This window comes from Acanthopagrus latus, chromosome 21 (assembly GCF_904848185.1).
Source record: "Acanthopagrus latus isolate v.2019 chromosome 21, fAcaLat1.1, whole genome shotgun sequence".
NCBI lineage: Eukaryota > Metazoa > Chordata > Actinopteri > Spariformes > Sparidae > Acanthopagrus > Acanthopagrus latus.
This window is the reverse complement of record NC_051059.1, coordinates 21956175-22205213: the sequence shown is the minus strand read 5'-3', so window position 1 is coordinate 22205213 and position 249039 is coordinate 21956175. Positions and strand designations below refer to the sequence as shown.

General features: G+C 43.1%; 13 protein-coding genes and 3 long non-coding RNA genes across 30 annotated transcripts; 8 read left to right on the top strand and 8 right to left on the bottom strand.

Annotated features, from left to right (window-relative positions):
• Positions 1 to 5906: 5906 nt before the first annotated feature.
• Positions 5907 to 11699, bottom strand: LOC119011502 (spindlin-Z-like). 5 transcript variants are annotated; one of them, XM_037084673.1, is made up of 5 exons: positions 11572 to 11699; positions 10855 to 10896; positions 8722 to 8981; positions 8108 to 8341; positions 5907 to 7171 (listed from the first exon to the last, which is right to left on the bottom strand). In XM_037084673.1, the coding sequence occupies exons 2-5, from the start codon at positions 10872 to 10874 to the stop codon at positions 6966 to 6968; spliced, it is 720 nt and encodes a 239-aa protein (XP_036940568.1). In that variant the 5' UTR covers positions 10875 to 10896; positions 11572 to 11699; the 3' UTR covers positions 5907 to 6965. The 5 variants fall into 5 exon arrangements, with proteins under 5 accessions (XP_036940568.1, XP_036940571.1, XP_036940570.1 ...); XM_037084676.1 differs by having other exon boundaries at positions 11510 to 11585; XM_037084675.1 differs by lacking the exon at positions 11572 to 11699 and adding an exon at positions 11222 to 11471.
• Positions 11606 to 17611, top strand: LOC119011505. The gene is made up of 2 exons (XR_005072208.1): positions 11606 to 11713; positions 14886 to 17611. It is a non-coding gene; the product is annotated as an uncharacterized LOC119011505 (long non-coding RNA).
• A 16958-nt stretch (positions 17612 to 34569) lies between these two features.
• LOC119011854 (potassium/sodium hyperpolarization-activated cyclic nucleotide-gated channel 2-like) lies at positions 34570 to 70450 on the bottom strand. The gene is made up of 8 exons (XM_037085285.1): positions 68585 to 70450; positions 64999 to 65422; positions 62018 to 62179; positions 51321 to 51539; positions 38483 to 38629; positions 37761 to 38001; positions 37512 to 37676; positions 34570 to 37081 (listed from the first exon to the last, which is right to left on the bottom strand). Exons 1-8 carry the CDS (start codon positions 69775 to 69777, stop codon positions 36132 to 36134), a joined length of 3501 nt encoding a protein of 1166 aa, XP_036941180.1. The 5' UTR covers positions 69778 to 70450; the 3' UTR covers positions 34570 to 36131.
• Positions 70451 to 74388: 3938 nt separating this feature from the next.
• Positions 74389 to 80264, bottom strand: LOC119011093 (E3 ubiquitin-protein ligase RNF126-like). The gene is made up of 9 exons (XM_037083921.1): positions 80063 to 80264; positions 78374 to 78432; positions 78223 to 78283; positions 77892 to 78130; positions 77453 to 77521; positions 77284 to 77353; positions 76858 to 76951; positions 76371 to 76486; positions 74389 to 75542 (listed from the first exon to the last, which is right to left on the bottom strand). Exons 1-9 carry the CDS (start codon positions 80258 to 80260, stop codon positions 75390 to 75392), a joined length of 1059 nt encoding a protein of 352 aa, XP_036939816.1. The 5' UTR covers positions 80261 to 80264; the 3' UTR covers positions 74389 to 75389.
• A 953-nt stretch (positions 80265 to 81217) lies between these two features.
• Positions 81218 to 88792, top strand: sugp1 (SURP and G patch domain containing 1). 2 transcript variants are annotated; one of them, XM_037083920.1, is made up of 14 exons: positions 81218 to 81528; positions 82096 to 82264; positions 82394 to 82497; positions 82881 to 83129; positions 83287 to 83410; positions 83495 to 83595; positions 85116 to 85239; positions 85331 to 85659; positions 85786 to 85892; positions 85985 to 86162; positions 86290 to 86396; positions 87521 to 87666; positions 87953 to 88082; positions 88223 to 88792. In XM_037083920.1, exons 1-14 carry the CDS (start codon positions 81510 to 81512, stop codon positions 88247 to 88249), a joined length of 1914 nt encoding a protein of 637 aa, XP_036939815.1. In that variant the 5' UTR covers positions 81218 to 81509; the 3' UTR covers positions 88250 to 88792. The 2 variants fall into 2 exon arrangements, with proteins under 2 accessions (XP_036939815.1, XP_036939814.1); XM_037083919.1 differs by having other exon boundaries at positions 82391 to 82497.
• Positions 88793 to 89923: 1131 nt separating this feature from the next.
• On the top strand, positions 89924 to 105493 carry stk11 (serine/threonine kinase 11). Of its 2 annotated transcripts, none has more exons than XM_037084161.1 (11): positions 89924 to 90098; positions 90941 to 91910; positions 97846 to 97929; positions 98125 to 98214; positions 98548 to 98680; positions 99070 to 99206; positions 100098 to 100225; positions 101436 to 101493; positions 101621 to 101814; positions 103637 to 103867; positions 103943 to 103985. In XM_037084161.1, the coding sequence occupies exons 2-10, from the start codon at positions 91627 to 91629 to the stop codon at positions 103843 to 103845; spliced, it is 1317 nt and encodes a 438-aa protein (XP_036940056.1). In that variant the 5' UTR covers positions 89924 to 90098; positions 90941 to 91626; the 3' UTR covers positions 103846 to 103867; positions 103943 to 103985. The 2 variants fall into 2 exon arrangements, with proteins under 2 accessions (XP_036940056.1, XP_036940055.1); XM_037084160.1 differs by lacking the exon at positions 103943 to 103985 and adding an exon at positions 104723 to 105493 and having other exon boundaries at positions 89926 to 90098.
• Positions 99151 to 103648, bottom strand: LOC119011219. 2 transcript variants are annotated; one of them, XR_005072139.1, is made up of 5 exons: positions 102779 to 103637; positions 101559 to 101764; positions 100250 to 101367; positions 99421 to 99579; positions 99151 to 99236 (listed from the first exon to the last, which is right to left on the bottom strand). It is a non-coding gene; the product is annotated as an uncharacterized LOC119011219 (long non-coding RNA). The 2 variants fall into 2 exon arrangements; XR_005072138.1 differs by lacking the exon at positions 99151 to 99236 and having other exon boundaries at positions 99459 to 99579; positions 100250 to 101033; positions 101269 to 101367; positions 102779 to 103648.
• LOC119011217 lies at positions 104953 to 124916 on the bottom strand. 2 transcript variants are annotated; one of them, XM_037084159.1, is made up of 12 exons: positions 124897 to 124916; positions 124469 to 124551; positions 120216 to 120395; positions 116416 to 116487; positions 112543 to 112688; positions 112308 to 112369; positions 112034 to 112196; positions 111773 to 111953; positions 111545 to 111688; positions 110652 to 110850; positions 110364 to 110568; positions 104953 to 110278 (listed from the first exon to the last, which is right to left on the bottom strand). In XM_037084159.1, the coding sequence occupies exons 4-12, from the start codon at positions 116461 to 116463 to the stop codon at positions 108427 to 108429; spliced, it is 3000 nt and encodes a 999-aa protein (XP_036940054.1). In that variant the 5' UTR covers positions 116464 to 116487; positions 120216 to 120395; positions 124469 to 124551; positions 124897 to 124916; the 3' UTR covers positions 104953 to 108426. The 2 variants fall into 2 exon arrangements, with proteins under 2 accessions (XP_036940054.1, XP_036940053.1); XM_037084158.1 differs by lacking the exons at positions 124469 to 124551; positions 124897 to 124916 and adding an exon at positions 120600 to 121115.
• A 3382-nt stretch (positions 124917 to 128298) lies between these two features.
• Positions 128299 to 133141, top strand: LOC119011862 (midnolin-like). Its single transcript, XM_037085297.1, has 7 exons — positions 128299 to 128766; positions 128881 to 128968; positions 129061 to 129123; positions 130814 to 131323; positions 131484 to 131589; positions 131953 to 132201; positions 132518 to 133141. The coding sequence occupies exons 1-7, from the start codon at positions 128516 to 128518 to the stop codon at positions 132688 to 132690; spliced, it is 1440 nt and encodes a 479-aa protein (XP_036941192.1). The 5' UTR covers positions 128299 to 128515; the 3' UTR covers positions 132691 to 133141.
• A 1211-nt stretch (positions 133142 to 134352) lies between these two features.
• On the top strand, positions 134353 to 137973 carry cirbpa (cold inducible RNA binding protein a). Of its 2 annotated transcripts, none has more exons than XM_037083461.1 (7): positions 134353 to 134507; positions 135308 to 135418; positions 135569 to 135675; positions 135976 to 136090; positions 136208 to 136358; positions 136466 to 136524; positions 137053 to 137973. In XM_037083461.1, exons 2-7 carry the CDS (start codon positions 135319 to 135321, stop codon positions 137064 to 137066), a joined length of 546 nt encoding a protein of 181 aa, XP_036939356.1. In that variant the 5' UTR covers positions 134353 to 134507; positions 135308 to 135318; the 3' UTR covers positions 137067 to 137973. The 2 variants fall into 2 exon arrangements, with proteins under 2 accessions (XP_036939356.1, XP_036939354.1); XM_037083459.1 differs by having other exon boundaries at positions 135976 to 136111.
• Positions 137974 to 140823: 2850 nt separating this feature from the next.
• ndufa13 (NADH:ubiquinone oxidoreductase subunit A13) lies at positions 140824 to 144471 on the bottom strand. Its single transcript, XM_037083462.1, has 5 exons — positions 144314 to 144471; positions 141750 to 141828; positions 141595 to 141666; positions 141405 to 141474; positions 140824 to 141053 (listed from the first exon to the last, which is right to left on the bottom strand). Exons 1-5 carry the CDS (start codon positions 144405 to 144407, stop codon positions 140934 to 140936), a joined length of 435 nt encoding a protein of 144 aa, XP_036939357.1. The 5' UTR covers positions 144408 to 144471; the 3' UTR covers positions 140824 to 140933.
• Positions 144472 to 146170: 1699 nt separating this feature from the next.
• On the bottom strand, positions 146171 to 163710 carry LOC119011258 (transcriptional repressor p66-alpha-like). 6 transcript variants are annotated; one of them, XM_037084228.1, is made up of 11 exons: positions 163382 to 163710; positions 153442 to 153956; positions 151283 to 151415; positions 150891 to 151019; positions 150698 to 150775; positions 150479 to 150598; positions 149988 to 150179; positions 148997 to 149258; positions 148254 to 148654; positions 148043 to 148166; positions 146171 to 147448 (listed from the first exon to the last, which is right to left on the bottom strand). In XM_037084228.1, exons 2-11 carry the CDS (start codon positions 153951 to 153953, stop codon positions 147309 to 147311), a joined length of 2091 nt encoding a protein of 696 aa, XP_036940123.1. In that variant the 5' UTR covers positions 153954 to 153956; positions 163382 to 163710; the 3' UTR covers positions 146171 to 147308. The 6 variants fall into 6 exon arrangements, with proteins under 6 accessions (XP_036940123.1, XP_036940117.1, XP_036940120.1 ...); XM_037084222.1 differs by having other exon boundaries at positions 146173 to 147448; positions 147908 to 148166; positions 163382 to 163709; XM_037084225.1 differs by having other exon boundaries at positions 146173 to 147448; positions 147908 to 148166; positions 151283 to 151412; positions 163382 to 163709.
• A 3670-nt stretch (positions 163711 to 167380) lies between these two features.
• LOC119010883 lies at positions 167381 to 170025 on the top strand. The gene is made up of 3 exons (XR_005072075.1): positions 167381 to 168333; positions 168664 to 168831; positions 168960 to 170025. It is a non-coding gene; the product is annotated as an uncharacterized LOC119010883 (long non-coding RNA).
• Positions 170026 to 170152: 127 nt separating this feature from the next.
• On the bottom strand, positions 170153 to 178924 carry mau2 (MAU2 sister chromatid cohesion factor). The gene is made up of 19 exons (XM_037083445.1): positions 178569 to 178924; positions 178402 to 178419; positions 178195 to 178260; positions 177993 to 178088; positions 177806 to 177900; positions 177692 to 177719; positions 177428 to 177583; positions 177060 to 177206; positions 176432 to 176522; positions 176236 to 176339; positions 176057 to 176134; positions 175783 to 175848; positions 175020 to 175103; positions 174861 to 174910; positions 174698 to 174775; positions 174493 to 174604; positions 174296 to 174386; positions 172583 to 172710; positions 170153 to 172489 (listed from the first exon to the last, which is right to left on the bottom strand). Exons 1-19 carry the CDS (start codon positions 178800 to 178802, stop codon positions 172415 to 172417), a joined length of 1797 nt encoding a protein of 598 aa, XP_036939340.1. The 5' UTR covers positions 178803 to 178924; the 3' UTR covers positions 170153 to 172414.
• A 776-nt stretch (positions 178925 to 179700) lies between these two features.
• On the top strand, positions 179701 to 183524 carry armc6 (armadillo repeat containing 6). The gene is made up of 7 exons (XM_037083446.1): positions 179701 to 179830; positions 180667 to 180752; positions 180848 to 181418; positions 181537 to 181682; positions 181775 to 181906; positions 182085 to 182222; positions 182327 to 183524. Exons 1-7 carry the CDS (start codon positions 179710 to 179712, stop codon positions 182537 to 182539), a joined length of 1407 nt encoding a protein of 468 aa, XP_036939341.1. The 5' UTR covers positions 179701 to 179709; the 3' UTR covers positions 182540 to 183524.
• Positions 183525 to 183889: 365 nt separating this feature from the next.
• Positions 183890 to 195108, top strand: LOC119010881 (mitochondrial coenzyme A transporter SLC25A42). The gene is made up of 8 exons (XM_037083447.1): positions 183890 to 184283; positions 187514 to 187676; positions 189280 to 189391; positions 189562 to 189587; positions 189759 to 189925; positions 190164 to 190280; positions 191023 to 191174; positions 191283 to 195108. Exons 2-8 carry the CDS (start codon positions 187596 to 187598, stop codon positions 191606 to 191608), a joined length of 981 nt encoding a protein of 326 aa, XP_036939342.1. The 5' UTR covers positions 183890 to 184283; positions 187514 to 187595; the 3' UTR covers positions 191609 to 195108.
• Positions 195109 to 249039: the final 53931 nt, after the last annotated feature.

The window sequence follows — 249039 nt, the reverse complement described above, 5'->3', positions numbered from 1 at the left end:
CAGGAGAAGCTTTTTTTTCTGCTTCCCCCCCCGATCAATAAAATGAGTTGACCGCACGTTATTGATGATCTCTTCTGGGGTCCCTCCTGTTAGAGTCGCTCCTCAGCACTCCTCTTTCCTCCAGTTTGCACTCAAGGACTACCCCCTCTTTTTTTCCCTTCCCTCCTTCCCTCTTTCCTTTCCTTTCCTTTCCTTTCCTTTCCTTTCCTTTCCTTTCCTTTCAACTAAACTGTCCCCATCTTCCCATCCCCCCCCTCTTCCACTGACTCCCAGTCTTGTTGCATAGCTACCAGCTCAGAAAACATACTGGAGATGCAGGACAATCTGTCTGTCTCTTTTCTCCCTCTCTCCCTCTCCCTCTCTTTCTCTCTCTCTTTCTGTGCAAATGTGACTTACTGGAGAGGAAAATCACAGAGTTGCCGCTCCGCTCTCGCATTTCTTTCTTTCTTTTTTTCTTTCCCCATTTTGTCAAACATAAATAGGGTGTAACTGCAAATTGTGCACAGCTTTCTCCCCCTCTATTTTTCTGTTTCATTGCATATGGTGAGCGGCGTTTTTTTTATTTTTTTTATTTTAAGTGCTGTGCTGTGTGATCCTCTCTGTTCCTCCCCCCCTCCTCCACCTCCTCCTCCTCCTCCTCCTCCACCTCCTCCTCCTCCTCCTGTCTCCCTCTTTTGAGAGGAGCTGAAAGGTTGGCATTACAACAACAAAGGAAGGATGGAATGTCAACAGGCTTCAGAGAGAAATGGGCCGAGGGGAAAACACAGAGATGGGAATTGCATCTAGTGGCTCCGTCTCTGACATCTAAAGTTTTCACAGCCCCCCGCTCCCCCCTTCCTTTTTTTGTCGAAACACGCCTCCTCGCCCAAGTTGTCGGATGCTCGGCAGCACCTGTGACACGTGCACATCCTGAAACGCTCTGCGGCTCTGACGATGCAGAATCAAACTTCAGTCTTCCAAGGCCCTGCGGTGTTACAAGGCTGTCTTTCTTTTTGTCTCTCTCGTTGCAGACCGGAGCGGCGGCTGAGGAGTCGAGGAGGCGATGCGTTCGAGTGCTGGTGGTGCTGAGTGGAAGACTAGTGATTTTGTTGTGACGCTGATCAAAGAACAACAAGTCCCAGTCTGCCTCTCAGCACAAGCAGAGCTCTTCAGTCCACGTCAGCTCCCCAGTTTCAGAAAATCAGTTCACCCTTTTTTCCTGTTTGTTCAGCAGCAACAATGTGCAAACCGCCCTTTAGTAAAATGCACTCAAACGGTCTGATTCAACCCCCGTGTGACTGAATGTTCAGCTACGTTAATTACGAGCAAAGTTACAATCAAAAGCATCGTTTAAGGAGGGACGTTCATGGAGGTGAGTCATGTGAAATGCTCAAACACCTCAGGGGGGAGATATGTAGTAATGGCTCACGGCAGCACAATCTGTACAAAACACAGTGAACTGACATCATTTCAAACTTCACGTCTGTCCAGTGATGCTGCTGAATGTGTTTGTTGATCTAAACGTTCATTAGTCGTTAATTCATCTCATTTCTGGCCTTTTATATCGCTGTAATAAAACTGGAATGTAAACGTCCAACGTGTGTTTATGTGTTTTTTTTTCTCACTTCTGAAACCACACACACACACACACACACACACTACACTACACTACACTACACTACAACACACACCAAGTCCTGAGGAGATCCCAAAGATGACGAGGATCTCTCCAGCACACAGCTGTCCTCTCATCTGGCCTGAATGCTTTAGTATGTGCAACAGTTTGAGTACTTAAGAGAACTAAACACACACCATCCATCAATAAGAAGGGTCTAAATCCCTCCGTGGACTGAAGTGACTGCCTCCGGCACTGTAATGGACAGTGGACAGCGCTTGCTTCCTGAAGTGAGTCAGAGTTTTGAAGGACCAGGCGACCAAGATATCACAAAAACCAACAATGTGGGAATTCATCCTGATTATTAAAAGAAGTGTTGGGAGGCTGGCCTGACCTTTTTGTGCCACATGGCACCACAAAGAAAGCATTCATTGTGAACTTAGGATCAGAAATGATCAGAGAATGAGTCTCGTCACAGCGCCCTTCCTCGTTTTTTGTTAATTTTGTTGCTTTTCCTGAGACTTCACTGCCAGTGTCATGTCTGCGTGCTTGGTGGATGCAGAGCCAGGCCTTTTCCTGAGCTTTGATTAATATCAGCAAACAGAGCTGAGTAAATATAAGATATCTACAGTCACTCTCACACGCCAGAGAAGACACAAGTGCTCCAGTGCAGCTGACTTCAAACCAATCCGGATCATCGAGACGCTTCAACATTGTGGCAAATTCTACCCGCTGCAATAACGCGTATAAAAAGCACAATTATTCCTGAAAATAAAGCAAATAGAACGGAACTGCAGAGAAATGATGGAAAATGCTAGAGGCTGCAGACATGAACAATTTGAAAACACACCACATATGCTCTTATCTTTTTTTCCTGTTGTTACCAGGATACCTGCATGACTGACCTCACAGGATCCCCATTTTTTTTTTGTTATGCATGACAAACAGGGTGCTCCACACAGATACAAACCCACATCAAATGACAAAAAAAAAACAACAAAAAGTGACTTTATTTACATAAAATGTCTTTAGTTTAACGCCACACGAGGATAATTTGATTTACCACCACTGAAATCCAATACCGTCATGAATCTAAGTTACAATTTGAGTGATGAATCATCTTTATCTCCACTGAACCTATAAAAAAAAAAAAAGAAGAAAAAGAAAAAGAAAACTCAATCATGTCAGCATCTCCTGTTAATAATGATCCCAGACAATGCTCACAGACGCTTTCGCTCAGGAAAAAAAAAAAAAAAAAGCCTTGCAACATTTTAATTAAAAATGCATCGGAGGCTGGTCTCGTTCACACTGCTTCTCCCTGTAAGTCTCCAGATTGGCAGCATGCTGGTTTCTCATATATAAAAACCAGGGACTGGCTGGTGTTGCTAGGCAACACAAAAGAGTCAAGTGCATTTGTTTATTGGCCAATAAGAATGCAGACAAAGTTTCAAGGTTTTGGTGGAAGGTCCTGAAATAATGTAACTCGGTGAAAACAATGAAGCCGAGGATTCTCTAATAACGACCTCTTGTGTGTTTGAGTGAGAGTATAAACAGCGTGAGGCACAAAGACGTCTCCATCACGGAGCTCATGAGCAGCTCTCAGCCAGGAGAGATGGAACAGGAGGCTGATTTGCTTTTAGTTTCAACGTAAAAAAAAGAAAAAAGAAAAAAGAAAAGATCATTCAATCTCTTTCTGTCAGATTCAAAAAAGCTAAATAGGATTGTCAGCGCTGAACATGAGCATTGCTGCCACTTTAGAGATATTCCTATTAGGATCAGGTTTGTTTGTACATTTTGTTCTGATGATGAAAAAAGAGAACAAAAGACACCCCCCCCCTTTTTTTGTGTGTGTGTGCGTCCACACTGGGCCCCCAATCACTCCTGCCACCCACAGGACCGGGACAGAACCACACCTCACAGCCACAACCAGGCAAATACGTTCCTTCACTTGTCCTCAATTAAAAAAAAACTAACAAAAAAAACCCAAAAATAAATCAAAGCTTCTGTGACCTTGTGAGAAGAGACGTATTAACACTCAAGTATACTTGAGTTTCTAATCATTATGCCTGAACAATGAAATCTGCCATGAAGAGTCCAGACAGATGGTTTTCACAGGGAGAGAAAACCAGCGATGTCTGTGTAAAAGAAAGTGCACAACAGGTGAGAAATCGCATCGGACACACTGACGAGAGTGCAGACCTTGTGTAATGCATCTACTCCCCCCGCGCTGTTATTACTATCTGGGCACCCAGCCTGGCGTGATGGTATGCCAACTGTTCCCCCGCTGTCTGTATTGGCACCCGTCAGCGGCACCCTGGCACCTCGGCGGGACTCTGGGGGAGGGAAGAGGCCGTCAGCAGTCAGCATGTGGCTGCATGTGGTCAGGAGGAGAACATGTCTGATGGTCGTCATCGCGGGGCCGACATTCGATCAACAGACGCACTTCAGCTCTGTTGTCAGACAGAAGCTGCACCTTCAAAGCAGATTGTGCTCGGCGTTAAATGATCACAAGTATCGAAGCAGGGTCGTCTCTGACATCGCCTCGCTGATTGAAATATGGTTTAGAGCAATGTAGAGAAAAAAAAAAACAGCTGCTTCATCTACACTGAGGAGGAGAGAGCTGGAGGTGAAGGCAGCATCATTATCAGCCCACTTCTGTAAGGATTATAAAGTCATCAATAAGGATTCTGAGCATGTTCATGTTAAAGCAGAGAGTTCACTGCTGTATCAAAAGACACTGAGATGATTCAGAAATGATTTGTTTCTGTTCCTCTGATTTCAGTGGCCTTTAGATACAGAAGCTAATCAGGAACGTAATTAGAACAGGCTACGATACAAGTGAAGCAGCAGAAATAAAGTTTACCCGCTCACTGGCTGAGTTGCATTGTGGGTACTTAGGCGCCGGGTTTTAAAAGGAAGAAGAACGTGTGGAATAAAAACGGTGGTATCTGCTTCTGCTCTATCGATTTTGATGGATGAACAGTGGACTGCTGTTCTTTAGTGACATCATTGAAAGCAATTTATCAGATGACATGCAGCTTCTTCTGGAGCCACAAAAAGCTTTATACTAATATTTTTTTTAACTGCATACGCAATAAAGGCCTCCCCAAGACCTGAGAACACACTGATGTCAAGAACTGGTGTAGAAATGATCCTTTTTCATGCCCAAACAAACAAGGAAAACAAACTCCTCATTTTAATATCTGAATGTACAAACAGATTTTAAAGGACAACACAATTTCATGTTGTTTTGCTTTGTTTATATGTGGCGGACTCTGCCACCTTTTCCAGCTTCAGACAGTGTTCTGCGGACCTTAAATCTCTCCGAGAAGAAAACGCTCCTCTCCTTCAAAACCACATCCTGCCGCTTTAATCAATCAACGTCCATGAGAGCAGTAATGAAAACTAAAATATCTCGGACACAAACTCTCTGAAGCCACACAGACCTTCCTTTAAGCTACACAGCATGCTGGAACCTGGCACGCATCGAGGTCACCTCAACTCTCACAATTTCCAAGAAGACGTCTCTTTTATTTGCAATCGAACACCTGAACTGACTGATGTTCATAAGCTTTTTCTCAAAATGACAGAAGCAGGTTGTTGAGACTTTCTCGTACCACGTTGGGAAGTCTTCGCAAAGCAAAGTGTACAGTTCTCAACATAAGACGGTGCTTTGGTAAGGTGGAGACAGCGTCCAATCAATTCAAGACGTATGTTGAACTCCTGTGTAAAGTCTCTTGACCCGGTGCATTTGAATGCCGAATGAAAAAATTTAGCTCTGAATTCAAGCAACAGTACGAGTCGATTCACTGTCTTCAGAGAAGTCAAGGTGATTCATCTCAGCTCATGCAGCTGTATATAAAAGGGAGATTTCACGTTCACTTACATGTTTAATGTACACATGGGGTCCATATAATACTGAAAATATTCACATTTTGAAAAGGCGCCACTATAGCAGATAGATAAAGACATAAAAGTGGAGGTCATGAGGCAGAGACATTGGATTATGAATTATAGTTTAGTGCAGAGATCAATCAGACATGAGGGCAAAAAATATGCATCATGTCCTTATTTCAGAACCTTTTCTCAGAATACTGCACTAATTAATTGCTTGGATAACAGAATCCAACTTTGTATCATTTCATTTATCACCTAAAGTGCTTCAAATAATCAATTTATAGGGAGTTGCTCATTTTCCTTATCCGATTTACTATGATTTAAATTCGCGTAATCTCTCGACAACTGCCGATGGGTCGACACAAACACACTCGCCGCCACACTGACGGCGTGTCGCAATAACTGGACGAGAAAATCATTTTCAAGGATCTTTGTTTTACGTTCATAAAAATGTCTCAGATTATATTTACAGAAAGAAAAGAAAAACATACTTAGGGTCACAATGAACAATATTTTGAGGCCTGAATAATATCATAGCACATCATTCATTTTTTTTTTTTTTTTGGCAAATAATACAGACTTCAGTCCGAAATACCAGACGAATGTTGGTGGCCGATTGGAACTACATAAATAGTGTGCAGAACAAACACCGCTCAAACAACTTGACATCAACATCAGTCTTTTTCATATATTATCATAATGTAGAAAAACTTACATGAAAACGGAACAGAAATATGATACATGATTTTTAAGAATAATCTGTGTTTTTTCTTCTTCTTCATCTTTTTTTTTTTAAATGCACGATGTGAGACAGTCGAGTCTCCCCGATGCCGATACACTTCAACTGCTATCAGAGTTCAATGCGATGGTGAAATGAGCACACCAGTCAAATGAATGTTAATTCTATATTCAACAAACTGAGGCCGACCTCAGCGACACACATGAAGCACAGCAGACACGTTTCGCCAAAAATGTTACCAGCAGCACAGCCAGATGTTCCTGATGAAATAAATAACACAGGCATATAAAAGTGAAATGAAATACGAGTAAAACACAGAGGTATAGGTAAGAAAGCTGAATTCATTTAGTTTGATGTGTCGCTTACAAAAAGTATGAATTTGGAGTTTGAAAGTAGCACTATACAAGTGTGAGTGAACCAAAACGAACGTCTAGCTCCATTTCATCTGCTGGGCTATACAACTGGTCTCAGACCTGCTCTATTTACATTGAAGACGACCTCGTAGTCATACATCAAGGTAACGCAAAGTTAAGAATCAAGACCAACATGTCTTGTAAAGTGAGACTGAGAGAAACCTCAAGAGGTTAGGAAAAAACAAAAACAGGGCTTTTGTTCTTCAGCACATCGGCCCCCGCCCCGCTGAAGGAAAACTGACATCTGTAACACTTTAACGGGTGAAGGACTGGTCGAGTCAGACAGGAGCCACGAGCTGAAGAAGAAACGGGACAGTCAGTACTAGGTGGTCTTCACCAGATCGTAGACGTGGATGTGGACGTCATCGTCATATTTGATGTAGTACACCGTGGGTTTAGCTGGGACCTGGTAGATGACCAAGCCCGTCCTCTTCAGGCCGTTATCTGTGACGTACTCCACCTGTTTACCCACAAGGCTCTCTGGCTCCTCACCTGGCTTCCTGTCTGCCGGCAGCAGATGTTTGTTTTCTGGAAGATAGACAAGACAAGCAGGAATAAGACCAGTGTAACGGGAAGATGTTACTTGTAAACTTGCCAACAGGGCAACAGATAAACCTGTTTCACCATCGTCGCCACAAACAATTACAATCCTGACGTCAATGGAAACCATGTAAATATAAAAATGTTGCTTCTCCACTTGTTTATCATCATCAAGAGCTGTAAGTCAAAGGTGCACTATGTAGTTTTTGAGGCAAACCTTAAAAAAAATAAAAAGAAAAGTTATATTTCTATTCTAATATTATGGGCTCATCTGGAAAATATGACCTTTCTGATTTGCAATTTCTTCTTTCAAAACAACACGGTGCACTAAAATATTAGCATTCAAAGTGCTTTTACCAATAAACAAGTTCAAGTATTTCAGTACATTTATTTATTATAGATTTGTTGCGCTTCATGCTCCTGTAATTAGACAGTCTCAGTCCCAAAGCCGACCGATATTATGGTCAACGTTGACCTATCCGAGATATGGATGGTGTTGGTGTTTATGTTGTCCGATGTGCAGCATTATTAAAACTTTTTTCTAATCCTGAAGCATGTTTGCAAGGTAACCTCAGACACTAATTGATCTACAGTTTGAAACTGAACTTTATCCTGAACCAACAAGTTTTTCACCTCCCCCAGTCTCCTCTAATTCCTTGTCTCTTAAAGATAAGACACGACATAAGACATGATAAGTGCCCATAACAAGAAATGCTCTTACAACTGAATTGAGCCAAAACTCTGCACAAAATCTTCCAAAATGAAAAAAGGCAGCACAGAGATTCAACTCTTTTTTTTTTTTTTCCCCAACGCTGACTATGTAAATTTGTCCTGCTCTCTTCCTCCCACCTTTTCCAGGAGCATCTGAAATTTGAAACACTGACAATTTTATGCACACAAACACGAAAGCTCTCGTTGCCGTACCAGATTCAGGCAGGACGCGCAGATCTCCGTCCTTATAGTCGTCCCACAGCTGGTACATGTACAGCACCGGGTCCTTCTCGTAGGTGATGTAATACCAGTGGGTCATGATGGGGGCTCGGGACAGCACCATGCCTCGCCACTCGTTTTTCTCACCATCCTCCTTTTCAAACAGATGCTCCACAGCTCGGCCCACCAGCTCCTCCGCCCCGGGAGGCACCTTGATCTTATTGTTCACTGCAGGAAGAAGACACTTTGATAAGCCCGTTAACTGGAAAACTTTATAGCGCCCACATGGCACATTATAGTAGGGCATTAAAATATTATTACAATATCGTACAGTGCTGACAAAGCACCACTAAAATCCCTAAAACTGACAGACTATCAGTTTTGCTTAATATCAGTTTTATTTTAGGTCACGGAAGGAAGACACTTTTAAATTTGCCAGAAAAAAATTGACTCAAGTTAAATTTATAAATCTTTCACAAAAAAGCCCAGTATCGATTCGCCTAAAGTGTTCACGTCAGAAGTTAAAAATACCAGTCCTCAGTTCTTTATAGTTCACAAAATGCACACCCAAGCATCCACGATATAAAAAGAGATGTTGCAGCACTCACCAACTTTCTCGGTCAACACCTGCAGGTTGGACACCCGACTATCTTTGAAGAGCTCGATGCCGTATACGCAGTCGAAGCCGTCATATTTGACCATGTAGAGGGAGCTGTTCACGGTAAGGCGCTCCAGAACGGTGCCTTTCCACTTGGTCACGTTGCCCTTCTCCCTCCAGGTGTGCTGAATCCTGCGGCCCAGCAGGTTGTCAGGGTCCGGGCTCAGGGTCGACGCCGAGCTTTCGCTCAGCTCTCCACTGCTACGCTTCCTGTGAGCGCGTGAGGAAAAAGGTCCTTATTAGTATCAATGTATTAGCTGTAGATCGAAAGTAAGATGAATATTTTATAGGTATTTTATCGATCTATATTAGTGTTATGTGAAGTCTTAAGATAGGAGATGAACTGGTACTGCCCTAAACACACAGGGCCCCAAATGGAGAGCACTTTATTCTATGGAAATGTTGAATGTGCACTCGAGTGTCAGGCTATCAGAGGATAGGTGCTACAGCTCATCCAAACTAGTGTCGTATTTAGTCATCATCCCACTGATGAAAACTTGCTTTAGTGCCTCTAAACATCACAGTGTGGGTAGCAAACAATCCTTGTGAATATTCATCCGGGCCAATATTACTGTAAAATGTCTAATTTAGCTTATTAAATAGTGTCTGTAGTGCTTGTGATGTGCCAATGCCTAAGACCCCACAGATGCTTGGCAGATTTAGCATTGCAAACACAGCCCAATCACACATAACATTATTCTTAATCATCATCCAAGTACAGAGGCCAAATATGCCAGACTGAATTACAAAGAATGGATCACAAAATGAAATGATGCACTTCAAAAACCCATTCAGTGTAATCTGCTCAGCCTAAATTCAGTTCCGCTTCGGTTCAGAGCTGAAGTGCATGATATAAAGTATGTTAAACTGCTGTGGAATCGTGTTTAAAACCACTCAGCTATGTACAGTCTCTGCATCATAACAATACAAAAATGTTTGTTTGCTTTTGGTCTGAGGGCCCTTATTAAAGGTGCAATATGTAAGAAATGTATTCAAAAATAATACATTTAGAAAATCAAGAAAAAACTAAAACTATTAACAGATTATGAAGAAAGAGGGGTTTGACATCATGTGAAAATTGTGTGTCCATGTACTGTGTTGCAGAGACATCTACTGGAGCTTGAATGCTAACCAGCTAGCCCTGCCTGTCTTCTCTCCTAATACTGACAGTACTGTGTCTAAGTTGCTAGTCAAGACTGCTAACTGCTGCTACCTGTAGCTGCTGTTAACTAGTTAGCTCAGTTAGCCCATGGATGTTACAATTATACCTGGGTAAAGCCGTGGAGGCAAAGTCCAGTTCTTTTTGATGAGAGCTGCTCAGTGGTGCATGAAGCCAAAATTGTACGACTGCTTTCGAGAACTGTGGAGGCCACAGAGTGTGTGCACTGGAGATTTCGGCTAACTTCCAGTTTGGTGCCCGGCTTACTTGAATTGAGATAAAATAACTTTATCATGCTGCTCTTTCTGGACTTTCAAAGTGTTATCCAACCAAGTGGCTCATTTTATGACAGTCAAAAGAATCATCTCATGGGGAATGAGACGCTAAGAAATATACACCGTTTTACAGATGCTTCTTTTACAATGTAAGCTTAAGGGAAAAAGTGCTTATAATTACACCAGTTGGCTACTACAAAAACTGGCTTCAAACCCTGGTTTGAAGTTAGCCGTGCAGCTAGCGGTTACTATGGTAATATGCTACCCAATAATAGTTTGGAGCATGAATTCCATAGGTGGCAAAGTCTTACATAATGCACCTTTAAGTTTTAGTATTGGTCCTCCTAGCATCAGTAGTTAAGTGGATAAAATGTCAACTTCATTCATTCGTTCATTCATTTAATCTGTCCAACAGTTCTTGCACCACCAATAAACGATGCTTCTTGCTTCAGAAGTATTTGTTTAATTTGTGTTTTGATCAACTGACAGATTAATCGACTAATCCTTTACAAGTTGAGTTGAACTCAAGGGGATTAACGTTGTTGTTAGAGTCATTAGGATTTGTTTACAGATCAGCTCAGAGTCTTTGCTGTGCTGTCATTAAAAGGTGCACCAAAGGTCAGAAGAGTTGAATCAGCAGTGATCCTACCTGCCCCGTTTCTTCGACATGTTTCCATAAATTCACACAACCCTGTGAGACACAAGACAGCCCGGTTAGTGAATATGACAGGAGCACATCACCTGACAACTTCATTTATATTAATAATAATAATAAAAAAAAAAAACAACACACATTAAAGCAGGTATGAGTGCAGCAGACAGACGTGTTACACTAAACTCAGTCAGCAACAACAATGCAAATTAACCAACAGCCCGCATTACCGGATGTAAACAACGTAACTGCGGCAAGCCCCGATGCTAACGCTAGCCGACGTGGCTACATGCTACAGAAGCATAACGTTGCAGGTTTAAACATTTGCACAGCTAACATATAGCTGATAAATGTTCAACTTCACCGAGGCGAGCCGGATAAAACGCCGACGTGTCGAGTGTCGCTGGCTGTGCGTCGCTCCAGCGGGTCTATAAATGGACGCGGCTCGGTATCCTGCGTTAATGAGTCCCTTCAGTCACTGTTTATTTTTAATGAGTTACATTTCTGAGCACTCGGGCTGCTGTATTTCGACACATCAGCTAGCTGAACAAAAGGAAACGCATTCGCCATGTAAGCGCTGATTTTGCACACTGGCTGGCAGCTTTCTACGTCTGCGGCACAAACACGAACTGACGGTGAGAAATTCACTGACATCTTTAATGCGGTCGACGAGTTGAAAAGGCGGGAACCGGCGGAATAAACTGTTTGCCCTACCTGATCAATAATTTCACATGTGTTTGTCTTTGCAGAGCAGATTCCACCACCTAACGTAGGCTGGATACACGGAAACGACCCCGCCGACGACTACAACCACCAGGAGCGCCGCGCTCGCTCGCAAAGCACTCTGGGACTTGAAGTCAGTAAACGTTCTTCCCTTTGATTGAGTCCAACTCTGGAGCCAAATTATACTCACCTGCGAACACGGAAGTGCTTAATGTATTTGAATCAGTTGGATATTTAATTAAAAAATCACTTTGTTCTCTTTTGAATGTTTTGGATACACATGAGTTTACAATGTCGTGGAACTACATTTCCCATCATCCCCTGTAGCTTCAGTCCACATTTTTCCCCTCTGTCTGACTGCCTCTCATTTCCAAGGAATTTCTGTGATAAACGCCTCCCAAATACCAAGCAAGCAGTAATTACAGTCACATACAGAGCTAGAGGCCTTTAAAGGCGCATTAGTGAATTTAATTAAATAAACAAAGGCAGAATTCCTCTGGCTGTAATGTTTAGGCTACAATTATATTCTTTTCATCCACACAGTTGATCCTTTATTTATAATTGTGTGCCTCAAATGCAAGCATTTGATCTCTGGCTGTAAAGAGAGAACAATATGATGTCTTTTGAATTAATTTTGGGCTTAAAACATACAATTGATTTCTGTACCAGCCTATGAATAAGTTCAGAAAAGCTAAATAATTAAAGATTATTTGTGATTGTTATAATACAAAGGAGTGAAGAAGGGCACACCAATCTTAATGGCTCTAATATCTTCTATTATAAGTGTTACCTATGGTTGTATAGCAACATCTTAATTAAATTAACTTAATCTGATATTGAACCAGTCATATGGTATTTGGGGTTTTTTGTGAAAGGCGTGGTTGCACAGTAAAACACACCAGCACTGTCACACTTGGATGATTTAAACACTGAGGGAAAGGTCGACTTCCATCACGCTGAATTGCTTATTTCCACCACAAGATGTCATACTAAACACAAACTCTCTGCCACCGGCTGCCCTAACAGACTTCAGACGATGGACTGAGCAGAGTGAATGATGCAGTACCCTTGGGTGCCTGTCTGTGTGCTTCTTCAGGGTGAAAGCTTTTGGTTTTATCTTGTGCCAAACCACCTGTATGTGTATGACTCACCTATGATGTGGAGGTGGAAAAAAAATATATCAGTGCCTTAACCTCCTGGTACTGGCAATCACAAGGCAATCTGCAGCAATACTACATGTACATTTATGCTTGTGGCCCCGCTCCAGTTACAAAAACCTCCTACCAGTTTTTGTTTTATTTTTATTTGTTACAGACGACCTATTATTCATTCATTTATTCACGTTTAAGTTAATTTCTCTTATTTTAATGTAAAATGACACAACATTGAAACACACAACAGCACTTTTATCAAACACAGTACACACTTTAAGACAATCAGAACATTAAAAAGAAAATAACAAAATTAGGTAACATGAATATTGAAGGAAAATCAATCAAACCTGTGTTGATATGCCATCCTGACAGTGCTTTAAAGGCAATAACATCACATTTAAATTGTAAAATATCTTGACTTGAAACAAAAAAGAGAAGACTAAGCGCTCCAAATCTTATTCCTTACCGTGTGAAAGCTTTGCCACAGCCGTAACATTTTGTTTTAAACGGAAACAGAAACCTTTTTCAACTTTCCCCCTCCAACTGTTTCCCTGTTGTATTACTGTTGGTGCCGTTGGCGCAAACACAGTGTTAGCAACATGGCTACCGCTATCAGCCTGGCTACGGTCCAAAGCAGAAAAACAACTGTAAGAATCCTGATTTGACCAAGAAAACTCTGAGCTCAGTGCTTTGAAAGGCCAAAGTAACACACTCGGTTCTATTAATACGTCCCGGTTGTAAGAGAGAACACGTATCAGCGAGGGAACAGACTTTGACACAACACCGGCGCTCTCCATCGGGTGAACGCCCGTCTTGTTTCACCTCAGTTTCCATACCTTTTCCTCTTTCATCTGTCCATCAGTGGGTTTTTTGCAGGGAAAAGTTTTATAGGGAACCTACACGGATTGTTTAATTTTTCTATAACCATTAAACTGTGCAATCGGTATCACAAGTTAAAGCAAAAACATTGTCTTTTGCCAGTTTAAGGTGCTTGGAATTAGCAGTAGGTGTCAGGTAACAAGCCATTGCAAGTCCTTGTTGTATGGGTTAAAATTTTGAGATTGGATGAGAGGACCAATATTCGAAATTTGTGTCAGATGTAATCTTATTTCTTTCATTACTGATGATAATGTTATTTTAACAATTTCAGTGAATCGTTGACTCTTTGTCATGAACCCATGAATTTCATGATATCTCAGTAGCCGGTGTTTCCCCTCACACACTCACGCTGACGTGCCTCATTTGTACTAAACTGGATGACTCATGTTTTCCCAGCGTGATTTGACATCGTTCCACTGAGCTTCTCGTGTTGTCACAGAATGCTGAGATAACATCAGTGAAATGGAAAACTAAACGTTACATTTGAAATGAATGTATAAAGTGTTTGGACCAGTGCTCTCAGACTTTTTGACCCTGCATGTCTGCTGTAGATCCTGGGTGATTTTCTCTGCAAAAACAAGGCAGGTAGATGTTTCTTTTCTTTAACTGAACTTCTTCAACTTAACTTCAATCAACCACAAAAAAACTCATCCTTTTAATTGGACTGTTTCCTCCCAGCTGGATCTATTAACCAGATAATTTTACCACCAGACAGAAATCTGCCTCCTGCCATTAGCAGCTACACGGCGGTCTGAGCGGTTGCAGCCTGACTTCACTCCTTCTCATAATCCCATTATGATTCTGCATTTAAACAGTTTGACCACAGATATTTACGATCAGTCCGCCACAGACGGAATGGCTGTGAGGTGCTAGTCAGTGCTGTAAGGCTGACAGCCTTCAGTGTTGTTATCGACACAAAGCTGTCCGGCGTCCAAGGTTGCCTCCTCTTGTCCTTGTTGTTGTCACAGCAACAGAAAAGGCCTGGATGTTGGAGAAACGGGCTGACTTCTTCTTCCTCTCCTCCCCCCCTCTTTTTTTGGTTGCATTTAGTCCCATGATGCTCTACAGCAAGCGATGAGTAAATCAGTGGAGGTCACTCAGTTTTAAGGGCAAAAGGAAGCATAAGCACGCTCCCTACACCACTTCCAACATCTCTGCCACTTGGATTTGCTCATTTATACCGAACACATCGCACTTCCAAGGCCCCGAAATCTGAAATCGTCATGTTTACTCGTCTGTGAATGACATCCTCTCCTGCTCTGTCTCTTGCAGGTTTCTCCTGCGCTGCCATCTGAGGAGGGGAGCCCACAGCGGCCCTCTCCCCCGGGACACCATGAGAATACCGTCTCCAAAAATAGAGGTCTCCTCCTCTCCTTCCAGCTCTTCCGCTCTTCCAGGTATCTGTCGCTTCCACTCGCATTATTGGATGGAGGGCACGCTCGCAGATCCTCCACCTGCAGACATGAAATGATCCTGCACCCTGCTGAGGAGCGCTGTTGATGTTTTGTTTTTTTTTGTTTTTTTTTTGTGAAGTATTGCAGGGAGATTGCATAGCAGACCTGTCAAGTCAAGTCAAGGTTAAGTGTGTGAGTGTGTTTGTGTGTCTCCATTGATTAGATATTGCTATTATTAGCAACAAGCCCATGCAACATAAACGGCAGCTTTAAAGGGATATCATGGCTGTATCATGCATGTGTGGAGCTGAATCGAAGTTGACTCTGTGTGTGTGTGTGTGTGTGTGTGTGTGTGTGTGTGTGTGTGTGTGTGTGTGTGTGTGTGTGTGTGTGTGCTGTTGACTGTTTCCAGCTTTAATTAGCAGGCTTCTGTTTCTGTCTGGCTCACCAGCTCACCTTTCCCCTCTGAGGACATGATGGCAGATATTAACACGTTAGACAAAACCCTGCGAGTCAAATCAAGACCAAACGTGATGAAACAGTATCTCGAGTGTTGTGATTTGGATCATGAAGCGTTTTAAAGAGAGTCTGCGGGATCAGGACAACAACACGAGTCTGTGTATTCGGCCGGCTGCCGGCTGGTTTCCTGTTTTTCTTTCATGTTCGGATGAAAGCTAATTCCCCTTCATCACCGAAACTCATTCACATGTTTGATTTTTGAATATTTATTTTTTTTCAAAGTGAATCTTTGGACACATCTATCCCAGGAGAAATGTCACCCTCACTGAGGTGTCTAAATATATTTCCAAGACTTTGCGCAGGGAGCCCGTCTTCCTATCTTCAGCCTAATAAATTCAAGTCCCAAAAGTCCAAAATTCACCGTTTCCTGGGGAGAGAATGAGTCACCTTTCGATTGCATGCGTATAATTAAATCTCTTGGTATATGTGATGATGAAGTGCTGTATCGTCATGTTGACAGTCTGGGCCTCCCCGAGGTGTTTCTCTCATCTATTCTTCACCTCGTCCACAGCCGACATGTGAACTCGTGAGCCTGCAAGATTTATTGGGCCTCGTACCTCGAGGACGGTGCGCTTGTTCGTATTTCCATCCTGTTCTTCCTTTTGATTACACATGCAGGTGATTTATCTACTGCTGCTAAAGTCCTTGTCAGCTGTTTTTTTTTTTTTGGAGTCCCAGCAGGAAGTCGATATTTGTAAAGACTGAGGCCAGACTATATCTGTCGATCCATCCGTCGATTCATCCATCTACCCAACATTTAGAGTATCTCAGAGACACAAGCGGCACCGTGCTCGTGACTGAGGCCACAAAGTGTGAGGAAAGTGCCACGGAAATAACTTCTACGATGAGCAACGATCCAAAGCAAGCATCTGCCATCCAGCACTTAACCATAACACTAAATGTTTGAATGTAATTACGTCCCGTCGGTGTGATAATAAGTAAATCCTCTCATTAATTGGGTCTTAGGATTGTGTAGCTCTTGCTGTCACAGCTAATTGACCCCAAGAATGAGGTGGAGTACATCTGCCTTCATTTGTGCACAACTCTAATTAACACCACCACCAGAAAAGGTACACATTTGTGTGTGTGTATACATCTGATGTGTGTGTGTGTGTGAGAGAGGGAGAGTGTGTGTGACATGGGATCTCTTGACCCCAATCAACCGTACCAGACCATATGGAGAATTACAATTTAAGTCTTTTTACATTCCATCCTATATGATTACGCCGCTCGTGTCCTATAATTATACGGTACTCAAACTCGCCTGTGTTTTACACACGCTGATTTAGTAACATATTAACTGTTATATCCTTTACAGCCGCCGTCCTCAATCTTGTTTCTCCGACACGTAACCCACAATCCTTCACTCTCACGCCTGTTCGACTACCACTAACTGTGAAAAAGCTGGTGTGTATCAGCCGTGTTACTTTAAGCTCGACATTTCAGCTCGCTTGTTTTTTCGACGAGTCTCAAATGCATCGTTTTGTGTAAAAGTGCGACAGCTGATTCGGGTCGATGGCAAACTGAGTTTTTTTTTTTTTTTTGGCTACAGGGACACAAGCCATCTGCATTTTATTACCTTTCAATTTAATATGGCAGCTTGTTTGCACACAGAGCAGCATTACAATTCATTTAGAGTTGTGTTTCTCTCCGCCTGACGGATGTACAGTGAGTCCCATTCATGATTTCTCAGTGATGTCCAGCTCCTCAGGGCGAATCTGCCTCTTAAGATGCTAAATGCTCCATTATGTTCACCAGCTGGTTGCTAACTTTTCCCTTATCTGCCACAGGGTTGTTCGGCTGCCTGCTGAAAATAATGCTGATAGGAGCAAAAACATTAAATTTGCACTGAACTAGCCGCATGTCTAATTCATACTCCAAACAAACAGAGTAACTGGTAACTGCTGCAGCTGCCATTTTGCTATTTAGCTCAGAGAGTTGTGCACTTAAGGAGAAGCTAAGGCTAGCTGGTTAGCATCTCTGCAACACAGTAGACTTTTTTTTTTTAATAACGTCAACACTGTTATTTCTTCACATCTCCTTCTTCTTCTACATACCACTTTAATAAAACAGCCTCTAAAAACAGCGACCTCACACTGACTTGTAATCATTTTCGCTTTCCCCTCCAAAACACGGGTAAACAATTATTAATTTATGAGTCAGAATTCCTACTTTTTAAAAGCTTGGTAAACTAAACTTAAAAGTAAACTTTTTTTTCTAAAGAACATGTGCTCTTTTAAATTAATTTGAAGGTCCGTTCACTTGCCGCTCCCATCCTAAGTGACGTGAATTAAACGGGAAGGGGTTTAGCCTCTTGCTCAAGGACACTTCGACGGGACTCTGTGTTATTGATGGAGACACTGGCAGTGGTGGAGATGTAATCTGACACTGTCTCCTTACGGGACAGCCTCGTTCACCGCGACACAGCCACCTTAGAGGGCACAGAAGTCTCTCCATCCACTCCGTACACCCCAAGAAACAATTTCCCCCTGCTGAGGTAATTAACACTGCTGAACATATTGATCATCTCACCCTCCCGAATGTTGATTGCGGATTATTCCCGATGAGTAACACTCATGAGTTACTGTCTGCAGGCGCTCCAGCAGGCTCCTGGACTTTGTGGACTCTGTATCTGTCTGCCCACGCTTTCTCTCCCTTGTTCCTCAATCCTTTAATCTCTCCATAAACCCACTCTGACTTCATAGCCCTGAGTCATACTGTATCACATCAGACTCCTCTCCTCCCCTGTCCTCTCCTCCCCTCCTCTCCTCTCCTCTCCTCCCCTCCTCTCCTCTCCTCTCCTCCCCTGTCCTCTCCTCTCCTCCTCTCCTCTCCTCTCCTCCCCTCCCCTCCTCTCTCCTCTCCTCTCCTCTCAGTAAATGTTTGTGTTGTCACAGTGTTTCACAATGTGTGTGTTCTTCCTGTCACCATTACACAAACAGCAGGGGGTGCTGCTCTGTCAATTGATTGCTGATGCTGCTCGCTGATTCCATAGGAGCAAATCTGATAGTCTCCCACTTCCTCTGTGTGTTCAGGGCCGTATGTACGTACGTATATATACTTGTGTGTGTATGTTTGTGTTTGAGACAGTTGATTTCCCGCTCCTGAACTTATTGTGTAGATAACAACAGAAGCAGAAAACACTCGAGCTACTGACAACACAACAAATGCTTTTGCGAAAATAAGAAGCCGAGTGGAGCCTTCGTCGATATCATCAGCTCATTATTTTCAATTTAATGCAAAGCGTGTTGAGTCTGACTACAGAAAAATAATAATATCCACAAAGAGCACAAGAGAAGCAGTCTGCTCGTTCGCTCGTTAAAAGTTTCAGTCATGCGTTTAAATCTAAATTACTTAATCGCACCTTATGTATTTCTGCCACAAGGTGCCTCTCAGTCTAAATGAAATAAGTAGGTAGGTTGGGATCATGGGAGTTATTGTCTGCATTTCTAAACATCCACTGTTGCTGATGACAGTCTTCTGAGGTGACTCACGGGCGAGATGATGTTTTAAAGTTTTATTCACAGTAAATTTAATCAAGTTCGCTGACTTCCTGTTACTCTCTCACTCTCCTGCACATTACGGCAACAGGTGATGAGAAGTAACTCACCGCTACTTTGAGTAAAATGAGGATTTGTTCAGTGTGTAAACATTGTGAGAAGCGTTAGATAACCTGAGGACACAACTCAGCAATATATACTGTATAACAAAGGTTTGGTTGTTTTTTAGACAATTGTTTGACTGAGCATCAGCATTGAAAGTTGTGCATTAACAGAAAAAAAAAATCACAAAAATCAGAAGTAACAATGCTCAGGCAACAAACAAAACACAGAGGGAAAGAAGAAGACAGAAAAAAAGGGCACACAGGAGGGGATGTATAGAGTTAAACAAACAAAGAAAATGGCTTTTTGAAAAAAAGATAAGAAATGAGAGACAATAAAATCATACTGTTCAAACTGACTGTCATTTATCACACCAGGCCTGATGTCTGGAGCGTCTATAAAAGATACAAACCGTATGCATAGTTGGTCAAAACTCTCACAGAGATCCTCCGTGTTTCCAGCTTTACCTTGTATGTAATTTCCTTGATCCACAGGTCATGAGATGGTAGCAAAGCGCGTTTCCGGTTTAGGAGACTGAAACATCTGGCGAGAGACGTGCAGAAGGCCGAGGTACGGCTGAGTTGTCGGTTAAAGATAATTTAATTCAGGAATGTTACATATTATAACTTTAGGTTAACGTATAAACTAGACTGGAGCAGTAGAGCGTATACCTCCGCCAAAGCTCAACAGGCCCCTTTTATGCTCAATCAAAATCACCAGCCACCTACGTCTTGAGCGTATGTCGATGTTAAAGAAGTTGAGAAAACATACCTTGATCCGTCCCTTTCTCACTGAAAGTTAACCGGGTCTGTTCTGGACCGATAACCATCCTCCATCCATGTTTTGTGGATATCTGCTCGGTGGTTTTTGCGTGATCCTGCTGACAAACCAACCAAAGAAACCAACAACCACACGCAAATGTGTATAAAGTTTTAACAGTAATCCATTACGCTGCAGAACGCTCCCCTCGTCACGTAGTTCATCACTGGATCTTTATTACTGCTACGTGAGCAGAGCTTTAACGTCGTGGTTGTCGGAGGTGAAGCTGCTCTGAGCTGCTTTACAGACCGTCTGCTTTGGTTGAATCAGTGCGTCACGTATCTTGATCACACGCCTCTGAAAGTAACTACAGCTGTGAAATAATTGTTGGTTGCTGTTGGCACATACTACTATAAATATAATCCATCCTGACCAATCAAATAAATGCTTTCTGCCCACTGAGCAGTGTAATAGATAGGATTATCAAGCTTTGCCAATCACCGATTTGCTCACACTAATTTCTGCTCCGGAGGGCTGCAGCCTCCCAGTAAGTGGAGCATGTGAGTCTGATTTTTTGCACCATGTCAGATGGTTTTATAGCCGCGGCGCAACATATGGGACAGATGTGTCAGACGGGGGGGCAGATCCCACATACATCAACAATGTGGTCAGATCGACAAAGTGCCATCTGTGACCGGAGGCCGTGGCTATTAAAATGACATTAAACCTTCTTCTTTCTTTCTCTCCTCCTGGCGAAATGCTGGAACTTGCGACAACGTCGAGGCCCATTTCTGCTGTGGTGTTCATCAGAACCAGGATGTGATGTCAAATAAACGTCACGCCGACTGCAGAGAGGGCCTCCCATCTGCTGCTGTAGTTTTAAATAAATGCATGCTTTTTTTTTTTTTTTATCTCTTGTTTACGGCGATCTGCTTTATTTATTGTTATTTTTTTATGAGTCCGTGTGACGAAAGCAGGGCCGACACCACAGGATGGCTGCGGAGTAACAATATGCCTCATCCTGTCTTTCTGCCCCCATCGCTCTCTCTCGCTCTCTCTCGGGTTGTGTGAGTGTGTAAGTGTGTGTTTGGCGGTGACGGTGGCGGCGGGGTGGGGACACAAGCTGTGTGTCTTGGTTCGGCGCTTGTGGGTGAGGAAAGAGACAGAAGGAGAAAAGAGAGCCCGGTCTGCAGCTTTACTCTTCCAGTGACTCAGCAAAATTTCAGAGAGGAATTTTTTTTTTTTGTAAATAATCCCCCTCTTTTCGTCTCTGTTCTCTTCGCTCCTTATCCCCTTTGCCCCCCCTTTTTTTCCGCACTCCGCCGCTGCCTCTTCCCCTCCTCGCTCAACATAATCGTTTGCGTCTCATTACTTAATTGCTTTTGTATGTAAAAATAACATCTCATCACTGTAATGACTCTCAATTAGAGAAAAGAGGGGCAGCAAATTTGAAAACTCATCATCACACAGCCATTGTCTTGTTACCGCTCCTTTGCGAGAAAGAGCGATTGAGGTGAGAAACATAATCTGGTGAAGTAAAAAGAAAAAAAAAAAGGGGTGGGGGGGGTAGAGGCATTATTTAAATTCAGTTCTTCAGCTGAATCCACATCACTGACAGCTCTCATCTGTTTAGCGAAGAGAGAGACGTCAGTGGCACTTTGCTGAAAGCAGAGAGACGCAGGGACAGAAATAGACCATACTGGGATATCTGAGGAGAGGAGGAGGAGGAGGAGGAGGAGGAGGAGAAGGGAGAGGCCCTGGGTGTTCTGCCATCCTAGATAACACCGACTCTTCGGCGTGGTGGGGTGGAGAATTAACGGCGACAGAGACAATGAGGAGCATGAGCGTGCACTGGGTCATGCACTGAACTCGCACGTGTGTGTGTGTGTGTGTGTGTGTGTGTGTGTGTGTGTGTGCCTCTTCTGGCCGCGGCGTTGGTGGTCTGATGGAAGACAGAGAGAGGAAGGGGAGAGGAAATGAGCTCCCATGTCAGGCCTATTAGATTAGGAGGAGAGTCTATAAGAACCACGGGGACACTGGAGGACGTCCGCGAAGCCAGAGAGCAACTGTGTCCTGGATGAAAAATGTAAAGTCAGCAGAAGATGTTGAGCGATTGCCTAATTTGGGGGTTTGACACCTTTTGGTTTGAGGACTGACTGGATGCTCACCAGTTTGAAATTGTGTTAATAGAAGCAGGTTTGTGTAAAGGAGGAATGAAACTTAAGTATCTGTCAGCTGACATTCAGACGTCACCGATGCAGAAGATGTTTATAGTCACACTGAAACAAATCTGAAGAAATTGGCCAATTTAAGAGCTGTTATTTCAATTTCTATAGGACTAATGATACAAAAACACAAGATCTTTGTCAGTTAACATACAGACAGTTATATAGTCACAAAATCCGACGGTCTACAACAATGTTAGCGGACCTGTGATGCTGTATTTGGACGTAAACTGGTGCTTTTAAGTTAATGCTAATGTTAGCATGCTAACATACTCACAAAGACAACAAGCATGCAGATGTTTAGAGGTTTAGTTTACAGTGTTCACCAGCTTGTTAGCATGCTAATTAGCACAAAATACAAATTTCAGGAGTCGTTCAACCGTGCCGCCAGTTTTGTCATCGCTTGCAGTATCACATGCAGTGAAATAGGCAAGTGAGCGGCATCAGGTGGGGTCAACTGAATGTGCTGCCAGTTAGCACGAATGCTACTAGAAAGCCAAGTTATTCACGCTCTAAAACGGTGGCTACATAAGTGTGCTGTCCTCTGTGCACAGAGCCACACAGCCTGTACAGCTGCATCGATCTCATTCATGCTCTCAGACATTTTTGTGGGAAAGCTGAAGTCACGTTGCCAAACTGGAAAACACTGGATTGTTTTTCCAACCATGATAAAATCCATCGCTGAGCTCACACCATGTGGACGGCAGCACTGACGTCCGTGACCAGGCTGACGTGATACAGGAGCTCCTCAGACTGGAAATAATGTCTCTTGCCAATTTGGTCCAAAGTCACCGAGGTCCCGCTACATCAGAAGGGTCACCCTGACTTTTCTTCAAAGCCCACCTCCCACTCAGTCCTATTATTCACCACTCTTCTTGACTTATGAAGGACAGACATGATGTAAAAAGATCACATTCAGCTTCAGAAGGTGATGAATAAAACAGAGATTTTACAGCAGATCTGAAGTGTTATTAAGTAGTTTATCTAATATTTTCTCACTTAAATACTTTCTTCACTGAACTTTGTCTTAAAATTTTTTGCCAATTATTCAGATCAATGCATTTAAAGGGAGACAGGACATCGTATATTTCCCCTCTCTTTTGCTGCAAGACTTTTTGGTTTATTTGTTTGTCCTCGTTCGTGTAGATATTTTAATATAATAAGGAATAAAACCCTGGCTGCAACACTAATAAGGGCATACAACTCTAAAATTTAAACAGGCATAGGTAAGCAGACACTATAAACAGTGGTTCTAACAGCAGAACAAGACAGTTAAGAACAGAAAAAAAAATGAATAAAGGAGTTCAGAGATTTACCAGATTTCCCGCGGACACTGTGGATAATTAGCCGGGGTCACACTTCTTCCAGTTGCAGGTGATCCTGCTCACCTTTCAGATGATAGAGGTCACAGTTCTGCAGTTAACATTACTGTTATTATCATAATTACAAATGTAGTGTTGCAGGAGAATCTCTGGATCAACGGAGCAAATCTGGTAAACAGAAGCGTTAAAACACGTGAATTCAAAGCAAAGGTTCAGTATGTTGTGATGTAGAATTTGGCCCCACTGAAGCTCGTCCCATTCACACACACATTCGTACACTGATGGCACCATCAACAGGAGCCAACCTGCTCGTCAGGAGCAATTTGGGGGTTCAGCATCCTGCCCAAGGTCGCTTCGACGTGAAGCCGGAGGGGAGCCCGCGATCCGAAACCAGTGGCCTCACAATTACTGGACTTCCTGAGCTACAATCCCCACCGCTGCTGTGAAAAACACTGAGAGCCAGCCTTCTGTCGGGTCGAGCTGACATTCGTTAAAGCGGCGTCTGGAGTCCACATCTCTGATATCAACGCAGTGAGGTTTTCTTGGTAAATAATCATCAGTAAGACAAAGCAGGTAAAGACACAGAATAATAACAAGCACAACGGTCTGATAAGTTGAGAAAATGACATCACATATCACGATATATAACGGATCCAAAACCGAAGACGATATATATTCACTCCCATTCCTCTGGGCTGTAGCAGCTCCTCCATCTAAACGTTTAGCTGGAAGTCAGACGCTGCCTATAAAAACCCAGACGAACGCCTCCTCGTAACAAATCAAGATAAATGTGTCCCGTCACGGCGAGAGACGAACATGTTGACAACGCGGCTTACGGCGCAGGCTCATTGGACACTTAAGCTGAGCTGAGAGCCTTCAAACATTTCTCCTGCATTTGTTTGTCTTAGCGGGACTCGACCGAGGTCTGCTGATTCCCAGGTCAGCGAGAGCGTTGAGGGCACTGTTAGGACCCAGGGGTGCTCTGTACGAGGGTGATGGATGCTGTGGGGTTTCTTTTATCCTCCCGACAATTGGACCGCCGCCTCTTAGCTCTCCCCGCACCCCCCCAGACCCAGAAACAACAGCCTGCTCGAGACGCCTCAGCTCACAGTAATCAATCTCTTCTAAGGCCACTTAAAATCACCACCAGAGATTATGTTTCTGCTCAGACTGCTGGAAATTCACTCGAAAATGCAAGACCTCACATCGGCATATTAGTGATTATGGTCACATAGCCAAACGCGGTGACAGAGCAGAACAGACTGGCCCCTGGGCTAATGCTCCCGAGCCCTACACAGTCAGAATTAAGTAGCTCTGTTAGAGGGTCACAGCAACAAACAGTTTGTCTTGTTTATAGTTTTTCTCTGTTTCCCGTCACTTTCCCTCTGGCCGGTCCTCGCTCCCAGTCATCTGAGCCGCTGGTTAATAGTTTTCACGCACACGCTGAGTCTGCATCAGCTTTAGGAAACAGGAAACACGAACCTGTGATCTGTGCGAGACTGTGACGGCAGCGACGACAGAACACTCTGGTTCCGGATCTTCATCCATCGTGGAAAATCTGGGAAACGCATGCAACATACGTAGATCCAGGTGAGTCTCCAAACACTTTCCAAAAATCCATAAATCCATCTACAGCTTGTTCAGATAGCCAGTTCACCCTAGAAGACGATCTGTAGTTATGACATCTGATCCAGAGGGAGGATTTCCGTGCGTTCTGCTTGAAATCAGACTCAAAGATGATGATTTTAATTGATTTATGTAAAACGTGTTTCCAGCGTGTCAGGAGGCCCGTGCTGACCTGCTCTGTTTTCAATCTGTTTTATTTGTATGGGATATTGTGTTTGATGGATTAGCTTAAAGCTAATTTTCATCTGCAGTCCCCTGGCAGGTGATAATTAAAACATGAACACAAGCGACCGAGCAGCACTGAACAAATGTGACAAAACACATCAGCCTGATATAAATGAGAACACCAGAGTAAACAATGAAACTGTAAGACAGTAGCTTTTTTCTTTTTCAGTTTGGCTTCACAGTGTGCATCAACTCCACCGTAGAGATGGAGGAATGTGATTTGAGAGATTTTTTTTACGGAAGGGGAGCTTATTTCTGTTTTTGTTTTCAATCACACACAAAGGAAAGAGAGGGAAGGATTTATCTAACATCGTTTCAAACGTGACCTCAGCAGAACGCTTTCTGAAATCTCTTCAACGGCGCTGCAAAGTTAGCATGACGCGTGCTCAGAATGGACCCAGTAACGGGAATTATTATAAATATCTGCGCGTGTAGCCATGCATTGCACTCCGGTAGCGTAGCTTTGCATTATGACGGACAGGGCATTGTGTTGCCTGTTCCTAATTTGCATCAAGTTAAGTTTTTGCAAATCATCTGCCTCTGGAAACTCACAGAAAAAAAATAAAAAACAATAAAACTAACCATTGTTGAGTTAAAATGAAACAACACATTCAACCTCAGGGCTTATTTGTTGCTGAAAATGTCACACGAAACACATTCTAGTGAACTATTTCATGTGAGAAAGTTTCCAAACAGGCCACCAAGTTGGACCGAAGCCCACGAGTAGCGTTCGTCCCGTCAGCTGCAGCCAATTAGCGTTCGCGTGGTTCTCCGAGGTCGTGGCCTGCGTGGGTCGAGCGTCCATAACCGCCCCCCTGTGGACACGCACCATTAAGCGTGATCCTGACCTGATGTGGACAGGTGAACCCGACCCGAGCCCGACACAGTTAACCTGAGAAGAAGCACTGAGTTTGTGTTACCATGGTTACAGACGTGTTCAGTGCAGGTGACAAGTGAAAAGTCCTCGCATCTACGCACACGGATGTAAAAGAAAAGAATATATGCTCATGTATTTTCTATAACGGATCCCCAGTTTCTGTCGTCAGTCAGCTCTTCTCTTCTCTTCTGCTTTTGTCGGTGTGTTGCTAAATTTCTTGGCGCGCCGCTTCCACCTGTGGACGAGTGGAAACTTTTGGCAGGAAACGTGCATTTTGTCAGCGGGAGCCCGACAAATCGGAGCAGCCAGCACATGAACCGTTCCTCCGTCGCACTACAAGTGGTCAAAACCTCCTCCGGGTACCTTTTAGATTTTAACAGTTATGGTCTGTAAGTGATATAACAACACAACGCATACAGATGGTGCGTTAACTTCAGCTGGTTCTGTTGCACTTTAAACATCTGATGAGTTCATAAAAGCTTTACAAACGAGGGGGAACGCTCAGATGGAGAATATTTTTGTCTTTCGTGTGTGTGTGTGTGTGAGAGTGTGTGTCTGATAGCGTGTGAATGTGTGAGTGTGCCGGCTCTGATGAATAGCCACAGTGTCACCGAGTACAGACCTTGACAGAGCAGAACAGATGAGATGATTCAGAAGCCAAAGCATTGTCCTGGCTCTCATCACTTCAGTTGGCGGCCCAGAGCAAATATTATCGGTGGAAGGCGGATGATGGAGCGAAACCGCCGAGCGGGGGCCTTCGTTTCCTGTCGCTAAACAATCACAGCCGAGGGAGCCTAAAGACCGGCGGGAGATTAAACGTCTTTTTGCTAACGAAACGAAGTGCTGTGAGAAAGAAAGACAAAATTAAAAAAAAAGGTCATCGGCCTGGAGAGTTCTTTCTTTTTTCACCCATCATATTTCCTGTTCTTGTATCGCCGCTCTGCTTTTCTTTTTCTTTTTTTTTTCACCCCGTCCTCTCCATTCGTCTCTCCCGTTCTCGTGGCCAGAGGGGTTCATGGACGTTTCTGGGTCGTCTGTAATGGGAAGTGTTTAGCAGAGCAGATGCATGGAGTGCTGCTCGGGCCAGCTGCTCACAGAGCGCCCAGCAGCCGCCCTCTCAGCTCAGCCTGCTTTCTACATTTTCAGCTCCGTTTTTTTGTTCCACCCTTTCCAGAGAAGGAGGGAATTTAGCAACGCAAAATAAATAAATAAAAAAAATAAAGTTTAGAGGAAAAGAGTTGCTGAATTTTCATTTTAATTTGAGAACAGTGTTCAGGGACTTTCTCAGGAAGCCTCTTTAAACAGCTCATAATTAATGTAAATCGTATGAGCTGTATGATGCATGCAGGCTGTGACCTTGATACTGCTGTTGGCCTCCTCCTCTTCCTCCTCCTCCTCCTCCTCTTCCTCCTCCTCCTCCTCCTCCTCCTCCTCCTCTTCCTCCTCCTCTTCCTCCTCCTCCTCCTCCTCCTCCTCCTCCTCCTCCTCCTCCTCCTCCTCCTCCTCCTCCTCCTCCTCCTCCTCCTCCTCCTCCTCCTCTTCCTCCTCCTCCTCCTCCTCCTCCTCTACCCCAGGAGACAAACTGCTCATTACATCATTTGTTGCCGTAAGCAGATATACATTACTTGACATGAAATGTTGTTGAATTCTTGACTTAGTGGCCAATTTGACTGTAAAGCTGAAGTCACATCATGTGAAAATATGAACTTATTGATCCTGTAAACTAGTATATATGGATTTAAAACCATTTCATGCTTATGTCATAGATCATGTGTAGCCTAATATTGTTAATAAAGTATGGATAATCACATATTATCACATATTTATTTGAACTGTAGTAACTAAACTTTTACTTATTGGATAAAATAAGGAACCGGATTGAAAAATATGTATTGATTCTGATAATCAGATCCATTTGTCGTCGTGCTGTTGATCCATCAATGTCAAAGTCCTGAGTTTAAGTTTTGTGATTTCCTGTTTTATATTTTCTCCTTGTGTGTCATGTTTATTATAACTTCCTGTCTTTGTCCTTTTCCTGCTCACTTGTGCTCCTTTAGTTAATGAGACGCTGCCTATTTAGTCTGTTTTTTTTTCCTCCACGGTTTCTCTGGTTTCTCTTTCTTGTTTTTTTTTTTTTCTTGGACTCTCATTGACCTGGTTTTTGCTCCTCTTTTTTTTTTTTTTTTTTTTGTCGCCTGCATTTTTTTCAGATTCCAGTGAAGCTCGCCTGCAGTTTATTCACCTGCCTGCCTCTGTGTCTTGTGTTATGGTCCTTTTTTAGAAAGACCCTGACAGTCGACCTTTATTGTACAACTTAGACATACATTTAAATATATATGATGTAATTTCACCAAGACATTTGATACTTATATGATAAGTACATTTTTTATCAGGCTTTTTTTGCAAGACTGTCTTTTTTTTTTTTTTAATTAATATGGCCGACTTTCACTTTTACACGAAGAGCGCTTGAAGATCAGATGTCAGCACGTGTGTTAATCATAAATTCTTCTATTACTGACCAGCTCCAACAAGGAGGTAAAACATGTCAAAGCCATTTCCTGTCTTTTGATGTATGCGTGCAGTAAGTGTGTCGTTGAATGGCGGATGGATTTACACTTCGGCCAAGGGGGGGTTCGCGTGATTTATAGGCCGAGTGTCCTTGGACGGAGGCCGCGCTGATCGGCCTGAAGGAAAACGTCCGGAGTAAAAAAACCAAAGTGAAACAAACCCCCCGCAGGGACCGGAGACAAAAGGGCAGACAAATTGAATTGTTGTCTTTTTTTTGTTGTGGTTAATAAGATGACTTAGCTTGTGGAGGATCACGTGACGCTCCCTCCCTGTCTCTTACTGTGTGTGTTTCTCTTGATCATCTCAGCTTGACGCACTTCTCACTTCCTCCCCATCAGCCAGCCCACTGTCCAGCAACTGTGATGTTACTGAGGCTGCCGGCGGCTGTAAGATGATTTACTGTATCTCCCTCTCTCTCTCTCTCTCTCTTTCTCTCTGTGTGTCTTGCTCACTGACTCATTCATGGACTCAGAGCTCGGACCAAATGCTAATCCTGGCATTCACATTGGAGCTGTGTACTCGAGATGCTCCCCAGCAAAGATGGACATGGCTGAGGCGGCTTCAGCGGAGGGGAAATGTGAGGGCAGCAGGGTGAGCTTCTGTTTCTGCCCGTGTGTGTGTGTGTGTGTGTGTGTCCTCTTTCCTCAGTCCCACACACACACACACACATTCCCATTCAACAGCACCTGCAGGTGTTACAGCGAAAAACAAACAGCACCTGTCCTCGTGAGTCGCAGTGGCTAAAAAAAAAATGCAGATTCGGCCGGGAACACCCCGGGGAAACGCAAATGTTTTAGCTCCTAACGACGGGACAAAACGGGAAGTTGGGCGAAAGAGCAGATATACCGGAAGGAGATGGATGGGAGGGAGATGAAGATAGCAGCAGGAAGCTAAATAAGCAAATTGCCCTCTGGAGGTAAACAGCCAGGGGGGTAGTGCAGGAGATGCTGATATGATTAATTGAAGTAGGACAGCCAGGGACACAGTAGAGGACCGGCACTGCAGAGGAAACGAGGTAGAGGACAATCCTCGGCCATATACAGGATGAAACTATACACTCAGACTACATATAGCTTCACAACTTGGTGTAGTATCTGCCTGCAGCCACTATCAGTACATTGCTTCCTCATTGAATTACAATGAAATGGATAGAGAGAGGAAGAGTGTGTGTGTGTGTGTGTGTGTGTGTCAATAGAGCTGAAGAGAGAGAGAGGACATTATGTTACGTCAAGGTAAAACTACGTACGCGCACTGCGGATGGCCTCACCCACATCTGTACCAGCCGCATGAGGAGGCAACATGACCGGTGTGAAGCTCTGTGTCGAAACCTCACCTTGCATGTAATTTTAATCTTTCTATCTCAGTGTGCCATGCATAATCACTGAGGATCCAGACACCAGCGTGTGTGTGTTTGTGTGTGAAAGAAAAGGAAAGGAAAGGAAATAGACGGAGAGGGAACGGGTGGGTGCTGCTCCCAGGCTGCCAGAGGAGTGTGTCCTTGGACTGCCCTCATCTCTGACGCACACATCCACCCACCCTTTCTCACACACACACACACACACACACACACACACACACACACATCCACTCATGCCACTGGTTCATTTACTCTCTCTCCTTTCCAGACAAATACAAAACTAGGGCTCGCATGTGCACGCACGCGCTCCCAGGTACAGGAATAAATAAACTTGCTACACACACGTGCACGCGCACACAGTGGAAAGCTCTTAGACGGAGCTCAGACATCTCATCAGGGATGCAGCAGAGCCCCTGTCTGCAGAGAGAGAGAGAGAGAGAGATCTCATCTAATGTGGGGTAGAACAAGGGTGGAGGGGTTGCTGGCTGATTTACAAGGTTGAGGTGTGTGTGTGTGTGTGTGTGTTTGTGCGCACATGTTTGCAGCTACAGATGTAACTCCAGGAGGTACGTCAAGTGTTCACACCGACAGAGACGCGGCGATGAATGAATAAAAATGCACACACAGAGATAAGTATGCCAATGCGCTCATCTTTTTATTGCACAACAATGTATCGTCTTTTTACGAACGCTTAAACGACATTGCCACTGACTGACAGACCAGCTTATTGAGAGAGACCAGGGTGTGGCTCTGTGTTCTCGGCCAGCAGAGGTGGTGGACAAGACAGCCTTTTGGACGCAGGCTCAAATCAGCCCCGCCGCCCTCGCCGCCAGCTGTGCATCTCAGTCTGAAAGGACTGGACGGCGACAAATATCACCAGCAACCCAAGTAACCCCCCCCCCAACCCACCCCGACCCTCCCCGATCCTTTGAGATCGATTTGGAAGTGCTGCGGCTCGGGCTGGGAGCTGATTTGTCCCTGGACTGTAGACATCAACTTAGACAGAGCTGGCGTTCTGAGATACTTTTCGTTAAGAGCAGAAGCCGAGCACAGCCTGAGATGGTTGCAGATTGGACTCCAGAGATGGAGAGAGACAGAGAGAGAGAGAGAGAGGACACATGCTGTGTCAGATATCTGTGCTGTTGTCTACATGGTGCTGGTAAAGTGTGTCTGGATGCCCACACCGAGCCGCTCGTGCATGCCATGGAATGCTACTAAGTCTAGAGATGTGCTAGAGTCGTTTATAGGAGCATTACAGTGTCTGGGAGGTTTTTTTTTTCTTTTCTTTTTAGAACAAGTGGAGTTGTGACCGTGTAACACTTTCCAGCTTGTGCTGGCGTCTCTCTCAGCTTCACCTGGGTTTCAAACCCCTAAATGGCATCATATTCTCAAGTGGGACCAACATTATAGAAGGAAAGGCACAGGAACACACACACGCACACACAAACTCAAGCACACAATACACAGAGTCCTGAAGCAGAGAGAAGGCTTAGGTAAGCTAAGCAGGCTACAGTAGCTACGACACAAAGGTTTAACTGTTAGACTAAATAAAATCATTGTACAGTAGTTGGTACACGACAGTGTCTAGATTTGAAGGTCCCACTAAGAATTGTACACAGAACTCTGCTTAGATAAGAAAAATACGAGCATGCACTCTGCTGTTTCCTGTCGAGGTAACTCAACCGGGAGTCAAGCTTGTGACTGCTGAGGCTCCGGAGCCAAATTCAGCCTTGGAGAGATCTTTTTTCTTTCTTTTTTTTTTTAATTTTCTATTTTTTTTTTAATGGTGAAACACCAGATCAGTGTGCAACCAGCATCAGAGTTTAACGACCTGTGCAACAGTATGGTTTGAGGAAGATTTTCCAGCATGTGCACATCCTAGTTATGTTTCTGTTTTGATATTGTGCAGGCATCGCCACCATTTTATCGATCGATTTTCTTGGTTTAGTTTTTGGCTCTGTGCAGCGAGCAGGTCATCTAAGCTAACGTCTAGACTGCCGATATCCACCAGAAGCCTGTCAGAGCTCACCCTCTCACTGTAGAAAATGTTTTTGATACAGCAGGCTGTGGTCAAACACAACAATGTGCCCCACATCTCTGTGTATACCATATGTACAGAACATGAAAGTACAGAGTACAGCGCGCATGGTGTTGGAAGGCTCAAACCAACAAAAATGTGCAATTTTGTGTTTCCCAAATCAGGGAAAATTATATATACTGACATTGTCATTTAAATTCAGCAATACTAGTCTTCATCTAATGTTTTTTTTTACATATATTGCAAGTTGAAAATAAAAACACATATTTGCATTTTTACAGGCACATACATACCACAAAAATAGACTATGTGGAAACTAGATATACTAGGCACAAGGTATATACAGTCCATGTGCATGGGGCACATTGCAATAAACAAGAACCAAACAGAAAATACCAATAAATCAAAGACACTTTTACAAACAAAAAAATAATACCCTGATTTGCTAACATATCAACACCAAGGCATTCAGTACCCTTAATATCTGGTACAGCAAGAATGAGAGGTTTGAAACTTAGAGACTCTCAATAATTGTCAGTCAGTGTCAAACATGTATGAGGGATTTCAATCCCACTTCACAGCAAGGTCCAGAAGAAGAACCGTTAAACAATCGCACTTTGAACCCCCCGTCATCAGGCAAATACAGCGCCATATCACACACACATGCCGACAGCGGCTGGACGCCGACTGACTGAACACACTTGTGACACAGACACAAAACAGATAACCGACAGAAGTACGTGCTTTGCCTGGGCTGTATCAGCCTCATGGCCGAGGGTTGAAGCAGAGTGGTACCGATCAAAGTGTCCGGGATGCCAACCTTCGAGTGGGAGCGGATTACACACTACAGTATCTTACTTGATGGATGCAATGAAATAGAGACGGTGCCTGATATTGCCTGAAACGTTAGCTCTTCAGCTCTCCTTCCGTCTTGCTCTCACTGACTGTGGACTCATTCAAATAATATCAGCACAGTCCTGATAGCAGCTTAATAGGGCAAACTCTGGTATTAGCACAAAGGAACAGGGAAGGGGACCAATTGATTGCACTGGAACAGTATCGAAGCACACAACAGCTATTGACTCAAAATGGACTCGGTTCATTCACAATCGCATTGGCATTTTGGCATGTACCTTTCCCATAGGAAAAAAGCAATACAAAGTTCCCGTGTTGCTGACGAAGCGGGTTGCAGCACTGTGACCCGGGGTGTGACGAAGGACGAGGTTTTAGTGCATGTTACCGATGGAACAGAACGTGAAAAGAGTGCAGCTACTCTACAGGAACAATGAACCGTGTTTACAAGCCATATAATGAAGCCCTTGGATAAAAACAATCACCTACACCTTGTCTCGAGATTTAAACAGCCTCTCAGGGAAAAGTGATCAGAACCTTGCGGGCAGCGAGTTGCACGAGCGACAATCTAAAGGCTGTAACTCCATTAGGTCCTCCTTGTTTTTCTAAGCCAATCAAAATTCAAGGGGAATCTTCCAGCATGGTAAAAATCAACAAGTTGATTATGGGAGGAGAGACACGTCTACATAAATCAATGGAAAGCCACGCGGCGGCGATCAATACATCTCTCTGGAAAGGTAGCAAACCTGAGTGAAATGTCCATCGCATTGATTTTACAGTTTGGCTCCGGATCGATACTCAGAGCTGAAGAAGAAGAGAAAAAAAAATGTTGGACGCCGTGTTTGTTTAACACATTGAATCAGCTGCCTATTTTCCGTCCCGAATGGATTTATTATTTTTTTCCCGTCCTACAGTTTAACCAGCTAATGGGTCCAGGAGAAGTACTGCAACCGTTTGTTTTGTTTTGTTTTTTTTAAAGAGAATAGAGCAATTGATTTTTTCATTTTTGATTACAAGGTCGAAGTGCAACGGAAGGTGCTTTAACTGAATGTCCTCGGCGCTCGCGTTGGACCGCGGAGTTCAAAGTGGTCACGACTCGCTCTCGTTCGCGCCCTCGTCGATAAAATTAAACTCTAAAACATGAGAACAGTTTCCTCTCGGCGTCGTGGTGTGAGGAGGGGGGAGGCGGGGGTGTAGCATACAGGTTAAACACAGCGACGTTCTACCCGGAGAAGCATCATCGGAAACTAAAAAGATCGCACAGACATTCAGCAACACATACAGCAAATGCCCACAACCCCCTTTTGCATCATAAAAGCCTTTTTTTTTTGTTTGTTTTTTTCCAAATCCTCTGTCCCTTTATTTACATGGCAGTTTATATCTGATTAGCTGTCTTCCTTCTCGTATGGCATACATTCAGCAAGAGAAGGCTTTTTAGGTTCAGCAGGATCAGAATATTTAGAATAAGTGAAACCAAAGCCCGATTCCCAAAAGATTTTGAACGATAGGATTGTTTTTGGTTGTGGATCTAAACGTTGAGACATTCATGAGAGTTTTGGGTGATACGGGGCATGTGGAGACTTTGAAGAGTGTTTTTTTTTTTTTTTTTTTTTAACAAGTGAGGCTTTTTGTCGCCTCCCCAACCCCGAACTCGCCCGTTACAATTTTAACATCTTCAAATGGGCTTTAAAGTGACGTTTAATTTTTTTTTTTGAGGGTCTGACTTGCTGAACTCAAAGCGTGGATTCCTCCTGTGACTCTAAACCAGTTCCTGTTCGTGTTTTTTTTTTTTTTTTTCGTGTATTTTTTTTTTTGTGTTACGAAAAATGACACTGCACGTCCTCTCATTCCCTCAAACATTTTTGGTTAAGGTAACAACATGGTCACTGGATTACAATACCTCAAGTGAAGCCACAATAGCTGCTGGATTCTTTAAGATTTCACATTAAAAAAAATGAAAACAAAAAGGGAAAAGAAACAAGTTCACTTTCCTGTACAGCATATGTATAGATATTTATATTCATATATATTTATATATAGGCGGGGTAGAGTATTGCAGAATTATATTGCATGTGTTAATCAATAAACCTAGACAAAACAAGCAAGTATACAGTATGGGTTGTTCACAAATGTTTCCTTTCGATAAAGCTCAGATTATTTAACCACCTTTTTTTGCCTTCAGGGTTACAATCAGTGCGCTGACCGAACAGCTGACCGCCTTCCAGGTGTTTCATGAGAACGGGTCAGGGCCGCCGTCAGCGCATCAGACCAATCACGCCGGACAAAGCAGTGTAGAGAGTGTGTGAGTCCATTCTCTGAAAAATAGAACCGAAACGTACCAACAAACTCACGCACGCAAACTTACACCCACATATACATACACACAAACCAAATATATGGCTTCTAACGTTGAATCAAGGCAGTTAAATAAATGGCATTTTCTTCTATGTTTCTTTTTTAGTTGATACAGACACAACCAGACTTTGTGTTCAAGCTCAACTTTGGTTTGGGTAGATACAATGAATATAATATCCCTCCGTACTTTTTTCGTCAACTATTTACACATCGATGTAAGATCGACCAGCGGTCTAAAACACTATTTTCACTACTATTTTAAACAATATGAAGAGCAATGTGTTCTTTTGCTACGACAGCTTATACGGAAAAATTACACTCAAAACACTTTTTGAACGCTTAAAATGTCATTGTCATTTGACCTCAAGTCCCTGATTTTCATTTTTAAGTCCAGCTCCTGCTAGATTGCATTGCATGGATTCTACACAGTATGCAATAGTTACATTAATCGTACTTTTCTTCATATCTTTACAGTAAAGACAGCGATATACAGTAGGTGTTTGGAAGCAGAGTGTAAGGGGTGATACTAAGACTAAAGGTGCTGGCACAGTAGACTAGACCAGTTCAACCTAAAGTTATACTAGTTTAATTGTATAGACTCCTCCTAGCCAAAGTGTCTCAAGACTCTGAGTTGCTCTTTTCCTTCTGCGGACACCAGCACACAGTGCATCCAGGTCGAATGACTGGTGGCGTCGGCGGTAGCTGATTGGTCGTTTAGCAGGCTGACAGATCAGCTGGGCTGACCTAAAACAAACAGATTCTCCTACAAAAAAGGCCTCTTTCCTGAACTCTACCAGGGTCACAAGTTGGAAGACAGCCGGGATCTGGCAGAGTCTAGCTCTGGAAGGCTGACAATTGAATCTTTCTTGGGAACTCCAGAGTCCGGAGGTCCTGATCCAGCAGCTGCTGCTACTGCCCCCATTCCAGCAGGTCCACCTGGAGGAGGTGTGGAGGCAAAGGCCACCCTCTGTTGAGCTCCCGCCGATCTCCCCACCCCTGAAGGCCCTGGCAGGCTGGGGTGAGGGGGCTGAGGGGGACCGATGGAGTTGTTGGAGGTTCGGGTGGATGTTGGAGGGCTGGGGGCTGCTGAGGCAGCTTGTGGTGTTCCGTCCTGGGGGAGTGAAGGCTGGGAGGCAGACAGGGCCCGGGTATCCTGGCTCAAGCTACCTGTATGAAGGGAGTGGGTGCTCTTGTGTGAGGCAGGCCTCTGCTGGGTCTGTGTGGGACTGGGTGCATGGTGCTGTACTAGGGACAACTGGGAACCAGAAGGTCCTGCGCTCGCCATGTACTGGAAAGTCCGTCCTGAAGCTGCAAGCGGGCTTTGGACAGGTGGGCTGGAGATTGCAGATCCAAACGCCCCTCCGAACGCCTGAGGGGGTTGAGACTGAAGAGGAGACATGGAGACGGGGCTGGCGAGGTTCTGCATCACCTGGAACCTTCGCACCATTCGGGGAGACTGCAGAGTCCCTGGACCCACCAGGGGACTCGCCATTTGAGGACAAAAGCTCATGGCCACAGCCTGCTGTAGAGTGGCGATAGCTGAGCCTGACGCCGACTGGCCCGGAGGAGCAAAGATACCGCCGATGGAGGGCGTCATAGACATGGCCCGCGGCCGCTGCAGGTCCACTAGCTTCACCATTTCACGGTCGTACTTGACAATCTCCTGGATCATCTCGTTCTCCTGGTTGTTGAAGACGCCAGAGTTGAGATCGTGTTGAACCTTGTGCATCAGGATTGAGTTCTTTTTACCTGCAGAGAGGAACAAAAAAAAAAAAAAAAAAAAAAAAAGATTGTTAAACAGCTACAGAGAGAAACGAGAAAGGACAGGGCAGAGAGGACACCGAGCAGAACAAAGCATGCGTTTATGGAAACGAGAGGATTTGGAAAGGAAGAACAATATGAGTTAGATATAGCATGTGATGTCCTTCACACCAGGTACATCCTCTAGCAGAACAAGCCTGGAGGAAAATGGATGTGTCACCCTGTACTCTCATCTACTGTTACAGTGTCCTGTGTCATTCTGAGGGAACAGCACAGCTCATTTTACTGCCTATTTCAACATTAATATTCTGGAAACATCTTCAAAATCCAATATTATTTCATTATGTGTATGTCGGGTTTATTTGAGTGTGACTTATTTTTATTTCTTTTAAACTGTATGCCCCGTCAGCCCTGTTACCTATGCGGTCCAGACGGTCAATGGCGACGGTCTCGAAGGCTCGTCTCATCATGGGATATTCTTCCAGCACCTCATTGAAGTGGTCGACAGACAGAGAGTAGAGCCGACAGTAAGTCTCTGCTCGCACGCTGGCCGTCCGCCGACCCCTCGTCAATAAGCAGATCTCTGAAACGAGGAAGAGAAAAGTTAAAACAGACCAAAGTTGCAATCACCAGAAAAACCAAGTGAAAGCCACAAACTGCATCCTACCTCCAAAATAAGAGCCGTCGGAGAGTTTCATCGCCAGAGTGCCCTTAGTGATGACGCTGCAGACTCCATGCTGGATGAAGTACATTTTCTTCCCGATGGTGCCCTCTCTTATGATGTAATCGTGTGGCTGGAACACCTCAAAGCGCAGCTTGGTCAACATGGCCGTCACAAAGTTCGGCTCTGCGTTGGCAAACAGCGGCATGGACGCCACCAGCTTCCGACAGTTGAAGTTCACGATTTCCTGAAAGAGGACACAATGTTCGGTAAGGAAATATCTCTCAAATGTGTAACTGAGGTGCTGCACTGCTGTCAGGTGTCTCACATAAATACTTCGTCCAGGGATTTAAGCGTTAAAGGTTTGTTTCTGTGTGTTTTTGGATTAAAAAGCAGATCTAAGTATCAGAAAGCTCAATACATGGAGAAATGCACACGGCCCATATTCAGAAAGTGTGCCTTCAAAAATGGCAGCCCTTGGGCAGTGGGCGGAGCCTGCTCAGGCCTGTGAGAGCTGACCAATCGTAGCAGTCTGGGCTTTTTGGGAGAAAAAAATGTGTTTTTTCAACATTAAAGCATTTAAACATTTTCTCCTAAACACCATGAAAAGTAAGCACCTGTAAATGAGAAGATTCTGGGACCTTTAAGAGTTTGTTAGCATGTCAGGCACTAACTACAAAATTAAGGCTAAATACAGGTGCTACATTTGAAGTTGATATTTCTCTTACCTCTCTGAGAGGCTCGCTGAGTTCTCCCAAAATGCTCTCCTCGTCAAACATCTTGCCCTGGTATCTGTGCTCATAATAGTCGTGGATCTTCTGTCGGAAGTCGGCCGGCAGCTTGTGGAAGGACATGTACTGCTCCACTTGTTTGTACTGAGCGGGAGCGAACAGACAGAGATAATGATGCGTTAATACAGTGCATGGAATAACTTTGAAAACATCTTTTCAAGCGTAACAGTGTTTAATTGTATTGTCGCCGCTAGGAGAGCAAAACCAACAATGCATTGACACCGACAAGTATTGTCTGTGCCGTCAAAGCCTTATGGAGCTTATTCATCTGTGGCACAGAGCTCGATTGTTGCCCAAAAGATACTGAAAACACATCACTGAGACAAACAGTTGCTCCGTTATGATAACAATCTGAAGTTCATCCTGTGCGTACTTTCCTGCTGCTGTTGAATATCCACTAAAGAGCTAAATGTGTCTTCATCCACAGCTGAACAAAGTCCCAAACACACTTTTTACCCCTGTTTGAGAAACGTTTGCTACTACAGTACAGTATCGAGCCTTTTTATAAAATGTAATAATATATTTTTGACCATCTTTTGTTCACATGGGCTTGGGGCTAAGAGTTATGAACAGAACAGAAAAGTAAAGAAAGAGAGTAAAGATCTGAAGCTATGAAGAAAAGAGGCCATAAGATTTGCCGAATTTACAAAAAGGCCCAAATAATTAAGAATTTGGCTGAAAAAGCTCTTAACAACATTCATGAAGTTCCTTCTAACACAACAACTCTCACAATCGAGTGATTCTTTAAGGGAGTCTGGTGAATTTCTGGTGACTGTAGCTGATTTAGCTGCTTTGACCTTAAAATATGTTGGTGTTCCGGTTTGCCGTCTGCATTAAAGCAAAATATACTCAAACTGATGTTGTTAATAACGGTTAGTCACATGTTATCCCGACCATTCAAATGTGAAATTTACTATGACGTCATCATACAGATTGACTCCTCAGCAGCCCCGACTGTGTCTGACCTCCCATGTTCCTGGTTACACATGTTTTAAAACACAAGGGATCAGATCACGTGTTCACACTTTTACACACGAGCAGGAATTAGAGTTGACATCCAGAGATCTCGTCTTATTTTTAGGATGTATCTAAAAAGCACAGACAAATATATTCTTTGATATGAAATACAATAAGTAGCAACACCTTTGTTTCTTAAACCCAACAGCCCTGCAATAAATCCTCCTTCATGAAGGTTAAAAAAGGCGCTGGTTCAGATTTATGGGCGTTTTGGAGGCTGTAGTTTATAGCGCTGTTAAATTGTGCAGCTATCCTCAGAGGTGTTTTCCTGTGTTTTGTTTTGTCGGTCGGATGAAATATCATAAACACAAACTACAGCTTCCAGAAGGGATTTCGGCGTATCACTGAAAACAAACAAGGTGTTTCTCTGAGAATGAACCAGTGAGTCAACAAAAAAAAACAACCTCACAAAAACAGCGCACGCACACACGTCCTTCAGCTGTCAACTGAAATGAACACACTCGTCCCCCCCTTCCAATCGATGTTACCTAGAAGTTAATCAATGCCAGATCGATAGAAAGTGACACAACAACAACACAAACACTCAGCTCCTATTGTTAAAATATGCTAATCTCAACCCGTCCGGAGCGAACACTGAGAAACCGAAACCGAGGACGGAGGCTGACAGATGTGCCGATAAACAGAACCGACAGTAAAAAAGTGTTGGGAGATGAAGGTTTCTCCTCGTGCTCTGCTGTCAAGTCTGCGTGTACATGAACTCAAATGGAAAAGCTTCAAAAAGATGTACATCTCAACATAAAACTGCCCGACACACGACTCTGAGAGACAGCTCAGCTCGGCGGTCGGGCGCGTGCCGTGTTCTCGCAACTTCCAGAGACCGAGGGAGTCATCATGGTCCACGCCGCCTCAACCCCATCGGGACTAAAACTGTACTCTGCACAGAAGCTGTCAGCCGGCATCAGGTGACGTCTCCTGACAGTCTTCAGCAGGTCGGCTTTGTAGTAGTGAGACCGCCCCGAGAACCGGCAGGACCCGGGTTTACTTCTGCTTCAGACAATACTGCATCCTGTCAGAGGCCCCGAGGAAAACAACGAGGGTCCACCTGCTCAGGCGCTCTCAGCAGCATCACCAACGCCTGAATTGGACATTGTTTGTCGGCTGAGACAGACAGACTGGCGCCTTGTTTGCAAAAGAGAGACGTATTTGTCAAACAAAGGTTTCTAGTCGTACATAAGTGAGTTCTTGTGTACGCGGGGAGGATCCTGCAGCACAGGGCCGATGAAATCCTCGCTCCGCTGGCTTCATTAAGGCGGCACACCAACTCAAACTCTGAGCTGAGAAACAACCTCGAACACACGGCTGTAATGTAATTCCAGCTCCAGATTTTTACATAATAATGCTCAAATTAACAGCAGAAACTCAGTTAACTGAACTAGAGTGTACACAGCGCAGTCCATCGGGAATATTTTGTTGCATTATCGTCTCTTTACTTCAGAACGCCGGATTCAATATGAAATAAAAAACCTCTGGGGATAAAGTTGATGACTCTCAGCTTTAATCTGAGTGTGATTACATCCACATCAGATGACCCGTATGTTTTTTTAATTTATCTAACACATTGTACAGAAAGTATCACGTCAAACGTGAACTTAAACAGTCGTCGTGCTTCATACGGTGAATCTTTCACTGTCACTGTGCCGGCTGGACTCTCTGACCTGTGTACATCAGCAGACGCTTGGCATCCTCCCCGGTGACGCTCTGCCAGGTTGGTGCTGCAGCTGTCTTCGGTTCTTGCTTGTTTCAGGCACTTTTTGAAAGTTCAGTCTGGTCTCCAGCAACTGAAACATGTGCTCAGTTGACACTTGGACTAAATGTTTAGGAATATTATCCTGACTAAGGGCTTCAATTCTCATCCAATATGCAACCAATAAAACTCTTTTTTACCGTCACCCACTGGCTTTTAGACCGATTTAAGGCCTCAAAATTGGCGTTATGGCCGTCTAGGAAGGTAGACACCATGTTTTAAAGTATATTTTGGTGATCTCCTGACTCACTTCTGACCACAACTAACCTGCTCAACCACAAATTGAATTAAAGACATTCCCATCAGCTTAAAGTGAATCTTTTGCACCAACTACAAGATGTTAGCATGCTGATATTGTGGTGGTTTGAGTCCTTGGTCCTGTCCTTGTGTGTGTGTCGTGTTTTGCTTTTCATTTCCTCCTCTTGTTTGTTTTCTCGCCCTTTTCACTCCTCGCCTGCGTCCATTAGTTAATCACCTCTTGTGTACTGAAGTCCCTGCTTCCTCTTTTCTCCTCGTCAGTTCGTCTGTGTGCTCCTGCGTCTCCCCGTCCCGTCTTGTTTCCTTCTCGTGTTATTTCTGCGTTTGTGCTTTGTTTGCTTTTGCTTTTGTTTTTCTGCCGTCTGCCTTTTGTTGCTTCTATTTTTGGATTTTGGATTATCAGCTTTATGTTAATAAAGCTTGCTTTCTGTTCGAGTTACCTGCCTGCTTGTTTGTGTGTGTGTGTGTGTGTGTGTGTGTGTGTGTGTGTGTGTGTGTGTGTGTGTGTGTGCGTGCAGCGTTCAGGTCCCCTTTGTTTTACCGTGACGGACATGTTGAGCTTTGGTGACCGGGTTAAATACTACCTGCTAAACATCAACATGTGAGTGCTGTCGCTGTGAGCATGTTGCACTGCTGTGGCTAATGTTGGGTTACGACTGGAGTCAACATGTGTTTCATGTTCACGCCACCAATGGAAACAAAAAAAACAGCCTTCTGTTTGCATATTTATACAAAACAGGGGAGGTAAAAACCACAGCTGAGGTACGCCATTACACATTTCATCCTACATCACTTTTATACCTGAAAACGTATCTAAATTTCATATTTTATGCCTGATACAAATACATGACATACAGCCCACCTCCTCCTCATGGCTGCTGCCTTGTTTGTACTGCTTCGTCACTAAATCAGGGTTTACAAGCAGGAACTCAGTTGTCAGTTGTCATTTTTACAAGTAGCAGGTCAAACTTTTGACTTCCGAGTCGTCTGGAAACGAATCCTCGCAGAGCTGCTGGCACGTCTACAGCTGCGCGTGTGACCGCTCTGACTGAAAAGCAAAAGCGCCTGAGCCGCAGACGGCTGTCATAAGTCTACGTAATGCCTCCATCTCGCATGAGGAGCAGTAGGTGGTAAAAGCTTAAAGCCTCGTGCTTCCTGCTCTGTTTCAAATCCAGTGTGCTGGATTACAGAGATGCAACAGTGGAAACGAATTCCCCCTCCCCACCAGAGTCGCACCGCACACTGTGTCTGCAGAGGGGGATGCTGGGTCGCCACTCAGTGCTGGAGCAGCGTTGTCACTCTGCCCGGTGTCTCTGCCTCCTTCTGCCATTCAACGTAAACAAAACATAACCCAACATGCGACATTTGAATAATTCAGCATCCACGTGAAGGAGAAGTCTCCCCATCTCCTCTGACGGAGTTACACAACGACAAAGTTTCACCTGCATGAGTGACTCTGCTTCCTGACATCTGCAGATGGAGGGTGGCCTGAAGAGATGACCCCGTGTCACAACTCTTTACCCGACGTGTCAGAGCGAGCGCTGCAGCTGCTGTGCCTTTCATAGAATGGAAGTGCTGATTGTGAACAAAGTGTAGGTGTGTGTGTGTGGGGGGGAAACCTCGCGCTCCCCGCGGAGACGCAGCGGCCAAGCAGCTGTTGTTCGACACAAAGCTTGTTCCGGCAGATTGTGACACACGGCTAAAAAAAAAAAAAAAAAAAAAAAAATGTGAATGAATGAGGCAGCGAAAAGCCTATCTGATTGTACCGAGACAGTGGCTTTTAATGCCTCGACTTTGAGAGCCGTATCGATCATCGGCGGGCCAAACTCAGATCACTCCCGTGTCACGGAGGAGAGGGCAGCGAGCATCACTCACCGGACTGACAAACGCCAGCATGAGAGTTAAACAGACGTCCATTTTGTGTCACGCTGATGACCGTGTGTGTGTGTGTGTGTGTGCGTGTGTGCAGGAACGCTCTTCTGACATTCTGTCATCTAAACTGCAGCTTTGTGTCATTTGTTATTCAGAGTTTTGATTTTCACTTAGATCATATTTTCCACCTTTCATCCCAATAACTACTGACCCAACACAGAAACCAGATATTTAACCACCTCCCTCTCATTTGCTTCTTCCTTTCCTCTCTCCTCTGTTACCTTCCTCTCTTCTCTGTTCCTTTCCTTTCCTTTCCTTTCCTTTCCTTTCCTTTCCTTTCCTTTCTACTCCTTTTCATTGCCTCTCCTTTCCTTCCATATACTTTCTTGCCCCCCATTTCCTGTCTTTCGTTCCCTTCAACTCCTTTCTCTTACCCTTTCTTTTCTCGTTTGTCCTTTCCATTCATTTCTTTTCTTCCCCCTTCCATCCTCTCCTCTCTTTTGCTATTCCTTTCCTTCTTCATCTTCTTATTTCCTTCCTCTTTCCTTCCTCTTTCCTTCCTCTTTTCTTGCTGTTTCCTTTCCTTTCCTTTCTTTTGGTTGACTCTATTCTGTGCTCCCCTTTCCTCTCCTCTTTTTTTCTTTCATCCTATCCTTTCTGTACCTTTCCTCTCCTTGTACTTGACTCTCCTCTCCTCTTTTCCATTAGTTTCTCTTTCCTTACATTTGGTTGTTCTCTCTCTCCATTTTCTTTTTCATTTCACTCCTTACTTTGGCCTCCTTTCCTTTCCTTTCCTTTCCTTTTCATTGCCTCTCCTCTCCTTTCACTTACTGTCTTGCCCCCCTCCTTTGATTTCTTTCCCTCCCTCTGGCTCTCCTCTCTCACCCTTTTTCCATCCTCTCCTCTTCTCATTCCTTCCACAACTTCCCACCATCAGAAAGTCTAATTCGGGTTCATCCCAAACGGCCATGTGGATGTATAATTCATTCACTTAATTCGCTGCAAAGTCGCCTCATTATATTATGAAGCACATTCACCAAAGAGAAGCAGATCAGATAGTCAGAGCTCGTCTGGTCTGTCCTCGACTCGGAGATGTGTACACAGGGAGGAACAACACACTGTGGGGTCTCACACAGTACAAAGTCTCATTAAATGAAATGGGGCTTCTGAGGGAAACACTGAAAATCCCATAATTCAGTCAAAGGGAGCGACGAGCAAAGGAGCCCGGCCGATAAGGGTTTGTTCATCAGACGCTCTCCCTGACTGAGCGGCGAGTATCGTTTGGCACGACCGAGCTGACGCTGTTTTTGTTGTAGACGCTGGCGCAGGAATCTCTTTGGCCACTGTGTTTGCAAAGTCAGACTGGTCGCGGATAATTGGAGCGATCAGTGACAAGCAGTCTGGCTAAGAGAAGATAGATCACTGGTGTGGATGGTGGCAGCGGCACGGAGGTGAGGAGGAGGAGGAGGAGGAGGAGGAGGAGGAGGAAGAAAACAATCTTGTATCCTGTCCTGTGCACATCACGGCAGAGAGCTCAGACTGCTGTCTGCTGACTGAGATTAGTCTCTTGACTCCCCGTGAGGCCATTAAGAGCTGATTATTGATGCAAAAGGTGTGTGACTAATCTACCGTCTGACGCATGTCTTAAAGGCACGAGCTGTGATTTAAAGGGAAGCCTGAACACACAGCACGTGCTACTTTAAAAAAAATAAAATAAAAATAGTGATTGAATGCTCTGTCATCGTGTGAAGTGTTGAAATAATCTGAAAAATGAGTTGCTGACTAAGAATATTCAGGTGAAGGCACCTTCAAGTTGGAACAACTCAGAAAGTCAGCAAGGATTTGGAACAACCTGCCGACCGTGATGTCATGTATCCCGGCCTCTTCTCAACCAGGTGATATACGCTTACAACATCATTTTAATAATTTGTTCATTCGTAGGTTGAAAGAGAGACGATGTTAGTTCATGTAAAAGGTGTTTCTCCGAAGTCGAACTGCACTGGTAGGTGAAACGTCATGCAACATATCACAAATATGGACTTTTAAGCTGTGAGCTGCCGACGAGAAGCTTCCAGGACGTCGTGATGAGAACATCTTTATACATTAATGTGAATAAGACACTGCTGTGGTGACATGTTGATGTTGACGTGTGGAGAAAAATGCACAAGTGAACAAAAATAAATAAAGGCCACATACGCCAGAAACACAGCGGCTGTTAATGATTTGAAGATTGGTGGTTTGATCTTTGACGCCTCAAATGTTATTGCTTCAAAAAAAACCTTTTATCATCTGTAATGTGCGAACATTAGCATGTCGTCATTTTGGAGCCTGACTAACAAACCACATCCAGTTTTCTCCGCTGAAAGCCAGTAACCCCGAGGAATACGATCCGAATGTGAACGTTTAATCAACGTCCGGGATGCAGAAACATGGCGGTTATGAGTAAATGTTTGGTTGATGGTAAGAAGCTTTTTAATAATTGATTGCATGTCTATTTTTTGCTCATGTGGAACTTGTAATATGGCAGATTGTAATCCTCAGTGACCTGAAGTAAGAAAGGTTATTTATTCATATCACCCGGATAAATATAACTTTCTTTGTAGTGTCAGTGTTTCTGCGTTACATTCTCACAGGGAAAAGTTTTCTTAAATTAACAGTGTTGCAAATAAAAGAGTGAAGTTGCCTTTATTATCAATACTGCCACACAAAATGCCGACTTTATAAAGTGATTTACAAATAAAACTCCCCAATTTTGTGCGCTTTACATTGTTAAAAACGAAGATGTGTTGACTTGTCCCGGAGGTGAAAACGCAGGTGTGGAGAATGAAAATGAATAAAGACTGAACCTGACCATGACGTGGTTTAGTTTCACTTTAGTTTCTGCTACTGTGCCATCAGGCTTGTTGTGGGTAACTCTTGTGTTTCTCCAAAGACGGCAAATCAAAACTAAGCTTCTGAGAGATTAAAAATAAACGCAGCTCACATGTTGATCAAACAAGTTGTCTCTGGTTGCGCCGGTGCACACAACAACACAGTTTAAATTCAGTTTCTTGAGACATCACGTTCATCTGTTTGTCAACAGGAATAAAGGTGCAGATGTTTGTCTTGATTGAAATCACAGCACACGTAAAAATAAACTGTGATCACCCCGCTTGTTTCCAGAGAGAGTTATAAAGTGCTCGTGTTCTACATGCTTAAATAAAACAAATATAACAGCCCTAATATAATATTAGGGCTGTTTGGTTTGGCAGAGTATAAATGTAACTTTTATTTCCTATCAGACCTGCAGGGGGGGCAGCAACTAGTGTGCATGTGTTGTGAGAACAGTTGGAGCTAACACAACAACAACAACAACAACAACAACAACAGCGACCCACAAAGTTGTAAATTACACAGCGTTTTACTGTCATTAACCTCCGTCACTGACTGTCCTTGCACTCACTGCAGCAGCGCGGCGTCCTTCCCTCTCTGCTGCTGTCATTATGTCGCTGTGCATTTACACAACGAGAATGTAGAGAACCACACAGTTCAGTCAGGTCGGATGAATGAATGGGGAGTTAAATCTGGCGCTGTAAAGAGGCCACGCACACCTACACAGTTGTTTTCATGTATTCTGGTTTGTACGAGCCCAAAACTTACTTTGTGAGCCGATAAGAGTGATAAAGGTGCGTCGTCTCGCTCAAAAACAGCTGCAGCAGAGCTCATCCGAGGGTCAGACAGACGTCAATCAGACACAGTGCTACAAGCCCACACAGCCGGCGTTCACATCATGTTGTTGAAACAAAATCGGAAAATCCACCTCCGGGTTTTTTTTTTAAGTATTCTGACAGCGACGACTTCTCCGAACTACATCAGCGCGCCAGCTGAAAATCAACCTACAAAACCAACATCCCTGCATGCTGCATCTAAATGAAAACCAATATTAACACGATGTGAGGGGAAGGGTTTGTTTATACCGGCATATTAAGAAACGTCGTCAAATACACAACAGCACAGAAGGAACAGTCGAGGGGAAACGTCTCGGAATACCGTGTGAACTCAGGTCGGAATAACAGGGAGGCTTTCTCCTTTTCTTTCTTATTCTCTGGGAGAGGTGTGAATGCAGCATGAGAGGAGGTCTCATCAGGCAAAATCAGTGAAAACACCTGTGTGGGAGGACCGTTGAGTGTGAAGGGCCTTTAATGCAGCATTTTCTGGTGACGTCGCAGTGGATTATATAAAACGGAGTAATCACAAAGTCAAAATCACAGAATGCGATGCACCAGAAAAGTGTTTCCGCGGGCCGGCCGTGCAGGTTTTTGCAGGCCACGCATCGACAAACACGAACCGCGAGGCGTAACTTTTGAAAAACACGTGCCTGAATTCGTCATTTGCATTGTTTCTCAGAGGTGTATCTGCCCCTCTGCTGTGTGTCAGTGTGCACTGTCACCATGTATAAATAACTCACAGGTCTCTGCACCAAAAGCCACCAAGCAAAAAATCCTCCCTAAATTTAACCAGCAGCGGATTGTGAGACTGACATTACTGCCTGGCCCTGAAATGTGGAAACCTTCCACACAATGCTAGCTGGAGCCTCAGTAACAGACTGCCAGCAGACGTGTTTCGCTAACGCTCTCTAAATGATAAAAATGTCACTCGCAGTCCTATCTGGAGGCGTGGCGAATTCAGCCGGCAGCATCAGCATCAGCCTCGCTTGGCACGGCTGGCACTTTCCTGCCCTACACGTTATAGTTATTATTATTTTTATTTTTTTTAATAAACACATCTTCAGCTCAAATACTAATCCTCACGGAGCTGCAGGGGAAAAAAAAAGAAGAAAATGTGACAACTGGCCAGAAGGAGTGTTCAGGGGGAAATGCTCTTTCCTGCCCTCAGCAGAAATACATATATATATTCTGGGATGGTGGTGAAAAATGTCTGAATAAGAATGAATACTCGCAGAGCACACAGCATTAATTTCTAATGTGAAAGCACGTCTCCCCTCAATTTATCGTTAAACTGAAGAGAAAATACAGGCTGATTGAGGATTATACACACACAACTGAAGACCTAAGTTGTTGTCAGTTTTCCGGCTGCTTGAAGAGCAAATTCAACTTCCGGGGAAAAAAAAAACAAAAAAAACTTTCCAGCCCTCCGGCTCGCTCGTTTCAGTGACCCCCACGGTGGAAGAAACCATTCCTCAAACACAATGGGTTCCTCTCCAGCCTTTTAACTCCCATCGCCCAGGACACAGCGCACAGACAAGAGCAGCAGTAAGCACTTTACTTGCTGATCCGTTGTCTTCTAAACCATTTATTGGACGTGATTCATCCCCGAGTGTCCGGCCACATGGCTGAAGAAGCCTCTGTGGGCAGCGCCGTGAGATACTAGCCAGACATAAGGCCGCCCAAGACAATGTGAGGAAGGCGGCGTTCAAATGTCTCGCAGTGCACCAGGACTTGTGTCGACAAACAGGGCCCTCCCGTCTCCCACAGGTTTTCCCCTCCCCCTCTCTTTGCTCCCTTGTAGCAGACAGTTAGCAGTAGCGCTGCACCTCTCAAGGACACCACCAGAGAGGATAGACAGAGGAGGAGGGGAGAGAAGAGGAGAGGGAGAGATCCAGATTCAGAGGATGGGACCAGAGACGAGAGGGAGATCAGGTGGACGTATTTAAGAAGAAAAGAAAAGAGAGGGGGTGAGATGATGCAAAGGGGGGGATGGTTAAAGACGCGTGACAGATGATACAGAGTGCAGGTAGAGTGAGAGCCAGTGAGTGAGTGATGAGAGAGAGAGAGAGGCGGCCATGTTTGCTTACGTCACCTTCAGGATGACATTGGCAGGACACACAGGTCTGCTGCCTCATCAATTCTACCGCTGCCCAAGGGGACATCATATCACACACTCTCTCTCTCTTTCTTCCTTTCTCTCCATGTCTCTTTCTCTCTCGCCCACATCAGCACCCCCTCCTCCTCCTCCACACACACTCACACACACTTACGCCCAGCCCCAGGCGACGTGGCTCTACCTGGCCGAACACACCCGCAGCCTCCGATTGGCTGCTGAAAGCCAGCAACACTCCCCCTGCTCCCCAGCCAGCGAGACTCTGCTTGGAAACAGAGAGGCTGCTGCACTGTTTCCACTACAGGCCACTGCTGCAGCGCCGCTCTGATCCCCCACCACCCCGTCAAAACGACGTCTGATAGGCTGTCCAACGACAATATACATGAGAGGTTAAACAGCACCTGAGAGTGAGTGTGTGATTGAGGTCGTGGCGCTAACGGGGAAGTGTTTTCGGTGTTGACCTTCGTGCGACACTCTCCACACGTTCCAAAATTCATATTCATTATATTCAAATCCTGCGTTGTGTGAATCCAAGAGAATACAGGAACGAGATATTTACACTTCAACAGGAGCAAAGAATCAATAATGTAAGAGCAGCTGCAGCCAATGAACGACGAAGAGAGCGAGAGCTGCACCGCTGTTCCGATCAACAAAGAGAGTTTTTTTTTTTTAAAAACTGACCGAGGACCAGCGGGTCAGTCACGACAAAACTCACAACCTGCAGCGACACACAGTTGAAACCCATCCAACTTTTTTGTCCCCGACAGATTCTGAAACCCAAACCGGTATGAGCAGGTACTGAGTGAGTAATCCTTCAAATCTGCAGATATCTTCTATGTACGGTAACATGAGGCTGCGACAACACGTCAGTTGTTTTTAGCAGCGTTTGCGAACCTTTACACATCACGGTCAGCACTCCCAGTTACATAGTAAAACACCGACCGCTGCCAGCAGCCAACAGGTAACAGGACGGAGGAGCTCCGACGAACACCACGGGAGGTCGTCGCTCGTCCAGTCCTGTTCAAATTGATCCGCGATAAAGATCACCAGAGCTCCAGCATTTATTCTTCCTGCAGCTGAAAACTGAGACTTCTGGCTTTTGCGTCATCGCCTGTGTTGGGCGAAGCGTGGCAACATGTGGTGATGCAGTTATGTGATGCCAGAAGAACAGAGAAGCAGGTCGGCTGCACACGTCAGAGACTGAGGACTGAAAAATTAAGAATCACTGGATCAGTTTGGTTGTTTATCTCCAACACTTGGACCAGTTATTAAGGTTTACTGAGATACACAGCCTTTCAGCTTCGGCTGGACAGATTTAAGGACTATAAAGAATTTGAAGTTACTGTAAAAATACCAATACTGGCACTGGTACATCACATTGTTTCGAGTTCATAGATGTAAATTGACAATTCAATAAAACACGTCACTTTTTCTAACTTCTATTAGAGATTCCAAAGTTTCCAGAGAGACCAAAATGTGTGAGGCTGAATCTGAGTTCTGGCTGTGAATCTTTCATGTCTCAATGCTTCAAGAGCTGAAACAAGCAGATACAGTAAGTTACTTAAAGGAAAAGTTCAAATGTTTTATTACTGTGACTCGATTTATATTTGAAACCACACTTGTGTTGAGTTACAGGTCCTGACCGAGGCATCGTTCAGCACATAATCCCCCTTAAGACAGCGTTTGTTTTTTTCATTTTCACACTTCAGTCTTTGATATGACGTGCTAATTAGTGAACTTTAGAGGTGCTGGGAGGCAGATTCTGTTCCCTTCAGATGGAGCCAGACTTGCTGTTCCTACGTGTTTCCAGTCCTCATGCTAAGCTAAGTTAGCCACTGCTGGTGGTGGCTTCATATTCAGTGTGCAGACGTGAGGCAGCGCTCATTTTTTCTCATCTAACTCTTGGCAAGAAAACGTTTTTTTCCCCAAAATGTCAAACTTTTCCTCTGAGGGTGATCCTGCATGTTAAGCGGTTAATAGGAAACAGCAAACAGAGAGGTGTTGAGAACACAGGGACGCAAACGATTTAATGAAGCTTCTCACCTTTTCTTGATACTGCCGTCTGGAGGAGTCCAGGGACTGAATAAGAGCTGTTGCATGGCCAATGAAAACAGCATAGCAAGTAGCTCCTACAATCATACTCAGCATGGTGAGCCAGATATCTGATAGACTCTCCGGGGCCTGCCGGCCATAACCGATGCACAGCATGTGGCTCATGGCCTTGAACACAGCGAAGGAGTACAGCTCGGACCAGGTATCATTCTGTGAAGAGAGAGAGAGAGAGAACACAGAGAGATAAACAAAACAGGTAAATACATCAGTGTTACATAAAACCGGTTTATGGAAGACAGAGAGTCGGGAGCTGGAAGAAAAGCTGTGGGGACAGCGGGGTCGTGGAATAGCACTTACACAAATGAGAACTCCGGGGATGGAGTCGCATTAGAAAGAAAGACGGCGGAGGAGGAAATGACATCAGGGGAATCCTTTGAGGCCTAATCAGTAAAGTAGAGATGCTTTGGAAATTATTTCCCTCGGAGGGGAATGATAATGAGAGGTCATTAAATATGCCCTTTCAGAGCCGTGTGAATAGGACTCTACTACGGGCGGTGACAGCCAGCCAGCGGTCACCAGGCTGCCGGTGTCGACACGACATCAGAACAACACTCAGTGTAACTTCCCTAAATAGCTAAAAGTGGCTCGCTGTTTTTCATTTAATGCTGAAACTCCCTTTATCACAAAAAAGCATCCAAACAAGCAGCAGCGCTCTGAGACTTTTGTGCACTGGGCCTCCTTTGTATCCCTGTTTTTTTTTTTGTTTTTTTTTTTCTTTCATTAGCTTTGAGTGCTGACTGCAGTGACCTCGGCCTGCACACACACACACACACACACACACACACACACACACTGACGCCAATTAATTCAAGGTAAAGCCAAAAAGCTGGGATTGAACCTTCCCCCCCTTTTTTGTGGTGGGATTTAAATTATTCTGGCAGAGAAACTAGTATCCTGTGTAATGAAACTGTATTATTAAAGCTTCTGTCCACAGATGGGGGGAAAAATGAAGTTAAAAACAGCATCCTAAAAAACCTTTCAGAGCCTCTAAAGCACAACACACACACACACACACTCTAAATTTGCACAGGGCTACACAGAGGTTACAGTCTGCACTCAGATAGGAAAGGCAATCAACTATATCCTCTCTTACAGCTTCTAGAGGTGCATTAGCAGACTATTAGTGCGTGTGCCGTCACATTGTTAAATACACTTTCCTTTCCCCATCACCGTCCTGTTAAATCCATGTGTCTCCACAACGTTTCATAAGCTATGAGAAATTTTTGTGCACAGATTCAGACTCGTGCTGATGGTACAGTGTCTTGTAACAGGGCGAACGTTGTCTCCGTCTCCATCACTTGTTTCTGTACCTTCAGTGAGAGGGGAGGATCACAGCGTTACACATGTGTTTACTTCAAGATGTTTTCAACTCATAACATTGTTATGATGTGAGTTCTGTTCGTAGTTATCACCAGCATTACATCCGATAAGCTGTTACACACCTGGGGTTTGTGTTTACGTCAGCGCCAAATCGCACAAAATGCCAATTTCTACACAATGTTGCTTTTCCCGACCACTACAGAACACCTCCGCTCATGTGAAACATTCAAAGCCACCGATGCCAGAGAGACACGGACAGCTGAGAAGGGACGATATAACAAATAAAAGCAACAGTAACACTTTAAAAAGTCTGAATCTTTTGTGCTAGCAGTGGTGTAAATGTAGGTGGACACACAGGAACACATTTTCTTATAGGATGGCTGTGGCTCAGCGTTTTGTTTATCGGAAAGTCGCTGGTTCGATTCCCCTGGTCTGCATGTCGAAGCGTCCTTGAGCAAGATACTGAACCCCAAACTGCTCCTGATGTGCTGGTCGGCATCTTGCATGGCAGCTGCCAGTGTATGTATGAATTACTGTGAGTCGCTTTGGACAAAAGCTTCTGCTAAATTCCCTAAATGTGAATATTTTGGGGTGCTGCTGTCCGTATTGGAGAAATTCGGATAATCATGGATTAATTTATACCTGCTCTGATGACACTGCGACACTTTCAAGTCTGGTTAAACTTCCCACTCGTTGCCACAAGTGCAACAACTCTTCTGCAAGTCGGTCAGAAATGGTTGTTTAGAAATGCGTAACTTGGCGGCTGCAGTAAAAAGGGAAGTAGCAGGTTTCCTATAAATAAATGACACGATATTAGATCGGTGCACAGACTCGTGTTCTCGCCGGTAACGATTCCAGTATTTTAGGCAGAATCTGCCGCAGTTCCGATATTTGTATCTGTATCGGAACAACCTTCGTTATCATAGAGCAGTACACAGCTGATCGGATGATAAATCGATATGTTGATTGACAGAAAATTCATCTGAGCCCGGTGTCAAATGTTTTCACAATCAATAAACGGTTTTGTATATCAAGCTTTGTTACGTAACAAGCATTGTTACATATTCAACGTATTTTGACAGCTTGGGCTCTCGGGGGGGGGGGGGGGGTAAACGATTCAGAGATGAATAGATCAACAAATACGAAAAGACTGATCCATCAATAATTAATCACAAAACACATGTACAAAACAACATGCACGTGTCTTCTGCTCAGAGACCTGTTAGAGGGACGACACGGTGATGGAAGGACTTCACCAGTCATGAGCGAAGAGAGAGAGAGGGGGAAAAAAATGAGCAGTCCAAAAATAAATACAGCTCCACCAAGTGGGCTGAGGCTAAATGGTGTATGTGAAAACAGAAAGAGAAACAGTGGAGTGAAACAGATTGAATAATAGATGAACGATGAGCACTTTGATTCTGAAATAGCACAGGCAAGAGAGAGGCAGAGCGCGACTCCATATCCTCATAAGTCTCAACAGCCCTCCCCGGAGACGCCAGTTTGGGAACTATCCGTTGCATTGTTGGTAATCACCGTCTCCATTAGCTGCAGATAGTCTGTTTGAAGTTGGCTGATAACGCAATGTTTTTGTGTTTTTGTCAGATTCCTCCTCCAAGCGTCCTAAAATGGCTTTTATTTTCGCGGATGCAGCTGCGACCTCGCCGAGCGGCCGGCCTCACGTGTCTCACACAGATGCACACAAACATAAATTTCACCTGCCAAACTGAGCGACCACACGCATGACGGTCAGCCGCCTTCCAGAAGTGACCGGACGTGGCAGCGTTTGGCTCCGGAGGAGAGTCTGAAGTCACGCTAGCAGCTGTGTGAGCCTGTAACGCTCACTTTCCCACAATAGTCTTTAAACTTCAGCAGAAAAAAAATGTCTTTGGCAATTGTCAGGTGGATTACAGGGAGAAGACATGTCCGTGGTAGAATTACAAAGTTGAAGCTACTTGTTTAAAAGCAAAAGAGTCCAAATGAAATTTTATGATGTAGCAGGTCATGTTGGGTGATGTGAAGAGATGTGAGAAATACTCATAGTTTTGTGCAAACAGTTACGTAAAAAGTAAGTTTAAATTCAACCATGTTAATGTCATTTTTTACTCCGTTACCACCTGAGGTTAGCAAGTCAGCATGCGAACTTTTGCTAAGCAGCACAAAAGCACGAAGTATGGCTGAGGCTGACACGTGTTATTAGCTTAGAAATTGTCTGAACACAGGAAGTAAACTGTATTTAGTTTTCATTCAGGAGGTCACTGGAGAAACGAGTCCAGGTGATATTTTCTGATGCTCGGTGGATCTAAGGTACGTAAGAAAGTACTGTAATACCTAATGCACTAGTGGCACTTTCAAGGCTTTAGCAGCATTTGCCAAGTGGGCTAGCAGTTAATAGTTATAGTGTTATTAGTATTCACTCGATTAAGTCGCTAACAGAAATCTGTGTGAAGCCACAAAAATTGCTGCAAGAAAGAGGATTAGCTTCCCGTTACCAAAAGAAATACTGGTTCCGGTTAAAGCTGTGTTGTCATCATCTTAGCTAACTTCCTGTCTGTTTAGCAGCTAACATTCCCCTTCCTGCTCTCTGCATCAACACACTTGCATGACTCCTTTTTTTCCCGAGGCAACTTTTTATTTTCTGTTTAAAAGCAACTTTAAGAGACAGGACACGGTGGGAGCACGCCCATAATTCACGTTCTTAATGGGGGGACAGGAATAAATTGGATAATCCTGTAATTTGCCAATTATTTCTGTTGTAATTCTCCCCTTCTGCTATCTGTGTGTTACCTTTTGTAAGGGCACCGTCGACGGCCAAGACGACTCTGATCAGTTTAAGAAAATATAAACAAACCAGAGAGTTTTTCCCCCTCGTCCCAGAACGATAACAGGTTGAGTCAGAGCTTTCTCCAGCACTAAAACAAACTGTGCAGATAGGTCTGGCTTTTGCAAGTCTAATTTGAAAGTGACCATCTGCTCCAAAATTGCAAAGTTCCAATCCAATAGTTGTCAGTTAAGGGTCAGTTAAGGGCAACGCATTCATTAAGATTCAGCCTCCAGGGACCATGAATTTTATGGTGATCCATCTCATAGTTGTTGAGATCTTTCAATATGGATCTGAACCGGCCGAACGACCGACGCTGCCGTCCCTACAGCCCCGCGGCTAGCATGGCTCAGAGTGCACACAAAGGGCTACACAGGGTGAAGTTTTGCCCTGTCACCGCTGCCATCGGTTCACACCTCGTCGCACCACAAGGCGAGTGACTGGGGCGCTGTGTCGGACTGATAGGTGCAGGAATGGAAGGGAAAAAAAGCCGAGACAGTGTGAAGCAGATAAAGGAAAATTAAGTTATATCGCCCCGAATGACCGATCACTGTGTGTGTCCGACGGCGGCCGATAAGCTGGACAAATATTGAAAGAGAATCGACACACGTGTAACAAAGCTGGTCCCCGTCACACACACACACACACACACCGGTTTATTTCACAATGTCTTATCTGAGTTTATTGTGCAGTCAGCTGTCTCTCTGCCTCTTTCTTCCTTTCTTCTCGTCGGCCTCAGTGAGTCCGAGGGGTCTCTTTGTGATCTGCAGGACGGGCAGTGAAATATTAGCTACAAATTAATTAGCGAGCTGCAGAGGTGAAGGGAGGTGCACTTTTCTTTCGCTCCAACTAGCTCGTTCTAGTCTTGAAGTTAAGGCAACGATCCCCCGGCTCTCGCTTCACGCATGACACACAGTAATGAGAGTGGGATTGATAAAACACGTAAGAATATTTCCCAAGAATGTCAAACTATTCTTGTAATATTGAAATAAATTCAAATGAATTCACTGACTGTGAATTTTTAATTGTACTTCTCAAGTGGAACTCCAGAAACACGTTTTATATAAAAACATGGTTTCAGCAGAAGGACTTGAATGAGTCAAGCTCCCAAAATATGGAATCCTACATTTCCAACAAACCTGCCTAACAGCTTAAATGCTTGATAAATAATGTGTATTTTAAATATCATGACCTCGAGCAGAGATAAACCCAATGACATTATCAGGGGGCCATTTTTTTAGACTTGACAAACTACTCCAGAGCTGCAAAACACACATTATTTTCCACAAGCTGAGTAGTAAAGAAAATAAAACTGACCTTTATTTGTAAAAATCTGTAAAGTTCTGCTGTTAATGTCAACACATGAGATACGCTCATCTAGAAATGAAAACTCAGTTACTATCCACTCGCTCCTGGTGCATGATGGAAAGTCGGGTGAAGTTTCGCGGTAGACAAAATATTTCTGCTCCCAAAACAGCATCGTAGCGTTCGCCTAAACAACTGGAGTGGATGGAGAATGGAAGACGGAAGGAAACCAACTGAAAAGAAACACAAAATGGCTCCATACAGCTCATCCAGAGTCAGAAAAATTGATTTGAAAAGTTTTTTATTTCTACAGACGAGCAGTATGGAGTCGTTTTATGGTTCTTTCTGTTCTTTATTTTCACACTTCCATCACACAACCCTCCATCTATTTCCGTTGTTTCAGAAAAACGCCGGTCAGCTGCCTACAAAACTTCCCCGTCCATCTGAATCAACGGTGACTAAATGTTTCCCTTTTTTACACGAACGGTTCCTTTAATGTGTGAGAGGCTGACCATGACAAAGTAACTGTTACTCAGCTGCAACATTTGCACATCTGCTGTCCAACATCAGGAAGCCTGAGCACTGTTTGAGTGCGTCACGCTTGAGCAGGATCCTGCGGGCCTGCTGGTCCTCAGCGCAGTGAGATCCCTGAGAACACCTGAGTTCCTCTGGGACCGAGATAATCACATCCTTCCCCCCCTTCCTCGCCCGGGAAGCAAACACCACCTAATTTCTTAGTCCATTCACAGAGGTTAGACATCTGCTTTCACTCCCACATGTTTATATGCTCTTAGCAGCTTAGCGGGTAGTTCAAATCAAATTTGTGACGTCCAGCAGCAGACCTGTAATACTGTTTGGTAAAAAACTAGGTGTGGTGGGTAAACAGATTGTGATTTAACACCGGCTTATCTTCTCCAAGAGAGCAGACCACTGTGCTGCAAAGCCCCCTCCTGCTGATGGCAGCGGGGGATCATAAAGCGACGTCTCTGTGATGTGAATACAGTAAGGGATGGGTACACACAGTCGTAATTACAGCGTTGAAACTATACTCCCCGTGTTTGTCAGCTGGCTCTGCTGTCGCTGTTATTACCCGGTCGCCTCTGTACTCAGCGAGGCTCCTGCCGCCAACCTGCGCTCCGCCGTGAAAATGAACTCGGCGGCTGCGCGAAGCTAAACGCTAAATATAAACCAAAATGAAATTAATGGATGGAAGTTGAGGTGTACTGCAGAAACAACCTATGTTCCCTGAGGTATTACAAGTTCGAGTGCATCCAATTACTGGTTGGTGGATGTCATCCGGAGTTACAGAGTGTTCTCGACGCCCTCCATGGGTCCTGCCTGTGGGCCCCACACCACCAGGGCCTCTATAGGGTGCGACGCTTGATGGATGGGCTGGCTGCGGCACAATGGCTAATGTTACAAGTTGTCAGCCACTCAATAGGGGGGCGGTCTCAGGTGGCTGTAGGCAGCCCGTACCGTGCCAGAGTGGCCCTTTAGCTTGAGAGTGACGGCTCTCTGGAGACGGACTGTCTTTGATTATCCAGAGAGAGAGAGAGAAAGCGACGGAGGAGTCAGTGGGCTGTCAGCCCCAAACTTCATCAAACTCTGCATTGTACACAGCACAAGGTTGTCCTCCTCGGCCTCATGTAAGCTGTAAAAGCCGAACTATTTAAGGTTTCTCGAAAGTTAAGGTTGTTGTGCCATAAAGCTTTTGTTACATAGGAAAGGTAAGCCCAGTTTATGTATAGCTGCATGTCAGCATTTTGATATTACGTCTGGGAAGGGAAAGGTTTGTAAAGAATATATTATTTTCATTATCAATTAATCTTTAAATTACATTCTTGATTAATTAATTGATAATTTAATGAACATAATGTCAAAATCCTAACTTCTCAGAGCCCAAGATGTCTTCAATGCTTTATAAAGGTTCTTGTGTGTTTAAAAGATCTTGAAAGTTAAAGAGGTCGGAGTCCGCCCCAACAGAAGCTCCCCTCTCCCACAGAAAGCACTGCTCCTTAAACGCCCCTCAGTAGTCCCGCCTTTAATTCTGTGACTTTGTGACATCACACTACATCACCATGTCACATATTTGTGTCATTATTGCCCAGCAGCTTGATTTGCACGTAAGAATTGATTTAGAACAGCTGCTCTGTTGTTGTTAGTGGGTCTGGGTCAGGCATGCGTGAGCCGACCAATCACAGCAGACTGGGTGTTCAGGAGGGGAGGCGGCTTAAAGAAACACGAGCTAAAACAGAATACACAATAAAATCATGATACATAACTAAGGGCGTGGGTGCTTTTGAATGACAGCCAGCAACCGTTCTTCATTCAGCTCCACCAACAGTAAAAGATCTTCACCTCTTTGCACATTTTTGGATTAAGCAGGTCACACTGAGCAAAATGGTTCCTCAGAAACACATTGGCGATATCACCGAGACGACATCCACGTAAACTGAATGATTTTCAATTCACAGTTTTAAAAACAACTGAAATAAAAATCAATGAAAATAGTTGCTGATTGAATATTTGTCGATCACTGACGGACGTTTTCAGCTCTTATTACATCAGCATATCTCTCAGTCGAGCTTTACAGTATTTATTACCTGCGCTTTTCTTTTTTTCTTTAAAGAAATGCACGGCTGTGAGGATTCAGCATTAACTTTGCTTTGTAACATTCACTGTCAGTGCGTTTCAGCGGAGGGTAAAGAGTTGAATGATGCAGCATGACGGCGTTTTTAATAGTTTATAACATCAAAGACTTGGTGTGGACATCCAGAGTCGGCCTCGGGGACGACAGAGCATTCTGCTCATTGTAACAGTGACGCACATGAAGTTTAAATATATTCTCTTTTATTCTCTGACAGGTTACAACTGCAGTGATGTGAATCTGCTCTCCAAATTCAAATGATTTTTTCAGCTCAGTGATATAAATAGCAAATGTCTATACCTGTTTTGCCACCATAAAACATCTTTAGTAGTTTTTTTTTTCTGACAGCAGCTAATGTTGATTGAATATTACATGAAAGCTCCATCCATCAGACCCAGAATATCCTCACATTAGAAACCCTGAGCGCCTGAGTCAATATTGTAATATACGGTTTTGCCAATACTGTCCAGCTCTGCACACGTGTGCCTGTAAAACGGCAGTACGTCTCCATCCGAAAGAGGAATTCCTTCCCTCTCGCAGGCGTGAGGGAGAGAGGACATTCATTCTCAGTGCCACATTAACTCGCTCTAACTGGAATTAATTTCTGTACGAATTTTCTGTACTGCCATCCAAGAAATACTTCAAATCTGAACATTTACAAGTAGTCGTGGCAGGCCCTCACGGTGTCGGGGAGTGGGACCCAATCTGTTTAAAACCCCATTTGGACCCGTGCCTCATGTCTGGGTTAGCGTGGTCTCCCCTCACTCAGTAAAAAGGCCGGGCTGACAGACAGACCTATAAACAACCAGCTTTTATCTCTCTGAGAGAGACATGGCAACAAAGAGCCCAGCTGCCTGGCCATATCCCCCCACCTCCACCCCTTCCCTCTGTTTTCCTCTTTTATCTTTCCTGTCATCACCCCACCGTGCTGAAGAGGAGGCGTGGGGGGGAGCTGGAGGTGCGTTTGAATCTTTCTGTTTCGCAGCTTCTTCATCGGTATCCTACGGTTGTTGTCTGTGTCTGGCACACCGGGTGAATGCTACTTCAGAGGGCAGTGATATGAGTAATTTTCTGGATTTGTTGGAACACAGTGCTGACTTTTTTCCGCCTGAATCCAAGTGATAGCATAATTGCAACAGGCATCACTTAGGGTAATAATGGCTCCCTGAATAGTGCAGGGCTCTGTTTTCAAAGTGGACCATATTGATCTAAATTACAGTACGCACAACTATCGCCGCTAACCTGGAGCACTCTTTCGTTATTTTAGCAACGTAAGCAGCATCGACTCTGGGGATGGAAATGTAAGTCCAAGCTGAAATAACAACTGTTGGATGGATTGTCATGAAATCTGGTGCAGACGTTCATGTTTCCCGGAGGATGAATCCTAATGACGCTTGTGTTTTTCTACGACTTTTCATGTGGCGCCATCATCAGAGCAAAATCTGATTTGTCCAATTTTTTGGTTTTGGGCTAATATTTTCTTCCCTCTAACCTTGCAAATGTAATCACGCTAACAAATCAAATTAAGATTTTAAAAAAATCATCATTTCAGCATCATTATTGTGAGATTGGCCGTAGATTTTTTTTTTTTTTTTTTTTATAAACCCCACTCCCAAAAACATTAGGACACTGTGTAAACTATACATGAAAACCATCTGCAGTTAAATGGTTCTGCGTTTTAGTTTTTTGTTACATCCTGTTTAATGTTGAAGGAGACGCTCCTCATGTGTCTTGTTTTGAATTACACTTCCTGTCTTTGTCTATTTCCCAGCCTGTGTTTAGCTCTTTCAGTCGCTTGTTCAAAAACGTGGTCCTGCGTTTACTCCTTGTGTCACAGTCACGTGGGTCACAAATTGGTGGCTGTTCATGACCTGACTTTCATATTGGGAGGTGGAGGGATTGGTGGTGCAGTTACAGGCCAGTAGCCCCAGTTTGAGACCTCTGGATACTTTTGAGGAGACCCTGGGACATTTTCCAGCTGTGGTTGTGGTGACAAATAACAAATATTGTAAATGTAGTGTCGGGATATATTCAGCTGTGTTTGTGACAATCAAAACAGGTAATCGTGAGCACAGTGTGGCCAGTTGAGAAAACTGTCTCAAAATATAGTTAGTGTGCAGAAGTTGCCATCTTTTATTCTGGAGACTGTGTTGAGCTCATGACTGTACATTTATCACTGCTCACCCTGATGAAGGAAGACTCAGTCAATCAATATCTTCCTCCAATACCACGATAAAGATGAGTTAATAGGAAAATAACTACGTCTTCATTTATTTTAAAGTTTACAGGGATTCCTCTGTTGATGACAACATCGTTACATGAGCGCCGGGGCCTCCGTTTTAGTTTATCATGGTTGCATAATATTGATTGACATTCAGCCAATATTTTCTGACGACCCTCAGTGACTTCAATCAATATTCTGTGACCACTAGTAGCTCTTTCCCAATCAACATCGGAGTAAAAAGGCCCAAATCCAGTTCTGGGGGAGGTGGGGGATGTGACACTTGGTATGCACAGACATGACTCCCTGACACTTACCTCCATCTTGTTGAGGGACACCCAGCAGTCTGAGGGGAAGTCCTGCAGCATGGGAACCAGGAACTGTAGGCAGCCGTCCCAGTGACACAGCAACAGCATCATGCCAATCAAGTTAAAGATCCGCATCACCGCACTGGCCAGGTCGTAGGTCATATGGAAGATCTGTAAGAGAGACGATAAGACAGGGAGGGGAGTTGGATTTTGGAATGTGAGCTTCAGTGAATATGGCTTACGTGAAGTTTGTCAAATACTTTGAATTCATGTCTCAGTGGCAGGACTGGCTCCCTGCTCGGCTCCACGGTCTCCTCTGGACTATACCAAGTTTGATTAATGAGCAGGGGAGACAGGTTCCCATCAGTCCCAAATCAAGCACAGCGGGAGCGGCCAAGACATTTGTTACGGAGATACATGACATCAATCAGAGGCTGAAACACGCACACGAAACGCTCACGCATGCCTGCGGGCTCACCGTTACACTAACAACACAGACAGACATGCCAACACGTACACACACACACACACACACTCATTCGAACACGCAGAGTGATGGACAGCGACCATCATGATCCCTAACAACTGATAGTCTATGTCGTCTCACACATCAATCACTCTGAGTCACCGGACAGTCACTTAGGCCAATCATCTATCACCTCGCTGACTTGAAGAAGCCAGGCCGTGTTGGTGCTCTGACGGCATTTAATACCATGATTATGTTTATACGGTCCAAATCTGTTAGTGTTACAATACTTTTCATAGGTAACCATGAAGAAAGATCTGATGGAGTCCACTATGAAGCAATGAGAAATGGGTCATTTGTTAGTCAGTGCAGCTGAGGGAGAAGTGATACACTGCGATGGAAGTGATGAGGAATGAGACTGGACATGAATCACATGTGCTGATCTTTCTAAATGCCGCTTTAACCTTTATAGGGTTTTCACTGTCACTTTTTATCAATCAGCGTCTGACAACATAGACTCATTTGTCATATTTTTTTCACGGAGGATGGATGAGGGACACCGGACCGGCTGCACGCGGCCGCAGAGCGTCGGCTGATGGAGACGTTCAGCACCGTGGACAGCGCCGAGAAAGTTTCAGGAGCTGAAAGTAGCTTATTGTTCAGGAGCCTCATTTATAAAAATGAACTTGGATTTATACTTAAACTGAGTCTGAAGATAATTCTAGTTGTGCTTTTTGTTTTTAGTGCTTCTGCATGTAAAAGGTCAATGCACCAACAGAAGCTCCTCTCTCCCACAGGAAACACTGCTCCTCAAACGCCTCGTCAATAGTTCCGCATTTAATTTTGTGACTTTGTGACATCAGTCCACATCATCATGTCACACATTTGCTCAATTTAAGCCGAGCAGGTAGTTTGGCACATAAGAACTGATTTAGCACAGCCCCTCTGTTGTTGTTAGAGGTGCTGGCTCAGGCTTGTGTGAGCTGACCAATCAGAGCAGACTGGGCGTGGTCTAAAACAAAGTTTCAGACAGAGGGAGGATACAGAGATGCAGCACTGGACAGTATGAGTACACTGATGCGTTTGAGGATGTAAACCTGTTCTAACGGTAACCCAAAATAATATCATGGACCTGTAAATGAGCATGAAATGACTGATAGATAAAACTGAAGCTGCAAATAATGATTATCGTCATTGCTGATTCATCTATCGTCCATTTTTGCAATGAAAATTTCAGAAAGTGGAAAAAATGTCGATCAGTACTCCCGAAGATGAAGTCCTCAAATGTCTCGTTTTGTCCTCAACTTAAATATATTCAGTTTATCATCACAGAGGAGAACAGAAAACAGAAAATATTCACTTTCAAGAAGCTGCAATGAGAGAATTTTGAAGTTTTTCTTTTCTAAAAATGACTCAAAGTGATTAATCGATCATCAACACTGTTGGTGATTTTTTTCAATAGCTGACAACTAATCGATGAGTCGCTGCAGCTCTATTTGAAGCCGGGCATTTCATGTGTCAGCTGTCCACCACGTCTGCACTCTCATTCTCCATGCATGCCAAGTATCACTTCCCATCACGCGCCACTGTGTGTGTGTGTGTGTATGTGCACGCATCACATCATATCTTCAGAAATCCAATTATCCAAAGGTCAAGTTAGCAGCCGAGCCCCACTGCGCTGCTCACCACTGCAAAATGCCAACACCAGGCTGCCAGCACTGACATAAACGAAAAGTCGAGTGATCTCGTGACATTGTCGGACCTCCCGTCTTCCGGCCTGCTCTCCTCCGTTTGAGGCAGGAAGGCTGGGAGGAGAGGCCAGAGCAGGGAGGGCCTCCCCCGACAAAGTGCATCCCTCACAGAGCACATGGAAGCTGAGCAACCAGGCAGGGCAAGGCTGGCTCTTCAGCTGGCGCCGGCACCCATTTTTACGTCCATCGTCTGGCTGTCGGGCCTCTGAGGAAATGCCAGCTTATCTTACCTCTTCAGTCCCTTTAAATGAACAATTAGTGACATATATAATCACAGTCAACAGCCCCCTAGTGCTGCATATTATCATCACCCTCCGCCCCACCTGCTCATTCTCCAGCGCCTTAATTGATTAACTGTGTTTGCCCTGTTAATAGGCCGCTTATTAGCCCGCCTGTTGCCACCTGTGAGACTGCCAGGTCAGACAGAGAGAGGAGGGATACAGGAGGGGAGGGGAGGGGGGGGGAGGTTGTGTGACAATAACAGTAATTAGAATGCAAACTTTGTTAAAGCTCAAACATCCTGCTGACATTAGACATTTCTCACCAGGTGGCAGGTGAGAACATTAATATGGAGCCTCCAGGCGGAGGAGAGCAGGCCGCTCGGAGCAGACAGAGAGGCAGATTGTTGGTTTGGTCACAAGCCAACAGCAACATATTGGAGGCAAATCAGTGACCTTTTATCACCGGCTAGATTGGGTGTTTCTTCCTCTGTGTGTGGAGAGACTGTGTGATTAGATTTCACATATTTACAGTCAGGAAATGTGCGCTCTTACCTCTTCCCATTGGTGAATGTAGCGAATTAATCTGGAGAGCCGCAGCAGCCTCAGAAGACTCAGGATCTTGGTGAAGCGGACGATCCTCAGGGCCCGAGCGGTCTTGTACACCTCCGAGTCGATGCCTTTCTCCACTATGAGGAATATGTAATCCACTGGGATGGAGGAGATAAAGTCCACAATGAACCAAGTTTTTAGGTACTTCTTCTTAATGGTTTTAGGGTCCAAAATGATGTCTGAGTTGTCCTCGATGATGATCCCGGTGCGAAAGTTGAGCACCAGGTCCATGAGGAAGAAGGTGTCGGAGACCACGTTGAAGATGATCCAGGGCGTGGTGGTCTCGTCCTTGAAGAAGGTGATGCCCACGGGGATGATGATCAGGTTGCCCACCATAAACAGCAGCATTGTGAAATCCCAGTAGAACCTAAAGCAGGCATGTGTGTGCGTGTGTGTAGTCGTGGTGTGTGCACATGACAGTGTGTTGACATGGGTACAGGAGGGGAAGAAGGGAGACGGAGGGGGGGACAAAAATAGAGTCAGATAAGAAAAGGGAGTTGCTGTGGAAAGTCGATAGACACAAGAGACTTCCTAACTGGAGATGGAAAAGCGTAAACAAAGTGGAGGAGCTGCCCGGACACGACGAGAGCTCAGCTCACACGCTTATAATTGTTTGTTAGAGGCAATTTCTCCCCTTTTCAATTTACACTCCTGTAATATAACAAAATGAATCTCATGATTGTCTCCGCTCAGCGAGTCAAAAGAACTTTATTCGAACTGCTGATGAAGTTTTTTTTTTTATTTCTTGTGCTATGGTAGGTTTTCTGTGACTGATGTGATCTTCATGCTGCATTTTCAAGGTTTTAAATGAGGAGTTAAAAGATGGAAGTTCTCTTCTTAAGACTTCTGTTTGGCTGACAGCAGGTTTTACTTGCAGATAATCCAAATCTAAGGACAAGATGACAGAAGAACTGAGAGTGGATCACGAAAAACGTGCACAATAAGTCTTCATTATCGAGGTAATCATGAGTATCCACACATGATTGACTTTAAAAAGCTTTCCAGCTGGCTGACCTACAGACCTTTATTAGCTTTCTGATATATTTTGAATTTCTAAGCCCGTCACAGCGGCTGAAGACATGTCAACATGTAATCCACCGCGAAAAAATAGTTAAATTGGATGTGTAAGAACCAGAAACAACAAGTTTATTTGTGTGGGAAGACCTCATGTTCCAGGATGACCTATTTAAGATTCTTGTGTCTTATCATTTTTTTTTTTAAACTGACTCAACATGACAGAAACACTTTGCACTGAATGTGATCTTTAAAGCTGCAGTATGTAGTTATGAGGAAGAAATTTTAATCCGAGGAAGAAGAAGAAGATCTTCATTGACTGAATGTTTGTTATGTCTGAACTTTTGTTTTCACGATTGAATAAACTGAATAAACAAACTGACCTTTCAGGACAACATAACTTCACACCGTGTACTTTGTTTATATGTGGCGGACCCTGCCACCTTTCTAGCTTCAAACAGAATTCTTGGACCTCATTTTCCTCTGAGGGCATTGTGTTTGTTCACTTGTGGACAAAATCAATATTATAATCGATATGCAGTTTGCATTTTTACCTCATTAATATTGTAAATGGGAAAATTCTGAGTTTGAATTTCTTCTACAAAACTGCAAAGTGCCTGTTTACAGTAAATGCTTTAGGTTAATTATTTTTCAGTGCAAGATCAAATATGAAATCCAAACAGAGGTGTGATGTGTCAGGGGCAGAGCACCAATATCCTCCAGAGTCTCTGCGGCACCGAACAGAAGTCAATCTCTAAACATTTCTGCAGACTAGATCCTGTTCATCCTCACTTCTCACAGAGTAACACTCAGACATGAAGCATTAACCTGATGAAAGCATGTTGAGAGTGTTTCTGTGGGGTCTAGGCCCTTAAACGCATCATCAGGGTTCATTAATAAGTTGCATGTGGAGCTGTTATCGAGCCTCCGGTCCACATGGAGACCAGGAGGAGGGTGAGTGTGTGCTGCCGGCGGTGATGTGGCACTTTGTGAGCGGGACGGAGAGTAGAAGGTAGCGGAGGTCTGATCCCGTCAGAGGAGGCTCTGCAGGACAGGTGCAGCGCTGAGTCATTACACTGCGACTTACGCAACGAGCTCTGACTCCTCGGCTCCACGGCGACGACAAGAACCGCCCCGATTCACAAACGCGTGGAGCAACTTTGCTGCCTCAACTTTGCATGAATTATCAGGAGAATGGCGGCTGGAGCTGCGCACAGCGACCCGAGCGGCGCACAGGAGGTGTCCCGGGGTCTGATCACACCTCTGCTGCTGGATTCACGTCTCCAGTGTGGCCTGTGGTGGTCCACTGACTCGGCGTTATGTGATACAAATGGGCCAAACATGAATGGCGCTGTGGTGAAGGAGGAGGTGGAGGAGGAGGAGGAGGAGGGGGGATGGATGGATGGAGGAGGAGGAGGAGGATGGAGGGGGTTTGAAGGTGGCGCTCAAACGCGCGAGCCGACTCCAAATGAGACGGAGCTGTCCACTCCTGCTGGTGCTGAAAGGCGAGCGGGCTCATGTTCTGACCCAAATGCGCTTCAGCGGCTGATACATGTCGAGTAAAAAAAAAATATAGATACATATAATATTTTTTTTTTCTTCGTTTTTTTAAAAAGGGAGGGGGGCGCATTTGTCACGAGGCGTCTTGGCTCGTGGATTTCCTTAAATATTTGACAGACCATAATATGAGCTGGACGTCCAGCCGGTCCGCTCCGTCCGAGCCGAGACAAACAAAGCATCCGTCAATAAGATGCGGGATCCGGGGAGCCGAGCGGGCGGACATTTCTCCAGTGAGCATGCTTGAGGTTTTCGCACACTTGGCTCAAGGTGACATTCCATTACTGAGTGCACACACACACACACACACACACACACACACACACACACACACACACACACACACACACACACACACACACACACACACTGGCATACGCTCTCTCTCTCACACACACACACGTAGCCTACATCCCGTCAGCTCTCGTCGCAGAGCTCCTACTGGAACAATAACCAGATCTGTTTTCATTCATTTATTTATTTATTTATTTTCTAAGCAACATGATTCTTTAATCGAGCCTGAATCAGCGTCGGCGCGCGGTCCTGTGTGTGTTCGATGTGCGCGCACCGCAAACGAAAAGTGGAGCTGTGTTAGCAGGCCGGGGCTTGTTGAGCATCCCAGACATGCTACTGTACAAACACACCGGAATAGGATTTGTTTACAACCTTGAAAGGACACTCTTTGCTCAAGTCCATCTGCCTGACAACAGGTTGTTTGGGAGGGGGGTTAATGGCAGCACGCTGCAACGCATCGATTCAAATCTCGACAGATTCGATCATTAAAGGGGCTGAAAAGGGGAGAAATCAGCAGCATGTAGCCTGGAACAACGACCACGCGTGTGTTCCCGCGGAGTCGCGGTGGTTACTCACTCTAAAGTGAGTTGTGGGTGACAATGAGGATCCAAACGGGCCCCGCATGACTTTCAACGTGCCACCAATGGCAGCCCCCAGCTCTTACCTGAAATCGCTGTAAGGGTGGATAATCCAATTTCCAGCTGATTTGACCCTCTCCTGCTCTCTCTCCACTGCTTTCTGACTACCATACATGCGTAAGGAGAATTTGTTAACTCCAGGCTGCAGCATACTACTAAACTGCCGCTGCATGAAGCTGGCTTGGCTGCCCCGAGGCTCCGCATCCTCGGCGGGCACAATTGGCGGTCCATCCTCCGGCTTCTGGAAAGTGACAGAGTTCCTGGGCTGCTGGGTCTGAGTCTGAGTCGGGCCGTGCAGCGAGGACGAGGCTTTCCGGCTTGGTGCGTTGGAGAAGGACACCTTGGAGTCCTTTTTCTCAGGGACGCCGCTGGACACGGGGGTAGCGCCGGGGTTTGCGCTCTCTCCTCCTCCGTGCACCCCGGTCAGGGACCCGCCTGGCGTGATCGAGCCGTCCATGCTGGCGGAGGTCGAGTTACAGGCTCCTCGCTTGGCGCTCCCTCCGTCCTCGGCCCTCCCCGACCCTCCTGTCTGCTTCTCCTGCTTGGAGATGATTGAGCGCAGGCTCCCGGTACCCGAGTCCCTCCTGCATTCTCCGTTTTTGTTGCATTTCATGCTGGAAATTGGAGCGACGCTGTTGCAACCATCACCCGCTGTCGCGTTTAAAACCTCGACCGCGACCGCTGATTCCGACGCCTCCGCCCCAGATGCTCTGCTGGTCTGGCCGCGCTGGGCAGCATCGCCCGGACAGGGTGTCTGGGTCTCGGTGGCTCTGGAGGCAGCAGTGGGCCGTGGAGCGGCGGCAGCGTCCTCTGTGTGCGTGTGGTAGGGCTCCTTGTTGGAGTTTCTCCTGGAACCCGAGGACGCGGCTCCCCCTCCTGGCGTAAAGTTCTTCATCCTGATACTGCCGCCGCCTCCTCCTCCTCCACCTCCGCCGCTGCCGCTCCCCCCGGCTCGGCGCAACCGTGGATGCTGAAACTTGGACTCCTCTTCTCCGTCCTCCGTCTCGTCCATCACGACGTTGCTGGCCGCCCCGGGCTGCTTACCGCTCGGTGAGGCGGAGTCCAGACAGTTCTGGCTGCTGCTGCTGCTTCTTGTGCATTTGGACGCGGCAGCCTTGGGTGCGCTGATGTGGCTGCATCCGCTGCCGCCCACCGCCTTCTTTTTCATGGTGGCAGCAGACGCCGGTGAAACCTCATTCCTGTCCATGACATTGAGCATATCAAATTTTGCCTCCAATTATCTTTGGAGAAAACCAATCAGAGGTAGAGGGGCGACGGAGAGAAGAAGAGGAGAGGGGGAGAGAGAGGAAGGAGAGAGGGACAGAGGGAGGGGTGGACGTGACTTCTTTGCAAACTACTGCGCTTTTACTTTCTCTCGTCATTGTGTCAGAGATGCTCAGGCGTCAAACTAATTGAGCCCTCTGACTGCGTCAAATATCATTAAACTATTAGCGTATGCTGCTGCTAATTCCGCCGCAGCTGCCTCCAGCTGAGGCCTCCGTCATGACCTACAGCCTGACCGGCCTGCAGGAGCTCGGACCGGACCGACTCCTGAACCAGGAGCCCAGCGTGACGTCAGGGACGGCACGCGCGAGCATCAAAAGTTAATTACCACGTGCTAATGAAAACTCAAATGATGTCATGTGTTTCAGAAGGTGTTTTCAATGACAACCTTCCTCAATTGATGTCACACACACACACGGTTGTTTTTTAGCGCCTCCTAGCGGCCGCGCCGGGGAGGTGCAGGAGGTGCAGGAGGTGCAGGACAGCTGCTCAATATTAACGTGACACCACCAGAGAGTCGAACTCTGTCCAAGGCTCTGATCAGAACCAGGGAGGATCCAGGTCTGAGTGTTCCAGGTGCACTTACAGTCACACATGGCGCCTCAGAGGGGAACATGTTCTGCCTTCTGCTTCTCACAAGATCCATTTTTCTTTAAAGGCACATTTTTTGTACACCAGAGAAGCTCATTATTATTATTATTATTATTATTATTATTATTATTATTATTAACACTCAGAGGCAGCTACTGCATGAACCTCACAGACTCTGTGACTGTGACAGTGGAGGCGTCAGTGTCACACACACAGTGACACTCAGATTCAGCTGCTGCATCACTGCTGGACTGTTTGGTGCTCTGGCTTAAGCTGCACAGTACGAGAATAAAAACAGCTGGTTCTGTATCTGTAGTTCAGCAGTAGATGCATTTTCATCAGGAATAGTGTGCAAGAAAGCCCAGATGCATGCAGAGCTGCAACAACTATCTGAATAGTTAATTAGTTGATCGAAAGAATATTAATCGGCAACGTTTTTTGACAGCTGATTCATAGTTTCATTCATTTTTCAAGCAGTTGCCAGACGTGTGCTGTAGTCAGCTTCTTAAATGTGAAGATTTGCTGCTCTCCTCTATGAATCTACGAGTTTTGGACTGTTGGTTGGATTAAGATTGCAAAGGGTGCAAAATGTAGGACTTTTAGTTGAACACATTGATAAAATTTCCTGAAATTATTAACAGAATGTTGTGGTGTTATGATCGTTGTGCTGCAGAGATATCTGCCGAGTCAGCATGCTAACCAGCTAGCCCCGTCAATGCAAAGCTTAGGTTAGGTTAGCAAAGTGGGAAACTAACTGAGCTAACTAGCTAATGGCAGCTACAGTTAGTGTTAACTGTGTGATATGCAGCCACTTTAATTTTTTTCAGACCAATTCTTACATACTGCACCTTTAAAGGTCCAGTGTAGGAATTTACAACTTGTCAAAAACTGACAGGTTGTGGTTGCGACCCGACCTACGACCCCAAAGCGTCAGTCAGTATTTATACCGAGACTCAAAAATCAACGTTTTGATTTGCCCAAGAAGGAAAAGCTCACGTGTCATTTGTAACATCTGTGTAACATTTCTATCATTGTGACATAAATGATGGCTGCATTCCATTTAGGTGAGCTGGTTTCAGAGCTCTCACATGGCGTGTGGTCTGCTTATTTCCCGCTCTGACGAGTCAAGATGTCTGAGCGCAGAGCATTATCCCTCCCACTCCGAGGATGTGGGCCACGATAATCGAGTGCCCTGTCACTTCGCAGGAGATAAAGTAGTTAGCCTATTTTCTTTGATCTAGATTCGGTGGGAGCCTAATTTTGGTCACATTTGTAAAGGAAAGCTCGGTTTTACACACAAATAAGTCACACAGGCCGACGTAACGACAGCAACACGACGGTGTGACGTTTCCAACTGTCGGGTTTATAAGATACGTTGTCCTGTTGCAAGTGTCTCCCCCTTTTGACATCAGTGCCAGGAAGTCATCAGCATCCTCCCTCTCTCTCTCTCTCTCTCTCTCTCTCTCTCTCTCTCTCTCTTTCTCTCCCTGCCATCTTCTCTCAAGGAGCCACTTCATTACTCTAAACTACACAGCTGCACCGGCATTCAGTTTAATTTTTCCTGGAATGGGTGAGGCATCAGTGTGACGCTCTCAGGTTGTTTTCAACAAGTGGCGAGGGACAAAAAAGACACAAAAGAGGACATATGGGCAGGTGGTGGTGATGTGAGCGGCCCCAGAAACGTGTTAGTACAGTAATAAACAGGAGCTAAAGGGGTTTATTTCATAATCAAAGTGAAGAGTAATAGATTTTATAGTTGAGTTTAAGTGATAGTCTTATTGGGGTGTGAGCAAAAGACTCATAAAAATCCAGACCTAAAGTGAAAACAAGGAAATTAGGAATCATTTTAATTGTCGTCTGTGGTGTGAATCAGTGCCTCTGTCCTCTGTAAGGTCGTGCAAATAAACCATTAAAACTATTTAATGGCCTTTTAGAGTGTGTGTTTTTTTTTTAAATTAGCATCACTGGCAATTTTGGAAACCATCAGAAATATAAAAATCAATTTGTTATAATTTATTTGATTATGAAAACCTCGCTCGTCCTGATGACTCAGCCGCCACCTGCTCGCTAAAAATGTCCCGTGCTCGCTGGAAATGTCAAACAAATACGTCTTTAATGCAACACTGGCGTGCTGCCTCGTCTCAACGAGCTGCATCGAGGCTTCATTTTATCAGCATTAATTTTTAGAGGTTTGCCAGCACCAGAGCCACAATGGAGAGACAGAGTCTATAAAGATTACTCATCCGGTGGGAGGTGGGTTCAGGTTTTGTGTCTGTTTATTGCACTCTGTACTTTGTAATATCCGCCCTGTGTTGTGCTTCTCACCAAGTTGCTGGGGAAGGTTCTTCCTCCATACAGACTCACCAGGAGTTTGGATTTGCATGGAGATGCATGTGTACAGGGATGCACCGCTCCAACGTTTTCAGTCCCGATACCTTTGCCTGGGCTTTGTGTATCTATCGATACCCGATACAGATCCGATACCATTGTTGAATAAATAATAAACTGTATACCGGTTTTGGAAAAATACTTGCGTGATGGAAGAGAGAACCTTGGCTCTAAGTATTCCAGTAGGCGAAGGAAACCCTCATCTTCAACAACTGACATTGGTTGAGCATCTAAAACAATCAATTCTAAAACTTTCCATGTTATTGCCAATGATTTCAAGCTTTCCGTTGGAAACTTTTCGCGTCGCTGAAGTTCATCTGCCAAAGTCAGCTGCTGGGCTGCACTGTCTCCTGCTGCTTTGGTTTTGTTGAGCTGCAGGAATTGTGGTTTTGGTGCTTTTGGATGTGCTTGATCTATTCATTTGTCTGATGCTGTGTATAGGAACATTTCCTTGTCTGAAAATGCCATAAAATAAAATATATAACTGGTAACTGTTGCCTCATTTGTTGTTTTCCCTGCAGGGCGGCTGCACTGCTGAGGGTTCAGTCGTGTCTACACCTGCCACAGAGACTTCAGCTTGTTACAGTCGGACAAGTTTTTTGCTAACTTTGTGGCGTCGTGCATCCGGAACGCTGGAGGTTAGAAGTGGGAAATTCCAACCGGAACTCAGCATTAGTATCGTTACGCCCGGTGTGCCAAACATACCACGATGTCCTACTGCCAGCATGCTGCTCTGGCTGTTCCGACCCACAATCCTCTGCGCAGCAAAACAGAACAATAGGAAAAGAACACAGATGGATGAAAGCTCATCAGTAGTCAGTCCCAACGTAAACGTACTACATGAAACCGTAGATAATTTGTGTGCGCAGCTTAAATACGAACTCAAAGTAGAAACAATGCAATCTGGAGGTTGGCCACTATCAAAACAGCAGGTGTAGATAACATTAATGATGGTTTCAGTCCTTTATATGTCCCAGTGAGATACGCCGAGGAGCGAGCACAACCTCAGCAGAATGCAGCCATCATTACTGTCATCAGTTCCACCAAGTCAAAATGTTGGACATGAGGGTCAGTGTTGATCGAGGTGTGACCTTCAAAGCAGTGAGTATGTTTGTAGACGTCTGCTTTCCCTTCAACATCAGCAGGTATTTACTCTTGATCAGTGTGAAAAAAAGCTACATTAAATCTATTTTGATTCAATGTTGTGAGGCAATAAAATAAAAAAAGTGTCCAAAGTGTGTTAATCCTTCTTAAGAATGGAGGTTTGTGTTATTGGCCATGACATGATCGCTAAAAGGCTTCAAGAAGTACATAAGGCTAACTTTCATTGAACACTTTCACAGAATCAATTTGGACATTAAAGCAAAGTGAGCCTCAACAGAGACTTGTGATCGAGAGAAAAGCAGGTGAGAATAATATCCTAAACGTTTACTTCCTTCTTCTCACCTTTGGCAGGTAAACAGTAAAACTGTGGTCTTTCTTCTTATAAAATCCACTGAGGTTTCATCAATATTGAAGCGTTTTTACATGTGTAAAATCAAACTGCACATTATCAACAGAAAACAAATGTGTTTGTTTAAGCACTTTATTGTGACCGTACGAAAAATCAGTAAATAAAATAATAAACACTTGTTTGGTGAAACACATTTGGTCAGTTCCATAGAGGTAAGATGATCCCATGCCTGTTTTTTTTTATTTATTTTTTTTATGCATCTTTTTTTTCTCCTTTTACGTTGCTCAATTTGTGTCTTGGGCAAGGGTTCAATAAATAAGTAGGTCTGTGGATTAAAAATGTGTCCACTGTTGAGCCGTGTGGATCTTCACCTTGTCAACACACACCAAGTACACCGGACCAAGCTCTAATAAAGAGAATCTAATTAAAAAGAAAGAAAGAAAAGAAACAAGCCCTAAAAGACTCTTTCCAATGCGAAAATGTTTTTTTTTGTCAGTAGTTTCTCCAAATTCACATTCTCAACATCAGACAGAATTTTGTGCAAAACAAAAAAAAAGGTGCAAATAAATTAAACCTGATCCAAACCCTCCGCTTGCCTCCTCTCCACAAGGTTTTAGTTTGATCCAGTAGCTGTACAGTGGCTCACAGTTCAAAATGAATTCTCTATCTACACATCTATGTACTCTGCACCACCACAGGAAATGTTTTTTTTTTCTTAAAAAAAGAGCATTTTGTCTTTTAAATATAAAATGTGTCCCGGCCTCGTGGCAAAGACATGTCTCAGTCAAAAAGCAGTCCACTCCGAGTCAAACTCTGCTCCAGTTCAGGTTACAATCCAAATCTTATTATCACTATTCACAGCCTTTCTGGATCCTCCATCATCACTGCCCAATCCCCCCCCTCCTCAATTACTCAGCAACAATAGCAGCAGGACCTGGACCCAGCATCCGATCAGCACAGGGGAGGGATGATGACTAACAATCTGCAACAGAGTTCACCTCGACTCATATCGTCCGCTTGAATTGAGACAGACGACTGTCCTGGAGCCGTTGGGTCGTATCTGACTTATGTTGTGAGGTTTTTTTCGGATGTGAGGTGGTGCTGACGGTGAAAATCTATGAGTTGCTAGCAGCATTCTCATTGCTAGGTGAGCTAGGGGAGGAAGAGGAGGAGGAGGAGGGAGAGAAGTTCATTCCTGATAGCCCCGGAGGGTCTGTGGCTGTGTTCTGACCGCTAAGACTCTTCCTGCACACAGGACACGTGTCATGCTGTCAGAAACAAGGAGAAAGGAGTATTTTCAGTACAGTTTTAAAAAAGGGGGACATACGATTGTAGCAAATTCTGCAATACAAATGTACCGAGCACACAAAGTCAAACAATTCACATATGATTAAACAGCTAACATTAGCATGCTTCCAAATTTCTGAAATGCCGCCCACATCTGAGATTAGTTCAGGGATATATACATGGCTGCTGCTGTTTGCCTTTGTTAAAGAAAGAGCTTAGTAGTTGTAATTGAGAACAAGGATGTCACCATCTTAGACCGGCAGCTTACTACATTTATGTTAAATTACAGAAATTTATGTTAAGTTACAGAAAAATAGCAAAAGAAGTGGATGACACGTTGTTGTACAGCCACTTACTGAAGACTGCTTCCTCTCAAAGTGAGAGATTTCTTTCATCAGTGAAAGAAGAGTCAAGAAAACGGCTTCCAGCAACCAATATCAAAGATTTAGAAGTGTTAACTCAACAGCAGGACTCACACCTGACTCACTACAGATTGATTGGAGCAAAACAAAACAACTCCCCTCCATACAAGAGAACAGCAAACATGAACACAATGACTTGGCTGAATGTTGGAAATAAAGAAAAAAAAAGGAAATTCTGTCTAATAATAACTCACTTATTATGTTTTCAGTGTCATATAATGAAAGAATAATACAGCAATTTCTGGTTGAACAAAAATGTCTCTCTCTGGATCTTTTCTGTAATTTCGTCAGTAGAGCCCCACAGACTTGTATCAGTCACAAATCTGCCATTATATGGTTACAAAGTTAGTGTAGCTGATACCAATCATACCACTGAGAGATACATACCTGTTCCAGCCATGGTACTATACAGTCATTGTGAAACAAATGATTGCACGGCAGCTGTCTAACATTCTCCTCGACACTGTAGTCTTCTTTGCACACAGGACACTCTAAACCAGCACCTGCACAAACAGAAAGCCACGATCACATGCATGGAAGACTGTGTTCACACCGACTGTGTTTATTTAGTTAACACGGTGTGAAGGTTAAATTCAAGCATGTCGCCTCTCCACCACTAACAAAAAACAGGATAAAAGTTCAGATCGAAGTGTAGGAATCATTCACATTAGTATAATAACATAAAGAAATAAAAGAAAATTTAATTTCATTAAATTCAGAGGCAGTTATTGTCAAATTTCTACTCATAGAGGAAACATTGTTACTGAATTGACTTTTCTATTATGACAGATAACCAAAACAGCCACAGAGTTGTTGAGGGTGAGAGACAAGGAGTGAGTAACAGTGAGAGTCTGTGAGGGAGACGTGGACTTACCCACATGTTCCTCTGTAATGGAGATGGTGGGTAAACTCTTTATCCTTTCTCTGTCTGCAGGAGGAGGACCCGTGTTCTCAAACTGGTTCAATAACTGCAAGTGAAAGAGAGCAGAATCTCAATATATGACTGCGTGAGTGAAGTTGTTCTGCAAATGACAACTTTAAAGACGTTCCCTTCCAAAAAACGTCTGTGTGTCTGATTAGAAGAAAATTCTCGACAAAGATTGATTTAGTGTTACAGAAGTGCATTCTGGAAGAAAAGTGTTGCTTAGTTCAAACAGAGTATCTTACATGTTTCATCCATCCTAACTAAAACAGATAAATCATGATTTTATGAATTAGACTATTTGTAGGGTTTTAATTGAAATTGTTCTTGGGACACTACAGCCGCCTTAATTATATGCATTTTGATCTCCATGTGTACCTGTGTAATGATTGCATCAAGACCGTTGGCGCCCCAGGCGTAGTCCATTGGATTGGAATGTAGCATACCCCTGAAAGACATGAAGGTGGTCGACAAACAAAGAACAACAGTTAACACAGTGAGACTCGTTTTACTTATTTGAGCGCGCAACACCATTTCTTACACTTACCATGGTCCCATCCCGATATTTGGCATGGCCGTAGGTGCTATAATTCCATTTACTAGCTGCTGGATGATGCTGTATCCAAAAGAAAACATCACAGATATTCAGTTACAATAGGCATTTGTTCAATCAAACAGAAAAAAAATCAACTTCAAAAGGGAAAATATCTGTATATAATAATTTCTGGTTATAAAAACATAAAAATGGTTTTGGTGTGAGCCAAAGGGAGCAAATCCCTTCAAGCCAAACGCTACATTATGTTCAAGCTGTATTGAAACACATCATGTCACCATATTACAAAACTGGGAATATTACTGTTTATGTATTTTATACAGTAACATCTAAAGCAAGTATTACTCACACAATAGAAGCAAATCCTCTACCTGTATCCTCTTGTGTCCCACCACAACCTCCCACACACACTCTACTGCTGAAAATGTCTCACCCCTCTAATGTGGGCACTCCTTCGTGGCGCGTACCCTGTCGTCGAGGAACATGTCGACCCCGTGGTTGCCGCGCACTGTATCGCTGCCGTGATGCCATTTCCCTTTCTCTCCTGTTTTCTGTCTCCCTGTTGTCCTCTGCAGGTAGCCGCGTTCGAAGGTCGAAGTTTTCGTCAAAAATCCCGAGGGCGAACGGACCGTACCCAGAGGGGAATGTGAATAAATGTTGGTGATCCAAGTTCTAGTAGAAAAGGCAAAGACAATGTCAAATCATAGTGCTGCGGGGTGCAAAATGTTTTCCCTGGGACAACTGACAGAACAAGTCACACTGACCTCAAAAGCTGGGCGGTTCTGATCACTGGTGGAGGACGTGGATGCGGACCCATTTTCAGTACTGAACAAACACACAGAGTGGAAAAACTGGAACTCACATGCGTCTGCTTTAAAACATCAAATTAACAAGACACACAATAATCCTCCATACCTTCTCTCGTCAGGCAGTTCCTCAATGAAGCCAGATTCACAACGTGGACAGGTGTAGTCCTACAGTGAAAACAGAAAGATGTATATCTATTCACCAAAACTAACACAAACAAAGTCATCTGTTAACTCAGTACACCTGGTAAAACGAATGCACGCTACTACCATCATGAGGGTTGTAAGGTGTGTTGGAGGTGTTGGCCAAACTGTATGGTCATTTTGGAGGCTGTGTGTTGCTGTTAATTTGTATTATGTTAGAGGCGTGTCGAATATATAGTCTAGTCTAGTATCGTTTTGTCACAATATACTGACTTTTCTAACTTATTCTATTCTATTCTAAGTTGGGGCTGGGCAGTATGGTCTTAAAATAATATCAAGGTATTTTTAGGCTGAACTGGGATATCTCAATATTTTTAAAATGTCCTCAAAGGCTTAAATGATTAAGCTTCATATCATAATATTGCTTACCAAATAACTCTTCGATATTAATACCGTGGTAATATTGTAGTACTAGTACAAAATGTGAGCACGATAAAATCACATTAATGATATATATTATATATAACTGCCCAGCCCCTAATCTAAATTAATCTACATCTCAAGAACGTGGGGCTACATCAACTCACTGTCGGAGAAAAGCCACAACTAGAATTGGTTTATCAATACTACTAACAATCAAGACCATTTCAAATATTTAGAATCAACATGTATTGATATTTTTGGAGTCAACACTGGAGTCAATGCAATGACCTGATCACACATACATCTAATAGAAATTGGGCCCGTTTCCCAGCAGCATCCCTGACACATGTACAACTTAACAGACATCAACATTCATACACACAAATATTGTAAGGTGTTGATTCAACCTTTGGTCCCTTTTGTGCTGCTGTTAAATCCTCCTGTTTCACAAGTGTTTCTAATATCACTGAAATAAATGGGATGGACAACATTGTAGAAATGCCTGTCAGTGTGAGGCAGTTCACTTCTATAGGACCACAGACTGCAGCCTCTATAGATCACACATTATGAGCACCTTCAATTAGTATGTATGCTGTCACACAGGTGAGCAGCTGTCAATAAAGTAACTGTACTGTAACGTTCAAGAAGCTTCCCATGAATGGCTCGACAACAGGCTGCTGTGGCAGGCGGGCTGTTGCCTCAGCAGCAGTATAGTGAAAGTTTTACCTCTCTTCGTGGTTACAGACACAATACACAAGCACCAAGTGTTACATGTCCATACAGAGCTTTCACACCAGCCGACTGATCACCATTAAAATAAACCACAACCTGCTAAACACCCTGGAAACCTGACCTTTACGAGAGGAAAGAAAAGTGAACCTACGCTTTCTTGTGTTAGCTTGCCTGCTGATGTTAAACGCCACCACTCTGAGAGCTGTCAGGTTGTGAAGGTGGGCTCCATCTCGCTACTGTTCGTTATACACACAGGTGGATGTGATTACCTACAATACAAGATCATAACACGAGTGTACCCGCCAACTTAATTACTACCACTTGACTGTCACTCTGGACCGTTGTTGCCTAGCTAGCTAGCGTAGCCGAACAGCAGCACCGAGTCGACGTGACTGGGTGTGCGTGTGCGCCACAAATACACACACACAGAAACCCACACAAGTCCTAAAATTCTATTTCTCGCCCTACGAAGAGGTTAGTGTGTCTCTTAGGTCCTTACCGGCAAACGAGGACTAATCTCTGCTGAACACCGGTGACAAAAAAACCGGCAGGGCCGTGGGGGAGCTTCAGCCATTTCTAAGCAGGAGAGCAGTTCGTGCGATACGGACGGATAGCAACAAGGGACAAGAAATCCTGACTTTTGCTTTCGGAGAGCAGTGGAAACGGAAACATACCAGCGCCTACGTAACGTTACCATGGCAGCTAGATAAACTTACTAACAATAAGACTTCCGGTTTGATATTTACGTTCGAATAAAAGCGGTTGAGGAAAATTCAAATGTACATATTTACATAAAAAAAAGACACACTGTCATCATAACTCATTTTTTAACAGGACAGGATGCTGAGCACCATATAAACTGGGCACGAATGTCTTTCTGTCACTGTTCTTTTCTAGGAGTCAATACTTTCTATAACACCTGTACATACACACTAAAATATAGTCTCCAGTTTTTTTAATGAAAGGCCCTGATTTTCAGACATTCACATTCAGACATTGCTATGATTTCCAAAAAAATAGTATATACAGCTAAGTCCATCAAACGTTAAATTGAAAAGTAAATAGAAAAATAGAAGGGTGCAATTTGGTGTAAGATGAAAAATGTATTGATTAATTATCAAGTGACTGGATTTAAAAAGTGCATCATGTTTAACTATTAACCTCCTCACATTTAGAATTTATGAGTCACAAAATAAAAAATGGAGGGTGTCCTTAAGGCAGAAAATAGCAAAAAATAATTGACGCATACTTCACAATTGAGTTCTCCTGAAGTCTGGGAGTGCAATCATGAGTGTACAGTGTGAACAGGAGGGAGCTGAGAACTCAGGTAGGGCTCAGGTGTTTTCCAGAGGTGTGACTGCCAACTGAACTGTCTGGGGTCCAGTTGCAGAGTGTGATGAAGGTTCAGTCCTAAAGCATGTTTTGTTATTTTGTTATATTTGGTTTGAGTTACCAGTTTATTAAGTTCACCTGTTATATTTGATCCAAGTCCTGCAATAAATCATTCTTTTTTTTAAGTTTAAAGTTAAAATGTAGGTGACATTCCATAAGAGTGGTGTGATTCTGAGCAAAGTGTGCTCAGCATCTTGACAACACAACTACACTAATGATGTATTGATTTAAATTACTTGAATGTAACAATGTAATGTACGCTGGATTGAACTTTAGATCTGTGACCTGTGATTTTTCACATTCATTTCGTTTTTGTGTAACACTATGGTGTTTTTAGTAAATGTCTGACATACTCCGGATTTGCAGGGATCATAATCTAAATAGAGGTGATGCTTTTATTCTGAAGACGCTTGGACCGGAAGTCTCGCCGTTGCTTCTGGGAGCTTCTCGCCTGAGCTGCTCTCATATCGCAGCTACTACGGTAGCAGGCAGCTGAGGGCCTTGTTGTAGTCCGTTAGCGTTGTTGTCGAAATACATTTTAACCCAGCTACGCCATGGAGTCTGGCGACGCAGGTACATATTTACTGTTGATTTACCGAGATGCAAGGGCTAAATATGTCGCACTTACCCTCAGTAGCCTAAACACAACATTCAGCCAGGATATCGGCTAACGTAAACTAGCTAACTTGTGTAGCCGTTGGTCAGCTAGGTTAGCTTGCTGGCATAACTAGCCTACAGCCACAGCTAGTAGTTAGCTCTTGTGGAAGTTACTAGATATGTAACGTATTAATCAACAGCACGTTTTGCATTGAATATACTTCACCAATACCTGAATTTCCTGCAAGTGATTTTCCACATTCAGTTATATAAAAGTCTTATTAGCTATTAAAAGTAACCTTGTATAGCAACTATAACAGTGTTTGTCCGGTTCAGAGAAGCACCCTTATTTGCTGACATGAAATGCAAAGTTTGACTAATATGAATACTTGTATAAGCCGAACCCTAATATCTAATACCTGCGTGGTGGATTTAAAAGTATATCATAATGCGTGCATTTTGAAGCAGCAACTTCCAGATACAAAGCTTTATAACATGCTTATTGTTTTCATATATTTTAGTTATCCCTCTTGTATTTTTTAGGGCGAGGAGGATGGAAGCCAAAGCCTGGCCAGCCACAGAAAAACAAGATGAACATGAATATTCTCCGTCAAGAGAAGCTGATTGCTCAGAAGAAGATGGAGATTGAGGCCAGAATGGCAGAGAAAGCCAAAATGAATATGCAAACCCCAAGCAAACCCCTGCCCCCCAGGTGACAATATATTTTTGGATCTGCTATCAAGGCACTGACGCATAAAAAATTATTGTGTAATACCTGGTGCTGTCGGTCAGTATGCAACTCCAGTTATAACAAATGCATTGTCTACTCTGATCTCAGTAGTTCTCCAACTCTTCAAGGACCATCGTCAAACAAATTTGTGAACGATGGAAGCTTCTTACAGCAGTTCATGAAGATGCAGAAGGACAAACCCAACAATGTGTCTGGTAAGTACCTTGATCTGCACAGTTTTGAACAAAAGGTTACAGTCAGGGGTATTATCACAGCAATGTTGGATTGTGAAATTAAGCATAGCAATAGGAACTCTGAATAATAGCTGTGACCTTGTTGTATTGGCTCACATTGAAGCCAGATAAAGTGGCTCCAAGCTGTCTATATAAAATCCTTGACAGCTGTACTGTCTGGGACAAAGGACATCTTGACCGAAGAGTTTCGAATTGGAACTGTGAACACTACTTTCTTGCGATGGTATAACTGCCAGTTGTTCGTGTTGAGGAAGAAGCCTATTGTCTTTTGCAAAATTGTAATTGCATTTATCTGAAGGCTTTTGCTAGATACTTTAAATGTGTGTCTCTTTTGCTCTTTCTAGGTTCAGCTAGTGATACCAAATCTTCCTCAACCTCAGCTTCATCACCAGGAGGAAATGCGCTTCAAAAGAAGAGCATCCTTGTTGGCAAGCGCCCCGGCCTCGGTGTCAGTAGCATGCTCAGTCAGTTCAAGAACTACTCACAGTCCAAGAAGAATCCTGTTCTCAGCCAGAGACCGAGTGTGTTTTGTTCTCCGGATGATGAAGATGAGGAAGGAGAGGCTGATTACTCCAAATTCTTAGAGATGAAAGGTAATTCAAGGCCTGTGTTTTTCAGTGTATCTCTGGACAACTCAATGGCTTGGACAATTCAGTGCATCTTCTGCCTACTCCAGTGGCACAGATGCCTTGTGACTGGCATTTTGTCATAGGTGCCCTTAGAGTAAATGTACTCATAGCCTGCTTAAAGTTTCTCCCCCAGAGGATTCAGACACCAGACTCATTATCGACAAGATGGCTTCTTTTGTGGCGGAGGGAGGTCCTGAGCTGGAGAGGAAAGCCAAGGAGGACTACAAGGACAATCCTGTTTTCATGTAAGTTCAAAGAGTTTCTAGATTTATTTACAAGTGCAGTATTTTAAAACTCATTTGATCTCAAATACTTTCTTTGCCTTTCAGGTTTTTATATGACGAGAACAGCATGGAGTATCTCTACTACAAAAAAAGAGTTGCACGATTGAGAAAGGATTTTCTAAGACCTGAGAATACATCAGCTAATGGTGAGTTCATCTCTTCTCACATTCAGTCTTCTGTCACTGTTGTCTTTGTCTTGCTTTTCCTCTCAGAAATGTTGCAATAGAGGAAGACAGCATGTCATAGCCTGTCAAACCCTATGTTAGTCACTAGCATAGTGTAGTCTCATAAACCAGACTAAATGTGCCATCAGTAGTGTTTACCCAAATGAGAACAACAGGAGCAAAGGGCCAGTTCAGCATTGCCTGTTAACTGGAGACTCTCACCTGATGGCTTTGCTCGAAGAATCACTTATTGTATTCTTCATTAAAAAGTAAGAGCCTGCTCATATGAGGGTTTCTGCACTTTGTATAAAAAATATTAAACAGTCAAAGTCATCTAAATTTTAGGCTTTAAAATGTCTTGAATACATTTAGTCAGGCTGTATTATGAAGTTCACATTTACATTACTTCAGCCTCTCTTCTACATGTGTTTTGGGGAAAATCTGTATAGTTTACACTGTGACGAAACATAAAAATTAAACCAACATAGGACCCATTATGAATAAACAAACATAACATAATGGGCTAGTCAGAGTTGGATGAGATCTGGCTTGAGTTCAGTGCATATAATGCTCGGTTGAAGCAAAAGAAAGAGGACGGTTTTGACCCCCGCTGTAATAGGTGAAAGAAAATGATCAAATAAGGAACTTCAGAGTTGCAGGAAGTAAAAAAACAAAATTATAAAAAAGCCACCAGCAAACACCTTCCATCATTCATTATTGTTCCATATTCTCACTGAGAGCATCATCAAAGAATAAATTATTTTATTTTGCAAGCAGTTTTTCTTCATATCCTTTGTAATGTTTTTTGCTGGTATGGGCACATAACAGGTCTTCTGTTATATTCATGATCTGAAAAAGGGTTTTAATTTGTTGAAACTTGTAGAAACCCTGCATATGATTCTACTTTGTCATCTCGAACCTGAGTAAAACTGTTATGAAGATATTCAGTTGCATTCTGAGAGACACCCACTGTTACACAGAGATAATTTCAAGTTAAGGTGCTAATCTGGTTCACCATCAAACTGTTTGTTATTTGTGGCTGTGCATATACAGGACGTGGCTTCTGCAGTGTATTCGCTGGTATTTTTGTAAACCACATTTGGTTTTGCATTCAACCTTAAAAGCTGCAAATAAAGTGCTTCACTTTAGCCAATAAATTATGATGTACACTTATTTGTAATACACATCTTGCCTAAGTTTTTTCTAGTTAAGTTTTATTATGATTTTGAAAACAGAGTAAAGATTGTAGTCATAACATTTAACATGAAGAAAGGAAATTCACGCTGTATGTGGTGTAGTCTCTGTGGGCTTTATATGGTCTTTCATTTGTTACAGTAAAAGCCTCACGTCCATACAGTTCCCTATTCACCACCCCTGTCCCTCCTTGCTCCTTCCTCCTCTTATCCCCTATTGGCTCTAGACTGGTGGTGTGTGAGGGCCAGTTGAGTACGGTACAGTAGTAGGGTGTGAATTGAGTCCCAGTACTGATAGGCTGCTTAAAGTCTCCCCCCCAGTGGATGCGGAAACCCAGCAGGTGGCTGAGAAGCTGGCCAGGTTTGTGGCTGACGGTGGCCCCGAGGTGGAAGCCCTCGCTGCTGAGCGCAATCGGAACAACCCTGCCTTCAGGTGAGTCGCTGTGTATGTGACTCTGTTTCTGATCTCCACATTTTGTTTCTGTCATTTATCTCACACAAAATATCTTCTGTCCCTCTTTTAGTTTCTTATATGACCAGCAAAGTCCAGCCTTCCGCTTCTATAAAGAGAAAGTACAGGAGTGTCGTGCTGCAGCATCCCAGAGCTCTTCACCTCCAGCAGCTGAGCCAGGGAGAGACCTCCATCGGCCAGCTGCGTCGCCATTATTGGGAATCCCTCCACCAGTGAACCATGCTCCTCCACCCCACAGTCAGGAGGGAGAGACTCCGCCTGTCAAACGGAAGAGGAAGAGTAGATGGGGGTCCGAGGATGACAAAGTCGAGTTGCCTATTCCTCCCATCGTTATCCCTCAAGAGCTGACTGTTCCGGATCCCAACACACCCTCTCTCTCTGGTACTTAAACTGCTAACATTACATAGTTTTTTAAATCACATTGTAATTTGCCATTTTGGCCACACTGTCAGCTAATCTAACAATGAAACCATGAATATGAAAAGTTGGTGGTGATGTCTGTTTCAGCCCAGGAGCTCAGAGGTCTCGGCTATAAGAAGGGGAAGCCTCATGGACTGGTAGGAGTGACTGAACTGTCAGAAGACCAGAAGAAACAACTCAAAGAACAACAAGATGTATGAAAATGGCAACCAAATACATTTATTGTACTGCACCCACGCTCTTTCATCAGTAATCATTATATGTGTTGCTCACTCTGTGTGTGTAGATGCAAGAGATGTACGACATGATCATGAAGCACAAGCGTGCGATGGCAGAGATGCAGCAGATGTGGGAGAAGGCCATCAGAGACCACCAACACGAGTACGACAGTGATGAAGAGGTGGACCAGATGGCAGGCACCTGGGAGCATCGCCTCCGAAAGATGGAAATGGAGAAGACTCGAGGTAAGGCATGCTTCTGCTACACTAGCAGCTGTCAGTGCTTCATAATCAGCTCTCATCAAGGTAAAGTGAGTGTTGCTGTTTGTTTTGGGTTTTATTTTTAAAAACCTTCTTGTCTGTGCTTTTCCAGAGTGGGCAGAATCCCTGACAGAAATGGGCAAAGGAAAACACTTTATTGGAGACTTCCTGCCTCCTGAGGAGCTGGAGAAGTTCATGGAGACCTTCAAGGCACTCAAGGTCAGTTTCCCTCTGAATTCACTCGTTCCCGAGCCTAATATGGAGGGATTGTGCTGATGTACCAGCACAAGGATTGCCCTTATCCATTAATCTCAGTTTTAGAGATGAAGGCTCCGAACTAATGTAAATAACATTTTTCAGATATCCCACGGCTCATTAAATGTTTATAATGTGTGTTTTCAAGAGGCTTGTTGTGTACAGAGAACACAAGCAATTATCTGCACAGTCTCCTTAGAGAACTGTTAAACTTGTTGCTTGCATCTTTAGGGTAATTTGCAGTAACTATTAGCCATTAAAATGCCTGCTTTTCCACTGGAAGGCCATGCATAATTTAGTAGAACTAAGGTCAGTCACAATGTCTGTAAACAGGATTGTAATCATCCATCCATGCCTGTGTTGTCAAGCTGCTCCTCAGGGTCAGGGGCACTGTGGCAAAAGCTTGCAGAGCAACTCCAATGTGTCTTATCCTCTTTTCACTGCAAATTCTTTTAGCTCCTCCAGAGGGATCCCCAGGAGGGGACTGTAATTGCCACTTGTTTATTTGAAAATCTGTTAAATTCAATTTGGCACTGGTGTGGAAACCACACTTTTTTTCTCCATTTTAATAGCCGAAAACAGCACAGTGTGTCCATAGAGATTTCTTATGTAATGAAAATTTACAGCCAGACTCACGAGAAGTTATTGGACAGTCAGCAGTCACAAAGGACCCAGTATGTAATTGTTAAATGACGCACAGCATAGCATTTGAGTATATTAAAATAAAGAGAAACGCCTTTCGGGGAATAAAATAATGATGACCACCAGTATGGAGTAATGTGGAGACACACCAACTCTTCTGTACTTCACAGAATCTGATATCAAGCAGTCTGTGTTTATTTTCTACACGTTATGTCAACTAAAAGATGAAAATCCTGCCTCATCCATGCTAAATAAGTGAGCAATAATCTCCCCACCCTCCCTCTCAGTCCATCAGTTCTGACTGAAATGTAATTCTAAAACATAAATAGAAGACACAACGAGAAAAAGATGAAAAAGAAGTTGTACTGAAGCAAAGTATTTCTGAGAGGATACACTCTAAAGTGTTAAATGTCTGATTGCACAACTTGAATCTTCTTGACTTGCAGGAGGGTCGGGACCCGGACTACTCAGAATACAAAGAGTTTAAGTTGACGGTGGAGAATCTTGGTTTCCGGATGCTTATGAAGATGGGCTGGAAGGAGGGCGAAGGCCTCGGCAGTGAAGGACAGGGAATCAAGGCCCCTGTCAACAAGTGAGTACATCTTCAGTACATTTGCTTTTCTTTGAGTCATGTGAGAAAATATACAATTTCAAGTGTTTTTTTCTGTCATAATGATTATCCTTTCAAACTGTTTTTTTTTTTTCTAGTTCCTTTAAAATAATGACAGAATACAGAGTAGAGTACACAACAAACACAATTTGGGTTTTCATTGCCACTAATAATGTTGTTCTTAATCTTTAACCTGTGCTTTTTTTCTACAAGCCAGAAAGCAACATGGGAAGAGAAACTAATTATCCGTCTCTCTTTCCCACTCCAGGGGAACCACAGCTATGAATGGAGCAGGGTTTGGAATTGAGCGTCCGGCCGAGCTCACAAAAAACGACGATGAATACGACGCTTACAGAAAGAGGATGATGCTGGCTTACCGCTTCAGACCCAACCCACTGGTAACATCTGTGTCTTATTGTTTACTGATTGAATGACATATTTCTTTGCTAATGTAATAGAATGTATAAAACTACATTTTATTGTTCTCCTTTGTTAAAGTGTTTGAATTTAATCTGGTGTTTCATTTGTGTTTCCACAGAATAATCCACGGAGACCATATTACTAATGTAGACGACTGTTTTTTGTTTATTCTTGTTGATCATAAATTAAAAGCTGTTTTTTTTGCAGCTGCCACGGCCGTGCTCGATGGAGCCACGGACACTGTTGCACAATAGACATTTTAAGATTTTAAGTGTGTGTGTGGAGGCAAAGTAGAACGCTTTGTAGACGATCCCTCTTGTTTGAGATTTAATTTGGATTGGGGAAAAAAAAAATACAAGTATTGTCTTTCAATAATGGAACCACAGTTTTGTTACATTTCAGTTTAAATACTGTAAGTCCTTTTTAGATATATCGACCTACACTGTCTGACTTCTACATTTGATTCCTCTGTTCAGTTCATGTTCACATTGTGTTGGCTGTCAAAGCCTCGGACGACATTACAAACCTGACTAAATAACACTGTAATGTATTCGTACAAAAGTTTCTGTATAATTCCTGCATAACTTTCCTCATTGTGCTGTAACTCATTTTTGCTTCCTTTCACTACAATCATCAGTGTTCACAATAAAAACTAAATGCATCTTACTCAAATGAGGAGTCACAGATATATCTGCAGGACCCGATGTGTTTATTTTCTGTTTATTAGGAGCTAAGTTGGGCTCACCTTGTTAATGGTACACTGTGTGCAGTTTCTCATCCAGTCATGTTGGTAACTGCCATCGGTGTTCATTTCTGTGTGGCTCTGGACAGCCAGTAGGTCGAGTTGACCAGATTGAAGCGGCCTGCGATGAGGAGGGTGACAGATCAGTGAAATCAGACCTTCAGCTTGCCATTCCCCAGGGGGTTTACACAGGATAAATATAACTCCGAAATCCCAGCTAAGCAAGAGACAGTCTGGTGTTGGCCACTCAGTCAGATGCAATTTAAGCCACAGCCGGAGCTAAACCAAGCACCGGGTGGCTAGTGACACGGTCGGAGTTGACCCGAGCCACCCTGTTTGACCCATGAGCCAGGCATTGTATTGTATTATAAATTGGCATCGCAACCACATATTGCCGCTGGAAAGTACAAGTTGAATTTAATGCAGAGCAAATATGAATGCATGTTTACACTGTTACCCTTCATCTCACTACAAATAGATGAAACAGTTCTGTTTCACTCTCACCTGTCGGTCATGAGATCACAGCAGAAGCGCAGACTGACCAGGAGATGCACTGCACGGTTAGAAGAGCAGTTAGCAGGGGGGCCACAAGGAGAGCCAGGCACCTATTATATTAATTATTATTGTTGAGATGCAAAATAGTGCTCAGGTTTTCTTACTTGACTGACCTGTTGGGCAAATTTATTATTAGGAGCCTGCATATTTTTTTTCATTATGAATAATATTTTGTATTTTTATCTCACACTTAGGCACAGAGCATTGTGGGGGGAAAAAAATGTTTGATGTCTATAAGGTGACAGGTGACGTAATAAATCAGTGATTATTAAGAAACACCTGGATGATGACGCACAGCAAATGTGTAGAGAGTTGTGTTAATGTCCTTTAAATTCCAATATACATCAATGAGCTTGATGACATTTCAGAGGCTGAATGGACTCCTGCTCGGACCCCCTGCTGTCGGTTCTGTTGGACTCTCGGTGTGTGTGTGTGTGTGTGTGTGAGAGAGAGAGGGAGGGAGGGAGGACGAGAAAGTTTGATTTGACGCATTAACGTATGGGCTGTCCGCGCGGAGTTCTGGTGGGGGGGAGGTAAACAAGATGGCGACAACCTGAGTGGCAAGAGTAACACGAAGAGTCAGAGAATTCAACTGATATCCTGCTGAAGCCGAGGGGATTTTCATCTTCACCGAGGACGGGTGCACGAAGAGGAAATAGAACCTTGCCAACGGAGACGAGATTCATGCGGATTTAAGGTGAGAGCCGGTGCGAGGAGTTAACTAGTTAGCTTGTTAACTAGCTAGCTAGCGATTTACATTGGAATCTGAACGGCTTGCTAGCGATCGCAACTCCGGCTAGCCTGCGTTAGCTGACTGTATGTGGTTTGTTTCTCTGGTGTCCCGGGCTGGTTTTAGATTTTAGAGCCGATTTTCGGTTTCGCTTTTAGGTAAGCTAAATGCTGCACACCGAGAAAACAATGCCCGTCGCCTATATGTTTCCTGTGCTCCACCGGTAAATGAGCTGAAGTTTGCTAACGCTAATCTTAACGTCAGGAAAGCAAACTTGGCTAGCTGTCGCTGCACAAGCACTGCTAGCCACAGTTGTGTGACGACGTTTCGGTTATCCTCCCCATGTGTTCGCTGTTAGCCATCATCTATAATACATTAGTTGCCGCTGTTTTCAAGCAGGCTTTTGAGTTTATTATTTGCGGTGGCGGACGAAGGTCTGCACGCAGAGGAGCTACAAAGTGAGTTAATGCTGGCAAGCTAGCATAGTTCATTCAAGCAGACGTGCTATTTTAGCCTGTCAGCTAGCTTGTAGTCAACACTGACAGACATGCTTGTTAGAACTGAGCAGTGTTAATTCTAATATGCATACTGCTCTGTTTATTAAAGCCAATGTGCTTTAAATGTTCTTGTATCAATGATGGTGCCTTCATGTGCAATTTGAACCTTTTTTTTTAAAGCAGAATTGAAACCCAGTAAGGTTAACCGGTCAAGTGTTGATGTCTTGACAGATCGTTTACCAAGACAGCACACTTGGTTCAGCTGTCCATGTATTTTTAAATTAATGTATTAAACACTTCTTTTTTTTTCAGGAATCAGACAGCAGGGACTGTGGTGGCATGGAGGACACCTGAGGACGGTTGGACACATTGGATGGCTCAGGCGACCTCCGGGAGCCAGGCTGACACTGCTGCATGCTCTTGGCTGATCTCTGTGCTTTGATTCGGTCCAGCTGTTCACATATGAGCCCTGAGGAAAGCGATGCTGTGAAGCATGGACCTTTGACATAAAATGCTGTGCTGTATGGGCTTGAACCAGGACTGGTTGCCTCTACCTGAGGCTTTATGGTATTAAATTAATATAGAGGTGATTTAGAGTTACGCGGAGAGGACTAACAATTGTAGAATCCAAATTTTCTAATTTCTTTTCAACTGCACTTGTCACTGATGTAGTAAGAAAAAAATGCACAGTTTAAAGCACTAACTTGGCACTGGACCCAACAAGTTTTCACATCTGTTTGCACCTCTTGAGTAAAAAAAGAGCCCTAATGTTTACAAAGTGGGATTGATCCCTCACCTCATCCCTCAGCTCTCAGGCCTGATTACTCCCTCTCCCATGTTCAGTATTTTGTAATTCACCTGTATTCCATCTTGTGGAATTAAAATACTCGGCTCAGAGCTGCGAGGCTCTGGGTGGATTTACTCTCCAGCAGCAATTATAGCTATTTGCAAATATATTTGCACAAGAGGCTTAAGCTGCAGCGGCTGAACTGTCAGCCATGAGTACCGGCGAGTTGCATCATCTTGACTATCTAAATGAAAATGAACTGATGGAGATGGATACCTTCATTCACCGCATTGACTCCACAGAGGTGATCTACCAGCCCCGGAGGAAGAGGGCAAAGCTGATAGGAAAGTACTTGATGGGAGACCTGCTCGGGGAGGGATCTTATGGCAAAGTGAAAGAGATGCTGGACTCAGAGACACTTTGTCGCAGGGCTGTAAAAATACTGAAGAAGAAGAAGCTGAGGAGGATTCCTAATGGAGAAGCCAATGTGAAAAAGTAAGGGTTTTTTTTTCACCTTTGTTTAAATCCTTTATCACCCACTTTCCTGTTCACCCTGACAGTTCAAGTCATAACACCAGTGTCACTCACTTCTCACCTGTACACTGTGATTTTTGCATGGTACGTTGCAGTTGCTCTCTCTGTTAGGCACAGTCAGTCATCCTCCTTAGACTCAGTAGCATAGGCTTGACTGTAATCCTTGATCGTAATATGAGATAATTAATTTGAATCGCCCCACTGAAATTTAAACGAATCTGACAACTGTCAACACAATTTCACATGATTGTCCCTCAGCGGCCCTTCATGGCCGTTCTACTCTCTATTAAACCATCACCCTCTGTGCTGAACAGGACTTTGACCCACAGTTCAAATATTTCACCTGAAATTTCCACAAATGTTTTTGATAATTGAACGGTCGTGGGAGGGTTTTTGTCTTCTCCTATTTTGACACATGATCTTTAATTATGCTCTGGAAAAATAGCAACAATGTCCACGTTTCAGTGCCTAAACCAAAATAATGCAGTTTTGATGACTTGCCCTCTACACAGCAGAGCTCAGCATTACACTGCATCTCATCTCTAACGTATTCTGATTGAAGGTTTCATATCTTCATTGAGTTTGACAAGCATCTCTGCGTTCTCTGTATCACTCGACAGCTTTCAGCGCTCATTGCAGCAGATGCCATTCAGTTGGTAATCAAAAGTGTTGAGGTTTAGTTCTTATTCAAACAAATCAGATAATAATTTGTTATGATAGCTGTGACACTTGTGATAAGGTGACCAGTCTCAGCCTTTACACACAGATGTAGAGCTGTGTCACAATATCAACGTGGCGAAATCATAACTTGACAAGGAGCAGGACACACTTCACATTCATGCACTTACGTGAATGAGTCATTATCAACTGTTTGCAATGACCCAGCTTTAAAAACATCACTTGGACCAGAAATGTAGCTGCTGTAATCGATGAAGGTTGAGAGAAACTTGGCTGACACAGCTGGTGCTTCACTACAGAAAGCGTCTCAATGCCTCTGTGATTTGGCTGTCATGTCTTTATACTCAAACTTTTTTTTTTCTGCATCCCCAGTTTCCTGATGAGTATCAGAAGTTTTAATCACACAGTAGTTTATTAAATATTACTCCAGTCTTTCGCTGCGGGCCTGCGCTAATTATAGAGGAAGCTTTTAGAAAACTGTCAAAGTGAGTTCGCACAGAGAAAGAAGAGCAGCAAGATGGCGTGTTTTAAGGCCGCAGTAAAAACTGCAGCAAGAGAAGGATGAAAATACCGCGGTGACAGCTCAGTAAGAATAATTTTGTTGAGGTTTGCAGTTGCTTGTGTTTGTCAGGTGTCCAGCCTGACGTTGCTGAAGTCTATCCAGAATATTGTGTTAACAATTCTAACATTGACAACTTTAAGAACTTTGAGAAATGCCATATTTCCTCTGCTTAGTCGAGAATTATTTGGGACTGAAAGCAGCCTGTCAGCAGCTCGACAGCAGCAGCTGCAGTCCTCCATCAGCGTATACAGCGGATCCCTTTAGCCATATACTGCCCTGCACTCAGGAGTGTTTTTAGAGCTCCAGCAGTCCAATCCAACATTTATTAACAAGATGAAGTTGGGGGTCAGGAAATAGACTAAAAGCCTAAAACAACGCTTCAGGTCACATTAAGGCGTGTGACTCACAAGCTGCTATGCGAAGTGTGTTTCAAATGTTGGATTGAATTAAAAATAAGTGTGTTTCTTCAGACTGCTGAAACACATCCTGTGTTGACAGAGCTAACTTAACTGCAAACGGCTTGACAATAAAAAAAAATACATTCAGTAAAAGCAGTTAACACATATTTACTAAATTTGTTTGAAGTTTTACCAAATCCACATGGCGTCTTCGTATGAAAAACAATGTGGATTTGTGAACCAGTGGTGCATTTTTGTTTACTACTTGTTGTTCCTACAAAATATTCACATCTACACTATTCCATGACATTGGATACAGTCATTAAAATCCTTCTGACGAGGCCTTTCAGACGCAGCAGGGTTATTGTACATACTGTGCAGGATACAACTGTTGAAAGTAATCTTGCGTGATAGTTGGTGGATGGTTAGTGTTGGCCAGACGTGAAGGTAGAAGGCAAAATGAAAAGAGCAAATCTGAGAAATACCTGGCTATTTAACCAGGGAGACAAACGACTCCATAGCTACACATGAATTACTTAAAAACAACTACATTAGTGTCCTGGAGGAGTCATGTCCTCAGCTAGATCAAAATAAGTGCCTCAATTTAAAATGTATTGTTTAGTCACCGTCCTCATGTTGCCCAACAGGTTGAGCAGCATTTCAACAGTCAGTGATGAGAATCTGCCAGGTTTATATGCACAAAGCTGATTCTGACTTATCAACATAGAGTCAAGGTTGTATTTCCTGACACAGGAGACACCAAGTTTTTACGCAAAGGGGATGAAAGCTTATAGTCTTATATTATTATTATTATTATTATTATTATTATTATTATTATTATTATTATTATTATTATTATTATTATTATATAGCTTATATTTTATGATTTTAAGAAACACCAGGCAGTGAACGGCAGCTAGGGAACAACTTTATAGAAAAACTAGTCCCAGTCCCACCTGTTCTTAGCTGTGCTGCCATACACATTAATCGTACACAATAATCCTTTTTTATTCTGTCATCCTGAATTTGTCCCCAACATTCAGGATGAATGATTTTTATCTTCCCCTGGGCGACAGCGTGGTTCCTCTGGAGCGGCGTTCACGCTTTTACCCCTGTCAAAGCTGTGTTGTTTTTAAGCCACCGCACCGGTGACAGGTCTGGCCAGAGGCTTTATGTTTTCAGGTTGCCTGTCTGTCCCAGAACGTGGACGTGGTATCTCAGGCACGCCTTCGGGGAATCTTTTTCAAATTTGGCGTAAACATCTGTGTGGACTGAAGGAAGAACTTTTTCAATTTGGTGGTCAGTTGTCACTGCACCTCACAAGACACATTTTTGTCAATAACTTATAAATGTACATACTGATCTTTCCAAAATCTCACACAAATATTGAATAGGATGAAATGATAACATTTGATAATCATAAGGTCAAATGTCATACATTATTCGGGACTGTTCCTCAGGATCAGATCAGTGTGTGACCACTCTTCACATTTGGTTGGATGCTGAAGTGACGCCAGAGATGTAGAGATCTTCAGTGCTGTCAGATTTGGCACATGTGAAGCATCTTAAGCCTCTTTGTGTTCTATGAAAATTAACTTATTGGTTAAACATGTGAACACATACAAGAAAATGTACCAACACGACAGACAGCAGTATCCCGACACAAGCTCATTGGTTTTGCTGATATTGAGCTTCAGGCGATCATCACTGCACTCTGAGACTAAGCACTCTGTCAGTCCTCTGTATTCCTCCTCTTCGGGCAAGAGTGTGTGTTTCTCACCGGAAATTATTCCATTATTATTAAAGGATTCACTTCATCTCTTATGAGTCTAGACAGACATGGATGTCAGTTGCAATGTGACTGCATGGCATAAGCAGACAACCGTGAGGTGGTAATTCTACTTTTTAAAAAAAAATTTATCCAAGCTGTATTTATATTTTTAGCACAGCGCTGCAGTGGTAGACTGCTTGGTTTTGCGTTAATAAGACCACAGCAGTGTTCCTTGATGTGTGAAATTGATTTGTCTGTGTTTCCTGTGGTGCTTCTACATCTGTCTCCCTTGGCCGAGGCCTTATGTTTCCCAGCCTGAGGAGGCTGGATCCTGGAGCCTGTGAGGGCCCGTCTGTGAGTGGATGCCATAGTAGCCTTCATCCTGAACCAGTCAGCCCCTGTTTAGCATTCCTGTCCGCCAAACACTTCCTGCTTTTACAGGGTTGCCATGGGGATGAGCATGCTCACACTGGCACTGATTGAGCAATGCCACTCCTGTTTCTACGGCAACAGCCCAAGAATGCCGTGCCCTTGTTTGGAATGACAGGAGCGCACATGGACACACACACAAACACACACACACTGAACTAGACGCTAACTCTGGAGCAGCACAGTGCAGATTGTGATCAGTTGTTTATGTTGCCACTATGTGCCAGAGTATCTGCCATATCGCTGAGTGCTGAAATCCTTTCAGCTCTGCAGTCTGCAGGCCTTGAACGCACAAGGTCCTACGGTGCACATTTGAACTCGGAGACTGCAGATGGACTGCAGCAGTCACTGTGCCTCAGTGGCAGCGCCGCCTCCTTTATGATTTGTTTTTATGGATACCAGCCATGAAGCAGGTGCGGCTTGGTTTGCCACATGTCATCTGCATTTGCTGAATAACATTCGATTTACATCTCAAAAAGAGGCTGCTCTTTTATGCCTGCCGTGTTTTTTGATCACAGTGTGGTTTTATTTTTATCAGTACAGTGATGCAGCAGTAACTGTGTGTGTCTGTGTGCAAGCGAGGAGCTGACTCTACCCAGAATGTCCATTCGTCAGAAGCACAGTTGTGGATTAGGCAGAAAGACTGAAGGGGTGATAAGGGACAGAACAGCTACAAAGTGTTTTTTTGTGAGATTATGTCGAAGTAAAAAGAAGACAGAGGATGTTTCAGCGCTGTAGGAGACTTGCGATTTCTCTTCTGCACAGACGCACTGGTTTTATAGCTTTGACCAGTTAATGCGTGATACAATAAATCATATTTTTATGGGAGGGTTGGGGAGAAACCTATTAAAGTTTTTAACCTTCCTGATTCTGGATATATTCACAGACCAATATTTGATTCTGTCATACAGGACCGTCAGAGTCAGCTGGCGTGGTGCGGCTAACTGTGATGCTGGAGGAGGAAAATATATAAAAATATGTAATTCTTTTGCAGTGCTGTCCTTTTGAATTTTATTGTGTTTAAGGAAGAAAAAAAGTCAACACGACTCAGTTTAACAAGCTTTCGAAAACCTTAAATGGGTGGAATCGCCCTCCCACCTCCGTGACCACCGTCTAGCTCTGCTCCCTGTCATGAGAAAGGACGTTCACTGAATTGAAATGTGTCCCCTATCTGAGGCAGCAAAAATAAAGTTATTTCTAAAAAATGTTTTAACTAAAGTGAAAGTGTATCTTGCCATTATACGATAAAAGATACTTACTGGATTTTCAAATCTTCCGATGCCTTAATGAAAGTCATTGAGAATAGTATGTGATAGCCTTTTATTGTTGTAATCTAAAAGGGTTAATGTGATTGCTGCTGATTACATTAGACGGCAGTAATGTGAACGTGGCAGCGAGACAAATGGGAATGTTTGAATCTAATCACCAGATTCTCGTCGCTAATTGAGAGACGGGACCTTAGTTTTTCCCTCCGTGTGTGGATATGGGTTGTACGCCTGGGGAAGTCTGTGGTTTGTACATCGTGCTCTTCCCACCTTAGATCCAAGTTCATTAGTGTCCTCACTCGCGGCTCTCTGATGAATGTGGAGTCTCCTGGGTTGGAGTCTGCCATGCTGGTGATTTAAACCTCCTCCCCTCGAGTAGCAGGGGTGAACTGTCAGGTTATCTGTCTTTACAAGACTTTTGTAATTCACTGCCGCTGCACGCAGGCAATATCAAGTCTTACAGTATCACGAGAGCAATTCTGTTTTCTACAGCTCATCTTAGAAGAGTCGCTCATTTGTTTTACTCTTGATTTATCTGATTTGGTTTATGTTTACTAGTTCACATCAAGAGAAAGCACTCAGAATGATTTAATTTGCCAACAGTTATCACTCCTGATCAACAGATTATTAGAAATGCCAGTAATGAAATCAGTAACACCTGTGTGCTCATGCTATACAGTGCCATATGATGCCGTTCAGCCTGCATTCAAAGCAGAGCAGGGCCAGTATTAAATTATACATCACACCCTTTGTTCACCTTTTGCATGTTCTTTGTTCTTGTGTCCATTTATAGGGAGATTCAGCTGCTAAGAAGACTCCAACACAAGAATGTGATTCAGTTGGTGGATGTGCTCTACAATGAAGAGAAGCAGAAAATATATCCTTCAGTTGCTAACAGAGTGTGAATTAGTTTTGTTTTTTTTTTTTTAAATGTTTTTAATGGTTTTAGTCGCTAAGGGTTGGTGTTTGTGAAGGTTGTTTCTATGCCCAAATGTTTACCAGGTTTATAATGGGCTCTTTATTAAAGGATCTGTTTGTTTGGTTTGGCAAATCCCCTTGACTCCTGACTTACGTATATGGTGATGGAGTATTGCGTTTGTGGGATGCAAGAAATGCTGGACAGCGTCCCAGAAAAAAGGTTTCCAGTATTTCAAGCTCACGGGTAAGTCTCTGTTATTCTCTCCCTCTCCACTCCTCTCCCTCTCTCCCTGTTTTTTTTTTTTCCTCTTACTTTGCTATATTTAGTATGAGTCTCTCTGCAGCCAAGTTTAGATCCAAGACTGCAGGGCCTCTACTGTTTCAATAACTGACCATAGATTGTATAAATGTCCAGTCATTGCTCGGAAGCCACTGAAGCTAAGTGACTAAGTGATGGAGGTTATTCTCACCACGGTGATAAATTGTTTGACATGATGATTGTTGTAGTGTGGAAGACTTCCATTCCTCTTTCTTTATTGCATCAGCAATCCCTTTCTTTTTCTTTTTTTTTCCCCAGGTACTTTTGCCAACTCTTAGATGGCCTTGAATATTTGCACAGCCAGGGAATAGTTCACAAAGACATTAAACCAGGGAATCTGCTGCTGACCACAGACGGGGCACTTAAAATCTCCGACCTGGGAGTAGCAGAGGTGAGTTCAGACTGCCGCATGATGGTGTTTGGCCTCTGGGGGCCTATGAGTTTTATTTATTTATTTATTTTATAATTTCAGTAAACCAAACATTTACTAATTCCTCTTTTATTCATTTCCATACAGTGATAATTGATAGTTTGCAGTATGTAAGCGCAGATATACACAAAAACAGAATCAGCAGAAAGTACTGTTGATGGATTTGCTCAAAAGCTTCAATACATCGATATTCATTGTGTACACATGGATTCCTTTATCCACGTACCATAAATGTCCATGAGTGTAACATGTCTGTCTGTTCTGTTCTCATGATTTTTATTTCTGGTTTTAGATGCAGAGAAATACAAACTAACATTCATACTTATCTCACTCGCTCTGTATTTTTTTAGGCCCTTCACCCATTTGCAGAGGATGACACATGTCGCACCAGTCAGGGCTCTCCGGCCTTCCAGCCTCCAGAGATCGCCAACGGACTGGACACCTTTTCAGGGTTTAAAGTGGACATTTGGTCTGCTGGAGTAACACTGTGAGTAGTTACAGTCTCACAGCTTCAATCCTAAAAGCGAGAGAATGCTTTACATTTTGTGCCACTTTAAAGGCCCACTTACAAAAAAGGAAGATCTGCTAAGTGGTCATAGAGAAAAAGGTTCTTTGTTATGGGGCTTTTCCATATGCATGTGCTGGCCCGGCTTGAATCGGCAAAGCAGGGATTTGCATTTCCATTACAACAGGGGAACTACCTGCTTGATGGAGTGTCTTCAACCAAAGATGCGCCTGTCTTGAATAGTGGCGTAGGAGTGGCTGTGAACACTGTTCCTCCCTGCAGTATTATCAAAGAATCGCTGCTCGAAAATCTACACACTGATTCTGCAATGAAGACGTTTCATTTCCTGTGAAGTCTTCACAACAAAATTCCCATGTTAGTTAGTTATTTGAAAGCTTTTACTCTAAAACATCAGAGTCAGGACATCTTGGGTTTTTTATCAGCAGTGACATGACACAAGATAAAGCAGGACAAAGCGGATGCAGGAGAGACCGAGAGATTCGGTTAGAAGCTACAGAAGTACTGAGAGCTGAACACCAAGACACATCAAAAGAAGAGACAGCTTTCTCTGATGTCTCCTGCACAGGCATGAATCTCATAAATGGCAACACATTCTTGTTTTATGGGGGATATCAATGGTTGGCTGCGGTTGTGAGATGTCACTGCAGCCCGCTTGGAGGCCTTTCCTGTCGCAGCTTTGCTCCACTTGGCACGGTTAAACTAGTAATGGAAAATGCTGGTGAAGGTCATGGTAATGCTAAACTTAATATCGTGGGCAACTGGACTTGAAACTTTAAATATGTGTAACTATTAACAGTGTCCCGGTGTGCGATTCACTCACAGTATTTGTTCACTGCCCTTCAATCCATTCAGATACAACATTACAACGAGTCTGTATCCGTTTGAGGGGGACAACATCTATAAGCTATTTGAGAACATTGGAAAAGGAGACTACACTATTCCTGAGGAGTGTGGACCCCTGCTGTCAGACCTGCTGCGAGGTGAGTGTGGTTACATACACGTACCCAAACTGATTCACGGTGCAGTGTAGTATTAATCCAATGACTGGTGTGAAAACGTTTGCTCCTAGTTTGTGTTGCCTGACAGAAAAGGAGGCAGAAAAGCTGGAACTGGTCGTGTGTGAAGTGAGGGCAGTAATAAACCACATAAAGATCTTTCCCGTGTGCGTCCACTAGGTGGTGCTGTGACATCGAAAGTCACCGTGACTTCTCAGCATTCGAGGCTTCCTCCAAACTGTAGAAATCCCTCCAGCTGTTGACGTAGTTTCCATTGATCTGAGGCCAGCAGCAGAATACTAAACACTTCATAGTCAGGCTTTGCTTCTCCCAAGTGGAATGCTGCAATGCCTCGGCCACTCGTGAGAAACAAAAGAAACAGTCGAGAGTCTTTTATAGTGAAACCGATAATCGGCTGAATGGCTGCAAAATCCAGAGAGAATGTTGGGGAGATTATGTTTGGACCGACTAATCAAACGCCTGCGTGATGCTGAGTGATTACTGTTCTAGCTTATTAACAGTTTTATCTGTTATCTCACTTCAGTCACAGTGAATTGATTGTTTCGCCATAAATAGAGAAAAATGCTGCCACATTCTGGTGCTGGTTTAACTCGCCAGGCCTCCAACCCCCCCATTTTGTGTGAGAGTGTGACGTCTGTGTGTGATGACGCAGCACCTAAGAGATAGTCAGTCCATAATTACATGGTCTAAAATAAGCCCAGTGCCACAAAAGGTGTCCTTCAGCAGGCGCAGCACTACTATCAGCACTCTGCACGCTGCCCCTCTCTGCCTGCTGGGAGACAATTACATTATTAGGTGTGGATAGGCGCTGCATCACTGCTGCCTTATCACGCTGACATTCTGCTTTTCCCACACATTCAGCTCACATAATTATAATTAAGGGACAAAATCTTCATTACATCGCTACAGCTGTTATGCTACTCATAGTGATGTTTCCTTACTGTACCTCATTGACCCCTCGAGCTTTGCAGGATGCTGTGACACACAGTGATGAATGAGATTATTACCTGCATTAATTAAAGTTCTTGAATGAGTCTGTCTGCTGTCGGCTTTTCCCCCCTCGCTGCTGTGGCCGCCGGTTAATGTTGAACACTTAACAGAATGAGCTGTGAGTGGAGAAATTGATCGCAATGGTTGCAATTCAATTGACGTTTTTAATGGTTTTGTTTTTCAGGAATGCTTGAGTATGACCCTGCAAAGAGGTTCTCCATACAGAACATAAGACAACACAAGTGAGTGATTTGGTATATCCTATCAAACATCTTATATGCAGACTTAAGAAAAGAAAGAAATAGACCTGCAGTGAGCGTTTTAGAAAGCTTAGCTACAGGCTGATCTGTCACTTTCTGTCCCTTCCAGCTGGGTGCGTAAGAAACATCCTCCGTCTGAGCCTCCCGTGCCCATCCCTGCCAGCGCCGAGAGCAGGGATCCCTGGCGGAGTATGACGGTGGTGCCCTACCTGGAGGATCTGCACGGCTACACCGAGGAGGACGACGACGAGCTCTACGATGGAGAGGACGAGATCATATACACTCAGGACTTCACAGTGCCAGGTAAGCAGCCGCTCTGGCCATTCTTATAGTTGGCCTCATTTTAAACTGTGATTAGTAAATGTCTTTTTTATTGTTTATGTTTACCCTCTATTCTTTCCTTTTAACTTCCAGGGGATTAATGGCTGCTGCTTTCTCCTTTTGTATGATGACACCGAATTGTTTGTCTGAGAAATGCACTACAGAGGAAACATTGTTTATTAATAATAATAATAATAATAATTATTATTATTATTATTATAATAGCATGGATTTCTATAGCGCCTTTCACAAGTCCCAAGGACAGTTTACACAGTGTTACAGAGTAACGTGCTCAAACTGCAGCTGCAGTTCTACATCAAACCACTTCCTCTCTGAAGTCTCATCTGCACAGTCACTCATGTAAACCAGATTTATTTTAGTATTAGAGGTTAAACCACCACTTCATACTAATTACATCGTAATTAGCAGGCGTAAAATAATCATGATAGAAACATTCGATCAAAGTTAATATGAACAGCTGGTAAAATAAAAGAAAGTGCCATCACATACTGACTGCTGGTGGTGTGAAGGAATTCTGTAAACCTAATTTTGTGCAACTGCATCATTTAGCCAATGTTCGGTTTAGGTACTTGTAAAAGCTTGTTAAGTGCTAAATCTTCAGTCGAGTAGAAAGCCTGTTGTGACTTACCAACACTAAGCTAATGCCTTTAATAAAAACTATGAAAGTATAGTTTCTGCTCTTCACTAGAAAGTGAAAAGAGGCAAATATTTTCTGTACATGGACAGTTTGTTCAGCTGTTGCATCAATCTCAACGATGCTTGTTGCTTATTTTTCTTGACGACAGTTATCTGTAGAAAGATGACGTCCCCATTCACAAACCCACTGTACCATTAACTTAATTACTGATAAAGGACATCTCATCAGGCCTTAATGTAGTTTAAAACAATGCAGAGATGTTTCTCATCGTGAACTGTATGTACGAACCTTTCCAGAGTGTTCAGTGACCTTGGGGTGAATAGGTAATGACGGCATCTTTTCCATTCGACTTAATTTGTTTCCCAACTCTTCTTCTTTTATCTCTTTCTTTCCCCCCACAGAATTCAGATCCTTTATCTGTTGCTAGGCAACAGCTGGTAATAATAAATGCTGCAGTCTGTGTCGGGTATCTAGAAGTGGTGCCCCACATAGGAACCAAACGGAGCCGTGGAATGTGAATGAAGTGAACTAAAAATAGTCGGGTTGAAATTGGTTTTGGTGTGGGAGTATGAATGGTTTTCCAGGGTTCACTCCCACACATGCTGAGCGCTGTCGCTCGTAGGATGCTCCAAATGAATGAAATAAAGGAGTGTGTGATAAATGAAACAACAGCTTGACCTGATGTTTCTCTTCTTAACATCTCACCCCTGTTAATATTCTCCTGAGTGTTTCTGTTTATGAAGTGCGGGGACTCGATTCAAGTTTTTTTTCATGGCCCCAGCTACACACACAAACACACACACACACACACACAAACACTGCTTCACTGGAAATGAGCAAGTCGCATTAAGGTTGGGGCCTGTTTTTCACTCAGCAGATTTCCTGTTGTTGTAGGTTAGTGTTCCTCTTGTTTTTCTCATGGTTGCCTGACCTGACATTTTGCCGCTGATGCTGACGAATTAGCTTTTAAAGGTCCCCTCTTAAAATAAACATGTTTTCACAGCAGCAGGTCCGTGGTAATTCACATCTACGTTGCCACTCATAGTGTAAACGTGCGGTTACCTCATGCGTGCTCAGTAAGGCAACTGTCAAGTCAGCACTCACAAGCCTGAGGTGTGTTTTTTTTTTTTCTTTTCTTTTCTGCAGGACAAGTGGCCGAGGAAGATCACGATCAGGGGCACGCAGACCACAGTCCAGCTCTAGCCAAGCCAGTTTGTGTGAACGGGACAGAGGGCGGGACGCTGAACAGCAAGGCCAAAGCGGAGCGCCGATCCTCCTCTTCGTCCAACCCCTCGCGTAAAGGAGTCTCTACAGCCAGCAAGATCCGCAAGCTCTCCACCTGCAAACAGCAATGACCCCCTCCCCTTCCTCCACCTGGTGAGTCTGCAGACTGCTGACAAAAACTCCAACTGAGTTGTGCTTAGAGGACACCCTTTTTTTTTTTTTTCACAGTAGAAAGAGGAAAAAGATGGAGACGAGAACAGGTGCAGCAGCTCCAGATGAAAAGATCAGAGGGGTGAGATGAGAATGCGTTAGAACAGAAGAGAGATGTAGAGATAAGTATCGGGCAGGAGGAGGAGGAGGAGGAAGAGGAGGAAACCAGGGAGGGGGGGAGGATTTGTGTTGATATTCAGCAAGCAGTGCTCTGACTCACCACCACTCCCCAGGCAAACACATGGGCGGTTTCCTTTACAGTCACAAAACTAGATCTGGACTGGTCTGGTTTTGGAGCATGTTTCTTTTTTTTCTGTTCTCTGTCAGGATTTGTCAAGATTGTAACCGTCCAGGGGCTCGTCAAGGCACAGAAGTGGGGCAGATTTATGCTGCGAGCACACACACGCGCGCACACACACACTCAAACTTAACAGGTTGTCCTCCTCATTTCCCCGCTACCACCCACAGTTTGCTCTTTGAATCTCTCGCACATACGAACCACTCATGAGCAGTGTGAGGCTGTTTGTCATGGATGCACTGCAGAGGAGATGCTGTGTATTAATTTGTTCAGGCGATGACTCACCCTGGATGAGATGAAGTGGGCTGTGGGATGTTTGTCTCTCTCATTCTCACTCTGTCGGGGTGAGAAAACAGCACCGGCTCCAATTAGTAGTTTTCTCGTTTTATTCCCGTGACGCTGTTAACTTGTAATCTTGTTGATGTGTGTGTGTGTGTGATGAGATGAAACAAAAATCCACCAAATGTCTTGTTAAAGTCCTCCGTCTGTGTCCCTCTCAGGTTGATCTGCCCCCCCGTCCTTTTTATGTCCGGAGTCCTCACAGTTGTGGGAGAAACCTGCTGACGTTAATGCCCCCATACCTCCCTTGGACCACTGGCCTGCAGAGTCTTTTGAAGATGCGGTATGAGTGACGGGGAGGAGGAGGACAGCATGAAATGTTCTTTTTGCTCTGAGACTGAGGCACTGGCTGTGAAGATGGTGTTTTTCTTCTTCTTCTGTTTTTTTTTTCTTTCTTTCTTTCTTTTCTTTCAACTCCTGTCATCCAGCTTTGTCATCGAGTCATCGCCCCACTTCATCCCGTCATCCTCTCAGCAGGGCCAAGTGTTGCACCGGACATTATGAACACCATCACCCGTGTACCCCCACCCACCCACCCACCCAACCAACCAACCCATCCACCCTCTGTTTCTTTTGACTACCTTTTGTTTTTACAGAACCCTAATGGCAGTTTTTAAGACACATTGTGATGTGTAAAAAAAATTAAAGAGGAAAAAAAAAAATGACAAAAGTTATGAATAATTCTATATTTAGATCTATGATGAGAATAATTATGATAGTACTCTACTACCACCCACATAAGAAACTGCATGCTGTACAGAGCTGAACGAAAGGGAACGTGCTTGGTTTGTGGACAGACTGATCGACTGAAGCCTTGAGATCCACCGCTGACCTGTTGGGGATTTATGATTTCCATTTAGGTTTATTTTCTTTTTCTTTTTTCCAATGAATATTTTTTAATTATTATTTATATAAAATATGTCCCAAACAGGCTGTTTTGTTGGATGATCCTTTCTGTTCAACTTTGGTTTTGAGCACATTTTTATAATGCAAAAACACCTCCAGTGGTTTATGTCGTGTTTCATAGTCGATTATTATTCGAGTGTCCTTCACAAGGTTATATTGTTGAGGGAATGCTACACTCGTCTTCCTCTGATGGCTGCAGCTAGTTTTAGAGTCAGACACCCCAGAGTATCAAGAGCCAGTGCCGCTCGGCTGCAGGCGGTGTGCCGTCACAATCGCCCGGTCGCCTGTTCTCCAGTGCTGCTCTTTGTTGTGCCGATCACATCAGCGGGAGCCCCCCCCCCCCCCTCTTACGCAGCCAGGCCCATCATCAGCCCCTCGCTGGGAATAGATCAGAGAGCAGGTGAGTCACAACTCTGAGGGAGGGAGGGAGCAGCGCTTATCACGTCAGCAAGGTCGACACAAAGGCTCCGCTCACCGAGACACGAGGAGAAATGTGGTGCGGACGAAGAGATGGTTCACATTAGGAAGAATATTTCAGCAGTGTGATTAGTTTGTACGTTTGCTCTTCCATTCTGACAGTACAAGACATCACCAGATCATGAATCACATTATAAAATCATGCGTAGGGGAGTGAGTGTGTTTTTTCTTTTCCTTCTTTTTTTTTTTTTTATTCAGAAAAATGTTCAGTCCAAAATGAATTATGTGCCTCAGTTGGTCCCGCAAAGGTCTCGCCTTTGTCAAGGCTGCAAGACGTTTTGGATTTTCTGCACTACTCGTTTTACAATAAAACAGATGGCTCACCATGGATGACAAAGATATGAGTTTCATAAGATACACACACGTGTGCTGCAGCTCAAACTCAAGACCATGAGAAAGGAAAAGGAACAAGCTGTACCTACCACTGCAGTTTCCCAGGTGACAGTCGTCATCACACGTTATAACATGCAGCAGTTTTCTTATTGACGTGAGGGTAGGTTGAATGACGCGTTACCATGCGGGGAAAAGAGCTGTTTGGCCTGTGGGATCACTAGAATTTAACATGTCAAGACAGGATTATATGTAGAATAATACTTGGAGGGTAAGGCTGGCAATATTCTGTATTTTCTTTATATCAAGAAATCTCATGAATTCAAAACCAGCGAGGTGTTCGTCTCACAATGTTTATGTAGAAAGGCATCACAAATGATTTATTTGTACTCATTTTTATTCTAAAACAGTTCGGCACTGTTATTTTTATCAAACATTACTCTAATAGGAATAAACGGCGTATATCTATAGCTTTATTTTCATCTATGGATTAAAACATTTTTATTTTAGAAACAGTGTATGAGAGATTAGATTAAATTAAACTTGCGTTGCCGTGTTTGTAGCCATGAAGAAACATATCTACCTCTGCCAAGGAGGTCATGTTTTCACCCATGTCCCTTTTGTTGATCTGTTTGGTTGGTTTGTCAGCAGAAATTCAGAAAAACTACTCAACACATTTCCCCAAAACTTGGATGGAGGATGGGTCTCATTCCCCCGAATGGACCTCATTCACTTTCGGTGTCGATCCTGATAAATAGACAGATGCAGGATTATTTTTCTCACTTTCTTTAATGTTGTGAGATATGGCTGTCATCTGTGAGTGAGTTACAAAAAAAATCTGGATTTAAACATGTTTTTAACAGTGGTTATCTCTTTACGATGTTTTATGGTAGGCTTGATTGAATTAAAGGGGACATTTTGGCCTTGGCAGAGGTATACGCTCTACTGACCACTGGACAACAATGGGGATCAATGATAAAGAGATGATGCTACATGAAGCATTTTCAGTGGGATTAATTAAGTGTTTTCACTGCATTTGTTGACAGTAAGAAAAATACAGAATATCGCCCTTCTTTTCTTCAGTAATACGGAATAAAAACATCCTACTCTGCTTGGATTTCGGTGCCGCCGCCATCGAGCTAAACCTCCTGCTTTCACAGCCTCGACTCTCTTGTCACTGGACCATCTGTCTGAAAGCCTGAGAGGCTCCTGTGTCAGTCAATTTAAGTATCATCTGTCAGTCTCACCCTCAACAGAGTCCCAGCAGTGATACAACACTCCTGGATACCACCTCCTTTTAATCGTGACGAATAACAGGAACGATGACTAACAGAAATCCTATAAAAATAGATGACATATGAGTATAAAAATCCTTTATGCATGTGTTTTCAACTGCTGTGTCGGCTGTATAGTCAGGGTATCCCATCTGTTTTCTGTTTTTTTTTTTTTCTTTACTACGATATGCTGTGCGTAATTCTCCAGATCTGCTGATATGGTAGGCTGTTAATGAAAGAGGGAGGCAAGCACGGAAGAATGATTATGATTTTGTTTTGGGTTTTTTTTTTTTTTTTTTAATATGGTCAGCTTCCGATCGAAGCTTTCATGGAGACATTTACCGTCATGGTGAACAAGAAGGACACTTGAGGAGGATGTGGGTTTCTTCAAATGAGGGAAAATGGGCGACAAACTCCATCATCATCTTTCTTCCCGTCAAAGTGCTTTTTGTTTTCAAAGATAAAACTGTACAGTATTCACATACACGTTGTCTGGACATACAGTAGCATGCTGAAAATTCACAGTTAAGTCTGAAAATACTTTTTTTTTTCTTCTAAAGATGGGTCTATATTTTCAAAGCTATGTAAAGAATGCATTTTTTTTTTTTTTTTTTTTGATTTTGAGGAAGGGTTACCAATAAAAAGGGGCATCACATGTCACATGGTGTCACAGTGGAAATTAAGGTCTGGATGGAGACGCTGGAAGAGACTGGCCGTCGAGAAGGTACTTCAGTCCTCAAGGATTATATGTTTTGGTGCATCAGTTGTCCAAATGTAAGGGACAAAGTTCCTAACACGTGATGATGTTTAGAAGTGCTTCGTCCGAGTCTGTCGTCCATGGACGTCTGAAATAAAGTTGATGAATGACACGTTACAGGTTATGTGGGACTGAAGCCAGGTGAGGCCGTGTGAGACACGGTGAGCGCTCGCTCACTTCCTCCCTGGCCGAGCTTCTCTGAGCTGCGCAGTCCGCCGTAGAGCCGCTCCTCCACCGACACGACCAGCTTGTCTGTCAGGCTGCTCTCCGATAAAATCGCCTGACTGCTGTTGTTGTTTCTGTTGTCGACTCTCGGATCCATGTGGTTTCTCTGTGTGGTCACAGTGGTCAGAGTTGGGCTAGTTGTGCTTTCTGTGTCCCTTTTTGGCGAGTCGTCGTCCTCGCCCGTCGACTCTGCGCGGCTTTTCGTTGCGTCGGCGCCTTCGGAGGTTGTGCTGGCTGTACTTCCTGTCGCGTCCCCCGCAGCTCTTTCACTCGACGGGTCTTTGTTCTCTGTGCTCTCTTTGGCCGCTTCCTCACAAGCCGCAACCTCGCTGGCTTCTTCATCTGCAGCACTCGCGATGCGTGATAGTGTGCTGTGGTACCTGGTGTCCAGAGGGTAGCCGGCGCTGTCGCCTCTCCGCAGAGGAGTGAACCTCTGCCTCTCCAAAGATGGGGAGTACCTGCCCCCAGCGCCTGACCCCGGGTCGCTGTACTGCTTGTGTCTCTGCCACTGTTTCCGGAGGTGAACTCGGGATCTGTGCCTGGCGCGCAGCGGAGAATCCTGCTGGTCGAAGCGCGGGTCATGACGGAGGAACTCGTTGAAAAGAGCATCCGTCTTCTCGTCGATGCTGTAGTCGCGGCGGCGGAGACGGGGTGGGTGGGGACTAGAGGGCGGTGCGATCGGCTTGATCAGCGGAGACATCGGCTGCGACGGTGATTCCGGAGGTTTCTGAGGATGAAGGCCTTTCAGAAGTTGATATGGATCTTGAAGGGTAATGGACTGGCTGCCGGTTTTAGATTTCACCTTCGGCTTCTCCTCCGTCTCTGTGCTGTCTGTCATCTCATCCTCCAGCTCCTCCTGGAACAGCTTGGCCTCGATGCTCTCGCACACCGAACCTTTTCTCCCAGAGCTGGTGAAGAACAGCCTCCTCTCAGACGCCGTCTTACTTCGAGGAGCTCCGGGAGTCCCAAAAAGCCTCATTTCCTCGGGAGCCTTAGATGGTGCTTCGATGGAGGCGTAGCCGCTGTCCATCTGGAGGAGCTTACGGTTCCCTGCCTCAATCTCCCCTCCAGCTCCACTTCCCATGTCACTGTCCCCAGCTGACGCCCCTCTGATTCCCCTCTCCGACACCTCTCCCTCCACTTCTCCGTCAGGCTCGTCGTCCAGGTCTTGGGACAAGCAGCTCTCCAGGCCAGAGCGAGCTCCTGCGCCACCGAGGGACGAGACGCTGTCGGCATCACTGCGGACGGACTCCCGATCTGTGCTGCTCTGGTCCGAGGAAGCGTACTGCTCAAGAGAGGCTCGCAGGCTCCAGATGTCTCTGTACAGGGAGGGAGGAGCCTCCGAGCTCTCCTGGCGGATCATGAAGGTTAGCGATGAGCCTGAGTCGGCCCTTCCTCTGGCCTCCGCTCCCAACACCACCTCATCTCCGTCGTCCACCTCGGCCTCGCTCTTTGTCCTCACATCTGATGTCACGAGGTCCGTCTTTGTGTCTTTAGTTTTCCTCAACATGTCCTCGAACCTTTCCTGTATGGCGGCTTCTTGTTGTTCCCCAAACAAATCGTCGTCTTCTACCGACTGTTGCTCGACTTCTGTCTCCTCTGTTCTCGTAACCACGCAGAACTTTGTTTCTCTTTCCACTCCTGTTCCATTGACGGTGGCCTCCTCTTGGCTCTGGGTGTGACAAACATTGGTTGGAGAGCAGAGATCGCTGCTACCACCTACCTCCACCATGGCCTCCAGCTTTTGCCTGCACAGACGGGGGGAACACTCGGTTAAACAGCAATTCTGGGAATTTCATGGTGCAAGTCATGGGATTATGTGAATGGACGTACCTGCTGAGGAAGACTGAGCAGGTGGGTGTGGTGGCGCTGTGAGACAGGGACTCTGCAGAGAGCGACTGGAGGCCACTGGTCTGGATGGGAGTGTGTGGGAAAGATTCAATGGCCTCGTCTCGGAGAGGAGAGGATTCGTCCTCGGTGTGATCGGTAGTTTCACTTGCTGCCCTCTGTCTCTGGAAGGGCCTTCTCTTCGGGGACCCTGCTTGAAAACACAGCTGTCAACTTGACAGGTCTCACCATTTCACTTGTGGTTCGCAAATGCAGTTACAAATCGAATCGAACCTTTTGCGTCCAGGCTGGCAGCCCGGTGACTGCTGTCGAACTTCCACCTCCTGAAGTAAGGCCCCGCCCCCTCCAGACTGGCGTGGCGCCGCAGTTTAGAGAGGAAATGTAGAACTGAAGTCTGGCCCGGAGCCAGAGTTAACTGTCCTCTCAACCCCCTTTCACTTTCAGCCTCTCCCCTGTCCCCGACAGCCTCCATCTGACAGAAGAGACGGAAGAAGAGGAGGGTGGAGGGAGATGATGGGACATTAAGGAGGGGTTGAATCGTGACGGGCAGAGGCGAATCCCTCAGGGGACAGCAGTTTGTCATACTGTCACTCATCTGCAGTGATGACTGATGTTCCAGCGCATCAGCAGGTCTGAGCCGGTGGCAGATGCTTTTCACAGCTCTGTTTACGTGTGATACAAGTGGACCGATCTGCACCGAGGCGCCGATCTGTCCAGATGTATTTCTGACCAAACAGGGTGAATCTTGACTTATTACATCATAGTTTTACTGCAAAGCTCAATTTGAGAGGTGATGTGTTCTTTTCATGTGAACAAAAATGTTTATATCTGGAGCTATAAACATAATAAATATGTCAGCTACCATTTAAAACTTTCCTCACAGCCGATCCCAAAGAGCCTGATCCAAAAATAAAAGTTAAAGAAAACACAGAGCTTCTCATGCCGCGCTGAGGAGGTGATGAAAAAGACTCTACAGCCGGGCTAACGGCGCTTATCAGCATGCTAACACGCTGACATTTCGAAAGTATGTGTGAAAAGTTGAATTAGCATGTTGGCATTTGTAGCACATGTGAGGCCAAAGGGAACATCAGAGAGAACGTGTATTGACCTGAAGTCTCTAACGATCATCGTAAAACTCACAAAGTGGAGAGAAAGGTGGAACTCACTGTCTGCGAGAGTGTGTGCTGTGGTTTCACGGCTGACGGGGTCTGTCTGGGGCTCTGGTCCAGGATGGTGGAGTGGTGCGGGTCTCCTGGCAGACCTCCACTGAGGCTCTGTCCCATCCACTCGGGGACTCGTCTCTCAGCGGGCTGGAGAGAAGAGAAATCAAACTCTGGTTAGAGATGAGAGAACAAAACGTGATTCGGTGCGACAGTCGGCGTGTGTCCGGTCACCTGGTAGATGGTGAGAGGCAGTTTGGGAGCTGCAGTCTCGCTGATGTTGATGGTGCTGCTCTCTGTCGAGTCGCACTCCATGATGGTGAGGATCTTCAGGTCACACGGGGCCGGAGGCAGGTGGAGGTGGGTCAGCCGGGCCTTTTTCAGGTGGTGGAAGTCTCCCTCAGTCAGAGTGTACCTGAGAGATCGGACGTATCATCATCATCAACCACAGTTCACCTGGATATTAATGAAAAATCCACTCATGCAGATCGTTACCTGCGTGCTTTGTCCTGAGTCGTCTTCTCCTGTTCGTAAAGTGCAGATTCATTGAAGGAGACTCTGCGGCCGGTGGACCCGGTGGAGACGAATCGTTCTGACTCTCCATCGTGACAGCTCGCCGCCGAGAGAGCGTCTGATTCATCCAGATGAATGGTGATCTCTGAGTGACAAAGAACCAAGGACAAGCCGAGGGAGTGAAATAATGGGAGCTGGTGGCGACCGCGGACCAGAATAGTCGGATACACGGACTCGGTGAAAACACAGTTCTCACCTTGGGTGGGCTGAGAATCCTCAGCATAGGTGGTGTTTGTCTTCTCGAGGTCATCGCTGGCTCTGAAGAGAGGAATGAGTTTTACTTTTTTTGTGCTCGTTTCAAAACGCCGTCGTCACACCACCGCTTTCAATTTCACATTCGACACAGCTTTGACTCACGCCTCACTCCAACCAGACCCAAAACCGGGCCTGCTCCCCCCCCCCCTCCCTCCGCACAGCAGTGTGTCACCAACCTGGAGTAGCGTCGCCCACCCATGCAGCAGCGGTGACAGAAGAGCAGCAGCAGGGAGAGCAGCACCAGCGTCCCCCCGGCAAAAACACTCAGCAGCACCAGCAGCAGCACATAGTTCTCCACCTGACCCGCAGACACAGGCACGTCCTGGTGGAGGAGAGACGAGGTTAGGACACCAGAACCGGTACGTCCACTGGAGTACGGCGCTGGAGAAACACTGTGATGTACTTCTGACTCATTTGACAGCTACAGTTACGACTTACGACAGATTTGTTTTGATTTACATCTAATCTGCAGTTTGCTCCACCTCTACCAGCTTCACCTTTAAATCCCTGCCAACACATAACTTGTAATAATATCACATGTTACCCACTGTGACTTGCTTTAGTTAACGTGTAACAGCATAACGTTGTTTATAGCAAAGCAACATGAGCATTAGGATCTCTGGCGACTAACACTAACACTGGACTGTCACCAGGACTGTTTTTTCCGTGACCTGAAATATTGTTGTGTTTTCTCAGATGTTGTTGTGTTTTGACCCTCAGGGCCACCATAACTATTAATATAAGGATATAAACGACTGGAGTTCAGTTTATCTGCCACGTACTGAACCACGTATGTACAAAGATAGAGGCGTTTTACCAAATGACACAGAGTCATTTGTCCTTTTTTTATCCAGCAGTGAGCGGGGCTGTCCCCCTGGCGCCTGACTACTAAGCCAAAAATGCCCTGTGCAGTGACCCTAAACCCCCCTTTTCCACACCACCAAGCAGAAAAACCACATCTGCACACAAACACAAAAACAGGAGCATTCCCAAGCTGACAAAATACAAAACTCACTATAAATACCAGATGAACCCTGATCCTGGTATTTGCACAACATCAGACTGAACTCCTATAGCTGATATTCAAACAGCATTGTTGGAGCCCGTAACTCATCCTTTAACAGCAGCGAGGCCGAAGCCTACACGTCTGTGTTGTCATGTTTTGTCGTTAGTCCTGCCGGGAGAGTAATTGATTCTTCTCCCTTTTGAGCTTCACAGCGATGAGGAATCTCTCTGTCGCATTACGCTGTCAGATAAGCGGCAAAATATTTAATAAGGAGTCGAATTAACGCCGGACAACTTCCTTAAGTCCCTGCTTTCTCACAGTGATTCTTATCCACACACACACACACACACACACACACACACTCATATACATCCTGCCTGCTTCCGCACACAGACGGAGTCGACAGCAAAACTGCCCTCTTCTACTCTCTCTGATTAATACTCTCAGTCTTGGCTGAGTGAGCTTGGGGATGCTAATCGAAACGTCAGCGAGACCCTTAATTCAATTTCCAAGCTCCTCTCAATGAGGGGGAAATGAGGCCTCTGCAGGCTAAAAATGGAAATCGGAGGAGGATGAGGAGGAGGAGGAGGAGGAGGAGGAGGAGGAGGAGGAGGAGGAGGAGGAGGAGGAGGATGCAGACGCACATGAGCAATCCCCACACCAGAGTTTTTTTTTTTTCCCTGGCTCCTCTTCCGATGTCAGTTTTATCAAAAGAGAGCGTGAAAATAATTGGGTCCTTTGCACCGGCACAAATGGAACATTCATCTGTCGCAGCGTTTAGCCTTATATAATATACGGTAATGTTAAGGGATGTCATCGTACACGGCTCTGAGGGAGCGGAGGAGCTCCTCGCTGAGAACAGGCCGACCTTTAGATGATGACGACCTTAACGGGAGGAGCAGCAGCAGCAGAAAAACTCAAACCCTGCAGCTGACTGGATCCTTTTCATCATCGATTTATCTGCATCATTTTCTTCCAATATCAGAAAAGAAAAATATTTATAATTTGATGTCTTGAAATCTCTTCTTTTATGTGACGATCAGTCCAGAACCTCAAAGCGTTCAGTTTAAAGGGAAATAACAAAGAAAAATCAGTAAATCCTCACAACTGGAGAGGCAACGATCAGAGGATGTTTGACTCTCAGGCTGAAAAATGACCGAAGTGATTAACCCTCAAAGATCTGGACGTCGTTCTAAAATGTCTAAATATCTTCTGAGCCTCTAATCCAATTTATATGCTTTAAAAACACATGTAAAGTGGAGTTTCTCAGCTCTTCAGTGATATCACGCGTCTTGTTTGGACGTTCAGTGGCTCCAGACAGTGAACAAGATCACATCAGCTGGTTCTGCAGCAGTGATTATTCAGAGAAACCCACGTCGTCTCTTTCCAGTTTAAAGTCAGGATTTTAAGTTTAAAATCAGGATTTTGAGTTTAAAATCAGGATTTTGAGTTTAAAATCAGGATTAATGAGTTTAAAATCAGGATTTTGAGTTTAAAATCAGGATTTTGAGTTTAAAATCAGGATTTTGAGTTTAAAATCAGGATTTCTGAGTTTAAAATCAGGATTTTGAGTTTAAAATCAAGATTAATGAGTTTGAAGTCAGGATTTTGAGTTTGAAGTCGGGCCCTAATCCTTTTCCATACTTGAAAAATGTCAGATGTAGGAAATGATTCATGCAGAAGTCTAAAGCATCCAAGTGCATCTTTGTCAATACACAAACTAAACTGAGGTGCTCTCTGAGTTCACAGCAATTATTCGGGTGGATTCGTCCATTCTCAGGCGAAGCACGTGTAAAACTGAGACCAGATTTGAACTGAAGGTTTACTGGATCAGTGAAGCGCGGCACGCGACGCTTACTGCCAGACTGAGGCGTGAAAAACAACACAGGCTAAATACAGACGAGCGAGGTGCCCTGACGATTGTTCTGCGTCTTTGCGGGTTGATGAATAGTGAAAATAGTCGTAAAAAAAAAAAACTTTTTTCTGCTCATGGACAAATGGAGGTGTGAAGAACAGAGGGAGGGTGTGTGTGAACGTGTTTGTAATGTGTGTGAAAAAAAGCAAAAACAGCCGATTTTTTTTTGTTTTTGTTTTTGTTTGATGACTCGGCTTCCGCTGTAAAAACGGTTCAGGTCCTCCGTGTGAGTGTAAATCAATCTGCGTCCACTTCAATCACAAACTCACTCTGACACGGAGCAGAGAGCGAGCTGCTGGACCGAAGAAGCCGTTGTGATTTTCTCCTTATGGAACCAGGAAATTAAAAAGAAAAAAACGCCCTTTTTCTGCCTTTTATATTCAACCTCAAGTTTAAAATTCTGGTGTTCTAGCTGCGCTTCGAGGGAGACGCAGAATAATGTGATTGACGCTGTCTGAGATAGAATAACAGATCCATCACAGGAGCAACAGCAAAGCACACACCTTGATACACTCATGATTGTGTGTGTGTGTGTGTGTGTTTGTGTGTGTGTGTGTGTGTGTGCTTTGTCAGAGCATCTGTAGCTTAACGAAATCTGCTGTTTTTACAAGCTCAGCCAAACAGGGAGAACAACACAATCAATCAGCCGGCGCGGCCTCTCGCCAGTCTTCAGGCCATGTTTCTAACACACACACACACACACACACACACACACACACACACACACACACACACACACACACACACACACACTGTCGAGCAAACAACTGTCAGTTCTCTCTCTCCACACAGACAGCTTTAACTGTCCGATAATCACCACCGCTGGCTCAGATAACCCCCCTCTCCCCTCCCCAGTCCTCCGGGGGGCTACATGGCACACAAAGCCTTCAGCAGCACACTCAGGCCTGTTTTTGAGTCAAATCCTCTTTGGACACAGATCAGGCTGTCGGCCACCACCAGGATAAAAGACTTGCTGTTAACTCACTGTGTATTGTTTGGCAGAGGTCCAGTGTGATCTGTGAAGTATTGGGGGGAACAACGGACACACGGGCTGATGGGAAATGTGTGGAGTGTGTGTGGATGGACGGGAGTGCAGGAGGGGTGGAGGAGGACGCGGTCGGTACTCACAGTGGAGTTCTCGGTCAGACTTGTAAGAACAGGCAAATCATTGCTCATGGTCCAGGTCAGCGTGAGCGAAGCCTGCAGAGGACGGAGAGAACAGCGATACAATCAGGAAACAAGATCACATCACATGTTTATGACCAGATTCTCATATTGTGGAGCGGATGGAGGTGGAGCTGAGCCCAGGGAAGGAAGTTTAGGTGAAGGCACACTTGTAGGTGTGACACCACCTGGAAGTTTATGAGGAGACCTCGGGGCTAATTCGAGCTGTTGCCGAAAAATAAAATGTAATCTAAAGAAATGTAAAGTTGCAAGATATCTGTGGTTTGCAGAAGGTTTATTGCAGCATTTACTCTGATCCTGCAAACAAGTGTTGCTCTTGTCTCTTGCTCTTTGTGTTATGGACCGCCATTGTTTAAAAACTAATTAAAAACCAATCAATGAGTCACGCTGTTGCACCTGGAGACGGAGTCTCTTCATCACGATGAACGTGGGTGAGAGCAGTTTACTGTAACTCGGTCCAATACATCCCGCTGCTGTCAATGCTCACTGCTGTTAAAAATGTGTATTCATCCACCGCTGTAAATAAAAAACACAACTTCCTCCTGTTTCAGCAGCATTTTGTTAGAAACCACAGAACCCAGTGGTCTCAGGACACGAGTAAGTCTGTTCTGTTGCCCCCCTTTTCTTTTTTTTTTTTAGAGATTTAGGTCGTTAGTAACGAATGAATGAGCCGCAGGCCGGAAAAGAGTTGAGAGATGGATTATCTTATTGTTGGTTCTGGTCTTTTCACAGGGTTTGACGATAATATAACCAGACCTGTACTTTGATTTTATGTGCAAGTGTGCATTGATTTTACATTTATTGTTTTAGTATTTTAATTATTTCTGCATTGTGTGCTGAGTCCTAATAACTGAATGATTGTGTATGTTGTTCTGTGGGTCATCAAGCCTCATATATACATACATAATTTATATAAACTGTACTACAAGAAGTGATTATGGCCTTTGGGAGACAGTGATCAACATTTTCCCTGTTTTCTGACAAACAACTAGTCACAGACTGATCAACGATAAAACTGGTTAAAGCCACATCATTCAAACTCCACAGTCCCAGTTTGAAGTTTGACATCATCGATCCAAAGATAACCCTGATCACATCACATCAGAGAGCAACAGGAAACATTACACAGCTGTTATCAGAGGCTGAACGCTGAGTAACCTGATCCACCTGTGTGCAATTGGCGTAATGCCCCTTTAACACACTGACGAGACGCAACTGCGTGGCTGTGCGTTCGACTCTAACGTGACCCAACACGTCTCCTCGGGACGAACGACAAGCAAGAATCCCTGACAACAAACTCTCCCGTCAGTCGGCAGGAAAAAAGAGCTGACGGGATGTAATTATTTACACACACTGCAGCTTGTGTAACGTCAGTCCATTATCGCATTCCTTACACATACTGCGAAACGCTGCCGCACACCCCCTCGCCATGTGAGAGTCATATTTTTTTATGTAATATCTCGCACATACCAACGGGCTCAAGGTAACTCTGACAAGGACAGAAGAGCTCTGAACACAGCGAGAGCACACAGACAAAAGAAACACACACACACACACACACACAGGAGGAGTGTTTCCAAACAGTATATAAACGTACAAAATGATTAAAACCTCTAAAATGTAGTTGTTTGTAGATATAAGGACATTTTTTGGGTTAAGTGTTGTTGCTAAAGTTTCCATTTTCCCTTCATTTCTGCTTATACTCTCATTGAAGAGTGTTTTAAACTATTCATCATGTTTCTACATGATAAACAACAAGACTTTAACTGTCAGCTGACAGAAAAAAAGACAGATTTCCATCAGTTTCAGCCTGATTTTCCGCCTCCCTCCGGGAAGATGTGCTGGAAACATCTGTCGTCTCTTCGCTGACTGAACAATAGTCAAAATGGTTTAAAGCTTCTTTTTTGCAGAAGAGTTGAATGAAGCGGTCGTTCTGCATTATATCGTTCAAGGTCTTAAACGTGTCCTCACTGGCAGTCTTCTTTTTCATTACAGCTTATAAAACCACTCAGCCCACGCTTAATGAAGACGTAGATTTAAACGCTTTCAAAGCAGAAGAGCATTTTTATTAACTTATCTAACCAGTTAACTGTCAGAATCACACCTGGCTGACAGGTAACACGTTCACTCAGTTCATCTCTTCCTCTGATTATGGACTTCATATCATATCTGGACAGATAATGAAGATCAATCCTCTCACTCAGATAAATCCATCATGTCCATGTGACTGCAGTTAAACCAAACTTCACGCAGCTAATCCTGAAATACGCACCGTCGCAGGTGACCTGCGTCAGTCTCTGATGGGTCAGTCATGACAAAAACTCAGCGACAGCGTTTAAAACCCCATGAAAGTCTCAAATGGATGAAGCGAGGCGAGAAAATGACTCATGCACAAGACATCTGGTGTGTTTTCACTTTGATGAAAAGAGTCACCAATATATTAATCATGTCAACATCGTGCAGCTCTACACGACACATGATTTATGTTTTCTGTACAATCAGTGTGGGCTGAGAGGATTTTTCTCCACCAATAAGACGACATGCAGGGAAATAAAAGGTGGATTTTAACTCATTCATTATTAGTTTTTCCATCGTTATCCTAACTTTGAGAGTCGCGTTATGGATTGTACGTTTTGTTTGTTACATTTTTTAGCTAACACTTATAACAATAACCATTATTAAAGGAGCGATATGCAGTTTTGGCAAATACGTTAAAGTCCTGTAAAACTGCACTCACAGAACAACACGACGTCATACTGTTTTAATTTGTTTATATTTGGCGGACCCTGCCACCTGTCTGCCTTCATACAGCGCTCTGTGGACGTTTTGTTTTATAAGTTAATGATACTCAACAAATAAATACATTTGTGTCTGAGTTTGAATTTCTTCCCCCAAAACTACATAGTGCAGCTTTAATAAACTGTACATTATTTCACTGTTAACAAACAAATGTTTTATAAAGTTTAATCTGATGTTTATAAACCCTTGTAATTGCATAATGAATGGTTTATAAAGCATTTTATTGTTTGTTAACTCTAAAAAATGAACTATTTAGTAAATTCTCATTAACCAGCCATAACATTTAAATGATGGTTATAATAAAACGTAACAGATTTCATCATCGCTGTGTGAATTTTAAGAATAAATGATCGAAATCTGAATAAAAAAAACATATATTCATGTTATTCAATCACATCCACACAATTCATAACTATAATTAATTCACAGCAACATGTATCTAGTGTTATAATCTATCATGTAATCCTCATAAATGGCCTTACAGCGGCCGCTGAAGCTACATTTTGTGATTAATATTAATCAGGCTAATGACAGCTTGACTCCTCAGCTTCACAGCGTCTGATTTGTCAGTAAACACTGTGGACAAATAACCCAAAATAAAGCCTGAGAACACTGACCCCGACTGGTGGAGGAGCAGCAAAATACAAAGTGTGCGTGCGTGTGTGCGTGCACGTGTGTGCGTGTGTGTGTGTGTGTGTGTGTGTGTGTGTGTGATGACATGACACATCCTCACATCATCGCTCCTATAACCACAGGCTGTACATCAGACAGACAGACAGACAGACAGGCAGGCAGGTTCTAGTTCATTCCATCAGTCAGACTCTTAATGATCCAGGTGGTGTTTGTTCCCCTATAAGCCCCATCAGTGAGTACATGGTGAGAGGTGGAGGTGGAGGTGGAGGAGCTGCATATCACCCCTGGCCGGATGGTGCTCTGTGTCTTACGGTCTATACAGGCGGTGTTTGGAGCAGCTCCCCTACAGCGACCCGCTGCAGCCGGCGGCGCTCAGCGGCAGCAGCATCCTCAGCATCAGCACCAGCAGCGGCAGCAGCATCGTCTTCCTCTCTCCTCCGAAAACCCGCCGATCGGGGCTGTCCCGCATCCCCGCGTCGTCTGCTCGCAGCCTGCGGGGAATAAATCACGATTAGTCACAGCAAGGAGGACAGAGAGGGAGCGAGGGAGAGAGAGCCGTCATGTGCCGGACACTAAATCAGAAGCGAAGATTATCCCCCCGAGCCGAGCCGAGCCGTGTCAGCTGTCCCTCATCTTACATAATGAAATAGTAGCACATCACAGCGCGTGTGAGCCGGGCAGGAGAGCGCACTCACCCGGCTGTAGAGTCCGTGTGCAGCGGCGGTCCGTCCGCATACTTTAATTTGGGCTTCAAATAAAGACTGTAGTTATGAATGAAACCACACGCGATTGGACACGCCCCCCGCCCGCTCCCGACGCACCACGTGACCGGCGCTGATGATGGCGATGGTGATGGTGGTGATGATGTGAGATGGAGGAGAGGACCCGGCCTCATTCATGAATGGCAGCAGCTGGCAGCACGACGGACTGGTCGCCTGGTTTTTATTCATTTATTCTTAGTGTCCTGAGAGGCGTTTTAATGACAGTTTTAATGTTTCACACCGGCTGAGTTTGAGTCTGCTGCCGTTTCCTGACGGGAGACAGAGAGCGAGACGCAGAGGGAGACACAAGGAGACACAGAGGGAGAAAGATGGAGACAGATGGAGACAAATGGGATGCTGTGGACGCTTTTGTAGTCTCACGTTTCTCCACGTGGTGGCAGTGTTGCACTTTTATTTTCAGGCTCACGAACTAAAGCTGGAAGTTCAGATCTCCAGAGGCTCCTAAAGAGTCTCAGTGGATCCCCAACTAAATAAAGAATAGTTTAATTTAACTTTCATTCAGTAGAAGAAGCCCAAATTACAGGAGTCGTACCAGGATTCTGGCTTTTAAAGCTGCAGTATACGAGAGATAACCTGATGAGGGTGGAAATACCAAAACATTGTTGTCATTAAACTTAATTGCAAGTGAAGCTGGAGTTTTTTTCATTAAGCTGTTACACATAAAATGTCAAATCTGTATGTATCCCCGACAGCAGCTACAGCTGGTGGTTAACCTGGTGACATGACGCCCGCTATCCTCACATGTTGCACCTTTAAAGAGACGAAAATAAATATCTACAATATCAACAAGGTTAGTATAGTATAAATTTAGAAATATGTATCTTCTCCGTTAGTGAATAAACAAGGTGTTCTCAGAGGACACTGTATGAAGCTAGGAAGGTGGCAGGGTCCGCCACATGTAAACAAAGCAAAACAGTATGAGACTGTTTTGTCCTTTAGTTTGTTATTCAGTTTATCATGAAAACCACATTTCACTCCATGGCGTCATGCTTTCATTTTGATTTTACCACCTTTATAAAGATAAAACAAAAACAGAGAGTTGTTTACTCTTCATTTTTTTGTCTTTTGTTCTTTAGTCCTCTAATAAAACATTTAGAAATGAGGCCCAGGACGCTAAAAGTTAAGTTGCTGTTGTTGAATCATATTTAGTTTTCCTGCAGCCTGCAGGACACAGAGAGAAACTGAATATTCACTGTACAGCAACATCAACAACAGCCAGATTTCATGGAGATTGACGTCTGGTTTGTGTGATGGAAACGTGACTGACTTGATTTTAGCCCTGATTTCATATTAAATTTAAAATCAGTGAGGCTGCAGCAGTCTCTCACATCAGAGGGATCATTCTTAAGTTCTGTTTGTCACATGTTTACATTTTTTTTTTTCTGTCATTCACTAACACCAAACATTTCCTACACTACTTGCTCTCTAATCTGAATGTGCGACTTGCAGTCGTCCCCTCTGGAAGTTCTCCTGTGATGTGGAAATGAAAGAGCAGCACAAACGGGAAAATGTGTCAGCAGCAAAGAGGCGGGAGGTTTAATCTGCGGCTGTCTGATAACAGAAAGCCGGCGTGAGTGAGACTTCTAAAGAACTCGTTTTATGCTTCTGCACAACTTCTGCAAAAAAAACTGCAGAATAGCTGGTTGAGTGACAGAAACACAATTAGATGAGACCAGTTGGATTCAGCTGGTGGGGGAAGCTGTTAATCGACCCACATGTATTTAACCATCACAGTGAAGTCCTCTGGATGAATGAGGTGCCACATTTTTTGAGACTGGTGCAAAGGAGATGCAGTTGATTCAGGAATGTGACCACGTATCTCCCGCGCCACGTCCCTGTAAATGTTTCTGCGGCCTCTCGTCTCTTCTCACGTCATGTATCTTACATTCCAGTACGTTTGTGTGATATTTTAAGCTTGTCCGTTTCTTCGTTTTTTTTTCTCTCTCTCTCTCGCTTTTAATTTACTCTACGGGCGAAAAAGCTTGAGAGGCCTCTTCAAACGTCTGAAACGTAAACACAGCGTATGGTTTTCAAGGATGTTTATACATTTTATGAGGGAAAAAAAGAAATGTTTCCATTGAAGACATATTCTCTGAGTCCTACATGTAATTATATGAATGCATTTACTATGGATGTTTATTACAGGTTTCTACACATGGTTTCTGACTGGGATTGTTGTAAAAATAGAGACGTTTCCATCTTTTAAGATGTTTTCAGACGTTCTTTAGTACAACTGAGTGTCTCTCTTTGGTCAAACCGTTTCTAGCATGAGCAGTTAAAGGATAAGTTCACCTAAAAATGAAATTCACTCGTTAAACTGAACGCCATGATGACGACAGAGAGTTAGGTGAAGTTTTGCAGTCCACAAAAAAAAATTCCTGGAGCTTCACAGAAAAGCAGCTCATCCAGTGTGTTCAGAGTTCCTGGAAGATTCATTGTTCAGCAGACTTCCCATCAGCATGAGGAAGTAGATAATGACTGAATACTTGTTTTGGGCTGAACTTATCCTTTAAAGTTTCCCTGCTGGGAAAAAACAGCATAAACCGGCTGGCCTTGCTGGTGACCAGCAAGGCCAGCATATGTTGTGTTTTGGTGCTGGGTTATGCTGGTTTTTCCCAGCAGAGTTGTTTGCAACGTGTGTGTGTGTGTGTGTGTGTGTGTGTGTGTGTGTGTGTGTGTGTGTGTGTGTGTGTGTGTGTGTGTGTGTGTGTAGTCCACTTGTGAATGTGAGCAGCAGTCAGTTTGTAACTCTGATTAATAATTAACTTAACTACAACAAAAATTACCATAACAACTGTGATGGCTGAAGGATTCTGGAGTCCTTGACAGAGAGGAGGTTGGCAGACACACAAACTACTAATTGTGTGTGTGTGTGTGTGTGTGTGTGTGTGTGTGTGTGTGTGTGTGTGTGTGTGTGTGTGTGTGTAAGAACAAAAGCGAAATGGTGGCTAGGGTTCAAAGTACCATGCGGCACGGCGTGGACAAAGGAAGACTACAAACAAAATGGCTCACGTCATGTGCTCACTGATATCACATGTGGGTGTGTGCGTGTGTGTGTGTGTGTGATCCCAAGTTAGAGAAGAAGGTTAGTTGCGTGCAGAGACCCTGAGTCTGTGTGAGGCATAAGTCAACTAACTCATTCAATGACACCCAGACAGTGAACAAACACACAGATTGAACACATGTGCATCACGTCAACCACAGTTAGAAGTCCTGTGCTATGCTATGTGATGCTATGCTATGTGCTATCCAGGCCCAGTTCAACATTAGGCCCTTCACTTTGCAAGGATAGCAGCTCGGCGCTAACTTGCTTCGTGTTCCTTGGATTGTGTAGTTAGCTGGTGAGCTTTGCATTTCAGCTACTGGCGCTAACTAAAAGAGGAGAAGTTCCTCGGGCCTGCTGGAAAAGGCAGCTAGCAACTCTCAGCAGCTGTTGGGCCCAGAAGAACCCAGGAGTGGAGAACTTGGGGGCAGGCAGGACTGAGGGGGAGGAGGAGAGGTGGAGAGGAGGGAGAACAAAGGGAGCAGCTGGAGTTTTGACCCTCTGGTCAGTCGGGGGTTTGACTCGTGGCCAATTGTAACTCAAAGCTGAATTTGCACCAAGGTGTTAAGACCGGGGGAATTCTGGGAAACTGTGTTCAGTTCAGGGTCCATTTTGAAATCCACAACTTCATCTGTGGGTCCCAACAAAGGGAACAACAATTTTAAACATTAAAGTCGGGTTTTTAGGAAGAACTACTGAATATGTGAGAGAGGGAGCAGCGCTGATATCTGATTAATACCTCAGTTGACGACGGTGTTCGGCTCTGTGGACCTCGGCAGCCTGGTTTTCATCTCTGCTTGATCAAGGCCACATGAACCGCTGCTGGCAAAAGACCCACATCTTTGAATTAACTGCTGGTTGTCAAGATGCTTCTGGTTAATGTAGATCTGCAGGTTTGATAAGGATGAAGAATTTTGGGCTGCCCACCTAATCTGTGGAACATATTAAGCTGGTGAGGCTGCAAAAGCAAACTAAACTTTCAACTCATTCGAGACTTTATGCCGAAAATACCTTTTGTCCACTTCATCATCTTTTGACATTTAAAGTGAAACTGTGATGTTTGCTGAACAGAAGCCACAGCTGACTGCATGGTTGAAAAGGGTAAATGCTAAAACAGAAGCACAAAAGAAGAGGCATACAGGCTGATTTCATAATCAAGCAACATACCTACAGTTCTTTAACGTGAGCTGAGAATTTTAAGCTCCTGGTCACATCACTGAGTCAAGTCAAGGTGAGATTTATAATTTATGAATCCAACTTTTAACCTGTAAGAGGAAGAATGTTATTTATTCTCTGCTTTAAATTGTTGCAATGGAATTTTATCAGGAAGCTGATAAACGTCCATAATCTTGAGAAACAAAATAATTAAAATTTGATTCATTTATTACACTTCCTGTGATTAAAATCATTCATCTCATGAGGTGTACGGTAATGTAGTTGCACCCTGGTACCTGTCAGGATCTCTGAGTGGCTCGAGGTGAGGATGAGGAACTGTACGACGTCCTTTTGTAAACCCTCCTTTGGACGGACATCTTCCTCTATTTGGGGAATTAAGAAATGAGATCAAGTTGAAGCTTTTGAAGCTTTTGAAGGGCGACTGATCATGTAGTCATCAACCATCTGATGCTTGTGTTGCTTTCTATGTATTTTCCTGTTGCGTTTTTGTGTATCGTGCCAGACGAGGACGAGGCCCGAGGTTATAAACTGCTGCGGTATGTGGCCATGATGCAACTTGTCCCAATAAAAATAAACAGTCGACAATAAATATGAAGTACTTCGGGATCTGCTGTGCTTTTCCAGGCTTTTCATCCCATTTAGCAGAATGAACACAAATACATTTAAGATCAGTGAAGGTATCGCACACGCTCCCCTCCGTTTGTGTCTCTGCATTCCCGTCATGCACGATTTTCTGGTGAAATCTTCAGGACAGTTTCCTCGAATACAACTGTTTTTTAATCCCTGGAATTCCAGTGACTCTAAGGTGCAACATGCCAGAAGATTGAAACATCTGGGAAATGATGCCAAGAGAGGCTGTGTAGGGGGGTAGGAGGAATGTGGAGGAGAGGGTGAACGCTGTGTGTGTGTTAGTGTGTGTGTGTGTGTGTGTGTGTGTGTTCCTGCATGGCTGACGTCAGAGCTGCGTCTGTCCATGCTCTGGAGAGCAGGACATCCTGTGGAATTGTTCTCAGCGATGCCCGAAGAATTCAAAGCAGCCTCCTCTCCCTCTCTCCCTCGTCTCGGTGAGACGTTGGGAGTGATATGCTGCCATGGAAATGTTGGGGAGCCGTGTGTGTGTGTGTGTGAGGGGGGGAGAGCGGGGGAGGATCCCCATCAAAATCTGACAAGGACACTGAGTTCACCAAGTAACCTAAAAAGGAGAGAGGCAGAGTTCAGTGAGGGATTCCTGTTGAGATTATGATTGCTGTGATAGCAATCTAAAGGATATCGCTCATATTTCTAGAGCCTGAATCTGATGAAGCATGATGGAAACAAACTGAGGGGACAATGTCGAAACAGCCGTGCGAAGGGAAAGGAACAAAAACAAGGTGAAGATGCACGGACTGCTGTTTTTCTGCACCAGTTTTCAGACACAATGAGACAAACATGTCTGCTTTTAGGAGAGTGGAGTGTAGAGGAGTGAGTGTGGGGGTGGGGTGAGGAAGGCGAGGGAGGTAGGCGATACGGGAGTGGAGTGACGCAGACTGGGAGAAAAAGTGGGGGGGTGTAGTGGGTGTAGTTATATTTAGCCACCGTTAGGAGACACACATTAGCTGCATTTCTCTGCCCTCCCCGGCTCCCTACGTCACTTTACTCCGAGCTTCTCCACCGTGCATCATGTGACAGGTGCAGCCCGAGAGCCCGCTGTGTGGAGGACCAGCAGAGGTGGGACACGAATACTAAACAGCCGAGGATGAAAAGCACCGCAGAGCACAAAGAGAAGTGGCTGCCTGTGAACCCCTCCTCCCACGCAGCAGCATCCACAGATGTGCGTGTGATGGACTGGTCAGGGTGTTTCCCTGCAGCCTGGTGCATGCTGGGAGAGCTGTTTCAGCGACCACAGAAAGAATGACTGAGAGTACTCTTTAAAGCCTCTCCAAACACACTGTATTTGCTCTTCTTTTTTAAAGCATATTTTGTATTCCAAGTTGTGATTCTGAGCTTGACTCGGCTCCAGGACTTCTTTGTGTAGAAAAATCCGCAAGCTGTTCTTTGCACCAAACATGTGCAGGACTGCAGAACACGCTGGACATCACATTTTATATCAAATGGCAGTTTTCGATGCTTTTTAAACTGCACAGTTTGTGATTAAAAGTCAATCCCGTTTAATTCACGCAGCACAAAATCACATAATTGTCTCTGAGGGCTTTAAAATCTGCACCACATATGATCTTGTCTATCTTTAGACCTTAATGGAGGGAAAGGTATTATTTATTTGATAAAATACAGAATAAAGGTCTGCTTATGCTGGTTTTCTCATCATGCTGAGAAAAGTTCCCCTAAAATAATCTGTGAAAAAACATGAATATAAGATGTTTCTTGCCTGTAATGTGTAAAAAAAAAAATCTACAGATGGAACCAAGTGAAGACTGTCTAAATCCAAGTCACATTCATCTCCCTATATTATCAACAATATTGGGTTTAATGAGGTATTTTTGACTAGTAATAGACAAACACATGTTGTCAGATTTTGAGTTTTTGCAGTGGAAACTTATAGTTTCACACTTAAAGGGCAACTGCACCTATTTTGCATATCAAAGAGAGATTACACGTCGTGGGGAGTACTACTGCATATGTGAAAAGAGTCATATAAAACCTTTTGTGTCTCCAGAGAGAGCTGCATTTAATCTGATAAACTGCCTCCAGTGATGTCACAGCTAGACCGCACTGTGGGGACTATATAGGCAAAAAAGGAAGGTTTATATCCGGTTCTGCTGCCCTGATAAAGATCATTTTTTGTTTTTAAACTGTCAATAATGAGTCCAACAGTGATGTAGGAGTGTCATGTAAAACTAGTAGACTGCTTTTTCAAAACCTGGTGCAAAACCTTCGAAAACGTAAACCACTGGCTGCGGAGGCAGTTTATCAGATTACATGCCGCTTCCTCTGTGACCACAAAAGGCTTTCAGCTACTTTTTTCACATTGACAGTTGCACTCTGCAAGACCTGTAAACACATTTTAATGTGTGCAACCCTTTATAGTCACACAAATACAGATCTGTGGGTGGTTGATGTTAAAATGTCACGCCTGCACCTCCTTTTTTACACGTCAAAAGTGTGTATCGTACTGTGATTTATCTCTGGAAGCCTTCAATCAGGTGACTAATCATTTACAACATATTAAAATAACACTGCAGTGGGTCTCTTTTGACATTCTGTACAAACCATAGTGGAGCTGTGCAGATTGCATCAGTTATGAATGGTGAGCGAGCTACTAAACAGTGTGGAGACCTGAGAGGAAGCGCGCGTCCTGATTGGTCGCCACAGGCGGAGCCGGTGTCGGAGCTCCCGCTGATTGGCTGCGTGTCGCGGTGGGCGGGGCCTGCTCCTCTGCCGTGACGCGGTGATCTACACTCGGTGGAGTAGAGCTGCGACTGTCACGGTGGGAAAGAGGAACCAGCACCGGCTGCTGAGAGTGAAGCGATCTGTCATCTGAACTCCGGAGTGTTTAGAGAAGCGTCGACACTCTTTCACTCAGGAATGAGGAGCGAGAACAACAAGTTAAATTCAATCTGACGACCAGAATCTGATTATTTTTACTCGGACAGTTCACAGTAAGTCAGCTTGTATGGAGCAGCAGCAGCAGCAGCAGCAGCAGCAGCAGCGGGGCCTCTGTAGCTTCACCCCGGGCAGGTCTGCATGCTGCGGGGAGGGAGCCTCCACCAATCAGCCCACCATGCGTCTGTCCGTCATCTCCACCACCGGCAGCCCGGTGGAGCTCACTGTCCCCCGGGGAGAGACTGTGGAGGGACTGAGGACGCATGTCTCCCAAAAACTCAGACTGCAAACTGACAGAATCGTCCTCCTGTACAGAGACAGGTGAGTTGTGTTATTTTACATATATATTCATTTCCTGAGACTCAAACACATTAAGTACCTTAGTAGCCCATAATGTAGTGAATGTATTCTGAGTGTACACTGGATGTGTGGCAGGCAGCTGACTGCAGGCAGGCTGTTGGACCTGGGTGTAGCAGATGGCAGCAAACTGACCCTGGTACCTGTCATCGAAGCTGGTTTAGTAGTAAGTCAACTGATGCAGATTTTAAAGTGGTTTGAAAACACATTTAATCACTCTGACTTGGTGTTAAGAACTGTCTGTGTTTACTGTCACAGTGTTCCACTGTCAGAGCTGAGAGAACCATGATGGACGTTTTGGAAAGTTTAACAGAAGTGCAGGTAAGAGTTTGATTTTTATATATATATATATATATATATATATATATACACACACACATTAGTTGGCTGGATTAATGAGATGAGGGGAACAAATTCCTGGAGTGTTTAAACTATGTGCCGGTGTTTGTTTTCCACATATTTCCTGACGTAGGCTGGCCCATGTCCTGTGGGATGTTGTAATGTTTGACGTGCTCGGTACAAAAGTATTCCATTAAAGAGAAAACGTCAGCCCTCATTTCTGATGAACGAAAGTAAAAGAAACGTGGATTTCACTAGAAAGTGAACTATGTGTGAATCAGCTGTTATGGGCAAAACACAGTCCCACATGTCCTTTGTTTTGAAGTATGAAGTAAAGCATGCACACACATGCAACAGCATGGCATCACTGTCCTGAGAAAAACGGAAACACACACCATATCTGACAGTCACACACACACACACACACACACACAAGCTGCTGTGCTGTGACCCAAAGATAATCTAAAGTTATAATCCTCAAGGTTTTTTCAGAATCAGACTGGATTGGCAGCGTGTGTTCACACATACAAATAATTTAACTACAGATTTCATTGCTCAGTGTGCTTCACAGAAACTGACATACAGCGAGGAACAGCAATAAAAACTGAAGAGATAAAGTTCAGTGGGAATTATTAAAGACGTACCTGCTGGCTTTTCCCAGGACAAAACTCCTAAGCAAGTGGTGTAAACACTGCAGCCCGCCTGCCCCCAAGCTCTCAGTCCAGACCACCAGCTGCACAGCTGACTGAGCGAGCTGGCTAATGACAGCTACAGTTAGCAGCAGTTAGCGGTCACTCTGATATCATGCTGTTTTCTATCAGCTTGGAGTGAGAATTTGGGCTATACAGTAGCATGTGCGAAGGAGACAGGCACTTATACATTATGTTAAAATCCCCAAAAGCCCATACTATTAAAACTACATGATTTTGGAAGTGAATAGTCCAAATAAAATTGTGTAAAGAAGCAATGCAGTTAGTGCAAAAAAAGAAATAGTGTGGATGGAGTATTTACATTTTAAACGTACATGATATATACATGACGTGCAGGGTTTATACTGATAGTTATTGATAGTCTTGAATTTCCTCCGGGATCAATAAAGTATCTATCTATCTTTCTATCTATCTATCTATCTATCTATCTATCTATCTATCTATCTATCTATCTATCTATCTATCTATCTATCTATCTATCTATCTATCTTATGTTCAGCTAGCAGGATGTATATTTTCAGTGACATGTTATGCTAAAAACTGCATTTTAAAGCTGTACAAATATAGAATACAATAGATGTTATTGAATGTCTTATCAGTGGATTTCATATCAAACCTCACTGTGTATGTTAGGCACTAGTCTCTGTAGAAGCCATTCATTCACCAAATCTACTTTCTTTACTTACGTTATCCGTCTATATGGCCGTTTGAATCGTTTCTGGCGGGGTACGCCATTCCAGTCACACAGTTTGCCTACAGAGGAGTAGTTCATCAGACACAATGCACACATGTGATCCAGCTCATCCATGATGAATCTGATCTGCATTCAAATAACGAGAGTTACAGATGCACCAGTTGCTCAAATCTGAGCTCACTGTTACCATGGTAACCACAGGTGTCTCCAAATTAACCAGGGATGACGTCTTAAGGATTGTAAATGTATTTGTTTTTGTTCCTGACAGATCAGTGACTTCCTGTCTGGGCGCTCACCTCTGACCATCAACCTCGGAGTCGGCGCCCATGTGATGTACGTTCAGCTCCAGCTGTCTGCACAGAACGTGGCGGACCTGCAGCAGCACCAGGACTTCAGAGCTGGAAGCAGAACGTGTCTGCCCACTGCAGACAGGATGAGCCACCCTGACTCTTTTTCCCAAACCTCCACTACAGCCCCGGACTCCTCTGACTCTACATCCTCAGTCCAAATTAGATCTCAAACGGCAAGAACTTCCTCTGACTCGACAGCTCCCGCCTCTGCTCCTGCTGTGAGCTGCCATCCTCACTCATCTCCACATCAGTCCAGTCCTCCCCACTCCACACACACATCTTCTGACAGGATTTCAGCCCCAACTTTGCCGACTGGTTGTCCACATCCCAGCTCTCCTCGGCAAGCAGCCACACCGGTCTGTTCAGCTACTCCCACAGGCTCCATTCCTGGACCCAGGAGCCCAGTGCCAGCCTCAACCTTCAGAGAGGTCAGCCTTTTATACTCAGCTCTCAATCCACAATCACAACATTTTCTTTCCATAATTGGAATTTCCCTGATTGATCACCACCATATATTGGGATGCTTTTGTAAAATAACCATTTCAGAGTTCAAAATCCCAGGTTTTAATTGTTCCCCTTGTTTTACAGAGTGACACTCATGCCTCATCCACTGCAGAACCTTGCAAGCAGCCAGGAGCAGTCATAGAAAGCTTTGTGAACCACTCTCCGGGCGTCTTCTCCGGGACTTTCTCTGGTAAGTGTGTGAGCGGCAGAGGCCTGAAGACAACACAGCAACACAAATGGACTCCATCAGTTTGTGATGAGTTGAATTAAGAAAATGTCCCATAGTCCAGGGAGGTGTAACAATCAGACTGCTTGTTTTATTCTACTATTTTACTCTGATCATTAAAACCTAAATATATTCAGTGCAAGAAAAGCAGCTGAAACCAGTGACAACTAAAATGATCAATTATCAAGATAGTAGCATTTAAAATAGACCCAATTAATACTAATTGTTGTAGCTCTAATGTCTGCAATTTCAGTCTCTTACTCATCCACTCTTCTCCATCTCCCCCTCTCTCATTTTCCGCTGCTCTCTTCCCTCTCTTCCCATCAGGCACTCTGGCCCCTTGCAGTCAGACCGGCATCAGTCATCCTCGGAGCGGCATCACCATCATTCTCCAGATCCTCAACGACTTGCTCAGAGCTGCCTGCCACCACCAGGGGGCTCCACGCACCCTCTCCCAGCTCCACTGTCCTGCTTCAAACCCTGCAGTCAGCCAGCTGCCTACAGCAGAGGAGCAGAACAAAGCCAGCAGCCAAACACTGGTGGACCAGAGGACCGAGCACCTCGGCAAAACTCCAGGTGAGCGTCGTCATTCTGACCTGTTGATTACCTTCTCTTTTGATTTATTCTCAGTTTTTCTGGGGTTCCTTATGCACATAGACCCTTTGAATTGTCATTTTAGATACTTTCATGTATAAAAAAAAGCACAATGTGTGTTCTTTAATGTCTCTTTACTCCCATTTGTCAAATATTTTGCCTGGCTGTATCATTAAAGTCTTCCATAGAGACTCAGTGAACAGAGGCTGCTTCTCTCCTCATTTCACTCTTCACAAAAAAAAACCCAAAATGAATTATTCAGGACAGTCTAACATGCTCTTCCTCCCCTCTCCTGCAGGTAAGGAGAGCCGACCCCTCCACTCTTCCACACAGGAGAATCAAGCATTGCACAGTAAGCTGGAGCGGCTGCAGTTTTTGATGCACCAGAGGCGTCTTCGCAGGCGGACTCGCAAGAACTGGCACCACTCGCAAACGTCTCACCCATACCAGCACCGTCACCATCGTCCTTAGTCTCCTGGACGGAGAAAGATCCACCCACTGTGATAGAAGTGGTAGCTCTTTACTGAGCGAGGCTGCCTCATGGAACTATGTATACTGCAGGCCGGAGCTGATATCTGGCCTTGAGGAGTAGATGCAGCAAAGAGAAGTGTCAGATTTCTGTGGCCGTCACTGTATTCAACATGTTATGTCATGTAACACAATGGCTCTCACTGTCATGTAGCCCGTCACAAAAGGTTTCGATGTACATTTTCATGTTCTGCATCTCGGTGTTTTGTACAAAGACTGTCTGTATGTATTTTAATGCCTTAACTGTATGTGTCTTGAATGTTAACTGTATGTTTTGTTCTGTGCAGGAGATGCTCCTCTAAAATGTTTTACTTATGCAATATAAACATTGTAAACAGAAAGAAGGAAAAAAAAATATGCAAAGAATAAAAACCTTCAACAAATGTTTAAAGACCCTGTGATGTCTCTCTGTCATTCCTGATTTCTTTTTTTTTTCCTCGTTCAGGCATAGGCATGACATTGACATGGTCAGACATGCACACCTGGCAGCTGAAAAAGCAGTGATTTGAAGGAGGAAGATGCTCTCACAGTTTCTATTGCTCAGTCTGGAAAAAGTGAGCTGAAGTGAAAGTTTGAAATCACCAACGTAATGTGCTGAATGACTCATGAGGTTTGGTTCAGGGTCTCTGCAGCAGCATTAGTTGGTTTTTTCTGAGCTAAAGGTGATTTCATTAAGTCTGTGTGCAGCTCGTACTACAAGATACATTTGTTCTGTCTGTGACTGCCGTTTGTGGGCGTGCAAACAAATACAGATGAGTTTCACTTAATGCAGGATTGTTCCACTTGTAGAAATCCCAGACGGAAGCAAGCAGGTTTTAATATAGTATAAAAACATGCACCAGATCACAAACGATAACAAGTTAACAAAATCTGCCTACCAGCATCTCTAAAGTTCACAACTCAACATTTATATCGCAAACTTCTGCACACAAAAAAGCACAACGGGCAAAATAATCACCGTTAATGTTTATATTGATGGACAGTGAGACATGAAACTGCAGGCCATTAAAGACGTTTACTCCTTCCCAAGACTAATTTCAGTTTCACAACTTTCAGTCTGTCTCGTGTTTAAAGTACAGTCAAAAAGCAGAAGACTGTTGCTGAGTGTTGAGTGCTCTCTCTACTGGAGTTCTTATCGAACTCTGTCCGTAAAGAAGGTTCTATTGAAATAAACAAATTTAAGTGTGACATCTTGAATTGAAATTGGGATAGGTTGTCAGTGTACAGTTGAGTAACTCATAATAATAATAATAATAATATATTTTATTTATATAGCGCCTTTCAGGGTACCCAAGGATGCCTAATGATGTTACTGATAACTATTTATTGATGGATTAACAGCTCATTTGTAACTACTATTTATAATTCCTCATGTTATTTCCCATTAAATTATCAAACAGCGACTAACTTTGTTTTCAGTCATAGATAAAAAGACTAACAGATGTATTAATGCCAGTATTTGCTGTACAATTAGTTAAATGCATAATCAATATTTCCGTGACTCTTGCGGTCCTCCATGGCCATGAAGTCACAGGCACACATTCAGAGAATACTAAAACCTCCACGGCGGGATTCAAAGGCCGTGGTGCAGTACCGACCGGGACAGCACAGGTGGCGCTGTGTCCCAACAGTGAACCTGCAATAAACCGTAGAAGAAGAAGTCGCCTCACACAGCCTTGAAAGGAGGAGCGCGGCATCGCTCCTTCTCATTCGCTCTGCAGCTCCGCTCCTCTTCTGGTCGATACCTCCCGGAGGGAAAGGTAATTTCTCTTTTACAGTTTTTTTTTTTTTCTAATTTAAAAACGCTTTGACTTCCTAATACTCGTTTAGTTGCATCTCTGTGTGTGTATAGGCTTGCTTAAAACGAATGCTGTTAACCTTCTTAGATCAGATATCCTACGTTTTCCGAAGATGCTTTCTAGCGTAACGGTTTTTATCTTTTTTTTATATAGCAGTATTAACAATTTTAAAAAACCGCGCTTAAAACCCCTTGCACCTGGACCGTTTCGCCGGTAAGCGAAACATCATCGTGTAAAAGCGTTTTTAGTGTCTGATTCTGATTGTAAGCGAACACTTATGTAACGCGGAGAAGAAGACATCCCGGCGCACACGTAGCTAACCGCTAAGTCGGTCGGCGAAACAAAAGTGCGGACCTGAAGCTCGGTGCTACAAAATGGCGCTGGGAGGAAAAATGATTGCTAACGTTAGCTAATCCGCTATTCAAACCACGTTTGTAGGCCTCAGGCCTGGGCTCGACGCTCAGCCAACAAAGGCCTCTTTATTCATGGAAAGTATTTATTTGGAGAATATTTTAGCTATACGATGAGTACAATTTATTAAATATTGCTAGCAAACCTAGAAAATTATATATATTTTTTGGTTTTTTACGAATTGCGCAGATCGATGCAGCCCCGCTCACATAACGGGACCGGTGACCTACTTTTCGCTCAGCGTGCACCCACGATGTGCACCACGAGAGGAATCGCCTTGTTCAATGATTTCTACATGCGTTTGTATAGGATTATTTTTTTAATAACATGGCGTTGATTTGTGTGTTCAGCTACACTAAAGATGTCGGACGAGGGTAAACTGTTTATCGGAGGGCTGAGTTTCGAGACCAACGAGGAGTCTCTGGCTGCGGCCTTCGGCAAATACGGAACCATCGAAAAAGGTTGGTCCCCCGCATCTTCTCTGCTTTTATATACATATTTTTTTTTTTTTTCTGTTTTGAATCATTGTTGGGAAACACGAAGCTGATTTGAGAACGTCGCTGTTTTTGTTCGCACGTTTTCTCGAAATGACCTTTCTTTCCCTCCATTAGTGGATGTGATCAGAGACAAAGAGACGGGGAGATCTCGCGGGTTCGGCTTCGTGAAATACGACAATGCAGATGACGCTAAAGACGCCATGAACGCAATGAACGGCAAGGTAAATGAACAATGCATTCACGGTTTTATATTCATTTTCATCCTTTTTGTGCTTTTTATAGTCATTTGAATATTTTGTCAAATCACGTGTCTGAGCTCAAGCGTGCTTTGCATATGGGGGATGAGTTGATGTACTTCCCTGTTACACTTGCTCACAACTCATGTGGAGATTTAAGTGCATATATGCAATTGGTCAAATTGTAAATTTTGCCTTGGATTTTAACCTATTTTGTCTTAAGTTGCAAGCAGTGCATTTATAATGTGTGTTCTCCCAGGAATGCTAAATCACTTTGTGTTCCAGTCTCTAGATGGCCGGGCTATTCGCGTGGATGAGGCAGGAAAGGGTGGTCGTTCCAGAGGAGGTTTCCAGGCAGGTGGACGCGGAGGTGGAAGATTCAGTGGATCAAGGGGGCGAGGTGGGCGTGGTTATTCCAGAGGTGAAAACCGAATGTCTGGACTGTGAATGGAGTGGTTCAATTGTTAATTCTTTCATTTCTTTCACTTGTGATGTCTCTACTATCCTGCTATTATAGGTGGTTACAACGGTGACAGGAGTTATGGTGACAGGAGTTACGGTGATAGGGGCTTCGGAGGTGAGGGCAGGAGCTTTGGAGGTGGCGGCGGCGGTGGATACAGGAGTGGAGGATATTCCTCAGGAGGCGGCGGCGGCTACAGAGACAATAGGTAAGTGTAATTAATCTAATGCTGAGACTTCCAACTAAGTTGCCTGTGTAATTTTATTTTTTTTTTAAATATACACTTCATTGATGCAAAATTTTTGCCTTTTCCAGGGGTCAGGGTGGATACAGCGAGCGCTCTGGATCATACCGTGACGGATATGACGGCTATGGTAAGCATGAATGATTGCACTTATGTTTGTGTAGTCCTATGTTGGGGCTGTTTAGTTTCAAATTTTAACCTGCATGTAGACACCAACAGATTACACTAAAATTAGTTTAATGAGAAATTGCACAATTAAAAAAAAATACTGAAAAAATAGATTTAGTTGGATATGGTAGATTTATACAAACATAATCCCACCAGGCGTCAACACTGAATTGATTTAAAACCATTTCACAGCCCCAACATATGAGAACTTGTATCATGTATGCCCCTAAAGTTTTGTACCCGAGCCCTAGTTGATGCCTCTCTGTACACGGTTGCCAAATTTTGCTAGCCCCGCTGCCCCACTCTGATAAAGAGGCTGGCAAACACTGAAATGCTGACTGTTGTTCTGATGATATCTAAGCTGATGGAGCCCCGTATGCAAAAACTGAGGGAGGGTTTTTGGACTGTCTGGTGGGTTGAGGGGATATTGTGAAACTCCAGTGTTGGAACTTTCAGTGTCTTTACCTGTGTGCCCACTTCTTATCCTCAGCTGCACACGAGTAAACATCTCCCTGATTCAAGATCATCACTTGGCTGGCTGTATTTCAAAGATGCGCTCCTCAAGAAAAATGTCCACGTGTTATTGCTGACCTTAGTTTTGTAGTTCTGTTGTAGTAGCTCAAGCATCTTAAAAAAAAAAAATGTAGCCATGAGTTTTGGTCATTCCTTAACAAACCATGTTACAAATTACAGTTCAAGACTCTTGCCTTGCTCAATTGGGCATCTTGATTCCTCAAAGATCGTTTGTTAACTAAAGGCATCTGTATAATCTGATTATTACTCAAGTCCCAATCTGGGGATCAAACAACGGCTCTCCACATGGCTTTTCGTTGAACGGCCACTACCATCGCTGTCGACTTACTGTCCAGCACGTTAAAGTGTTTCCTGATTTTTGATTCCTTTTTTTGTTTTAGTTTTTGTTTATTTTTATACTGAGATCCGATGGGGCTTGTTTTTTGTTTTTTCCTTATTTCCCCTTCAGTCTTCGACTGACCTACCTCTTGCCAGGTTTTAAACTGAGTGAGGAAAGGGAGCTTATTAATAGGCTTTTGGGGATTTGTGCTAAATTCCTTTTTACTATTAAAAACTTAGTTTAGCTGAGGCTCCTGTGTGTTCAATTTCCCAAAAGAGTGAATTCCTTTCAGACTGGTGAACTACACCTCCGAAGTGGCCGGCTGTTCATGAAGTCTGTCCAAGGTATCTGCTGTGCTCTGCTCAACATCTGCATTTTAAATGTGCTGTAAAATGGACTAATCTTGTTTAAGTGATCGAAAAAAATGTAACTTCGTTTCCCCAAAGTAAAATCTCAACCGGGAACAGTTTTGTACTTTATGTTCTTTGTATGATCAACATTTTTTTTTCTTTGTCAGTTTGGCTTCATGGAGCCTATTAAACAGACTGTGGAAAATAATCTTGATTCTTTTGCCTTTCAAAACTAACGCATGGGGAAGTTTTAATGCTGCGTGTGAACCAAGTCACTAGTCGAATCATTGAAATTACACATGGATTTCTTTAGGAGGGCAATTATAAATTGGCGGTTTAGTTGGTTCACTAGATAGTGGGATAAGCTGCAATTGGGTTTTAAAAGTCCACTTGATTTGACAAGCTGCCTGTCTGGTTTCTTAAAAACTTTAAAACTAAAGATGGTTTTTGGCCCAGTGACTCCTGTTCAGGTCTCAAAACCATCAATTGTCCAAATGTATTAACAGTCAAGTTTTTCCTAGTGAATTGAGATCAAACCTAGTGAGGTCTTGAACAATAAGCCCCTAAAAAGTGGCGCATGGAAATGCTGGGAAAACATCAGCTGGTGTCTGGTCATGTTAATGCTTCATTACGTTCAAGAGGTCAGCTACTTCAAAAACCTACAAGTCCTTGGAGAGTGAAGTGTTGCGCCTACCAACAAGTGCTCATCAGAGATGAAAGCTGCTCTCTTGCCTAGGTCATATGTGGAGAAAGTAGGCCAATGCACGTGAGGTAAAAATCTCCTTTTGCTTTGCTCACATCCTTCAAACTCAGTTCTCATTGTTTCCATGAATACCTTCAAGTTAGCCGTGTTTAGTCCTCTGCTTCAGATGTCGCCTACAACATGCCATGGCCCCTTCCCCCGATTCTGATTCATAGAGAAGTCCATTGAGAAATTTGTTTCTATGAAGCTCCTCTGGATTGTAGTGTTCCACCTGAGTCCACCAAAAAAACAGAAGCGTTGGCCTCTAAGTCGTGGGTAGTATTGTGTCCACTTCTGTTCACTGCACTAGTCCTAAAATTTGCTCCCATAATGTCCCACAGCAGTCCTAATTGATGTTCACGGTGTTTAGACTATTCAGTTTCTCTTTGTACCCTTATTATGACTAAGCGGTGAGTTTCAGACTCATGAATAGGGTTGCATGCATTTGTATTGTGACTTGTGTCCGATATTGGTTGCCAGGCTTAATCCATCTCTTAATCCTTCTCTTTAGATTGAACTGTCAGAGGCCTGACTGGATCTTCTCTTGGCTAAAGTTTGCGGCGTCAAATGGCAGTGATTGATGCAGATGCATAATCAGGTAAGCTTGAGTCTTACTTCTGTAATGCAATCATACCTCGTTTTGTAAATTTAAATGTAACTAACTGATGACGATCTCTGTGCTCCACTCCAGGTCCAACGTGCTGTAGCAGTGGTGAGGCTGTAAGCGGTGGCTACACTAGAAGTTTGAAGGCCTTTCTGAATGTCAGACGTTGGCTTGCCCCAGAGACATTTTTCAAATATAAGGGCTGCTTTCCAAAGTCCTTGATATCCAACTCAAGAGAACGGGCAGGTTAACGGACCTGTGCCCCATAGTGACTGAACTTTTTTTAAAGTCACCATGTCTGAAAGCACTATTGTTCTGTTTGAACCTTTCTGAATCACAATTTCAAAAATAAAATTGTGGGTAAGTGACGATTACAAAATGTTCACTGTTTTCTTTTTATAGATGCCTTAATATTTTAGTCAGGTGCTAGATATTGATTAAGCTGGTGTGTGTGTATATTAATGTATTTTCCCAGACTTAATGGTGTAGATGTTGACATGCCTTTTACATTATGCCATTTTTCACTGGATTTGGTAGATAATAGGACACCATGACACATGTATTTTAATCTTGCAGAATGATAACAGTAAGCTAATTTGTAACAAGTCATCCACAATCCAGAAAAAAGTACATTTTTATTTATTTTTTGCAAGGTCCATGATGTGAACTGGGAGAAGTTATAATTTCTGGATGTGTTTACACTGAATGACCCACTTCCATTGAGTCCAAGAGAAATCATGCTGTGTAAAAAATCTGTAAACTGGCTTTTCTTTTGTTCAATCTGGTCTACTCAAACTTTAAAATGTCAATTATGGTTAAAAATGTTGTCTCCTTTATGCACCTCTGGGTCGCATTAATAATTCAATTACAAGATGAGGTGCATGTCTGCACACTGCAGTGGAAATCATGCACCAGTGGTTTTTAAAAAGTCTTAAGTGCTTTTCACTCTGCGTTTAGCCCTCAGGCTAACACAGCTTTCACACGTGCACAATCATGGCTGTCTCAAAGTGTGCTAATGTGGACTACTGTCCATGGCGTGCTTCCTGCTCCAAAGCAGGTTTTTCCCGTTAAAGTTCAAATTAGGGTCTCAAGTAAACAGGCTAGTTTAAACACCAAATGTAAATATAGGGTGTGTGTGTCCATGGACATTTTGCCCAGGGCTAATAGAGGTGCAGTGTAAATTGTATAGCCTCTAAGTAAGTATTACCTGTGGTTAACGTGTGTGTACAGTGGTTAAGTATGGTCCTGTGCTAATGTGTAGTGTGAAAGGCCTTTTAGGAAACCAGACAGGTGAAAACACCATTTCTCATCTAAATTTCCAGAATATTTCTTTTTATGACCAAAAATACATTTGTCCCTGCATGTGGACATAATATGCTGGAGGTTATAATCTGCCCATTGGGCCGAATGAGCAGTAGATTATTTTTTTGTCGTCTGATGATCAAGAGACACAAAGATAACACCTCTTGGTTGACACTGTGCATTGAAGGGTTAATAACAATGCACCACACTCCACTGCTTTAGATGCCCATGTGTATCCAAAAAGAAATCCATGAACATAACTCAAAGTCAGAAGAACTATTTCTGCCTCTTACACGAAGTGTAGAAGAATAAAACAAATATAGGACAACTAACTTGGAGCTTCACTAACCAAATACATGAATACATTTCTGTCAATCCACATTGGAACAATGACACAAAATAATCGAGGATGAGGTACAGGCAAAAAAAACTTTAATATTGAACATTTACAAGCTGAATTGAGCCGGGGATCAGGTCCACGTGGTTCTGGCTGTGGAAGGTGGTTTGTAGCGCTGGTGTTTTACACGTACCACATGAAGCCGAAACGCTTTTGTAAAAGCTCCTCATTAGGCCGGAGGTTGAACAGCTCCTCTGACATGGGGGTGACCCAGCGGTCTGTGTGGAAGACGCTCTCACCGACCTGCGCCAAGTGTTGAAGACACATTTCACATTAATACAGCGACACTGATCAAAGTTATTGATGACTAACTGTTTTTGCCCTCAAAAAAGAAAAACATGAAATAATTCAAAGTGTGGCAGCTACAATGATTACTAATAGAGTGATTGTATGTGTTGTTTCACTTTGAACAAAACAGTATCTTGACTAGTCTTCTACATTTGCACCCCACTGTATGTCTCAGATATATCACTTTAAAAACAATTAATTACTAAATTCCAATTTAATTAGCCATGTAACTGTACGAATGGGCTGAGATCATCGCAGCTACATGATTTTAACATCTCATATGTTACAATGCAGTCTTTTCTTTACCTTCCAACCAGGAACGTCCTTCATGATAATCGCCTCCTCCTCTAGATTTTCCCTCAGCATTCGTAAGGTCCTGAGGGGAAATTCATCTCTTACATTAAGAGCTAGCTGGACAGAGTAACCATCAGATTAAAAAAAAAAAAGAATCAAACGTGCGTTTGTCTGTTTGGTTTTTCTTTTCTTTTCTTCATACCTTCTGTCTTGCTCTGCCTGCAGCAGGGGCATCAGAGCTATCCGGGCCTCCATATCCTCAATCTGCAGGCGCCTGCGACGAACAAACACACATTACCACGAGCTCTGGCCTGACCCTTTATCTTTAAACTCAAATCAGTGGAAGATTCGTCTCACCTTCTTTCTCTGTTCCACTTGAAAAGCCTCCAGTAGCCGAACACCATGATGCCGATGCCTATACCGAACATGCTATATCCTGTTGGTTACAGAAATGATTGGTGAGAGTTTATATGAGCTATGGAGTCACAACTCGGCCACATAGTCAGCTCAGTCTGAACATATTCACCTAACCTGAAGTCATTTTGGATATAAACACTGCATTTGTTGAAATAAGCAACAATGGTAATGAAAATTTGAAGTTGTTCTTAGTTACTGATCTTAATAGAATAAATAAATACGTAGTAACCTGTGTATAAGGAAATTCATGGCTGCATAGCTGTCTCTTGATGAACTGTGGCCTACATTTTAAGGCACAAAGATACCAGAAACTGTTCAAACTGGTTTGACGTAGGTATGGACGTACATCACAATGCCAGTTAAGGCACTCTATAAATGTAAGCAACACACCCAACGTAAGAATTAACACTGCCAGTAAAAACCTGCTGGATCCGATGAAGGGTGCAAAGTTTTGTTAAAGCACAGCAGCAGTAATGGTTTCAGGATCTCATGTGTGAGGATTCGCTGCTTGTTTTTTTTGTTGCCTCATGCAACAAATTCGTCACCCAACACACACGGGAATGCTCTCACAGAATGTTATTTAAGCCATGTTGACATGTTCAGATTGTTTTTTTAAGATAACAGACGCCGGTGCGTCTCTTGGTCTCCACCTGGTGGTTAAAAGGCAACACTGTCACCAAAACCTTCACTTTGCTCTATTTAATTTTCAACTCATGGGTTTGGAAGTATACTGATGACTAAACTCTGCAGGGAACACAAAACAAATCTGAACGCTAATTAAACTGCAAGTCAACTTTGTGAGAACAGGCGTGCATGACTTCATAACAGCAGATTTAGATTTTTGTGTGAAAAAGGACAAAGTAAACATAACAGATTGATTCATCCAGCAAAAAGGATTCTCATGCTTGATATGATCAAAGTCCTGCCTGCACACTCAGGCTGTTCAGTGCTGAACAGAGGAGCTTGAAAAGACATGACCTTGATTTCAGGACGTGGATTTGACCTCATGCAGTTTCCTAGTCATAAATATTTGGCAAATGCCTCTCGCAGTCTCCAGTCAGCTCAGAAACTGCTGAAACATCCTGAGAAAATTGGAAAGCTACATCAGAGCAGAAGGATTGAATGCTTAGATCGGATTTAACTCTCAAAAATCCATGAAATGTGAAGCTGCTGACTGAGTAGTGCTCAAAATCTAAAGGCAGGACAAAATAGTGATACAGCAAAATACAGTAATGCTTGCTTTTGTGAATTGTAATATATCATGAGTTACCCGAAATCCCCACTCCTATTTAAATCTTGCCAGCAGTATACTTCCATGTACTCCCAAAATTGAACATCAGCGGACTTGACAATCACAAGAATCACTGTTGCTGGCTCACATGTAGTTACAACCTCACCTTGCATGCTAGAATAATATATTTACACCATCACTGCCTCCCTTGTGCACAAATCCAATCCTGCTCATTCAAATCTGTGTCAGTGCACTTTAAAATGTTGCATTTCGAATTAAATGTGTCTTTTGCTCTCTCAAACAGTTTGTCATCAATACACTCCCACATTAAAAGGCAGCAAGTACAAATGGAGACTCACTATGTTTTGAATTAGCAATAGTCTGTATAGAATATATTTGTTTGTTAGTGTGTTTTTGACAGGCACTGCACATAATCTGATGGCTCGGATTTAACACCAGTTTCAGGCAAATCAAAGGGTTTAAGGTCATTCACAGCAACTAAACTGTCCATGCCAAACTAAAGCTGGTGGAATAAACTGTAGTGGATAAAATCTAAAGTGCCTGAATTTCTCAGATTCATTTAAAACAATCAAGCAAATTCAAGCACTTACTTACAAGTAGCATTTTAAGACTTTTTAGCCCCTTGCAGCTTTGGTAAATTACATATCTAGACAGAGTGCATGTTCTCAAAATTATTATGTAACTTCATCATAATAAATCAGATGTTTTTGGGTTATAAACAATCAAAAGCTTGTGGTTATCCTACAGCAGGATGAGGTACACACACCTGTCGCCATGTAGACCTTGCATACTACCGACTGACTGGGTCAATGTAAAACTATTTACCATGAAGGTAATGAGGTTATCATTTCAAGCAGCTTTAACCACTTAGTTTCAGTTTTTTCCCCAAGAGTATCAGCCCTCTTATGAACCATGAACACTGTATATTTGACTGAATGCGGTGAACCGCCAGTGTTAGCATGTTAGCTATCAGCTCTGTCAACAATAACTGGCACACAAATGTCTGGACAGCTGCCAGTTAAACGTGTGACTCTACTGAACACACAGTGATTGTTCATCAGTACGACGAGGGATACATCTACGTGCCACCAAAAACCCCCAAACGTTTTCATTTCTCTACATTAGCTTCTGTGTCTGTGACCCGTTAGCATTAGCTAGCCGCCGTTTGGTGACTGTCAACTGTCACGTTAGCTGCGCGTGTTTGTTAACGTGTGCGTCGGGTTTCGGCAGATGAGTGTGTGGTGTGAAGTACCAGAGAGTGCTCGTTTCGGGAGATTTCTCTTATAGTCAAACGAAGCATAGCCTCCCGGAGGAGGCATGTCCTGCTTCACCTTGGACCCCGCCATCTTCCTCCAGCCTTCCCCACAACACGCCGGTGACGTCACTTCACGCACGCTTCCTCTGTAGTGCAGACAGACGCTTCCGGGTTGAACTACCGCCCCCACGTGTCCGGATGAGGGCTGTTCATGCATGTTAAGGCATTTGAAAGCCTGTTTTAAAGAACCAAACCAGCTGTTTTTAGCATTTTCTAATTATTATTATTAACGAGATTACAATTAAACTCAACATTAAGACATACTGTGTGTAGTTTAATGGTGTTTTAATCTGTTCCATGCTGTAGACTTAAAACATCAACTATCATAGTGAGCATCATTTTATTTTGCTTTTATTTTGTTAAATGAATGTTATTGTTGCAGTGTAGGTTTTTTTTTTAAGCACTATGTAGTTTTGGTGCAGAAATTCAAACTCAGAATTTTAACATGTACAATATTCATGAGGTGATAATACAAACTTAGAAATATTTATGTTTTCCATAACTGAATACACAAACTAATCAACCTCAGGCTGATGTAGTCAAGTGAAGGTTTATTAGCATTGCAGCATTTTTCAAACAGCTGAAGTAGATGGAGACTTATTTTTAAAAGAGAAAAAACAACCGAAAAGTAAACATCAAATCTTTTCCAAAGCTTGTCCAGCGTGTCCCATGTCTACGGGAGACCGCAGATCCAAAATGGATTTGCAAAGACAATATTTACACCCATTTCAAAGTGGAATTCCTAACTTTAGCTGCCAGAGTAAAAGCATTAGCGTACCTCATCTGGAGAGCTTGACTGTCAGGGGTGTAAATGACGTCTTTTCAAATCCATTTGGGGTCTTCAGGCCTCCAGAGACTTGGGTGAAGATTATGAAGACAATTGATGTTTTCTTCAGTTGTTTTATTTAATTTAATTTAATTTTTTTACATTTTAAAACGAGTCCCCAACTATTTCAGTCTTTTAGGAGAAGCTGCTTTGCTGTGAAGCTCCAGAAATGTTTTTTGGACTACAAAAACTGCACTTGGCCTTACCAAAGTACTGCACAAAGGCAAAATGTACATCAGCACTCATTATGCAGCAAAATGTATACACCATCTGTTATATAGTTGTATTTTATACAACTTTTTATTAGTCCTAGTGCATAAACATGTAAGCAGTATTGCAATGTTGTAGATTGTTGAGGTATAATTAATTTCTGACTACTTCATATCCTGTTGTAAATCATATTTTAGGCACTGATCATGTTTGATATGTGCATAAACTAAATGGCACTGTGTTATGTGCAATATAATGTGCACGTGTGCTTTTGTTTTTTCTCTTAATTAAATGTAGTAAGTACAAACTCATAGATCACAACGGTTCAGAGGACACCATCCAATTGTCACACTGTAGAGTGCACATATAAAGAAACAAAGGATGGAAACATCAAGTACCTTGAAAATGTACTTCAGTAAATGTACCAGCACTGCATACTTCCAGTACTTGAACACTGAAAGGGCACAACTCTGTGAGACGATCAGATGGCAGTTTGCCTTCTGGCATGTTTTCTTCTCCTATATGTTCTAATCTTTAGCATTCTTCTTAATCTTCCCACCCCGTCTGTCTTGTTTCCATCTTTCTCCACAATGGCTGCTGTTTCAAGATCAGTCATTATGCAACTTTTTTTTTTGTCACTTAGACTTTGGACCTAAACAGGAGTGTGGAATGGACACTGATCTGAAAGCCTCCCTAATCATGTTACTGGTTTTAACATCTTGAGGGTGCAACAATGACGCGTAATCAATGATAACAAGTGTTTAAAATGTATATTTTTATTATTTCTTTAGGAGCTAGGAAAAAAAGTAAACCAAATAGATTTGAACATAAGTTTGTACAATGCAGTTAAGATCAGGAAGCAGAGATTTATCCAATATGGTGAGAGGTACGAGATAAAGGTGGCCTTGTGAATTTCATGGTCTTGTAGCTCAGAGAGATATTCCCTTCAAGAAACTGATTCGGGGCTAAATACACTCCTCGTAATGCAGGGACTATGGTGGAATACATCGCAGAAGACCTCTGGCTCCAGTGTGGCAAATTCAGCTCCTTCAGAGTTTGCATTTTCTCGGCGATGACAGAACACTCAAAATAATCTTACAATGTTGACATTGATATAAAATAAGCAAATTACAGATGGTACTTACAGATGAATTAAGCAAAGACACCATGCTTCTTCAGCTGAGGTGCAAAATGAACAGAGGGGTTAAAAGGTAGGCATGCGGTTAAACAGGAAAGACAGAAAAAAAAACAAAGCTAGAATAAACTCTTCATTCGTGGAAACCACAATATACAGAGTGATTTTAAACATCAGTTGAAAAAAAGAAAATAACTTACTGTAAATACAAAATAAATTCAAAACTTAAACTACACTGGGGATGTCGTGAATATTTTTACAACTTATTTTGTTTTTGCTTAAAATAAAATATGTATTTAGCTGAAATGTGAACTCTTGGGTACGACTAAAAACCATTCAAGTGTCAGAAGTTTTGGTCAGTTTGACCAACATCATGGCAGAAAAGGCTCTTAAGCCCATAACAGAGTACTTTATTTTGCTAAATATGTCAATGCAGACACATTATCACACCATCATTTAACCATCCAGTCTGGAGGACACAAGTACCCGGGGGGAAGCTCTTCAAGTATTTGTTTTTCTCTTTTCCCCGGTCAAATCAAAATGGTTTCTGCACAATTACAAAGAACGGCGAGTCTCAAAATAAACACGGAAAATAAGAAAAACTAAAACAACAATCATACAAAGGTAAGAAAGGAACGTTTCTTCACTTGCATTTGCTTAACAGTCCTCCGGGGTTGCTGTCGACCATAATATTGGAGCTGAGGAACTTGGACAAAAAAAACCCAAACCAACTAATAATGAGTAGCATAGTACGGTTTAAATTATTTCCATGTGTTTGCAGTCTGGGAGATCGACGAGCGAGAGGGGATCATGTCCAGCAGGTACTCCCTCTGACGAGCGTCGACGGTGGCTGACGTCTTGTGACCTGTCAGGCTGGGGTTCACGTAGGCCATGGTGACTCCTGTGAACATGCAACAGAGCAGCGGGTCAGGGTGTGGAGCAAGCTGCATGCTGTCGGTTTGATACTTTTTATGTGAGTAAGAAAGAAAAGGCATGATCTGAATATACAGTCCCCATAAGACAGATGAAGGAAAAATGACAACTCTAAGGTGAAGGAGTGGAACCCAGGAAAAAAATGATCAACCACCAAACGGAGGGACTAAAAGAGGAAGACTGAGGTCACTGGCAGGGAGAGAACTGGAGAATGGGATTGCCTTGTCCGAAAACACGTCCTGCTGCTTGTTTCTTAACTGTAACTCATTTTTCCTCTAGTGCGTGAGATTACACTAGAGTGCAACTTTAGTGTAAGATTTCTTAACACCAGAAAAAGGACGACACTGGGATGTTCAAGGATTGCTTTTGGACCAGACAGGAATTTGAAAAAGAGCAGATGTCGAGCACCAGAGATCCGTGAGTCTACCTGTATTGCTGTTGCTCTGCTTCTTCCATGCAGTGGCTGAGGCACTACCTCCGCTGATATTCCTGCCGCCGTGGAATCCACTGCTGCTCACCTTTGAACTCTGCACAGAGCGGTGGGAAACATGGGCGTGCTTACCTGGCCGGCTGACCAAAGCCGCGGCCGCCACCGCACTCTGCAGCTGGGAGGATGAGGAGAAGGAGTGGGGGACGCCCCTCACCCCCACAGATGAGACCCCATGGGACAGCTGGCCTTGGGAGCTCTGAGGGGAGACACAGAGAGGGGAGGGGTTTGAGTTACAACTGCTTTGACTGCACAAGTGTCAGTCTTTAAACGAAACGACTCCAACCTTGATGGAGTGATGCTGAAGAATGTTGGCTCCTCGGCTGGCCTGGTGGTGGTGCTGGAGGGAGGAGGCTCTGGCCTGAGCCTGCTTCAGCTGCTGAGACACCAGCTGCTCTGCTTTTAACGACGAGGATGAAGAGCTGCTGTGGGAGACTGATGAGGACGTCTGCTGGAAAATACGCTGCTCTATTTCCTGCTCTTGCTGCAGTGCTTTCACAAACGCACCTTTCAGCCTGTTGGTATGCTCAGCTTTCAAAGCCTTTTTCTGATTGGATGACATGCACTGTTCACAGAGGACGCCTTTTGTCTTGTCCTGCCTCCAGCGGCAGGTGAAGTCAGTGTTGCACTGGGTGCAGATGAAGGGCTGTTTGGCAGTGGTCTTGGACAGTGCTACACCTGTCTTTCCTGGGTGGAGAGAGATGGGAAACCCAGATGTACTGATTGAAAACAGACAGAGGAGCTCATATGGTGTCAATTAAGTTTTACAAAAAAAATCCTATGTACGGACGTCCTGACTTTACATAAATTTCGTACACAATGTCTATCATAATTCACTGAAGCCGAAGGAGATGTAAGAAAATGGCTTATTTTGTCCAACCAGCAGTCTAAGCCTGAAGATATTAAGTTTACTCTCCTATTTAACAAAGAAAAGCAGCAATTCTTTGCAATATAAAAACAGGAATGAGATAACGTTTGGCTTTTTGCTTGATATATTGACAAAATCCATCAAAACAAACATCTACAAACCTCTGTGGATGGTATCCAACAGATTCTGTACCACTTCCTCCAGCCCCACCAGGTAGATGAACTCATTATTGGCGGCAGAGGGCAGGAAGTTAAACTCTGGTGCTGGGGGCTTGGGCGGGGGGATCTCAAGGAGAGTCTTTTCCAGTTGTTTCCGCAGGGCCAGTTTAGCTGCAGCTTGGCGGCTGGCTGGAGAATCGTTCACGCTGACCACAGAGATGCCGCCGCTTCCTGAGGAAGAGCTCTTCAAACTGGATGGAGAGGCCTTTGAAAACGAGCACAGACAGGAAAGAAACAAGACAGGTGTAAACATCCAGTCAAGATCAGAATGTCTCTCAGTTGTTGGAACAATACGAAAGTCATGAGATGAATTGCAAGTTGTATCATGATCAAAGAACTCAGTTGGAGCCCTATTTAAAGCATCTGTGACCATAAAAATGTGCAGATATAAGATAAAACCTGACTAAAAATATACACAGAGCTGTTGGTTGGTTGTTTTTTTGGTAAACAGTTTAACCCACAAGAAAAGTTTTACACTACATATAGTGAGACGAAACTGCACTAGATTAGCTACATCTTGAATAACTTTGAATATGGCCAAAGGAGCCAGAATCACGTTTTAGCGTTCAAGAAGGACCGATAAGAGACCTTCAGTGAGAAAACACACAGATGTAGATGCACATCAGCTAAAAAGAAGTTAGCTTGAGAATATAGTGGGAGGCCATATTTGATTGTACTGTGACAACCTTCCTTTTCTCTTTTAGTTGCCTAAACAAGCTTGTGGATGTTTTGTTGTTTAACGCTGCTGGGCTGTGGATTTTCTTTGATCGGAATTGTGTTGACGGTCAAAGGGTTGTGATTTCTTGAGAGCCTTGTCTCTCCATTTATTCCAACAGTCATACGAAAGAAAAAGAACCAGAAGTTTCCTTTTAATTTCTGATCCAACTCTGATGGTGGAAATTAATCAAGTTGTTTGCAGTTATGAGATACTGACCAGTGAGCTAGCACTGCTGCCAATCCTGATGAGGCCCTGCTGGCCCATGCCTCTCTGGCCCTGGCCAGCAGGGGTTGAGGTCCGGGGGCCCAACAGCAGAGGAGGGGGTCCTGAACCTCCAGAGGCAGCCAGCTGCTGCTGCTGCTGTTGCTGGCGGAGAGCCTGGATTTGCTGTGGAGATACAGAGATGGGCTAACCAGGACGATGAGAGGGGAGACACAGAGGGACATCACGGACAGAGGGAGTGGAGGACAAGGGAGGGACATCAAAAGCACCAAGGCAAAGGACACACACAGAAAGAGAAGGGCGCAAGGAGAGATCATAAGTCCTAAATTTGGTGTAATTATTACCCTGCAGTTTGTCTGAAAGAGTGAAAAACAGCAGTAAGATGTTGTAACTCATCAGTACTCTGACAAAGACGTGATTTAATTGCTTAAAAATGCCATTTCAATTTGTGCTGTCACTATTGTTAACATCTCCTCTCGACTCACCTGTGCCCCTCTGACCAGAGGAGGCATGATGATCTGTGAGCCGTGTTTGGACGTCACCTGCTGCCCTCCTCTCACCAGAGGCGGAGGGATGACCGTGCCTGAACTCCTGCCAGTCAAAATCTGGTTGGAGAAACACACCGTCAGAAACAGAACTACAGTATGAAGGTGTGTTCATACCAATATGTTGTCTGAGAAGATGTGTTACAGCACAACATTAACCTGCTGAGAGCCTTTATTGCTTGTTATTGTTCCTCGAATAAGAGGAGGCGGCGCAGTGGAACCGGACACACTTGAGGGCTGAGAAGGGAAAAAAAACAACAGAAAGAGATTAAACAAAAAAAAAAAGAACATGATTGAAGTGGAGGCCTGCTCTCTGAGTGCCCCTGCGTTGATGTGTTTAATAACCGTTTACCTTCTGGAGAGTGTCCCTCTGTATCTGGCTCTGTCGGAGTTTCTTCAGCAGCACCAGCTTGGCCTCCTCCAGTCTCAGCTCCTCCTTCAGCTGCTTAATGATGCGCTCCCTCTCTGCTGGGCTGCTCTTCTACACTCGACAGATCATAACATTACTTACACCACTTGCATTACCAAAGACAGAATCCTTTTCCAGGCACTACAACATTTGATGTTGGAGCCTCAGATGGTTCATTTGTGTCCACCAACTTTCTGTTTCCACATTTTGAAAACCTCATAAAGCTAAAAATACAAATGATCTTTGCTATGATCTAAACTTGTCTCAGGATCCATCTTACTCGAACAGGGGTATGAAATGCATGACTTCTAGCTTGGTGTAGGTGTGTGTCTCACCATGAGCAGGTCCGTGTCCAGCTCCTTAAAATGGCTCAAGCCGTTCATCGGTGGACTGGGGGAGTCATTGTCTGACAAAATGATGACATCATCATCTTCAGGGGACGGAGGGCGCTTCTCTCTTTTTATGCTGCTGAGGGAAAGAGGGAAAATGTATGTTTCAGTACTTTATACAATTTACACCGGTCAAAATAAAGACTCACATTAACTGTTGGTGTGAAATAATAGAAATCTGTGTTTTTTTTCAATATTGGAAAAAAAAATTGTTACATCAGTTTTACTCTTAACAGCCAGTTTCCTTGTTCTTTTTTCATCTTAATTGGATTTAAAGCTGTGAAATCATCTTATTCTACACAATTTGACAGTATCAAAAATATTCTGTATCAGCTTGTTACAGCTCTATTTTTCTGATGTGAAATTAAGAAAAAAATTCCACAAAACTTTTAAATAGTAAAATGTATCTACTTTTCAAGCACTTTCAAAGTACCTAATCTAATCTAATCTAATCTCTCTCTCACACCAATCAATGTATATTGTCACTTAATATATTTAATGTATTAACTTTGATTGAATGTTTAGATCATGACTATTTCATGTTTGCCTATTTCAGCAGCAGAAGACAAAAATAAACAAACAACGTGACCACAAGATCATTCAATTTTTTGGTTTAAATGAGTGATTGTGTTCATGAAACACCAGATTGTGCTGAAAATTCCAGCATTTTTAGAGTATATTAGAATTCAACACAACACATTCCTAACCTTGAAAATGTAATTGTTAGAATTAAGTGTTTTCAAGGACTTTGTGTGAAACCCTAATTTCAAGTGCCTCATGCAATGTTTTACACAAAAAATTGGGCATTTTTGCTATTTTTCTAAAACATTTGCATCTCCACTAGAATGCAAAGTTGCATGTTTTTAGATTTGGTTTTAAATTATGTTTAGATGCAAACATCAACTGCCTCAAACATTATCATCCATTAAACTGTCCGTACTCATGGAGAAGCTCAACCTCAACCATGGATTGATCGGCTGCACTGTCATCAAGCAAGTCCAGACACACATTTTTTATGTTCCTCTGAATGCCAAGGAAGGGCAAGGTGGCACTCCAGTGAAGGTCTTAAAGCCACAATACAACTACTGTTTGAGAGCACGAATTTCCTGTTGAAGCAGGATATTGTGGCTGGTCACAATAGGCGTCTGAGGCATTCGAGGGCGACCCATGTTGGGCTACATACGTCATTCAAAACACGCTAAGACAATTAAAGCGTATGGGATTCTTGGAGGCTGTGTGGATCAACCCTCGCTCCTGTCTCACATGATTTACTCACATATAGCTTCTCCCGCACAGCGGCTTTAACTGCAGGCTATATGTGAGAGCAGATGACCTAAATTCTTTGACTAGTGGTTCTCAAAAACTAAAGAGCACGAGTAATGCCCGTCAATAAAACATGGACGGCCTTGTGATTACACGGATTATGGGTTTCTATAAAGCATAAGAAGTCGTTTAAGTCAACGTATGACATCGTGAGGCCTGTCTCTCCTAGCCGTCCTGCCTACGTGTGTGTGTGTGTGTGTGTGTGTGTGTGTGTATGTGTGTGTGTGTGTATTAGTCTCTCCTCAGGGCTTAGCGCCATCATCACTTCCTGTGGATTAATCACTACTCTTCCAAAGAAGTCACATGACCTCAAAGTCACCGTCACGTGACATGCTCACTTTTCCTCCCACCCTTCCCCCCTCCCCTCACTGTTCCTTCCACTGTGGAAACCATGGCAACAACCGGCTGAAACCGGTTTGCGACACACGGCTTCATTTTGTGCGAGGGGAGTTTTTAGGGTTCAGGTGGTGAGTGGGGGGAAAATGGAGGTAGGGTGAGAGATAAGTTGAAGATAAGTTCACCTCTGAGGACAACACCACCCCTCTACCCCCACCCTTCTCCCCATATACGGGAAGTTTAAAAGACCATCCAGATCATAAAAGTAACTTTAAACATTTTTAGTGTTTTTACGATTACAATAAAGTGCCATCAATCCGTTTTTACACTCTCACGAGTGAGTTAGAGGCCTACTAGTGAGGGCAGATAACTTCTGTGTAGAAAAGTTTCCTGCTTTTTCACTGGATGTCACAGCTGAGGAGAGTTTACTATAAACTGTGTCTCACCCTCTGGAGGTGCTCATGTCCACAGGCTGCTCCCCCGTTTGAACTTCCACTTTAATAGTGGCCTTGACCTCGCCTGCAGCCAGCATGCCACTGGGCGCCTTCCCCTCCGTCAGTCGGACCCGGCTCCTCGTATCCCTGGCTGGCTCCATGTTCGCCTTGCTGGCTTTGTCATTGCAGTCAGGCCGAATGTCCGAGCCGGGTTCGTCCGTCTGTGGTCCTCGTTCATCCTTCACTGGCCGAGAGGCCAAAGGTAACACTAAAGGTAATGGCAACCGACTCTGCTCCTCCTCCTGATCTTTGTTGTGCCCTGATGCATCACTAGTCCGGCTCTGATCGTCCTCTGCCAGTACAGGGTCTGGTTTAGTTTGTGCCTCTGTTGTGGGTTCAGACGGGTCCAATTTAGGCTTTTTGCTTTCACTGTCAGAATTTGAGGGTTCTAAAGATGAGGGAGCAGCATCCCTCTCCAGCGCCCTCTTCTGGCTGCGCGTCTGGCGGACAGCCTCTTCAGACATCCCCTGCAGGTAAACAAAGATGTATAACCCTGTTATCTGTTTTGTTATAAACTCAGGCAGGGTCAAAATTACAGGTACCACAAGATACAGAACACATTTAATGTCAGAATCAGGTCATATTCCACACCACAACATCCAAGCATCTACCAAAAAACAGAGATAACAGAAATGGTGACAAAACCTGACAAAATCAGCTGTCAGTCTTTATCTAAATTTAAACACAGTTTTCTGGAGGCAATGCTAAGTGTGTTTGCTTATGCTCCAAATAGCAGGTGTGAAAGCAGTAAGAGCAGTTGAACTGGCTATGGCTATGAAGGAAATTTTAGTTTAAACTGAAGCACTACAGATCAGTTCTGACAGTATCAGATGCTGTGAATGAACTGACAGCAGTTAGAATGTAAGTTGAGGTAGTTAGACTTGGCTAAACAGTGTATACACATGTAAAAACGTATTACAATGTCAATTCTGTGCAAATAACACAATGTTTGAGAGGAAGGCTGTGAGTACAAACACAGACCTGGAGAACCTGAAGTTTAAGCACTTAAGGGAGTTAAAGGTTCCTTAGTAGAGCTATGGAGGCATTTTGTTTGTCCCATGCCTGACTGATGCCCATATATCGGTCAGGCTCTACAGTATTCCTGAAAATTCAACAGGTGGCAGGAAATGTCAGCTTTTCAAATGTTTTATGAGGAAGGAAATGTACTTGACTTGTCCATTAGACATCAAGGATACAGATCATGTAGGTGAGAAACAATATAAACATTACTTTTCTCAGTTCGCCAGAAACAGGGCCCCTTTGAGGCGTCAGTTACATTATAATTCTCTATGCAACCTCTAAAGAGTAATAAATGAAAGCAGGTGAAATATTAGCCATTTATAAACAACTGTGCAAAGGTCCAAAGAGGTCATTCTAAATGGAGCGTCATTGTGGTCAAATCTGACCTGAGCTAAATAGGTACGTTATGAGCAACATGGTCAACACACCATCAAAGGTCCATTCATTTAGCTCTCAGCAACCAGAGAGGCTTTGACAATGTGTAGACAATTAGTGACTGTCAGTGAATAAATGTGGCTCAAGTTCAAAATAAAGTTGATTATGTAGCGGTTTGGCTCTTCATAGGTGCATTGCACAATGTTTATAATAAACAATTTCAGGCTGATTGGATGTCACATTTCATTCCTGTCATGTTGACGTTACGTGACAAACATACAGCACAGAGCTGTCACCCAGTAATACACTGAGTTATCCATTTTACAGAGAGTGTGGTTGTGATTGTGGTGCTATCATTCGGAGCTTAAGTAGACTTAACTGACCTTGAATCAGCTGCAGGGGACACATGCTGACTAAAATCTAAAATGGCCCCCAGACAAAACATGTGGATTAGCAAGGTCACATGACCAAGATGTTGACTGAAACACCCAATTATCCAAATTTCTGTCTCCACCAAAAACCAAAAGAGGAAGAACTGAAAAAACAGAGTGCTCGGTAAGAACAGAAATGTGAGGATCACTTTACTGCAAAAACAAGGTCTTTTCAAAGAGGAATAATGAGAACAAACACTGCAGTATGTCGTCTAAGAGCTGAAGCAACTTAACACTGTGATGAAATTAGAATTAAAAAGGACTTAGTGACCACACAAAATAACTGGAGCATGATTTCTATTAAAATATTCATAACGACACATGAATCCAAGTATTTTAGTAATTTATGTGTAAGTGAAATTATTTTATTATTCATCACAATGACTCCAGCCTGTGTTAAACCTTTCGTTCCTGAGGCCAGGCACCGAGGAGCACTAGGTCCATTACCGTGTGATATCCTCTGCCTGTACAACAAACTCAATCCCACCAGATGTTGACATGCCAGCGGTGTCGGAGTCAGAGATACAGCAGCTCGTTCTGTCAGACAGCTGAGCAGTTACGTGCACTTTGACGCACACGCAGATGTGCATCAGTAACATGGTACATGCAGACACACATTACCCTGACAGTGGCCACTCTGAAGAGGAAAGGGAGGTGGTAGTCAATACATGTTTACCATTGGGGTTTTCATAATGGCCTATCACATGGTTCTGAGTGATACACTATCCATATCAGCGTATACAGACATCTGTATTGTGCACAAATGTGTCTCCTTGGCTTCGAAGTAAAGCATGTGGTGTAATATAAAAAAACATTTAGCTTCCTGCAGATTAAGAGTAACAATTTGTATTAGAATCACTAGTATGTATTTCAAGTTCATACAAAGTTTCCTGTCTGTCAGCAAATGATGTGCAATTTCTACAACCAAATCTCACCGATTATGATGACTGTGTAATACATATCTTCCACTGAAAATCTGTCAGTGCAACCCTAAAATCTTACTGCTGATAAATCTTAAGTTATGGTTCTCTCACCTGTATAGTTATGAATATGTGCCTGATTGAATGGGTCAGGAATGCTTCGACTGCATCATCCAAGCACAGCATAACCCTTAAATATCCAGGGAGCCACCCCAACACTGAGAGTGTTTACATTTGCACTACTGTCCCCGTTATAATCAGGTTTTTGGAGTTTCCTCATTATGTTGTGCGCATATTAACAACAGATCCTTTAATGAACGTGAGTAAACACTTGTCCCGAGCCCCCTTCACACAGACCCACTAACACTGCCTCAACATTACCTGGAGAAGCTGTATGCGTGGACACAAATGTCCAAATCAGTTGGCCCTCACATTAAATCGACTTTACCCCGCCAGCTCCCTACTACAATGTCATTGTCCAGAAAAATCTCAGGGAGAGTGGGTGCGTTGATGACATTTCACAGAGTGTAGCTGCTTTGAATGCTTTTCTGCTTGCGTTTATATTGCTTTCCACTCTTTCGCTGGAATTGTGTATGCATCTACATACACGTAGTATTGATAAACGCAAAAACTGTCATTATGCGGACAAATCCTCATCTTCCTCCAGCACACTTTGCCCAGGCGCCAACTCTTGCCTAAATCATTTCCAGGTGAGAATGTTTCTGACACAGACAATCTCCTGCTGTGTGCTACATGTGTGGAAAAAGGGCAACTCTGAACTATGTCCAAACAATATCATATGTGAATATATGACATGGCTTATGAATATGGCTTGTAAACATCTTATCGGAAGTTCCTGCTCATGCTTTTGCCTTGCGTGCAGATGAGTCATCAGCTACAGTCACCTCAGAAAAAACAAAAACATGATGGTAAATTGTGTAATCAACACATTTGACAACTGGTGAATAGCTAGAGGCGCTAAATTGAGTAACATGCAAGAGATGGACTGACTTCATCCCCAGCTGCTGAGGTAGCTTAGCACAAATGACATGGACTTGGCCAGAAAGCAAAGGGTAAAAAACACACCTGGATACTGTCCTCAGCAGGCACACAGACAATGTGAATAATCAGGTTTTCATATTAAATGTAAACACCATATCCACAAAAAGAGCAGGACATTGACTTTGGTTATCATCAAATGTATAAAAAGGTAAACATGTGGCACGCTACAGGAGACGACCTGTGCTCAAAGTTCACAGAATCTCAAACAGAAAGCACAAGTGACATTCAGAGACGTACACTCAGACCGTCGAAAGAGAGGAAGAAACGCAGCACAGTTATGTCCTGACATGCATGTATGTCTCAGAACGGCGACCTGGTCCTGCCAAGTCTGCCGAGGCCATTCGTCTGCCCGGCGACGTACTTACAGGAAGCTAGGTTTTTTTGGGGGGGGAGAAGAGAACTACAATTAACCCTTATAGCTGACTAGTTCTCAGTGACACACTGTACACACTCATGCCCCCCCCTCCCCTTCCTGTTCTCAGAATGGTTATGGCGACGAGCATAACGCACACCCAGTGTATCCATGATGTACCTACACAATATACATACACAGTGACGATGCAGCACGCAGAGCAACCATCTGATAACGCAGAGCTGACTAAGTTTTTTTTTTCTAATACTCTGACATCACTGAGATACACATGACATGACCCTTCCCAGGATTCAGTGGGACACACAAAGCACTTTTCCTGAGAACCGGTTTAAACCGGTTGGCTAGTGTGTGTGTGTGTGTGTGTGTGTGTGTGTGTGTGTGTGACTCTGTCAGTGTGTGTGTGTGTGTGTGTGTGTGTGTGTGTGTGTGTGTGTGTGTGTGTGTGTGTGACTGAGAGAGAAGCTGAAGCTAGTTTTAACCCTTCAGGTGCCGGAGCAGACGCCAGGCTTCCACAGTCGGCCATGTTACAGTGTGTGAGTGCATGTGTATGTGTGTATGTGTGTATGTGTGTATGTGTGTGTGCATGATGGTATTATAAATTCTGATGCATATAGCTGTGAACTGATGCTGGGGGAAGAGGTTAGCACAGAACGCCACCCCACACACCCGCCTCCACCCCCCAGCCTTGCATAGACACGAACCCTATCTTTGTAACGGGGGATCTGAATGGCTGACAAGTTTCACATTTCATCTCCACGGCACTTTACAAACATTTCCATCAAGCCCCCGCCCACCCAAGAACTCCACATCACAGGCAAACACTGTGAAGGGAACTTAAAGAGAAACTTTACACATCAAGCAAACAAATGAATGTGCAAGCAAACTGACACATGTCAGACCAAGGAGTCACACTGTACATTTAAATTTTACACTATTTTTATCAGTCTGCTTGTGTGGTCATGAGAGTTTCATGGTGCGATTATCCAAATTATCTAACCACATAATTTTATCCTGATATATATTCAAATCAGATGGAAATCCTCAAACAGCATTTACAGACACTGTAAAGACGTCATTGTAAGGTGTGTGGTGGTAGTCATAGCGACGTGTCTTTGGCTGACAGTAGGTAAATATGTTTTAATTACACCATTAGTTTTAAAAAGTATCAAAAAACGTTGGACCAAATCTATTCTGACAGTTTGATCTTCTTTGCTGGTTCTCAGTCTTTCAAAGATAACTGCACATTTCCCGTTTTGATTTTGGACCATCCACTAAAAGAGTGCGATTACATTACTCGTACACATGGTGAACCCCTACTCTGGGCATAATCTGGTCTATCTCCTGCATGACTTGAGACAGCCAATCACCAGCCCTATTAGATCTAGGGTCAAATAGCATGCTGCATGTTTATTGGCCCACTAACGGCAATGAAATCAACTCCTTCGATATCTAAATTCATTACTGAATGACATGACACACTTCAATACTTGATATTATGGAGGCAATTTGGTGGGTGCTGAAGTTTCATACCCATACCTCTAGCTAACTCATGCACAGCACAGGTATACAGTATGATGAAAAGCTCATGTGCGGATGTCTCAGTCGCAATGCAACATAGATGACAGCACAAACAGTAGTGGGGCGACACAGAACAGGACAACTGTAAACAATGGTAGTATTGTGCAAATTACAGACCAGCCATTCTCAGTACATAGTGTTCTTTTAAGAATGGTTGCAAGGAAAGCTAAAGCCGAACTATACACCAAACTCTGATTGCATTTCCTCTTTAATTAAAACCAAACAAAGTTGGCAGCTTGGAGATTTAAAAGACAAACTTTACATAGTCTAAATGTAATAATGAAGGAGTGAAAAGAATAAATAATGTCTGGATGTCACCCTGTTTGAAGATGTTTTTAAAATACAAATTCTTGCAGCTACACCTCAGATATTAGAAGTTACAATACAGTATTGTGATTGGTGTGCATGTATCACTTCAAATGTTACACAACAATGTAAGAAATATTGTCAGGAGGTTTTTTTTAATGGGGTGCAAAAGTGTATAGACAAATATTACCACTGATAATCATAGCTGCTTATTTCCAGTGCATCATTTTTGCAATGATCTTGCAGCTCTGGCATGAGTTAATATGGCTCTTTTACACATGTTAGCGTTCTTACAACAACACTTTTACTGTTCATAGTTTGAGTGTTAGTGTTTCGTTTTTGATGCTTAAAAAAGTCTTAAACTAACATAATTTTATATCTCAACTTTACATCTCATTGTTGTATTATTTGGTTAACTACCTAACAGGGAGAGTGAAGATTGTATAGCCTGTGTTTTTTCATGTGTTTATGTAATTAAACTCAACACTGCAGTGTAATCACATCACAATGAACACAACCATATCATCAAATTGCTCTGCACAGGTACTTGACTCTTGGTGAGTGTTGCTTTCACTAACGCAGAATACAAGTACTTTAATCTGGTATTAGGTTTCTACCACTATCAGGACGCCACTCGCCAGAATCTACACCTGTCTTGTTTTCTGCCTCACTGCAGGATATTTATCTAGTCACTCTTGGATCATGTCGAACATCAGTCACTCAATCACTCTTCAGTCAGGTGGACAGACTCACTCTCAGCCATCGTTGATGTCTGGCTGCACATACAGTACGTGTTCTGCATTTTATTTACCCACTGACAGACCTTTAACCAGTGAAAACATATTTCTACACTGCACAGGGGTTTTCAGAAGAACACTGTGCAACCATGCTACTGCACTACCTTGAAAAAACTGCTGCGCAAGCAAAATGTTCTTATCAATTATCTGGGTGCATCTCCCAGAATAACAAGTGATAGGAACAATTGGTTCTCCAAGCACCAGCTAGAAGCAAAACCTTTGTGGCCTGATCAAAATAAAGGATTGAATCTGAATTGGCACAGTATATAACTTCAAGCCACAGCTGGCTGCAGCAGCTAACATCACCGACGGGACAAAATAGGCAGAAAAAGGCAATTAGAGAGCAAACCACTGCCTATATACTCGATGAAGTCATGAAGCCCTGACCAAACAGCTGCCCTGTGACCCCTGCAGTCATGTGCAGCAGCTTAAAGTGTGGCCAGCAGACGACTCTTTCCAGAACAGTGGCTGATTACACAACTCCTCGGGATCAGTCTTCTGTGTGATCATTGGAACAGTGCTTTCTGGACGGCAACAAAACTTCTGAGCAGTTTCTGACTCCCTCAGGTCTTGTATCTTTAATACAATGCGTACAGTAACTCTGAGGTGGACATGATGACCAGAATATCAACTTCAGCACCGTCTGTCATAACAAGCGTCAAAGCAAACCGTTCTTCTCTTTTTGCGACAAACCCCTTCAGTAAAGGCAACCTGTACTTTGTTCACAGTGACAGTCCCTAAACAATGCAACAGATTATTAACATGTAAATAACATATTACAAAGCCTTTGTTCACACAAACAACTGAGTGTTCATTCTAGATCTCCACAAAGAGGCAATGAAGTCTCCGAATAGCAGATGTCTTAACCACCATACCATCCCATGTCTACATTGAGGCCCCCCGACTGTCTATTTATACTGGTGCACATAACTTTTTAATTTAGGTGCACTTAATTGAATTCCTTAATGTTTCTTGCTGATAAACGTCTTTCTTCATTTAAACCAGGAAATATTTTCATTGACTACATTTTTTCTTTAATCAGACCTACTAAATTTCAGGCACACCTGTGTGAGCGACCAATGAAAATTTCTAGTCACAAGGGAGAGATTTCAGTGCAACCAAAACATCCCTGGCATGCATACACACTACTTGCTTAGATGTCTAATCAAGGTTCTAATTAAGTGAAAAGATAATGAGGAACAATTTACATAATCGTTTAGGTAACAATTAAGTAAAAACGATGTGGCTCCACTCCAGTTAACAAACTGGGCTTTCCTGGAAAATATCATAAGGACACAATGAGGTCCAAAAATACACCTGCAATTGTCTCTTCAGAAAATCCAAGAGGTTGTCACTTTAATATTGTGGATTTTTCACAACACACAAAGATGTCACCTTGGTATGACAAAATCGCCATCAATTTACAAACCCAGTGATTAATCAAGATAAGAAAATAAGTTGAATAATGGAAATAATGGTTAGCTGCAGCCATAACAAAGACAAGAGTCAACAAACGACAATCAATAACAATAACTTAAAGTTGATTTAAGTCTCTAATAACTGATATAAAAAAATGTAATTAAGTGTAATTAAGCTCTCAAATTCTCACAAATAAAGTCAACAACAGCTGCATCTTCGCCTTCTCCAGATGCAAAATGCTGCATGTGCTTTCATCAGCACACCATACACCTTCCTTCATATCTGATCATTAAATATTTAAAAATAAAAAGGGCTTTAAAATCCATCTAAGATTGTCCAGATGAACAGACAATAGAAAACATTAGTGCAGTCCAGACCCACAGTCCTGGTCCCGAAGCGCTGCTAACTCGTGTAGCCGTGGTGGCTGTGAATGTGTGTGTGCGTTTGTGTGTGTGTACGTGTGGCTGTCTGGGTGCGAGCAGAGAGACAGAGAGGGAGTGTGTGCGGTGCGTGTCAGAGTGTGTGTGTGTTCAGCTTTAAGAGGAGGAAGACTACGGTTGTCACAGAGAGAAGTAGGAAGATTAGCTACCAGATAGCAGAACCAACGCTGGTGCCAAGGGGGCTTAAAGCGGGCAGCGGCGTCCACCATTAACGTTACACCACCCAGTACACCATCCGAAGCACACTCAGCCCTTTAAAGAGCTAAACCCAGCCCACACTACATGTGCAACCAGCCGGCTTTTTTTTATTATTATTGACACCGCCTCAAGACGAGGTGAGCGTGTTATTAGTTAGCGAGCTAACATTAGCTAACATCGCGCAAACAACAACAGAAGCCACTTTAGCTCGGGAGGGTTTAAACCCGCTTCACGTCACAACACCAACGGCTGCCGAAAGTCAAAGTTGTAAAAAAAAAAAAAAAAAAACAACAACAACAACAAAAAAAAGTCCTCCAGCCGGACTCATCTTCATGACCCACAGGAGGGAGAGAGAAGCGGGTGGGGGGGGGGAGACCAGAACCGAGCCCGGTCGGCTGACCTGGCTTCAACCCGATGCGGGACAAACCAGCAGCCCCAACAAGAACAACAAGAACAAAAAAAGGGGGGGCACAAACTTTCACCCCTTAAAAAAAAAGAAAAAGTAAAGCTGTACGAGACTCACCGGGACTGTTTACCTGCCGTCCCCCTCCCGAGTGAAAAACCCGAGTCATAAATTTCATCGACCGGCCCGCGGACGGCAGCCTGCCGCCGGAGAGCCGTTGGCGATGAACGTTCTAATCCTTACCTCATTTAACGACTTCTGCCGCACACAACCACGTCCGGGGGGTCGCGGTTACCGGCTGGCACGCGCAAGGAAAACGTAAAATACAATATTTTTTCGGCTGAGCGAGCCCCCCCACCGCCGCCACCGCCACCTCCACCTCCCCTCTCTCTCCTCCCCGGTGCTCAACCTTTGGCTCTGCGGAGAAGTGTTACTTTTCAACAGCCCATCAGCTTCTTTATCGTCACAGATAGGTGGAGGAAAACCTGGCTCCCTCTCGACGACTCCGAATAAAAGGCTCCCCTCGGTCCGCTCTCTAAAAAAACTTCGGCTTCACCTCAGTCAACTTACTCGGTCGCTTTGTTGCCCGTCCTTCGCCGATGGTCGACCAGGGAGTGTTTAATCTGCAGTTAACCTCGATAAATCGTTGCTTTTTAGAAATCCAGGGGATATCCTCTTTTTTTCGGCCCTCCCCGCTGCCGCGTCTGTTGCCAAATAATGCGCCTCAACACACATGGAGCCGCTGCGTCCTCTTAGTGGGCATGCGCACCTCGGCGTACCAGGGCGACCGGATCACATCATGTAAGCCACTGACCACCAAGGGCCGGAGCGGGACGACCGTGGCTGGGCCCCCGGGGCTCCTCCGGTTGACCCAGGACTGCACCGGCAGAGCACAGAACCCCACTCCAACACACACACACACATGCACACGCACACGCGCACACACACACATACCATGTCACAATAATGGAGAGCATCACACATCTCCTCCAACACAATCACCTGCCTCCAAACACAGAATAAAGACATAAAGGTCAGGACTTACAATCACTTTAACGCACATACTGGGTTTAGTTGTACTAGAAACATAGAGAAACATGCAGCATATAGAACAATAACACATATTTAGTGCATAGCTGATAAACAGTGCAAGAACAGCCAGGCATATGTGGCAATCCAATCCACTTGCCCCAAGGAGACCATCAGCAGTCCCCAGTTTACAGCATGTTAATTACTTTTTTTTTGGTCATTTAATTGGCTGCAAATTTGTCAGGGAATTTGCACTTCCAAAGCACAATATCAGCTAATGTGTATCCCTTTAATATTCCAGTGTCGCAGAGGGGGCCCCATGTCTAAATATAGTTTTAAAATCTTGATTTTTAATGTTTTTTTTTGTTTTTTTTTAGTTTGTATTATGTTTGTGCAGCACATATTCCTAAATAAAGCTGTGTTTAATTCAAAATAGCAACTATAACAGACACAAAGTAAGCCTGAGGCCATGTACAGTGTGCATCGTACTGGATGTAAACTGTGAGGCAGTGTTTTTAAAGAGGACCAACTTTTTGTCCCCAAGAGCCTCCTCGAATTCAATCATGCCATGCCAGGAATTTTACTTACAACACAATAGAGTGTAGCAATATGGAAACTGTGATATTTATTAATTAGACATTAATAGTGTGTTAATAATATACATATAAAAATATAATTTAAATAATCAAGCGTCTCATTTAAAGGTGGTACGTATGACAATCGGCGATATCATGCGATGACAATATTTGCAAAACAAGTTCATAATATCAGTAACGCTAAATTAGCTATCGAGCCGATGCTAGCCTACACAGTTATGCATCCATCAAGTGACTCGTTCGTCATGAAGAGGAAACATCAGCTCCGAGTCGAGTTGGAGCCTTTTTAGCAGCTGCACTCGCAAACACACATAGACACTAAAAACAAATAGCAGAGAAGTCGGGGGTCAAAACACACACACACACACACAGGAAGTGAGACTTTACTCTCTGGTCAGGATGCCATAACCCCGCTGTATCTTTATATAGCAAATAGTTGTTTTCTTATATATTAATAATTAAAATCTCATATATAGAGCCTTTAAAACTGACTGTCAACCTGGTAACTAGCTACCTAGCTGCTGCCACAGTGTGGGGCTATCACTGCTGCAGCACCACACTATAACCTCAGTGTGGGTAGATATCATGATATTAGTGTGAACGATAATCGTGGAAATCTGACATTGTGACTGTGGTTCTAATATTTAAATATGCGGTATTGTTCATATGTCTCCCTACACTTAAAATCTTAACCCCAAAACTTCATGTTTACCTCTACGCTCTTGACAGGGACCCATATCAGCATCACATATTATTACCTCATGTCTTAAAGACTAACACTAGCACCACAATTGACTGCTTGACGCCCCACATGAAAACCTCCCAAACCTTATAATTCCCACATTAACCCTCAAAAATTCCTGCATCCACTGTCAGATAACTCCTCTGCAACACCATCCTTGCACTTTACAACATGCAGTGTCGCACATCTAACTTTATACAGAAGGGTTTAATGGGAGTGTTGCATTAATGACCAATCAACCAGGGTTGCGGTGTCAGATCCATACATCCCAGTCCGGCGCAGACACAGCAGGGTTGCCACGTCAGAAGGTGCGATATCGCTCCCATAAAGGATCCAGCTGGCTGCCTCTTTCATGACAAGACCTTCAAAGCTTCTCTGTGAACTGAACTAATCCCCTGTCATCCACAAACACCCATACCACTGCACATACACACATATGTGTTTGAAATGCTGTGATCTGAGAGAAGTCCATAAAGACTGAAGTGGGTAGGGGGCTGCTCTTCTCTAACAGGTGGGGGGTTGGGCTGTTTGAGTGCTTTGTCAGCGTTATCCTGCTGTTCTTTAAATGACAAAAAAAGAGCCCTCTCTAGATGATGCTGCGTCATCAGGCCTGATTGTTTCCGTCCTCTCATCCTACCACTCCGTCTCCTGAGGCTACAGATTGCCTCGTATAAATGCAATAAAATCTGTGCCAAGGGGCCTTCTTCACATAATCACCCTGCCCAAAGCAAAAATTAAACGACACTCTTGAGTTTGTGGATAATGATGGATTTTTCTGTTAATTTTGTCCCTCGTCCTGTGGACCCAGGAGCAAGCTGGTATAACCTTAGCCAGTAATAACAACGTTAAGGTATTTACATTGTGGTGGGTTTTTTTGGCATGACCTGAAACTGTTAAAGGTTGAATGAAAAGATAAAAAGTCAGGGGACCATGAAAGTAAACAAAGATGCAATATGTAAGATTTTATATAATGATTAACTAAAATATCAGCAGAAAGAAAAGAAATAACATTTCTGACGTCATGTCAAAGACATCTCAGAGTTATCTACTGTAGTTAGCATGCTAACATGCTAGCCCCCGGCCTGTATTGTAATACCACTTTGTACCAGACGAGGTGACAGTCTGAGTGCAGCTCAGTCGTCTGGATTTGGGTGCAGACTGATGACTGACCTCCCTACGGCTCGTCTCCTGCGTCATGTGTCTCCTGTCCCCACCTGAACTCGCCATGTCTCTGGAGTCAGAATCCTGTCGTCAAACTAGCCTCTGTTGGTTTCAGAGGCTGTGTTTGGTACCTCTCCAGCCGTGTTCACTTTGAGGCTTCTGAGCCTGGTCCACTGCCCACCTGTCCGGCTCCAGTTCTGGTGCCCTTTGGTGCTCCACTCCCTGCAAGCATTCCCCACTGGATTCCCTCCAGCCTGGTCCAGAGAGCCTCTTCTTCCCAGCGGCCTACATCTCCTGTGCTCAGAGTGTAATCAACACCAACATCCTGCTGGGACCACTAGCAGCTAACTAGGCAACAGCAGCAGGTAGCGGTTACTCTGGTGGTATTCTGCCCCTGTTCATTTAGAGTATGAACTGAATGGATATCCCAACATTAGCAAGACATTTAAGTTTGAAACGAAGATTTTATTTAAATCAGTGGTGGTGCCAGAGGAAGTCAAGGTGCCAGCAAGGTCATAAGGAATCATCCTCTGGGGAACAAGAAGACACTATGTGTTAAAATTTGTTTCAGTCTGTGGTACACATGTCAGACATTTTAATGAATAATTGAAAAGTTTAACCTGCTGGTGGTGCTAGATAAAAAATAAGAGAACATTTTAGGATGTATCCTCTGGGGAACATGAATACCTTTATCATATGGCGATCCAGGCAGTGGCTGTCAAGACATTTCACTCAAACACAAAAATCTCAGTCTCATGGTGAAGCTAGAAGTCAGGGGATCACCAGAATATAGTAGGATTCATCTTCTTGGGACCACGAATGTTTGGACAAGGTTTCACGGTGATCGAGCCAGAACCACTTGAGATGTTGTGATCATGTGAACGACCGATTTACACAGCAACTGTGGCTAAAAATGAACTTGATTGTTTTGTATTTAGCTGATTCTAGTAAATATATAAAAGATAAAAGTTTAAAAACATACTTATATGTTTCTGATAAATATCACTTTACCAGAATATTATTTCTGGCTTTATGGGGAAGACTCTCAAACAGAATTCAAAACTTAATACTGAGAAATATTTACAGAGATAATAAGAAAATAGTTGAATAATACAATATTAAAAACCCTTTAATGTTTTAGGGAGGTCTGTTTTGGTGCCTGATCATATTTTCTTCTCAGGGGGTTTAATCGGCCCAGTCATGTCTTTATGAATGGTGTTTTTTGAAACATACTTTGTGTTGTTGTGATGTGTTAAATGATACTGTTAGCTGGTCCTGTTTTCTTTTGTCCACCTCATCTATTTAAGAACTGCAGGCAACATATTTTGTTTACTCATTGTTTACAGGCTAACTATTACACAACTACGATGATGTGAGAACACTGTTTTTGTTTAATTCTTCATATTCTACATCTGTGTCAGGGCAGAGTAAGACAGCAGGTCCAGTCCAGGTGAGGCTCCAGCTCTGAAATCAGACAGAGGTGAGGTCAGACCTCTCTCCTCTCCCTCCTCTCTCCATGTGGAGGAGGCCTAATGGCCGCCCCCTTACAACATGACAGCTTCAACTTAATCCTCATTAAGCACTGTAACAATGCAGGAAGTAGCTGCTGCAGTCACGATTAGACGGGGCTCACTATTTGGCAGGAAATGGCTCCTTTCAGCTGCGTCCAAGACACCTCGAGCGTCCCAAAACTTTTCAGTGCTCAGTAACCCTCCTCCTCCTCCTCCTGGTGAACAAGTCTGTCGACACCAGCCGGTGTTAGAGAATAAAAGAGCAGCGAAGAAGATTACAGTCTGACGTAATCATGTTCGATTTTAAAATGTATTTATATGCGATGAAAACATAAATAGATGCGCTCTCGGAGGGGGTCTGTGCCGACCGGCTGCATGAGCTCATGTTCATACTTGGAAAAACGCTGACGAGCGAGTGTGACATTTCAAAATAAGATGTTTTATGAGTGTAAATCAAGACGACTGACAATAAAAGTCTCGACTGTAAGTTTACTTTCATTTTTAGTTTAGTAGAAATCGGCTCTTATGTGGTCTCATGAATATTTGAATCTCAAGCGTCTTTTATCTCCCTTCAAACTGTGCATATGTGCCAATCCACACATGGGATAACAAAACACCATCATTAAATAAAATGTGTGTCAACTTCAAGTCTCACAAATAATTATGAAAAAGAAAAACATAATTGGCAAATTTTCAGACCCCAGCTGAGCACATTGAGTGTAATGGAGGGCAGTTACCACTTTATAATCAGATTACTCTGGTGTAGTTACATGTGCTGCAGTTACTTGTCATGTGTGTCTCCCTCTGTGGCAGCACTCTGCAGGCTGGCAGCTCACTGAAGAGTGAAACCCAGCAGGACCATCACGCTCCCTGGTGTACTTCACCTGCCTGACGCGTGTCACCTCACGGAAGAACGACCTGCAACATCTCAGTTCTCCATCACAGACACCAAACTTCTTGTCTTTGATTCAGCATACTGAGGTTTGAATAATTTGTAACAAACACCAAATCATCCCCCTGTCGCCCACCACCTGCTGCTTTGATTCTTCTTCTCTTTGTTTCTCTTTCACTCAAAGAGAAACACTCACTCTTCCTCTTTTTTTGAAAAGCTGAAAACAACCTCTCAGACAGCCGGATGTGACTGGGTGTGATCTCAAACACGAGGAGTTTAACGACCTTTGGTGATCCTGATCTCCTTCGAAGTCCCCATGGCCTCTGAGTTGGACATATGTGATATTCTTCAGTTCACTCAGTTGTTCCTTGGATGTCAGCTCAATTCTTTAAGAGCAATGACACTTAATACTGCATATGAAATCAAACAATGACAATATCACGACTCATCTGTTTTGTTTATTCCACTGTTTTTCACTTCTGCTGTTCAGTCCTGAGGTGAGCCGTGTTACTGACGTCAAGTCAAACTGCAGCACGCTGAACATCTGCCCGCCTCTGCACCCATTGCTCCCACTCTTTCCATGTTTCATGTAGCTGCAGTTGACTGAATATTAAAGGATCAGTTCAGCCAAAAATGAAAACGGTCGTTAGCTGCTCACCCTCGTGCTGATGGAGAGTCGGGTGAAGTTTCAACACATTTCTGGAGCTCCATCAAATCTTTGTTTCCAGATTCACAACTGAAGAAGATTTGGGAGAGACAACCCAGAATCCCCCAAAACAAAACAAAACTCAGCAAAACAACAACATGAAATGGCTCCATACAGCTTGTCTGGTATAATCCAAGTCTCCTCTGACGTGTGATGGAGCTCATGTACCCACTTCAGAATACAATAGAATAGATGTTTATTGTCACTGTTTCAGAAACAACAAAACACAGATTAGCAGCTCTTGTTTTGACCAATAAACCTAAATACTTAAATATAAACAGTATTGAACAAGATAGAAGTCCTCACATATATACAACAATAATACAGTGGATGGGGTGAGCGCCAACGCTTTGAGCTCAGATAATACAGAGAAGATTTCTGCTTTAAAAAGGTTGAAAATAACGTGTTTTCAAATCAATTTGGGATTACGGGTCTTCCAAAGACTTGGATTACGCCAGCTGTTTATTTTTTTTGTGGACTACGAAACTTCATCTGACTTTCCGTCGGCATGTGGTGGGCAGACAATGACTGAATTGTCATTTTTGGGTGAACTTAACCTTTAATGTCTTACAAAATAAGAATAATCAAGTCATTTTGCTTTTAGAATTTTTATTCATAAAAAGTGGCAGATGTGTTGAAGCACAGTGAAAACTGAGAAAAAGTAAATAGTTTTACAACATACTGTAAGACGCCAATTCAATTAATGACATCTATACTGTATTTTTATTGCACTAATAACTTTGAGAATGACTAAACTCAGTGGTTTATTTTGAAACACTGAGCTCAGTCAGAACAGAAATATGTGTAACGAATGTCTTCACTGAATAAAACATAAATAAAGTCTAAACAAATCAAGTCCAACCAGTTATTTGATAATATATCAAACGGTAATCAACAATAATGGTGAGCAACAAAAGTATCTGCTACAATGAAAAACATCAAATAAATAAGTTAAATACAGATTTATGCTGCCATCGTCTGGAAGAACTGAGTACAACAGAACGTGAGATAAAAACCCATCTGAGTGAAAAACGCTCCCATGGAAAAGGTTAAAAGTGTGAGTTTCATCGTGAAACAACATGTGCAAACAGCTAACAGTCGCTTTGTTTTCTGATTATTACTTGTCGTGTGCACAGCATATCAACAGACACCGCGGTGAGGGTGAAACTGTAATCACCTAAAGGGAAGTGCAGTCAGGCAGCAAATTGTGTTCACGAACGACTGAAGTACTGATGCGTCACAGTGAGTCTCCACGCCATCAACACATTAATAAATATGATTCAGTGTAAAAGCAAGCAGCTGGTTCGGACTCTCTTACGTCTAATACAGGGTTAAAGTGTCTTCTGTCATCTGTTCCTCTTCAGTGAGTTCACCACAAACGCAGCTGTCCGCTCACCCTCGACATATCCAACATACCACTACACCACATTAAGATCATTACAGATAAATAGTAAACCATCCAAATGTATCTGATACCAGAGCTGACCAAACAGTGTATTCAGAAGACAGATACTGAGTTCATGCACGACAGCACAGCGAGTCTGATGCTAATTCAATCTTAAAAAGCTAAGAGTTCTCGCTCTTTACTTCATCTGAAAAACCTCCACGATGGTCTTGAAAAATTGAGTTAAGAGATTATCTTAATGAAGTCAACTGATTGCTTGAATTTAAAAAGGTTCCCTCTGGAGTTTTTAACCTTTAGCAGCACAATGGACGCAGTTTCAATTGTGGGGTTTGCAACCTTGTAACAGGTGATGGTATCAGGAGCTTCCTCGAAAAGGTTCAGTCGCTCAGAAACAAGGATGTGAACACATGACTGTGTGAAGGATTTCACCACAGCGGGACTTTGGAACGCTTCATTAACCAACACAGATCGTTTGCAAATGATTGCAATCTGTTGGAACAGGGGTTGCACACTATACTGGATTGAAATTACTTTAGAAAAATTTGCTTTGCATGTTTATAAAAGGAAGTAACTCGACAAACAGGATGGGTTTTGGTGAGTAACACTGAGCGTAAACAAAACTTTTGTTGGTTTACAAGAAATCTCCACAGGGACCCTGTGATGGAAACATTAGACATCTCAGGAAATATGCTTACTTGCTTTCTGGCTGTGAGTTAGATGAAAAGCTAGATACCACTCTGTCCCGCAGATAGCAAACTTAGCTCGCCAAATAATAGGTTAACCTCAACATGTGTGTTAGGTTTTTTCAATACTCTCACTTTCTTGGGTTTGTTTGTTTGTTTGCTTTAGTTTCATCCATACATACTTAACTTACGTTACTTTATTTTGTTTTTTCAGCCTCATTCTTAAATTTCTCTCATTTGTGTGTTTCACTGTAGCATGTTTGATTGTTTTACGCTCTCTTTATGCCTGTCTGTGTTGTATTTTTATGTGTATGTATGACACATCCATGTGCTTCTAATGGGGATTCCTAGATAAACATAAACATGAACTCAGCTTAGCACAACGAATGGAAACAGGGACAGAGGTAACCTAGGTCCATCCAAACATACCAAAATCCACATACCAGTGTTATTAAAGTGTTTCTCTCTGTCGCCAGTCTTTTTGCTAAGCTAAGCTAACTGGCTGCTTTATACACAAGCCACACAGTTCTTAATATTCTATCAATTTTCTCAGCATATTTCCTAGGATATGCTATTACAATTACTCCAGACTGTGTCAGTGTAATAAACCATGTCCTCGTTATGCTCTCCAGAAAGTTTCAATTACTTGAAATCCAGTCCTGATGCCCCAGTGCCCCAAATAAATGAAGGAATGGACCAAATGGAAGCGTGCCAGATGACACAGTGCACTTTCTGATTTCATTATCACGCCTCCTCTTCCTCTTACCCCTTTCATCAGCCGCATCTCCTTTTTTTTTACTGCTCCCATTTTCATGTTATTTTTCCCTGCGATCGCTCTCCTGCGTCTCCTTTTCCCTCTCATGGTGAGGATTTTGCCCTCAGAGCAGACTGGCCAGGCTTGTTGTGGGTCCATTCTGAGGCTGGAATTGCACAGGAGGGAGGCCGTCGGTCCACTGCAACGCAACACATCACACATTACTTCATAGTACCTTTCAAAAATATCCAGGCTCACCGTTTGTGGGTTGACTTATTGGTGCTGTGCTTACACTGATGAGGTTGTGTTCAGGGAGGCTGCAGGCCGCGATGTGGTCCTGCAGGAGCTGCTGGGAAAAGTTCTGGTGCATCTGAGCTGCCTCGTGGGCGTCCATGCTGTTCCCGCAGGCCTTGTTCAGATCTGAAGGCAGAAGATCATTGTGGCAATTAGATCCACCATCCACCAGTGATTTTGTGTTGGTTCAGCCACGTCGTTATTTTTGCTAAGCCTTGTTCACGTCTTATTCAGTTGTGGCTTCATTACTCTGTGATGTATTGATGCCACAACTGAAAGAGAAGAAGGTGTCTCTGCCTCCTCTGCAAGGGATCACTCCCTGTATCATCATCAGCTGTTTTACCCTGTTAGAGGCTTAAAAATGAAACGTCAGTCTGTACATCTGTGATTCAGACACTGGTACTTCCTACTGGCCATGTTGTAACTGTCTATGTGTATGAAACTCCAAAGTTTTCAATATTAACCTGATAAAAAGAAACATTATGAATTATTCACATGAATAAACTAAATATAATGTGTGAAGGAACCAGCATTTTAAAGAAGACATTATTATAATATCCTTAACAATGTTATGAAATACAATTTGTTACACGTTTCCATAATAAAATCATTCCTCTTGTGCTTGCAAGCTCAAAAACAGCAACCACATTTAGCCAGTTAGCTTCTGTTAGCTAAGGCAGCATCAATGTCAAAGCAAGTCATGACTGACATCTTTTATTTATTTATCTCTGCATGGCTGCAGATGCTGCCTGTTCGGCTGGCTTGTGAGCATAAATTATTACTCAGCATCAGTGTGAGAAATGTTTGCTTGCAACCACACAGAGAATGTTTTTATAATCTTCACAGAGTTGTGTATCTATCTCTGAGCTGCAGAGATTTCTGGCTGAAATGTGATTAAAAATGTGGTAGAGGTAACTCTGAGTAATCCAGCTCACATTAGCTGCTGCCAAGCTTGTTAGGTAGTTTCTCTGTTTCTGTACTGTGTATATTGACAGTGCAGGATGGTCAGTTTAGATTCAGCATGACTTTGATGTTGTTGATGCTCAAGCTAACCGCTGCTGACTGGACAAGTCTGGTAGCATTTGTTAAGTTTGCCGGCTTAGAAGGCGAGGGAGATACTGTTGGCTGGAAAGTGAGAGAAATGTGACAACTTTACTCTCTTTAAAGACAATGTGTCCCAAAAAAGTGGCATGAAATCAAATCTTACGTGAAAAAATGGCATCAAGAAATTAAAAAAGTCTTCTGAAAACAAGAAATGTCTGTTATTACATTAAAAAAAAACTGTTTAAAATGACTAAAAATGATTAACTGCTTTAATATATAATGAAATATTCTTTCATTTATTTATTTTAGACAAATCTAATGCAATTATGTAATAACTTATTTAGCAAATCATTAAATATTGAACAGTCTGGGCCTCCATACATTTGAGATCTGATGGTTGTTGATCGTAATCATTATTAGTGACACTGATGTTTCCTCTAGTGCCAACAACAGACCAAAGTGTCCACTGATCTAATCAAAATAAAAAAAGGGGAGAGCTTTTAATTTACTGAGCACATTTATACTGTGTATTCTAGGTTCATTTCAGTTCAAGACACTAGGAGCTGTTCTTTTGCGCCCCCATCAGGCCAAAATAAAAACCTGTTTTCTTCTTCTACACCTTCAAACATGAACCTCACTGTGACTTTATGCTGAGAGACTGCTGTACCTTTGAGCAGCGCAGAGGACCAGAGCTGCACAGACATGTCTGGGATCTTGCTGGCCAGCTGCATGGCAGGAACCACCATGTTGTTACTTTCCTGGAATATGGAAACAGACAAGTAGATTACAGCTGCAGTTCATAGATACAGGTTCTGCAGCGTGTTGATCTAATGAAGGGGAGATGTGGTAAATCTGCAGACTCACCCTGTGGTTGCCCAGGACAAAGAAGATGTGGCCCAGTAGGACCAGCGAGCAGGCAGTCAGTCTGTTTAGATCCTCAGCATTAGACATCTTCAGGGTCTCCCTTAGAAATCTTCTGTTGATGTAAGTTTACACAATAAGCTTGAGATCAGCACTACATGCAACTTTTAAAGCACACATAATAAATTTAAAAGTAAGCCGGTCTCACTTGGCCTCGTTGTAACGTCCCTGGAAGAAAGACAGGAGCCCTCTGATGTAAAACGCTGCAGCTCGAAGGCAATGAGAGCTGAAAAAGTTAAATTATTTTGAAATTCAACAAGAAAAAACACATGAAACAAATGTACATTATGTGACAACACATCTGTAGTTACCTGACAGGAAAGTTATGATCTGGATTAATCCTCTCTAGAAGGCTGTAGAGCTGTTGATTAAAAAAAAAAAAGTTTAAACGAAGCTGAAGAAAAATAAATAAATAAATAAATGTTAATTTGTAAACATTTAAATGAAGGAAGAAGGAGCTGCTTCCTGACCTCTTGATGTCTGTTGCCTTCCCGGATGTAGACGCTGGCCAGGTTGGTCACAATAAATGTCCACAGCTCCTGGTGTGTGGTCAACTAATAGAGGGAAAAATATATATAACTCTATTATAGGAGTGGGCAATATATATATATGGCTATTACATTGTGTTGTGACACTATATATCTTCTTAGATTTGGGATATTATTATAGTTTAAAGGGCTTCATGAAAGTAAAGAGTAAAGAAAGTAAAGTGATGTAAAATCCACATTTCTGATAATTATTTAGCAAAAATCTCATTGTGGTCATATTTTGTGGGGTAAGTACTGATAATCATCCCTTCAGTGTTGTCAAAATATTGATATTTGGTCAAAAATATCCATATACTTGATATTTTTGCAGTCTTAGCATTTAAAAGTGATTTTGAGAAAATGAAAAAGACATATATATTCTCATTTATAATGTCAAAAAATATGACTTGATCATGGTCAACTGGTGTCTTCAGAAATTACCACATATTCTCCATTAGGAGTGACATTATTAGTGAGAGCGTTGTCAAAAAATTGCCGCTTAACCTTAACAGCGGTTAGTATATCTGCAGAGAGGTATTCTTCTTTCACACAGGCACAGAACATATGTGTGTGTTCAAGTGCATCTGTTTTTTTTTGTCCTGACAGAGCTGACGTGACACGACGCAACAGTCGGCCTTTGTCGCAGCTCGTTCTTTGACGTCTATGTGGTGTGTAGGGGCCTAAACAGGGATGATATGAAACTTACCTGTAGAGCAGCAGTAAACTGAGCCTCAGCGTTGTCCATGCAGTTCACAGAGATACAGTAGAGGCCCTGACACAGAAAACAAACAGAGGGGAAGGCTTCATATTATCTGAGACGGATGCAACTTTTAAATAGTGAGCAGATCAACAGCTACTCCAAAACCAACATGTGCTGGTTGAGCTGCACACATTATTGTTATACTGGATATTTCACTGGAATCTATCATCATTCATGTCATGCTTCGATAAAGTAATGCTTTTTTTGCTTATAGACTTACCAGCAGTGTGTGAAGCTGAGCAGCATGGCTCGTAAACAGTCTGGGAGACTGCTGGCAGAGCTGACAAACCTGAGAAATCTGAACACAGAGAGCACTCGTCACAATCTTAAACTACCGTCAAAAAGCTCAAACGACCTCCTGGCGTTTCAGAGTCTGGGCTGCTACAGCAGATGGCGCACCTCTTGTAAAGCCGTGGCCTTGTGTCCAGTGACCAGCCGGCACATGATGATATGCTCCAGCAGGATGACTTGGAACGTGGACAGGATGGGACTGCTGTCCAGCACTTTGAACACACACGGACAGATCAGAGTTGGTTCAACGTCACCGTCATCAAGGGGGGAAATAAGCAGTGTGAGCGTGTTCCAGCAAACTTACTCTTCAGCTTCTCCAGCTGCATGAGAGCTTTGTCAGTGTACTTCTGGGCCTTCTCCAAGTAGCCCGCCTGCATCGAGTGCATCACCGTCACCTTTGGTACAAAAAAAAACAAAAAACAAGGCACATTATGTTGCAGCTGAATTATACAGGATATGCTCCTTCAGAATGCATGATTATGTTTGTAATGTCCATCAGCCATTTAAATTGTTTTGGTGAGAGATGCCGAGTTTTGGAGATATCACCTGTAGAGATGTCTGCCTTCTCTTGAATATAATGAAGCTGGATGGCGCTCAGCAGAACAAGGAACGTAAACATTAACGGCATCCTCCTGGACTGAGCTGTAACATAACCTAGCTTAGTTTGTAAGCTTCTCGACCATGAGTAGACGCACGCTTTCTTCTGCGAGGTGATACAGATAGTGGGTATAGTTCCGTAGAAAGAAAATAGTCCCTACATAAAACTGAGTGCCTTCTAGTTCTTTTATATTCAAGAGAAGGCAGACATCTCTAAAACTCATAAACTCACACCAAAACTACAGGTAAAAGGAAAAGTTTGCATCTTTGATTTTTAGCTTGACCTGTCCCTTTAAGGAACAACATCTGTCCGCATCTGTGTGACAACATCATACCAGGTACACAAGCACACACATGTGCTCTTTGGGCAGCCAGTGGAAGAGAGCTGCTGGATTGGTGGGAAGGATCTCGTCATCCTGGATAGTGGAGATGGTCTGGATACACTGCTGCAGCTGCTTCAGGCACGGCTTCACACTCTTTACCTGAACACAACATGGAAACGAAGAGTATTTGTTACTTTTTGCATTGTATTTTATTAATAATGTCACACTGTCATCATTAAACTGGCTATAACAAGCACATTAAGCATTAGATAGCACTTTATCTAAACATGTCAAACACTGTGGAGAATACTAAATGATATTAATATCTAACATGCAGCTCTTGATGCAGTGTGTAGTGTGACATACTGACACAGCTGTACCTGTCCAGCATCCAGGTAGTGTGTGACCTGCAGCACCAGGAAAAACACCCTGAGGGACTCCTTCTGAATGGGGTTTCCCTGCCAGCTTTCTACTATGGTCCCACACAGCGTCAGCAGAGGATGCACCTCGCCCAGCTTCCGCTCCATCAGCAGCAGCTGCAGAGCCACAGATGCACATTCAGTTTACAGAGACGCATGGTGAGAAAGCAGCAGAAATATGACAAGTAATGTGCCTTTAATTAGCAGAGAATGGTTTCAGCTTACCATTCCTTTACTCAGCAAAAACAAAGCTCTGTGGGAAACGAAAAAAAAAGAAACAAACTTAATGTGAGATAATGAGCACTGAAGTGTGTTAGAACATACATCCGATCAGTCTACCTCGTGTACTCCGAGCCCATGACTCTTGCATACTCTGCTCCGACTCCAAGGAGATCACAGGCAGATACCAAGTCCTTCTCTAATGCATGCAGTTGCTAACAGACAGAGAGAAACATCACACACATACATTAAACAGGCTTCAAATGAATTCACTAAATATCTGTAAGTTTGGAAAAACACGACTTACTGCTAGCTGAAAAAGCAGTCTGCAGTGCCAGTAGGGAGTTTGCTGAGAAATCTGGATGGCCTTCCGCAGCACTGGTTTTGCAGAGTCCACCAAGGTCTTGAAAGTAGAGAACAGGTGAGTTAATGAGAGAGCAAAACAAGCCTTGCCTAACTATTATTATTATTACCATTATTATTATTGCAGGCTGACAGGATGCATCTACCTGTTGACAGTAGAACTCTGACAGAATACTCGCTGCTTCAAACTTCACATCTTCAAATTGAGAGATCTGATACAAATCATTAAGAAACTGTCACTGTCACATCATCAGCAGGGTCAGTGCCAAGATCAATCCATCACCTTCTTATAAAACTGAAGGAGGGAACACACCTTGGATCAGCTTGAATGCAACTGTACACAAAAAGGATACTTGCTGTGATAAAAACCACTGGGGAGAAAAATAAGAAAGCCAAATATTAGTGTCAGCATCACATTGAGTTTTATTTATTTATTTATTTTAAATTGGAGCAACTAATTAAAAAGCAACACACACTGGTGCACATGCTCGCTATCAGGTGCCACAGCCTGGTACCTCACCGCTTTCTCCAGGTGAGTCTGGGCCAGCTCGCTATTCTTCGTGTGTCGGTACAGCACCGAGCCCAGCTGCAGGTGAGTCCGGGCCTCGACCCTGGGAGGCGGCTTGAACTGGAACACCGCCTGCAGACAGTGCACGCACAGGCGGATCTTGGGGGGACTCGACGTGCGGAAGTGTTCTGCAAAGCCCAGCAGAGCCAGGTACCAGGGCTCCGGGGCGTCTGCGCTGGCTGACATCTTGAGTCATCCGAAGACAAAACACCAGCAAAATATGCCGATTTTTGACGTCCAGCCAGCCGCTCCTGTTGTTTTCTACCTGGATCATATGCATGGATAACAACTTCCGGTCTCATTGTGTCAAAATAAATCAACACCAGTAACAGTAAGGCGATTATAAAATGCAATTATGGGACACAACGGTATAATAATTATAATTCTAAAACACATTTCTCGATATATATCTACTGGAAGAGGGGATTTAACAGGGGAGCATTTTACTTTACAAAAACGTCTCTTTTATTTTGAAGGGAACGTTATCAGCATAAAACTTTCACTAAGAAGTGACCGTTAATCCATTTTATATTTCAAACGTAACGGCTAATCACGTCGCGCTTCCCTCCACTTGATACGAATCAATTTGTATTTTTTTGTCCCCCTGCTGATGAAAAACATTGTAAAACTAGTTGTCAGGTGACGCCGTTCTTGTAGTGGAACTAATATTTGGCTCTCATGTCCCAGCCGAGAGTATATCAGAGTGGGAACTTTTGCGGAAGTTACTATTCACGTACGTTGTTACGCAGAATTCACGCCTCGCGGTCGTTCCTAGAGCTCCACGCTGTGAACGTAGACGGTTACGGAAAGTGCGTAAATCGACAGTGGCTGTTGGTCCATTCATAACAGTTGAGCAGGTTGTCTGTTACAGGGCGGTGGTTCACAGTTAAGTGATTTATTTTTGACGATATATTTTCTTTACTTTACAAATGATTTATTTAATTAGATGTGTATATATGAATAGCCGTATTCGTCACCGTGAGCAGAAACGTGACATGTTTTGCTAACAAAAGCTATTGCTAGCTGTCTTAGGTGAGGCTGTGATGAGTCTCATCTTTTGACATCACCATTATCTCACTTTCAGGGAGGAAAAATGGCGAAGCGGAGGATCACCCAAGAAACCTTTGACGCTGCTGTGAAGGAAAACATGGAGGAGTTTGAGATGGACCCTGATGAGGCTTTGAGGGAGGCTGTGGAGCAGTTTGAGTCTCAAGGTAAACATAGCTACAAATGACAATGGATGGAAGTGGATTACTGAACACGTTTTGTTATTGACTGTTGAATAAGTGGAGATGAAGCCAAAACACTTCATAATAACATGTATGTTTTATATATGCTCAGAGAAAAAGAGACACAAGTGGGCCAAATCAAATGCAAATGATCAATATGTCTGTATATGATTTATTCTTTAATTTAAAAGAAGGAAAATCACTGATGGCCAAACTGAAGATGGTCCCATCAATAAAAACATCTACATTATTTATCACGTTTTCTTGTGACACATCTCACTGGAGCCTTGAAGCCTGATGACTAATATCCTTACTGGAGTTATACTCTCTTATTTAATAATGAGAATATGTCCATTTCCTGAACTCTTAAATTCAATCAATTAAAATGCTTTCAGTGGCTTTACAGATTGCCACACATAAACATTGCTCTACCCTTATGTGGAGATTAGTGTATAAGTATAAAGTATTAACTTTCCTACTTCCCAAAATAAAGTGCTGGCTTTAGAATAATTATCTGCTGACCCACACACAAAGTTATGTTGCAGTTCAATTAAAACTGTTCTTAAGGTGAAAGGTTCTCCTCAGATAGACAGTTGATGTTCTAACATCCTGATTTTAGTCATCTGTCTTCAGGGGTGCATCGTTTATAAAGAGAACACACTCATACACACCTGCCTGGCTGCCACCTAACACAGTTTTGCATGCTTACTGTACACTCTCCAGCTGTCAGTAGCTTCACTTGTATAAATCATGTTTGTCTTAAATTATCTCTGTTTTGTACTGTGTCAAAACATTAACCCTAGCCTCATGTGTGGATACAGGTGTCGACCTCAGTTTTATAGTAAAAGCTGTACCAGCTGTAGCATCTGAAGAAAAACCAGAAGAGCAAACACATGAGATCATACAGGTGAGTGTTGTTCCACAAGCAGAGGTCTGCTTTCTACAAAACTATCCAAATTTCACCCTTAATATGTCTTTTTTTTTTTTTTTTTTTACTTGCAGGCTTTGGAATCCCTCCGAATTGGAAAAGACTCCACCAGTGTTACAGAAGTGACGGCAGACATGAAACGCTTCACTGAGCATTGCTTACTTGGATTTGCCCAGAGGTACCTGGCTGCCCAAAAAGATGCCTACCCCGTCATCCTCGCTTACTGCAAAAAAAGTATAGAGGAGCAGGATGCAGTGTTGACCACCCTGTCTGCACTGGCTGCACTGACAGATGGACAGCCAGACTTGTTGGATGCAGAGGGCCAGCAGTTCCTTCTTGATGTCTTTAAGAAGTACCAGGCAGATTCCTCTGTGGTGCGTGTAGTGATTCGCACTGTACGCCACTGCTGTTTGAAACATGAACAGAACAGGCAGGATTTGGTAAAAGGTGGCATCCTGCCTCTGATGACTGGCGCCATTACACAACACAGTGGATGTGCTGATCTAGTCAAGGAGGCCTCTGCAGCTCTCAGATTCATGACGTTTGACGACGACGTCCGAGTTACATTTGGACACGCTCACGAACACGCCAAGATGATTGTTCTAGAGCACAATGGACTGAAGGTTTTGATTGAGGCTGCGAAAGGTGAGGCCAGATGATCACTTGTTTATGTCAGTGTTTAGCACAATGGCTTCTGCTACTTTAGCGTTTTTCTATATCAGATTAATGTATTTCCTTTTTTTCTTGTATTCCTCCCTCACAGCTCACCCTAATAATTCTTCTGTTCTGAGTGAACTTTGTGCAACCTTGTCCCGCCTGGCTGTAAGGAATGAGTTCTGCCAAGACATCTGTGATCTGGGAGGACTGAAACTAATGATGACACTGCTCGCAGACAGCTATGAGTCAGCGGTAAACCAACTTAAAAAACGTGGGATTGTGACACAAACTGATTCCACTTCCAGGTTTTTTTCTTGCCCTCTGAACTTGTTTTGCCATTGCAGGAGCTGGTTCGGCAGGTCCTCAGTGCAATACGAGCCGTAGCAGGAAACGATGATGTGAAAGATGCCGTCGTTAATGCTGGTGGAGTCCAGCTCATTGTCATTGCCATGAATAGACACATGAGCAACTCTGCGGTGAGTTAAATGTAACACCTGCACAATAACTGAATGTGACTTGGTTTAGTCTCACATTTAACACTGATTTAGTATAGAAATGTTATTATACACAATGTTTTGTTGGATAAAATCAGTTATGTATAATTAATAAATTCAGACGCAAATGTTCTAATATTATGTCCATGTTCTGCTGTAGGTGTGTGAGCAGGGCTGTGCTTGCCTCTCTGTCCTCGCTCTACGTAAGCCAAACAACTGCAAAGTCATCATGGAGAACGGAGGTGCCTTGGCAGCTATTCAGAGTATGAAGACGCATACTGATGCAGTCAATGTGCAGGTAATATGAGTGCACTAATAATTAATGTGCTCACTAGAAAAACAAAGCAAGCCCAGTGACAGTCTGCTGACTCTCTTTGTCCTCATCTTTTCCTTTGTAAACAGAAACAGGCATGTATGCTGTTGAGAAACCTGGTTTCACGTACGAACAACTACAACCAACCAATCCTGGAGATGGGAGCAGAGGCCCTGATAACCCAGGCGCTCAGGACCCATCGAGACTGTGGCGACGTGGGTAAAGCGGCCCTCAGAGATCTGGGATGCCAGGTGGAGCTCAAAGAGCTGTGGACCGGCAAACATGGCAGCCTCACCAACTGAATGTAGACGAGAACACCCCTGTACACCTTCACCATGAGGTTCCCTTAAGTGCAGTTTTAAGCTAAATTAAACATTGGGATGTTCGTTAACATAGCGAATACTTAAAGCAGATGCACCTACCCAGTTATACATATTTGTAAAAAAAAAAAAAAAGTAGTTGAAGTAGAAAAGGCCTGTGAGCAAATCACAGAACCCACAAAACACCTTTGAGAGGTTGATTATGTTTTTTAGTCCTTCTGCCTTTGACAACCACGAAGAGGGTCAATAGTTCTGTTGTAAATGTTTTCTTTTCTATTAATGTTTACTTTAGTAATTTTTCCGATGATGACTTTTATATATGTGCCACATTTATGTTCATGAGATGTCAGAGGTAAATGTCTGTGTTTTGTGCCAGGGGGGTAAAGTAAAAACGTATTTTCTGTCACACAAGTACTTTTAATGGAACCAATCACAATCTCCTCATCCTCACGCCGATGGAAAGTCAGGTGAAGTGTGGTAGCCCACAAAACATTTCTGGAGCTTCACAGCAAAACAGTGTTGCAGCATTATCTCAAATAACTGAAGTCGATGGGGGCTTGTTTTAAAACAGCTGCTGGAAAAAAAATTAAAAAAATAATAGGAAATAGCTGCAACTCTGTTTTTCTGTTAGGCTCCAGAAACGTTTTGTGGACTTTGAAACCTCACCCGACTGTCCAGTGGCGTGTGAGCGAGTAGATAATGACAGAACGTTCATTTTTGGGTAAAATGTTCCTTTATCTGCACTAGTTTGTGCAGTTTCCCTTCCCCCATTGTGGCAGAACAAAATGTTATGCATTGACTGCCTTATATTTTAACTGTAGCGAAATGTTTCCTTTCTTTTTGTTGTATTTTTGTTTGTTATATACATGCTGGCTGACCTCTCTGATATGTAGACCTGCCACTGACAACATCACAGTGCGTAACTCTGCACGATCATGATAAATACATTTTGGGTGCCTCACCTTTATCTTGCTGTGTGGTTGTGTGTAGATGTCATCATACACTAACACTACATATCTAGTGCATAAATCAGACTCAGAATCAGTGTACGTATGTGGACACAATCAAGGAATTTGAGACAGGTTAAGTTTGCTCTCAGTGCACAGGGAGTAGTTTTTAAACACATAAAATAAAAATAGTTAAAAACAAATAAATGAATAAATAATTGAAGCTCCAGAATGTGTGTTTCAGTGAAAAAACAAAACAAAACTCCGGAGACACTGAAGTGCACCAGCTGGAGTCTAGCGCCTCCTGCTCACGCCCCTCTAACCGACCTATCCAAAGATGCCCCTCCTCGTCCAGACTTCATTTCCCAGCATGCCCCTGCGCTCGTCCTTGTCAAACCTCACTGTGGTCAAGCTAACGTTAACCGCTTCGGGTCGTCGGCAGCAGCAGTAGTAACGGCACAAACACGACAGCATGGACGGTGCCAGTCACTGAGAGTCACTGCAGCGCTCATGAATTAGAGAAACGTGTTGAGGGCAGCGACTTTTACACCAAGAGACACTCGAGACTGAAGACTTCTGTCCCAACAACGCTGTCGACGACGGGAAACGTTAATGTTTGTGTAGCGGTAAGCTAACGGCTAGCTAACATTACTTAACCTGTCGCTTGGGGCTAACTTAGAAAACAGCTCTCGGAGAATCTGCGAACTGACTCCAAACAACACGCCAAGTGAAGGATACCGAGGCATCACGAATCTCTGGTCCGGTGTCGTAATTATAAGGTAAGAAGTGGAGTGTTTGTAACCGGTGACAGTTAGCTGGATGCAAACAGTGTCTGTGTTTCGTTAGTGGGCAAGTTTGGGCAAGACTGGAGGGTGCACCCAGCCAGGAGAAGAAGCATGTGGATTATACAATGAATTAACATCTGATCGTTGACTCACACTGTTGCATTTTAACCACAAACTCTCTGTGCAAATTGCTGTCAGAGCTAACACAAGTCATGTGAATAATAATGATATCACCTGTCGCATTAAATGGCAGCATATGTGACACAACGCTGTTATTAAACTGTTCCCTATTGTCAGGATACCATGTAGATGAAATAACACCTCATAATGAAGCTAAATGCATTGAGCTATTGCAAAACTCAAGAGCCTCTTGAACAAATGTTATTTAGAGCTGAATCAATTATTACAACGATCAAGTAGTCAGTGACATAAAAAAATACATGGAAAACTGTTGTGATGATCGGTTAGTTATTTGTCAACCATTGAGGCCAAATGTGAGCAGTTTCTGCCTTTGTGGGCTGCAACTAAAATTAATTTTCCTTGTCAAATTATGACTTAGTAGAGCACATACTTCTGCCAAGGCCCAACAGTCCTGTTTAAATGAATCAAGCCTAATCCTGTGTTAAATGAAATATATTTTTATATTTGCAGGATTTGCATTTGGATGCACATCAAATTGTATCCATGAATTCTCTCCTGAGAAATTAACACAAATGTTCTGTTGACAAGTGAGACAAATGTCCTGGATCTGTCCCTTCATGGGTCTATTCTGGGCCGAGACTCATCCTACATCCAAGTTTTGTGGAAATCCAGTCTGTAGGTTTTGTGAAATCCTGCTGACAAACCTACCAACAAATGGACACAGCCACAAAACACAACATTTCTAGGCTGAGGTAATTAACATGGTGATTATTTTTAAAATGGTTTAAATATCCAATAATAATCCAAAACAGATGCAGTACAAATATCAGCGTGAATGGAATATGTTCATGTTTTGGACTGCTGGTCTGATCAGACAAATAATACCTAAACAGGTACAATGTTCTCATTATTCTGGCCACCTTGTATCTCCACACACACGGACACAGCTGAGAGGATTTTCAGACAGTTGTTTTTATCTTGACCCAGCTGAAAGCGCTGCACACAAAAACGACCTACTGTGTATTTATTTGGCACTATTTATGCATGGGGAAACCTCTACCTCTCCACTGCTGTGCGTCTGGCAGCCAATCCTGAGGCACATCAGAAAGACACAGTTAGCGGTCAGGAACAAGGAACTGTAAAATGATATGCATGTGGAAGGGAGGCTGCTGGGAGGGGTGAAGGACGGCTTGTGAGTAAGCACAGTGGGTGAGGTGAAAGGGGGGGACACATCAGGGGTCTAAATGCTCTTTTCAGGATCTTGCTGGAAGCTTCGTTGTACTGATGCCAATATTAGTTGCCCATGACTACCAAGCCTTTCAGCAGACACTCAGATTGCTCTCCCGTGGCCGTCTCTCTCCATCTTGTTTTGCCAGATTCTCCTCACTGTAGCTAAACTCTCCTTGAACTCTGATGTTTCTGGGTGGAATTTTGTGTGTGTGATTTGTCGATAAATATCCACTGTCTACTAGACTAGTTCAGGCCTTTTGTGTACTAAAAATAAAAGTACGTCCTGCTTGCAGTTTGTCTAAGCTTCCCATTGTTGTGTTCAGACACAGAGGTTGATCGGTGAATTGCTGAGGCTGTTTTTAGCTATTTGCAGATACATAATTGTGTATGCAGTTTGTATAATTGCACTGCAGAAATGGCAACGCTATACTTTAAAAGGTTTGGACACCATGACAGAGTTTGTCCACCTGGGAGTTTCTTTTATAGCTTTAAAATGTCTTGCTCATTACATATCTTGGTCACAATTCTGTAATAACCTCCTTAAAGCACATTTATCATATTTTAATAAGTGCCTTATTTGAAAGAAGTTGTATTTATGTGAAATACAAAAGGCAAAATATATTTTCAAAGGATTTACAAACTTACAACACCAGATATTGGCCACAGAAATCCTCCATTGGTTCAGTTCTGATGATTGATAATGCTACTACTCTTATCTGTACGCATTCACTCATATTTATATTTTGTCTTTATAAATTACTGTGCATTATAATAAATGAGTAAATTCCAAACAGGAGCATGATTTATTTATATATCTGATAGTTTTAGATATTGTTTTTAGAACAGAAACAACATTCACAGCAGCAAAGTGACTATAAACTTTGTAATCGCTCCCTAGAAGCAAATCTAAGACCTAAATAACACAAACAACATTTCTGACATCAAAATATTGACAGAAGATTAAAAAATAATGTAGCACAATGAAATCAGTCAGTTTTCTTTTGCTCATTTTTGCTTCTGATTCAATAAATTGTAAGTTTTGTTACACACTTTTAGAACTGTGACTGTGATTTACAGTGACGTTGGTTTAACAGTGCTCCGCTGTGAACGCTGTGCAGCGTTTAATGATGGCCAGTGAGCCTGCGCAGGGTTGAAGGTTGAATGAATAGCTGATCTGTCCCATAAAATGATTAGCCCATTGAGAAACATGCAGCCGCTTTTGTTTGGCGAGGTGTCGGATCGCCCCACATAATGTTCTTCCTGTAAGGGTCATCTCATGTAAGTCTGGCTTCAGGAATGTGCTGATTGTACAAAGATATAATAGGACTGCCTGTAATCTGATATGTTAGCAAGGGAAGAGGGTGTTCAAGTGTTTTGTGTTTTTTATTGTTGTTTTTTCAGACAGACACCTTTCACCTACAAGTCTGCAGGTCTGCTGTCCTTCAAGATATAGCTTTGGGTGTAACTTTCTGTTGGTTTGCTTTGCACAGTGTCTTTATTTATAGGCTTTAAAGGTGCGGCTGTTGGCTAATAGTAACTGGACAGGAAACTATTTCGTTAAGGTGCTTGTTGTGTTTAGAGTTTCAACATATATGCATTTGGAAATGACACTGCTTTAGTCAGTAAGAGGAGTGCAAAGCTGCTAAACCAGAATAGATCCCTCTGTCGACATGTTAACACAGGGCCAGACTTGAGTACCTTTAGTACTTGTGACTACATCGTCATGCTTTACTCTTGAATGCAAACTTATCTGAAGATGACGTTTACTTGGCAGTCCCTCATAGTCAGAGTCCTGCTTGTCACTTGATCCCAACACATTGACTGACCTCTGTTTCTCTCCCTCTCCTCTGCAGCTCTCAGCGCCCGGTGTTGCTGCCTCGACCGGTGGTTGAGTTCATGAGCGTGCTCAGTGACGGCCGTGCTTAGTCCTCTGGGATGGGGAGTGGAGTCCAGGAACAGCGGGCATCACTCACGCAGGGAGAAGTGCTGCCACGGGCTTCCTCCAGTCAGTCAGAGGTGAGACTTTATTGATGGGATCCTTCCTTCAACACTAGTGATGCCACAGTGAGGACTTTTTCCACCAGTTTATAAAATCAAAACACTGAATACAAAATGTACCGGAGATTTTACAAGAAAAGCACAGATTATGCAAATATTTGTGGTGTCTCATGTAAGACCTTTTTCAACTTTAACTTACTTCGAACAAAAAGGATGCTTAGAGAGTTGGTTTATTATTAGGTTTGCATGTTGTCAGGGCTGTCAAACATCCAACACACTGACCCCAACAACTTTAGCTGATGTCTACAGTTGTAAGTTAACGGCGGTCGTAATGTTAGCTCTGTGTCAGTGCTCAAGACTCCTTGTCAAAAGAAAAAAGTTTGTGTTGAATGTGGACGCTGATACGCATAAATTACCTGGACGGGTTTAAAAATACAAAAAAACAAAAAAAAAACAAGACAACTTGGAGAGTCCATGTGTAATTTATAACATTTTTTGCAAAAAAAATGACAATATCTACAACATTTACATTTAGGGCATTTAGCAGATGCTTCTGACCAAAGCGACTTACAATAAGCACATTTGTCACAAGAGAGAAACCACAACATATCACTGTCGATGGAGTAAAAGAAATATAGAAACAATTGTCAAGTCCTCATCTGAGTGCATAGGTGCTGTGATAGAAGTGCTAATGATACGAACATGCAAGTGCATACAATTTTTTTGGGGGGGTGGTTGGGATGGAGTGATGCTATGTGGGGTCAAGATGAAGTCTGAACAAATGAGTCTTGAGTCCTTTGTGGAAGATGGAGAGTGTTTGTCCTGACATTGGTCGGGAGTTTGTTCCACCACTGAGGTGCCAAAACAGAGAATAGTCGCGACTTCGCTGAGCAGGCTTTGTTTGCTCTCAGCAGTGGGGGTACCAGGGGCACAATGACTGCAAAATCTGCAAATAATTTTTCTCATTTAGAGGAAATAATAGAGCTGCTCAAAAGACCGTGAATAGTGGAAAAGCTTAACATCAGGGCTTTTAGTGTGATGTCATCTAGTTTAGATGGCTTCAGAACAAAAATCTCAAAGTATCAGTAAGTCGAAAGAGAACAGAAAGTCACCCAGTGTCTTGACTCTGAAACGTCACTATAAAACCATAATGTGAGTTCTGTCAAGTCCAGCAAAGTGGCACTGTGCTCACAGTGAGCAGTTGCTTTTTTATTACATAGAGTGGAAAGAATATCTTTTAATCTTTGATGGCAGAATCGTAGTTGCACCCTAATTCTATTTCACGGTTTGCCCTGTGTTCTGCCTCTGTGCTGTCAAATAATGTTTTCCTCTCTCAACTAGTTCCGCTGCAGTACTATGTGTGAAAGAGATGAAGTGAGCCAAGTGTAATGGTAACTTCAGGCTTCTTGTCTGTCTTTGGTTCATTTAAGGACATCTGCTCCTATTTGTAAGGTTTCGTAAGCTGGTTAGTCAGATGTCTGCTATAATCCTTTATATAACTCTGGTTTAATGATCAACTGCATCTCAAACACAACTGTGTTCACGCAAGGATGCAGTTTTTACACGATTTGCTCGGTCTGGTGTCAGTGACCCTAAGAGTGATTCCTCCATCTCTGTGCAGGGCCTGAAGCCCACTCAGTCGGTCATCAACTCGCTCTTCTCTGGGGCTTTAGCGGGAGCTGTGGCCAAGACAGCTGTCGCCCCACTGGACAGGACTAAAATCATCTTCCAAGGCAAGTTGCATGCTCTGCTGACCTAAAACTGTTTTTTAAATAGAAACAACCCACATTTATGCCACCAAGTTATATCTAGATCTAATGTTTGGCTTTCACTATGTGTCTTTTGCCTTCAGAGCCATGGGATATGTGATTTATTTATACTGCACATATGTTTTCTTTTTCAGTGTCTTCAGCAAGATTTTCTGCCAAAGTAGGTTTGATCACATGTTTAATATCAGTTTCTTGAAGTTAACACAAGCCGTATGTTTCTGTTTATCAAGTTTGATTCGAGAGCAAATTTAAACACAAAAATCTGATCAAAACTTCATTGTCATCCATTCAAGCTGAGTACGAGCATGTATGTATTGATGTGTGCACGCAGGAGGCCTACAGGTTAATCTACCGCACCTACCTGAAGGATGGCTTCCTCAGTCTGTGGAGGGGGAACTCGGCCACTATGGTGCGAGTCATACCATACGCTGCCATCCAGTTCTGTGCACACGAGCAGTACAAGCAGCTGCTGGGAGGCTACTACGGCTTTCAGGGGAGGTGAGTGTCCATCTTTTACCTCGTTGATGAAGTTTTTTTTTATAGTTTTAACTAACTACTTCCCTAACTACTAGTTCTACTCCCCTCCTGTCAGTAAGAACGGAAGAAGTTGTTTGAATGATAAGTGAAACGCACTTAGCATCTTTTATCTTACTTTCAGATTGATTTGATATATATTTTGTTAGTGTCAAGTATGAAATCCTGATGTATGCACACCTGTTTTCCTTCTTTCATGCAGAGCCCTACCGCCACTTCCAAGGTTACTGGCGGGGTCCATGGCTGGTACCACAGCAGCCATGCTGACCTATCCTCTGGACATGGTGCGAGCTAGGATGGCTGTAACGCCAAAGGAAATGTAAGCTATCAATACACAGCTGTCTTTGCTTATTTAATATACTGTGGCACACTAACACCGGGTGCTGTGTTAGTATAAGTGTGTTGCGAGGAGGGCTCATCAAAAGCGATGTAATTTTTTTAAAACTGGCCTCAGATCTGTTCAGGATGATGCCTTTGATGCTGAGAATCAGCTCATTCAAGGCTCTCATTTGCAAATATTCATAATTATTTGATGACCTGCAAATGAGACTCAACAATCAACAGAGTTCATGTTTGTCTAGAATCGCTCACCTGCACTAACATGCACACGTGGCTGCATCACAACAAAAGACAGAAAAGGTCAAATTACAACACACAGGTAGTGTGACTTCATTCTCTGCTCAGGATGCCATCACGCCACGATATCTTACATAGCAAACTGTTTGCAGCTATTTTATTCTTTTCAAATTTAATATTTAACCTTTTATAATGTTAAACTTGCTCCAAAAGTAGGTGAAGCAACTGAAATCTATGTCAGTCAGATGTTTCTAAATGGGCACTGCTCTTCTCAGCTGACATAGTTTGTGGGGCTGTACAGCCTCAAATAGACTTTACACAGTGCAATTTCTTCTGATGAAAACAGACTTGGAAGTGATTGTTTTCAGCGTCCACAGTGAAAGCCAGGATGCCAGAATTAGATTATGAGCAGAGGCCTTTTGCTGCACGACTTCTCATCCAGTTTCATGTTGTTTTCTGTCTTGTTTTGTTGTTGTTTTGTTTAGGTACAGTAACATTCTGCACGTGTTTGTGCGGATATCCCGAGAAGAGGGCCTGAAGACACTGTACCGAGGCTTTACTCCCACCATTCTGGGTGTTGTTCCCTATGCCGGTCTCAGCTTCTTTACCTATGAGACATTAAAGAAATTACATGCAGGTAATGCACTACCACAACTGCGCTGAAATGTCGTTCACACATAATGTTTATGTTGCATGTGTTCATTTAATCTTCTTAATCTTCTTTACACTCTCCTCTCCCTTGCAGAGCGCAGTGGACGCCCACAGCCCTACTCATACGAACGTCTGGCATTTGGAGCCTGCGCAGGTCTTATTGGTCAGTCGGCGTCCTACCCTCTGGATGTGGTGCGACGCCGCATGCAGACTGCAGGAGTCACCGGTCACACGTACGGCACCATCCTGGGCACGATGAGGGAGATCGTGTCAGAGGAGGGGGTTGTCCGGGGTCTCTACAAAGGTCTCAGTATGAACTGGGTCAAAGGGCCCATCGCGGTGGGCATCAGCTTCACCACCTTTGACCTTACTCAGATCCTCCTGAGGAAGCTGCATCAGATGGGCTATACAGCCCGATAGTAGCGATACAGAGAGACAGAAAACGGGGGAAAGTTGGACGAGGAGATGCCCAAACACACTCTAAAGAGAATCAAAAGAAGTGAGAGAGTGACGAGAGTGTATTCCTTTATAGAAGCAGACACACACAGCGGCTCAGGTTGATGAGTAATATTATGCATTCTCTTGCTCACGGGGGTTGTGAGGTGTGTTTGATGGTACCGAGTACTTGTACACACTGTAGTCATGTACATCTAAGTGCAATATGCTTAGTGGTTTTGTGTGTGTATGTGTGTGTACACATAAATTATAACGCTCCTGCCCTCTTGGACCAGGCCTGTGAGTGTACGTGTCAGTGTGGGAGTTCAGAGGTTAGACTTCCTCGTGTGTCCGCTTCAAACTGACCCGATGCAATGCAGGTTGCTGCTCATTGACATTTATGACAAATATGATTTAATAAGAGTGAAATATGCCCCCTTGAGATTTGTTTTGTTGTCAGTGAGTTTGTTTTAAGGAGTTATACCAAAGGTTCGGATGTGAGCTAGTTGCAGATTTTACGTTAGTGGTGTCAAGCACAAACGTTCTCACCCAGCAGCACAGAAGTAACAGCACCGTTACTGCCAACAGAGGCTCAGATTTTGTTTGAGTTGAATATATGTAAATCACTTTGAGTCTCGTGTGTTGTAGTGAAGCGCCTACACTTTGAATTTACAGACTTTTATTTGTAGTTGAGCTGCTGCGCTGACAGCAGACAGATCAGATATATTTTATGCAAGTGCCAACAGATATGAAGTATAAAGCGTGCCCGTTTGTTTTCACTGTAATCATATACAGTTATGGGGTTTTTAAAATATTGTCAATTGTGATAGTTTCGTTGTCCGAAGTATTGATACAGATGATTAGACAGATTTAAAGTGACAGTACCAGTTTAACCTTCCTTTCACATACAGTCCCTGTAAAGCACCCAGGCCATTTTCCCAATATGACATCATACACGCTGATTTAACAGTTACGTAACAACACCTGTATGTAATCCAAGACTGCATCTAATTATTAATCTCTAGTCAATCATTTGATCAGTTGTTTGTTCCATAAAATGTCCCAAAATGGTGAAAAAAAATTGGAGAATCAAAGATTAAGATGACGTCCTCAAATATTTTGTTTTGTCCACAACGCAAAGATACTCAATATGGATGCACGATATATGTGTAGTTGAATTATCTGTTGTTAGTGGGAAATTTATCTTATCCAGCTATTTATTGATATTGGTCAATTGCTAGCCGATCGTGTCCATAATATGAAGCCAACCTGCTTTTACTGACACGGTCAGTAGACTGGAAAAAACGCAGTAGAAATGTAAGAAATGCATATTGTGCGTTGCTAATATTCAGTTTCATGTCATAGACGACTAAAGAGACCAGAAAATATTCACAATTAAGATGCCGAAAAATTACTTGATGACCAGATTGTAATGTAATCCAATAGTAATGTAATGCCCTCAAAATATTCTGTTTGTTGCTTTAACTGTTAATCTTTCACTGGTATCGTTCTGGACTACTTTATATTCAGAGGTATTTCTTATGTTCAGTGCTATGTTCACTAGGAAAGGACACACACACACACACACACACACACACACACACACACACACACACACACACACACAGAGTCGTATTCAGTGTACAAATGTTGTCTTCCATTTGCTGTTTGTCTGGCAGCTTCATTGTTTTTTGGATTTAAATTCTCACGTTGTAGATCTGGAGCAGTGATTGCTCGTGGTTCACTAGCTTGACTGGAAATATGCACACAGTAATTCTCTGTTACAGGCATTATTTAGTACATTTTAGTGGTTTCAGTATTGTACTTTTACCTCAGCACATCAAATTCTCACATATCAATACTTTATGTTGAGTGGTGTCAAACATTTGACTAGGATTCACCATAGGTGAGACAGTTTCAGCAGTATTGATGCAGGCTCTCCCTCATTGGAGAGTGTCACTAGTTTCTATACTTAGAGTGCACATGCCAGGACTGAGCCCAGCGAGCAGCTGGGTGCAGAGCCAAGTGGAGCAGAGGGCAGGACAGTGGCACCTTTACCAGAATAAAGCTGGAAGTTTCCTCTGCAGGGGTGATGAGCTGAAAGAAAAGGTGGATCACCAAGATTTTTTTTTTTTTTTTGCTGAACAAATCTCAAAAAGTAGATGTGACTAAACACAAGTAGCATCCAAACATTTTGCCTGAGGAAAATTGTCTTAAATTGGTCAAATTAGGGTTTAAATCAGGAGCCGTCTGACAAGATTAACATTCTGAGTGATGATTTGTTATCGTCTTCGATGCTGCTCAGGTGTGATTTGATGCTGCTCATCAAACTCAGCTGTTCCCTGGCCTGCCTCCGTCTCACCGTCATCATTTTATCATCTCTGATCTGTAGTCAGATATTATTGTCAATCATCAATTGGTGGGAAAACACGATCCTCTTGGGTTAACAGCAGAAGAGTAGATGTAAGTGTGTTATCTTGGCTTCGGTAGCAGAGGGGAAACAATGAGTAGCTTGAAGCCTGCACACGTCCTGAGCTAACGTGTGCAAAGTAGTACAAAGTATGCAGTGACTGAAAGCCGAGTGAAGGGTAGTTACTGACTCTTAAGTGCCTAACAAGGAATAGTAAAGTTTTTACTATGACTGAGCTACTTCTACTAACCTTTTTGAAGGTTGCTTCCATTTTCTAGCCTTGCTTCGGTCTTGAAGTTCGGTTTGAAGTTTGGGGATTGTTAGACCTGTGACTGAATGTATTACTTCAGGTCCAGTTTTTGTATGTGAATTTTGTAAAAATTTATAAACTGCCTTGTAGGGTGACAGATTAGATCCTTTGCTCCCTTACAGACTCAACCAATCCATTCCAAACAGTCTAGGACTAATTTGAGGAATGTAGGAGGAATTCAAAAGAACATTTAATGGTGATTTTTAGCCTGATTTCAGTATAGTGAGATGGGTAGATATATAATGAAATACATTATATTAAGCAGAGCTGACAACAAGATTGGGGTAAAAAAAACAAAAAACACTAGACAATCATTAAATGCCAAACAATGAAATGTTTTAGTTTTAAGGAAATGTGATGTTTTCCGTTTGAGAACCTGACCGTGGCTTAATGAAGGGGGACACTGAAACACTACGACAACAAACTCTGTTAGAAGATGTTTTTTTTTTGTTTGTTTTAATTTGCTCTCATGAAAGCAAATTGAGTTCTTTTAACCCCATTTGCGGGTAATTCTACATGGATGTGCAGACATATACATGCTGCTGTGTTTGCATGTTTACAACGGATCATCTTGTATTTTTTCGTGTTTCAGTGCCGTCTCAGTGACACGACGGCTGTTTTGTAAATCCTTATTATCTGTGCCAACTGAATGTAAACCTACTAATACCACACCCTGTGTCCAGTCTCTAGTGATGATGGTGTATCTGTAGGAAAGTTTTGAAAAATCTAAATACCAACTCGAATAAACTGGATGTTGACAATAGATTGATCCATGTTTTTTCTTTTCTTTTTTTTTTTTTTTCTTGTTATTTCGCCGGTTTCCTCTCTTAATGATGTCTTTTTCTACTTGTGGATTTATTTCTAATTGGAGCAAAACTCCACACACTACATGTTCATCTTGAAGGACACTAAACACTTAACACATAGGATAAGACATCCATTGTGTGTTTAACGTAATTTATTCTTAAAAATAAATAAACATTGTTTCTTTAATAATACATTTTGTCCCTAATGTCAGTACAAAATAAAGTATAAGTAAATTTTATTTTCTTCGTTTTTAATCTTTAGTATTTTATTTTATTTTGTATTGATGTTAGGGACAAAATGTATTATAATACTAAAATAAAGGTTAAAAAAAGAATATAATAAAGTCATAAAAACATGCAAATAAAATCTAAAAGGCTTTTAGACTCAAGAATGTTAAGATAACATCTGAAGCAGCTTTATTCTGGCAATATATCAAGTTTAGTGGTTAACAAATGAGGCGCAAAGGGACACCATTACATAAAATGTATAAAATCAGGAAATATATATGAATGTTGAGTGTGTAAATAAATATGAAGTATACCGTAAGATGATATAATAGGAAAATAAATAAATTACAAAATAAAAATTAAATAGCATTATACAATACAGCATTTTAAAACTTTATTTATTTATTTATTTACCAGTTTGGGCCCCCATACTGAAGAGTGTGTCTTTGTTCTGTGCTATGTAATGACGCCCTCTGGCCGCAGGATGGCGCTCCACCACTATGAATGACTGACGCTCCTGTCGGTCCGCCTGTAGTTCCGCAGCGATCCGACAGGTGGCGGTGCAGCACGGCGCTGTGAGCCGGGGGAAGGTGAGCTGGGTCAGATGGAGCCGCTGCCTCTCCGCCCGAGGCCGCGCTGCCGCTTTGAACTTGACCGTGAACGCAACACGGCATCAGATGAACCCCATGAAGAGGCGGTGAGCAGGGAAAACAGCCCCGATTAATTAAAACCACTGAATTTATGAAGACACATGTTAGAGATTATATTTAGATGCAGGAAAAAAATAAAATAAATCCATATTTTTTCACGAGTGTTTGTGTTTATTGAGATGAGATATTTGGTTTGTTCCGGGTTTCTTCTTCTTCTTCTTCTTCTTCTTCTTCTTCTTCTTCTTCTTCTTCTTCTTCTTCTTCTTCTTCTTCTTCTTCTTCTTCTTCTTCTTCTTCTTGAACCGGGCAGGCAGCTCGGACCAGCCTCTCTTTGTGCACAGATTTCTGGGAACGTGGGAGAAAAAAAAAAAGCGCCAGAAGAAAAGAGCTATAGGGAAGATAGAGGACTAATTAGAGGGTGAAGGAGGGAGGGATGGAGGAGGCTGTCAGAGGATGTGGTTGCTATAGATACTTGGCATGATGCCAGGTGAAAGCACAGCCAATTTGCATTTATTCAGATGATGGCTGCTCTCTTTCTCCTCTCTCTCTCTCTCTCTCTCTCTCTCTCTCTCTCTCTCTCTCACTGCCTCTGTAATAAAAGCAGCAAAACAACCATTTTCTTCCATTTCAAATTCATTTTGACCCAATTTCCTTTTTTGGTTTTTTATTTTGGACAATCTCATTTTAATTCAAAACCCAGTGGAAATCCATTAACATGTTTAACACCATCCTGCTGAAGCTGGGTTAAAAAAAAAAGAAAATACACCTGAGCAGCAAAAAGATAATAATAATAATATTAATATGGCTACACAATCAAGAGGCTGTTTAATCACGTTAGAGATTATTTTTGCTTTAAATTAAAGGCTGCAGATTATTTCTGCTTCGTCTTTATTGTCCACAGTGTCGGATCTGTCCTCTTTTTATAGTGGAACATACAAAACTGTGCTGCAGGCCGGAGGTGAGTTTCACTCGGGGCCTGGTTTTGTTCCTCAGAAAGAAAACGCAGCACTTAGTTTTGGATTTGAAAAATAAATAAATCTCAAAGTGACACAAAATCAGAGCAGATCTTTTTACTGCCATTTGAGCACTAATGCTCCTCCACAGTAAACAGTGGGGTGAGCAGATGTTTAATATTAATTAGCCTGTACAGTAGCCCAGTCAGCTCATTTTGGGCCTCAACACTAACAGAATTTCCTTCTTTATTTCCAGTCTTAAATCCACTCCAATATGTCTATATGTGGAGGTCGTAGCCGTGTTTATTTTTTCACGTAATCAAAAAATAAATCCTGCTTCTTAATTGCACTTCTGGGCTTCAATTAATTTAATAGAACGATGCATTGAGAAACATTTCCCTCCCTCGCTTTAATTAGAAAACGTGAGAGCGCTGGTGTCAAGAGCTTAAACTGAAAATATATTAAAATACAGAAACTGAATAAATTCACAGGAGAAAAAATGTCAAAATAAATCTGTATCTTTATTGACCACACACACACTTACACATACACACAAAGATTTACATCAACTCAAATGATTCAGATGACGCAACCTGGACATTGAGACAGATTATGAAGTGATATCTCTGATATTAGTATTAAAAATTTACCAAAAGACACTTTTAATATTTGTTTTCTTATTTCAGACTCTTGAGAACAAACAACAGGATCGATTACAGCCTTTAAACACGGATGTGCTTCACAATAAGAGTCGCAGATCACTTCGCATCAACTGACTTCATCACAAACAGGCTTTATTTTAAAAAAATAAAATACAACATAGATTTAAATTATAACATTTAACAATATATTAATTTGTAACACATAAAACACATCTTGAAAAAGGCACAGCTGGTGGGAAAAAGGAAAACTGTATCTGGTGTGACAAAGTTTATAAGTCTCACTTTCAGTCTCAGTGTCTTTTTATTGGATGTGGTCCAGATCGTGTGCGTGTGTGTGTGTGTGTGTGTGTGTGTGTGTGTGTGTGTGTAGACGCATCACAAAATGCTTCAGTCTTTAATTGTAGGTCCCAAAAAAAGAATCAGCAAAAAAATGGTGGAATTGGTGCTGAAATCCTGTCTCTTGAGTCTGAAGATCTTCGGCCGTCTTGCAGCCTGATCAATCTGCAGAGACACAAGAAGACACGAGACATTTAGGGACATAGTTTTGAAAAAAAAAAAAACAAGAACAAAAGAAAACTGTCATATTTTTACAGCCGGGATCATGAAGATAAACCTGCACGTCATCTTTGACAGCGAGACATCCCGCCTGTGCGTCACGTCACAGGACTGACGCAGCAGTTTTGGATGAAAATAGAAAAAGAAAAAAAGAAAAAAAAAGAGAGAGAAATGTTGTTGAGGGTGGAGCAGAGATGCAGGAGGGACTCCCTCCTCATGACTACCAATATCTGTCTGTGTTTCGTCTCTACACTCGTCCACCTCTGACCTCTAAAGTCTGGAGCGTCAAGAGGACACACACAGTCTGCTGGGAACTCCACAACCCTGCCCGAGGGAAACACACACACACACACACACACACACACACACACACACACAGACCGAGCACACACACTTCTGCTGTCAGGTTCTGCACCGTCATGACAGAACAAGATAAGGATCCGACCAGCTCAGATAAGGGATTTAATCCTAATTTGTCCAGACTTTAATCACAACTGAAAACCAGTGACAACAGGACACACTCAGCGTTTTAACATTCTTATTAAATTCCTGTAAAATCGCCTTCTGATTTGAAGCGTTTAAAAGCCAGTTTTCTTGTTTCTGATGATGCAGGCTGATGGACAGTAAGAAAAAAATATATATATATAAAAAAATCAAGGTGTGTGTGGGTTGTGAGGAGCAGAGGGAGGTGGTTGTGATGGAGGAGATCAGAGCCAGACTACAGTCCCTGGATAGATGCAGCATTTCAGACATTGGGCAATTATGAGGGGCCTTCCTGAGCCTGTAGGGCTCTCCAGGGCTCTTCTGCTGCCCACGCTGTCCCAACAAACTGGCTAATATATGCAGGCCTACAGTCTGGTCTCCACACACACACACACACACACACACACACGCCACAAACACACACCACAAACACCTTTCAGCACTCAGTGAGAGCGACTTTGCCGAAGAGTGTTGATGTACGTTTTTATCACGTCAATAAAAGCAGGAGTTGGGGGAGCGACTGCTGGGAAGATAACTGGGATCCTTAAAATGATAAAACAGGGACGGAAATAAGAATTCAGAGGAGGGACTATTTCCAACAAGACTTATTTTAGCAAATCATTCCTCCTCTTTTCTTTTTCTGTCATATATTCCTAAAAATAACCACAGAATTCTGAATATCTTTGTTTCCTCCACACAAAAATAATATAACACACACAAAATGAAGACTTTCTATTCACCAATATCAACGTTTTCGTCTCTCTTACAGTCATCAAAATCTATTTTTAAGGAGACGATGTAACGTCCTGGTGTATATACTGAGTGTCTGTGCTGATTCATAGGCCACATGACTGATTAATGTACATGCTGTGTAAGGAAACACGTCACACTGACGAAGGAGAAAAGAGCTGTGTGACATTGAAATGAAACACCTGATTTTTTATTTTTTATCAGAGCTGCAGACTTGAGATTTTGACCCGACTGCTGCTGTGACTTGATTTACTTGACGGCCGACGCCATAAAAACTCTGGCTCCACTTGAGACTTCACAACAAAAGCATCCAGGTCTCAATTTTTTTTAAATAAAACTTACCGAGACAGGAGGAAACACAGCGTTTGCGAGGGACTACTTTCAGCTGCGGATTAACACACATCCGGTTAATGCTGCTGCTGCTGTGAGCAGGTTCAGGTTCTAATTCTGTGGCTCATACTGCTGTTTTGAATATTATTATTATTTTCTACAATGAATGTTCGGTGTATAAAGAGTTGATCAACACTGAAATTAGATTTTTTTTTGCTGGCGCTGTAGACGTCAGACTGACTTGAAGCTTGACTCCCTAAAATTCTGTCTTGATTTTGCGACCCAACAAAAACATCCAAATCTCAAGTTTTAATAAAACCAGAGTAATAAACAAAGTAATAAACCGGCGGCGAATAGATGTTCGATCATCCATTGAAAGGAAGACTTGAGTTCCGCTGTGAATAAATCACTGACAGTCGAGTTCAAACGCTGAGTCATTCTAATTGTCAGCAATCAGACGCCTCGACGACAGTTTTCATGACGCGACTCGGACTTGAACTTTAACTCGTCCAAACTTTAGCTACTGTGACTTTTCCCAACACCGAGAAACAGCCCGTCCGCCGAAACCCTCCCTCCCCTCCGCTCCACTCGACAAGGTCAGTCTTTAGATGATATTCTCATGGTAACGAGCTAAATCTCTCTCTGCGGATCAAGAAAGCAAGACAGGGAGAGTGTGAAAGAGTTGGGAGAGTAGAGAGAGAGAGAGAGAGAGAGAGAGAGAGAGAGAGAGAGAGAGAGAGAGAGAGAGAGAGGTGTAAACACACAGAAAAAGCATGAATTTGTTTCCATGTGGAGTGTCGTGGTGGTGGAGGTGGAGGTGGTGGTGATGGTGGGGGTCTCTCCCTCAGACTCTCTCCCTCCACTTCCCTTCTTTCTGTATTTAACCCCCCCTCCCCAACACACAGACACACACACATAGACACACACTCTTATGCTGACATTGTGTCCGTCCAACAAAGACGTCCCCGCAGCCCCCTCATTATAAATACATGTCATTGGATCACAGCTCGTCTGAATCCCTGAGTCTGCTGCGCTCTAAGTGGCCGTGACTGAGCCCTGAATGGGTGGCCGAGCGACAGCTATACCAATAGAGCCAACAGTGTGTGTGTGTGTGTGTGTGTGTGTGTGTGTGTGTGTGTGTGTGTGTGTGCGTGTGTGTGGACGGAGACGACCACAGCCCCCCAGCCTATGGGAATGAAAGCATCGCAGCGGGACGAGGTCAGAGGTCATCCCGTCTGTTACACACACACACACACACACACACACACACACACACACACACACACACACACACACACACACACACACGTGCAGTTTACTGGATATCTGCGACGAGAAGCGACGCAGAGGAGACAAACAGGGAGGGTGAAGTTTTAAAAGCGTGCTAACAGTCGACTGCCGCATGTTCGAAGGGGGCTCGCTTAAATCTGGGGCAATAAGTTTCCTGCTGCCTCGACAACAAAGCCGCACGAATCTAGACCGGGCCTCGCTTAGAAGGAGGGAACAAGGTGTGTGTGTGTGTGTGTGTGTGTGTGTGTGTGTGTGTGTTTGTGTGTGTGTTAAAGGAGCACATCCTATCTCGTTTTGCAGGGGAAACGCGAAAGTGTCTCTATCCCTCTGGAACCACAAACCAGGCCACAGTGTTGTACTCTCTCTCTCTCTCTCTCTCTCATCCTCACTCTCTCTCTATGTCTCTCTCTCTCGCTCTCTCTCTATCAAGGCTTCTATTTCTGAGTCAAAGCTCGCATTTCTCTCCGGGTTTAACAAAGTTTCCCCTCACTCTACTTTCACCCGAGTTTTGAAAACCCCCCTCACATGACACGGACTCGACTGGGAATCAATAATTAAAAAGGAGTCATGATGATCAGCAGGTATAAGCTACATATCTACACCAACTTCTCTGTTTTGTCACCTCTCCTCCTCAGTTGCATGGCACAAACTGAATGACGAGCTGTTGGTGATCAACAGTGATTTCAGCTGAGTGTGTACATACGTGTGTGTGTGTGTGTGTGTGATGAACAGATTGTCTGATTGCACACTGGGCTCATTAATGCAGCAACAACGAGTGGAGCTCGCGATGGCGGCTGCCCGCGCTAATCGCCTCTGCTAGCCCGCCACCTTCCAGCACCTTTGCCTATAGACGTATCTCCTCCACCACCACCCCCCCTTCCCCTTCCAGACGAGGACCCCAAATAGCTGCCTACACACAGTGCCTGATGGGAAACAGACGTGTCATCCATTCATCTCCCTTGTGTGTTTCTGTATCATTTACCCAAGTTTGATGAGCTCGAAAGCTTTGTGACGATCAGGAAGGGTTTTAACTGGCAAAAATACTTTATTGTGAGTTGGTCTGATCTCTCCATCACAGTTAAATGACAGGTAGTTCATCCAAACATGCTAAAAGACAAACATTAATATATATATATATAACAAGGAAAATGGTATAATAGTACCAAATTTGGTTGGTTACTGGAGTTAATTATGTCAGAGCTCCTGGATACAACATGCAGATTAATGTAAAATCCTATTTATGAGAGAGTTTTACTGCTGCAAGTGAGAGCATGTGCTAAATGTACGTCCCAGTTCTCAGAAAATGAAGTATAAATTATTCACCGCTGAAGGTTGTGAGCTCAGTTGGCCTTTTTGGAGATAAATCAAAGAGTGATCATTGCAAAACGCAGCTGCTGTCAGTTCAAATCATTTTAAAACTACACTTTGTGCATGTTACTCTTCACGGTCCAATTGTGTGAGACATTTTATTGTTGAGTCACAAAGTATTTGACAAGTTGGGAAACAGACTCAACAATCACCTATCTCACAAATTGGACCTTTAAAGGGGCACCGTGTCGTTCTGGAGAACATTTTACAACCATCGTGTAATAAACTAACTAATACATCTACCTCTACAGGGTCGTATCCAAACAGACTTTCTACAACGTCAGTGATGCGTCAGATTATCAGACTGTTTGTGTTACATAAGTCAAAATAAAGCCAAGACAGAAAGTCTATAAAACCTAAAAATCGGCTGCAGAGTAAAACAGAGTTTGAGACACGTACAGCATACGGTTCACTCAACGTCCAGTTCTGTGAGGGATCTAAAGCGACTGAGGGAGACGAACACAATGAAGGGAGAAAAAAAAAAGAAAAAAAGTTGTGGTGAAATAGGGAATAATGGAAAGCATGTGAGAGAAAACAAGAGAGCGACGGACAAAGAAAGAGAGAGAGAGAGAGAGAGAGAGAGAGAGAGATGTGAGTCTCCAAAAAAAAAAAAAAAAAGTGTCAATGCGAGGCTTCCTTTAGGCATGAGTGAGAAACTATGAGGCCTGATGCTGAGTGAATGGGCTCGGGCACACACACACACACACACACACACACACACACACACACACACACACACACACACACACACACACACACACACACACACGCCCTCCCCACTGAGCCAGAGCCGGTGCCAGTGAGACAGGTCTATGGGTCTATTGAGGGGAGTGGGAGGGAGCTGTCCCTTTCTGTAGAGCTAATGAAGCCTGCACCCACAGGCATAAAGGAGTGGAGAGTTAGCACTGCGCTCCTTCACCCATTCACTCACTTCCTTCCTTTACACAGCTCCTGATGAGGTAATGCCTTCTCTCTTAAAGGGATACCAGGAGTAATGCACCTTTACGTATATGCGGCGCTTTTTATGACTACGGGAGGCGTCAAGGAAAAAACCTGCAGCCGCGCGATGCTGCTCGAGAAAAGAGGAAGCGATCACACCTGTGTCCTACCTGGTAAATAAATAAATAAATAAATAAAGCTGTTTGAATACTGTACCTTTAAAGTACACAGCTGGTTTTATTCTATATTTGTCTTTCTGTCAACAAATCCATTGAAAAGACACAAACCATGTTGTTAGTTGGTCTCTAGTTGGCTCTGAAAATGTAAATCTTTAAAAATCATTCACAAATGTTCAGTTTTAGCAAACATTGGAGGAAAAACAGCACTTTTTTTTTAAAAAAGGTACTATTTTTCAGCTGCGGGTGAATACACATTTACACACTAATAGCAGCAGGAGTGATTAAGTGTTGATTTAATTTGAACCACAGCACCCAGGTTCACCGCAGCATCACCATCCAGTGTTAAATGATCTCATGAAAAGACAAAAGCTGAAAAGTGCAATAGTTGGTTCTCTGATTTTTGAAAGAAATGTTATTCAAACAGGAGGAAGTAGAGTAATTGTGAAGACTATTTGAGGGACTATATTTATACACATTCAGTCTTCTAATCCACAGCAGCAGGAGTGTGTGTAACACATCATCCTGTGTAATGTTGTGGCTCTTCTGAATATCTTTTCGACAGCATTAGAGGTCAGTGTCACGGACGACACAGGCTGTGATGATGCTTGGACTTATTTTCTGTGGCACTGTGGAGTGAAATACAGAACACCACCAGATTTCTGGTGCAGGATGAAAAATATCACACAGTTCTGACCATTAATGAGGGATTTCAGGTCTGATTTGACAGAAGGCACAGCTGTAACTCCAGCATCTGAATATACGTCTCCAGAACCAGCGGACCCCTGACGATTTCCTCCGCGGTGGAAATGTGGAGTCCCCCGCTACAAAGCTGCCATCAATCTCGAGGAGAAACAAAGACAGGCACCACACTTGAGAGCCCGAGACCGGCGTGTCACTCCGAGAAGAAATGTCACAGGGAGCCGAGATGTGGGGAGAAAGAGGTTTCCAGACAACACAATCACACTTTCGGCAGGGGAGATCTGACTTTCGGGCCGCCCGTCTATCTGCCTGTCTGTTAGCTCTGCTGCGGCTACAACATGATGAAGGAGGCTCTGGTCCAATCTGCGCCCAGCCCGGCCTCGCTCTGAGCAACCCTGCTGAGCTAACAATAGACAGCAGTGCTTATCAGACAGCCTGGCAACTTCATTAGCATCCTGCAGGACCCAGACGCAAGTGTCCCCACACACACACACACACGCACACACATGCACCCATGAACCAGACAACCCCTTCACTGGCCTTGACCCCTGAACTCTAGGGTCCTCTTTCACCTGCTACGACAGCATTCATGCTAGCACGGCCGTCTCGCCAGTGCCCGACTGCTCTGCATATGTTCCCCGCACATTCCCACGCTCCGAGCTCCAGACCTCCAGCTCGGGGGGATGAACGCACTTAAAGCGCAGCAGTATTCATATGAGACATTATGGAGATTTGCATTGTGTCTCTGTCTGGCTGTCTGACTTTTTTTTTTTTTTTTTTCTTTGGGCCTCATGATGGCCGACTCGCCTTCACGACTTTATTCTTTCTAGCGGCGAGGAAGGCTTTGCTTTGTTTTCGCCACCCGCAAATCGATCTGGAGATATTTCCACGATCTCACGCAAAGAAAATCTAACACGGTCGTCGTTTGTGTTTCTAATATTCTGCTTCACGTTGTATTTTTGTGTCATGTCTGCTTCATCTAGAAATGTCCTTCTCTCCTCTGCTGTGTTGTTGTTTCTCTCTCTCTACCCGGCACATCAAGGGTAAACTCATGACTCTCCTCGCCTTCTCCTTCCTCTTCCTGTTTCTTTACCGACCGCCATTGGCTGCGAGCGGCTCCCGATCTCCACATTGGTTGGCGTAGCGAACAGAGGGGTGGGGGGGGGTGAAACAGTGATGCGACCAACATGAGGCGCCAGTACAGCAGGAGTGTTTAAGTGTTATTGTGAGAAATGGGGTAGAAGCGTGTTCCTGCCCTGCGACAGATAATGTGACAGTCAGATGTTGGGGGGGGTGCGACGGTCGGGCGGGCTCTCGGCTCAGATCATGTGAGAGGGACCCTGAGAGGCGTGCAAAAGACTGTGACTGAATTTGCCTCGCCGCTCAGCATATGGACGCCCTCGTCGCTCTATGCAAATGGCCGAGACACAGACACATGTTCACAAATGCAGACAAACTACCCCCCCTCCCCTCCAGCCCCTCATTAATTGTTCCTCCTAAAAAACCAGACTAACCCCCCCTCCTCAAATAATAACCTCTCCACTAACCCCCCAACTCCATCTCCCCCCACAGTCTAGACCCCGCAACCCTCTCTCTCCCTCTCGAACCAGACGCCCCAAAATGCCCCCTCCTCCTCCTCCTCCTCCTCCTCCTCCTCCTCCTCCTCTCTACTCTCCTCAGCTCCCACGACCAGCAGACAGACCCTATGATTCGCGTGACCGCCATTTTGCTGCCCACAGTAGACCTAACTGTACAGCACAGCAGCTGCCTTGATGGGCGAATGCAAATACGAGCGCGGGCATTGTTACCCAGCCGCTCAGACGACTCTCATCGCATGAATTAACTCCCCCTCCACCCCTCATCACTCCCCCCAACCATAAAAAAAAAAAAAACAAGAGCTCAATCAAATGCGACTGCAAAACGGTGCAAATGCAGAAAACGTGAGGTATTCAATCCCCGGGCTACATAAACAGCTCCGAACGTTAATACGCCGAGTTGTGGGAATCAGCATGATGATGTATTTTTCAGGGTTTTTTTCGGAGGAGAAGAAGCTCCGGCGTCTCGTTTCTGTTCCTGGGAAATATCAACGACGTGATGCTTTAAAGCTACAAACCATTTTTTTTTTTTTTTTTTTTTTTTTGTCGCATGTTTCATGTGCAGGCAAAATCAGTCACCCCACGATTTGTTCAGTGCCATGGTAACCAGACACCAATGTGCATGAAAATGAGACTATTATGGTCTGTCTGTCTGGAGTTTGTTGGGCCTATGGATCCCTTTTTAATTAGAGTCTGTGTGCATGTCTGAGCTGCTCTGTTTGCTTAATGCTGTCATCGGTGCATTATGTATGTCTGCATGTATAAAAAAAAAAAAAGTCTAAGTCGAGTGTGCACGCGTGACCGAGCGCTATCTGATTTAAAAAAAAAAAAAAAGGGGGCTCGGCTTAATCTTTTGTACAGTGTCACATTTGCATGCGGGGGAATCACATGCTCACATGCTAACACGCCATATGGCACAGTAGGACCGCGCTCTTGATCTCACGTGCATCGAAACACCTATCACACACATTTCGGGCGGTGGCGAATCCTCGCAGCCCGAGAGTAAAACAAAACAAAACAAAAAAACCTGCACCAAACGCGCTTTGAAAACATCACTCCACTCCCGTCCCGCTCGCCCGTCGCTACGCCGCGTTCATTTCATGGGAGCAATTATGAGCGCGCGGCGACGTCGACATGATGGTTGGAGGTTATGCAAATGCAATTAGCCTCGATTTGCATGCGACGACAGTTAACGGATGCACAGATGGCAGACAGACAGAGACGCGCCCGCCATCTTTGGCAGAGGAGGGAAAAGACTGGCGGCCATTTTGTCTGAGGCTGTGCCCATCTGGATGGAAAACAAACCGCGCTGCATCGCTGTGACGACGGCAGCGCTTTGGGAGCACGCCGCTGCTCTCAAGGCCGAGCGTGTACGGTCCGCTCATACGCACGAACCCAAGCGAAGATAAAAACAGAGACGCTCTCTCATTTTAGCGTTCAAGATTTGTGAGTGACAGCTGATAATGCAGAGCGCTTCACGAGAGCATTTTAATTAACCCGCCCTCCTCCAAACATCAGAAACAGCCGTAATTAAAATGATCCTCTCTGAACCAAACAGGGTGCAAAAAAGGTATGGTCGCACACACACACACACACACACACACACACACACTGCTTTAGGCAACGTGTGAGGTAATGAGAGCACATTGAGAGTTGTTCATAGAGTGGAAAATGTGTGGAGTGCTAAAGAGAGATACTTGCCATTTTACCATCTCCTCCACCAGGTGTGAAGGTCTCTCTGCTCTCTGATCTTCTGCCCTCTCAGCGTTTCACTCAGTTTTTTGTTTTTTTTTTCAGTCTGAAATTGAATAACAGACATCATGGGGGGGGAGTGCAAGAGATACGGTCATACTTCATGTGCCAGTGTTTCTGGTTCTTAACAGACAGACACATGTCTACAGCTCACCATAGTAACGGCGAGCCGAGGCTGGAAGAGAAAATAAAGATCGTACTGTCTCTTTGTCAAATGTAAAAACTGGTTGGGGAATAAACAACGGGTGAGTCGAGGATGGAGAGCGAGTCAAAAGCAGAACTCCCAAACTGGTTTTTGAACAGCCAGAGGCAGAAGGTGGGGGATATGTCAATCTTATGAAGGAAGGAAAAATCAGAGCAAAGCACATCCCTCTCGGCGGTCTCTCAGCATTCTCTGTTCTGGGTATTATTTGGGGAGCGATCCCCTTCAGCAGAACCACACGCAGCCAGCGGAGATCGGGACTGAGGTCCAGTCTGAGGAGCCGGGGCTGCAGCTGAGAGGGCCACGCAGGGCCTGTCCTTTGGAGGTCTGCGGGCCCCTTAGGCCACAGACTAACACAGGAAACCCCACTCAGAGCTGTGCAGGCTCCGTGTTTCGTATTGATTTCTCCTGCATGCCGGTAGCTCCAGAGGTGCTTCTAGCCTTCGGGGACTCTCTCCATCCTTCCCAGCCCACTCACTAGCTCCCCGCCCGGGCTTCACTGGCTCTGCTGGACCCCTGGATGGAGGTGCGGGCCACAGGAGGAGAGGAGGAAGACGAGAGCCCGTGGCAATGATGATGAGCTGCGCCGGGTCTCGGAGTTCAGTCATCTACCAGCCTTTATCCAGCCTTCCAACCACCCACCCTCGTTTCCATCTGGAAAAAAAAAAAGGGAAAGTAGAGTGTTTTTCAAAATCTCACCTTTGGCATTCAGCATCCCTCTGCTCAATGCAAATGCAAATGTAAACACTAACACTTTGATTAAAAATATGTGGGAAGAAAACGCCAACTTGCTCTTTTGTAACCCGCCCCAAGGCGCTCGCTGCTATACAGAAACAAATACAAAAAAATCTCAGCATACCGTATGAAGCACAGACGCATCGAAGCTACTGATTATACTCTTAAATGTTTTTTTCCAGAAATATACTGAAATCATTTCCGTTAAAATACTCTCACTGTCATTACGTTTCCCCTTTTTTACCATTTCTTATGACCGTGTTAATCAAACGAGGATCATCAGGGCGGCACGATAATGAAACATGTTCAAAATCACAAAACGGCAAAAGCACAATATCCACATCACAGACGAAGGTAAAACCAGAGAAGCTCTGGCCAACACATCTTTTTCTCTGGGTGTCAGTAAACATGTGTTTGTGCTACACTGATTTGAATAGTGTTTTTTTTTTTTTTTTTACATAAAAATAAATATTGCGATTCCACAACGAAGGTAATATCTGTCAAAATAATCCTAATATGATTTTTTTTTCAGCCCCTAACGAGCGATTCTCTCGGATTCCTTCACTGCAAATATTCTGAAAGCGTTCTGGATCCTGTTATCATGCAAATACAATATGCTCCTTTATGTGTCTCTTTTTGTTCTTTTTCTATAAGAGAGAGAGGAAAAAAAAAAAAAAAACGAGTTGCACGGGGCCTCCTTCAGTGACCGTGCACCCACTGGCCCCCTGTTTCTGTCAAAAGCGTCAGCGAAGACAAATTCAGCTCAGCGTGCTTTGCTGGAAAATTAATAAGACACTGAAAGTATAGCGGGTTCAAGCGGTCAGCTGTGGTGGTGGCTTGTTTGTGAATCTGCTGCTATGTGCATGTTTTCATCATATAAATGAGGAGGGGGGGGGGGGAGCACAACCCGGAGCAGCCCCTGGCTTGGCCTGTGCAGGGGAGTGACGTGGGGTGAGATTGGGTGAGCCGAAAGGAAGATTCAGACACAATGCCCCCATTGAGAGAGTTCAGACATGGGTGTTAACTCCCCATTCCTTCACACACAATAGGGCCCCCCACTAGAGCCGGCGTAGGGGACAATGTTAGTTCAGGGCAGCCCTCCACCCGGCGAGAAAGAAAGGAGCTGCATTATCAAGATGGGGAGGAGATGGAAGGATGGATGTGTGGAGGGGGAGGCAGGAGGAGAGAGAGAGAGACGGACGGGAGATAGAGGGATATGTTTGTGCATGAGGAGGGAGGGAGGAGAGAGGAGCCCTGCGACCCGTGGCTTTGGACTTGAGGAACAAAACCAGAGAGACTCGGACGTACGAGCAGCGCACAGGATTCAATATTTACAGCATTTTAAAGACTGAATGTGAGAGACGTCTCATCATCAGCCTGTAGAGAAACATGTGATTAATCCAGAGCTCAGCTCGGTTTCACATGTTCTGATCTAATTATTTTTATTAATGGATAATTCAACATTTTCAAGAGATGAAAATGAGCCTTTGGCATCCAGTGGCATATTTATAGTGATGTGTTAAACGAATAAGACCAAACACAGACGGTTATCAAGATATTTCTAATCACATGGATCAGGAGGGCGTTGATTAGTTAAGAGATTGATTAGTAGATCAGAGGAAATTACTCTGATGAGCATTTAATCATTTCAGTCAAATTAAAGTCATTTTCACAGGCAGAAATGTGAAACATTTGCTGGTTTGAGTGTCTTAAGTGAAAGAATTTGCAGCCAGTTTTTGTTATCAATGATAGTAAATTAAGACTTTTTGGGGTTTTGGACCGTAAGAGATTTAAAGACGTTACACTGATCAGTCAATAAATCAATAACAACAACAACTGTAGAACCATTTTAGACAATAGAGGAATATTTATAAATCATTTATATTTGTTATTACACACCACAGCTATATTTACCACTGTGGTTTTATTGTAGAATATTTAATGAAGCCCAATAAAGACTCAGTCAGCGGCTGCTTCTGATTGGTTAATACATAGACAAATGAGAACAGAAGCACAGTCGAGCTTATTGTGTTGTGATTTCTTGTGTTTTGCTGTAGATGAATTGTAAAAGAATCAGGAGATAGATGGAGCCACACAAATGGACCGCATAAATAGAAATGATGTGATTGGCTAGTTAGAGGCTGACGAACGAGCTGATTGGTTGTTCGTGTCACAGCTGACCAGGGACAGGCGACCGTAGATTTTAAAGGACGTCTTCTGTTAAAAAAAAAACATGTAGCGGTCAAAATATTTTATGTCAAGCAGAGCTAATATTGCCAACAGCAGCTTTAAATGGTTTCAATCAGGCCTCATGTGAAACTTTAGAGTCAGAGCTCGTCTCGTCTCCTCTGCATCTCACAGTGACGCCATCGCTGTGACCCGTCGCTGAGTACTGACGGTGCAAACTGTCACTTTGTACTGCGACGCTGAACGCGCATTACTGAGATCCAACCGCACTGCTTATTGAATATACCACCAAACTCAATCAGTGACATTTACCTCCGTGTCTCACTCCTCTCTCTCTCCCCCTCAGTTTTGTTACAAACCTAAAAATCCCGAAAAATGAATCTAAAAAAGAAAAATGCTTGCCGCTCGTTATCAGCAGACGTGTCGGGGACGAGCTGCCACGCTCACAACAGTTTTGCAAAAAGCCGCAGTTGTCGCTGTGTGATCCTGTGCAACTTCTCCTCACAAACATGAAGTCTACTTTTGTACGTTTCAAAGCCTTTCACTGCAAAAAAAAAAAAAAAAAAGACTCAGGTGTGCCTTTGATTTGCAGCGTGTGCGTGCGATGACAGATTGGGGAGTTTATCTGCACACTTAAATGGCATCATGTTTGCAGCACGGAGCTCGATTCACATCCTCCATGACTTCAGCAGTTTCTTTTTTTTTTTTTTTTTTTAAAAAACCATCCTTTTACATTCCCTCCAAAGACCGCATAACAAGCATTTGCTTGTTTTGCTGTTGCTTGTTATTCGCTCGGCGGCTGTTTTGGGAGTCGGGTTGGGAGCGAAGCTGACAGCGTTAACAAGCCGTTGGTAATGTAAGTGTATACGCTTTTATTCTACCTTTCCTTTCCCAGACAGGTAAAAAAGCTCCTCTGGCTAAACAAAGAGGGGTGGTGGTGGTGGGGGGGTGTTCTGCTTAAAATGTATAAGGAAAGCGAGCAGTTTGGCTCCGTTTGAGGCCACGAGGCGGTATGGATGGCGAGCGGGAGGGGATAGGGAGAGCTGGAAAATGTTTATGGAGATCCTGTGTCTCTCTGGGAGTCTAATAGAATCCTGTGGCTGGAGTGAGAGCTCATTGTGCCGGTGTAAAGGATTACACTGGTAAACTGGTAAAACAGGGGAAAGAGCCCAAACACTCTCTACCTCCTATGGAGAGGCAACGAACCATCGAACAATGAGAGGGGAGAGCGTACTGCAAGCTGACTCATTTCATCAAGGAGAGGAGGAAAAAAAAAAGAGGAAGAGAGAGAGAGAGAGAGATGGAAAGACAGTAGCGGAGGAGGACGATGATAGAGGAAATAGATTAGGGAGTTCATATACATGCGTGTGCACGGGCGAGGAAGAGAGAAAGAATCGCTTGGAAATGGAGTGGAAGGATGGGGAAAAAGAAGAGGGCGACGCACGGGCGACAGTTTCAGCGGCGGAGGGTAATATGGGCAAATGATGTCTGTCGTGCTTGTCTGTCTGCATCCTGAGTGACAGTTTACAATCTCTGAGGCAGCAGGCAGGCCCAGCAGGTCGGCTCTTTGGCTCCATACAATCCCTCATTTCCCCAACATATCTTTTTCTTTTTTTTTTTTTTCTCCTCTCGCTCGCTTTTCCATCTACCCTCCACCTCTGGCTCTCATCTGCTTGCAGCCATCTCTAATCTGCTTCCTTCCCTCACCACCACCACCACCTCTCCTTTGCTTTGTGTCTATATATTTAAAGATCACTCCTCTCACTGTTCTGATTTGATTATTTTTAACCATCAGGGTTGATCGTCCTGATGTGTGACACGCTGGTCCTGATTTTTTGGGGGGGGGAACTTTTAAATCTGGACCGTTAATAAGGCGATGACAGAATAAAAAACATATAAGTCAGTGAGGATCTTTTCTCTTCTGATTCAAAGTTCCTCCCTGAAACTACACCGTGCACCTTCAGGCTGCACAGTAATGATTTCTGACAGGCCTTCCTCTTCACCCATAACCACAAATCACCAACTGAGTCAGACTCTCTCTGCCCCCCGACCTCTCATTCCTCAGAAACCTGTCAGCTGTAGAGCTGCAACGATTAATTACTTGTCCGCTGTCCGCTGTTTGGATAATCGATTAATTGGCGCGAGTCGTCTTTCTGATTCCAACGGTTTCTGTACTCCTCTATGACAGAAACCTGAATGTCTTTTGAGTTGTGGATAAAACGAGACGCTTGAGGACGTCAGCTTGAGGTTTTTTGGAAACGCTGGTCGCCATTTTCTGACTAAAACAACTGATCGATTAATCGAAATAGACGATGAAATACGATCAGTTAGCTTCCAGTTAGCTTCTCCTAGCTGCAATCACCTTCTCGTGGATGAATATCGAGCGAGCGTTTCCTAGAAAACACCATCTTCCACCTCTGCTACTTCAGCATCTGTTGAGAACTAATCCACGCCGGGTTTACTGGAGTTGCTGCAAATTTCCGAGGAGAGAGAAAATCCGCCCCCCTCCTCCTTCCTCCCCTCGACGCCTGATGAGCACGATGACCCCCGTACGTTTCCCACAGTTTGCGCGGACAGCACGCAAAGTACGGCATTATTCTCCTCTCATCTGCTGTTCAAATGGAAAAAAACCACACTGAGCATAATGCATCATCTGCATTCTACAAGCCGCCACGCTGAAAGACTCGCCTCTCCTCCTCATCTCTGCTCCTTCAAAGGCTGCCGAGGGTGCATTCAAACAGCAGGATACACACTCAGCTAACAAACCTCATTAAGGGCCCATACACACTTTCTCAATGCTAACACTAGCTGTCACACATCCCCTCTTAATGCACACACTGGTGGCCACACTGACCGCGACAAAGCATCTTTACAGAGCTAATTAGAAGGGTCCCCCCTCTCTATTTGAAACTCATCTGAATAGGAGGGGAGATGATAACGAGGAGGGGAGAAAGAGAGGGAGAAGGAGGGACGGGCAGGAGAGCTGGAGGGAGACACGGAGGAGAGAGGATGCTCGCTAATACACTCAAAGAGATAGCGGGGCGGTGTGGAATTAAAGCGAGGAGCTCGAGCCGGCAGGGGGAACCGAATTAGTGTGACACACCGCTATGTGCAGGTCTGATGCAAGCTACGGCGGGGGAGCGGGGAGGGAACAGAGTGCTGCACCGATTTGATTGGTGTGCCAGTATCTGGAGAGAGACAGAGGGAAGGAATGGGTGTGACACCAGCGTCACGGGGAAGCCAGTAAAAGAGCAGCCGCTGACATGGAGAAACGCCGCTCTTAAAACACGAATGAGCGATTAGAGCAACGCAATAAAAGGTGGAACAATGAGATACGGCCGAACACCGGGGACGGCGGCAAATAAAACTAAACGAATGTGTGACGCCTTTTGTCTTCCTTTGGCTTTTCTTTTTTTCCGCGGCTAGTTATTGTCTGTATTCCTGATAAAGGAGATGTTCTTTGCATAAAACATGGCCGTTTGCTTTTCAGCTCTGCGCACTCTGTATACAGAGAAGGACGGAAGGTCACACGGAGGGTTCAGCTCCAAAACATTCCTCCATAGTTGCCATATCTTCCTCCAGCCCTCCTCCATTTCATGTTTAAATTTTTCTTTTGTGCGCCCCCTGAAACAAGCAGTGTGTGTGTGTGTGTGTGTGAATGTGTGTGTGAGAATGTGTGTGCGCGTGGGTGTGTGTGTGTGTGCACGCAGACAATGCCAAGTTGACAGTTGGGGTCTCGGATCAAGCACAAGGCCAAGTTTGTCTCACCAGACTGAGTGAATGGACACATCAACAATTGCTGAAGTAAATTAAAGGGGCGCTATGTAGAAATTCAAACTCAGGATATATATACATATTTTTTTTTTCCACAGCTGAATAAATAAGCTGCTCTCAGAGGAAGATAAGATCCCCTGAAGCTGGAAAGGTGGCAGGGTCCGCCACATATAGACAAAGTAATACTCAAGTTGTGAAAACAAAGAGTTTGTTTATTTAGTAAGATATTTCTCCTCTGATTAAAATTTCTTCCCCAAAAACTACGTAGTGTACCTTTATTTTTTGCATTAATTCTACAGAATAATAAACAAATGACATTTTACTTTGAAAGTGAAGATTCTGTAAATGGAATAAGAAGTGAATAAACTAAATGCAAGATAAAAACCTGAAGAAAAAAAATATCCGGGCTGTTTTCGCTGCTCAACCAAATTCTAAGTTCAAGTTGAAGTCATGACCTAATTGTTGTCCCGTCCAGCCCAGTGGCCCCTGATGAGGGTGCAAAGCATTCTGGGAGACTAGCAGGTGTCCCCATGTCACAGAGCTTCTCAGACAGCTTGTTAATTTGCACAACTTTTTTTTTTTACACACACATCTCAGCCTCTATCTGCGTGTGCATGCATGTGTATGTATGTGTGTGTATATATTAGCGATGGGACTTGACCCTAGCGAGCTGCGGCACTGTTTCGCGTCTTGCTGGGCGTGGGAAAAAGACGGGACCCCTTTTCACAGCTGCCTCGGCCGAGGCCCGGGCTGCTGGGGGCCCCCGTGCCCCCTCTACACACACCCCCAGTTCCCCCTTGTCCGACTCCCTCCTCCCCCGCCTCCTCCCTCCATCCCATTCAGGCTCCGGCCTACTTGCTTTCAAAAGCAGGACCCCCTTCCCAGCGCTTCATAAATACATCTCATTATTCAAGCCCTAGTTTGCATAGGGATTCCAAAGAGATCTCCACTCTGCTCGTGAGGCCTGAAGCCCCTCAGCCTTTTGGACCGCACAAGTGCAAATTTCGACTTAGTAATCTCCCTGTGTTAATATTTGTTTTAAAACGATTGGTGCACACTTGCAAAAAAAAAAAAAAAAACCCCAAAAAACTATTTCACTAATGTCGTAACAGTCTTGAAAATGTCCGATTTGATGCATCTCCTTTTAAAAAAATATCTCCCCTTTTTCTTTTTCTTTTTCTTTTCTCGCATCGGTGGCAGAAAAATCCGACGTAAACTACAACCAGTGAAAAGAGAGTTTAGCATGACTATTAGCAAGTGCTTTGCTAGTCTGTATTCCATCTGCCACCGGCTATTGTACAGTGCCTCACACACACACACACACACGCACACACACTCTTCAACATCCCCCCCACCCCCCATTCGCTGCAATGCATTACTGCAGAGATTTATCTCCTATCAGCCTGTATAATACTGAGGTTATAATTTACATCCACTTTAGAAAACAGCAGCACAGGCCGGTCCTTGCATATGCTAATATAAAGCTTGGGAAAATCTGGGCGCCTCAAAGAACTCCATACTAAATTTGAATAACTGAGCTTTATATTGAGCGTCAAGGTTGTGGAACCATGAAGATTTGACCTTGCTAACAATGTGTACTTATTGTTTAATTCCTGACGCTCAACTATTTAAAAAAAAAAAAGAAAAAAGAAAAAAAAAGGGAGGAATTGGAGGGAAAGCACTGACAACGTTAAAAAAAAAGCAGAGGGGAATGTTTTTTTTTGTTGTTGTTTTTTTTTCTGCTTCGTTAACGTCTTCTGGTCTCGTTTTATTTACTCGGGAGGCTTAAATCTGGGAATTTTAATTTCGACGCGATGCTGACACCGATCATCTTGTGGTGACTTTTGCCTCACAAAAATCAGGAGACTTCGGACGAGGGGGTGGGGGGGCATTAGGGTTGAAATGGACAGAGCCACCCAAACACTCTTTCCACATGAGCAGGTCCAAACCTTCGCCCGCGCTCTCCTAACGGGATAAAGAACCGCAGCAAAGATTACACGGCCACCTCCCCTGCACCTACCACACACTCTACCTGACAAATAGGATCACAGTGTTTAAGGGGATAAAACGCTGAATGTATGAGAACTAAAGAAAGAGAGGTGTGTGTGTCCATATGTGTGTGTGTGTGTGTGTGTGTGTGTGGTGGATGGTGGGTGGGGGGGGGTTGATGTACAATGTGAAAAATGTTAATACTTCAAAGGAATGATGGAATTCAACATGGAGGTCTTACTTCACTCGCTCAAATCACACCATTTACACTCTGTTGCTGTAGGCTGCGGCTCCACACTGTGTGTGTATATTCTGATATATACACGAATGATATAAAACTGACATTTACACTGTGCACAAATAAAACCGGCAGTAAATGTCCCTCTTAATTCCCTCTTTTCGTTTGAATACGGCGGGGGAGGATTTAGACTGCTGCACACGTCTTCATTCAAAAAGACACAAGCCTCAATATTTCAGCCTTCGTTCCCACACAGACACGAGTCCGTCCTCCACAACCAACCGACCACCAGCAGCAACACCAGCTCAAGACTCTGCTCCTCTCGGGAGCCGCCAGCATCTTAGAAGTTTGACCGTTGACCTTCTTGGTTCGCCCAAAATGTATAAGGCAGAACAAGCAGACTGCTAACACACGTGGCAACATCATGGCAGTGTTTTCCCAACATGTGTGGAAGACAAAGGTGCACGTGTTGTTCGATGAGTTCAGGGGTCGTCAACCAAGAGCACTTCATGTTTTTGGATAAATAAAAAAGCAACTTCAAACCTTTTTGGATCGTTAATAACTTTGTGTACATATCTGATGAAGTTGTGATGCCCTCTGTGTTGATTTTACACTCATTCTGCTCAGCTAGTGAAACAAAACTGCCTGTATGCTGCACCTGAGCCTTACAGTGGAGAGGGGGGAAACCCTGCTCACATGACAGGTGAGCCACTTCTCTACATGCAAGTGTTCTTACTTTAAAACATTTACCTGCAGGCGGACTGTCGCTCCGCATCCTGTCTGGCGGCGGTTTGTCTTCGCCGCGAGTTGCTGCGAACTTTAGGGATGATGTTCTCTGCATTTTCCTTCGGAGACAAAAGAAAAAGAGAATCAGCGCACGTGTAACAACACAACTCAGGAATAAGTAAGTGGCTCGAGAGGAAGTGGAGGAAAACATAAGAGGAGGAGGGGGGTGCATGCAGCTTTTGTTGACCTTGCAGCTAACAGCACTCCACCAAACTTGTTCTCCTCATTATTTTTGCCTCTCTGCAAGGTTAAATATATTTTCCGTTGCATGAACAATAAGCCGAGCTTGATGAGAGTGTGTGTGCGTGTGTGAAAAGCCGAAATTGCGAAAAATGTGATGGAGGAGACAGAAAAACGAAAAAAAAAACAGTGTTACAGAGCAGGCTTCATCCAGGGCAGCATCCCAGTTGCTAAGCTACTGAAACACAAGATTAATACACCAAAAATGTTGTTTACAAAATAATAATAATAAAAAAAAAATGGTACAAACTCTGAAAACCAGGAGCAGAAAGATAGAGATTAACACGACCGCGTCATATTTTAATCCCTGATTTTCTAAGATGGAGGACACGGAGGTCAAATCGTGTACACGTGGCTTAAACTGTTCGCCGGCTCTCACATGCAAACGCCAACAAGACACACACACACACACACACACACACACACACATTCACACACACAGTCACACCATCCGAGCTCTCTTGTTTAACGGCGCACATCAAATATTGTCAGTCATGGTCTAAATAGAGCATGCTGGGACTTCAGGGATATTCAGTCATCTCCAAGGCTTGCTGATTCCGCTCTAAGAATAGATCAAACTCTGAGCCGATGTCCTATTTTGTTCTTATCTCGCAGGCAAACACGAAAATAATCCACCCGGCGAGAAAAAAAACCAAAAAAAAAACACACACACAAATTCGAACACATCTGCCATGTCTAACTCGGATTCTGCTCCGGCGATCAAAGCATGTTGGTGGGGAGAGAAAAAAAACAGGGCGAAGGCGGGTGGGGGACGTTTGGTCGTGTACAGCTCGGGTCTAACAGTGATGCAATGTGATTTGGGATGCAGGTTCTGGATGAGGGAGGAAAAAAAAAAAGAGCCAAACAACCCAGATGCTGAAATATTGGGAGGGGGGGGGGGGGGGAAACAGTCATCGGGCATGTTGGAGCGCACGAACCGGGCCTTGTTTTCTCTGCTAAGGCTCCAACTTGCATCCAATTATACATCACACTCCTAATGTCAAGTTAATTACAGCCAGGGGACATCACTTAGCCCTCCACCACTCATGGAGGAAACACACTGAGTATCGGAGGAGTCAGGGAGTCTGCGCTTTATGGATGCAGCAGCTCATGTCAATATCGAAAACAGAGTAATTATCGGCTTTAAGAAAGCAGTATTCCAACTTCTGGGCCTGCAGGAGCAACACCAGAACCGAACATGTGAGACCTTAGCAGAAGCGAGGTGATGCTGCTGCTGCTGCTGCTGCTGCCAACATCATCACGTGACTCCTGGATGGACCAATCGCGTGCAACCTTTAACTATTTCTGTCTAACCCCCCCCTCCTCTCCTCCTCTCCTCCTCTCCTCCTCCCAAGATATTAATGTTATAACGCCCACACAGTTATGACAGCTACGCATTCGGCTTTTTTAGGGGGACTGTTTTCTCCCCCTCCACGTGTGTCACACCTTAGTGGCCTAAAGTTGAGCCGGTTCACGGACCCCCCGCATCATCATCATCATCATCATCATCATCATCATCACGGCCCCCCCACCTTCCTCCTCCTCCTCCCTCCCCAAATAAACACGCAACAATCACGCGCTCGCGAAACACGCATAAACGTGCCAACACCTATCCGCTGGAATCACATCCCGCAAACACCACCAGCACCACCTCCATCACTCCTCCGCGGCGTGCAGCCTCCCTCAGCATCCGTCCCTCCCGCTTCCTCCTGCCGCCGCTGCTGCTGCTGCTGCTGCTGCCTCCTCCTCCTCCTCCTCCATGCCGACAGGAGAGGAGAGGAGAGGAGAGGAGAGGACCCCGCGGCTCCGAAGTGCTCGGCGTCAGTTCGTACTTTCGGTTCTCTAGCTTTATGAAATTAAAACTCATACAGCTAGATAACCAAAGACACAAACTAACACCCGTCGTCTCTTAAAGGGGCCGCCTCTCCTCCGGATACAAACAGAGAGGAGCAGAAGAAGAAGAAGAAGAAGAGGAAGAAGAAGAAGAAGAAGAAGAAGAAGAAGAAGAAGAAGAAGAAGAAGAAGAGAGAGAGCCTGCATGTGGTGGTCAAACACACACACAACAAAAGCTGCACACCAGAATAAAAAAAAGCTTTAAAATTCATCCACATTTCTTTCTTCTTCTTCTTTTTTTTGTATCATTAAATGAAGGTGAATGAACTTAAAGCATCCAGGTTGTGTTGTTGGACCCCATCACTAGTTTTTCCAACACACACACGCACACACACACATACACAATACCACACACTGACTGACACACCAGGCCCACCATCAAATCAGGTTCACCCTCTTTTCTCTCACTGGCATCTTTCATGATTAAAACCCAGCGTGGCACGAAAGCAAGAAGTTAAAACATAAAAGCCACAAACGCATCAACGTGACGAGTTTGGTGCTTTGGCAGGATTCACACCAAAAACAAAAAAAGAAAGAAAAAAGCCTTTAAAGGTGAATAAATGTGATTATTTCGGGAGGTAAAGACGCCTGTTTTGTGGTCAGCATCACCAGATTTGATGCGTTACTCCACCGCATCAGGCCCTCAAAAATAAAGTTCCCATCGATTCTGCAGCTTCCATTTGGTGACTTTTAGTTTGAATTACAGGCAAACACGAGCCTCAGCAGTGTGTGTGTGTGTGTGTGTGTGTGTGTGTGTGTGTGTGTGTGTGTGTGTGTGTGTGTGTGTGCTGACTGTACAACAGCAGCAGTAATAGACACACACGGTTAATCAGAAATTAAGACTCTATTCCCACATCATCTGTTCAAGCCAGCATCCCACTTACTTGCACGTCAGGCTAACTCCTCTCCAGTCCAGTCAGTATCCTCCAACAATCTCAATCCGCCTCTTCCTTTTTTATTGTTAAAAAAAAGAATATATGATAGTCTAATTTAATCTGATCGCATCCAAATGAGAGTGAACAGCGTTAGGTTAGGTTTAAAAAAAAAAAAAAAAAAGGAGAAAGGAGAGCATCATCAGTGTGATGTCTCTCTGTAGACCACACCGTGCCTGCGTCCTCTCCCTCACACACGCGAGCTGCGACTGACAAGTGCGGAGCCCACACGGTGAGCAGGGAGGGGATAGACTCCGCCTCAGAGAGGGGGGGAGGGAGGGGGAGGAGAGAGAGAGAGAGAGAGAGAGAGAGAGAGAGAGAGAGAGAGAGAGAGAGAGTGAGGCGGGAATCTGAAATCATTAAAGCCGATTTGAACACGAACGCAGGTGTGTGTCAATCAGGAGTTTATTCCACCAATTATCCTCATCAGCGGGCGCGCACGCGGTGGAGTGCGTAAAAGTGGTCCAGAAAGCAAATGGAGGCTGGTGCAGGGGAGCCGGTTCCGAGAGCGAATCGCTGCATTTATGTTATATTATATTTCTAAAGGCTTTCAGCTCATTTAGAGACGATGGGGGAACTGCAAACACACACTCTCTCTCTCTTTTTAAAAAAAAAATAAAATCATATTTATAATCTTCGTGAAATACCTTTTTAATTCCCAACACTAACAAGTGATCTTTCAAAGAGATGCTTTTAGATCTGAGCTGAGTTTTAAAATCATTAGCCATAAAAAAGAAGAAAAAAAAGCCACAGCTAATTGACTTCCTGCATGGGATCAGATCAATTCAAGAAAACGAAAAAAAAACAAACAGAACTCTTACTAACACTTAGAAGAGAATAAAGTTAGCGTCATGATATTTTAAGATATTCCAGTCATCTCTCCTCGGATGTTATAAAACCCTAAACACGTGATTAATTAAAGGTCAGCTTTCTCTTACAGCCTCTTTAGATTATGTTTAGAACATTATGATGCCTTCACGACTCTTGTTAGAGTATTTAAGTAGTAAAGTATTTAGTTTCCAGGACGCAGAGGCGCCACAGAGAAGGAGAGAATAAGGTTGCAAGTTGTTATTCTAAAAAGAAAACAAACAAACAGCAGCCAGCGGAGGAATTCAGTCTTTCTGTCCTTGACGCAGGAAATGCCCACGCCTGGCCAAAACCTGATAGCATATTCCAGCAATATGCAGCCCTTATCGATTGTGATATTATGATATGAGTGATATCTGAGGAGGAAGGGGCGCTGAGCAGATGAGATAGAGAGCGCGATAACAATCAGCAGCCTTTTTTTTTCTTTTTTTTTTTTTTGATAAAAGACGCCAAGAGACAAGAGCCTCCAACAGCAAAGTTGCAATCTCCAAGTTTGAAAGGATATTCTAAAGAAGAAAACACAGTGTGTGTGTGTGTGTGTGTGTGTGTGTGTGTGTGTGTGTGTGCAGGTACACCCAATATAAGAGCAGAGCAGGGAGCCCCACAGTCCGGGCTCCCAAACGAAGCTCGCATCAGATAGCAGCCACATATCTGATTATTGCGCATGGGCAATCTGTTAGTATCATGGAGGTGCAGCTCTCCTGTCAGCTCTGCTGTATGAATCCTGTTCTACTGTGCATCATTTATAAGTAGATGCAATCAGCTGCATGTGGCCTCTGCTGCTGCTGCTGCTGCTGTCAGCCTGTAATTGAACTCGGACCACGTTGGTTCTGGAGGGAGAAGAGCGGGAAGGCCCAAGCACAAGTCTCTCAAATCATCAGTGCTGCTGCATTTGGATTTATGGCCTCTGAGCATGCGCGGAGAGGGCTCCCGAGCACACGTGTGTACAACTATTGAAGCCAATATAGCTCATGTCCATTGTTATTATCTTTGAAATATTAAAGTGAGGACATTTGGGTCAAACTGTGTCTCATGTTCTGATTAACAGTTGTTGCGTTAATCAGTTTTTTCTAATTAAAGGGGCATTATGTAGTTTATGGAGAAGAAATCCAAACTCAGAATTGTAATATTTACAATATTAACGAGGTAATAATACAAAATCTGAAATGTTTATTTAAACACGCTGGTCTCAGGGGAAAATAAGATCAGCTGATGTCTGTTTGAAGCTTGAAAGGTGGCAGGGTCCGCCACATGTAAACAAACAGCATGAAACTGTGTTGCACTACACACACACACACAGAGAACTACATAGTGCACCTTTGAATAAAATCCCAGAGTGTAACCCTGGAGATGTTTTAAGTTTTAGATAAAGTTTTTAATCATTTTGAAGATTGAGGAGTTTGTTAACCTAGATTTAAAAAAAATATATAGGTATATATATATAATACATTCAAATCCTGGAGATAAAACTGCATTCAGACAACTGTAGCTCACTGGAGGTGTGAATACATCTGTTGAGAGGTTTCAGTGTGTGTGTGTGTGTGTGTGTGTGTGTGTGTGTGTGTGTGTGTGTGTGTGTGTGTCCTCAGATGGATTTTCCCACAAACAAGTGACAGGGAAAATTTAACCCCCCTCTTAAAAAGTAAAGGAGGGGGTGTTTCTTTCTCACCACAACCCCCCTCCAAAAAAAAAAAAAGAAGAAGAAGAAGAAGAAGAAGAAGGGGGGGAGAGAGCGAGAGAGAGAGAAAAAAAGAAAGAAGTCAACATCAAGTTCAACAACGTGCCGGAGAGACATTTACATGACAATCCGGTCTGGGATCCTCGAGGTGCCCCCACCCCGCTACAACAGAGTCTGGCGTCAGCCCCGCTACACTTTCCCAGGCTCACAACAATATCTCCCTGCTGAACTCTGCACTGCAGCGCTGCCTGGGGCCTCCTCCTCCTCCTCCTCCTCCTCCTCCTCCTCCTCCTCCTCCAACCACCTCCACCACCTCCCTCTCCTCCACTTACTCCATGAATACTTCTCACATGAGCACATGGCAGCGAGGAGCCTCATTAAATATTCCCCGAGTTTGCATAAACTCCTGATGGAGGCTGACGGTCGGTGTTCCCTGCAGGACGAGGAGCGTCGGTCTGATGTCCGGGTGAGACTTTTCTGATGATCTGCTGCTCACGAGGCCTTAAAATCTACTTTACATGCTGTCATTTTTATTCTGATATTCAAGTTCATATTTGCTCCTAATCTCCTAGTCCTGATCTGAAATTAGCAGCATCACCTGTGACGTAATTACTTGCTGGAATTAACTGAAGTTGAAGGATTAATGAGGCTCTGAGTTTTGCTTTAACTGTATTATATTTTATATTTTTCTCTGGAGTTGTTACGCACGCCCTTTTATCTTATTCAATATTAAAACTGTAAGCTTTAATATATTCAATATAAAGCTCCTATATTAATGTTAAAATAGACTTACAATTTACTTGAGTTAAATCGCCCTAAAATATCACGTCCACAAAAGATGAGTCTGTTAAAAAATACACAATTTACAGATTTATAATTTCTAGTCCCCCCACCCAAAAAAAAAAAAAAATGCGTCCATCCGAATAAACTGGGCTCGATATCACAGAGGAGGAGAGAAGAGAGAGGTCTACCTGAGCTCCTGCGCGGACAAACTGCACCAACACGCCCGTCCGTGCAGAAAATTTCCCTTTTTCATGCTGTTAAAATGTATTTTACATCAAGCTGCAGAGCACGTTTACGTAGAAAAATCCTCTCTTACCGGATAAAGCGGGTCACACAGGAGGAGTGTGAGAGCAGCGGCTGCAGGCAGCGAGAGAGGAGGGAGGATGGTGATGATGATGATGATGATGATGAGGAGGAGGAGGAGGAGGAGGAGGGAGCAGAGCAGGGGCCTATCAAATTTGTCAAACAGGCCTCGATGATATTTGGAGGGGAATATAAAAACAGCGTGAAGAAAGGCTGCTTTTATTTTGAAAAGGACCACATCAATATAAAAAATTAAAAAAACCCCACACATTTATGAGACACAAACATCTGTTTATGTTTGGTAAAATGTGGGTAATATAGAAACCTGGAGGACAAACAGCATCTTTATTTTCTTTAGAGAACTAAACCTATTTTATCGAGTCTGTCACAGCCTCATAAAATGATTTTTATTCACCTTTATACGGGAATAAACATTATTTCAGGTTGAGCTCCTGCACGTCTTTTTTTTTTTTAGGACGAATCCTTTAATCAACCTTAATTATTCCCCCATTCACAAGTCAATATTCAGCTTTACATCCCTGATTATTCTCGACTTGTTCCAGTTATCTATGAGATAAATATGCAGGAGCCTGTAATAATAAAAAAAAACACCCTCTGATATACAGTGTGCAGCTGCTTCACAGCGATGCATGCTGGGTGTTTACAGCCTGTTTATGACCGACCTGTGACTGGCAAGCTTTTCTTATTTACACTAGAATAATAAACATCACATCTCACCTGCACACTAGGAATGGATTTTAACAGCTCGGGTCTTAAAAAAATAAAATAAAATAAACAACAATAAGCTGCGAGAGGTTTTAAAAAAATACAGTGTACAGTAAAATAAACTGCAGGAGGAAACAGCGACACACGTCGGTGAGAAGGAGAACTGCAGCCTCGTCAACACTGTTTACAGCACAGACAGTAAAATTGAGCTTTATGAGCGTTTTTGTTAATTTAGAGGAAACATGTGATGTGTTTTTAAAAAAGAGATGTACGAGGACAAAAATATGGGAAACAGAGAAAATGTGTATTTTCTCGTCATGCAGACAAAATATGAATATTTCAACGTTTTGAATTAAAGTCTAGAATTTGATAAACAATCATCTCCTTCATGGAGTGACGTTTTATATTCAAGTAAGAAGAAGTTTCTTAATTTAAACTTTAAAGAGTTAGTGTGAAAATGGTGTTGTTGAGAAATTAAAGCCATGAGCAGAAAACTAACTTGTCTGTTTGTGTGTAAAGAATGTGGGAGAGTTGTGTTTGATAACTTCACATTAACTGACATTAAATCTATTTTTAATTAACACTTAATTTCAAATATAATGAGACAAATTCACCTGTTGAAAAAATTTAACCTGAAACTGACAAACTGAAAGAATTAAAGACTGAAACTAAGGTTAAAATACTTTATACTGTCAGTGCTTTATTATTATTATTATTATTATTAATATCATTATTATTATTATTATTATTATTATTATTATTACAGATCATGAATTTACAACACAAGCTGATAAAATCTATAAGTTATAATAAGTGAGATGTTTTATACTTCACACAGCAACAAAATCCCATTTTTCTAATTTTTCTCAGTAACAAGGTGAATATTACCAGCATGTAATAGATTCTATTAATTAATTTAAAACTGAATTTATCTTCTCATGTTTTATTTTTCACTGTTCGTGAAGCTGAAACTACTATTTTAGATCCACTGTATCTTCTTTGTCATTTTAAAAAGTGTGAATCTCTGTTATTACACAGAACGTGTGTCTACATGCATCTACACGTCCTCTAGAAAATACAAACTATATGTTACAGTTTGACGTGTGTATTTAATTAATTTAACACACACTGAAGCAGCGTTCTGCTCACTAAACACTGTAAATTTAAAGTTGTTAAACAGGCCGCCTGGAGGTTTGAATCATTTGCTTTTACACATTTGATTCATTTTTAATGTCTTGAAATAAACAATTTGTCAACCATCTTTGAGATTTCATGTTACGTGTGATTTCTAGCAAACATCTCTCTATTAAATCTGCATATTCTGATTTATTATGCTTGGAGACCTTATTATATATATTTATCCTGATACAGGATCAGAAGAGTTAATAAAACTGAATAATAAAAACCATAGTAATAATAATAATTTAGTGCAGAGGAAGAGTTAAAGATTATCTGACTGTGTGTGTTATATGTCCTTTAAAAACACTTGTGTGTTCATTTAAAATATATTTTGAATTTTGTTAATGTTTTTTGTATATTTGTGGTTCACTAGGACGAGAAAATAATCTACTGTACTAGTTTTTTTTTTTTTGTTGAATTATTGTAACTTCTTCCCTCACAAAGAAACTACGCAAAAAGGATGTGGAGATATTTTATCTTTTATCAACCTTAAAATATGTCGAATACATTTTGATTTAAAACACTGTTGTAAACAGAAGGCTGGTGTTCAATTAATTAATTAAGATGATTTTAAGATTTTTTTTCCCTCATCATTATCTTTGTAAATGTGACATTTTTTCCACATTTCCTCCGTCGATTGAATAAATTTCAGAGGAAACTGCAGAACAGAAATGTACAAATGTGTCGTTTCTTTTTGTCTTTAAGTGTTTTGTCTGTTTTATGGATCGTCTGTGAACAGAACTGCTGTCAACGCTTCACATTAAAGATCTCAGGCCTCAAATTAAATCTCACCACACTGTGAGACAGCAGCAGGCTGCAGTCTGGCCTCCAGCACACGTCACTGAGGAACATGGATGTTTTAAAATGTCATTTCCCCTCAGATATCAGGCTGAACTGCTCCTTTAAAAATAATGTTTGCACGTTTTGTGCTGTAAAATACAAACAGCTTAATTTCAAATTCATCAAGATTCAGTTCAATTTGATTTAACTTACTAACTTTAACAGTATCAGATTGTAAAATTGGATTTTTTTTTAAAGACAGAGACAAGAACTGAATAAATACAAGGTTAAGAATGGATTACAAACAGTGTTTCTAATTTACAGTAATAAAAAATATACATATTTTTAATAAAATTAATAGAATTCTGTATTCAAAATACACAATTTATCAATTTTGCTCAGTGGCAATGAAGAGAAATATATCAATTTAAAAGAAAGTTATGGCCTGTTGAGGTTTGGATCAATATTGTCACATTCACACTGTAAATTCAGCTTTTCGACAAACACACAGAAGCAGAACTACACGTGTTCTGCGTGAGAAATACAAAAGGTATGGAACAACATCAGGGAGGATCACTGGCACGTTACAGCAATGAGACGGAGAATCAATCAATACAAACGATTTAAAAAGGGAGGAAACTGTCCTCTCTGACTGTGACTGCACATGAAACTTCAAAGTAAAAAAATAAACACAGAAAAACTAGAAATTTTGTGGATGTTTTTTTTTTTCTTCTTCTTCTCCATTTGCATTAAAGAGCAGTGACAAACATTTATCCGAACTTTTCTCTTGGAGTGAACAGAATAATAAAGTTCTTACCCCCGGGCAGGAGAGACCTGTTAATTCCTCCTGTGGCTGGTGTGAAAGAGGGAGAGCAGCTCGAGCCGGCCAGCCTTTAATTTGAAGCAGGCTGGGTTTTATGATAATCAGAGCTGACACCGACCTGCGCGCCATGAATAGAGGAGGGCACCCCGAGCCTGCGTTCCCACGAGCCGCATTCCTCCGGTCAAGTTCAAGCTCAAAAGCGCGAGCCCACCATTACTATGCGTGGCGTGCCGCGTGGCTAATTCCCCCCCAAAAAAAGAAGAAGAAGAAGAAGAAGAAGAAGAAGAAGAAGAAAGGGCGCGCGCTCCCCCCGCCGTGGGAGAGTTCGTCACCTCGTATTGAGAAGTGAAGAGATAGATGGACCCAGTGTGAGGCTGCCATCAACACCGGGACACAAACAGGCCCACAGGACGCTCACACACACACACACACACACGTAAATAAACACACACACACACACACACACACACACACAGCAGCCACGTCAACGAAAAACCAACAAGATGTTACCTGTTCGTCTCTTCAGGCGAGCAAATCTTTTTATCTGCATTTTTTTTTCGTGGTATTTAATGGACAGAATCACGCACCTGGTCTTGTGATGTTGTTGACTGTCACCGCGTCTCGCTCTTGATGTGTTTCTGCAGCCAGCAGACATCAGGGATGTGCAGTATTTACTGTAGTGAAAATGACATTCAGTGGCTTCAGTCAGTGAAACAATATCATAAAGAAAAAAACATGGAGTAAAATCATTCAAGAATTAGTTAGTTCATGTTTATTTTAATGCAAAATGCTTCTTTCATCTGGAAGGAATCAAACTCCAGGAGAATAAAGGAGGTGTGTGTTGTTGTTTTTTTTTCTTTTTTCCAGCACTGTGTAGATTTACTTTAACGTCCAGTGGAAATAAATCTGATCACAGATGTACTTTTGGTGGTGTAGATATTGTTGGGGTTTTTTGTTTTTTGTTTTTTGTTTTCCATCTGGCAGGTTTAAACTGTTTTGCATGTTTTATTATTTATTTTTTAAAATGTGTCTAATGTTCAGGTTTGTCTGTAGCTCAACTCAGAATCAAGACAGTCTGTGAAATAATGATGAAATCTATAAGAATTGGCACAAAAAAAAATCATCAAAATCACAAACTTTCCCGTCTTCAACCAAAGAGTCCTACAGAACAAACTTGTGACCGTTCTACAAACTGAAAACATCTTTCACCTAAACTAAACCAAGATGCTTTTTGTTGCCTGAACCTGAACACAGACTGGATGTGAGTCCTGGTTTCCAGACTCTCAGTCTTGGACCTCCACCATCCTCCTCCTCCTCCTCCTCCTCCTCCTCCTCCTCCTCCTCCTCCTCCTCCTCCTCCTCCCTGCAACACCAGCGAAGTTCAGAAATGTCGTGTTTCATTCAGTCAAAGAAATGAGTGATCACGTCGATGAATCCTGCAGATTCTAACGTGTGACAGTCTGACAAACAGCTGCGTTGTGTAGTTTCATGCTTGCGAGATAAATTTCCTTTTGAGGACAATTAAATTAAAGTTTGAAGTTGAAGAGCTCTGTTTATAAGACAGTCACACTGTTCGATTTAGATATTCATTCAGACTCGCAGGAGGGTCCAGAGCAGTGAAAATAAATAAATATAATATGATTTTTTTTAAAAAAAGAAGCAAACTGATCATTCAAGTTTAAAGCCTCATGATGATGTCCACAGACACATAACATGAGATGTCTTAAAATGCTTCACATGGAGGAAAACCAGAGGACACAAAGTGTTTGAGGGCTGTTTGAGACGAGGAATGATAAAAGAAAAGCCAAGATTTTAGGAGATACATAAATGTTGATCATGATCAGAGTGACAGAAGGACAACGGAGTAGAAATCTTTTAAAGACTTCTAAAATATAAGTTTTATATTCATCTTACAACACATTTTTGTTCCTGTCACTCATAAGCATTTATAATCTGTGTTGTAAAGCCAAAAGTCATACTGGAGTAAACATAAAAGTCACCTACATAGTTGTGGAGTAAAAGTCTTAAATTTTCTGAGGTATCAGAAGTACTTTATACTAAGAGTCGACCTTTTTTTTAATTATTGAATCCAGTATTCAGGATTTGTCTGATTACTAATCAAATCTAAATGCCAATAAGATTAATTAAATTCAAATTGCACCACTCTGTAACATTATCAAATAAATGTAGTGGAGTAAAAATACAATATTTGCCTTCCAAAATGTTTGGACTGAAAATATAAAGACGTATTAAATGGAAAATACTCAAGTAGAGTACAAGTTTTCACATTTTATCCTCGCCGACAGACATCATGATGATTTTAAGTAATAAATAAAATAAAAACTGAACATTTATCTTCTATAAATCTGGACTTCTCTCAGTAAACACACCAAACAGCACGTTTCGTGCAGTTCAAACTAAGCTAAAGCTTTGCATTTCTAATTCATGTATATATATTTAAAACCATTCAAACAAAAGTGTGTGAACCAGCCCCCTTTTTTTAAAAATTATTCTGCAGTTATAATTTCAGCCAGGGGGAACAGAAGTCTGTAGCTCTGTGAATCTGAACTCAGAGGCAGAAGATTCCCACATGTCTATGCCGTGTAAGTGTGATGTGTCTAGCCAGAGTATAATTGGCCGGCCCGGTCCCAGACGACCCGTCCCACCTCCCCGTGTTCCTGCATTTGAGGTCCCATAAAACAGTGTCTGGCTCGCTGATCCCACGACCCCCGAGGGAATAAAGCCCCTCACTCACGATTAGGAATGGTGTAGTTCTGTCTGTGATCATGGAGCGAAGAGTTGAACACATCAGGAAAAAGTTATTCCAGCCATCAGACTTATTTTCTTCTACTTGTATGTTCATTTCTGTCCTGTGGTCAACACGATCGAAACCCAAACGACCGGCTGAACCTCTGAACCAGCAGCTCTGCTGTTGTTCCACGTTTACAAGCTCGTATACCTTTTCACTGCCCTCCTCTTTTTACAGACCTCTCCAAACAAACCCCATAAACACATCTTCTGCTTACAACTCTCAGAGGTCCTGCAAACACGTTGATCAGCGTGGAGGGAAACATTTTATTATGTAACCACCACAAAGAGGGCTGGCCAGGTCAGAGGTGAGGCTGACCTCTGACCCCGCCTCCTCAGAGCAGCGGAGTGTGCCGGTGACCACGGGGCCGCTGATGAACTCTCGGCCGAGTCGCGGACAGTGCATTTTGGGTGACCTTTGGTGTCGCCGGCCGGACAGCAGACGGATGTGTCTTTAACCTAATCAGCGCTGATCAGTTGACCTGCGGAGGCTGGAGGCCACAGGGAGGGTCGGTGTCGAGCCAGCGGATCATTGAATCTGATCAGACTCATCGAACTCTAATCAGAGGGCGAAACAGACGACAAGCACGAACGTCAACAGTCCATCTTCAACCCACATTTAGCATTTAGACTCAGTAAATATTATAATAATGATAATATAATGTACCTGAAGGCATAAACTAGGACATTTTGAGCTGTGTATCAACAGTGTATCATGTATTTGTTAATATCACAGCATCCATATCTATTGTTCTTCAGTTTTTTTAATTCAGGGTGTTTGTTTCTTATTTCTGTTTGTTTTAGTGTAAGACTGTAACTATATTTCCTTTCCCCAGTCACCTGCACATCAGTAGTAGCATCTTCAGTGATATACAGATGAAAGTTAGCTTCTTTTTTTTGGCCATATCTGGTGTAATATACTATGTGCTGCACTGTCCATATTAAAAACAATAAACATGGATTAAACCAGAATGGCACTCAGGAGGGCACAGGCCCCTTTAACGCAATCAAGTCTAATTTAATATCTAATAAAACATATTTATATATCCACTAGATCAAAATTATTTTATGTGGGTCCACATGAAATTATACTCACTCATAGATAACAGCCACCTTAATATGCCGGTTTATTTTTAATTAAGATACACACAATATATATATATATATATATATATATATATATATATATATATATATATATATATATATATATATATATATATATATATATATATATATATATATATATATATATATATATATCTCAGTGTTAAAGCTGCTGAATATGTTCCTTCTCTGGATCCTCTCCAAAAGTTACCGTGGGTCTATTCTGGGCCGAGACTCATCCTCCATCCGCGTTTTGTGAAGATCTATTCAGTAGTTTTTGTGTAAACCAGCCAACAAACCAACAAACCAACAAACAAATGGACACGGGTGAAAACACAACCTCATCGGTGGAGGTAACAATCTCTAAATGAAAAATATAATTACACAGAATTACACGGTGTAGCATTTATTAACAGTTTATATCTCTGTGCAAATCATTCACAGGCACGTTCGTAAATGCGCCCAAATCTCTGAGTGTAGTTTCAAAGGCAATTCTCTGCCCAATTCTGGATTTTTCTCCGGAGCTCTCAGCTGTGTCCCATGGTCTTCATGAACAGATGAACGTTATTCAGTTTTCAGAGTGAAGAATCTAAAGATGAACAAACACACATGAAGACGTATTTTACATGATTGCAACTGTGTCATACTGTCACAGGAGGAGTTACAGTGTTTGACAAACACATTCATAAAGCCTTTAAACCTTTATGACTGTACTGTGATGTGGCTTTGAGGTGGAAATGAATTGTCACTTAATGTACAACAATCTTTTTTTAAAGCTCCTACAAGACACTATTTATTTGATTTTTGTTTTTTGTTTTTTTTGCTGGCAGACTCCGTCAGACAAAACAGAGTAAACTTTGTTTTAACCAGCGGACTACAGAGCAGCTTCTGTCCTCCGGCTGTGAGACGCCTCACTTCATCTTTAGCGCTCTGCCATAAAAACACAGATTCACTGATCCAACACAGTCTGACTGGATCACATTAAGGCTTCAAGAGAAACTATAATAACTGCGCAGAAATGTCGAGCATCTTCTGTCCGATGGTCTTGTTTGGAGGTGTGAGTCATCGAGACAGTTTCCCTGTTCTACGTTTAACTTCAAGTCAAGCATGTGTTTTTTTTTTTTGTGTGTGTGTGCAATAATGAATTTTGGTTTTAATGCAAGTGAGATGATTCATGTCCAAAGGTTCAATTTGAATTATCAAGGTCTGGTTGTTTCACTGCTTATGGAGATTTGTGATCTGGTCCCTGGCCGTGTTTAGGGTCGGACGTATGAGAGGATGATGGGACGCGATCTCATCCTCAGCCAACCGTGTCAGCCAGACACCCAGTCAGTCAGTGTCACGGCAGCATGTCAGCATCGACTTAACATACACACAAAAAACACCACACAGACTTTAGATGTGATTTAACATACGAACATACATTCATATGAGCTCCACTGATAAAAATCTAATCCTTGTTTCTCTGTTTGTAGCAGTTTTGTTTCAGTTTGTAAATATATTGATAAAATGTTGTTATGCATTTCTTTTTTCTGGTGTCTCTTCTTGATAGAGATGATAAAAAAAAAAAAAAAGGAAAACCTTTTATTTTTTTTTACATTTTGCCACAACATGATGGTCAGTGTTCAGCAGGACTGGGCAGACACTGGTGGGCAGTCGTTACCCACCCCCAACCCACCACACACACACACACACACACACACACACACACACACACACACACACACTCACAGACACACTCACAGACACACACCGCAGGGCAGTCATTTTTCACCCGGCCCTGTGGGCCTCTGACAGGTCTGGGAGAGGGTCTGCCTCCATGTGAGGCAGACTGGCAGGACTGACACCTCCGTATAGCAACGTTAATTATGGGCATCTGCTCGGACGCCCCAGTCTGGGGGCCTTCCAGGGTCCTTGGCTGTTGCCATAGGGACGGTGGAGAACCGTTGGTGGTTTTTTTTGGGGGGCAGACAGAGACCCCGTTATTCTCCTGAGGGGTGGCCAGACATGACCCCCCACGACTCGCCTCTTTTGATTTGGGTGGGAAACAGCGAGCAGCCAGCCAGGAGAGAGACACATCAGTTCAGGTTCATTTTGTGGACTGTGGGTGCAGATCCTGTGAGACTGGCGGAGATGGAGAAATTTAGATTTTGGTGCAAGAATACTGTATCAGTGTGCGAGAGCTGGCGTCCGCTTCATGAGTCTGAAGTGTTTTTAGGAGGACACGTTGAAAAAAATGTAAATATTTCGATTTTACATATTCAACTTTGCAGAATAAGAGGTTAAATTGTACTTTATTTAGACAGATGCAAAGGAAAAAAACAAAACAAAACAAGAAAAAGGCATTTAGATTGTAAACACTAACTTGCTAATGGACACACACACACACACACACACACACACACACACACACACACACACACACACACACACACACACACACACACACACACACACCGAGCGCCTGGACTCGCTTTATTCCCACTTTGCATATATTAGCCAGTGTCTGTGTTCTGAAATGCATTGTTGTGTTTTCCCACACCTCCCCATTTGATGTCTCTTTTGTCACTGTGAATAAAAGAAGATTGATGAATGGGAGGTGGTCTGCAGCTCCATCTGAGGGGGACGGACCCTCATGGAGAGGCAGCAGCAGAGGCAGCAGGTGACCCCTGATGGACGACACGAGAACAGCACAGAAAACTCTAGACTGCTTCATCAACTCTACTGATAACTGCTGATATCAACTTTAACTGGATCCTGGGACTTTCATGCGTCACTTTCAGATATTAGCAGATGATTTTAGCCTTTAATGTACCTGAAACTATAGTTGCCGTGTTTTCATACTTAAATGATCAGAAATATTAAGATAAAAACAGACAATTTACTGTTAAAAACAGATTGATTCTATTTTTATATTGACATGTAAAATTTATTTTATTGCTGATTTAACTGCTTTTTACTTTTAAGTAGTTTAGAATATAACACTGTTCCCCAAATTGTTTCCACCGGTTGTCGAAACAGTGGTGGAGGAAAATGTGTATAGAGAATGTTAAATAAGTAAAAATGTATATATTATTGGAAAAATAACATCGTAGGCTGTCCAATCTCTGTGTCATACTATATTATGATATTTTAAAAAGCATGTTTGTGTTGTAGTTTGTCAGACTGAAGACTATTTATGTTGTATTCTGTGGATTTAATTATCTGTTACTATGAATCTTATAAGTTTACAATGTGATCTGTATGACAAATACATGTATACTGGAGTAACAAGGACAACACCCTCTGATGAAACTGAACATATCAATAAAATAAAGCACCTAATTTTCTTACAAAGGAGAAGTACAAGAGTTAAAGTACTTAGTTACTTTCTGACCACTCGATAAAAGTATTAAGGTAGAGATAAACAACAGACGTGTGACTCGGGTCGCTTGTTTTTAGGTCTCAAGCAAGTCCAAGATAATCTTGTGAATTTCCCCCCCGAGACTAAATTTAGTGTAATAACGAAAAAAATGCCACAATATCTATTCTGATTGGTCTAAAGTCTGAACATTTGGTGTGGTCGTACTTTGGGGAAGTGTCAGCTGTGATGATGCAGCTGTGAAATCTTTAGATTATGTGAAACATCCCACTTTTCAAACCTGAATTTGATTTTGACAGTCAAAGAGAGACAGGAAGGGGGAGACAGAGAGGACGGTGAACTCCTCAGGGAGGATTCTGCATGAGGTCAGGAGGAGTGGACTAACACGTTGTTTATTAGGGTTCATTTTCTACCATAACAACAAATAACAACATTAGTACCTGAAGACTGAATATAATATGATGAGAAAAAAAAAAAAAATTTCAGCTAAAAGGTCAGCGCAATTTCAAAAATGTCTCCAGGGTTTAACTCAGATGAGCGCAGTGAACACTTCTGCTCCAAGGAAATTAAAACATTTTGATTGCAGGTAAAAAAGGGTTATGGACGGTCAAATCACCTCCCTCCAGCCGAGATAATGAAGTTATATTAAAAATAAAGAAAGAAGCTGTTAAATAATAATATTGTTGGCCAATTTATCTCATCTGTTCAAAAATGAAAGACAACAGACGATGAAGATGATTGATTAATAAATGTAATCGGTAACACTTTGTAAAACGCAGACCAGCTCCAACCTACATGAAAATATGTACATCCACAGGGAACTCCAAATGTCAACTTCTTAGATGATAAAAAAATCTTTTACAAGCTCTCAAGTCCCCAATGAAGTAAAATGTTAAGAACTGAAGGTGTTCAGGGACACGAGTTTTAAGAGGATCAGTTACCATGAAAGATACGGCTGTGTGGAAGGGAAACGACACTTGATGACGACCCTGATGCAGGTAGTCTAGTTGACTGGTGACTTTTGTGGTTGCTCAACTTGGCAGAAGAATAAACACAATTTCCCTCAACAAAAATGAAAGAAAATGAATCTCAGCAGGAGCCTGAACAGATAAGAATTCCTGTCAGTGTGTCAGGATGAGGTCTGCAGTGTGTCTGTGTCGTCGCCTCACAGCAGGGCGTCATCACACTGATTGATTGGCTGAGAGGGAAACGCCCCAAACTGCCTCCACTCGTTAATTAGGAGTCAGTCTCCTCACCTGCACACAGGTGATCTGAACCCCTGACAGTCAAAAAAAGACAGCAAGTGTGGCACGATGAGACTGCTACAACTTTATGGTAACATCACTGATAAATACATTTATAGCTAACTGAGCTTATTTCATTGATACATTTATTTAGCAACTGTTTATTGTAAAGTTGTAACTGATTTCTATAAACCTGAGCAAATAGTTAATACATGTTTGTAAATCACTGAGAAGAAGCTATCAAGTAAATGTTGATCAGCTAAATTTAAAAAATTCAATCAATGGTTATTATAAAGTGTGACCATGTAATCAGACAATATATATATATAATCTAACTTAAAGTCTTTGCTTTAAAATAAATACAGCCGCTTTTTGTTGCTTTACCCCGTTTTCTTCCTCCCGTTAAGCACTTCTGCTCTCTTTCTGTTTTAATCATGTGACACTGATTACCTCCACTAGATGGCCCTAAAACCTCATTATCAGAGCTGCTGCAGCATCATCCTGCATGTTCCTGCTCTCTGATTTGAAGTTTTATTAAGTCTCATGTGAAAGATAAAACACATGGAGGCACTTTGAGACGAAGGACAGAAAGAGAATTGTCACACACGGATCAACAGTGACAAATTCAGCTGGACTGAACACCGAGAACGTTTCTGTTCATCACTCCTCAAGGTTTTTCCCCCCCCCCCCCCCTCCACATATTTAATTCAGTCCTTGTCGGAGGTGTTACAGAAGTTTGAGACGCCTCACTCATCACTTTCTGTCTGTCAGCCGGGTCAAACTGACACTGAGGTTTAATTTACGGGATCGCGGAGGACAAGCAGCAGAGGCAGCAACTCTGTGTCCTTGAAGAAAAGTTCCTCCTACAAATTATTAGCACAGAAGTGACAGTAGAGAGCAGGACAGGAGCTGTGGGTGTGGGAAAACAGTGGTTGCAGTGCAGTGATGAGACCATTAGTGGCACAGTGCTACAAAGGGAGGAGACAGAGGGCAAAAGGAGGCGACTGGTATCGGTGTCACAGCTCAGCTCTCCTGAGGCTGCTGAGGTTTCAATTAGACTGACCTTTGTCTCCCAGGAGGTTAAAGACCAGTGATCAATGAGGTTGTTCTCCAGCTGGCCAGGTGTTCGTCCATAAATGTGCAGGTATACCAGCCTCCAACCCTTAAAAAAAGAAAATCAATAAAATATGGAGGGTTGGGGGGAACACAAATGCTTTTTTTTTTGCTTTAAGGTGTCTTAAAAATTCAGTCAAGGGCGATATGATGCATCGCGCTGTGATGTGCAGCAGCGTGCAGCCCGGATGTTTCTGGAGGGATTTACAGGCCCGTCTGCATAATCCTCACAGAACACGTCCCCTCACCTCCAGACGGGCAGCGGCAACACAACAGAGACGCAGGAGGAAGATCTAGTGGACGAATGAAGGACGACCAGGTTCCTCAGAATGACAATGAGGCATGAAGGGCAAACCGTGGAGATAATGGCGTGTTTGTGTTCGCGTGTGGGGGACGGAGAGCCGTCGTTATGCAAAGCAAAACTGGGCTTCTTGCTGAGATTTAATTTGGTCTTTTAAGTGCTTCATTTGTATTTGCTTTCTGACCCGGACGAGGAGTTACAAACCAAAGCAGCCAGTTAGCTTAGCTTAGCACGGAGAGTGGAAACAGCTGGACTGGTGGTTCTGTCCGAAGGAAACAAAACCTACAAACCTCTGAAGATCTCTAACGTTGGATCTGAAACCGAAGTGTTAAATGTTAATGTCCTGTCAGACTGCTCAGAGGCGATGAAGATTTATTCCCCTAAAGATTCAGACATTTTAAAAAGTCTAATATGAAGCTAAATTGCTGCCAGGCGAGATTAATGCTAATGTGTTTCCACCTCTTCAGTTCTCCACACGGACTGTAAAGTTGCATTTGACCGAAACGCGCTGATGCTTCCGATAACCAAATCTTGTCTCTTGCCGGCAGATTCTGCATTCGTGAACAGAACTGGTTTATAGAGATGAACCCCACGCAAAACTGTGAATTTCCATTTTAAGCTGAGTCTTTCCAAAGAGAAATGTGTTAATTGTTGAGCTTTAATTGTGCTTTTAGCTTGATTTTGTTGCTTTGGACCAGGCTAAGCTAGCTGCCTCCACTTATGTCCATGTCCAGAAGCTTCCTGGTTTGAGGCAGCATGAGAGTTATCTCAGTCTTCTAACCCGGATAACCGAGGAGTTCTCCAAATTCAACAAGAAAATAAGGTGATACTTGACTGATCGTTAGAATTATACATATATACATCTTATTTTTATTCAACTTTCATACTGTGAGGTCTCACAGATGGCGTCAGTTCAGAGTCCCTTCTGTCAGACGTGACGGCCTGTTAAATGCAGAATAATTGAAATGGTCACTGCCAGGCTGCAGCTGCCTCACACATGCTTCAGTACTGTTGCCACGTCCATGCACTCTATCATGAAATCGACTTTGTGTTTGTTTGCTTTTGTCCTTTGTCCTTGAAGCTGCTTCTCTGACCCTGTTTTGGTTTATAGTTATACATACACCTACCGGGCTGTTTCCTCCAAAACAAAACACTGCTGAAAAATGAATTCTGCTTGAGGTTTGGTTCGAGTTTCATCTCCTACAGTTGAACGTCTGAGCTTGACCATGTACATGAAGGCTGTTTTTCATTGCTGAAAGTCTAAATTTTCTCTGAGCTCACTGAAAATCAGATTTGAAGAGGCAGGACTACGAAGATGATTTGATCGAACAAGCATTTGGTTAAGGTCCGGAAACAATCGTGGTTGTGGTTTCAAATGACAGTCTGAACAAGCTGTGGTTTTCTGCCCCCCCCCCCAAAAAAATACACTGAACTATTCCTTTAAGGCTCCTCTCAGGTTTGCTGTTATGGGAACATGACTCTGTATCTGGAGTCGGTACAGGATTGTATGGCGCTAATTGGCACTTAAGCAGCCGTGCGCCTTCAAGATGCACAATATTTCCAGCGGATTTATGAGCCTTAAAAAATATGTTGCATTCACGCTGTGTTAATGTTCTGACAAGCCAAATGTGTTGTAATTAGGAAAAACAAACAGATGGGCATTTTCATTAGAGGCGTTAAACGTGTGTGTGTGTGTGTGTGTGTGTGTGTGTGTGTGTGTAGGAGAGAGAGAGAGTTAATTTATGTTTTCAGAGTCAATTTACAGGTTTTGTTTAAAAAAAAAAGAAACATCATGAACATCAAGAGCAAAACGTTTTTTAAAGTCTCGCTGTGAAGCTGTTTTGTTATTTCAAAACATTTTTACAGACGGTGAGTTACGTCTCTTATTTCTCCCAGGTACATACTGTGAAATTGTCCTTTATATCCAATTTCTTTCAGCATTATTCCCCATGCAGGTAGCTCCGCTGTGCTCCCTAGAAGCAATCTGCTGTGGCCTTTATCATTATAATTTCATCTGATTTGCTTTTTTCATCGGCGAGCCACGGCTAACTCTCTCTTACACCGAGCATTTCTGTCTGCAAAGCATCCTGTGTCTGCGGTGATTGGAAATGGGAAAGGTCAATGTTTCTTTTTTTTTCAATTCAACAGGAAGCCGAAGACAGACATTGTGAAACGATTCTGTTATGAAATCTAGTCCTTGAACACGCCGCGCCATCATTGGTCGGCGCGAAGTGGAGCTTGTTTTTTGCAGCAACTTGCTTTCTGGAAACAGAATGAGGCTGGGGAAGAATAAAACCCACGCAGAGAGAAGACCTGGGTGATGAAACGGGTATAAAACTGTAGTAAAGTAGGTTAAGGGAGTGAGTGTGCAGATCTTCCCCCCGATCATTTAGTCAGATTCCCCTCAGTGTCAGTGGAGGCTGAGTGAGGCAATAAGACTGAAACACACTCTATTATCAGGACAACTGGGGCAAGTTTTACCTGCAGCGATGAAGAAATCAAGAGGCTCGTCTACTTTTGTTTCAATCTGTCATTACGGTACAGTTTCCATCGCGTGTGTCAGAGTTATGACCGAAGGCTCAGCTGCGAGAGAGAAGATGGAGTGATGGGTTGAGGTGAGGAGAGTGCGACCAGAGTGGAGCTGCACCAGAATAAAATGTGTAACCCTTAGGCTATCTTTATCGACATGAGTGGGCGGACGAAATAAAGAGAAAACACAGCTCAAATGTGTTCTCCAAAAAAAAACGATCCTACTATTGAATCAACACCTCTCCGAACAGTCTGAACAAAAGCTGGATGTTATAACCTTCATGCAGGCAGAATTTAGACACTGATAAACTGAACGTGAACTCACACTTTTAATAGACATAGTAGAGAAACAGACAGGAAATGCAGGACAGAAAGAGGTGAGACAAACAGTCACCTTCTCAGTTAGCGATGATCTGAGACATTTTTAGCAGACATCTTGCTTTACAAACTGTAAGACATGTGAAGTGTGAATTATCTGGGTATGAGGAGGCACGGAGGGTCTAATGTAGGACCCAGTGAGGAGCTCGATCCACACAAGTAAGAGTGAGAATATGTCCCGTCACTTCCATTTTTCAGATCTCTCCCTTCTCAGTTCCTCAGCTTTAGAGAAAGTGAACTACCCGGATGGCTCCCTCAAAGCAGAGTCAAATTAAATTAACTGTTAAAAACAACTTTGGTTTAATTTGCGTAGCTCTCGCCATCAGTGTAATCACTTATGACAACACTCACCAAAGCAGTTGCTGAGATCTTGCAGTCGGTCTAATGAGATGTTCAGATAATCGGAAAGTTTTTTTTACACGAGCTGGCAGTTCTGTCAGATCAGCTACCGCTTTACGTGTTTGTGGTAAAATTGGAAGAAAACAGGCAGGTAGTGACGTGAATGATCCGGCATTACACAGGAAAACTGTTAATGTGCACGTGTTTCAGCTCGAGGTCCAACCAGGAGCCAGGAGTCTGCGAGCTTTGACGGATGTTTACAGTGAGAGTTTGGGTTGAAATGTAAATGTTTTAACACCACAGTGTGCAAATACTCTGTCCTGCATTGATAATATTGTATACTACATACATGTGGATATATTATACTTAAGGAAATGTTTGTGTATAATGAGGAAATTGTATTTATTTGAAAGTAAAGTATGTAAAACAGTAAAAACACTCATTGCTTACTTATGATTTTTCTTTAAGCAACTTGTGAGAAAATATACAGCAACTTATTAGAAGTTTAGAAAAACAAATTACATTAATTAGTTGTTCATACAGGTCACCAGGGGTCGAGTATTGAATCTTTCAGGGACTGGATGGTGGAAATGTTTTCAAAAGTAAGTCAGAAATTACTCTTCATTTTCGGAGACTTCGATATTGATCTGGTGAGTCCAAATAAACAAGCAAAAAAATAAAAAATAAATAAATAATGTGTGTACAGTACGAGCCTTTATCCAAAAATATTCAGACCCAGAAGAGAAACATCCCACTGTGCCACTTTAATAGATAACATATTCACTAATGACATGGAAAACAATACAGTGAGCGGACGACTAATCAACGACATCAGTGACCATCTGCCAGTTCTCACAGTTTATGAGAGTAAACACAAAAAAAGATGCAGAATACAGACGAATCAGGACGGAGGAATCAATGAACGCACTAAAACGTGGAGTGGTTCCATTTTTCAAAGCGCCCTCATAATTTATAGATTTAGCAAAAATCTATAAACTGTGATCCATCCCGTCACTGAAGCTGCCAAATCATCGTAGCGAGTGCAATATTTCAGTATTTCCCTCCGACATGTTGTTGGGAAGAAGTAGAATATGGCACAAAAGGAAGGACTCAAAGAACAGGAGCCTTAAATTCATACTACTAAAAAACAGATACCTTTTTTTACTTTTACTTGAATACTGTTAAACTGGAATAACTGTGGAAACCCCTCGCTGTAAAAAAGAGAGGAAGCCCGCTGATGGAGGAGGCGAAGAAGAGGGAGAGTGAGAGAAACCCTGGAGTGAACAGACGGGCCTCCACTCTGGTGTTGTGTCAAAGTATGTTCCCACACTGATATGTGTTCCCACCTCACCACCTGGACATGAGACGGTTCAGAACTGGCTTTCTGTCTGCTTGATCAGTGAGCAAGGAAACCTGCAGACTATCAATACAACTGAGTGTTTTACTCTGCAGCGACGCACTGAGATCAGAGCCTCCAGGGCAAATTGAGATTCTTACGGTTGTTTTTAAACTTTGGACGCTAGCTAGCCACTGACAGGGAAGCACAACAATACTTAGTTAGAGTAGATATCCTGGTGGTAGTTTTTCATCTGAGAGCAGTGAAGCTTCAGTAGAGTAGAGCAGAGTTAAGAATATATTACAGATGATGAGTCTTCCTGTCATGTCGCCTTTCAGCGGCGGTGTTAATGATCATATTGAACCTGCGCCGTGTGTGTGTGTGTGTGTGTGTGTGTGTGTGTGTGTTCGTTTCTATCTGTGTTAAGCGTAGTGTAATAGCTTGAAGCTTTGACAGCAGAGCTTCATGTTCTCAGAGCTTCTCTGTGTTTTTTATTCTTTTTCTTTTCTGTATCTGCTGCTGTGAAGAGTAACGACTGCCGCCGATACCTGATGAAAGAGCGGGAGGAGGAGGAGGAGGAGGAGGAGGAGGAGGAGGAGGACGGAGGCTCGGCGTGACACAAGACCACAGATGCTGTACGGGAGAGCTCATTAGAGACACACACACACACACACACAATTTCATACCTACACACACCATCATGCTTGAGAATGTACATAATCACACGCACACACAGCTGCTCCTCCACACATGACCTGAATTATAACTGTCAAGGTAGATCAGCCGTTAATTGAGCATGTAAAAGGTTTTCAGTGCATTTGTGTGCTTACTGTGTGTGTGTGTGTGTGTTGTCAGGGGGGGGTTGGGTGTGTTGAAGCTGTCATCCAGTCTGAATTAAAAAAGCTCTTACACATCAGCCACACTGTAAGACAAGCCGGCTCTGAAACAGAAACAATACGCTTCAAAGACAACGAGAGCTTTGCCAAAAAAAAAACAAAAAAAAAAAAAAAAAGAGTCTGGTTCCGTCCCAGAGGTACGCGGAGCTCAAACATTTATATTATCACTGTTAAAAAAAACATTTTTTGAGTTGTGAGTTTACTTTCATTCCCTCCTCTTAACTCTCTGTTCCCTTGTTTGCTAATAGTCCCTCCACTGCTGTTTATGATCTTTTTTTCTTTCTCTCCCCAGCTGCCAACACTTCCTCTCTCTTTGACTGCTGACGAATATCTTTTTTTCTTCCTCTATAACTTACCGAGCCGCGTTCGGGCCTCGGGCTCGGCAACATGTCCCATCACATCTTACGGTCACAGCTTCTGCAGCACAACAACTGATTTGACAACAAAAAAGGAAAAGCAAAAAGAAGAAAATTCAAGTCACGGTCGACTCAGTAGCCTTGAAACGCGCCTCATCAGCAAACAGAGTTTCTCTCAGTTGTCATGGAGATGGCTCAGTTGCCATCATGTGATCAAAGTTTTCCTTACTTTTACTTCTCTCTATAAAAGATTTAAACCCAGGGAATCTGCCAAGTACCATCTGCATATCTACAGTATGTACGCTCACTGGAACCGTTTCTCCGTTGGGTAACACGTCCCTATAAATATCACCTTACAGTGATACTGACACAGAAACTATAAGAAGGAAAACAAACTTTTGTCGGGATATGCAGCCGTACCAAGTCTGTGTGCAGTAATAAGAGCAGAATATCAGACAAATCTGACTGGTGAACCCCTAATATTTGGGTCATGTGTCTCATCCTTATACTTCCTTTCATGCTTAAATCTCAACTTTTGTCGCCTGCCTCTTGTTTTTAAGTTCCCCCTTGCACCCTCAGAACAGACGTACCAGGGATAGCGGTTGAAATCTCGTCCTCATCAGTTATCCTGGTATCGTTACAATGCCATTTATCTGATGGAGACATCAAAGTAGACACACACAGTTCATTCACAACTTCAAGGCATCGTAATATGATAATTATACAACATTTAAAAATACCAGAAAACCAGCTGTTGACTGTTTTGTGCTTGTTATAAAGAAATCCATAAAATGAGAGCGTTATTGGTGAATTGGTGAATTATTTCATGTGGTTTAGTGTGCAAAAATCAGGAAAACTGAGTTTAAAAAGATAAGCGAGGAACAGAGCGTCCATCAATAAAGTCGAGACTGATGTTGGTGAAGAAGAGCTGATTCTTCTCATCCGCTGAGTTCACTGGACTGAGTAACTGGACAGCTGGTTCTGATGAAAACGGAGGTGAATGGGGTGGCGATGAGTCACAGACGACTGACTCAAAGAGGAGTGAGAGGTGTCAAGTTACTGACGCTGTACAGGAACGAGAGGCTAACACGCTCACATAATTAAATATGCTGGATGTTTTCCATTCGAAAATCAGAGTAATGTTCATGAGGAGTTAAAGAACAGATGAAGTAAACACAAAGTTACTTGACTGATAAACTAAACAACACAAAATAACGACTTACAACTAACTGTTGTGTCGATCAATATTTCAGTTTGTAGGATGTTTTGTTGTATTTCAATTAAATGCTGTTTCTTACACCAGAATTTAGCACTTTGTCTTTAATATATTTGATCAGAAAGATACTTTGTGATGTATTTGTGCCGTCTCTTGTTGGCACTAAATGTATTTTTAATGGTTAAATTCTTGACGGCAATTAACCGATTAATGATTGATCCGTTACAAGTACATCAAGTAATCTGATGATGTCATGGCGTGGATGCAAAGTCAGAGGATGTTACTGCAATTTAACCGGCAGGGGAGTTTAATGCCTGAACTAAATCCATCCTGCAAGCTCAACCTGTGGCTCTTTTCCCTGCATGTCAACCCCCTTTTTCTCTCTCTCTCTCCCCCGATTTCCCTGTCAAACTCTGAGCCTTCCTATTCAAATAAAGGCTAAAAAAAATCCATCACAGAAATTTTAATCCCTACAAGGCGAGACTTTTCAAACTCGAAACCACTGACGTGAATCTCACAGTATCAAATCGCCCGAGTCATTAGAGTCGTTCCTCTGGGCGCCGCGAACGTCTTCATGAAGTTTTATGGCAATCCATCCAGTGACTGTTATGATATTTCAGGGGCCAAAGTGGCAGACAGAAGGACCGACCGACATAATCATTCACAGAACCACACTGCATTCATTTTAAAATAAATAGTGTGAGCGCTAACACAGTCGTCTCTTCCACTACACTGATGTTTTTCTTCTGTCAGACGTCTTGAACTTCCCTAACGAACCCCCGGCGAGTAAAAGTTTCGCAGCAATCATTCCACATATGCAGTGAAATTAAAGTCTTTCCAATAACACGGTGCGAGCTCCAAACCCTCAAAAGGATCATTTCTGTTCTATTTATGTGCTGCAGCCACAGATACAGTAAGATTAGAAAACATGGAATTATGCCTGTGATGGCAGTCTTCAGTGGTCCCATGAATCTGAAACCTGTGGTTAGTCAGACTGGAGGTATTCCATGTGGTTACCATCAGTGCCCACCACGTCTCCCTGACTTCCTCCATCACCGCTGTGCTGCTCACACTTAAAAAGCAGCATGGTGGCTCAAACCCAGTCTGAGCAACTGCTTAACAGCACTGAAGTTTATTAAAAAAAAAAAAAAAAACAGTTTGGTTTTCGACCTTTCTCCACTGGGAGATATCCTGTTTCCTCTCTCTTTATGTGGCCTGCTCGCTGCTCCGTTTGATCTCTCCACATTAACATTAACAGCATCACTGTAAAAAAAAACACAAAAAAAAACCACAAAAAAACACAAAAAAAACCCACAAACCCATGAAGAAAGAGTCTCCCCCAGCAAATAATAAGCAAACACGGGAGCCTGAACGCGCCGCACATCTCCACCAGCGTGGAGAGAAAATCACAACGCTAACTGAAAGCCTCATTACGCTCCCTGTTTTCCCACCGAGGGCAGCGCGCGTTACTTGGCGGTGTTGTTTTGCTCCCGTTAAAGATGCTATAATAGCTTTCCAGACGTCGTTTTTTGTGTGTGTGTGTGTGTGTCATCGTCCTCATCCTGCCTCCCTTGTGTATTGTGTGTTCTCCATTGTGCGTGGATGGCTGCTCCCCTTGCTGGAGAGTGATTGACATTGTTTGTCTGTTTGGCAAGCCGCCTGACATTTTCTAAAAGTCACAGCTCGCATTAAGGCTGAGCCAAGACTCGCTGTGTGTGTGAGTGTGTGTGTCTGTGTGCATCAGTAGGTGACTATGTGCAGTGCATGTGCAGTATGTATGTATGTAGAAATTATTCATTTGCTCATAAACTTTGACAATACATGTTCATTATTTAGTATGTAGAATATTTTGTCAACGCAGGATGTGCTCTGCTGCAGCTTACAGCTTTAACAAAGAGCCGGAACGAACTGACACAGAATACACATGTATGATAGTGTCAACAAAGATGATTATCCTCATCCTGAAGCATTTAATAATAACTGTGTTTATTCATTTGAAGCAACACACTGAACCCCAACATATTATCACAGCAGACATGTAGCAACATTGACATTCATTCAGGGTTTTGTTGCATTATTTAATGACATTTTAGCTTCTTTTTTCCCCCCCAGAGGAAGATATCTGTCTCTTTGGCTGCTAAAAGCTCCACTTTGTCAACAAGTTAGTTGCTAGGTTTGTCTTTGTGCATGTAAGTGCTGGACGGTGAGTTAACAACGTCTGGAAACGACACTGATACGAACGAAGTTGTGGGCTGAAAAACCAAAACAAAGAGCTGAAAGAGGCTAAAAAGCACCATAGAACTGAGAGGACCTGTGGATTCATCAGTACGAGAACATTAAGAATTCATCGTTGATACAATAATACTTTAGTTAAAAGGACATTAGAGTGAAGTTGGATGTTGAGGGATGAAGAAGCTCATCCATCATCATCTGCTCTGACAGATAGTGCAGCCTCTCTTTGGCTCTGTTATATTCGAAAGCAGTAGCTGCAGAAAGCAACCTGAGCTGTTATTAAGTGCATGATAAAAGATTTACAGTCTAATCACAAGGATGAAATGTTGTTCTGGTAACTGCTGACACATTCACATATGTACGTGTCGTAGTCAATGTACCATAGTGACATTTATACAAAACGTGTGATATTACATTCAGATTTTTTTTTTTTTTGATCGTATGTCCTGGACTGTCGTATCAGGTGAAGGAGGTGTTGGTGGAGTTTCAAAAAAAAGATGGCTGGCAACTGCAGCTTGAGAACGTGTTTCAACATTTGTAAGTGTGAAAATACTGGAGATTTTTAAGGAGCCCTGGTGACAATTTCCAATTTTCTTCCCTTAGAAGTGATTTTTGTGCCTAAACCTAAACAAACCACCAGCACTGCTGAACCTAAGGAAATGTAAAACTGCAACATGGTTTACAGAAATGTACATCGCCAACATTTATTCTAGTGATTTAAGCTTAATAAGGTTTTGTTCTAACTGAAGATTGGTAGCTGCAAAAAGCCTAGTTCATTAAGACAACTGCTAAAAAATGTATGATGATGTGTGTATTAATATTCACAGAGCAACAAAATAACAATGACACTATATCTTAGTTAAAACCAATAAATATGTTATTGACAGGCTGTTCTATTGTTATGAAGCAGTCTTTTAATTGTTGACACATTTCAAGTGCTTATAAATGTCTTATAATCTAACAATAACAGTGGTTGTGATGTTTTATCAAAGGTGCACTATGTAGTTTTGGGGAAAAGAAATCTGATCTTAAACGACGACACAGTTTCATACGCTTTTAGTTTGTTGATATGTGGCGGACCCTGCCACCTCAGACGGTGTTCTTATTTTCCTCTAAGAACAGCTCGTTTATTCATTAATGGACAAAATAAGTATTTATTAATTTGCATGATTACCTCATTAATACTGTAAATATGAACATTCTGTTTTTTAATTTCTTTTAAAAAAACGACACAGTGCCTCTTTAACACTTAACGTGTCTCATACGCACATATTAATGTTAACAGGCATCTAATAAAGACCTGTTGCACAAATACACTTTATATGTTGTGTGTTGGGGATTCACAGCTCGAACAGCTCAGAGCTGATGAACAGGGTCGACTTGTTATATAATTCAGCAGGAAATTGATCCTCTGGAATTGAAGACGAGGGCAGGTTGTCCATCCAGAGCGGCGCTGATCTGTTTCCATCCCACAGAGGTGTGGGAGTTTCCAATAACAAGCATCGATCCGGTCCATTACTGTTATTGACCCGCTCGGACCTGCAGTCTGAGGTCTTCTGACGTGAGTATTACCGACATCCACGGACGCCTGTCTGATTCTCGGCTTCTGTCTGCCATCAGAAAACACGGCGCAAACACGAGGTGAAAGCACAAAAGCTTTTTTCTTTCTCGTCAGCACATAAAGCGACAGGAGAGTGGGCGCAGCGGAGTGACTTGTCAAGACGTGCTGTTTGTGACAACAAGGCCTCAGCCAGCTAAGCATCTTTGAGGCAAATGTTAGTTCATTCAAGCATCGAGCTCTCTCGGCGTTTGTGCTATCCTTTGTGGCACAAAATAACAATAAAGAAAACACATTCTTCTGGAAAGCCTTCATTTCAGGTGCAAAAAAAATCCAGCGTGAACAAAGCCGTTGGATGCCTCAGAGGACATATTTTAGTCTAGTATTTAGCGTGCAAACACAGTTTCAGTCGGGTTCGCCTCTAATCTCCTCGCAAACGTTAGTCCTTGGCTTTGGTTTTTGTCGGCATCCTTAAAACAAAGGCGCTCGTGTTGTAATACTTCTGTGAGACAAAAGGAGAAAATGTATGCAAATTGCAGGCACTGCTTCAACCAAAAGACACAGAGCA

Coding starts and splice junctions, on each gene's coding strand:
- LOC119011217 (XM_037084159.1), bottom strand. CDS start 116,463: ATGAGCAATGATTTGCCTGTTCTTACAAGTCTGACCGAGAACTCCACT. Junction 110,851..111,544: donor AGCACACACTCTCGCAGACA/GTGAGTTCCACC, acceptor CTCTTCTGTCAG/ATGGAGGCTGTCGGGGACAG. Junction 110,569..110,651: donor TGCCAGCCTGGACGCAAAAG/GTTCGATTCGAT, acceptor GTTTTCAAGCAG/GGTCCCCGAAGAGAAGGCCC.
- LOC119010881 (XM_037083447.1), top strand. CDS start 187,596: ATGGGGAGTGGAGTCCAGGAACAGCGGGCATCACTCACGCAGGGAGAA. Junction 187,677..189,279: donor CTTCCTCCAGTCAGTCAGAG/GTGAGACTTTAT, acceptor ATCTCTGTGCAG/GGCCTGAAGCCCACTCAGTC. Junction 190,281..191,022: donor GCTGTAACGCCAAAGGAAAT/GTAAGCTATCAA, acceptor TGTTTTGTTTAG/GTACAGTAACATTCTGCACG.
- LOC119011502 (XM_037084673.1), bottom strand. CDS start 10,874: ATGTCGAAGAAACGGGGCAG. Junction 8,982..10,854: donor ATGTCGAAGAAACGGGGCAG/GTAGGATCACTG, acceptor ACGCGCTCACAG/GAAGCGTAGCAGTGGAGAGC. Junction 8,342..8,721: donor GGTGTTGACCGAGAAAGTTG/GTGAGTGCTGCA, acceptor TTCTTCCTGCAG/TGAACAATAAGATCAAGGTG.
- stk11 (XM_037084160.1), top strand. CDS start 91,627: ATGAGTACCGGCGAGTTGCATCATCTTGACTATCTAAATGAAAATGAA. Junction 91,911..97,845: donor GGAGAAGCCAATGTGAAAAA/GTAAGGGTTTTT, acceptor GTCCATTTATAG/GGAGATTCAGCTGCTAAGAA. Junction 98,681..99,069: donor CCGACCTGGGAGTAGCAGAG/GTGAGTTCAGAC, acceptor GTATTTTTTTAG/GCCCTTCACCCATTTGCAGA.
- ndufa13 (XM_037083462.1), bottom strand. CDS start 144,407: ATGGCGGGGTCCAAGGTGAAGCAGGACATGCCTCCTCCGGGAGGCTAT. Junction 141,829..144,313: donor CCCGAAACGAGCACTCTCTG/GTACTTCACACC, acceptor TGTAACCAACAG/GATATAGCATGTTCGGTATA. Junction 141,475..141,594: donor CAGGCAGAGCAAGACAGAAG/GTATGAAGAAAA, acceptor ATTTCCCCTCAG/GACCTTACGAATGCTGAGGG.
- LOC119011093 (XM_037083921.1), bottom strand. CDS start 80,260: ATGGTAACGTTACGTAGGCGCTGGTATGTTTCCGTTTCCACTGCTCTC. Junction 77,522..77,891: donor GGAGTGCCCACATTAGAGGG/GTGAGACATTTT, acceptor TTTTGGATACAG/CATCATCCAGCAGCTAGTAA. Junction 77,354..77,452: donor AATATCGGGATGGGACCATG/GTAAGTGTAAGA, acceptor CATGTCTTTCAG/GGGTATGCTACATTCCAATC.
- mau2 (XM_037083445.1), bottom strand. CDS start 178,802: ATGTCAGCCAGCGCAGACGCCCCGGAGCCCTGGTACCTGGCTCTGCTG. Junction 176,135..176,235: donor AGGCCACGGCTTTACAAGAG/GTGCGCCATCTG, acceptor CTCTGTGTTCAG/ATTTCTCAGGTTTGTCAGCT. Junction 172,711..174,295: donor GTCCTCTGCGCTGCTCAAAG/GTACAGCAGTCT, acceptor TTCTGCCTTCAG/ATCTGAACAAGGCCTGCGGG.
- LOC119011258 (XM_037084222.1), bottom strand. CDS start 153,953: ATGTCTGAAGAGGCTGTCCGCCAGACGCGCAGCCAGAAGAGGGCGCTG. Junction 150,776..150,890: donor AGAGGGACACTCTCCAGAAG/GTAAACGGTTAT, acceptor TTCCCTTCTCAG/CCCTCAAGTGTGTCCGGTTC. Junction 148,167..148,253: donor TTCAGCATCACTCCATCAAG/GTTGGAGTCGTT, acceptor GTCTCCCCTCAG/AGCTCCCAAGGCCAGCTGTC.
- LOC119011862 (XM_037085297.1), top strand. CDS start 128,516: ATGGAGCAGCAGCAGCAGCAGCAGCAGCAGCAGCAGCGGGGCCTCTGT. Junction 128,767..128,880: donor GTCCTCCTGTACAGAGACAG/GTGAGTTGTGTT, acceptor GATGTGTGGCAG/GCAGCTGACTGCAGGCAGGC. Junction 132,202..132,517: donor GCACCTCGGCAAAACTCCAG/GTGAGCGTCGTC, acceptor CCTCTCCTGCAG/GTAAGGAGAGCCGACCCCTC.
- LOC119011854 (XM_037085285.1), bottom strand. CDS start 69,777: ATGCTCAATGTCATGGACAGGAATGAGGTTTCACCGGCGTCTGCTGCC. Junction 65,423..68,584: donor CACCCTTACAGCGATTTCAG/GTAAGAGCTGGG, acceptor TGCCTGCTTTAG/GTTCTACTGGGATTTCACAA. Junction 51,540..62,017: donor TGTCCCTCAACAAGATGGAG/GTAAGTGTCAGG, acceptor CTCTCTTCACAG/AATGATACCTGGTCCGAGCT.
- sugp1 (XM_037083919.1), top strand. Junction 83,130..83,286: donor CAAATTCTTAGAGATGAAAG/GTAATTCAAGGC, acceptor GCCTGCTTAAAG/TTTCTCCCCCAGAGGATTCA. Junction 83,596..85,115: donor TGAGAATACATCAGCTAATG/GTGAGTTCATCT, acceptor GGCTGCTTAAAG/TCTCCCCCCCAGTGGATGCG.
- armc6 (XM_037083446.1), top strand. CDS start 179,710: ATGGCGAAGCGGAGGATCACCCAAGAAACCTTTGACGCTGCTGTGAAG. Junction 181,683..181,774: donor CAGACAGCTATGAGTCAGCG/GTAAACCAACTT, acceptor TTGCCATTGCAG/GAGCTGGTTCGGCAGGTCCT. Junction 181,907..182,084: donor GACACATGAGCAACTCTGCG/GTGAGTTAAATG, acceptor GTTCTGCTGTAG/GTGTGTGAGCAGGGCTGTGC.
- cirbpa (XM_037083459.1), top strand. CDS start 135,319: ATGTCGGACGAGGGTAAACTGTTTATCGGAGGGCTGAGTTTCGAGACC. Junction 135,676..135,975: donor TGAACGCAATGAACGGCAAG/GTAAATGAACAA, acceptor TTTGTGTTCCAG/TCTCTAGATGGCCGGGCTAT. Junction 136,359..136,465: donor GGCGGCTACAGAGACAATAG/GTAAGTGTAATT, acceptor TGCCTTTTCCAG/GGGTCAGGGTGGATACAGCG.